At 56.4% G+C, this 277773-nt stretch overlaps 11 protein-coding genes across 11 annotated transcripts; 4 read left to right on the plus strand and 7 right to left on the minus strand.

Moving 5' to 3' along the window:
• Positions 1-16925: 16925 nt before the first annotated feature.
• PHOX2A (paired like homeobox 2A) lies at positions 16926-26746 on the plus strand. Its single transcript, XM_065423343.1, has 3 exons — positions 16926-17148; positions 19684-19871; positions 26315-26746. The coding sequence occupies exons 1-3, from the start codon at positions 16926-16928 to the stop codon at positions 26744-26746; spliced, it is 843 nt and encodes a 280-aa protein (XP_065279415.1).
• A 12624-nt stretch (positions 26747-39370) lies between these two features.
• Positions 39371-112091, minus strand: INPPL1 (inositol polyphosphate phosphatase like 1). The gene is made up of 28 exons (XM_065413901.1): positions 111913-112091; positions 85216-85279; positions 77655-77799; positions 76108-76207; positions 73754-73894; positions 73113-73203; positions 71962-72051; positions 71026-71124; positions 69197-69347; positions 68690-68796; positions 67253-67355; positions 65499-65695; positions 63234-63351; positions 57044-57140; positions 55691-55829; positions 55369-55468; positions 55030-55118; positions 54758-54839; positions 53524-53613; positions 50352-50465; positions 49884-49972; positions 49400-49487; positions 45194-45349; positions 43880-43964; positions 42911-43060; positions 41774-42533; positions 41109-41242; positions 39371-39464 (listed from the first exon to the last, which is right to left on the minus strand). The coding sequence occupies exons 1-28, from the start codon at positions 112089-112091 to the stop codon at positions 39371-39373; spliced, it is 3852 nt and encodes a 1283-aa protein (XP_065269973.1).
• Positions 112092-125886: 13795 nt separating this feature from the next.
• Positions 125887-132565, minus strand: LOC135890425 (folate receptor alpha-like). The gene is made up of 4 exons (XM_065417842.1): positions 132428-132565; positions 129290-129478; positions 128355-128490; positions 125887-126161 (listed from the first exon to the last, which is right to left on the minus strand). Exons 1-4 carry the CDS (start codon positions 132563-132565, stop codon positions 125887-125889), a joined length of 738 nt encoding a protein of 245 aa, XP_065273914.1.
• Positions 132566-143444: 10879 nt separating this feature from the next.
• Positions 143445-153988, plus strand: LOC135890336 (folate receptor alpha-like). The gene is made up of 5 exons (XM_065417707.1): positions 143445-143456; positions 148254-148391; positions 151028-151216; positions 152011-152146; positions 153714-153988. Exons 1-5 carry the CDS (start codon positions 143445-143447, stop codon positions 153986-153988), a joined length of 750 nt encoding a protein of 249 aa, XP_065273779.1.
• An 11280-nt stretch (positions 153989-165268) lies between these two features.
• LOC135889771 (folate receptor alpha-like) lies at positions 165269-171795 on the minus strand. The gene is made up of 4 exons (XM_065417468.1): positions 171658-171795; positions 170779-170967; positions 168801-168936; positions 165269-165543 (listed from the first exon to the last, which is right to left on the minus strand). The coding sequence occupies exons 1-4, from the start codon at positions 171793-171795 to the stop codon at positions 165269-165271; spliced, it is 738 nt and encodes a 245-aa protein (XP_065273540.1).
• Positions 171796-181168: 9373 nt separating this feature from the next.
• ANAPC15 (anaphase promoting complex subunit 15) lies at positions 181169-185845 on the plus strand. The gene is made up of 4 exons (XM_065415514.1): positions 181169-181310; positions 182607-182666; positions 184292-184429; positions 185375-185845. Exons 1-4 carry the CDS (start codon positions 181191-181193, stop codon positions 185420-185422), a joined length of 366 nt encoding a protein of 121 aa, XP_065271586.1. The 5' UTR covers positions 181169-181190; the 3' UTR covers positions 185423-185845.
• A 3786-nt stretch (positions 185846-189631) lies between these two features.
• On the minus strand, positions 189632-201072 carry LOC135873365 (transmembrane O-methyltransferase homolog). Its single transcript, XM_065397807.1, has 4 exons — positions 201043-201072; positions 196728-196989; positions 190485-190681; positions 189632-189952 (listed from the first exon to the last, which is right to left on the minus strand). The coding sequence occupies exons 2-4, from the start codon at positions 196987-196989 to the stop codon at positions 189632-189634; spliced, it is 780 nt and encodes a 259-aa protein (XP_065253879.1). The 5' UTR covers positions 201043-201072.
• Positions 201073-203399: 2327 nt separating this feature from the next.
• Positions 203400-206415, minus strand: LOC135874346 (protein mono-ADP-ribosyltransferase TIPARP-like). The gene is made up of 5 exons (XM_065399150.1): positions 206123-206415; positions 205669-205840; positions 205236-205429; positions 204875-205147; positions 203400-203847 (listed from the first exon to the last, which is right to left on the minus strand). The coding sequence occupies exons 1-5, from the start codon at positions 206413-206415 to the stop codon at positions 203400-203402; spliced, it is 1380 nt and encodes a 459-aa protein (XP_065255222.1).
• A 5434-nt stretch (positions 206416-211849) lies between these two features.
• Positions 211850-218296, minus strand: LOC135895558 (secreted frizzled-related protein 2-like). The gene is made up of 4 exons (XM_065423674.1): positions 218191-218296; positions 215654-216166; positions 213303-213380; positions 211850-212157 (listed from the first exon to the last, which is right to left on the minus strand). Exons 1-4 carry the CDS (start codon positions 218294-218296, stop codon positions 211850-211852), a joined length of 1005 nt encoding a protein of 334 aa, XP_065279746.1.
• An 11603-nt stretch (positions 218297-229899) lies between these two features.
• Positions 229900-254315, plus strand: LAMTOR1 (late endosomal/lysosomal adaptor, MAPK and MTOR activator 1). The gene is made up of 5 exons (XM_065412028.1): positions 229900-230041; positions 244184-244326; positions 249125-249202; positions 250035-250161; positions 253541-254315. Exons 1-5 carry the CDS (start codon positions 230000-230002, stop codon positions 253631-253633), a joined length of 483 nt encoding a protein of 160 aa, XP_065268100.1. The 5' UTR covers positions 229900-229999; the 3' UTR covers positions 253634-254315.
• Positions 254316-259680: 5365 nt separating this feature from the next.
• LRRC51 (leucine rich repeat containing 51) lies at positions 259681-265486 on the minus strand. Its single transcript, XM_065423735.1, has 4 exons — positions 265402-265486; positions 263622-263827; positions 260998-261146; positions 259681-259822 (listed from the first exon to the last, which is right to left on the minus strand). The coding sequence occupies exons 1-4, from the start codon at positions 265484-265486 to the stop codon at positions 259681-259683; spliced, it is 582 nt and encodes a 193-aa protein (XP_065279807.1).
• Positions 265487-277773: the final 12287 nt, after the last annotated feature.

Below are 277773 nucleotides of genomic sequence, written 5' to 3' on the forward strand. Positions count from 1 at the left end.
ACACTTCCAGGTACTTAAATCCCAACAGGGGTAATTAAAACAATTCTGTGACCAAGAGCAATGAAAAATAGCAGAAGCGCAGGGAAGTGGCTGGGGAGAGAGATTCCAGGAGGTGGGAGAGGACGGGTGGAAGCAAGGACGGTGTGTGTCTGATTTCTAGGCTAAAAGAGGGCTAACCTTGGGCACTGGTAATACGTGTTGATTTCAGCCTCCATGGCCAGCAGTCGGTATGGCTGCATTGCCAGAAGCAGGGAATGGGCGACAGGGGATGGATCACTGGATGATTCCCTCTGGGGCACCTGGCATTGGCCACTGTCGGAAGACAGGACGCTGGGCTGGCTGGACCCTGGGTCTGACCCGGTGTGGCGATTCTAATGTTCTGTTCCTCTTATGCTACCACTGGGCAAAGCTACTCTAAGCTGTGATCCGGACCAGTGCAGCTCGTCGTACCAGGGCCAGCCCCGCGGCTGTGTTTGAACCAGGGCAGCCGTGGCGATGGCTGACAAGGCCTGAGAATCCCTGGGAAAAACCCAGCCACCTCTGGCATCCGGTCGTGTCCAGCTGTGGCCCATCAGGGACGACTGGGCAGGGCTGAAAGCCCACCCCACACGATAGGGAAGTGTTGGGGGGCACTAGTGGAACCGGGCTCACACAGCAGAGCCTCACAGTCGCTCTGCTGCGTGTGTCCGCAGGTGCTGGGACGAGCCAGCCTGGAGCGTGTTTATCACCATCAGGGTTTACACGGCACCAGAACCATGCCTGGTACCTAACGAGGCAGGCCCGGCCCTGCAGACCTCATAGTCGGGCCTATCCCCAAACAGTGGAGATCCCCGTCGCAGCCATGAGCAAACCCTGGCGCCATAGTTCCTTGGCCAGTGCATACTTAGGGCTTGATGCCCCATTGCCTTGCACCTTGTGCCACCATGACAAAGTGAGGGCTGCGCCAGTCCCATGCTGAGTCAAGATTCCCCTAATCCCCGCCCCGCTGCCTGACACGTTAGCTGCCTGCAGCTGTACCCCCAAGTCCTTTCCACCTTTTAGCTGCCTTGTTCCTGTCTTTTGTGTAGCCTTGATGTGAGGCCGTTCATCCCAGGCAAGCAGGCCCTCGGCTAGGTACAAATTTGTCCCATTATAGCAGTAAAGCAGAGGAGAGCTCCCTCCATCCCCCAGTGTGTGCGGGGGGGTAACAGCATGCCCCCACAGTGCCCTCGCCTGAGTGCCCCCGGGTGTGTCAACGTATTTTAACCCCTTGTGGTAGATTGCCCGGATCTTCATAATGTGACTTTCCCTCTATGGTCTTGTGTGCTTTGATCAGCAGTGAAATAGTTCAAAATATTGAGATTTCAGAGTTAACATGTCATTGAGATGACTACGAGCAGTTCACACCTCTCTTAGTGCAGTTGTTTCAGGCTGTCTGCAGACTCAGGCAGGCATCACTGTGTCAGTCACACTTCATTTTGCTTTGAAGCCACATGGGCTAGAGCCTTGATGCATTTTTTTAAAGGGAAGCTGAGAATCTCATGACTGTACTGGCGCTTCTGCCACAAGTTGGCCCATTTGGACCCCTGCTGGGTTCGATGGCCTGAACCACAGTAGCCAATCCAGTTGCAGCACTGGATGGTGCACAGCTGGAGGGGAAACTGAGGTACAGGAGAGAGATATGGCCACAGGTTTCAAACCTGGCTGCCTAAAGTTAGGCACTTAAATGCACCTAAAAAAGCAGCTTGATTTCAGAGGTGCCAAGTGCCAACAATGTCCATTCACTTCAGGTGCCTTAATATCTGGCTTTTAGTCACACGGATTTCAACATTTTGGCTTAAGTGACCCGCCTAGGGTCACAGAGTGAGTCAGTGGCAGAGTCAGGTATAGACTGCAGGGGTCCAGTTTTCCCCCCTCACCTGAGGCAATGGGTGTTACCTCCTGCCCCAGGTGTGTCTATTTCTCTGGGTATTTCTAGAGTGCTCATTTCTGCGATAGCGGCACTACCGGGAGAGCGTGAGAGAGGCCTGCCCACTGGAACACACCGCCCCACCCCGCAGCTTGTCCTCTTCCAAGCCGAGGTTTTCCACCCCTCGCTCGCTGGCTGCAGCTACAGTGCAGCAGCACCGCTGGTACCGATAGGCCCATCTCCACGGCACACTAAACCCAGGCTCTGACTCAGGTTTGAGCCCAAGCCCCTCTTGTGTCCACACACACCTCAGTCCGGCTCAGGTCAGCGGGTCCTGGGATCCTACGAGGAGGGTGGGGCAGAGCCCGAGTCCTGCTGAGACTCAGGTCCGAGCCCTGCCATTGTGCCGTGTGGACACAGCTCAAGCCAAGGCAGGCGGCTGCATAGCGCAGAGTGGACACGCTAGCCCGGCTCTGAGACCTGGGTCCAGCCATCGTAAGCCCGGGTTTACAATGCAGTGTGGACGTTCACGGGCAGGCTTGGAAACACCGAGGCCACACGCCCGGATCCCACAGACCCGGGTTTACAATGCAGTGTAGACAGGAGCGCCGCCAGCTTTTCTGCCGCCCTAGGCGGCGGAAGGTCCCGCCCCGAAATGCCGCCCCCCACAGAGGCGGCGGAAGGTCCCGCTGCCGAAATACCACCGCGGTCACCGCCCCTCAAATTGTAGCGCCCTACGGTCGCCTAATGGGTTGCACCGGCCCTGAGTGTGGACAGAGCCTGTGTGTCCGATTTCTGCCTGGCTATTTCCTAGATATTGACCCTTGTGCTTCAGCTAGTCTCTAACTGCTACTGTGAGGTTCTTTCCCCTTCCCCAGCAGCATCTGGTGCTGGCCCTGGTCAGAGACAGGCGCCTGGGCTAGCCGGAGCTTGTAGCTGAGCCAGGGTGATTATTCCCATGGTCTGGGCAGGACTCACTAATCTGCCTATGCCCCTGGCTTTCTCTCTCTCTGGCCTGAGTGGATGTCTCTCACCATCGCTTTTTTCCCTCTCTCCACCTCTTTGTCCTTTCATTTTCTCTCCGTCCATCTTTCGCTTTGTCCATTTTTCTTTCTTCCAACCCCCCCACCCCCTTCGTCCTCCCTCCTCTTCCTCCCCCTCTATTCTGCCCCTGGCTCCGGGTAGCACTAGCAGCAGCTCCTAGCGTGGCAGATTGCTGCCTAATTAGTTTAGAGGGAAAACTTAATTGAATTAACTTTTTCACAACTCCGCCAGCCTGACAGTTGGGGCTCTCTTTCACCAGCCAGCTTCCATCTCCTTGATCTAATTAACTTGTTTAGCAACCTGCCTGGGTCCAGAGACAGCAGTTCCAGGCCAGCACCCAGCCGCAGCAGCTGGGGGTGGAGTGGGGAGGGGAAGGGGAGAAGGTTACTTAAAAAAAAAAAAAATCTGTGCGCTGCCCTGACGGGTCACACAGGTCTTCAGCAGCCCGCTCGGCCCCAAGATGCACAAAGGCGCTTGCCTGGCTTTGCACAGGTCCCGTCTCCATGCCTGGGCCGATGAGCCAGCTGCAGCCATCGGCAAAGGGTGGCTGAGAATGGGATCCCCTGGCAAAGTAGATCTAAGGATCCAGGAGGGAATCACTCTCCCCTTCTAGGGCAGAGATCCAATGGAGAGTAGCCGCCCCCCAGCAGAGTAGATCTAGGGCAGAGATCCAGGCAGCGGAGCAGAGGAGATGTCTCCTGGCCGAGTGGAGAGTGGATCCTCAGGCCAGCAGGTTCCCACCCCCCTCTCTCCCTGCAGAAAGGGTCATGTGAGAGAGCAGCTCTCTCCGGACAGGATCCCGAGGCAGGACAGGCTCCCCGGCACCCCAGAGCTGATTCTTGGCAGGGTTGATCCTGAGGCTGATCTAGGATCTTCGCCCATGTGTGACACCAGAGGAGCCTAGTGAGGCCACGGTTCGCTGCCATTCCCAACGTCCCAACATCTTCTAGCCGAGTGTCCCAGGATCTGTCCTGCCTCGGGGCCTGTGTGCAGCCGTGCCTCTGGGCCCAGCTTTCGCTCGCTACAGCCTCCTGGCAGAGGGTCTCCTCGCTGCGGGAAGCCGGGGCAGATCCCTCCTATTTTCTTTAGTCCCCCCCTTGGCTGCATCCCAGGGAGCAACTGGCCCATTGAAAGCGTCCAGCCCAGGCGGTGACAAAGCCCTTCGCCGGGCCTGTAATTAGACTTTTAAATCCTCTTTAGTGAAAGTGGTTGTCTTGAAAGTGGCCCTAATCCTCCCTAATGCCTCCTCTGATGTCACTGAAAGGGGCCAAGCCTTTAACTTGGACTTTACCATTCATCGGTGCCCAGTGGGGTATTAACGAGCCAACCTCTTATGTGCCTGGGGAGCTGGCGAAAGAAAGGTGGGGACAAAAGTCAGCTCAGTGGGCAGGGGACAGAGAGAGAAGGGGGTGGGGGTGGGGGTCGGCACAGTCACGCTGCATAGCTGGTAAGGCCAGGAGGAGCCACTTGGCGTTCCAGCAGAGCACGGGCCAGGGATTCCCCCAGCCCTACTCATTCCTGCAGCGGATGGGATGATTATTTCCCCCTGTGGAAGGGAAGCGGCCTGACGCAGAGAGGGGTCGTATCCTGCCTTGGTGTTACACCAAAGCCCTGTGAAAAGCCCGGAGAGCCGAGCTCAACAGGGCCAGCATGAAGGCTGCTCCCGCCACCCCCATGTGCCCCCCGGGTTTGTGGTTTTAATGGAATTCGTTTCCCAGGAGCAGCTAGAGGCCCCAGCTGTGCCGGGTGCTGCACACACGGAGTGACAGCCACCCAGGGTAACCAGGTGTCTGGTTTTCGACCCAGTTGAAACGGGATCCTGGCGGCTCTGGTCGGCACTGCTGACCGGGCCGTTGATTGTCCGGTTGGTGGCACCATGCGGATTCTGGAAGCAGCGGCATGTCCCCGCTCTGGCTCCTACGCGTAGGGGCACCCAGGGGGCTCCGCACGCTGCCCTCGCCCCAAGCGCCACCCCCACAGCTCCCATTGGCCAGGAACCGCAACCAATGGGAGCTGCTGGGGTGGCACCTGCAGATGGGGCAGCGCGCAGAGCCACCTGGCTGCCCCTATGCATAGGAGCCAGAGCGGGGACATACCACTGCTTCCAGGAGCTGCTTGAGGAAAGCGCTACCCGGAGCCTGCACCCCGACCCCCTCCCAGGTCTCAACCCCCTGCCCCAGCCCTGATCCCCCTCCTGCCATCCGAACCCCTCGGTCCCAACCCAGAGCCCCCTCCCGCACCCCAATCCCCTCATCCCCAGCCCCCCCGAGCCCGCACCCCCAGCCAGAGCCCTCACCCCCCTCTGCACCCCAACCCTCTGCCCCAGCCCAGCTCCCCCTCCCACCCTCGGAACCCCTTGATCCCAGCCCGGAGCCCCCTCCTGCACCCCAATCCCCTCATCCCCAGCCCCACACCAGAGGCCAAACCCCCAGCTGGAGCCCTCACCCCCCCCACACACCCCAACCCCCTGCCCTAGCCCGGACACCCCTTCCACACCATGAACCCCCATTTCTGGCCCCACCACAGAGCCCACACCCCCAGCCCAGAGCCCTCACCCCCTCCCATACCCCAGACCCCTGAGCCAGCCCAGTGAAAATAAGCGAGTGAGTGAGGGTGGGGAGAGTGAACAACAGAGGGAGGGGGATGAAGCAAGTGGGGGTGGGGCCTCAGAGAAGGGGCGGGACAGGGGGCGGGGCAAGGATGTTCCGTTTTGTGCCAGTAGAAAGTTGGCAACCCTACAGCCACCCCCGCAAAGAGCTCAGCCTCCGACAGCTGGAGCCCCAGGTTCTGACAGGTCAGGCCGGACAGAGAGTGCTTCGTTTGCCTTTTCGTTTGTTAGTTAGTCGAAGGCTGGCCTTGGAGTTATAGTGCTGGGCTGCCCTGGCGAGGGGCTGGGTCCGTTCCCAGCTCTTCCATCAACGCCTTTAGCCTCAAGTCCCCACTTGTAAACTGGAGATAACACTCCCTTCTTTTACACTGAGCGTGTCCGTTCTTTGGGCAGGGTCTGGCCTTTGCTATGTATGTACAGCGCCTAGCACGCCGGGACCCTGAGCTCAGTTAGGGGCTACCGTAACACAGTGAGACATAATAGTAACGGTACCAGAAGGACTGACACATCCCAGAGACAGTGACAACTGTGCCACATCTGTACGGCAGCCTCTGAAGCCACAGCACAGTTAGCAAGTGGATGTTTGCCGTATAGAACATGAGAGTATAAAAAAAATAGCCAAGATTTTTTTGGCAGGGGACAGCTCTCCACATCTCTTTAACCCTCGTGCTCCAGGGCATGAGCCAAACCTCTAACTTAATGGGGGTCAGGCCAGAACTTTCCCTAGTGGATAATTATTGAACTGCCTGCTGCAGGGTTTCTTCCGCTGTCCTCTGATGCCTTGCATTCATAGAACATCAGGGTTGGAAGAGACCTCAGGAGGTATCTAGTCCACCCCCCTGCTCAAAGCAGGACCAATCCCCAGACAGAGTTTTGCCCCAGATCCCTAAATGCCCCCCTCAAGGATTGAACTCACAACGCTGGGTTTAGCAGGCCAATGCTCAAACCACTGAGCTATCCCTTCCCCCGGGCACTGCCTAGATGGCCCGGTGGGCTGAGCCAGTCTGGCAGTTCCTATGTTCCTGCCAAGCATCAGGAAAAATAATAATGATTCTGCTCAATGCCTTGTGCTGTTCAGCCGTTGATCAGCAAAGCTGAGGCAAACTGGAGCAAGGATACAATGAAGGGAGGGGAGACACGGCCAAGAGGGAGACTGAGATGCAGATGTTTTTGCTGACATGAACCAAGACAGATTTGCCATGGATGCAAGAGAGGCCGTGAATAGACACGGGGGCGCTGGAAGATGGATGGATGGATGGATTGATGGATGGAGGGGGGACAGAGGGGGGTGGGACAAGCGATTGGAAAAGGATCCTGAATGAAACAATCTGCTCCCTGCCTGGAGTTTTGTGTCTGAGTCCTTCCCTGGACCAGGGAACACTTTGTTCATTTACTCCTAGGGGACAATGAAGACGTTGGGGAGGAGCTGAGCTTGTGGTTTATTCTCTAAACCCCTCAAATCCGCCCTTCCCTCCCTTCCAAAAGCTCCTTCATGGATGGAAGCGGCCCCCAGGTGAGTCCCGCCCACAGGTAAAACGTACGCTCGGCCTTCGCTCTTTCTTGAGTTTAAACCCAGAATTAATGAGGAAGCAGAAGACGAGGCCGGTAAAGAGTCTCGGCCCCCAGACTGCAGGGCACTGATTGCAAAGGAATTGAAAAGTCTGGTGAAAGTGCACGAGCCCATCCATCCACAATGCATGTGCCCATACAGCCACACCCCGGATTCCTCCCCCTGGATTTTCCTGCTCTGTGTTGATTAATCAGAGGAAACCCCAAGAATCTGCCATTTGATCAATTGCACGTTGTTTGTTTCTTTCCAGACGCTGGAGTTCCAAGCCCACCCTGTGCTGACTGACCCCCCAGCGATCTGTTAGACAGCTGCTCCAGCTGGGAGAAGAGACCACGCCAGGCTGTGGGCCTGGGCCTGACTGACAGGGATGACAGAGAACTTTCCCCCAGGGTTAGCCCAGAGCTGTTTAGTGCAGGGCTTCTTGTCCCGTCCTCTGAAGCAGCTGGGCCTGGCCAATGGGGAGCGGATCCTGGATTAGCTTGACCCCGGCTCTGATCTGATCTGTAATTCCTACGTTCCCAAAAGAGAACCCAGGCCGGCTTTGTCAAAGAGGGAGAGCTGATGCATCAGGTCCTCGTCGTTTTCTTTATTTCTAACAATTCAGGGGGAGGTGAGCCCTGCCAGACTGGCTCAGCCAGGAGCTCCAGCTAGCCCAGTGTCCTGTGTCTGACAGAGTCAGCATCAGCCGCCTCTGAGGAAGGAAGGAAGGAAGGAGTATTCTCTGCACCTTGAGGTCTTTAAACCACGATTTGAGGACTTCAATAACTCAGGCATAGGTTAGGGGTTTATTACAGGAGTGGGTGGTGAGATTCTGTGGCCTGCGTTGTGCAGGAGGTCAGACTAGATGAGCATAATGGTCCCTTCTGACCTTAAAGTCTATGAGAACCTGGCAGTAGCAGCTGGGGCATAATCTGGTTTCAGCACGTCTACACTGCAATGAAACCCCCACAGCTGGCCCGTGGTGGCTGACTCGGGCTCTCAGTGTTGACATACCTTAATAGTGAGAGATTGGCTTAAACCCTGAAGTCTGAGGTTTCATCTCCCTTCCACAATTTCTGTTGTCTCTTCTTATAACTCTGGATGTTCTTGTTACCCATAGAAATGTCCAGCACCTTTTTGGATCTTGCTGAGTTCTCGGCTTCAACAACCTCATGTGGCCATGAGTTCCACAGCCTAATTGTGCGCCACATGAAAAAGCATTTCCTCTTATCACTTTGAATTTGCCACCCTTTAATGTCATTGACTGGCCCCTGGTCCGGGAGCTCCGGATCTGCCCAAAACACTTGACAGGACACAAAACTCGTCTTTACTTCCTCCTCCCTGTGGCTGAGCTGGCCCCAGAGAGCTGAGGACAGCGATGCAGAGGGTGGCCAGGCTGGGGGCAGTGGGTGCGGGGTGGCCGTGGTGGGTGCAATGGGAGCTGGGTGGGCGTGCTGGGTGCGATGGGCGCGGGGTGGCCAGGTTGTCTGCAGTGGGTGCCAGGTGGCCGTGCTGCATGCAACGGGCGCAGGGTGGCCAGGCTGGCTGCAGTGGGTGCCGGGTGGCCGTGCTGCGTGCAATGGGAGCAGGGTGGCCAGGCTGGGTGCAGGGTGGCTAGGCTGGGTGCAGTGGGCGCAGGGTGGCCGTGCTGGGTGCGGGGTGGCCAGGCTGGGTGCGATGGGAGCAGGGTGGCCAGGCTGGGTGCAGTGGTCGCAGGGTGGCCGTGCTGGGTGCAGTGGGCGTGGGGTGGCCAGGCTGGGTGCGATGGGCACAGGGTGGCCAGTCTGGGTGCAGTGGGTGCCGGGTGGCCGTGCTGGGTGCAATGGGCGCAGGGTGGCTGTGCTGGGTGCAGTGGGTGTGGGGTGGCTGTGCTGGGTGCGATGGGCACAGGGTGGCCGTGCTGGGTGCAGTGGGCGTGGGGTGGCCAGGCTGGGTGCAATGGGTGCGGGGTGGCCAGGCTGGGTGCAATGGGTGCCAGGTGGGGTGAGATGGGTGCCAGGTGGCCGTGCTGGGTGCAGTGGGCGCGGGGTGGCCGTGCTGGGTGCAATTGGCATGGGGTGGCCAGGCTGGGTGCGATGGGTGCGGGGTGGCCAGGTGGGGTGCAGGGTGGCTAGGCTGGGTGCAGTGGGCGCAGGGTGGCCGTGCTGGGTGCGGGGTGGTCAGGCTGGGTGCGATGGGCACGGGGTGGCCAGGCTGGGTGCAGTGGGCGCGGGGTGGCCATGCTGGGTGCAGTGGGTGCCGGGTGGCCAGGCTGGGTGCAGTGTGGTCAGGCTGGGTACGATGGGCACAGGGTGGCCAGGCTGGGTGCGATGGGCACCGGGTGGCCGTGCTGGGTGCGATGGGCGCCGGGTGGCCGTGCTGGGTGCAGGGGGGGCCGGGGGGCCAGGCTGGGTGCGATGGGCGCCGGGTGGCCGTGCTGGGTGCAGTGGGTGCCGGGTGGCCAGGTTGGGTGCAGTGTGGTCAGGCTGGGTACGATGGGCACCGGGTGGCCAGGCTGGGTGCGATGGGCACCGGGTGGCCGTGCTGGGTGCAGTGGGTGCCGGGTGGCCAGGCTGGGTGCGATGGGCACCGGGTGGCCGTGCTGGGTGCAGTGGGTGCCGGGTGGCCAGGCTGGGTGCAGTGTGGTCAGGCTGGGTACGATGGGCACAGGGTGGCCAGGCTTGGTGCGATGGGCGCCCAGTGGCCGTGCTGGGTGCGATGGGCGCCGGGTGGCCGTGCTGGGTACCATGGGCACAGGGTGGCCGTGCTGGGTGCAGTGTGGTCAGGCTGGGTGCGATGGGAGCAGGGTGGCCGTGCTGGGTGCAGGGTGGCCAGGCTGGGTGCAGTGTGGTCAGGCTGGGTGCAATGGGCGCAGGGTGGCCGTGCTGGGTGCAGTGGGTGCCGGGTGGCCAGGCTGGGTGCAGTGTGGTCAGGCTGGGTGCGATGGGCGCAGAGTGGCCGTGCTGGGTGCAGTGGGTGCCGGGTGGCCAGGCTGGGTGCAGTGTGGTCAGGCTGGGTGCGATGGGCGCAGGGTGGCCGTGCTGGGTGCGATGGGCACAGGGGGGCCGTGCTGGGTGCAGTGGGTGCCGGGTGGTCAGGCTGGGTGCGATGGGCGCCGGGGGGCCGTGCTGGGTGCAGTGGGTGCCGGGTGGCCGTGCTGGGTGCGATGAGCACAGGGGGGCCGTGCTGGGTGCAGTGGGTGCCGGGTGGTCAGGCTGGGTGCGATGGGCGCCGGGTGGCCGTGCTGGGTGCAGTGGGTGCCGGGTGGCCAGGCTGGGTGCAGTGTGGTCAGGCTGGGTGCGATGGGCACAGGGGGGCCGTGCTGGGTGCAGTGGGTGCCGGGTGGTCAGGCTGGGTGCAGTGTGGTCAGGCTGGGTGCGATGGGCGCCGGGTGGCCGTGCTGGGTGCAGTGGGTGCTGGGTGGTCAGGCTGGGTGCGATGGGCACAGGGTTGCCGTGCTGGGTGCAGTGGGCACGGGGTGGCCAGGCTGGGTTCGATGGGCACAGGGTGGCCGTGCTGGGTGCGATGGGCGCCGGGTGGCCGTGCTGGATGCAGTGGGTGCCGGGTGGCCAGGCTGGGTGCAGTGTGGTCAGGCTGGGTGCGATGGGCGCCGGGTGGCCGTGCTGGGTGCAGTGGGTGCCGGGTGGCCAGGCTGGGTGCCGGGTGGTCAGGCTGGGTGCGATGGGCGCAGGGGGGCCGTGCTGGGTGCAGTGGGTGCCGGGTGGTCAGGCTGGGTGCAGTGTGGTCAGGCTGGGTGCGATGGGCGCCGGGTGGCCGTGCTGGGTGCAGTGTGGTCAGGCTGGGTGCGATGGGCGCCGGGGGGCCGTGCTGGGTGCCGTGGGTGCAGTGTGGTCAGGCTGGGTGCGATGGGCACAGGGGGGCCGTGCTGGGTGCCGTGGGTGCAGTGTGGTCAGGCTGGGTGCGATGGGCACAGGGGGGCCGTGCTGGGTGCAGTGGGTGCCGGGTGGTCAGGCTGGGTGCGATGGGCGCCGGGGGGCCGTGCTGGGTGCAGTGGGTGCCGGGTGGCCGTGCTGGGTGCGATGGGCACAGGGGGGCCGTGCTGGGTGCAGTGGGTGCCGGGTGGTCAGGCTGGGTGCGATGGGCGCCGGGGGGCCGTGCTGGGTGCAGTGGGTGCCGGGTGGCCGTGCTGGGTGCGATGGGCACAGGGGGGCCGTGCTGGGTGCAGTGGGTGCCGGGTGGTCAGGCTGGGTGCGATGGGCGCCGGGTGGCCGTGCTGGGTGCAGTGGGTGCCGGGTGGCCAGGCTGGGTGCAGTGTGGTCAGGCTGGGTGCGATGGGCACAGGGGGGCCGTGCTGGGTGCAGTGGGTGCTGGGTGGTCAGGCTGGGTGCAGTGTGGTCAGGCTGGGTGCGATGGGCGCAGGGGGGGCGTGCTGGGTGCAGTGGGTGCCGGGTGGTCAGGCTGGGTGCAGTGTGGTCAGGCTGGGTATGATGGGCGCCGGGTGGCCGTGCTGGGTGCAGTGGGTGCAGTGTGGTCAGGCTGGGTGCGATGGGCGCCGGGGGGCCGTGCTGGGTGCCGTGGGTGCAGTGTGGTCAGGCTGGGTGCGATGGGCACAGGGGGGCCGTGCTGGGTGCCGTGGGTGCAGTGTGGTCAGGCTGGGTGCGATGGGCACAGGGGGGCCGTGCTGGGTGCAGTGGGTGCCGGGTGGTCAGGCTGGGTGCGATGGGCGCCCGGGGGCCGTGCTGGGTGCAGTGGGTGCCGGGTGGCCGTGCTGGGTGCGATGGGCACAGGGGGGCCGTGCTGGGTGCAGTGGGTGCCGGGTGGTCAGGCTGGGTGCGATGGGCGCCGGGGGGCCGTGCTGGGTGCAGTGGGTGCCGGGTGGCCGTGCTGGGTGCGATGAGCACAGGGGGGCCGTGCTGGGTGCAGTGGGTGCCGGGTGGTCAGGCTGGGTGCGATGGGCGCCGGGTGGCCGTGCTGGGTGCAGTGGGTGCCGGGTGGCCAGGCTGGGTGCAGTGTGGTCAGGCTGGGTGCGATGGGCACAGGGGGGCCGTGCTGGGTGCAGTGGGTGCCGGGTGGTCAGGCTGGGTGCAGTGTGGTCAGGCTGGGTGCGATGGGCGCCGGGTGGCCGTGCTGGGTGCAGTGGGTGCCGGGTGGTCAGGCTGGGTGCAGTGTGGTCAGGCTGGGTGCGATGGGCACAGGGGGGCCGTGCTGGGTGCAGTGGGTGCCGGGTGGCCAGGCTGGGTGTGATGGGCGGAGGGTGGCCGTGCTGGGTGCGATGGGCGCCGGGTGGCCGTGCTGGATGCAGTGGGTGCCGGGTGGTCAGGCTGGGTGCAGTGTGGTCGGGCTGGGTGCGATGGGCGCCGGGTGGCCGTGCTGGATGCAGTGGGTGCCGGGTGGTCAGGCTGGGTGCAGTGTGGTCGGGCTGGGTGCGATGGGCGCCGGGTGGCCGTGCTGGATGCAGTGGGTGCCGGGTGGTCAGGCTGGGTGCAGTGTGGTCGGGCTGGGTGCGATGGGCGCAGGGGGGCCGTGCTGGGTGCAGTGGGTGCCGGGTGGCCAGGCTGGGTGCAGTGTGGTCAGGCTGGGTGCGATGGGCACAGGGGGGCCGTGCTGGGTGCAGTGGGTGCCGGGTGGCCAGGCTGGGTGCAGTGTGGTCAGGCTGGGTGCGATGGGCGCAGGGGGGCCGTGCTGGGTGCAGTGGGTGCCGGGTGGTCAGGCTGGGTGCGATGGGCGGAGGGCGGCATTGCAATATCTGTACAGTGCTCTCTGGCTGCAGCAGAGCCGCGCACCAGCTCCGCCTGGGCCCCAGGTCAGGTGCCGTCTCCTGGCCCCGTCTCCTTTCGCTCCAGCTCAGCTCAGCTCGTTCCCGGGCGCTGGAGCCAGACCGACCCCCGCCTCGAGCCAGGCCAAGGCAGGCGCACGGGGCACCGCAGCCTGGGGCGATGGGCTGCGGCGCCGGGCGGAGGGTGCGGGGCGCGGCGGGGGGGAGTCCATGACCTCCTGCTGCGCCAGGCTCTGATAGCCCCGCGCCCCGCCCGGAGCCACCGCCACGCGTGACATGAGACACGCGGGGAGACGGGGGCTGCTGAAAGTGACAAGGGGGCGAGGCGCTGCACTGGGGGGGGGGGGGGCTCTTCCTTCAGCTCCCCGGGCCCTTACCCCCCCCCCCCCGTCCGGGGGCCTCGCTCCCTCCCGCACGTGGGCCCCTCTCCCTTCGGTAGATGTGTGTCAAGGGAGGTCGGGAAGCCCCGGGGTGCTGGTTGCACTGGGGGCAGGGCAGGGCAGGGCTGCTTAGCGGGAAGATTGAGTGACGGGAGAGGTTTGTCTCTGAAAGGGATTAATGGCCCCAGGAACCGGCTCATGGCCTCAGGGGGAAAATATCCCCTCCCCCCGCTACCCCGGAATAACCAAATATGCCCCCACCTCGATATCAGCCAGACAGACCCCTCCCCCACGGATCTAGCCCCCTCCCCCAATGCTCCATGTAAACAGGCTGTACTCCGGTGCCCAGCGCACCCCAGGGCCCCTGCCCCAGTCCCAAAGGCCCTTTCCTGCCGCCGGGATCCGAACTGCGCCCCCGCTCCAGGCCCTTGTCTCTGTGGCTAGATCCGCACCCCCCCCTCCCCCGAGTCCGCTCCCCCCCCGTACTCCGCTGGTCCAGTGCCCAAACTCTAACCCCAGCCCAGGCGGGTCCCCCCAGCCCAGCCCAGCCCGGCCCGCCCGAGTTTGTAGAACAGCCCCTGCCCCCCCCCCACAACAGCCCCGCTTCTCGCTTTCACACCCCCCCCCCCCAAAGGAAAGCGAGCGGATCTCTCCCGGCGCGGGCGGGGAGCGGGGGACTCTCCCTGCCGGGCCGGCTGGTGGATTTGCCGCCCCCGGAGCAGGGGTTCGTTGGGGGAATTTATCTAGGACGGGTCCGCCCCAAAACCCGCTCCCCCGGCTCCGGGGGTGGCCAGATTTTGTTTTCATCGCAATTTCCCTGCCCCGTTTAGCTCCCGATCTCCGCCGGGCGGAAACAGCTCCGGTGTCTCCCGAGCCAAACCCGCTCGGTTCGATCCAGGGAATAAAACACAAGCACAAGGGCCCCCGCTTCCCCCCTCCCCCCCGCAAAAAAAATCAGGAGTCTTGGGTGGGGAGACTGGGGGGTCTGAATTACTGGAACAGCACAAACGAAACCAAGCCCTGGGAAGCCAGAGAAGGGAAATAAACCAAACGGGGGGGAGGGGTGCTCTCTCCTTTTCTAGACATCTCGGATTGGGGGGGAGGGACCCGAGGGTCCAGGTGGGAAGAGACGCCTGAGAAAGAAAGAAAGAAAGAAAGAAAGAAAGAAAGAAAGAAAGAAAGAAAGAAAGAAAGAAAGAAAGAAGGAAGGAAGGAAGGAAGGAAGGAAAAGAAAAGAAGGGAAATAAAGAAGGAAGGAAGCGCTAGAAAAGAAAAGAAAAGAAAAGAAAAGAAAAGAAAAGAAAAGAAAAGAAGGAAGGAAAGAAGGAAGCGCTAGAAAGGAAGGAGAAAAGAAAATAAAAGAAGGAAGGAAGTGCTAGGAAAGAAGGAGAAAAGAAAAGAAGGAAGGAAGGAAAGAAAGAAAAGAAGGAAGGAAGGAAGCGCTAGAAAGGAAGGAGAAAAGAAAAGAAAAGAAGGAAGGAGGGAAAGAAGGAAGGAAGTGCTAGGAAAGAAGGAGAAAAGAAAAGAAAAGAAGGAAGCAAGGAAAGAAGGAAAGGACAGAAGCGCTAGGAAGGAAAGAAAAGGAAGAAAGCGCTAGGAAGGAAAGGAAGGAAGGAAGGAAAAGAAAATAAGGAAAGGACAGAAGCGCTAGGAAGGAAAGAAAGAAAGAAAGAAAGAAAGAAAGAAAGAAAGAAAGAAAGAAAGAAAGAAAGAAAGAAAGGAAGAAAGAAAGAAAAGGAAGAAAGCGCTAGGAAGAAAAGAAAAGAAAAGAAAAGAAAAGAAGCGCTAGAAAGGAAGAGAGGGAGGGAGGGAGGAAGCGGTAGGAAGGAAAGAAAAGAAAAGAAAAGAAAAGAAGCGCTAGAAAGGAAGAGAGGGAGGGAGGGAGGGAGGAAGCGGTAGGAAGGAAAGAAAAGAAAAGAAAAGAAAAGAAAAGAAAAGAAAAGAAAAGAAGGGAGGGAGGGAGGGAGGGAGGAAGGAAAGAAAAGGACAGAAGCGCTAGGAAGGAAAGAAAAGAAAAGAAAAGAAGCGCTAGAAAGGAAGAGAGGGAGGGAGGGAGGGAGGAAGCGGTAGGAAGGAAAGAAAAGAAAAGAAAAGAAAAGAAAAGAAGGAAGGGAGGGAGGGAGGGAGGGAGGAAGGAAAGAAAAGGACAGAAGCGCTAGGAAGGAAAGAAAAGAAGCGAAGCGCTAGAAAGGAAGGGAGGGAGGGAGGAAGCGGGAGGAAGGAAAGAAAAGAAAAGAAAAGAAAAGAAAAGAAAAGAAGGAAGGGAGGGAGGGAGGGAGGGAGGAAGGAAAGAAAAGGACAGAAGCGCTAGGAAGGAAAGAAAAGAAGCGAAGCGCTAGAAAGGAAGGGAGGGAGGGAGGAAGCGGGAGGAAGGAAAGAAAAGGACCGAAGCGCTAATCAGCATCTTTCCCCACCTGGCCCGGCCCGGCAGGAGCCCCCAACCCCAGGGGTCGCACCGGGGAAAGCTGCACTTTGCTTCTAACACTGCGTGGGGCGGGAGGGGCCCCGCGGGTGGCTTCGCCCAGCAGAGGGGCGGGAGGGGGCTCAGGGGCTCCCCACCCGGCTGGAGCAGCAGATAACGGGTTCACTTCGAGCCGGCCGGGGGGTTCCCGCGGAAGGCCCCGATCCTGAACGCCCCGAGGTCCTCCCGTCCGAAAACTCCCATTGCCCCGGGAGGGTCGGGCCCTGCCTGGAGTGGGTGGTTGTTGTGGTGGGGCGGGGCGGCTCGGGGGGCGATCCGGGGGGCCTCTCTAGCTCTCACGCACCCTCCAACCCCGCCACGCCGCTCCTGGGTTTCCACGGCTTGGCAGCGGTTCGGGGCTCCGCTCCGACGCGGGTCCGAGAGAGACCCCCAGGACTGGCCTTTGGTGCCCGCAAGGGGAGGCCCGGGCGTGCTGCCTCTGGGGCCGGGGCAGGTAATAACGGGCTGTAGATTGTGTTAGACCCGATGGGGAGGGGAGGCCCCGTGTGAGCCCCTGGCACCAGCCCCCTTCCTTGGCTCCGCTTTCAGAGGGATCTGGGCAAGTTGGGGGCTGGCCCCGATCCGTCCGTCTGGTCCCCAAGACCTGTGCCCTGGGCGAGCCCCCAATCCGAGCGCCTCTGGGGCTCTGAAAACCCGGACTAACCCCGCAGGGCCAGCGGCGGGCCTGGGTCGCTTTGCGAGCCCCTTTCGCGGCTTCCACCCCCGCAGGCAGGGCGGCCTGGGGCGGGGAAGGGGGTTTAATCAACTCTGACGGGCTGCTTGGGCCAGAGACGGCCCGACTCAAGCTGGGGTTTCTAGGCTCCAGCAGCAGGACACCCCCCCCCTCCGCACGCCACAAAGGGTTAAGGGCTGAATTCGTGATGCTCAGGGGTGGGAGGCGCTTCCCCCCGTTCCTACTGCCCCCGATAGACTCCGGAGATATTGTCATGCAAAACCAACCAACGCCTTGCCCATTGTCTCCCCAGCCCCAGCCACGTATAATACACGGCGGCAGGTCCCGCCAGCCGGGAGGAGCGGTCTCCGAGCCAAGGGGGGAAGCAGAGGGAGAGGAGTGCATGGAGAGGCACCTTCTCAAGGCATCCAGGAACTTGCTGAGCCAGGAGGACCAAGAGCTCGGAACAGGGGGTCGAGTGGCAATCAGACCCCGGGGCCCTGAGGCTGGAGCCCTGAATCGGACTCCAGAGACCGACCCCTCCGGTGGTGCCCTCGCTTCTCTCCCTCCTCCGAGCTCTCCGGCCATCCACCTGTGACCTCCTCTATGTACAAAATGGATTACTCTTACCTCAACTCCTACGACTCCTGCATGGCCGCCATGGAAGCCTCTGCCTACGCCGACTTCAGCTCCTGCAGCCAGGCAAACACTTTCCAGTACAACCCCATCAGGACCAGTTTTGGGACCAACCCTGGCTGCCCGCCGCTCAGCACAGCCAACTGCACCTTGGGGGCCCTGAGAGACCACCAGCCTTCGCCTTACTCCACAGGTAAAGCCACGAGCCCCATGACACTGGAGCCAGGGACGGGGTGTGACTGGAGTTGGACACGGTGCATGAGAAGTTCTCGAGATGCCCAGGCGCTAGCAAGCCAGAGAAGGGCCTACAGGGGACCCGGAGGCTCTTGACATGCTAGGCAAATTTGAACAGATCAAAGTTTGGCAAAGGTCTGAGGGCTTTTTGCGCCGCAATCTGCCACGCGATCTCTTTATATCGGGTTGGCTCCCCCCCCCCCCCAACCCCCCGTTTTTTTTAAACAAAAAGGTATAAACCAATTTTGCAAAATGCAGTTATAAAGATATAAGATTTGGCGTCTAATCAAGTTAAGGAGCCGTATCCTATGTTCACAGCCAAAACAAATTAATGGGTAATCAGGTTACAGCAACTGGAGGATTAGATCAAGAAATCTAATTTAATATTTGCAGAAATGGCTTCTACAATGTTTTTTATGAAATTATTAATTTCGAGACTTGAGGGGGTTTGTTTGGTTTTGGGAAGGGATCGCATCCGCCTGAGACCAGCTGTAATAAACCAGCGCTCACTGCAAAGCCAATGCTGCTCCAGCCGAGGCGTGACAACTGTTTCTGGTCAGTGGCGTGTCCCTTTGTAACTGATCGGATGGTGTTGGTAATTTTCAGAACTACTGAAATCTCCTTACAGCGGCAGGGTCTCTCGCCACCCGATTTTCACATGCTACGTCCGGCCGAGATACAAACCCATCCCCGGCCACCTCCTATAGAAACAGATCTTACTCCCGTTTTAGGTACAATCCCTAAGACACATGGTCACCAAATCTGCGCCGGGTTCGAAGCCCAAACCCGCGCTGTTTAGAAAACACTCCAGGAGACAACAGACTTCAGGCGCTAAGATCTTCAAAGCGGGGCAACGTTCCGCTGTTGTTTTCTGCTGGACCTCTGCCAATCTTTATCCGTAGCCATAAACCTGGGTGTATATAGAGCAGGGAGATGCATATGCATATAGCTATATGGCTATATAGACTAGAGACACGTACAGGATTTGCATGTATCTACACATCGATAGCAAGAGATACATGTACATATCCAGCTATACAGAGACACACATTTAGATACAGCTAAGTAGATATTTTATCAGTAGAAACAAATATATTTTTCGTTATAAATATAGATACATCTCTCTCTCTTCCCATACACCCTATCTATCTATCTATCTATCTATCTATCTATCTATCTATCTATCTATCCCCATACACCTTATCTATCTATCTATCTATCTATCTATCTATCTATCTATCTATCCATCCCCATACACCTTATCTATCTATCTATCTATCTATCTATCCCCATACACCGTATCTATCTCTCTATCTCTCTCCATGCACTCCATCTAATCTAATCGATCTATCTGCTTAGTGACTGAACCTGTATTAAACAATTTTTTCTCTCTGGACCCAGTTGCTGGTGATTGTCATTAGTTTCCTCCCTTTTTTTTCTATTTCATTGTATTTCTCCGCGATCTGTCTTTTGCCTTGTGAATAGCCCTGACTTCGCAGTGCCGGTCCCGGGGCAGCTCCCCGGTTTACAACACTGTAGACACCGTGTTGCAATGGTCACCGTTCTCGCTTTAGCGAGGCTGACCCGTAACAAGAATATGTTGACATTTAAACCGTTCGCTCCCGTCTCCGTTTGGTGCGGGGCTTTCGGAGCATTTCCGAGAGCTGGATTCGAATTCAACTCCGCTGCCTCCGGCCGAGTCCTTCCCACGGACAACGAAGCAAAGACATTTTCTACCCCTATACAAATGCTGCGGTCATGATCCAAAACGATTCCTGGAGGATATTTTTCATAAAGATAAAGACTCCGGGATAGCGATGCCGCATCAGATGCTGTAGCGATTGGGGAGTCTTTTGAAAGGCAAAAATGTACTAAAATATTAATGAATTAATAATAAACCAAATAACTAGCCCGTACGCTACGAAATAGCAATTCAAACAATAATAATAATGGACTACTTCGTTCTTAAAGTAATTCGCTAATTAAAAATGGATCCACCATAAAAATAATAGCGAGGTAGCAATTAATAACATCTTTAATATTTATAAACCAATAATGAGCAATGCCATCGCTGATCACATCGAAATATGCACCATAATCAAATAACAGTCAGCAGCGTAATCATTGTTAGCTAGTGCAATATTAATACTTTAATATAAACACTAACTGCAATATTATTAAAATAGAAAGCACAGAAGCATAGATAATATAGATGTGATGAATAGTCAAATGCATAATAATTAAACAAGAGTGAATAATGTAATAATAGCTGATGCACTATTGATACTTGAACAATATTAAGGCTGGGAGTGTCATGTCAGAATATCCTAAGTGAGTTAGGAACCCAAGCCAGTGGGAGTTGGATACAGTCCATTGTGAATGGCTATTCATTTCCCGTATCTATAGCTAGCTACAGATATAGTCCCCCTTTAACTGCACTCTCTGCTCTCAGACCCTCTCATATTTTCCTGCTAAGTAACGCTCTCCCCTTCAGTTCCCTACAAGTTCTTCTCGGACCCCTCGGGCATCAACGAGAAGAGAAAGCAGCGAAGGATCAGGACCACGTTCACCAGCTCCCAGCTGAAGGAGCTGGAGAGGGTCTTTGCGGAGACCCACTATCCAGACATCTACACCCGGGAGGAGCTGGCGCTGAAGATCGACCTCACTGAAGCCAGGGTGCAGGTAAGCCGAGTTCCGCCCAGCCCAGTTAGACATGATGTGGCTGGATATTCATGACACAGCGCTTCCCTGAAATGCAGAGTAGCCTACGTTTATTATTACAAATAAATAATAACCCTTTTATCGAGCACCTTCCATGCAAGGATCTCAAAGTGCCTTACAGACGTGAGGGAGTCAAGCGTCACACCATCCCTGGGAGGTAGGACAGTGTCCTCACCCCGTTGCGCAAATGGGGAAACGGAGGCAAGGAGAAAGCCCGTGACTTGTCCAGCTCACACAGTGAGTTAGTGGCAATGCCAGGAATAGACTCCAGGAGTCCTAGCATGCAGTTGCACACGCTAACCATTGTTTCACCCTTCCTTTGTCTAGGGCCCCTATTCAACAAAGCTCTTAAGCAGGTTCTTAATTTTAAGCAGGTACCTCTGGTCCTATTCACTTCATTGGGGCTTAAAATCTACTTAAAGTTAAGCACATGCTACATTGCTTTCCTCAGCTGGGGGGCTCTCTGTCCCAGTTCCCCACCTGTCAAATGGGATTTCCCTACCTCCCAGGTTGGGTTTATAATCGTAGAACCACAGAAATGTCAGGCTGGAAGGGATCTGGAGAAGTCACCTAATCTAGTCCCCTGCGCTGAGGCAGGGCCAAGCAAACCTAGATGGGTTTGTCCAGCCTGGTCTTACAAACCTCCAGTGACAAAACTCCACAACCTCCCTTGGAAGCCCGTTCCAGAGCTTCACTACTCTTAGAGTTACAAAGTTTCTCCTAATATCTGACCTAAATCTCCCTTGCTGCAGATTAAAGTCCATTATTTTTTTGTCTGATCTTCAGTGGACATGTGTCTTACATAGGACACTCCCGTTAACACACCCCAGCATGAGATCAGCCTTTTTGCACTTGCATCACGGCATTGGCTCGTGTTCAGTCTGTGATCTTTGTCAGCACTCCTGCTGTCTAGCGAGTTACTTCCCATTTTGCAGTGGTGCATTTGATTTTGCCTTCCTCAGTGTAGTACTTTGCACTTGTCTTTATTGAATTTCATCTGGTCGATTGCAGACCAAGGTGTGGAGGTCAGTTTGAATTCGAACCCTGTCCTCCAAAGCGCTGGCACCACCTCCCAGCTTGGTGTCAGCCACCGATTTTATAAGCATCCTCTCCACTCCATTATCCACGTCATTAATGAAAATATTGGCTAGCACCTGACCCAGGACAGACCCCTACTTGATACGGCCTCCCAGTTTGACAGGAAACCATTGATAACTACTCTTTGGATATGGTTTTGCACCCACGTGTGCAACCACCAAATAATTCCATCTAAACCACATTTCTCTAGTCTGCCGACCAGACTGTCACGTGGGGCTGTGTCAAAAGCCTTGCGAAAATCGAGAGCGATCACATCTATTGCTCCCCCACAGCCATGAGGCCAGTAACCCCATCAAAATACTGAAGCTGAATACGAGGATATGAGAATAAATACTTAGCAGCTGCTCGGATTGAGCTGTATAAGTCACTAGAAGTGATGGAGCATTATGCAGCATGGGGACTGGTGGTTAGGACTCCTGGGTTTACCTCTACCATATAGCTGGCCAGATCTGGGCCCCATTGGGTCGGGCGCTGCACAGACACATGGGAAGACCTGGTCCTGCCCCAAAGATTCCAGAAGAGAATCATCTCGAGTTAGTAGCCTGCAGTTCAAGGCCCCAATTCAGGAGCATATCCCTGTTCAGGGGAGCACGTGCTTTCCTGAACAACGTGCAATGGGTGGACCGTTTTTCCACCAGGAGGGTAATTAACCATTAGAACAACTTGCCCAGTGATGTGATGGATTCGCCATCCCCCGACGTCTTTAAATCGAGACTGGCTGTCTTTCTAAAAGCAACGCTCTGGCTCCATCCGAAGTTGTGGGCCTGGTGCCAGAATCCCTGGGGTTGGTTCTCTGACCTGGGCTCTATGCGGGGCTTAGACGCAATGAATTTTTGAAGGTGTAGCCCTTCCTGAAGCAGGCCCAAAGTCACGGCTCAGCTCCGGCCCCGTGAACACTCGGGCTATCAACCCAATGTGACCTCAGCCCCCGTATGAATTATCCCGCACTGAGCCGTCCCAAGGCGTCAGACCGAGTTTGGCACAGACGAGGTCTCTGTGTTTCAGTGCAACAGCAGGTCCCCGCCCCGTTCAGACGCCTGTTCAGCAGGTGACCTCCTCCCTCGGAGGCGAGTGGGGCTTTAAAGAACCGCTTGTCGCTGGCTGGAAGGCAGGGGCCGTGGGGCCATGCTCCTGGGTCTGTCTCGCTCAGTGCGTCTGAGAGGCAGACAGGGAGGCGGGAGAATCAGGAGCTCATCTCTGGCAGTGGTTGCTCCTGGGGTGAGGGAGCTGCCTTTTATTTTTTCTGGGAGCAAAGCACTGGGGAAAGGAGCTGGCCCAACAGTGCAGGGGCCCTGCGTCTGGGCAGCAGCCCCTGGTTCCACCCCCACTAGGTGCCCTCGAAGCACTACCCAGACTAAGGTTAGCGCTCCTCGTCCACTGAGCTCAAAGCCCTTTACCCAGGTGACAAGGCCCATGATCCACGTTGGACAGATGGGGAAACTGAGGCAGCAGCAAGGCAAGGGACGTAGCCAGGGTCATGTGGCAGGTCAGCTGGGAATAGACCCCACAACTCCTGACACTCCTGCTTATTCCCTAAGCCGCTGGGCCCCCTGCAGCAGGCTCCTCATTTAGCGCTACCTTTAATTAGGCGTCAGGAGCTGGTTAGACAGTCCCAGCAGGTCCCAGTGCCCGTCCAGTCCTTGTCCCGGCTCTCTCTGCTGAGACTGCCAAGAGTGATGCAAATTAGGACCAGAAGGATGGTGTGTGTGTGTGTGGGGGGGGGGTTAACCCCCCCCTTGCAAATTCCGTCTCGTAAAACACCCAGCGTCAGTGGCCATTCGGGCACAACGGCATCACAGTGGGTCACAGCAGCAGGCCTGGCCTGGCCGATCGCTCCCTGCCCTCGTCTCCCATCCTAGGGCCAGCAGACCCCGCAGACGCCATGCGGCTGATCTGCCTGGAGGAGCCAGGCCGGCTTAGCACCGATTTCCCCCGGGGTCAGCTGCCGTGAAACGGCCCCGCCGGCTGCGGGCCCCGTGAGCTCTGAGTGGGCTGGTCGTTGGCGGCTCCGCTTCGCCTCGTGCGGCGGGGAACCTCTGCGCCAAGCTCCAGCTCCTCTTGTCACTCGGCCCAAACAAGTCTGGCTCCAGAGCTGCAGCCCTCTCTAGTCCCTACCCGAAGCCATCGCAGGCTGCGTGCGAGCTCCTAATTCCGCTGTGAGGTGGCTGCGCCGTTCCCGAGCCCGGTGGCTGCAGCATAAGCAGCAGGAGCAGACAAACGGCTCAGGAAGCAAAGCTCCTGTCTCTGTGCAAATCTCCCTGTGGCACAAACTACAGCCAGGCGCTGCAGGGCTCAGACCCAGGGCCTTTAGCACCAGCCTTAGCACTTGATCTGAAGGGGCTGCTGGTTGTGAGTAGCCACCTCTTGTCTGCCCCTGGATCGACCACTAGAGGGAGCCACAGCCGCACACAGTCAGCGAACCCAGCCACGGAAAAAAGCCACAGCGAACTATAAGGAGGAGCAGAAATGCTAGTAAATTGAGATTTTCTTTTTCAGTGGTGGGCATCAAACTGGGTCTGGGGAGGAGAGACAGGCAGGGCCAGAGACAGGAGACAAAGGGCTCGATTCTCCCCTCCTTTTCAGGGTTACTCCTGATTTACACGGGGTGAGAGCGAGCGGCACTGGGCGCTTCAGAACAAGGACTCGGTGTGGGGCTTTACACAAGGGGGCCTGGCCTCGGCTCCAGGCGCTACTGGAACATACTGATAACTAGGAATAAAGGCCGGGGGAAGGAAAGGCCTTTTCGTTGCTGTAACCGTAAGGATCATTTCTCAGAGCCCAGTTCTGCTGTCAGCGACGCCGGTGAAAATCCAGGAAACTCCATCAGTGAATGGAGAATCCGGTGCTCAGGCGGAAAGGGCCAATAAATAGGTTCCAGGACCGGCAGTCAGTGCATGGGCAGCGAAAACTCACCAGCCCCCCATGCCACAAGACTGCCCAGAGCATAAAGCTTTTCGGGCCAGAGCCCGTGCGTTTGTTATCGGTGCACCCAGCGCCTGGCTCTTGGCACTACTGCAATACAAATGCAGGCGTGCCACCCCCAACCCTTCCAAAATCAGACAGCAGGCCCCCAAATTGTTCAATTTTTTTTTAATTGGGATCTTATTTGCCTGCAGCTTCCCTAGCCTTATTAAAAAGAAAGCTGAGATCCTCACACAATTGCCTGAGTCCCGGAACTGGAGCTTTAAGGGGGAAAAAATCAGCTATTGTGAAATGGGGACAAGTCATTTCCCCTCCCAGGAGAAAATACGTTCCCGGCTGTTATAGAAAAGACGGTGGTCGGTTGTTCTCTGTGCCCACTGACTGTACAATCCGACGCAACCAGCTTAACCTGCAGCCAGGGAGATTTAGGTGAGCTAATATTAGCAGGTGTGTGGTGAGCAAGACACGAGAAGTCATTCTTCCGCTCTACTCTGCGCTGGTTAGGCCTCAGCTGGAGTATTGTGTCCAGTTCTGGGCACCACATTTCAAGAAAGATGTGGAGAAATTGGAGAGGGTCCAGAGAAGAGCAACAAGAATGATTAAAGGTCTTGAGAACATGACCTATGAAGGAAGGCTGAAGGAATTGGGTTTGTTTAGTTTGGAAAAGAGAAGACTGAGAGGGGACATGATAGCAGTTTTCAGGTATCTAAAAGGGTGTCATAAGGAGGAGGGAGAAAACTTGTTCACCTTAGCCTCTAAGGATAGAACACGAAGCAATGGGCTTAAACTGCAGCAAGGGAGGTTTAGGTTGGACATTAGGAAAAAGTTCCTAATTGTCAGGGGGTTAAACACTGGAATAAATTGCCTAGGGAGGTTGTGGAATCTCCATCTCTGGAGATATTTAAGAGTAGGTTAGATAAATGTCTATCAGGGATGGTCTAGACAGTATTTGGTCCTGCCATGCGGGCAGGGGACTGGACTCGATGACCTCTCGAGGTCCCTTCCAGTCCTAGAATCTATGAATCTATGAATAGGAGAACCTGGGTTATTGTCTCTGGAACAGGCTTCCAAGGGAGGTTGTGGAATCCCCATCATTGGAGGTTTGTAAGACCAGGTTGGACAAACACCTGCCAGGGATAGCCTAGGCCCGTGGTTCTCAATCTACTTGCCATTGTGGGCCACATATGCAGCTCTCTCTGAGTTATGTGGGCCACATCCACACAATATATATACCACCTGTATGGCCCTGAGGATGTCACATGGGCGCAGCTGTGTGCTGATTGGGCCACAAGCGGGCCGCAGGTTGAGAACCACTTGGCACAGGGGGCTGGGCTTGATGACCTCACCAGGTCCCTTCCCGCTTGACATTTCTATGATTCTATGAAAATCATGAGAGTTGGCAACACTGCCAATAATAATAATAATAAAAGAACCAACAGCCTGTCCGTGAAATGAATGGCTGGTAAATTTCCAACACGAAAGAAAAAGGACTAGAATTTAACAGCGAATACAATCACCTTGTGTGGCCAACAACCACCCAATCTCCACTCAACCCCCTCCTTTAAACTCAGCCCCGATGCATAGCCCACCTCAGAGAAGACAGCACTGAATGAAATGCCCATCACACCATCGATGAAGATCTCTCACTATTGCACCACATGGTGCTTTAGAGCCCAGAATAAAAGTGGCCAGTCCCTTCCTGAGATGCACCGAGCACCTCCATTAACCGAGTCCCAGATCCTGAGAGGCATTTGTTATGTTCACGGCATGCACACAGAGAAGTTAGAGAAAAACCTAAATCCTTGGCTGGGAGGTTGCAACATAACACTGCTTTATTAATTAGAATTCAGAAGGATAACACACAAGAACCAAAGAGAAAGAGAGAGAGAAAGCAGGCTGCTCACTGAGGCAGCGGCACAACTCACCCCACCTTATTCTAGATGGATTGCTGCTAGCTAAGCCAGCTTGCACGCTTCCCTGCAGAGTCCCCTAGCCTGCAATCAGGATCAGGAAAACACCCTGGGCATTTAAAGTACCAGCGTATCATTTTAATACAGTTTTCAATATACTGCAGTATTTGGGCACCTAACTCCAAGTGATGTCAATGGGGATTAGGTGCTTAAATACCTTTGAGGATCTGGGCCCTGCTGCCTTTGGGAAGTCTGATCAAGAAGTGGGGATTTGTATAGGCGGTTGGATGGAAATCCTCAGATGGAAGGTGCCATAGAGGTGCAAGTGAAATCATTATTAAGCCTTACTGTGATTCCATCGTTCAAGAGACACCTGACTAGGTTGTGAGTGGATCCCTCTTTCCTCGCTTGACTTGGTTTTTCTGTCTCCCCCCTCCCGTTTCTGGTCACCGTCCCACCCCTCAACCCATCCAGGTTTGGTTCCAGAACCGACGCGCCAAGTTCCGCAAGCAAGAACGGGCGGCAAATGCCAAGGGGGTGAATGGCGGCTCCTCAGCCAACAAGAAATCTGACCCGCGCTCCTCTTCGGAAGACGACGAGTCCAAGGAGTCCAACTGCAGCCCCACCCCGGACAGCACCGCTTCGCTGCCCACCACGGGTAGCCTCAACAGCCCCGGGAGCAGCCTGAGCCCCAGCCCCGGCACGGGTCAGGGCCTCGGACCCAGCCACACCGCCCAGTCCTTAAAGGCGCCCATCTGGCCAGGGGTCAGCACCAGCAACGGTGCCACCAACACAGCGGAGCTCCTGAAGGCGTGGCAGCCGGCCGAGGCCATGCCAGGACCTTTCTCCGGCGTCCTCTCCTCCTTCCACAGGAAGCCCAACGCCCTCAAGACAAACCTGTTCTAATGACCGGGAACGGACCGCGCCAAACAAACATTGCCAACTCCTTCGTGTGCCATTGTGTGCGACATCAAATATCTCCCCCCCTCCACCCTCTTCCCTAGCTAGTAGTCTCCAAGGTTCCTCTCTCTGTCCGCAGAGCTGGGTAGACCCCCACAGGCCTCCGGGAAGGCCCAGATTCTCCCAGGCTGGAAGGAAGTACTGAAACAGACACCCGGCGGAGCCATGCCTGCAGCCCACCATCTCGTCCGTGCTTCTAGCAGTACCCAAGAGGACAAATGATGCACCCCCTGCACTGAACTGCCCCTCACCCCGCACATCCCTAGGGAGGTCTACCTCGCCCAGCCGTGAGGCCGGCTTAGCGACTACCAAGCAGCTTCCCTCGGAGTGGGGACCAGGGCGGCCGGCCAGGCACTCACCTCCGGTAGAACAGCCGTCTGGTGGATCAGTCACTGGGGAAGCTCTTCCCCACCTCCCCCGCAACGTGCACAGGGCTCTGCCTGAGAAACATCACCTTCTGCTGCCACCACTGTTCTCCTGGGGTGCTTAGATCGCAGTGGAAGAGTGGTCTCCTTTTTGAGCTCCTGGGATGCCAGGGTCCCCTGGGTGTGCAGTGGTCTCCGGACCAGGCCAGGCTTTGCCTCATTTTAAATGTCTGTACATACGTAGCTATATCTAGGGAGGGGGAGTACTCCAACGGCCAGCAGCCCAGGGAAGAGGGGGCGTGGAGAGCAGCTAATCCTTCTGCTGAGAAGCAGGGAGCCTTCCCCAGTGTGCCACTGAGCCGTTAGCCACGGGCAGGGCAGGCGTGGGAGGGCATTTCGTGGCCCTGTTTGGCCAGAGGCCTATGCTAGCCATCTCTTGGGTAAGATGCAGTCAGGGACAGAGCAGAGAGAGCATTTCTTCAGCTTCCCATGACCCCTTAAGGAACCAAGGAAGGGGTGTAACGGCCCTGCGTAATCCCGGGGATGCAGGTGGGTGTAGTGGAAAGCTGTGATTGGACAGTCCCTGGTCAGAAATAGCCAGCTTCTCGCCCCCACAACATCCATTCACCTTGACCCCCATCCTGAGAGGTAGCAGGGCTCCTCTGTCCATGCCTGGGTCGCAGCTGCGGCTGGAAACCTGGCGTAAGTTCAGCACCAACTCTGCCTCACTATGGGGAGATGTGGATGGGCACCATGTGTAGCCCCTTCTGAACCCCTCCGACTGTTTTTGGGGACCACCAGGCCTGGCTCCTTGGGGCCCACTAGAGAAGGCCCTAGCACCCTCACGCTTAGCCCCAGACCGGAGGGGCGGCCATTTTGAAAGACTATCCGTGGCGATGCTCTTCCCCACTGACTCCTACGACGTAACACTGTGATTGAAAATACCGCAGCGGGCAGCCGGCGCCCCATGGCACTGGACTGGTTTCTCCGTCAAGCCAAGCGAACACTCATTAGCTGGATCCTTGCGACGCCTTCTCCATCCAGCAGAGGGCAGGTTTGAGGCCATCAGGCAAAGGAGAGGCACTTTCTTTCGGGTGTGGCCAACGCGGATCGTTTCTTTTATTGCTCAATGTTGAATTGCAATGGAGACATTGCCCAGTGGTGGAAGGAGGGAAGAAAGCACTTTATGGTGGGGCTGGGCAGGCCAGCTGACCCTGTCTTGGCATGTACCTCCTTGGGTGAGCGAGGATCAGAACAACACAGGCATGGAGAGGACTGCCCATGGCTTCTGCAGACAGTTGCTGGCAGTGCCTGGATCCACTTATCCCAAACTCTACCGCTGCAAGGACCCCAGAGAGCCAGCAGGGACAGCCGGACCGTGCTCCTCAAGTGCAGAAAGGAAACCAGGCCAATATGTTTGTTTAGGACCCCTCATCCCACCGGATTCAAAGCATTTCACAGACTGCGCACAGAGGGACCCCGCACCCGCCACTCAGACGCTGCTCCAGGAAGTGGAGACGAACGCGGTGTCTACATGGAACCGCGGAGGGCATTGGAGGGAGGCGGGATGACGTCACGCTCCAGGTGGGCGAGGACCCCAGAATTGGTGACTTTCTGGCAGAGCTAAGGGCCATGGTTCATGCATGGTTTTGCCTCTTCCCTGGAAGACGACCCCTCCAGCAGCCAGCACTGCTCACTAGCAGGCAGGGTCCCGGGGAGCCCCTTGCCTCGGACACCGTGTCGTGGCATTGACTGACTTCCCCGCAGCACAGCATCTCACCCAGCCACCCGGCTGAGGCATGGTTTGGCCCTGGCTCCACCAGAAGGACTCCCCAAGCCCACGCGCCTGCACCACCGGGGTGTCTCGTGAAGGTCGCTGACCAGGCCCAGCCCTGTTGACCTGGGACGATCGAAGGAGGAATGGCTGCAAATTGCAGACACCTCAGACACTGATGTTAACGCCCAGCCTGCTTCTGTGCTGCCGGGCTTGGGCCGTGACTTGTGCCCCTCTTTCCTTGGGTGAGGGCAGAGGGAGCCACATGGTCTTGCCAGCTGCAGACCGTTCCGGAAGCGGACCGTGGGCAATATTAACAAGTATTGAACATCTAGGAGCTTGGGAAGGCCTAAGAGCTGCTGAGGGAGGGGCAGGGTTGGGGTCTAACCAGAACTCAGAAGGGACCGATCCCTGAATGTCTATTGAAGGCCCAGAACTCACAGCCACAGCAGGCCCAGTCACCGCAGCGGAGAGTTCCAAAGATGCCTAATGCAATGAGGTGCCCAACCCCCACTGGAATACTATAGGAGTTGGGTGCTCGTGCTGGGCATCCCAGACCATGCTGTAGTCAGCGCCTGTTGTCACAGAGCAGACCCCTGTGGAGGGAGGAAACGGGTCAGAGGAGACGCCGGAGGCTGCCGAGGTCTTGTCACAAAGCCTCTGGCTTCAGGCAGGTGTTAGCAGAGGGTTGGTCTGGTGTGGCCCTGCTGAGATTAGCACAGCTGCATGAGCTGTGTGTGTGTGTTTGTTTGTGTGTGTGTTCTTCACAGAGATGGTGGGTGCTGGATCAGTGTCATTTGTAGTTACAGCCGGAGCCTGTCCACATGGACACGCCCACAAATCTACCTTCCATTGCCTGACAGACTCCTGAGCATCACGCACGGCCTGTGGCCATTGGCACCAAAGCCAATTCCTAGCACCAGGGCAGTAGCTCTGCTTGTGGGTTCGTCAGTGGGGCACGTCCCTCCCTCGGGTGCGGGGAGGCGGAACCAGAAGAGGTATTTAGCCACTCTCCAGTTCCATGATGTTATTGTGCATTCAGCCGGCGCTAAGGCTGAAGGAGAGATGGGATTCCATCCCTGGAGAATGTATCTCAGGGAGGAACCTACCCACGATGAACCTCATCTCTGGGGAGGTGTCTGTGTACGGGGAAAGTAAAAGGGTCATTCATGTGGAAGAAGCAAAGTCATTAAGGTCCCCTGCAGATCTTAGGAAAGGTTGTGGGGTCGGCTCTGCTGACTTCTGGCGCTTCCTCTGCTGTGAGGAACCGATCACTTTCTGTCCTCAATGACCAGAGTTGAAAGCAGAACATCCCAACGCGCAGCCGGTGGGGTCAAGCTCATGAATTCAATGAGCCGTCTAATGGGGGTGGTGAAGGGTCACCAGCCGACCCCCTTCCATTGAGCACTAGCTACGCAAACACTGCTCACTCATGCTTTTGTGCCTCATGGGTTCTTCCATTGTCCTCGTGCGCTCTGCTGGGTTTGGAAGTTCTGCTCCAGCGGTGAGGCCAGGCAAACAGGACGCAGCAGGGGCCGGGGAGAAGGCAGAGCCCTAATGCCACAGGGGCCAGGCGCATGCCCTTTATTCACAGAGGAGGGGGACACTTGGGACCCTACAAGTGGGCTGTTTACCAGGCACGGGGCATCTTGCTGGTTCAGCCATCCCCATCAGGATCGGCTCCGCAGCCCCTTTGGGCGCTGAGGTCCCCTCTCGTTGGATGCTGGACGACTGTTGTTGTTTTTTTTAAACTGTTCTGTAATTTATTGAACCCATTTGCAAATTATACTAATCCAAATAAAACTTAATTTATTGAAGAAGCCATTGGCCGTCTCTGCTCTTCGGGAAGGGGGGACAGGAATGTGGTGGGGGAACCCCAGCTTGGCCTGGAGAGATGGAGGATGGGGAATGTTACTTGCCCCGGCTCACAACCCCAGGGTTAGCAAGGACAGGTGGCGCCCTGCCCGAAGGTATCTGCACACCCCCTTCCCTGCAAAGGGCGATAGAAGAAGGTTAAGCCGTTGTTTTATTTTGGGATTCAGACTATATCTAGCATCAATTCCTGGCTCTGGCACAGGGCTCGTCCGGGCCTAGGTGTGTGAAGCAGGCTGCCCTGAGTTCCAATCCCAGCTCTGACACTGTCTCCCTCTGTGGAGTTGGGCAAGTCCCGGCCCCCGCTCTGTGCCTCAGTTTCCCCAATAGTACAATGGGGATAAGTGTCCTGACCCCCTTCCAGGAGGGGGAGGATCACTAAATGCCTGGAGCACATTGTGCTGAGTGAGAGCTGTCTTTGTCCATACTCAGCCTTCACGCAACCATGATATAGAAAGTTTCTTCCTCTTGAAGGGAGACGTGAATTCCCAATCTGGGGCGTGGCCAGCAAGAGAGCACCCAAAAACGGGCAGAGGCGAGCTTGAAAGATCAGTTTCTTTTGCACCTTTTTAGCGCTGCTCACGTCACTCACCACTGAAATAGAGAATGGAGCGGCTGGAACAGGACTCGATTAATAACGAGCGAAAGGAGGGTAATGTCATTAATGCAAATCAGCCCCTCAGACTAACTGGATAGGTTTTTTTTCATCCAAGTTTGGTTGATAAAGGTAATAGTGTTGCTATAATCTATTTAGACGGCTGTCAGGTGCTTGACTTGGTACCGCACAACATTGGCTGTTTTGCTCAACGATCTGCTCTCGGGATTATTTGCGGGAAGTTCTCTGGCCTGTTTTATACAGGTCATGTTAGATGACCACTGTGGTCCCTATGAAATGCAGCCACCTCTGAGGAGGAACGGAGCAGCTGTTTACCAGCCACACAGCGCCGCAACCCAGCGGTTTCGGATGAGAAGTGGTGAAGACTACTGGATGTGACTGGAACCCAAGGGGGAATTTTAAGGAAGCAACATGGTATTTTACAAATTGGGATTTTGCCAGGAATGTGGGAAACCTCTACTCACCTCCTGAGAAAATGCCCTTGGGTCTGTAGCACAGGGTGGCTTGGCTGTTTAAGGCCCTGTTCCCAGCCCAGCGCAGAACCAAGGCATTCTGGGGATGGTAGTTCCCAGGGCTGATGGGCGTTGTATTAGACAGCAATGCATGCTGGGAAAAGAGGTAGTCTATAAAAGAGCTCCTTTTGCCCTGGTCAGAGATGGACCGGAAAGGAGACGTGGCTTGTTGGGAGCTGATCTCAGCCTCCTGATTCCCCCTCAGGGAACGAGGCTTAGTCCTGCCTGTGTGGTTGCTGGAGGAGCTGCATGAGGAATGGGAGGATGGAGAGGAAAAGCCTGGACCCAAGTTTGTTTCTAATCTGGAACTATTGGGGGGACCCTGGCGAGGGTGAATCCTGGGAACAAATGGGGCCAGGGGCCTGTGCGAGGTTTGTGGCTTGGAGAACTGGGTCAGGCACTTGCTTTTCTTTCTTGGGGCCCAGGGTGGAAACTGCTGACAGAGGGTGTGTGAGAGACACCCCCCTCCCCCAGAGTGTTGGCTTGATCCTGTTGAGAGGGGAGACGTGGACTCCCCTCCAGTTGGAAGGGGTGGAGGTTGGTTTGGTTTAGTCGGAGGGTTCAACTGCCCAGGCAGTGAGGGGGAAACTGAGGCAGAGGCCTACCCCATGGACTGGGTGCAAACCCCTTGCTTGCACGATGCCGGCCCCCAGAAGTGTTTGCTTGAGCGGTTCCTTGCGGCAGAGCAGCCCCATCTGGCTTAAAGGAAGAGGCGGCAGAGCCATCACCCAGTTGGGTCCGGCTGGGCCCTGACCGCTCTGGAGAGCGGCTAAGGGGCTGTTCCTGTTAGGGCGTGTCACTGAGCAGCCTGGCCGGGTGAGCCTGGGGATGAATGAGCCTGTTTCCAGCTCCTCGGGGGGGTTGGGGATTGGGGGGCGGGATGTCCTTGTCTCCAGTAGGCTGTGGGGAAAGACTATGGGGAGCAGTCTGGGGAGACTCAGCACTGTGGCCTATCACTGTAGTACAACCATCCCTTCTGCCGTGCGGTACATGAGCCTCCCACCGGCCTCTCCCTACCCAGCACTCCCCAGACATCCCTGTGCTCCAGTGACCCCCCTAGGACTTTCTTCACTGGCTTGGGCTGGGCGCTTTCCAGCCATCGTGCTCTGAGACTTGGGCCCTGTTCAACTCAGGCAAAGTCAAGGCCCCCTAGGCGTATTCTGAGAAGGCCCCTCTCCATGGTGGGTTCCCCGGCCCATAGACACCACATCTCAAAGGGACGGGGAACCCTCCATGCTGGGGTCCTTCAGCACCTCTGAACTGAAGCCAGGAAGGGCTGAAGTTCCCCCATTGACATGGCCCACGTTCTGGCAAGAAATAGAGGGGGATGCCCCAGGGACCTCATCTCCGCACTCCACAGGTAGGTGACTCATGCCAAGGCCCTGCCAATACCCTGGTGTGGGGGAAATTGCTCTGACCCCAAGTCAGGCCTGTGTACGTGAGTGCGAGATTAGGGCATTTCATGGCGACCGGGCCTCCCAGCTACTGCTGGCTCTGAGTATGGTGAGGAAACAACCCAGGTAGAGCCATCAAGGGAGGAGATCGCGGAGAAGAAAGGCTGGTGTTTCCATGGCACCTTCTGTGCTGGACGGTCCCAAATGCCTGATAAACCGTCCATTAACCGACCGCTTTTGTCTGGGGTTAGGTGGAGGTAAAGGTCCAATCCTGCCCTCCACGTGTGATCAGGGGGACTCCTTGCGGAAGGCTCTCTCGTGAATAAGGGCTGCAGGGGCAGGCTTGGCGTCAGCCAGCAGAGATGGGACAGATCCATTCGGTCAGTTGGCCCCCAGCCCCAGGTGGCTTCTGACTGCAGTTACCAGCACCTGGCCAAATCCAGTCTTCGCTGCTCCAAAGCAAGGGGCTTCCATCGCTCCTGGGAGAGATTCCCCAGCCTCGAGCAGCTTTCCCCTTCCTAGGCCTTGTCCGCTCTGGGGATTTCTGACCATGGTGGCCCGGCCAGGGGAGCAGCTGCCCACGGTCAAGCTTCGCCCTAAGGGTACGTCTACACGGCGATGCAACACCCGGGTCAGCTGACATGGGCCGGCCACGGGTGTTGAATCGCCGTGTAGACCTACCCTAAGATAGTGGCTTTCAAACTTGTTTTCTGGCGACCCAGTTGAAGAAAATTTTTGATGCCCACGACCCAACGGAGCTGGGGATGAGGGGCTTGGGGTGTGGGAGGGGCTCAGGGCTGGGGCAGAGGGTTGGAGGGTGGGGGTGAGGGCTGCGGGGTGGGGCCAGGAATGAGGGATTCAGGGTGGGTGGGGCTCGGGATGCGGGAGGGGGCTCCAGGTTTTTTGGGGGGGGCTCAGGGCTGGGGCAGGGGATTGGGGTGCAGGATGGGATCTGGGCTGGGGGTGCAGGCTCTGGGGTGGGGCCAGGGATGAGGGGTTTGGGCTGCAGAAAGGGGCTCCAGGTTTGGGGGGGGCTCAGGGCTGGGGCACGGGCTAACCTCGGGCAGCTCCTAGTCAATGGCACAGCTGGGGTGGAGAGGCAGGCTTCCCGTCTGTCCTGGCATGTGGACCGCGCTGTGCCCTGGAAGCGGCCAGCAGCAGGTCCGGCTCCTAGACGGAGGTATGCAAGCGGCTCTACACAGCTCTTGCCAGCAGGCACCGCCCCCTCAGTTCCCATTGGCCGGGAACTGGCCAATGGGAGTGCAGAGCTGGTGCTTGGGGTGGGGGCAGCGTGCAGAGCCCTGTGGCCCCCACACCTAGGAGCCGGACCTGCTGCTGGCCGCTTCCAGGGCACAGCGCGGTGTGGAACAGGTACAGACTAGCCTGTCGTAGCCAGGCAGCACCGACGATGGGACTTTTAACGTCTCGGTCAGTGGTGCTGACCAGAGCCTCCGCGACCCAGGGCCTTACGTTCTGTCCTGGGTCGCGACCCGCAGTTTGAAAACCACTGGTCTAAGAAACGATTTGCTTTGACCTGGTGCAGGTGGCCTCTGCTTGAAACCAGGTAAGAAGAACTAATGCAAATCCTGGTTCAGCCTGTCTACATCAGGCCTGGCCATGGTGGCTGAACCTGGAGCAAATGGCTAGTGTAGACAAGATCTTGCCTGTGATCCCCTTCTCCTATCTATCCCACCTTGTCCGTGCCTGTGTGCGGAGATGTGAATCTAAAACCATGAGCTTGGAATACGGCCATTCCAGAGGATCTCTGGATTTCAGGATATGGGGAATTAAAAGCTCCAAGTACAATCGGACCAATGGCCCAGATTCCCTGACCAGCTGGTGGACGTCATAGCAGCAAGTGTTAACGTCTCATTCTGAGGAAGTTAGAGAGGGCAGGGTTCAAAACTGGCCTTATAAAAAGATGACTTGCTGAGTCACTATCTTGGAGCCAATAGACCCCCAAATTGCAAGGCAGCCATCTCTGGGGAGGAACACGGCAGCTGTTTAACAGCGCACAGCAACACGGCTTGCCGGTTTGGGGCAGGAAATGAAGGCGAATAGCATATCCGCTTGAGGCTGCTGGGGAAGCTAAGGGAGGTGGGATCAATGTTACCGAGATGGAATTTGAGCAGGACGTGAGAACTATTGTGTTGTGGGAGCTTTAATGAGCAGAAATAGTGAGGCCTTTGGTTTTGCCCACCACCTGCATGCTGGCACTCCCCTCCTACACAGCACCATGGACGGGAATTAGGTCAGTACAGCGTCAAAGGGAAGAGCGCCACCTACTGACTCACCAGCGTGACTTCTGCTGCAGCTGGGTGGGTCTCGCATGGGTCTCCCATCCCAGTAGTGACCCAGCCAGAGACCGAGGGAGGGAGAAAACACAGGTAGCAGTTTCTAAGCAAACAAGCCCTTTTATTACTTCAGAATGTGATACTCCTGGACATAAAAAGTGAACATCTCGCAAAGTCTTCAGATCCTAACGCTTAAAATTCTCGTCTCCCGCCTCCCCCGAGAAATAATATTAAGCATAAGAAGAGAGTTTCAAATAACAATTAAATTAAACATTAAAAAAATAGCTCGTGATTTCAACCACAACAAAAAACACAACACGACGGTAGTTTAGTAGGATTAAAGTCACACCAAACGCCTCACTAACTAACAAAGAGACAAGGTGGGGTGCAGAGAGCCTGCCAGGCCTCACGGGCACCGGCTCCTCCCCACGCCTGATAGCTAAACCGCATTGGAAACCAAACACGTCCTTCATTTCTCTGTGAGAGCCACTAATCACCATCGGAGATTCTCCTTGGGATGGGCAAAGGCTCCAATGATCTAGCAGAGTCCTACAAGGGTTGGCTACGTCTCCCGGTCCATGCGTGCTCACTTCTGTACGGCTCCGGAAAAGCAGATGAGCATCACTGCCTCCATTTTACAGATGGGGAAACTGAGGCACAGAGCGGTGAAATGAGTGGCCCAAAGGGCCAGGGAAGCAAGTCAGCATCAGAGCTGGGAACAGAAGCCAGGGCTCCTGACTCCTCGCCCCATGTCCACAAACCAGTCGCTCAGAACAAGGTTCCAGTCCATCCTAGCCCAGAGACAGCTGTGCTAACACAGGGACAGCAGCCAGCCATGTTTCACTGACAGGCAGGTCCTCATTGGAACCAAATCACAGTGACTATCCCTTTGGTCGGAAAGGGAAATCGGTGAGCAGGGACCTGCCCTCAGCACCAGCCAAAGGGGCTGGCACAGCCAGGGCCGCTCCCCTTGGCAGCTGGTATCTTGAAATGAGAACTGTGCTTAAAACTGAACTGTGAACAAACCCAGTCACATTAGTCCTGGACGTGCTCTGGCCTTTCGCCCGTCCTTAAGGCTTGATCTCGCCCTGTGCCACTCAGCGCATCCCCTGGGATATTCCTGATGGCTAACAGGGAAAGGGGCCTAGAGAAAGTCAAGGAGGCAGCCCACGGCTTTCCCCCAGAGATCGCCGGCAAGGGGATGAAAGGCGCTCACCCTACCTGGAGAGTTGGCCGCAGCCCAGGCTGCTGGAACTAACCTCATCCAGCAACAGCTCCTGGCCACCACCGCTGCCTCAGGCTGGATTCAAACTCGCCACAAAGCGAGGGAGCTTTGTATCGGTCCCCTGCACCACAGACCTTAGACTGCGGGATCGACCCCATGTGCAGCTGGCTCCAGAGGAGTTAGAGGAGACGGGTGTTAACACCACACGCTTGCTCAATGCCTTTGGGTCTCCATCAGGCGGCTGGTCCAGATTAGCAGCCTGCCATTGCTACGAGCTAATGGAGACGGGGTTAGCGCCAGTGGGCGAGGGTGGGGCTGGCGGGGCCTTACGTCGCTAACCTACATGGATACAAACCAAGTTTAATTTGGATTAAGGGCGTTGACACTATGTTTTGCTCTGGTTCAACTAAACCGGTTTGAAATAACACTTTCAGTTCAGCGGGTGCAACTTTGCTGTAGCCTGTCTCAGCTGCCGCGTCCTCCCACTTTCGGCTGGCAGCTCAGACTGGTGGGTAAAGACTTGATGCCAGTGGAAGGACTTGCTCTCCAGCCAGCAGCACATGGGGCAGGGCTGTAGCCTTCGCGGGCACCTGAGCTCGCTGTCCCAGTGTCTAACTAACGAACGCGGTGCAGGCAGGCAGCGAGAACGCGAACTCGGGGCTTGTCTTTGCTGCAGAGGGAACTCATGTTGTAACTCGGGTGTTGCCCCTGGCTTGAGTCCCGCCCCCACACATGGGCTGGCCCGCCGGGGGTACAAGCTACAGCTCGAGCGAGCTGAACGCAGCAGCTGCTCACCTGACCCCTCTGCGGTGTGGACGCAGGCGAGCGCCACTCTCCAGAGCTGGCAGTCCTCCGACAATTCCCCCCGTGGGCCCAAAGGACAGGCGGGTCCTCCCACGCTTCCCTGGGGAAAGGCCCCCTCGCTCACTGCAGCGCGCAGGTCCACGGGCTGTGCCCCTAGACGTCTCCGACCCGAGGGGGGGAATAAAGCGCCGGGTACAAACGCTGCCCCCTGCTCTCATGGACGGCGGGCACAAATGAAGGCAGGACCCTTGGGTCTCCATGCCCAGTGAGGAGCAGCTAGAAGATAGGGCAGCAGTGCCTGGACCCTGGCTGGACGCCTGATGGGCAGGGCTGAGCTGGCAGGAAGGATGCCAGGGAAGATTGGCCAGCGGGTGGCGCACTTGCCTGGGCCGGGGGCGACGTGGGTTTAATCCCTGCTCCGCCACAGACTTCCCCTGTGACCCTGGGCGTGGCCCGTCGGCCCTGTCTACACTGGGAGTGCTTTAGCAGGATACTAAGGGTAACTACGCTACAGCCGGGGAGGAGAGGAGATAATGGGGGCCAGAGGAGGACGGAGGACTCAGGAGTGAGTGGCGGGACCATTGCCCCCGCCATGGGCTCCCCCAGTCAATGAGAAGGGCTGAGATGGTCTTTACTCCCCCGCTGACCCTAGATGCCCCTGCCTGCTCCAATTCTTCGCTGGGTCAGAGGCACTGGGCGGAGAGACTGTTCTGGACGCAGACAGCCCTCCCTGGCTAACCACATGGCTGGGACGTATCCCAGGATGCCGAGGCGCCTGGCGGGAGACAGGGGGCGGCTGTTTTATCATGACCCCAATGGGGAAAGAAGCAACATCTAGATCCAGAACACTGGCAAGGAATTCCTCCTCGGCTCCGGGCCAAGCTTCCCAGGTTAATTCCAGCCTCTGACTCCGAGTCAGCGATTCCCCACCCTCTGGGCGGATGCAGGCTCGTGTCCCCACTTAAGCAGCTCGCGGGCTCCCCTCAATAGATCGCTCCAGCCCCTTGCTCAGCCTGGTTGCTCGTCTCCGCTCCCTGGTGACCGGAGCGCTGTAACCCAGCAGCCTGGGGAAGAGGGAGAGGTCCTGCCCACAGCACTGCAAGCCAGCGGGATGCAGGAAAGGGCCAGGCTTGGCTGACGGGGAAAGTCCGTGCAAAGGAGGAGGAGAGGCCTAAACCGGAGCAAGCCCAGGCTGCCTGGCAATGAAACAAACAAGACAAACCTTCTTCCCCTAGTTCAATAAATACGCAATAACTTAGGCAGCAGAGCCTTCTGCAGTGAGGCCTCGGCCACTTCCAACCCCCAGCTATGGGACTGCTCAGCCCACGTGCGGCTCTCTGCCCCCCTCCCACCCATCGCCCCCTTGCTCTGGGTTGGCTCAGGCCCGATTCCTCCAGGAAGCCATGGGAGGCGAGGACAGGTAGGATCTGGGTTGCCGTGGGGTGGCTCCTCCCCATTCCGCACCCACAGCCCCATCTCTGGGGTGCCCCCCTGCAGACGCAGCACTAAGCCAGTGTCCCATGCGCTGCCCCTGCCCCCACGTGGGGATGCAGCCCGTGGCTGCCTCGAGTCCCCTCCCTCCCCGCCAGGGGGAGGGAGGCGCAGGCACAGTGGAAGCCCCCGAGATCCTGACGTAGGAGGGGGCAGGAGGGGGCCGGGGGATGCGAACAGGAGAGGCATGCCCGGGCCCTGGCGTGGGAGGCGCAGATTCCTGCTACTTCCTGAGCTTCAGCAGGTTCTCCAGCAGGAGGCGCTTGTGATTGGGATCCAGCACCCCGGCCTCCTCCAGGTCCTCGTCCGTGATGTCACTGGAAGGGGGGGAGAGGACAGGAGTCAGCAGCCAGCCCCCCCTGCAGCCCCGGAGATCAGGTGACTAAACAGCCGCCCTCTGATTGGAGAAGCACAGACACCGGTTAACCCTCGCAGCACCCCCACCCCGACAGCCACAGGTGGGGGATATTATTTACCCACACGAGTCAGTGGCAGAGCCCCAAATAGAACCCAGGCGTCCTGGCTCATGGGCCCCCTGCTCTAACCACTAGGAAACACTTCTCTGACTTCTCACGTCACCAAGAAGACCCAGACATCGGGGAGATCCCCCCGGCGCATGCTTCTGAGGTGCCTGGAGAAAGCAGGGTTTGCCAACAGGGACCCCTGCCTGGGATCAGTGACCCTTCCCTACCAGGAAGGCTGGTGGCACCTACCCGGCGCCCTTCCCTGCAGAGACCTTCGCCATGGGCAGACGTGGCACCGTCACCCCACTACAGCAGGACAGGAGCGGGCATCAGGCGACCGGAGCTGTGCACCAAAACTGTGCCACGCGGCAGGTAACCAGGTGTCTGGACAAGAGGCACCTTACACTACAAGCCTGCACTAGAGGACCGAGCCCCTATAAAGGACCATAGAGACTGCTGCCCCTCTCAGCTGATCCCGCTCTGGGAGAAGGTCCCCGGTTCTGCAGGGCAGCGGCGCCCCCTAGCGGCACAAAGGCCAAACTTCCACCTTGTGCTCCCGAACCCATCAGCATGCTGGGATGGAGAGCGAGGGCCCCGGAGAGCCAGAAGGATGTTTGCCATGCCAGGTCCGTGGAACGGGCCGTGCCCCCAGCAGCTGGCATTTGCTAAGATCCTAGGCAACCAGGAGACGTCTCTACTCATCTGTTCTCCTTCTACGCTCCCCACCCTGCCCCTCTCCCCATTCATCATGCTGCCCCTTACTGCCCCCGCCAACCGGGCAGATGTAGCTTGTTCAATCCCCCCACCCCAGCGCTGGCGTCGCTCTCCGTGGCAGGCTGGGGCGATCTCACCAGCGAGACTTTCCCCTCCCTGCCCCGTGCCCTGTGTCACCGCTGGCTGTCCCATCACGGACACTGATCGCTCTCCCCCCGGGTGTCTCATCCCTTCTTGTTGCTTATGTTCCCTGCTCCCATGCCCAACCAAATTCACAGCCGTGAAAAACACGTCACGGACCGCGAACTCAGACCTCCCCCATGAAATCGAGCTATTGGAGGGGAGGGAGAGAGGCAGGGCTCCCCATGCACCGGGCTCCAGCTGCTAGTCCTGGGATGGGACACGGCCGTTCTCAGGGGGAGATGAGACCCACCTCTGGGTACCTCCCCCGGCTGCAGGAAGCTCTGCGGCTGCGCAGAATGAGGGTGGCAATCCTGCGACCCCCCTACAACAGCTTTGCAACCCCCCCACGACTTCCTCTTGGGTCAGGACCCCCACGGTTACAACACCATGAAATTTCAGATGTAAACCTCTGAAAATGTGAAATTGACTCATTTAAAAACCCTCTGGCTGTGAAATGGACCGAAATGGACCCTGAGTTTGGTAGGGCCCCAGCTGTCTCCATCCCCGCTCCCTAGGATGTGCCCATCTTCACTCCCCTGCCCCCAGCGGGGGCTCACCACTCCTGCCAAGCCAGCGTCCCCCTGAGCCGGGCCCCCTCACCTGAGGAACTCCAGGTCGTCCCAGCCGTTGTGGATCAGCCCCTCCTCGTACCTCTCCAGCCCGAGGGCCAGGAGCCACTCGCCCACGCTGCACTCACTCAGGCTGGAGCTGCTCCTCCCTCCCTGGCCCAGCGCCTACGCAGAGCAGATTGGCACAGTGCATCAGGCACGCCGGGGTTCCAGCTGCCCCCCCTCCCCTGGGACCCTCCTGGGCCGAGCACGGGGGCTAGTGCAACGGCTTAGTGCCTGCTCCGTGCACGGGGAAATCCGACTAACCCAGGGCCTGGTTCCAGCACCTTCCATCCCAGGACCCCAGTCACTTTGGACTGATGAATTCATTCCCCCCGGGGGGCTGGGTAGTATCCGCAGGCCCATTCTCCAGATGGGAAAACTGAGGCCCAGAGCAGGCCAGCGAGCTGCCCATGGCCGTGCAGTGAGTCAGTGGCAGAGCTGGGAGGAGAACTCAGTTCCCCTGACTCCCAGGGACAGGGGACGTCGATTCCAGGGCTGCTGAGAACCCTCGGCCTTCGGCCATTTAAACCTGGGGCCTCTTAGCCAGAGCAGCTTGGCAGAGCCTGCCCCTGTGTGCATGGGGCTGAGGGATCCCGGAGGAAGGGCACAGGGACCCCGGATCTCATAGGGCCTGTGACAAGCTCCTGCATGTACCTCCTCAGCCAGGTCCTCCTCGATGCTCTCCCGGATGGAGCGGGGTGGGAAGGTGATGGGCCGGCTGTAGTCGGGGTGCATGCACCTGGGGGGCAGGTCCAGCCGTCCTTTGCTGAGCAGATGTGGAGCCGGCCGGCCCTGCTGCTCCCGCCCCAGGCCGCTGCCCCCTTTGCTGCCCGGATAATCCACCTCGCTCAGGGTCTTGGCCATCTGCAGCACCGAGCAGGAGCGATCATCCAGGAGGCCTCCCTGGGCCTGGGAGGCGCTGGGGGGCTCCACCAGGAAACCAGGTCCGGGGGGGAGGGGAGGCCTGGGGTGTAGCTTGGGCGGGGCCAGCTTGGACTCCAAGGGGTCGTTGAAGGCCACGGAAGCCCACGGCTTGGCGGTGCCGGGTTCCTCCCTGCCAGCTGCCCCACCCAGGTCCTTGGAGCTGGCGTAGAGAGGGTTTTCGGCCACCTCAAACTCCACGGCCTTGGGCAGGGGCGGGGGAGGGAAGTCGGGGGGCGGCAGGTTGAGCGTGCCCGTGTCCTCGTCCGAGGAGCTCTCCTCGCCCCGGCCCGGGAGCGGCTGGCGGCGCCACTCCGGCTGCACGGGCACCGTGATCTGCACTTTGTTCTTGGGGGCCAGCCCCTTGGAGGGGGCGGGAGGGTCCGCGGCCAGCAGCTGATGTGGGACCCCCTCCAGCACGTAGTAGGCCGGGTTATTGAAGCTGTTCTTCGTGGGGCCGCCGTCGGGCTCCAAGGCCGAGTCCTGCTTGGACCTGAGGGCACAGGACGGGATGGTCACCCCCAGGCACAGGCCAAGGGGCAGGGAGGAGGAGAGGCTGGTCCATGCAGCACTGCAGGCTCTTTGGAGCAGGAACTGTCTCTCGCTATGGGGTACGCACAGGGCTCGGGCCCCCCTCTCAGCTGTACCCCGGCTCTGGAGGATCCTCTACCCCAGGCATCTCTCCCTGATGGGACAGTCCCCGGCAGCCCCTTGAGACGTCACCACCGAGGCACTTAGGCCCCCAACCTTGGGGCTCCCCGACCGTTCTCCCTCGGGGGAATGTCCTGCCAGCTCTCCGGTGAGAGGCTGCGTTGTTCTAGCTCACGGTGGTACCAAGGGGGCTGGGGGCCCAGTTTGCCCTTCACTGACCTGGTCTGAGAGGTCTCCTCCCTGGAGGTGCCGCGGAGCGGGGCTGGCAGGCGGCTGGCAGTCAGGGCGCTGGGCTTCTCCGGCTCGTCAAACAGCTTCCCGAGGGGGCAGGCTGCCGTCTCCCCTGGCAGGGGCTTCCGTCCGGCGGATCTAGCAGAGAGGGGGAGACTATTTGTCAGTGGAGGCAGGGCCCGTCCATACCCTCCCGGCTGGAAGCTCCCCGGTTCACCGCAGGGCTCCCATGATCATGCCCCTCTCCCCCTCCCGGGGATACCAGGAAAGCGAGGCCGAGCGCCCGTGTCCTTCCCCTGCAGCCGCAGCCAGCGCTCCAAGACTGACCCCTGCGCTGCGGTGCTGCTTCAGCCGCCGTGAGGCAGGGCTGAGCCTGAGGGGGGAACCGCGGGCCTCGGGGAGACACCTTCAGGGAGGAGAGGCCCAACCCACCTGGGTGCTAGCACCAAGCCCAGTGAGGCGCAGGCCCAACTCCAGGGCTAGAAAGGTGCCACGCAGCCCGTCCCCTCGGGCCCAGGCCGGCTTGTAACCTACGGTCTATTCGCCAGCGCTTCAGCCATCACCGGGGATCAAACCCCCGCAGGACTTCCTCAGCGGTGCACAGCCAGCACCCGGGATGCCCCGCACTAAGCCAGCGGGTTGCACCGATACCCTGCTGCCCCTTCACCCCAAACCTTCCAGCCCCAGACAACCCTGTCTGCTCCTGGGAAGCTTCTTCAGCCAGGGTCCCGGCCCAAAAGCCACCCCCCACTGCTTGCTGATCTCCCCTGACCCCAGGCCAGGATCCTCCTGCCAGGGAGAGACCAGGCCAGTGCAGAGGGTCACTGACCTTCCCCATGAGTGACAGGGCTGACCGGACAGACACACCCCCGGGGTATCCCGCCCCCCTCCCAACCAACCTGGCTTCTTCCCGGAGCGTCACTGCCACAGCCCGAACCCACCCCAGCCCACCCTTACTTGGCGTGCTCCTGGCTGGTCCGGGAGACCGGCGGCAGCTTCCCCTTGGCAGCTCCTGTTTCATCCTTGTCGATGCTGATCCACTCTGCGGGCGGGAGAGACGCACACGCTCAGCGGCGGGGCAGGCCGCTCTTAGCTCACTCGGGGCCTTGCCCAGGGCTGCTCCCTTTGGGCGTCCGGGCCTGGCTGGCTCGATGCAGTCCCAGGCCGTGAGGATCCCACCTCCCGCCCCTTGGAGGGCTCCTTCTACCCACCTGGCACCATCTCGCTGGCTCCCCAGCTCTGGGGGTGAGTGGGAAACTCAGCCCACAGAGTCCTTGTCTCTCGGGCACCCCCAGCGGTGGAGAGATGGAGCCACCCCCAGCCACTCACTAGATCAGAGGTGGGCGAACTACGGCCCGCGGGACCCTGAGCACCTGGCCCAGGAGGCTAGCCCCCGGCCCATCCCCTGCTGTTCCCCCTCCCCCGCAGCCTGAGCTCACTGCGCTGGCGCAGTGCTCTGGGTGGCGGGGCTGCGAGCTCTCGCCAGGCCGCGGCTCCAACCCGGTGCTCTGGGCAGCGCGGCTGCAGCGCCACCAGTCACCGGTGCTCCAGGCAGTGCGGTAAGGGGGCAGGGAGCAGGGGTTGGGTTGGAAAGACGGCAGGGGAGTTCGGGGGTGGTGGTCAGGGGGCGGGGGTGTGGATAGGGTTGGGGTGGTCAGAGGGCGGGGAACAGGGGGTTTGAATGTGGGCAGGGGTCCCGGGGGGGCAGTCAGGAAGGAGAGGGGGGGTTGGATTTGGCGGCGGGGAGCAGTCGGGGCAGGGGTTCCCAGGGGTGGTCAGGGAGAAGGGGTGGTTGGATGGAGCAGGGGTCCGGGGGGGGGGGGGGGGGGGGAGGGCCTGTCAGGGGACAGGAAACGGGGGAGTTGGATGGGGGGTGGGGAGCCAGGCCATGCCTGACTGTTCGGGGAGGCACAGCCTCCCCTAACCCGCCCTCCATACAATTTCGGAAACTCGATGTGGCCCTCAGGCCAAAAAGTTTGCCCGCCCCTGCACTAGATGGTACTACCTTCCCCGCGGCTGCCGGCCTGGCCTGGATTCAAACCCTGAGCCATGCAATAGCAGCGGCCCGGCTCCAGCCTGCATCTTTGCTTAACTGGGGAACAACATCCCAGCTTCTTCTAGGCAAATCCCCTCCCTGGCTGCTGGCTAATGGCTCCATCGGACCTGCGGCAGTCGGGCCGTACGTTCCCAGAGGGTGTAACCCCTCGGAGCCCTGGGTGCCTGGCAGGCAGCCCCTGAAAGGCGGAAACCCTCCCCCCCACACACACTCACCATAGAGCCTCTCCCGGGTGCTCATCCGCTCAGCCGGGACCCGGACCTTCATGGAGCCCCGGATGTTGCCCGTCTCCTCCCCGCGGTGGGACAGGTAGGTGAGGAACTGCTGGGTGGTGCTGCCGATCATGGACTTCAGGGCGATCACGCACTCGCCTGGAGGACGGGCAGGAGAAGAGGCATCGGCGGGACAGCCAGAAGGCAGGCACCAGTCCAGGTTAACCGGGGAGGGGGGAGGGAAGAGGTGCCCATGGCACTGCCCTGCCCTCCCCTCCATCCCCAGCAATGTGACCCCAAAGGAGAGTGGTGGAGGGAGAGATGGGGGTGGGACTCCCGCCTGCGAGAGCCACTCCGCGATTGCACTTGAGAGCAGAGTCCCTGGAGCAAGAAGCAGGTGGGGTGAGCAGCTGGGGCTCTGGACTGGGATGCTAGAGCCCTGAGTTCAATTCCTAGCTTGGGAACAAGCTCCCTGGCTGACCCTGGGCAAGTCACTTTAGAGCTCAGCTGGGAAAGGAACAGAACGATGCTTCCCTACTGCCAAGGGGCCACGTGAGGCTACGGAGCAGGGTGGGGAGCTCGGATACCACAGTGCGGAGAGGGGCCTAGACAGGAGGTGTTGCATTATATACCAAGAATATCTACACTTGTTCTGAGGCCCAGAAGGAGGTGGGAGACAGACCAGAAAGTCTCCAGATAAAAATAAAAGGGGGGGGGGAGAAACAGGGGTGACATCATGGTAGCCCACCAAAGGAGGAGGTGTTTCTACTACAAATAACAGAGCTATCCAGAATGCAAGCCCTAGTAACAATGGGGGGGCTTTAACTGTGCAGCCATCTGATGGAAAAGGCAACCCGCAAACTTTGCAGCAAGTTCTCGGGCTGTAGTAGGGACGACTCGTTTCAGAAAGAGGAGGACGTAACCAGGGGGAAAGCCATTTTAGACTTCATTCTGAAAGACGCGGGCATAGGGAGGAGGGGTTTTAGGTTTATTAGGAACTGGAGGAGCCTTTTGGAGAAGGAGGTGCCTATACAGAAAGGATGGACTCCACTAAACCAAAATGGAACCAGATTGCTGGGTGTGTAAACTTAAAAAGGTTGTAGAGGAGTTTTTAAGCTAAGGGCGGAGGGAAAGCCAACAGGTGCTGAGCACACGGTTCAGCACAGAGACATCCCTTAAAACCCACTTTGTCAGATGAAGCCCACAGGAGGGAGGCATAGCTCAGTGGTTTGAGCATTGGCCTGTTAAACCCAGAGTTGTGAGTTCAATCCCTGAGGGGGCCACTTAGGGAGCTGGGGCAAAATCAGTACTTGGTCCTGCTAGTGAAGGTAGGGGGCTGGATTCAATGACCTGTCAAGGTCCCTTCCAGTTCTAGGAGATGGGATATCTCCATTAATTTATTTTATTTATTTTTTATTTAACGGGGATTTTCTATATCCTTTAAATAAATTAAATTAATTAATGGAGATATCCCATCTCCTAGAACTGGAAGGGACCTTGAAAGGTCATTGAGTCCAGCCCCCTGCCTTCACTAGCAGGACCAAGTACTGATTTTGCCCCAGATCCCCAAGTGGCCCCCTCAAGGATTGAACTCACAACCCTGGGTTTAGCAGGCCAATGCTCAAACCACTGAGCTATCCCTCCCCCTGTTAAAGAGGAGAGGATCAAAGTTGATAAAGGACAGATAGGAACTGAAGAGAAACAGTCAAACAAAAAAGAGTCCCAGTCAGTTACATCACATGAAGGCAGACAGCCAAACATGGAGAAATGTTATAAGAGCTTGTCTACAAATGCAAGAAGTCTCAGTACTAAGATGGGTGAACTCGAGTGGGTGGTATTAAATGAGGATGTTGATAAGAACATAAGAATGGCCCTACTGGGTCAGACCAAAGGTCTGTTATGGACTCTGTTATGGTCTTGGCCTTCACAACATCCTCTGGCAAGAAGTTCCACAGGCTGACTGTGTGTTGTGTGAAGAAATACTTCCTTTAGTTTGTTTTAAACCTGCTGCCGATTAATTTCATTTGGTGACCCCTAGTTCTTGTGTTATGAGAAGTAGTAAACAACACTTCCTATCTACTTTCTCTACACCAGTCATGATTTTATAGACCTCAATCATATCTCCCCTTAGCTGTCTCTTTTCCAAGCTGAAAAGTCCCAGTCTTATTAATCTCTCCTCATACGGAAGCCGTTCCATACCCCTCATAATTTTTGTTGCCCTTTTCTGAACCTTTTCCAATTCCAATTTGGATGTAACAGGCATCACAGAAACTTGGTGGAATGAGGATAATCCATGGGACACGGCGATACCAGGGTACAAGAGATATCAGAACGACAGAGTAGGTCGTGTTGGTGGGGGAGTAGCACTAATACAGTTGCTTTCTTTCCCATATAGCACCACTCCCCCAGCAGCCCTGTTCTTGCCAGATTCTGTGAGCAGGGCTTGCCTCATATCAGGCGTCTGGTACAAGGGCTCATGTCTCAAGTTGAATTCCTACTACATTAGCTAATGCGACGCCGATTTTTAAAAAAGGCTCCAGAGGTGACCCTGGCAATTAGAGGCTGGTAAGTCTAACTTCAGTACCAGGCAAACTGGTTGAAATTATAGTAAAGAACAGAATTATAAGATATGTAGATGAACATGATTTGTTGGGGAAGAGTCAACACAGCTTTTGTAAAGGGAAATCATGCCTCACCAATCTACTAGAATTCTTTGAGGGGGTCAACAAACATGTGGACAAGAGGATACAGTGTACTTGGACTTTCAGAACGCCTTTGACAAGGTTCTTCAGGAAAGGGCCTTAAGCAAAGTAGGGAGTCACGAGATAAGAGAGAAGGTCCACTCATGGATCAGTAACTGGTTAAAAGATAGGAAACAAAGGGTAGGAATAAATGGTCAGTTTTCAGAATGGAGAGCGGTAAATAGTGGTGTCCCCCAGGGGTCTGTTCTGGGCCCCATCCTATTCAACATAGTCATAAATGATCTGGAAAAAGGGGTAAACAGTGAGGTGGCAAAATTTGCAGATGATACAAAACTACTCAAGATAGTTAAGTCCAAAGCAGACTGTGAAGAGCTACAAAAGGATCTCTCAAAACTGGGTGACTGGGCAACAAAATGGCAGATGAAATTCAATGTTGATAAATGCAAAGTAATGCACATTGGAAAACATAATCCCAACTATACATATATAATGATGGGGTCTAAATTAGCTGTTACCACTCAAGAAACAGATCTTGGAGTCATTGTGGATAGTTCTCTGAAAACATCCGCTCAATGTGCGGCGGCAGTCAAAAAAGCGAACAGAACGTTGGGAATAATTAAGAAAGGGATAGATAATAACACAGAAAAATCATAATGCCTCTATATAAATCCACCCACTTCTTGAATACTGTGTGCAGCCCCATCTCAAAAAAGATATATTGGAATTGGAAAAGGTTCAGAAAAGGGCAACAAAAATGATGAGGGGTATGGAATGGCTTCCATATGAGAAGAGATTAATAAGACTAGGACTTTTGAACTTGGAATAGAGACAACTAAGGGGAGATATGATTGAAGTCTATAAAATCATGACGGGCATGGAGAAGGTAGATAAGGAAGTGTTATTTACTCCTTCTCATAACACAAGAACTAGGGGTCACCTGATGAAATTAATTGGTAGCAGGTTAAAAACAAACAAAAGGAAGTATTTCTTCACACAGTCAACCTGTGGAACTCCTTGCCAGAGGATGTTGTGAAGGCCAAGACTATAACAGGGTTCAAAAAAGAACTAGATACATTCATGGAGGATAGGTCTATCAATGGCTATTGGCCAGGATGGGCAGGGATGGTGTGCCTAGCCTCTGTTTGCCAGAAGCTGGGACTGGACGACAGGGGTGGATCACTTGATGATTACCTGTTCTGTTCATTCCCTCTGGGGCACCTGGCATTGGCCACTGTCGGTAGACAGGACACTGGGCTAGATGCACCTTTGGTCTGACCCAGGCTGGCCATTCTTATGTTTCTAGGTCATAGCCCACAGGAGTCGGTGACAGAGCTGGGAACAGACCTCACCTAGGGCAGCCAGGACTAGAACCCTAACCCAGGACTCCTCTCTCTGAGCCAAAGGAGAATGCCAGGCGCTATAGTAGATCCCTCCCTTACCCTCTCTGTGACCCGGCCACTGGAGGGCGACATTACTCCCATGCCGCACTTCCCCTCCTGCTCCTTACCGTAGGATTCGTAGCCATCGACGGACTTGACCGTGAGCAGCAGGTGCTGGTCCTGGAGATACTCGATCTCGGACAGAATCGGTTTCAGCTGCAGCCGGGGGGAATCCATGGAGAATGGACATTTACTCAGAGCAAGGAGGCCAACACGCTGCATGTGGCAGCTACAGGGCACGGCAGAGCAAGGTGCAGTAATACAGGGATCTCGCTCCCCCTGCCGATCGAACCCACTGCCCGCGTTCTCCCACCCGGACAGGGAGGCGGTGTGGTCTAATGCATACAGCACTGGCTTGGGAGACCACTGGCCACTGGCCTGCTGGGTGACCCTGGGCAAGTCACGCTCCTGATCTCTGCCTCAGTTTCCCCATAATGATACTGACCCGCTTTGTAAAGATTTAGGGATTGTTACTACCAATAACAAGGTGGTGTCTCCTCTGCACAGAGGGGGTGGCAGGGTGATTGGCTGGGGGAGGGGGTGAGTTCTCACCGTGGGCAGCTGCCTCGAGGACCACTGAACCTTCAGGAAGTTGATGTTGTCACTGCTCTGCATGTCGTTCTCGGAGCTCTTCTTGAACTCTGGGGGCGAGGAAGTGGCAGGCTCGGGTTAGGCACACACTCCCCCGGTGTTCAGACACAGTGGAGCAGTCCCACGGTACACCTCCCCACCCTGCCCCCATGTAGCCAGAATGGAACTGTCCTAGGACTAAGTTGACCCCATGTGGGGACAGCCAGCTCCCCCCTCCTCCCCCCCGCTCCGCAGGCCTCTGCTGCTTGAGCTAAAGGAGAATCTCCACTAGCACAAGGAGAATTAGGACTTTTACATCCTCTGCCGGCTGCAGCCGCTGGCAGGCCACGGGTTCACACACAGCAGATGCTGGAGAGGCTCCTGTCTACACTAGCCAGTGGGCTACACGGTATGGGTGAAGGCAGGCAAGGGGAGGGGGCAGGCACGCACCTTCCAGGCAGGTGGAGTAGAACTCGATAAAGAACTTGGTCCGGCTGGCCGTCTTCACGATAGCTTCGATGCTCTCAAACTCAATGTAGGCCTGGTCTGAGACCTTGGAGAGCCCTGGGAGCAGAGTATAATAATAGTAGAACACCTCACTAGCTCTTACCTAGCACTTCTCATCCCTAGAGCTCCAAGCGCTGTACAAAGGAGGGTAGGGTTGTTATTCCCATTTTACAGATGGGGAAACTGAGGCATGGGGCAGGAAAGTGACTTGCCCAAGGTCGCCCGGCAAGCCAGTGGCAAAGCTGGGGACAGAACCAAGGTCTGCTGAGTCCCGGTCCAGCATTCCAACCACGAGGCCAGACTGTGGAGAGGGCCATTGCTGCCCCAAGAAGACAGGACCCACAGGTTCATATGAGGGACAAGGAAGACGCTCCTGGCTCGGTTTTTATCACAGCTGGTATCAAGCGTGGAGAGCTACCAGGTCTGCTGGGCGCCAAGCAAGTTCATCTCTCTTCTGGGTTGGGTGATGGAGCAAAGGGTGCCCCAGAACTGCCACAGGGCACAGCCGAGGGGAGGACAGGAGAGCAGAGCTGAAAGGAGGCATGGACCTAGGGTGGCATTGCCTTCTCCTGGGGCAGAGAGACAGGATCATGCTGGGGTCTGGCAATCCTGAGGTGGTGAGGCCTGGGGGTGGTGAGGTTGGGAGGATTCCCAAGGCTGAGTAGCTGACACCCAGGTGGAAGGCTGGGCCGCTCTGCAGTGTGGTGGAAAGGAGATTAAAGTTCATCTAGGTATGGCCCCAAAATAACAGGAATACTTTGCCTCGGTTTTCACTACCGAGGATCAGAGCATGTGGACAAAGGCAGGATGGAAATGAGTGTCTAGAAATGGTAATTATCACAGCCGAGGTGGAAGAAAAACTTAACGAGCTTAATGAGCTCAAATCAGGCGGGGGGCGGATAGTTTCCATCCCAGGATCCTGAAAGAACTGGCACATGAGACTGCTAGTCCGGCAGGAAGGGGTTTTTAATGCATCTAGCTATTTGGGGTAGCGCCGTATGACTGGAGAATAGCCAACATCCCTGGATGTAAGAAAGGGGAAAAAAGTGACCCGGGCTGTTACAGACCTGTTAGACCGCAGCAGCATTCCAGTAGTTAGACTGGATTGTGAAGGAGAATAATTAAATTCAGAGAGGTAACTAGTAAAGGAGATGTAATGCAACATGAGTTTACCAAAGGTAGATCGTAGATTTCAACTACCTGAAAGGGGGTTCCAAAAAGGATGGATCTAGACTGTTCTCAGTGGTACCAGATGACAGAACAAGGAGCAATGGTCTCAAGTTGCAGTGGGGGAGGTCTAGGTTGGATATTAGGAAAAACTTTTTCACTAGGAGGGTGGTGAAGCACTGGAATGGGTTACCTAGGGCGGTGGTAGAATCTCCTTCCTTAGAGGTTTTTATGGTCAGGCTTGACAAAGCCCTGGCTGGGATGATTTAGTTGGGGTTGGTCCTGCTTTGAGCAGGGGGTTGGACTAGATACCTCCTGAGGTCCCTTCCAGCCCTGATATTCTATGATTCTATGATCGTGCCAGCCCAACCAGATTTCCTTCTTTGAGCAAAGAATGGATGCTTTAGACAAGGGAGGTGCAGCAGATCTAATAGACTCGGTCTTCAATGAGGCATCTGACATGATGTCACTAGGAAATGGTTAGATTCATAGATTCATAGATTCTAGGACTGGAAGGGACCTCGAGAGGTCATCGAGTCCAGTCCCCTGCCCACATGGCAGGACCAAGTCACGGTCATGGGTGACCCTGGATAGGGATAGGTGCAAGACTTGTCAGGTGGGTAAGGAACTGGCTAAAGGGAGAAGCCAGCGGGTTGCGCTGAAAGGTGAATACTGGACAGGAGGGAGGTTGCTAGCAGTCTTGGGACCAATCTCATTCAATGTGTTTCTTAAGGACCTGGACACTAAAAGCAGAAGCGGGCTGATGAAATGTGCTGACGACCCGAAGTTAGAAGGCAGCGTCAGTACAGATGCGAATTGGAACATAGGAGGATCTGATGACCTGGAAGGCTGGAGTGACAGAAATGGGATGAAATTCAGTAGTCCAGAGTTCAAGGTCACGTGCTTCGGGTTGAGTACGAATTTCTGCTCCAAGCTGGGGGCTCATCGGCTGGATGCGACAGAGGAGCAGAGACCTGGGTGGGCGGGTCGGGACTGGGAGCCACCGGGGTGATGCGGCTGTGAAAAAGGCAAACGGGCTCCTAGGATGCGTTAGCAGAGCGAGAGAGAAGTATTAATGCCATTGCACAAGGCACTGGTGAGACCGTATCAGGAATCCCGGTGCAGTTCTGCTCCCCCGTGTTCAGGAGAGAGGAATTCAAACTGGGACAGGTGCAGAGAAGAGCTGTGAGGAGGATCAGGGCAGTGGAGGGCCTGTCTTAGGGGAGGCGACTGGAAGAGCGTGGCAGCAAGAAGGGGAGAGGGAATTGGATTGCTCTAGGAATACACCAGGGAGGAGACGAGCTCTGGAAGCTACAGGACAGTGCTGGCACAAGAACAAACGGAAACTAACCACGAACAAATTCAGGCAGGAAATTTCTAACCATCAATAGGAGCTGTGGGGGCAAACAAGTGAGTTAGACAAATGGACGAGTGGGAATTGCATGACAGGATTGCTTGTGACGGTGGGGGGGCAGGGCTCGGCAGCCCTGGGGCTCGCTTCCGGTCTATGGCTTACCTTCCCAAAGCTCATGCTTCAGGGTTTCAACCGCCCACCAGCAGGGGTCAGGAAGGGATTTCCCCCCTCCCCCCCCCCCCGTGGTTTTTTTATCTCCTTCCTCTGAGGCATGAGGGATGGTCACAGCTGGAGATGGGACATAGGATGGGGTGGGCCAGGGCTCTGAGGTGGCCCCGAGCGCTGTCTCTCTCGGCTGCGGGGTTGGCACACGGGGGCGGGGTGGGCTGGTGGCCTGCAGTAGACAGACGGTCACACCGGATGCTCTAGCAGTCCTTTCCGGATTTAAACACTACAACTCTGCGACATCCGTGTCCCCACGGAGGCTCAGTGACAAGTCAGGGCCAAGGGCAGGCGGAGAGCCACTTGGCCATTGCTAGCCGGTAGCCACCCAGCCCAGAGCAGGGCAGGCACACGCCCGCCTTCCCCCCATACCTTTCTTGGAGACAAACTGGGATGTCACTCCGACTTCGAAGGCTCCGAAGACAGGGGAGTGGTCGCTGGTCGTGATGTCGTCAGTGCATCCTACCAACAAGCAGCCTCCACTGGTGAGCTAGCCAGGGGACCTGGGGCCGGGCGCTGGCTCAGCAGAGGCAGGGGGTCTGACTGGCAGCTGATCAGGCCCAAGGGGAAGGCATGTCCCTCTCTAGGGGTGGAGTGCCCCAGGGCTGGGATCAACGGTGGGGCAGCCGAGAAGGAGCTGGGCACTGCTGGAGCCCCCTTGCCCGGCCCTTCACTGGGCGTCCATACACACCTCAGAAACATCGCCGGGGAGAGAACTACGTTTCCCTCATACCAGAAATCAGTGGGGAATTCTGATAGCCCAGGGGACCAGGCCTCTCTGCCCACCCGCCACCCCACTTCCTCTCACTGCCCTGCCAACGTGCACACCCCAGGCTCCCCACAGCCTCTTCAGCCCCTGCCCCCCCCCCGCTGAGGCTGCTCACAAGGAGGGGGGGGGCGCTCAGCTAACGGTGATGAGACCCCTGTCCCGGGGACAGAGCCCACCTCCCCCGTGAGAACCGGACTGAGCCCCGCAACTCGCAGGCCTCTGCGACTAGACCGGTTTGGGCTGGATTTGAACCTGGGACCTAGCAGGGAGAGACTGCAGAGCTTGTTCCCAGCCCAGTCCCCACCTTGTCTACTCCACGCCCCCGGGAGGGCTTTCCTCTAGAGCCCCCCAGGGCGAGCCCCAGCCCCGCAAGGCCTTGCCCCGCTGCACTGCAGGAGGCAGCGCCCACGAGGTCTGGGCCAGCAGGGCCCTGGCAGGGAGCCTGGGTGATGGCTGGGAGGCTGGGCTGTCCCTCTGCCCCCTCACCATCCCCCCAAGGGTGTTGTGCGGCTCGAGGGGGTGTGAGGGGAATGGGCTTCTGGGGTTGAGTGGAGAGAGGGTGTCCCAGGCCCGGGGCAGGATTAGCTCCAAGGAACAGCCAGCGCTGCGGGCACAGCCAGGGGAGCGCCTGGCACTGGGTCCCTGGTCACCTCCGTGCAGACGCGCCGGCCACGGGCTCCTCCGCACACCGGCAGCAGCGAGGCGAGAATGCGGGGCCTGCTGCTCCACAGGCCCGGGCCTCTCCCGTGGGAGATGCTCCACTCGGGCAGCCCAGTGGTGAGGGCGAGCAGGTGTGACTCCAGCCGGCAGCGCGTGCTGCTGACGCCCCCCACTCACCGTAGGAGTTGCAGTTGATGTGGGTCTCGGGGTACGACTTCCACAGGATGCGGTCACACCAGGAGGGGACGTTGGTGCGGACCTGGGCAGGGGGCACAGGACATTGGGGTGAGGTATTGCCCGGCAGCGCCCTCCCCCCGCCCACCAGCCTGGCAGAGCCCCTGGCGCTAGCCCACAGGGTCCAGAGAGCCAGCCACGGGAACCGGCTAGCCCTCCCCAGCCCCCCAAATGCTCCTCCCCAGCTTCCCTTCCCCGCCACCCCCAGCACCTACCCCAGTGGGCTTCTGCTTGTGCCACACGTAGGTGTCGCGGGAGCCCCGCTCGTAGCGGTAGGTCGGGGGGAAGGTGATCTCCTCCTCGCCTGCAGAGACACAGCCCGGGGCGTGAGGGGAAACAGCCTGGGCTCGGCCACCCTCAGCGTCCCCAGCAGCCAGGGGGCGACAGTCCACACCCCGGACCCCAGGCCCAGCAGTGCTGATCCCCGTAGGGGAGACACCGCCCCCAGCAGGGATGGGGAGACCCCCCCACAGCTCCCCCCACCCCAGCAGGGAAGGGGCAGAGCCGGTGGGTGAAGCAGACGCCCGCCCCGCCCGCAGCAGAGCCGCCCTCACCGAATCGCAGGAAGACCTTGTGCTTCTCCTTCTCCAGGTTGAGCTGATCCACCTTGAGCAGCGGCTCGAACTCCTTGCGGTTGATGTAGTTGAGGATCTCCTGGAGGAGGCAGGGCCGAGCGGGCAGGTTGGAGTGGGGAGGGCAGGTCACACAGCCCCCACAACCCAGGGGCCTGCACTCCCCTCCCCTCAGGCCTGCCCTCCTCCTTTCCTCCCCACAATGGGCCTGTGCCCTTCACCCCTCACTTGTCTGTCCTCCCCACGCTGCATCCCTCTCCCGCCGGGCCCACGCCCCCGCCCCACAGGCCCGCGCCCCCCTCACCTGGATGTCCATGTCCAGGCGGTAGTTGAGGTCCCCGAACCAGAAGAGATGGGTGAAGCGGAGCGAGATGTCGAAGGAGCTGAGCTGCTTGTCGCCCAGGGACAGCAAGCGCAGGATGTCCAGGTAGTTCTGGTTCCGCCTGTCGGAGAGGGGAGCGGTGGGCAGGCAGAGAGGAGGCAGGGGAGGGGACACAGATCAGAGTCTCCGTGGGAACATAAACCCAAGGCCTCAACCGCTCCTCGTTACTAAAGATCCCCAGGCGCGTCCCACAAGAGCAGCGGGTTTGCCTGGGTGCCCTAATTCGAGTGCCGTCACTGTCCAGTTCAACCGCCACCGTGCTCCTCCCCAGAGGCAGACGCGCTGACCCGTTGCATGGGGCTTGTTACGTGTGTAACCGCCCTCTGGGATCCATCGGGACGGTACAGATGACAGATGGTGGTGGTGGGGGGGGGGTTAATATTCTCAGGGCTTCTACCAAAGAGAAGGCATGTGGTGAATGAACGCCCTCCCCAGGCTAAGAGCGCCAGGCCTGACAGAGAGACGGGGGGGCAGGAGATGGTGGACGGTTTTCCTCATTTGGCGGTCGACCCACCAGCCGCACTTGCTGCTTAGCTTGGGAACGTCGGTGCTTCCAGAGCCCGTCCAGCGGGACCGGAGCGCGCGTGCTAACAGCGACAATCGGCGCGTGCTGCGATGCGGCCCCAAGGAGCAGGGTGTGGGACGGTGCATGGAAACACGCCGGGATGGGGTGAGCGCAAACGTGTCTGAGTGTATGCAAGTGTGCAAGGCTGAGCCCAACTGTGTCTAAGAAAGCGAGAAGGAGCATGCAAAAGCCAGGGTGAGCAAGGGTGCCCCAGGGTGAGCGTGCGAGCGGACGAACCTGTTCAAACCGGCGCATGCGTGTGTGGCAAGTGTGCCTCAAACTGAGTGTGGGAGTGCAAGTGGCTGCATGCAAACACTAGTGCGCCAGAACGAGCAGGAGTGTGGCCGGGGGTAGGTGCGAGTGTACCCAGAGCGAGCGTGTCCAAGAGTGAGCAAGCCACGTCTGTAAGCGAGCAGGAGTGTCAGCATGTCCCAGAGCAGGCTCGGCTCTCCCTGGCGGTGCAAGGCGACTCCCCCTGTGCCTGGCTCTCCCGCCTCTCCATGGAGACCAAAGCATCGCCCGTCCAGAGTCATCGGCCATGTTCGTGTGCTGCCCACAGCCAGCGGCAGCAGTTACCAGCAGCTCCCCTCTCAGCCCAGCTGGCAAGACTTGTGCCTAGGGGGACCAGGGGGCCAGTCCCTCCACCCTCAGGGCTAGGTGACGGGCTCCCGCTCTGCCAGGGGCTGCCCTGCCCCGCGCCTCACACTGACCTGGCCGTCTTCTCGTTGCCTGAGGTCAGATGGCAATTCACAAAGCCGAAAGAGGTGCCATTAAACATGAAGGAGACTCCCACGGCCCCTTTATTGCCTGCAAAACAAAGAGGGAGAGGGGGCAAGCCCCACTGAGGCCAGGCCGGGGCTCGGTTCCCAAGCCTGCTCCGGGCACCGATGGCCCGTCGCACAGTGGCCAAAGCCGGCGCCGGCAGCGTGGAGTGAGCAGAGAAAACACAAAGCCAGTAGGATGGGTGGCGGGAGGAGAGAGTCCCAGCTGGCTAAGAGCTGCACCAGATCCCTGGATCCTAGCCTTCCCTGGCATCGGGGATAGTCAGACCCGGAGCTGGCCCAGCTTCTCTCCAGCTGTAACGGACCTCGTGAGCCCCCTCCGCCAGGATCCAGGTGCTGCCCGCGTTATCGTTCGGCTGCCCGGGGTCACTGTCTGCACCGCCTTAGATGGCAGAGCCAGCCCTGAACCCAGCCAAGGGAGGAGAAGCAGATGCAGAGAGGCAGGCCCTGGGGTCATTTTAAAGCAGGGCAAATAACCAGGACCTCCCGAGCTAAAGGACTGTGGCATCACAGAACAGTCTGTGCCCTTGTGCCGGAGGTCGTGCCAGGCCAGGGCTCCTCTCACGCCAGAGCAGAGGGAACGTCTGAGCCAACCAGGGTGGATTAAAAAAAAAAAAAAAATCGATGATTTAAAAATAAATTAATAAAAAACTGTCTTTTAATATTTAAATTAAATACAGGTTTATTTTTAAAAGAGAAACCGGTTTAACATTCAAATGGAAATTGACTACCTATGTTAAGGCCTTAATTTGTTATCATCTATTAAGATCATTTAAATTAACTACAGAAAGTAATATTAAGTAGTACATGTTTGCAAGACAGTCAGACCACTGAAAGTCACCAGCTAAGCACCTGGACCCAGGGTTTGTTGAAGGGCTAAACCAGCTTTTGACACCAGTAGCCTCTTCTACAGCTGCAACGAGAATATATTTTTCATTTCAGTTTATTCAACTCGCTCAGTTCAATGACTAATTCATTCATAGCGCAGCTATCAATAAGGAGCTGAAAAAGCAGGAAAGCTTGGTTTCCTCTCCCAATCTATGAACAAAAACGAGGTGTGAGAGGATGAAATCTACTAGCTCTAAAATCTTGAAGGATATGGTGACCAGAAACAATCAGCTAAATTCACTGACTACAACTCAACTTCCGGTGGGTAATACGTCACTTAGTTTTAAAGGCAAAACATATTTTGATAAACTATTTTTCCTGATATCTCCAGCCCATTTATGGTCATTTTATTTAATGTAAAAAGCGGTTTTTGTGCATTTTAAATTGAATTTGGATTTCCATCCAAAAAGAGCTTGGCACATATCACAAGTAAAAAATCCATCATCGAGTGAATAATAAATGTGTCATTCACCATTTTCTAACATAATGAAAAAGGTAAAAATTAAGCATCTGAATAAACATAAGTCAAGCTCTCTAGTGCTTAAATCAGTGGGTAAAGATGTAGTATATCCTCTTGCCTAGCAAAAAGATGCACCACGTTTAGGGTAAAGGCTAGATTTCGCTGCAGTCAACACATTTTAATGTTTGCCAGCCAACGAGACTCAACCTTTCTTTAGGGGAGTAACTAAAAAGTACTAATGCAAAATATGATTAAAACTGATGATTTAAATCAGGGGTCTCAAACTCAATTTACCTTAGGGTCAGTGTCAGTCCTCAAATCCTGGCAGCCGGCCAATAATGTCACTCATACTGCCCAGAACCCGCCCCCCAAACTCCGCCCCCCACCTGCCTAAGGCTCCGGGAGGGAGTTTGGGTGGGGGAGGAGGTCTGGGGTAGGGGATTGGGGAGCAGGCTCTGGGATGGAGTTTGGGTGCTGGGTGCAGGCTCTGGGCTTGGGCAGGGGTTGGGGGTGCAGGAGGAGGGGGTGAGGTTGCAGGATCTGGGACGAAGGAGGGGTGAGGGGTGCAGGCTCTGGAAGGGAGTTTGGGGTCTGGGTGCAGGCTCTGGGCTTGGGCAGGGGTTGGGGGTGCAGGAGGAGGGGGTGAGGGGTGCAGGCTCTGGAAGGGAGTTTGGGGTCTGGGGGGAGGGGTGCAGGCTCTGGGAGGGAGTTTGGGGGCGGGAGGAGGTATGTGAGGAGGGGGTTGGGGGTGCAGGAGGAGGGGGTGAGGGGTGCAGGATCTGGGACGGAGGAGGGGTGAGGGGTGCAGGCTCTGGAAGGGAGTTTGGGGTCTGGGGGGAGGGGTGCAGGCTCTGGGAGGGAGTTTGGGGGCGGGAGGAGGTATGTGAGGAGGGGGTTGGGGGTGCAGGAGGAGGGGTGAGGGGTGCAGGCTCTGGAAGGGAGTTTGGGGTCTGGGGGGAGGGGTGCAGGCTCTGGGAGGGAGTTTGGGGGCGGGAGGAGGTATGTGAGGAGGGGGTTGGGGGTGCAGGAGGAGGGGTGAGGGGTGCAGGCTCTGGGAGGGAGTTTGGGGTCGGGGGGGAGGGGTGCAGGCTCTGGGAGGGAGTTTGGGGGCGGGAGGAGGTATGTGAGGAGGGGGTTGGGGGTGCAGGAGGAGGGGTGAGGGGTGCAGGCTCTGGAAGGGAGTTTGGGGTCTGGGGGGAGGGGTGCAGGCTCTGGGAGGGAGTTTGGGGGCGGGAGGAGGTATGTGAGGAGGGGGTTGGGGGTGCAGGAGGAGGGGGTGAGGGGTGCAGGCTCTGGAAGGGAGTTTGGGGTCTGGGGGGAGGGGTGCAGGCTCTGGGAGGGAGTTTGGGGTCGGGGGGGAGGGGTGCAGGCTCTGGGAGGGAGTTTGGGGGCGGGAGGAGGTATGTGAGGAGGGGGTTGGGGGTGCAGGAGGAGGGGTGAGGGGTGCAGGCTCTGGGAGGGAGTTTGGGGTCGGGGGGGAGGGGTGCAGGCTCTGGGAGGGAGTTTGGGGGTGGGAGGAGGTATGTGAGGAGGGGGTTGGGGGTGCAGGAGGAGGGGTGAGGGGTGCAGGCTCTGGAAGGGAGTTTGGGGTCTGGGGGGAGGGGTGCAGGCTCTGGGAGGGAGTTTGGGGGTGGGAGGAGGTATGTGAGGAGGGGGTTGGGGGTGCAGGAGGAGGGGTGAGGGGTGCAGGCTCTGGAAGGGAGTTTGGGTCTGGGGGGAGGGGTGCAGGCTCTGGGAGGGAGTTTGGGGGCGGGAGGAGGTATGTGAGGAGGGGGTTGGGGGTGCAGGAGGAGGGGGTGAGGGGTGCAGGCTCTGGAAGGGAGTTTGGGGTCTGGGGGGAGGGGTGCAGGCTCTGGGAGGGAGTTTGGGGGCGGGAGGAGGTATGTGAGGAGGGGGTTGGGGGTGCAGGAGGAGGGGTGAGGGGTGCAGGCTCTGGGAGGGAGTTTGGGGTCTGGGGGGAGGGGTGCAGGCTCTGGGAGGGAGTTTGGGGTCGGGGGGGAGGGGTGCAGGCTCTGGGAGGGAGTTTGGGGGTGGGAGGAGGTATGTGAGGAGGGGGTTGGGGGTGCAGGAGGACGGGTGAGGGGTGCAGGCTCTGGAAGGGAGTTTGGGGTCTGGGGGGAGGGGTGCAGGCTCTGGGAGGGAGTTTGGGGGCGGGAGGAGGTATGTGAGGAGGGGGTTGGGGGTGCAGGAGGAGGGGTGAGGGGTGCAGGCTCTGGAAGGGAGTTTGGGGTCTGGGGGGAGGGGTGCAGGCTCTGGGAGGGAGTTTGGGGGCGGGAGGAGGTATGTGAGGAGGGGGTTGGGGGTGCAGGAGGAGGGGTGAGGGGTGCAGGCTCTGGAAGGGAGTTTGGGGTCTGGGGGGAGGGGTGCAGGCTCTGGGAGGGAGTTTGGGGGCGGGAGGAGGTATGTGAGGAGGGGGTTGGGGGTGCAGGAGGAGGGGGTGAGGGGTGCAGGCTCTGGAAGGGAGTTTGGGGTCTGGGGGGAGGGGTGCAGGCTCTGGGAGGGAGTTTGGGGTCTGGGGGGAGGGGTGCAGGCTCTGGGAGGGAGTTTGGGGTCGGGGGGGAGGGGTGCAGGCTCTGGGAGGGAGTTTGGGGGCGGGAGGAGGTATGTGAGGAGGGGGTTGGGGGTGCAGGAGGAGGGGTGAGGGGTGCAGGCTCTGGAAGGGAGTTTGGGGTCTGGGGGGAGGGGTGCAGGCTCTGGGAGGGAGTTTGGGGGCGGGAGGAGGTATGTGAGGAGGGGGTTGGGGGTGCAGGAGGAGGGGGTGAGGGGTGCAGGCTCTGGAAGGGAGTTTGGGGTCTGGGGGGAGGGGTGCAGGCTCTGGGAGGGAGTTTGGGGGCGGGAGGAGGTATGTGAGGAGGGGGTTGGGGGTGCAGGAGGAGGGGGTGAGGGGTGCAGGCTCTGGAAGGGAGTTTGGGGTCTGGGGGGAGGGGTGCAGGCTCTGGGAGGGAGTTTGGGGTCTGGGGGGAGGGGTGCAGGCTCTGGGAGGGAGTTTGGGGTCGGGGGGGAGGGGTGCAGGCTCTGGGAGGGAGTTTGGGGGCGGGAGGAGGTGTGCAGGCTCTGGGAGGGAGTTTGGGGGCGGGAGGAGGTATGTGAGGAGGGGGTTGGGGGTGCAGGAGGAGGGGTGAGGGGTGCAGGCTCTGGAAGCGAGTTTGGGTCTGGGGGGAGGGGTGCAGGCTCTGGGAGGGAGTTTGGGGACGGGAGGAGGTATGTGAGGAGGGGGTTGGGGGTGCAGGAGGAGGGGGTGAGGGGTGCAGGCTCTGGAAGGGAGTTTGGCGTCTGGGGGGAGGGGTGCAGGCTCTGGGAGGGAGTTTGGGGTCTGGGGGGAGGGGTGCAGGCTCTGGGAGGGAGTTTGGGGTCGGGGGGGAGGGGTGCAGGCTCTGGGAGGGAGTTTGGGGGTGGGAGGAGGTATGTGAGGAGGGGGTTGGGGGTGCAGGAGGAGGGGGTGAGGGGTGCAGGCTCTGGAAGGGAGTTTGGGGTCTGGGGGGAGGGGTGCAGGCTCTGGGAGGGAGTTTGGGGGCGGGAGGAGGTATGTGAGGAGGGGGTTGGGGGTGCAGGAGGAGGGGGTGAGGGGTGCAGGCTCTGGGAGGGAGTTTGGGGTCTGGGGGGAGGGGTGCAGGCTCTGGGAGGGAGTTTGGGGGCGGGAGGAGGTATGTGAGGAGGGGGTTGGGGGGTGCGGCACTTACTTGGGGCTCCAAGGCAGGGCGGGCTGGGGGGCCTCAGTGCGCTGCTGCCCCCAGACACCGCCCCCATAGCTTCCCATTGGCTGCAGCGGCGTTCGGGGCGGGGGCAGCGCGTGGAGGCACAGCCCTGCCCCGGGGCCGCAGGGAGGGGCCGGCAGACACCTGGAGCGAGCAGGCAGACACCGCTCAGCTCCGCTGCGCTGCCGGTGGTCGGTGGGGCCCCGGGCCATTGTAAATCGCCCGGGGGAGTGCCAGGGGTGGGAGTGCACAGGGGTGGCAGGCGGGGCCAAGGGAGAGACCCGGCCCCAAAATTGCTGGAGCCCCACGGGGCACATTGGGGAGGTTCTCGGGCCACAGATGGCCCGCGGGCCGGGAGTTTGAGACTCCTGATTTAAATCATGTTTTCCTGCTTGTTGATTTAGCTCAACATTACAACTGATGCTTTAAATCAACCCACCTTGGTGGTAACTTGCCCCAACTCTGTGCTGGAGAGGAGGAAGAGAAATTTGGTCTCCAGGGCCCATTTGGCCATTGACCTCTCTGCTGCGGACACCTGACCGCTCCGGAATTGGCGCGAGACCCACCAAGGCGCTTCACAAAGGCCAGTGAAGAGGCACAGACAGTCATGATTAGTGCCCCAGGCTGGATCAGGATGGCCAACTGCATCTGAAAGGCCCTGCGCTGTATCCCAATCCTCTGAGCCATCCAGTCCCCTCTTCTACTGTCCCAGTCTCAAACCCCAGATCTAACCCGTGCCCCCAGAGTCAGAAAATGCTAATTTTGGATGCCAGCCCCACTGGAGCCTGTGGGGCCAGGACATACAGACACAGTGCAAAGAATCCATGTGCACTGACACAACTGCTCTATAAATCACTCACAGGCAGAGAGCGACGGGGACTAGGACCGTGACCTGCTACTCCAAGACCAGAGGAATCTACCACTTGCATAGAAGGGCCCTATGGGGCACAATGTGGATACCAGAATGCACCCTCACTCACACACAGCCAGCCGTGCTAAAGGTGAGTGCAGAGGGCCGAGTCAGTCTGTCCCAGGTACCTAGTCTAGCCCCGGCAGCGCCTAGATTGGCCCCTACCCAGCGTGTTGGCGATCCCGGTCTTCACGCTCGAGGTGCTGACGTGGCTGATCCGGTTCTCGTGCTCCGGTTTCACCAGGACGGCGATCTTAATGTTCCACAAGGCCTGCATCGCGATCTGGCAGGGGGCCAACAAGACAACGTTACCCCTCCGCTCTCCTGGCGGGGGCGCCGGAGCCTGGCTCGGAGGCAACAACTGCCTTCAAGTCACCGACCCTGAAACCCCACCTACAGCGAGAACCAGGCATGCGGCAATGAGAACAAACCCACCGAGAGGCCCAGGAGTGTCCCTGTTGCTCAGTGTTTGCAAACTGAGGTTTAAATGAAGTTTGGTGAGGTTGAAAGCAGCCAGGGTGGCTGCTGGGAATTGTAGTCCAATCTGTCCCCGGGGCAGACACGTTGGATAGCTGCTGCTCCCCCCTTCCCTGTTCCAACAAGGACATTTCTGAACCACCAAGGCACAAACCAGATGTTTACAGGAGGCTTCTCTTCCTCCTAAGTCTTTTCTGCCTTAAGGAGTCGCTGGGTCTAGCGTTATATTAATGGCTGCAGGTTTGTCCTGGCGAGAAGAGCATGATTTTCCCGTTTGCCTGTGACTTTATTGCGTGTTCGGGACTCCCCCGCAGCAGTGGCTCCTGGGCCTCGGGGCTGGGCCCGGCTCCCTGCTCCGAGCGTGGTGACCAGGCATGCTCAGGTTTGGCCTAGCCACCCCTCCATCATGACAGAGGAGCAGGGGAAACCTCCGACTCGGAGCGGAGACAGGCCTGGCCCAGCCGGCGAGACACAGGAGCTGCCACTGGCCGGATGAAGGCAGGATGGGCTCTGTCTCCAGCCCCGCACCCTTCTGCACCAAGCCAGGGTTGGGGTTACAGTGCCCGGCGGGCGCTGCTGCAGGTGCTTGGGACCCCTCATTGGTCAGGACATTTTCACGGAGCAGTCACTAAACCCGGGACTCTTCCTGAACTGACCACGGCTGGAGGAAAGGGATAAAAGCCCTGTTCAATATAACGCCTTACACTTCACACAGCTCTGCTGGTGCTGAAGGATCCCAAAGGAAGAAAGCTGAGAGCCCGATTTTCAGACACTCCACACACACCCAGCTCCCAGTGAATTCTCACACATGCATGAATAATGCAGCCACCTCTGGGGGGAGTACAGACGCCAGTGCACAACACTCTGAATGCTAGGGTGCGAATGGGAAATGCTGGCCAAAGACAACGCAACTGAGACCCCTCACTCCAAAAGCAAAGCGTCTGGGAGCTGACGCCTCTACCTCAGGAGGTTAAAGGGCTGAGAGACCTGTGGCCACAGGCATGGGCAGTGTGTGACTCCCCGCATGACTGGGGAGGCTGGGCCTGAGTGCTGGAAGCTCCCTAGAAGTGTGGGGGGCGACCGGCGCCTGGACCATGGCCCTGCCCCGAGGCCACGCTCACGCTCCACCCCCACTCTGCCACAGGCCTGGCTCCCACTCAGCCCCCTCCTCCGAGGGGCCCCCCACCTGCACCTCTCTCTGCCCCCTCCCCCAAGGAGCCCCCCCGCCATGCCTCTCCCCACCCCCTCCCCTGAGCGTGCCTCTCTGCCTCTCAGGGGCGGAGAAGCGCGAGCGGGGAGGGGCGCGCGGGGGAAGTGGTGGAGTGGAGATGGGAAAGGAGCGGGGGGGGGCAGGGGATGGGGTAAGAGAGGGACAAGGGAGCAGGACCTCAAGGCAGAATGTGGGGTGGGGGCTACTGCCCAGGTGCCCTTTCAACAGCAGACGGCGCTCCAAAGGGAGGTGCACCACATCCTGTCTGGGGGGGCTTAGCCTCCCCCAGCCTATTATACCTGCCGCCCGTGGCCACAGGCTTTCACACCCGGTCCCTAAGCCGTCTCCCATCCACCAGCCGAGGTGAAAGTGGCAAATCCAGCCATGCTGAGGATTTGGGAGGACGGTCACCCCAGCAACCGTCTCCCCGAGCCCTTCCGCTATCCCGCGGCCATCCACAGCCTGGGATCCACCGGGATTTGGAGGCTGGGAGTCTAATGGCTGGCCCTCAACCAGAGGAGGTTGCAGACATCCTGGGTCTTAATATGGCGGGACAGCCCCTGGAGACGGCAGCTTCCCAGCATGCAATGCTCCCTCTTGAGCCAAGTGGCGTGCAGGGAAGCTGTCGTCTCCAGCAGATTCCCCTCAAGACGAGCGTGGCCCAGTGTGCAGCCAGGTAGAACTGCAGAGCCCCGAGTCCCAGGCCATCTCCTCAGGCCCTGCCCCGGCACTCGGGCTCTTACCGGGCGGTACTCGATCTCCGTGAACTCCTTCAGCACGCCCCGGAGGAAGTCGACCCACTCCTTGTCCCCCATCGAGTTCTCCTGGGTGCCAAAGACGTAGATGTCATGGGGGATGGTGACCGTCATCTCATCCAGCGTCTTCCCCAGGCCCTTCGACGTAAACCAGGACGTGATGCTCTTGGGGGGAGGCACGCTTCCTGTGGGAGAGGGCATGGCCCAACAGAGCCGCGGTCACCGATGCGGTCACCCTGCTCAGTCCCAGGAGGATGGGCCCGTGGTTGGGCTGCCAGCCTGGGACGTCAGAGACCAGAGTTTAGTTCCCTGCTTTGCACCAGACTCTCTTGGTTTTCTTGGGCCCACCGTTTAGCCACTCCATGCCTCGGTTTCCCTTCTGTGCAGTTGGGGAAATAGCCGGGCCCAGCCTCACAGGAGTGCGTGAGGATAAACTCATCGAAGATTGTGAGGTGCTCAGAGGCTGCAATGTGGGGGGCCAGACAAGAACCACCACACAATGCCCACTGCGTGTTCACAGAGATCGGGGACTAGGGGGGGATCAGACAGGAAGGCCTTCTCAGGGGGCTGCGAACAGGTGTCAGGAGGTGGCAACCATCCTGCCTTGCCCAGGTTGCTAAAACAGGGGGGTAGCCCGGTACGGAAAAACAGCGCTATGGCTAACTTAGGGTAGCTATACATATAATACGTTCACTTGCAGCAAGCTATTCAGCCACTAGATGTCACTGTCTATTGCGGGGGGGAGGGGGGCGGCGACGAGACTTTTTGGCCTGAGGGCCGCATCGGGTTTCGTAAATTGTATGGTTAGGGGAGGGGGTCGTGGCCCGGCCCCCACCTCCTATCTACTCCCCCACCCCGGGACCCCTGCCCCATCCAACCACCCCTTCTCCCTGTCCCCTGACTGCCCCGGGAACCCCTGCCCCTGACTGCCGCCTGCCACCCCATCCAATCCCCCCTCCTTCCTGACTGCCCCCTGGGACCCCTGCCCCCATTCAACCCCCCTGTTCCCCCCCAACTGCCCTGAACCCTGCCCACCCCCGCAAATTCCCCTGCCCTCTATCCAACCCCCCCTGCTCCATGCCCCCTTACTGCGCTGCCTGGAGCACCGGTGGCTGGCGGCACCACAGCCGTGCCGCCCGGCTGAAGCCAGGCCACGCCGCCGCCACCGCGTAGCTCAGAGACCGGGTCAAGCCGGGCTCTGCAGCTGCGCTGCCCGGCCGCCCAGAGCATTGTGCCGGCGGCGGAGCGAGCGAGCTAGCCGAGGCTGCTAGCCTCCCGGGCCAGGAGCTCAGTGGCCGGGCAGGACGGTCCCGCGGGCCACATCCGTAGTTTGCCCACCTCTGGTGTATTGCATGGAGTTCCAGACAGGTGTGATCCCTGGTGAACAAGGCAGACAAAAGTGGAATGCGAGCAGGGTGGAAGCCTGTTTGTTAGTGCTTGGAGCTGGCAGCTGTTTTGTTTAAACAAACGCTTCCTGTTTAAGACGGGCTGTGATTCCTTATGTCCTGACGGCAGGGGGCTGGAGGAGAGCTGGGTAGGGTATGTGGCTCGGAGGTGGGATCTCAGACTTCAAGGAGGTGTTTAGCGGGTCTGGATACGTTCTGTGACTCTGGGCCATGCTTCCCGGGCTGAGGGGAACTCCCGCAGGGCACTGAGCGCTCCACATCACCCTTGCCCATGTTCCCATGCCACCTGAGGGCCGCTCCCGACAAGCCCTGCCTCAGGCACCCCGTGGCACTGACCCATGTTCCACGTGCCGATGAAGACGGAGATCATGTCGGGCTCGTCCTGCTTGGAATGTTTGTTTTTCATCAGCTGCAGCAGCTGGCAGAACGCCTCCCGCTTCTGGAGGAAAGGCAGGCAAAGGAGGCAAGTGTGAGGAAGTGGGAATGTTCTTAATGTTTTCTCTGAATACCGTGTGGGTGCCTCAGTTTCCCCTATGCCTTTCTTAAGTATCTAGGTGGGGGGATAAAGGTGTGTGACTGTTGCAGAGCCCTAGGCAGGTGTGATGCTGTCTGCACAGAGAATGGCCGACACCCTGTCTCCTAGCAACTGATGGCCTGGGCCCCTCCCCTGCAAATGCCAACTGAAGGTGTTGGAGAACAAAGAGATCAGGTGGCCTCCTGGCCCGGAAAAGAGACAAAGGCCAGAGGAGAGGCTGGAGGGGGTTTCAGTTTGGAGCTGGCTGGGGAAAAGGGGGGAAGCGCCACCGGTCTGGGCTCCTTGACCCCAAGACGGACCTGAGGGGGTCCTGTTGTCTGTACCTACAAGCTCTGTTTTGGACTGTGGTCCTGTTGTTTAATAAACCTTCTGTTTTACTGGCTGGCTGAGAGTCATGGTGAATCGCAGGAAGTGGGGGGTGCTGGGCCCTGACTCCCCTATACTCCGTGACAGTAGGTTAGGCAGCAGGAGGAGATGGGCCGTGGACAGGAGACCCAGGTACAATCCCTGGTCGTGGCCACCCACTCGTCAGCCAGCAAGGGCTTTAACAGGCAAGGGCTATACAATAGTTCACCCATCACTGGAATGCAGCCACCTCCGGGGTGGAACGTGGTTTGTGTTTAACAGGGCACAGCAAACTATGCAGCTGTTTAGGACAGGAAGCGAAAAATTCCATAACCAGTTACAGGGGGGAATCTGGTGCCGGGGCATGATTAATGGTCATGTGTGGTTGTGGCCTTGGTTTTAAAGGCAGCACCTCCGTACCCCTATTAACTTGCTGGGCCTCCGTTCAACCCGCAGACCCATCTTGGAATCTGAGTAAAGCTGGGTCCTTTACTTCTCCTGCATCATCACTAGCAGTAAAGATGTTGTAGGAAATCATGCCCTGGAGTGCAACCCCTTTTAATCATGCCCTCGGTGACCCTCGGGGTGGCCAGGCTGTGACGCCCCTGGGGTCTCTGCAATTGACATTCTGCAGACAGCCTTGTCGATGATGCATAAGGAGGAAGAGACGCCCCGTCCCCCTCCCAGTGCCGGGCTGGCTTTGCAGGAGTGAAGACGTCCTGTCGTCACTGCAGTCAGCTGTCCTGGGAAGATCTCCTAAGACAGGGTTTTGGGTTTTTTTAATGTCGTTTCTTTCCAGAATGGAACCGCACTCGAATGCTTTAATTTAGCCACATTCCCTTCCTGCGGCCTCGGACCACACCAGACACAGTAATAATAGACCCATGACTCACCCTGGCGCTGACGAAGACAAAATCTTTCCGCTGAGTTTTATCCTTCTCCTTCTCGAAGACGATCCCCAGTTTATTCTGCACCCGCTGGGACTTGATCAGCTGTCGGACTGGAAAGCGGCACGAAAAATCAGAGCAGACGTGACCCCAGAGCCCCCTTCCTCTCCCACCACCCCAGGAGAAAGCCCGAGCGCTGCAGAGGCAGCAGGAGAGGGAAGACCCCAGGGTTCCCAAGTCTGGAGGGACGGGCGTGGTGTCATTGGCACACACGGTATCATGCCACGAGGAGGCATTGCGGGTGAGCGATCAGTTCCTGAATGACGCAGTTTGGGGGCCAGATCTAATCATTTCGTATCTCCGCATGCTACAGGGCAGCCCCAACACACTGAACACCCCACAGAAACAAGGGGGCCCGGGGTAACAGCAGCGCCAGGAGGGATGCGGCTGGTCCCTGAGTGCACGGGGCATACAGGCCGGGTGCAGCACCCAGCGGGGGCCCTTGGCTCTTACTCTTGTCGTGGGTGAACGTGTTCCAGTCCTCCTGGGAGTCCTTCTGCTTCTTCAGCACCACCAGCTTCCCGCCTTCCACGTCCACGCTCAGCGTGAACTTCTGCGACTTGCCGATCTTGGTGAGGTCCCCCAAGGTGACGTCCAGCTTCACCTGGGGCAGAGAGACAGCCCTGCGTGGATGGGACGCTCGGAGCTGCTCGGGCGGCCACGCCCCGCCCTGGGGCTAACGCCACTGAGCTCAATAGAGCTACGCCGGGGAGGAATTTGGCCCCGTGACTAGTCTTCTACCTGGTAGCCCTGGCAAGAGAGACCGCCCGAGATGACTGGCGGGGAGCCACGCTGGGGTGAAGCGGCTCCAGGGTGTGTCCCTTTCTAACTCCCCCTGCCCTGGGTATTTCCAGCAGCTCCCAGCTCTCCAAAGCACAAAACTCTGCCCATTTGAAGGGCAGCAGCTTCTGGGTGGTGTCCGTACCCTGCATGGGGCCCGGAGGGGTTACAGGCGAAAGCGCGTTCTGGCTGGTGAAAAGGGTTAAAGGGAGCTCAGAAGCCCAGGTTGGGGAGCGGGAGGGGCGTGGAGGCGAACCGGCTGCAGGGAAGACAAGGCCTTCTCCGGGAAGTCAGATGAAAGGTGGAGCCTCAGACAGGACCCCAGCTCTGGCAAGGCCCCCAGAGAGCACCTTCTGCGTGAGGTGAATGTGAGACAGCTTCCTGGAGACGGGGATTGTACAGAACCTTTCCCCTGCACTATGTTATTCTGGAGTCAGAGCAATAAACCTGACTGATGCTGGTTATTTGGGTATTAACCAACCCAAGTGGGGTCAAGCAGCTGACTACACGATTGATCACCATTTTCCTTGGTTTGCTCCTCAGCTCTACGGACCAAGAGAAGCTCCGTAAACATGTCGTTCCTGATCCTCTAGGAGCCGGCATGTGCTTCGGAGCGATTCCGGAACAGACACCGGCTCTGCTTTGCTTCTGGAGGGCCAGAGCCCAGGGCTTCGCATCTGAACCCCTTTGGCTAGTCGTGGGGAGAGGGAGCGCTCAGACTGAAACCCCCCGATGCAAATCCACCCCATGGCTTTGGTTCCGGGTTGGCAGGGGAGGAGCGTCTGGTTTAGATACGGTCAAAACCCTTCTGATGAGATTTTGGTGCTATCAAACCCAAACCCTGGCTCCAATTCCCCCAGAACAACCCCAAACCCGGCCCTGATTCACCTCAGAACAATCTCAAACCCGGCCCTGATTCACCTCAGAACAATCCCAAACCCGGCCCTGATTCACCTCAGGACAATCCCAAACCCTGGACCCGATTCACCTCAGAACAATCCCAAACCCTGGACCCGATTCACCTCAGAACAATCCCAAACCCTGGACCCGATTCACCTCAGAACAATCCCAAACCCGGCCCTGATTCACCTCAGAACAATCCCAAACCCTGGACCCGATTCACCTCAGAACAATCCCAAACCCGGCCCTGATTCACCTCAGAACAATCCCAAACCCGGCCCTGATTCACCTCAGAACAATCCCAAACCCTGGACCCGATTCACCTCAGAACAATCCCAAACCCTGGACCTGATTCACCTCAGAACAATCCCAAACCCTGGCCCCGATTCACCCCTGAATCCCGCCTCCATTTCACAGCAGAGCCCCGAACCCCAGACCTTAGCCGTGATCCCTCCTAGAAACACAGCCCCCAGCCCCCTCGGCTCACCCTAACCCCCGGCTCTCTCCAGCCTGTCTCGGGGGCAAACTGGCACATGCCGAGCACCGTTCCCCGGCCGGGGCGTGGGAGCTTTGGGGCCCAGGCCACGGGGCGAAGACTTTACCTCGAATGCTTGCACGGGGATGCTCTTGGCTTTGCGGGAGGAGGGCTGGGCCAGGGTAGACTGGGCCGTGGAGCTCATGTCCTGGAGAGCTTTCAGAGCCTGGCAGGGGGAGAGAATTGACACGGCCTGGTCACACGCGGCACCTGCCGGGTCCCCCGCTCCCCTCAAAGCCTTTGGCCTGGGCGGGGTCTCCCGGTTTTAGCCCTGCCCCTCCCCACCTCCTCAGCCGTCTCTGGGCCGCGCCGTGGGCTGCAGCTGGTTCCCCTGTAGTTCAGCGGCTCCCCCGCGCCCCCCGTCACCGTGACGGGAGGAAAACATGTGGGAGGCGGGAGATCTGCTACCCGAGGGGCCCGGCCCAGCCCCGGTGCGAGCCAGGGCTGGGCCCAGACAGAGCATTCGACGAGCAGGCGGAGACCGCGCTGCCACGCAAAGGCTGGCTGGCTCTGGCAGGGGCTGCGAATCCCGGAGGGCCCGGGCAGGGCTCAGAAGATGGGGGTCAGACCCACAGACTCCCCCGGCGCCATTGGCAGGGCGCTCAGTCCCCCGGGAAGTCAATGGGAGTAGCCGGTGTTCTGCACAGCTGACAGGCACTGTAGAGGTAAGTGGCTATGTGACTTGCCCATGGCCCCCGAGGGAATCAGTGTCAGAGCCAAGAGCCGGCTCCGAGAGCCCCTGGGTCCCAGCCCTGCGCTCAGACCACGGGATCCCAGCTCCGTCCGGCTGCACAGCTCCGTCCCTCGCCTCCACAGCCGAATCCAGCAGCAGCAGGACGCAGCTAAGCTCAGCACCGGGCAGGGTGACACCGCCATGCGTCCCCGGAGCCCAGGCCCGCCCCACTGGGCCAATACAGACCCACACGGACCAGATGGGTTTGCGTCCCCAGCCCCTGTTCTGACACGGGCTGTGGGCATCCGGGGACCGGGCCAGTTCACCCACCTTCTTCTCGATGCTGGACAGGAAGTCCTTCAGGACAGACAGCTTCAGCACCAGGTTCTCCAGCTCCTGCTCTCCTGTCTGGCCGGCAGTCTGAAGCCACGAGAGGGATCAAAGCAGAGAACGCTTAGACGGCGCAGCAGCCTGGCAGCCCCCGCCAGACCCACCACACGCAGCCAGGGTGCGGGATCGGGGGTGTGTAGGCCGGAGGGGCTCCCCCGTCCCCACAAAGAGGGCTCAGTTTGTTCTCCCAACTTAATGCTGCTGCGTCCCCCTTCATGGGAGCGGGTCCCAAACAGGGAATCAGGGTCCGGGTCCCCTTTTTGGAGACGGGGAAACTGAGGCACAGAACCGCAGGCCAAGTCGCCGATCAGCAGCAGAGTGAGGACAGAACTCAGGTGCCCAGACCCCCAGCCCCATGCCCGGCTCCCTTCCCTCGGGCTCTGGGAACTGATGTGTTTGGGGCTAGTGGGGAACAGGAAAAGACTCGGTGAGGCCTCAGAGCGAGCTGGTGCTGGCCAGGCCGGCGGCAAAGGGACAAGACGCTCTGGGTTGTCCACCCCCGCCGCCACTCCCCGGGGACGCACACTGCCTCCTCCGAGCCAGGTTCTCCAGCTGCCGGAACAGAGCATGCTGGGAGGAGAGGGTGGAGCCCGGCCAATGTATCCAGGACCACAGGGCACCCGCCTGCAGGGGACGCCAGGTGGCCAGTCCCCCAGCTGGTATCATAAGGGGCGAAGGGCGACCGAGTCTAGACCCAGAGTGTCAGGGATGGCAGGCGGGCTGTGACCCCCAGCCCCAGGGCACGCCAGAGAGGGGACACCGTCTCCCACAGCAGCAGCTGCTCTGATGGCCAGACGGTGGCGCCCCACAGCCCCGCCCCACCTAGCTCAGCCTGCTATCGCGTGTGGGTCCCCAGCTCACGGGTTATCTCAGCTGCTACGGGGAAGAAAGACCCAGCCCCCAGATCTCGGGGGGGAGGATGGGCCTTCACCTGGCAGGTCCCCCACAGCAAGGCCCAAGGGGAGGGGCGGCAGGCATTGAGAAGACACAGGGCAGACATAAGGCTGGGGAAGGGGTCCTAAGTCCCGGCGGGGTGGGGTATTGGCCCCCTGCGGCACCCCGCAGCCACTACTCCCCACCCCCGACCTTACCTGCTGGAGGATCCGGGAGACCACAGGCGAACTCTGCTGGTCGAACACCTTGGAGAGGATCTCCAGCCCGGACAGGACCTTGTCCACCTCGCTGCAAGGCAGAGATGCAGACGGATGTCAGCCAGCCAGCCAGCCCTGGGACGGGGAAGCCCCTTGGCACCCCCGCCCCAGCCTGTGGCAGGTCAAAGCCAGCCGCACCAGGGGCCGGCGCGGGTTTGACAGGCGCCCGGGAAGCGGCGCCGGCAGCTTCACCCCCCCCGGGATGAATTCTGAGCAGGGTTAAGGGGGAGAATGAAGCTCCTGCAGCCGAGCGCTGACGGGACTGGCAGTGGGATTGGACTTAGGCCCCCCGTCCTCCAATCCCCCCAAGGGCCTGCCCCACACCCCACCACTACAGCAGGAACCCCAGAGGGGCGCTGCTGTCCCATGCTGGCCAGGGGCCTGCAGATGCAGCAGGGAACAGACACCATGGGGCCAGCCCCTGTTGGGCAAGGAGATGCCCACAGCGCCCTGCCTGCCTCCTAGTGGTAGCTCCCAACCACAGCACCCCATGGCAGAGAGAGCCCTGGAGAGGTGGGGATCAGCAGCCAAGATGCAGCCTGAGCCACTGGGGGGCGCCAGGTTCCAGGCCAGGCTCTTACCTGTGTAGCCTTTTGCAGGAGGTGACCAGGGTCTTGTTGAGATGGGGCAGGCTGCTGGCCCCGGCTTTGACAGCCTCCAGGTCCAGGGTGTAGCTGCCTTTCAGGTACTCGTGGGAGACCGTGCTGAGGCCGTTGGTGGCACTGCAGGGGGCGCGGAAAGGTTAGCAACCGGGCGCCGAGCACCGGAAACGCCCGCTGCATCCCAGGCTGTCCACTGGGGCACGAGAGCGAACGCCCGTGGGAGGGCTGAGTTCCGGCGACAGTGGGTCCCAGGAGAAAGCACTTCCATGGGACCCCCCTGTCTGGAGCGGGGCATCGTTCCAGGGGTGGGGGCGCCCGGGAGAGACTGGGAACGGACGGGGGGCAAAGGCGCATGGGTGTAACTGAGGGTGATCGTGCACGTGCAAGCCCAAGTGTGCAAAGGTGTACGGGCATTAGCAAAAAGAACAGGAGTACTTGTGGCACCTTAGAGACTAACAAATTTATTAGAGCATAAGCTTTCGTGGGCTACAGCCCACTTCTTCGGATGCATATAGAGTGAAACATATATTGAGGAGATATATATACACACATACAGAGAGCATGAACAGGTGGGAGTTGTCTTACCAACTCTGAGAGGCCAATTAAGTAAGAGAAAAAAACTTTTGAAGTGATAATCAAGATAGCTCAGTACAGACAGTTTGATAAGAAGTGTGAGAATACTTACAAGGGGAGATAGATTCAATGTTTGTAATGGCTCAGCCATTCCCAGTCCTTATTCAATCCTGAGTTGATTGTGTCTAGTTTGAGACATCATACCAAAAGGACTAAAGGTAAAAAATCCATTACAATCTCAAACTAGACACAGTCAACTCAGGATTGAATAAGGACTGGGAATGGCTGAGCCATTACAAACATTGAATCTATCTCCCCTTGTAAGTATTCTCACACTTCTTATCAAACTGTCTGTACTGAGCTATCTTGATTATCACTTCAAAAGTTTTTTTCTCTTACTTAATTGGCCTCTCAGAGTTGGTAAGACAACTCCCACCTGTTCATGCTCTCTGTATGTGTGTATATATATCTCCTCAATATATGTTTCACTCTATATGCATCCGAAGAAGTGGGCTGTAGCCCACGAAAGCTTATGCTCTAATAAATTTGTTAGTCTCTAAGGTGCCACAAGTACTCCTGTTCTTTTTGCGGATACAGACTAACACGGCTGCTACTCTGAAACCTGTGCATTAGCAAGTGTATGCACGGTGGGGAAGACAGCCCAAGCATGCGAGTGCAGCAAAGCGGGAGCGGGTGTGCAAAGGGGGGAGGCAGTGGGGTGCATCTGGGGAGCGTCAGAAGGGACAGATTCTTGCCGTTCCAGCCTGCTCCACCCGGAGCCACCTCCCTAGCCGGGGGGTCGGACTAGCCCAGCTGTCCGAAAACCGAGTGAGGAAAGCCAGCCTGCCTCAGGACGCGACTCGAGGCATGGGCTGGATGGGTCTCAGACTGGTGGGTGGAGGACAAAATCACCAAATCTTTGCTCTCACTGGCTCCCTGCTCCGGGGAGATCAAGGACAGAGCGGGGGGAAGGGGGCTTGTGGATCAGGAGCGAGGGGCACCGGGGCAGAGATGGGGGCTGCGGGTCAGGAGCGAGGGGCACAGGGGGCAGAGATGGGGGCTGTGGATCAGGAGCAAGGGGCACAGGGGGCAGAGATGGGAGCTGCGGGTCAGGAGCGAGGGGCACACGGGGGGCAGAGATGGGGGCTGCGGGTCAGGAGCGAGGGGCACACGGGGGGCAGAGATGGGGGCTGCGGGTCAGGAGCGAGGGGCACACGGGGGGCAGAGATGGGGGCTGCGGGTCAGGAGCGAGGGGCACACGGGGGGCAGAGATGGGGGCTGCGGGTCAGGAGTGAGGGGCACAGGGCAGAGATGGGAGCTGCGGGTCAGGAGCGAGGGGCACACGGGGGGCAGAGATGGGGGCTGCGGGTCAGGAGCAAGGGGCACACGGGGGGCAGAGATGGGGGCTGTGGGTCAGGAGCAAGGGGCACAGGGGGGGCAGAGATGGGAGCTGCGGGTCAGGAGCGAGGGGCACACGGGGGGCAGAGATGGGGGCTGCGGGTCAGGAGCGAGGGGCACACGGGGGGCAGAGATGGGGGCTGCGGGTCAGGAGCGAGGGGCACACGGGGGGCAGAGATGGGGGCTGTGGGTCAGGAGCGAGGGGCACACGGGGGGCAGAGATGGGAGCTGCAGGTCAGGAGCGAGGGGCACAGGGGGCAGAGATGGAGGCTGCGGGTCAGGAGTGAGGGGCACCAGCAGCTCCCCCATGTGGCGGGATCTCTGGGCCCCGCCTGGTGGTTCTGGAGACAGAGGCGCTTTACCTCTCGATGGCCCCGTCCTGCGTGGCTGGTCCGAGGCTGGCGGGGGAGAAGCTGGTGGAGCCGGAGCGTGGCGGTAACGGGGGCTTTTCATCCTCCCCATCTGGAAGGGAGGAGCAGAGCCAGTCACAGGCGGAGCTGGGGTTGGGGCCTCGTACGTTGCCTGCAGTAACTGGGGTCCCCAGCTCACCCCGCCCTGGAGGGGCTGGGAGCCCGATCACCTTCTGGGGGTCTCGATTTGATACCCACGGTGAGCCTGGCAAACCAGGGGCCAGCTCTTGCCAAGGCTTTGGGCCTCTGCTGAGCACGGACACGTTCATTGCTTGGCACCCGTCTGTTTCCCTGGCCTGGGAGTACGGGTCAGAGGGGTATTGAACCTGTAACCATGTGTCCAAAGGCTTGTGAGTTACTGCCGGCATGAATCTCCCTGATCGTTTCCGTATCCCCTGCTGCAAGGGAATAGTTCCGGGTTTGCTTGATCCCTGTTTGCTCTGGAACTAGCCAGTCAGGTGGGATCGTCTCCTGCCCCCCACCCGGAGAAGGGCTGTCACAACTCCCCGGCCCGCTGGGGGACATCACAATACACAGACTTGGGTCCGTGCCCCCTCACGAGGCTCCGTGCAAACCAGCTCCTCCCGCCAGCTCCACTTCTGGGAGCGGGAAACAAAAAAGCAGCCGACGGGACTGGACTCTCGCAGGGCTGGAGGGAGGACACAAGCCCAGAGCCCCGGGCCAGCCTGGCTCAGCCCCACAAGCCATCCAGAGCTGACACAATGCTACCGCTCGGCCACCTTCTGGAGCCAGTGTCGCCTGCTTTAACCTGGAACGAACTCTCCTTTCTCCTTCCCAGCGAATAAATCTGCAGCCAGTTTGCCATAGGATTGTGTTTGGTGTGAGCGCCGAGGGACCGGCTGCTTCGGGGGACGCAGCTCGTCTCTTGGGACGGGAGCCACCCGAATATTTTGCCATCGTTGGTGTACGGGACCCAGCTCTCCCTGAGGCCAGCGTGCCTGGGGGCGGGACAGTCGGGAGCGGCCCAGGGCACTGGCTGTGACCGCGATCCAGCTCACATTTGGTGCTGGCTCGGTGAGAGCGAATTACTGACCACGCGGCCGGTTCGGGGGCTCTGCGCTTGGTCGGCACTCACGGCCGTGAGCCGCTCCAGACAACCACATCTCGAGCTGGTCAACTGCTGGGGTCCCAGCCCCACTGGGGAGCCCAGGGCCACAGGCCCCATGCGGCGTGGCAGGAGCAGCAGCAGGCAGACCTGCCTCTAATCTCGGCATGTTGTGAAGGGGAGCGGGAGGAGGGGTGAGATGGGCTGTGAGTGCGAAGGGAGGCAGCAGGACCATCCAATATCACCCTGCCCCCTGTACTGGACCAACAGGCCCAGCTACCCTAGTATTCTGCCTCCAGAGACCCTGGCTCACAGCAGTGGGCCCATCTAGCCTGTTATCCCGCCTCCTATCACCCCAGCTCTCCCCCTGACCCTGGCTCCCGGGGCAGGTCAGCCCAGCCGGCGAGGCCAGGGGCCGACTGCCAGGACGTACCTGAGTAGTCCCTGTCCTCGGCATTCTCCTTCTCCCGCTCGACGGCGAAGAGCAGGGTGCAGACCAGGCCCTGGTTGGACTGCAGGTAGAGCGCGATCAGCTCGTTCAGGGTCTTGAAGCGCCTCACCTGGACTCCCTGCGACGTCTGAGGGCACAAGGGGGCAGGAGGGAACCCATCAGCATGAGCAGGGGCCACACACAGACATGCCGGGTTAACATCGCTCCCCTGGTTACCCCTGCGCAACCGCTCGGTGCAGCCGACGGGCGTCTCCCTTCCAGCCCAGAGATCCCAGCGGCAGCCTCTGACTCTCCCGCCTGCCTTCTCCTCCTGGGCCTTCGCCCCCGTCCTCCTCCTGGCCCGGGCCCAGTCAGGGCTTTTCATCCTTCCCCACGCTCAGTCCCTGCAGCCGTTCTTTGTTCAATTACAGCAGCACCTTGAAACCTTGACTAAGATCCGGGCCCCCGTGGTGCCAGGCCCTGCCCAGACCCCTCCCGAGATCAGGGCCCCCATGGTGCCCGGAGCTGCCCAGACCCCTCCCGAGATCAGGGCCCCGTCGTGCCGGGCGCTGCCCAGACCCCTCCCGAGATCAGGGCCCCGTCGTGTCGGGCGCTGCCCAGACCCCTCCCGAGATCAGGGCCCCTTCGTGCCGGACGCTGCCCAAACAGGGACTGAAACTCTGTCTCTGTGACCTGGGCACGCCTGCCCCCACGAGGAGTACGAAGGAGCAGGTTTCAGGGGGCCTGTCCGTGCCTGGGAGGAGACGAGGTGACAGGCTTGGGGGAAGCATGCGGGGTGGGTTTTGTTTTCTCCCTTCCCCATGCTGGAGACGAGAGGCTGGGCCAGATGGAGCATTGGCCCCACCCAGGCAAGAGCCGTGCAAGGAAACGGGGGAGCCCCCCCTGCCACCTGGGGGTGTATTCGGCAGCGTTGGGGGCGAGACAGCAGCACTGGCCCTGCTGAACACACGGCCGGTGGGCGGCACCCATCTCCCAAGTCCCAGCCCCAGCCCTGTGCCTTCGCCCCCAGCCCAGCCTCGGCGTCCCGGGATGGGGCCGGGGCCCTGCTGTATGCAATGCAGACTCGGTGTGAGCTGCGGAGCAGATCTCCGGGAGGGACGCTCTGGGGAGAAGGGATGGGGGGGAGGGGAGGGGAGTTGTCCTGTGGGAGGGGCTTGGTGGGGATTGCGGGAGGGTGCTTTCTCCTGTCCCCTCTTTCCATTCGGATCCCATTAACCCCGCCGTCCGACCTTTCCCAGCCTGTGCCTGGCTGGGAGGGATTTTAACAGGAGCTTTTCCAATATCCCCACGTCCCAGCCAGGGGCTGAGGGCTGGTCTTGGTACCATCCTGCCCAGCGCATCTGTTCCTCCAGCTGTCCCGTGCAGGCCGGGCTAAGCCTTCTCCCAGCCAGAAATCCCATCTCCAGAGCAGCTGGAGAAAGCCCTGAGCCCCTGCGCCTGGAGAGGACAGTGGGGATGGGCCCCTGCGAACACGGGACAAAGACTGTCAGGATCAAACGTGGCTGCGTCCTCGTGCCGGGCCCTCAAAGCCCTTTGCTACTAGCAAACGGATCCCAGCTTCGGCTTGCCAATCTCACTGCAAATCCGGGGCCTGGGCATCCCTGCTCTAACCACTTGGCTACGCTCCCTTTTAGCTGCCCCAGACCAGCCTGTTTGCAAGACGAGGGGTAGCCACAGGAACCGGCGACCCGGGAGCTGCAGGCGGCCGCAGAAGCCACTTTTTGTGCTGCGACTAGGCCCCAGGGCCTGTCTTCCCCACACCAGGGGCAGGGGTTTGCAGCCAGTGCCTGGTGTGCGGCCAAGATGGGGGAGTTCCAAGGGATTCAGAGACGCAGGGCAGAGATGTGGGAGCCAAGAACTCCTGGAGCGTAACCCCGGCTCTGACACTGCTCCCCGTGGCACCCCGACCAAGTCACTCTGCTGCGCCGTGCCTCAGTTTCCCCAGAGCTAATAGTCCTGAGCACTTTGTGAGGATTCCCTAGTTAAAGGCTGAGCTACACCGCGGGGTCTTGGGAAGGTAGGAGAACCTAGCTGGTGCATGTCCGGCTTTCATCCGCCGAGGAAGGGCGTGCAGCAGGTAAACGCAGCCAGCCCGCCCTGCAGGGAGCGGTGTCACTGCCCCAGCCGCGTCACCAATAGCTGGGTCACGGCCGTGGCGAGTTTGAAAAATTAGAAAAAAAAAAAAAAATTAGTTTTGGGTCAGAACAAAAATTAAAGTTTTGGGCAACGTGAAAAGCGGAACAAAGGCCGGTTTCTCGGCAACCGAAACGTCCTGGGCCAACCAACCCCAGCCGCTTCCCTTTGACTGCGACCCTTTTGGAACGTTGGCGCCGTTCAAAATAATGACCTCCACGGAGACTTGGAAAGGAGAAGTCGTTCCAAAGCAAAACAGCAACCTGTTTAGAGTGCTTCCGGTGCAGGGGGGTTGGAAGGAGGGGTGGGGGGGACATTTTCCACATGGAGAATTCTGCAAAACCAGTCTGAATTTGTGCCGCGTCCTGCAGTAAGCGCAACGGGCTGAGACCGGGTGTCACTGCTCCACCTGACGAGCGTTCCTCTCCTGTGCCCGCTTGGTAGCCCATGCGAAGGGGAATTGGTGCCGGCACCGATTGGGCCCTTGGCTGGCAAGTTCCCATCCCCGGCTAGAGATCTGCCCCGCTGAGCCAGGGCAGCAGAGCATTCTGGGGGAAGCGTGTCCAGTGCTGTCTGTCCAGTACCTGCTCCAAGGCCCTGCCAGGTACCCAGGAGCGGCGTTGGCCCAGTGCCCCAGGTGCTGCCTGATCTCAGCCCGGCTCCGCGCATGGCGGGCGAGGCTGGGGCAGGGGGGAGGGGAAGGCGGGTATGCTGACTCGGCAATGCGGCGGGCAAGGTTGGCATGGGAGCTGGAGCACACAACACTCTCCTGTTTGTGGCCGTCCCTCCCCGGGGGCTGCTTTTTCCTGTCTGCTGGACAGCACAAAGGGGTTACTGTTGGGCTATAAATACATCGGCACATGGACCGGCCTGACTTCCTGCCAAGATCAGCAGCCTCTGCGCCGGCCGGCCCCGCTGCACGGCCCTGGAAAGCCCAGGCCACGTGGCCTGCATTCCCCCAGCCCCCAGGCGACAGGCGCCCTGACGCGGGAACCCCCTGTACTGCAGGGGTCCCCCCACAAAGGCGGGGATCCCCCTGTGGCCGAGCTCCAGCTGTGTCGGAGGGGGAACCCCAAAGCAGACACAGCCCCCCAGTCCATCAAAGCAGAAGAAAGGGGGAGCCATACTGAGCTACACGTGCTGAGGAAAAAGAGAGAAAGGGGAACTAAGAACCCCGGTGGTCATGAACCCCACGCTCCAGCTAGCTCTGCGGCCCAGCTGTGCACCTCTGGAGGGGGTCCCATGGGCAGGGCTCTTTCACCAAGGTAGGCAGGCTGGTCCAAGGGCGTGCCAGGCACACAGCAGGTGGCGTCCCTCCGTTCTCCCCTTCCCACTCCGCTTGAACTCAGTCGCACCTGTGCCGTGCGAGAGCCTCATCCTCTGCAGCCCCGCAGCCGCCTCGTAGGCCGCTCCTTCACTGCCCCGCTCTGTGCCTCAGTTTCCCCGGCAGCCTGCCTAGGGCTCATCTACCCAGGGAATTTCACCAGCATCGTTACACAGCTGTAAGCCCCCACGTAGATAGTCCTACTGCAGGGATAACAGAGCCTTCTCCCGGGTCAACGTCTGTCGTATCGAAAGCCAGAACAAGGCCCTTTAACTCCAGGACACGTGTTCCCAAGGCAGAACCTGAGCAGCATAACTTTGCCAGTAAAATTCCCCATGGAGACCAGCCCTTAGACGGTGAGTTCTGGGGGGCAGTGTGTGGGCAGTGCCCAGACGGATGGGGCCCTGAGATCAGCTGGGGGCTTCCATGCCCTCTATCCAATACACCTTGGTCTTCACCCGGGCTTCCCAGTCACCCTCTGCCCCAGCTGGGTCTGGATTTTCCACACCATCTTCTCTGCCTAGGGGAAATGTCTTGGGAAGATGCTACACAAAGTAGACTTGTATTATGGGGGTGGGGTGTCCTGGTGGGTACTGTGTGATGTGTGTATTGTGTATGGATGTGCCCTGTTGTGTACTGTGTCTACTCGTCTGTGTGACGTGGGGCGTTCTGTGTGGGGGGGTGTCCTGTTGGGGACATAAGAACGGCCAGACTGGGTCAGACCAATGGTCCATCTAGCTCAGGATCCTGTCTTCTGACAGCGCCGGTGCTACAGAGGGAATGAAGAGAATCGAGTGATTCCCTGTTGTCAGGTCCCAGCTTCTGGCAGTTGGAGATTTAAGGACACCCAGGGCATGGGGCTGCATCCCTGCCCATCTTGGCTAATAGCCATTGTTGGACCTATCCTCCAGGGACTTATCTAGTTCTTTTTTGAACCTAGTTGTACATTTGACTTCAGGACATCCCCTAGCAACAAGTTCCACAGGTTGGCTGTGCGTTGTGTGAAGAAATACTTCCTTTGGTTTGTTTTAAACCTGCTGCCGATTAATTTCACGGGGTGACCTCTGGTTCTTGTGTTATGAGTAGGAGTAAATAACACTTCCTGATTCACTTTCTCCACATCAGTCATGATCTTATCGACCTCTATCATATCCCCCCTTAGCCGTCTCTTTTCCAAGCTGAACAGTCCCAGTCTTATTAATCTCTCCTCATACGGAAGCCGTTCCATACCCCTCATCATTTTTGTTGCCCTTTTTTGAACCTTTTCCAATTCCAATATATCTTTTTTGAGACGGGGCGACCACATCTGCACACAGTATTCAAGATGTGGGCGTACCATGGATTTATATAGAGCAGGGCCGGCTCCAAGTTTTTTGCCGCCTGAAGCAAAAAAAATTTCCCGCGCCCCCCCGGCCCCGCCCCAACTCCGCCCCCTTCCAACTCCTTCCCCAAATCCCCAGCCCCGCCTCCTTCCCCGGGCGCGCCACATTTCCCCTCCTACCCCTCCCTCCCAGGCTTGATTAAAGGTCTAGAAAACATGACCTATGAGGCAAGACTGAAAACATTGGGTTTGTTTAGTTTGGAGAAGAGAAGACTGAGGGGGGACATGATAGCAGTTTTCCAGTACATAAAACGTTGTTACAAGGAGGAAGGACAAAATTTGTTCTCTTTAACCTCTGAGGATAGGACAAGAAGCAATGGGCTTAAATTGCAGCAAGGGGGTTTTAGGTTGGACATTAGGAAAAACTTCCTAACTGTCAGGATGGTTAAACACTGGAATAAATTGCTTAGGGAGGTTGTGGAATCTCCATCATTGGGGATTTTGAAGAGCAGGTTAGACAAACACCTGTCAGGGATGGTCTAGACCAGTGTTTCCCAAACTTCGGACGCCACTTGTGTAGGGAAAGCCCATGGTGGGCCGAGCCGGTTTGTTTACCTGCCCCTTCCGCTGGTCTGGCCGATCGCAGCTCCCACTGGCCGCGGTTTGCTGCTCCAGGCCAATGGGAGCTGCTGGAAGCAGCGGCCAGTACGACCCTTGGCCCGCGCCGTTTCCAGCAGCTCCCATTGGCCTAGAGCAGCGAACCGCAGCCAGTGGGAGCCGCGATCGGCTGGACCTCCGGACGGGGCAGGTAAACAAACCGGCCCGGCCCGCCGTGGGCTTTCCCTACACAAGCGGCATCCCAAGTTTGGGAAACACTGGTCTAGACAATACTTAGTCCTGCCATGAGTGCAGGGGACTGGACTAGATGACCTCTCGAGGTCCCTTCCAGTCCTACGATTCTATGAAGTTCGGCTTACTGGAATCACATTAGCTACCCTCCTGTCATCTGGTATAGAGGCTGATTATTGCACTTAGTATCACAGTTAGTAGTTCTGCAATTTCACATTTGAGTTCCTGCAGAACTCTTGGGTGATACCATCTCGTCCTGGTGACTTATTACCGTTTAATTGATAAATTTGTTCCAAAACCTCCTCTACTGACACCTCAATCGGGGACAGTTGCTCGGATTTGTCACCTAAAAAGAATGGCTCAGGTGTGGGAATCTCCCTCACATCCTCTGCAGTGAAAACAGATGCAAAGAATTCATTTAGTTCTCCACAACAGCCTTGTCTTCCTCGTCTGCTCCTTTAGCACCTCGATCGTCCAGTGGCAGCTTGCTGTCACTTTTTGTGTTTTTAGCTAGTTGCTCTTCAAATTCTGCCTCGCCTGCCTTACACTTGACAAGCCAGAGTTTATGCTCCTTTCTATTTTCTCCAAAAGGATTGGACTTCCAATGCCTTTCTGCCTCGAACTGCCTCTTTTACTCTGTTGTTTAACCAGCGTGGCACTTTTTTGGCTATTGGGGCTTTTTCTATAGTTGGGGGATACATTTAGTTTGAGCCTCCATTGTGGTGTTTTTACACAGTTTCCATGCAGCTTGCAGGCATTTCACTCTTGTGACTGTTCCTTTGAATTTCCAGCTAACTAGCTTCCTCGTTTCGGTGTAGTTCCCCTTTCTGGGGTGAAACGCTGCTGCTTCTTTGGTATCTCCCCCCAACACTGATGTTAAATTTAACTACACTGTGGTCACTATCACTGGTGGGGGAGGGGCTGTGACTAGCATGGCGGTGGCAGAGGGGCTGGGGGTGGCACGGCAGTGCCCGGTGGGTCAGGGGGGCTGGGGGTGGCACGGCAGTGCCCAGTGGGTATAGGGAGGCTGGCATGGCAGTGCCCGGTGGCTGGGGAGGCTGGGGCTGGCAGGGCACTCCCTTGTGGCCATGTGTGGGGAGTGTCGGTCTCCGCACAGCCACACACTGTTGTGATCACAGCTGCGGTGTCCGAGGAAGCGCAGCCGGCGGCGTGAGTGCTGCACGCGCTGCGGAGGGCGAGAGGCCGAGGCCCCAGCAGGCCGTTAGCGGGGGCGGCCCGACTCGGAGCCTGGTGAGCAGAACTGCTAACCACATCCATGGCCCAGAGAGAGCCCGTCGCCCACTGCACTGCACAAGAGCTACCCAGAAATGCAGCCACCTCTGGGGAGCAGGGCAAAAACCCGCTCTTCAGAGGAGCCTCATGGGCCCTGCAATGCCCACACCTCCGTTGTGTGAGGTCTCAGCTGCCAGACACCACCGAATTGGTGGCCCCAGGACTTTCACTGGCGAGGACCCGGCCTCCTCAGAGCCACTACACATCTCAGTCCCTCCTCTGTCCCTTCAGCCAGGGACGGCAGGACCCAGCCCTTAGGGACAGTACCCGAGCTAAGCCCCCCTCTCGGTAGCCAGCCCCCAACGGCCACTGCACGGCACAGCGGGCACTGAACTCGGACCCTTGAGCTTCAGAAGCGGAGGCCTCTATGGCTTGAGCTAAAGGAGACTCTCAGCCAGCACCACTAGTAGGGCTTTTATCCTTCGTAGCAGCAACAAGTGATCATCGACACCGTACAGCTTACGGCATACGCTTGCGAGGACAGGGAGAGCAGGGGCAACCCCCTGTCCCCAGGACCCTGCCCCATTGCTTGGTTTCGAGATCTGGGCCCAGCAGCGAGGACAGGGCTGGGCCCCCGGCAGGAGCTGCACTAGTCTCGGCACACGGCAGCGAGCGGTCCCTACCTGCACCGCTAGGAAGTCATCCTCATCTGGCAGGATCCGGTAGGTGTGGACGTGCTTCTGGAACCTGCGGCAAGCCGGAAGGAAGAGGGGTTAGAGAGACAGTCACAGAGCCCCGAGAGGCGCAGAGCGGAAGGATGGGTTTGTGGTTAATGCACTAGGCTGGGACTCAGGTGATCGGAGCCCAATTCCCTGCTCTGTCGCTGACTCCCTGTGCGACCCTGGCCAGCCCCATAGCCCCTGATCCTCAAAGGTATTTAGGTGCCTAACTCCCATAGGAGCTAGGTGCCTAAATACCTTTGCACCTTAATCTCTCTCTGCCTCTCTTCCCCATCTTGGACATGGGGATCAGACTTCCTCTGTCCAGCCCTTGTTTACAGGGGCTCGAAGCTACCCAGGATGGGGGCAGTCTCTCGCTGTGTGTCCGTACAGCGCCCGGCGCACTGGGGCCCCAACCTCGGTTACTGCCGCTGGAAGCTACTGCAATACTTCCCGTAGCGCTCAGGAACAGCAGTGCTCCACCTTTCCACCCACGGATCTCAAAGCCACTTAGGAACGTTAACGAATTAACTGTGGGAAAACGAGGCCCAGACGGGACTCGCCCAGGTCCATGAACCAAATCGGATAGAAGCCAGGAGTCCTGCTCCCACCCCCACACTGTAGCTATAGGACCATCTTTCCGGTGCAAAAGCACGCCGGCTTCCAATGGGTCCGCCACGGGGACTGAACCAAGCAGCACAAGTCCTGCCAAGCTACGCAAAAGGAAGCCAGCTGCAGCCCCCGAGCGCCCTGCCCCCTCGCAGAGCTCTGGTCCCTTACTGCCAACACAAACCCCGAGTGGCTGGAGGGGGAAAGACACCAGGGGAATTTTTTCACCCTTGTACAATTCAAAAAGCAGCTCAATGCCCTGAATGCAGCTATCACTGAAGTGCTGCCGGCGGTGTTTTTCAGTGAGCAAAGAGCAGGACAAGGAGGTTACAACTGAAACCGCGTAGCAACCTTAAAAAGCGACATTGGAGCAAACTGGCGAATGTGTAAGTCTAGCACTGCGCTCTGCTAGCTGTTGCAATTGCTCAGCCGTGTGTCATCAGCCCTATAATGCCAGCAACTAAAGGAGAGTCTCTCGTGGCTTGGGTGCCAGGCAACTGCCCTTTTGGAGCAGGAAGATCCGGGTTCTATCCTTACTGCTTCCAGGACATTCTGAATGGCCACAGTGTGCGACTGTTTGTATCCAGTAACACCTAAAAGCACCATCTGACATCAGAGGCCCATTGTGCTAGGCACTGTACATACATACACACACACACACACACACACACACAGTGAGAGTCCCTGTCCCAAACAGCTCCTGGTCTACAGAGATAAGACAAAGGACAGGAGGGGAAACTGAGTCACCGAGAGGGGACAGGACTTACTCGGCGTCACCCAGCAGGTCAGCGGCAGAGCTAGGGGAAGAGCCCAGGTCTCCTGACGCCCAGCCCTGTACCCACTAGGCCGCACTGCCGCCCACAAACGAATAAAGGAAATTGATGCCCGTGAAGTGCTGTGAGATCCCGCACTGCAAGGGGCTAGAGGCAGGCCAAGGGGGCTGCCAAAGCACTAGAAACAAGGGTGCCTTTTAAAGGTAAGTACTTCGGCTTCACTGCTCAGCCCCTCCCACCCCTCCAGGCTCCCCAAAACAGAAGGGGAAATGCACTGGGTCTGACACCGGGCAGCCGCGTTTATTTCACTGGGAACGACGCGCCAGGGAAGCTGCCGAAACAGCAGCCAGCAGGTAAGGGGCAGAGCTGGGCTGATGCCGCAGCTGGCCAGCCAGAGGCAGCCACTCACAGCTCAGCCTGGCGCGGGCGGGGCTCTGAACCGCGCTGCGCTTCCCCCCCACCCCAAATCTGAGCCCGCAGGCGGACGGGGCAGGAGCGGGGGAGGCTGGAAGGATTTGCCCCTCTTGTCCGTCTGTCAGAGGAAGAACGCTCAGGAGAATGGATTCGCGCTGGCTAAGGAGCTTTCCCCCTGCAGGGCGAGAGGATGGGGGCTGCGTATAGACTGCGTCAGACCATCTGGCCGAGGATCCTGTCTCTGACAGTGGCCCCGTCCCACAGGGTCAGGCAGAGTGTCCAGAACAGGGCAATCATGGATTGATCCACCCCTGTCGTCCACACCCGGCTCCTGGCAGTCAGCGGTTTAGGGACACCCAGAGCATGGGGTTGCGTCCCTGACCATCCTGGCCAATAGCTATGGATGGACCTATCCTCCATCAACTTCTCTGATGAGTTTTTGAACCCCATTATAGTTTTGGCCTTCACAGCATCCCCTGGCAATGAGTTCCACAGGTTAACTGTGCATTGTGTGAAGAAGTATTTCCTCTTGTTTGTACTAAAGCTGCTGCCTGTTAATTTCATTGGGTGACCTCTGGCTTTTGTATTGTGCGGAAGGATAAATAACTCTTCCCTATTCACTTTCTCCGCACCAGTCATGATTTTATAGACCTCTAGCAGATCCCCCCAGCATATCTTCTCTACGGTGAACAACCCAAATCTTGTATGGAAGCTGTTCTGAACCCTTCATCATCTTTGTTGCCCTTCTCTGAACTTTTTCCAGCTATATCCTTTTTGAGATGGGGTGACCCGTGGCATTATGACCTGATGTATGTGTGTGTGTCACCAGTGCTCGCTACAGGATAGAAACAGAACTGTTCTGCTGTGTGTCATATGCCCTATACTGCTAACAACTCGTGTGAAGCACTGACTGGGCCAGTGCATTACCCTTTGGCCCTAGACGGACTGCTAAGTCTGGGGTGAGGCACATTGGCGGGGGGTAGCAAGTGTCATCACCCAGCCATCGGGAGGCTGGTCAGACATGCACATTCATGACACTGCTGCATCCAGGAAGAAACCTGTTCTCCTAGGATTCCCTTGCATGCGGGGAAAAGTCTCTTTGCTAGTGCTACCCACTCTCCTTAACCACACCCGTGCCACCCTGGCCCCTTTCCAGAACGCCGACCTTCCTGCTCCACAGCCTTGGGCCAAGAGACTGAAGATGGTTCCTTGTTTCCAGTTCCTTATTCATGGGATCAGCCTCTTATTCGTGGTTCTCAGATCCCTACTCAAAGGTCAACATTATTTTAAAAGGTTTCAGAGCGGTAGCCGTGTTAGTCTGTATCAGAAAAAACAACGAGGAGTCCTTGTGGCACCTTAGAGACTAACACATTTATTTGGGCATAAGCTTTCGTGGGCTATCTGATGAAGTGGGTTCTAGCCCACGAAAGCTTATGCCCAAATAAATGCGTTAGTCTCTGAGGTGCCACAAGGACTCCTCATTATTTTAAAAGAGATCAATGTAAAATTACTTTGATTTTAGATTAATGTGATGACAGTGGAAATGACCAATGACTGACGTACTCATTAGATAAAGAAGCAGCTGGGTTTTGACAGCCGGTACTGATGAAATAAGTCTCGCGTCACTGCGAGTGTCATGTCCCCATCGCCATCAGCCGGTTCTGAAGAAGCTGGGACGTGCCCCTCACCAACCCGAAGCTTCCTCCGTCAGCCACGGGCGGCCACTTGTCATGTCCCCATCCCCGGTTCCTTTTCCTTCAGCCTTCCACTCATTTTGGTGTCTCTCTTCCGCACCCTCTCCAGTTTTTCAATATCCTGTTTGACGTGTGGACACCAGGAACAGTCACAACAATGCCAGAGAGAGAGGAAAACCGCCCTACTCCTCCCGTTTTCACCTCTGTGACAGGGTGTACTTCCCAGACCAGCCCTCCAAGAGCCAAATTAGACCACGTGGGCCCAATCAGCCAATTATGCTGCAGACGGGGGAGATTTAGGCTGTGTGGAGGGAGCTCATTACACAGATGCTCGCCTGTAGGGAACACAAGCTGGGAATGGGCGACGGGGTGGATCACTTGATGATGACCTGTTCTGTTCATTCCCTCTGGGACACCTGGCATTGGCCACTGTTGGAAGACAGGATACTGGGCTAGATGGACCTTTGGTCTGACCCAGTATGGCCGTTCTTATGTAACAGACGGGGCTTCTATAAAGCCAGGAGGTTGGAAATAGTGCGTGAAGCTGCGGGAGGAAGCCTGCAGTGACCCGCCCTGAGATAAGGGAGCAGGAGCCTGGTAGGAAGGAGTCCAGGGGTGAGAGCAGGAAGGTGGTGGAGATGCAGAGCTGAACTGTTCACCACAGGGCCCTGGACTGGAACCCAGAGTGGAGGGTGGGCCTGGGTTCCCCTCCCACCCACGGTAGGGTGGTGTTTTAAGGGGAGTGGATACGAAGGCTGCCAGAGTCGCTGCTGGAGTGACACAGTGAGGGCAGCGGGCATGAGGCGGCCTGACGCTGCGTGTGGAGAGAGACCCTGAAAGACCACCCCGGAAGGGGAACCGCTGAGTGACCTGGCTGGAGGGTGCAGTCACGAGAAAGGGGCTGCAGAGAGACGGAGGGCAACCGCAGGAAGGGGCGTCGGCCTGGTGGAGCTAATCCCCAGAATGGCCAGGACGAGGCACCATCCATTCGCCCGTTTTGCCACAGCATCACACTGGGAGCTCTTGTTCAGTTGCTTGTCCACTTCCTTAGGAGTCGGCTAACGGAGCAGAGCGTACGCTTGTAACACTGCGGCTGACAGCAAGCTGGGAGGGGTTGCAAGCACTCTGGAGGGCAGGATTAGAATTCAAAAAGGACCTGGATTGGAGAACTGGTCTGAAATCAACCGGATGAAATTCAGTAAAGACAAGAGCAAAGTACTTCACTTAGGAAGGAAAAATCAAACCCAGAACTACACAATGGGGAATAACTGGCCAGGCGGTCGTGCTGCTGGAAAGGATCTGGGGGTTAGAGCAGATCTCAAATTGAATATGAGTCAACAATGTGATGCAGTGGTGAAAAGGGCTAATATTGTTCCAGGGAGGGCTACTTTTTGAGACCTATCCGTTAGCCACTTCTTAATCCATTTCAAGAGTGCTTTATCAATGCCGTGTGGGTCTCACTTCTGAATCAGAACAGCACTTAAGCCAAACGCCTTACGAACGTCATATCGACTCTACTCTATTGAGGTTCTTACAGCTCACGCCGCCCCATGAGAGCCCCTGCATTAAGCACTGTGAGCCCACACCTGTCACGCGGCATTTGTTCGTTCCTCCTCCCCCCAGGGACAGGCGCATGGGCAGTGGAGGGTCGTGTTTTGTCAGGGTTTCAAGTGTGGTTTTTTAGTTGTTAAATATAGGTTGGGGGGTTTATGACTGAAATAGACCGGTTGCTATGTGTCTATGTTAGAGAAGGCCTGGTCAAAGACATGAGCCTGGCGACTGGAGCAGGAGGTCTGTGATGGTTCTTAGCTCCTGGGGGAGTTCATTCCAGAGGCTGGGACCGACCCACCCGAAAGTTCAGTCTGCTGCATAGACGAGTTTTATCCTTACTGTAGAGTTCCATTGGGCCCGCGAAGCGAAAGTGTTGACCACAGCCTTTGTTCTGCAGCTTAGGAAATCTTGTAGCTATCCTGGGCCCAGGCTACTGAGTGCCTTGAGCTCGGGCTGCAATTCTCTGGGAGGCCAGGTCGGGAGCGGAGGACGGGTGTGATTGCTGGGGAGTTTCCGTACTAGATGGAGTTTCCTGAATGCTGAAGGTTTTGTGCTCAGGTATGCCGTGCGGCTGCAGTTCGGCTGAGCGGTGACAAAGGCATGAATAACTCCATCCACAAGGATGGGATGGAGTCTCAGCAGACGTCAGCGAGGAATCCAGGAGTGCTCCTAAACTATGCGTCTAATCGAGGAATCCTGGGTGTGAACCTTCAACGACAGGACGCTGCACTGTGGCTGCAAACTCTTCCCCTTTATCAGTCAAATGTGTGATGTTGTCAAGGAATGAAATCAGGTTTGTTTACAAGACCTATTTTCTAGAAAGCCTTATTGACTGGAATTAATGATATGCCTGGCCTTTAATTCTGCATGAGACCTGCAGCGTCTCCCAAATTACGCTCCCCCGTAACACCACCACTTCTGTCAACACCTCGGTGCCTACACGGTGTAACTCACCTGGTCTCTGGTTTGACTCTGCGGCCTGTAATAGACCCCACCAGCCCTCTCCTGGGCTTTGTCAGCGAGCACACTGGGCCCTACGCCTTGGGGCTCCGAGTCATCTAACGAGTAATCATGTCTTTTGCCATCCCCCTCCCCCACCACCTCCTGTACCCACTCCGGCCTTCCCAAGCAGATTATAACCAACCATGGGAACTGTCCCACCGGGTTTCACTGATGCCGACTCTAATGGGGTTTTTCTCTCATCAGTGAGAAATTCTAACTCCTCCTGCTTGTTACCCGGATTCCTCGTGTGGGTAGACAAGCAACTGAAAACGTCGTCTCTTTGCCACGGCAGTTCAGTTTGTTCCTGACATCCCGAGTTTGAGTTCTGTGCTGCGTTTCCTTCCTCAGCACCCTCCCCTTGTGCTGGTAGTTTAATGCCCAACTGGCTGCTAGCCGAGAAGCCAAGTCCCCTACCTGAGATACACAGGCCGTTCCATTCATACTGCCCCCCTCCCATTGGAATGTGGCCCAATATTCCATAAAACCAAAACCTTTGGCCTCTCAGCCATTGCACAGCTAACAGTTCACCTCCAGTATTTTCTGTCTTCTGCCTTCTCGAGCTCACTGAACTGGTAGGATCACCGAGAAGATCTCTCAGACTTGCCTTTTCTTCCAGGCCCTTCCAAGGTGCGTCTATGATCTGTGTAGCTCCATGCGGCGCCGTCTCATTGGTTTCAGTGAGTATCATCATCATCAGTGGACACACGCCAGACAATTCATAATCCCGTCTAATCCTGCGATCACAGCTTGTATCTTCGCTCCAGGGAGGCAGCACGCCATCCCCTTGTCCCTGTGTCCTTGCTGAGCTCTCTGTCCGTTCTTCTAAATATGGAGTCGCCAAGGATGATTGTTTGCATTAATGGTTGAAGAACCTCTCTTGGTTGCTGCTTGTTTCATACTGCAAGGACACCCATCAGCTGTGTCCCCTGTAACTTCCTGTTGCATTCCTCCAGAGCCAGGTTCTTCAGTAGTTGACTTGCCGGGTATCTGAAAATGTTTTGCTACGCCTAGCCGGGTTGAATGCCCCCTGGCTCTCTTTCCCTTCTTGGTCACAAATTGCATGAACCCTTCTTTGGTTTCTACTCTGTCCAATTCCTGTATAGCCCACTGATCCTTCCCCTTGTGGCATCTGTGACGGTGATTTCCAAACCTGGTGTTCCAGGGAAGTCTTTGTTTCCTCAGATGCTGCACAATGGTGCAACTGTTTTCTCCTATTCCGTCTTCCAGCAGAAAGGAAACCGTAACACATCCAAGGCAGGTCCCAGCAGTTGTCCTGTCATCATCCGTACCTGCTAACTGGTGGAGAGCCATTCCTAAACCAGGATTCGCACTCCCTCTCTCAATTCCTACTGAAACTCATCCGGTTTGCTTCTCCTCTTCGCCTGGGAACTGAATCTACTAAGCCTCACTGCTCAGCTCTCTCCCTCGCAAACAGAGACTTCAAACACGGCTCTGTATGAAGGCCTAAGGGTCCCAGTGACAAGGCCCTCCTTGAGACACAAACAGACCTGTCTCACCGGGCCAGGTCAGGGGCCCGCAGCCCAGGGACACAACACTCACCGAGAACAACCAACCAACACCCGGAACAAACACGACACTCATCAAGTCCGTCTACCTGCAGGCACCGGATCCGCCGCTTCACCTGCTGGCCCCTCCTGTGGCCCCGCAAAAGGGTGTGTACATGTGTGGGGCGGGGAAGACGGCTGGGGACAGGGGCCACAAATTTTTGCAAAGAAAAATTTTCAAGTCAGGGAGTTTCCCATTTCAGCTACATCAGGACAACTTCACGTCTGTGGGGACGTGTCACAGACTTGTTCTGCCACGTACAGACAGACAAAGCCCAGCTCCCTCATCAACCTTCCCTTGCAAAACAGATGCGGGGCGAGGGCACGACACAAGGGCAGAACAAAGCTTCGGGTCAGCAGGGGACTTGTCCCGGCTCCTTCAGAACGGTCTGACGGTCACGGAGACGTGTCACTTGGGGGATGGCCCACGACGGACTTTCTCATGCGCATCCCATCAAATCCCAGCTCCTTATTCCATTGGAGCTCGATGAGATGTCTAAAAAGGTAATCTTATACGGAAAGATTTTTAAATGATTTTGGCTTCGGACAATACAAAACTACTCAAGATAGTTAAGACCCAGGGAGACGGTGAAGAGCTACAAAAGGGATCTCACAAAACTGGGTGAATGGGCAACAAAATGGCAGATGAAATTCAATGTTGACAAATGCAAAGTAATGCAAAACATAATCCCAACTATACATATAAAATGATGGGGTCTAAATGAGCTGTTACCACTCAAGAGAGAGATCTTGGAGTCACTGTGGATAATTCTCTGAAATCATCCACTCCATGTGCAGCGACAGTCAAAAAAGCAAACAGAATGTTGGGAATCATTAGGAAAGGGATAGATAATAAGACAGAAAGTATCATATTGCCTCTATATAAATCCATGGTACGGCCACATCTTGAACGCTGTATGCAATTCTGGTCGCCCCATCTCAAAAAAGATATACTGAAATTGGAAAAAGTGCAGAGAAGGGCAACAAAAATTATTAGTGGCATGGAACAGCTTCCCTATGAGGAGAGATTAATAAGACTGGCACTTGGAAAAGAGACTAAGGGGGGATATGACTGAGGTCTATAAAACCATGACTGATGTGGAGAAAATGAAGAATGAAGTTTTATTTACCCCTTCACATAACACAAGAACCAGGGGTCAGCTGATGAAATGAATAGGCAGCAGGTTTTAAACAAACAGGAAGGTTCTTCACACAACACATAGTCAACCTGTGGAACTTGTTGCCAGGGGATGTTGTGAAGAGCAAAAGTCTAACTGGGTTCAAAAAAGAAGTAGATGAGTTGAAGGAGGATTGGTCAATCGATGGCTATTAGCCAAGGTGGCCAGGGATGCAACCCCATGCTCTGGGGGTCCCCAGGCCTCTGACTGCCGGAAGCTGGGACTGGCTGACAGGGGCTGGATCACTTGATAATTGCCCTGTTCTGCTCATTCCCTCTGCAGCACCTGTCACCAGTCTCTGTCGGAAGACAGGACACTGGGCTCCACGAACCATCAGCTGACCCATTAGGGCCGTTCGTATGTTCTCATGTAATAAGGAACTGGGAACTCCGGATAAGGAGCTGGTACCATGAATAAGGAGCTGGGAATAAGTCACAGGCCTCTGCGACATGAGCTAAGGAGACACTATTGGCTGGTCCTTTGTTCTGTTGACAGACCAGCCCTGGAGGACGACGTCACACCCACTCCCAAAGCCAGAGCCCCTAGTGGGCGCGGTGATGTGCTGCCAGGGGGCTCCCCCGCCAATCTCCTGCTTCGGCTGGTGATGTGTGCCACAGGTGCCCAAGACCACCTCCCTCCTGCCCCCAGCCTCAGTCGCAACTTGGCACCGACCATGCCTGGTGTTTAACTTTCAGTGTGAACCGGCCTCTCCCCACTGGCCCTTGGGTCAGCAACCCGCGGAGGGGCAAGGTCGGGGGCAGGGTGCGGGCCAGAGGGTGGGGCAGGGCTCCCAGCATGGCGAGGTGGAGCCAGTTACGATAAGGTTCCCACCTCTGCCCCCCATCCTAGTGGCTGGAAACGTCCCCCTTCTCCAGCCCGGCTTCCCGTACGCCCCCCCCCCCCCCCCCCGGCTCCCTCGTGCATCCTCCGGCGCACGCCGAGGGGAGACTGGCTTCCTAGGAGTTCAGTGCAGATCGCCAGGCCCCACAGTGACCCAGCAGCGTGCGCCGTTCCAGCCCCAGCCCCAGCCCCGGGAGCACGGCTCAGACCACATCAAAGGCAGGGCGGTGCCGTTACTCTCCTCCACCCAGCGGAGCTGCCCAGGGCCCCACGAACATCGCCAGGGTGACGGCGGGTCCCCCGAGGAGGGGGGCGGGGGCAGCCTGCGTGTGCCACTGAGTCAGCGGTTCCGCTGGCCTCCAACCAGCCCTCACGTGGACAGAGCTTTGCGAGACGGGGGCCAGGCCCCTCCAGAGGAGGGCAGGAGCTGTAAGAACCTGCATAGAACAGGATCGGATAAACGGCTCCACGGCCCGTCACTACAGGCCCTGTCCTGTGGATGGGGAAAAACAGGTTCCCACTTGCTGCTGGGCAGAAGCTACAGCTCCCCCCGGGGCTCTGTGTATGCAGATAACCCCGTGGTATCAGAGTGGGGACAGACTGGGGAAACAGAGTCACAGCCCCTCTCCTGGCCCCTTTCACACCCGGCCCTTATGATCTGCTTGAGCGTCGACTGTACATTCTCCCAGGCTGGGGCTGTGTTTGAGTCTGTGAGCCAGGTTACCCCCACTGGTTTTAACTCCTCTCCGCGCCCCCCCCCCGTTCCCCCCTCCAGCATTTAGCCCTTCATGACATTTTCAAGGTTCCAGGCAAACGCCTGGCACCGGTAAGCGGATTGATGGGGATGGTTCTCTGGACCCAGCTGGGTTGGAGCAGCCGCGGCATTGTCCCAGCACCTGCCGGACGAAGGGCTCTGGGCGGCCAGGAAGTTATTTATTTTTCAGTGGAAGCTCACAGGAACCAGAGGCCGTGAGCCAAGCTGGTGGGGCGACGAGGAGGTGTTGAGAGATGGGCTGCAGGACACCCCCGTGACCCACGGAAGAACGGGCTCGACCCCAGAATGCACCAGGCTTCCTGTGCCAGGCAATTCCAGCCAGCCCTGGCTACTAGCCCCAGAGAGGCCCCTCTGCTTTGTGGGTGGGGGGCGGGATCACTAGGCGGACGGAGGGAGGCAGGCGGGGGTAGAAACATGTGGCAGACGCACAGTTCCCAGCATGAGGAACGTCAGATTCAATGCCACGTCGCGTGCCGCTGATGGCAAGACGCCCACCCACACCTACAGGGCCCACGGCAGGAGGGCTAAGCGCTCACCCACCCACACTGCCAGCCCCACCGCCCCCTCCTAATGGCGTTTCTCCGGCCTTCAGAGGGGGAACCCCTTGCCACCTCTGTCGTAAGCCCAGAAGGCAATGACGCCCCAGTGGCAAGGAGGAGACAGCTAAGGGGGCTGCACATGGCCCCACGTACAAAGTCCATCAGGATCCCGCGCCCCACAGCTAGCAGCTGGCTGGAGGTCCCTCAAGGTGACTCGACCTGAAAGCGTGGGAGAGGAGGAGCGGGGCTGAGAGGCATCAAAGTGACTTGGCCACAGGACGTTAGACCGCACACTCTCTCACTGTGACCGCACGCCCGCCTCTTTCACCCTTGAGGAAGGAAATCTAAAAATACCGACTGTATTTAAATGCACATGAAAAAAAAAGACAAAAGGGCAGGGAAATTTCAGTGGGTAAGGCAGGGTTTGCGGACAGCGGATCCCGGACTCAAGACAAGTTATTCTGCTTTGTTCTAACTCAACGGGACACTCAGGACTTACCCCTACGGGGACGAGTCAATGCACTTAACAGCCCAGTTTGCTTACTTCCCATTCAAGACGGGCCCGACCCAGAACACCAGATCTAGCCACCCCCACCAACAGAAGGGATGGATTGCTGAGCTGGCTGTTCCAGAAGAAACCAGCCCCTGCTACTGAGCTAAAAGAGGATCTTTATTAGCTGTTCGCAGTCCCGGAGCTATGACACACAGCTGATCATATAGTTGACCTAATTCTGATTCCATCCACTAGAGGGCAGTGATTCAGGCACATGAGCCCCCCCCCCCCCCACACACACGTCTCCTAGCAAATACTTTGCTAACAATAACCAAGCAGCCCCACCGCCAACATGGGAGGTCGAGAGAGAGCTAGAATTTGGTTGTGCAAAGCATCAGCTCCACCGACAGACGGAGCCACAAGCGTCAAACCATGCCTGGATCTTCCCCTCGAATGGGGAGAGCGCCCCTGCTGGGGAGCCGTGTGCACGGGAGAATGTTTCACGAAACCACCGAAGGAGACAGAGGCTTCCACTAATTGTGTATCTGATGGACACACCCGCCATGCAGGAAAGGATTATTTTAGCCCGATCGGGAACGCGCACCTCGTGTCACCTCACAAGGGCGGGAGAGCAGACCGAGCAGTGTGGTGTTACGGGGAAGGCACTTTGGATGGATCAAGTGGTAGGAGGGCCTGATTTTCTCAGAGCACCACGACAGGGGCAGAGTTAAGGGTATTTGGATCCTTGACTGTGAAGGTCCATCCCTTATTGGGTATGTCTGGGAAAGCAGGGGGAGAGAAGCGGGTGAGGGGGAAGCACTGCTCTGTGGATGTGTCACTAGCATAGGGTTCCCTACGCCGGTCTGCCCCACGGACTGCAGAGCCTGACTTCACAGCGAGCCCCAGCTGAGGGGAAGCAGGCAGCTCCCCAGGAAGGGCAGAAGGTGGGTGTAGGAACGGGAGGGAGAACCAGGCATAAGTGGGGAATCAAGCCCCGCTGGGGAAAGCCAGGCGGGAAACGCAGGGAGTGAGGACAGGGAGCCCTGGGAAAGACCCTGACTAAAGCAGGGAGAAGATTGGGAGACCCAGAGGGTGGGGGTAGGAAGTGGCCCAGGGAAAACCTCTGGTAAAGGGGCAGCCCTAGCCGTGCAGTACGGTGCCCCAGGCCGGAGGGTGACTGGGTTCTCCTCCCTGCCCCCAGGAAGGGGGGCTGCAGGCTGAGCCAAGGAGAGGCGAGGAAGGGCCCCAGAGAAGGCGGAAGGATTTTGTTTGTGTAAAAGACATTTTTGGACGTTGAGTTCAGCCAGCCGTGAGCCCGGCCGGGGTGGGTTACGATGGCGACCTGGCTGGAGTGCCGAGTCACTGGAAGAGAAACCAGCACCGCTCGGGAGAGACCGTCGGCGGGGGTGAGAGAGCTGCTACGCCACGCCTGGCCACAAGGGGGCACCGAGCGATGAGTGGACTTGTTGGCCCAGTCGCCCAAGTTAGTGCAGCCCCGAGACCACTCGAATTTACACCGGACTAGGGCAGACGGGTCCCCAGGGCCAGGAGCTGTAGGAAGCTCCCTGACATCTCCCCATGCCCCTGCAAAGAGCTGAGCTCAGCCAGAGGGGAGAATTTAGCCCTTAATCTCTCTGTGACTCAGCTCCTCTTCTGTGAAATGGGAATAATAATCCTGGAGAGAGTTCCCACGCGGGCTCAGCCCCGGGGGCCGCCCAGCCCAGGCTCCTGGCTCCAGCAGTGGCCAGCATCAGCCGCTTCCGAGGAAAGTGTGAGATCCCCGCAGCAGAGAGGGGTGGGGGAATCTGCCTGAACATTGAGGGCACGTCTACGCTGGAAACTTCAGTCAATCTATGATAGGTTCACGTCCACAGAGCCCCCAATATAAGTAACCCACAGTGTCTACTGCATGGCTCTAAGTACACCCACATAAGCCCTACGCCCCTCGTGGAGGTGGAATGATGTCGTCGGCGTAGCAGGGCACTCACGTCAGCGGGAGCAAAGCTGGAGCGCACACCCTGACATAACGAGGTCGACGGACGCTGCCTTACCTAGACCTAACTCTGCAGCGCAGACCAGGCCTAAGTCTCATCCTGCTTTCTGATCGTTACAGAGCAGCTCGAGCCCTGAAGCCTGAGGTTTAATATCGCTGCCAAACCGTCTGTTGGCATTAATTATAACTCTGGTTATTCTTGTTCTCCATGTGACCGTCCACGCCCCCTTTCAACCTTGTTAAGATTTTGCTCTTGATGACTTCCTGTGGCAGGGAGTTCCACAGTCTGCGTACACGTGGGGTGAGAAAGTGTTTCCTTTCGTCAGCGTATTGTAACACCTAGTGTGTTTTCTCACAGCTGCACCCAGAGCAGAGGGCTGCTGGCTGCAGGACGCCCAGGTCCCTTCCCAGAGTTGATGCCGTTAATTTAGAACTCTGGAAGGTGTATGACCAGTTTAAGTCTTCCCCTCCAAGGTGCATTACTTTGCCTTTATCGAAAGTGAACTTCATTTGCCATTGTTCCCCTAGCTTGGTTCGGTCTCTCTGAAATGCCTCACCGTTCTCTCTAGCCCTAACTACCCTACATAATTTTGTGTCATCTGTACATTTTGCCCCTTCACTGCTCACCCCGTTAAAGGTGGGATTTCACCCTTAGATCCCCCCCTTGAGTCTCCCCCCCACACACCCTGGTGGCCATGCGGAGCCATGGGGTATGTGCCTGCCTCAGTTTCCCCTAATGGGCTGGCAGTGAGTTCAGTGAGGCTTTTCTGCCGTGAACAGTGCCCCTTCAGAGGTCTGGTTTATTTAACCAAAGGTCAAACATGGCACACACGCAAACTTCCCCCCAGCATCCTAACCAGGAGGGGCCGAGTTAACGTTGGTCTGTCTGTTCCCCTGCAGCCAATCCGTCTCCTCCGTCCAGCCTCCTTACCAGTAAAACCCTCTTGGCCCAGGACCCCCTTCTAGAGTCTGGCCTCTTGCCATCATCTGGGGAAGGCTGCCCCCTGGACTCGGGCCCTGCAGAGGTCAAGCTGTGCAGCTCTCTCTGCAGTGGTGGGTAGTTCCTCTGGAGCACCGCTCCGAAGATCCCCTGAGTAGCCCCGCTTCTCAGGACCTTCCTGACTGAGTCCTCGTTACCCGTCATTAGACCTAGGCGTCCAGTGGCCGGGGCCGGCTAGGGGCAGCCCAGAGCTGTAGCCACATGTGCACGGGTGGCCGGGAGGTCTATCAGTATCAGAGGCAATCCCGGGCAATGGTCAGAGTTCTTGCAGGGGTCCGTAGCTGGAGGATCCAATGCGACAGGCTGGCTCAGGGGGTTGGAGAGGCAGGATCCGGCAGCAACTGGCAAACAACAGCTTCCTCTTCCTCCCGGGGCCTTTCGGACGTGCCGGCAACCTATGAGCGCGCTGCCTGGCCACGCGGCCCGGGCCAGGCTGCTGTGCGTCTGCAGCCGTTAGCAGGAAGGCTGCTGGGCAGGGGCAGTGGTTTGGGGCACCCTGATGGCGCAGCGGCTAAAGCTTCCCAGGTTCGAAACCTGACCGTTCCTTAGCAACCGGCCTCCCAGCCACACACCTGAGGACTCCGAGGTGGCTCGGGGTGGGCTGGTTCTCCTCAGCGGAGCCTGTCCCAGGAAAGCTGGGTCTCCAACCCCTCAGGGCCAGCTACTCTATGACTCTCCCCTGCCCAGATTGTTGTTAAATACATTAAACTACACGGGGCCTACTACAGAGCCTTGAGCCCTCCACAGGGCGCCTGCTGCCATGATGGAAATAGACCATTTCAGCCTATTCTTCATTCCCGTCTCTAGCCAGTCGTCTGTCCACGACGATACTTTGGCTCTCACCTGCCGCTACTTAGGCCGGCTCCGCCCTTAAAATTTAGGTTGATGTCACTACAAAGCACAAGGTGTGAAAAATCAATATGCCTGAGCGCTGTAGCCATGCCAACCTAACCCCCAGTGTTGATGATCTCGGTCGGGGTCCCTGCAGCGCCCAGCCCATACGGGGGCCCCCCGATCTCGGTCGGGGTCCCTGCAGCGCCCGACCCCTACGGGGGCCCCCGATCTCGGTTGGGGTCCCTGCAGCGCCCGGCCCCTACGGGGGCTCCTATCTGAGTTGGGATACGGGCTGCGCCCAGCACATCTGGGGTTCCTGATCTCACTCTCGGCCTCTAGGCACTACCATAACACACAGAATGGTTTGTTCTATGATGAATATCTTAGAAATATCCTTTAAACTCACTCCCCACCCACTAAATCCTGCTAAAGCATGCGCAGGGGGCTGAAGAGCGCAAGATACGAGAACATCTTCTGCTTTGAGATCACTCGGGCGACCCCCCTGCGCTTAGGAATGACCCCAGGGCACCTGAGCTCCCCTCACGAGCATACCGGTGGCCTCGCCAGCCCCGGGCTGAGGCACACTGAGAGGCTAATGGGTGGTGCTCTCCCTGCCGTAGCGCAGCCAAGGCCTGGGAATCAGTAAGGCCTAGTGGCCAGATCACTGCAGAGGGCTCTAGGAGCCCCAGGTTCTAATCCTGGCTCGGTCAATGCCAGGGGTGAGTCACTCTTCTGCTCTGTGCCTCGGTTTCCCTGTGGGGACGATGATACTGGCCTTCCTCAGTAAAGTGCTTTGAGATCCCCAGATGCAGAGTGTTGCTGTTATGAAAGGGGAAGTTTCAGGGCTGGTGCCTTTCACTTTGATCCCTGAAGCATGTAAATCAAGGGCAATTTGAAAGTCAGTTTCGAATTTAATGATCTGTTTGCTGGTAAGAACCTGCCGGGGAACAGGGGACGCCCCCTTCCAGTAAAGATCTGCATGAAATCTGGCAGCCCTTCTGCTTTCTACTTCCTGCCTCTCTCCTTCCCAGCCCCTGCCCCGGCTTCCCTTTGCGTCCAGTTAACACAACACCAGCCGTCCGCGGGCGGCCCTGAGCTGCCTTCTCATGAACTCCCTGCAGATCAGCGGGGTCAGGCCAGGGCTTGGGGAGAAGATTTCCAAGGGTGATGCAGGAAGCAGGGCTGGTGACTCGGCACCCGGCGCTCTGACTCAGCCCCTTCCGTTCAGCCTCTACGGATGAATTTCTGACTCGTGCAGTTGTGTTTGGAATGCGAAGGCAGAGGGAGCGCGGAGGGCGGCCCGGGATTCTGCTAGTGTAGCCTAGGGGGCACCATTCTTGGAGAAGAGGGCCCAATCCCCTGAGTTTATTCGATCCCCTGGACCAGCCACAGTATCCTGGTCAGCGTGGTCAATTTCCCCTGCAGTTTTCAAATGGATCCACTATAGTCTTCTTCACCTTCCTGTCCTGAACCGCTGAGCAGTGAAGCTGTGTGCTGGGAAACAACGGTTATGCTTCACCCCAGAGGTGGCTGCATCTCACACCCTTCCATGAATCAGAAACTAGGGCTGCCATAGAGCGAGAGCGACACTCCGCCCTGGAGAGCCTGAAGGCTAAATAGACAGAGGGGAGAGAAGCACGGAGAGGGGTAGTGCCCAAGGTCACCCAGCAAGTCAGAGGCAGAGCCATGGATAAACCCAGGTGTCCCAAATCTCCGTCCAGGGACCCTCCGCACAAGGACACGCTGCTGGACTGAAGAGCCCGGGGCCGTGATCCATTGCAAAGACGTACCCTGAGCTGTGAAAACAAGACGCCTGGCTAGACGCCAGCTCAGCCTGTGCAAACTTCCTTCCGCCAGCTCCAACTCCCACGGGCATCCCATCTGCTTGCCACGCCAGAATTCCCTGCTCTGGGCCGGCACTCGCTCCCGCCCAGAGGCCCGCAGGGGACACGGGCACCTCACAGGATCAGGAGAGCGAGCGCAGCAGAGCACGCCCCCCCCAAAGGGGCCCCAGAGATGCCAGGGCAGGGGGCGGCGGGAATGAGGGGGCGAGTGCAGAGTCCGAGCGGGTGCCCCCGACCCCTTTCCTAGCTCCACGCTGTCGAGGGACCTCCGGTATCAGCTGTTCCCAGGAGGATGGTGAAAACTATTCCACAGCCCTTCCATGCACAGGGCCCACCCCTCTACCCGCATGAACCCTCCCAGCCCTAATGGCAGCCGGGGGAGGGGTGGCAATTCTCCATTTTCAGAAGGGGAAACTGAGGCACGGAGCCGAGACAGTCGGTGGAAGAGCCAAGAATGGAACCCAGGAGCCCAGCTGCCCCTATTCTAACCACACCCCACGGCTCCAGCTTTGAGAGCTGACACTGGCACAAGCTCACCCATCTGGTGCAGCCCCAGAGGCGTACCCCCCTTCCCCCCCCCATGCCCACACTGAAATACCCGCCTGGGCGGGGAGCCCCGGCCAGATGCTGGGAGAGCCGCGCCGTATTCTGCAGGCTCCAGCTTCTCCCCTGACTCAAGGGCCGGTGGGGCCCATAGAAGTCACATGCTGCTGGGGGCTCCCGGAGGGCCGAGTTACTGATCTCTTAGTGACTAATCCCACCCTGACAGCCAGTGACTCAGCTCCAGCGGGCAGCTGAGCAACACAGAGGCCCGCTGTGCTGAGTCGCCAGCTATTTCTTACACCCCGAGCTCCCAGGGCTGGAGACTGGCTGCGGCCGGGCGGCGGCAGGGCCCAGATGACAGACCGGGCGTGCTGAGGCGCCTGAGCTATTTTAGACGCTTGGAGGAAAGGAACGAGAAACAAGAACCCGCTGGGAGCTGCGGGGCTACACAGTGGAGTCCTGGGCTCGGCTGGTGGTACCGAAATACAAATGATCCTTAGTCAGAGGGGAAGGGAGTGAACCACCTCAGTCACACCAGGGCTGCAGCAGTGAGAGAAATGACAGAGCTGCCGCCTGGAGCAAGGCACTAGGATGTAAGACTGGTCGAAGAAAACGCGCTGCGTCGTTAACCCGTGGAACTCATTGCCACAAGAACTCTGCCGGAGTAAAGACAGTTATTGAGAGAAGAAGAATCTCTGCACTTACAGTAGACAGGATTAAAATGCATAAGGGATATAAATCCTCAGGCTTCAGGGCTTAAGCCAGCCACTGCCTGATGGGTCAGGAAGGATCTCTCCCCTATAACTGCCTAGCTCTGGGGGGGTGTCTTCCTCTAAAGCAGCTGGTCCTGGCTGCTGTCAGGACATCAGCTCTGCTCTGACGCCGCATGGCCATTCCCATCCCTGCAGTTGGGGAGCGGGGGGAGGGGAGTACCAGGCTGGGGACGCAGGAGTGTTGGGAATGACTGGATCCTGGGGTATGGGGCTTGGGGCAGTCAGCACTGGCCAGGCCCTCCCTGACATTAGGAGCTCATCAGAGCCAGACAGGCTGGATAATCTGTGCAGTTTCCCTGAGCCTCCATGCTGGGCTCCATGCGGCTGGCGCGGACGATGATTCAACCAGGCAGGGGAGGGGAGGGGAGGGGAACTCTGCTGCTCCGGAGCCTGGGCACCGGCTGACGACAGAGGAATGCCGCGGCTCAGCGACCTGGCTCCAAGCCTCCCAGCTGTGGGGCTCGGGCCATCTCCACTCCGGCAGCCCGGCGCGGCCGGCCGAGCTGCCGGCTTTGTTCTGTAAATCGATACGGCAGAACCCTCTGCGAGAGGAATGTCTCCCCCCCGCCGAGCGTGGGTGGGCACCTGGGCAAAGATCCCCTCCCCCGCCCCCATCCCGTGCTAATGCCCTCTCCGACTGCTGCGCTGCGAGGCGATCAGCTCACGGAGTCAGGAGCGCCCCTCAAAGGCCCAGGGTGCCTGGGTGCATGCCCCTGGATTCAGCTGTGATCCTCTCATTTGTCTGCCCTGGGGCCAGGTGGCAGAAAAAAAGGGTCTCCTCTCCTGCTGATTTCAGGGTCTGGCTGCACCCCCGCGGCAGAGCCGAGCCAGTCTGGCGAGATCCCCAGCCGGCAGGCTCCGAAGGCTCATCTGACCCCACTGACCCCCAAGAGGGGCCAGTTAGCAGCTTCCCTCCTCTTGGGATTTCGGCAAGTGCCAGCAGGCACCGCGGTATTGCTCCCTGGCGCCTGCCCCGGGGGCAGCAGGCCTGCGGGTCAATACCTGCTCTGTTAGCCAGATCGATGCGGAGGACGAGTCAGAGCCAGACAATAATGGCGAGGGGGGAAGGCCGGCCAGGGGCTTTGCCTGGGGAGAAGGCGGGGGGGAGGGAAGGGGGCAGATGGGGCTCCCGCAGGCTTTTCCAGTGCTGGGGGAACAGCCTCGCAGGGAAGAGGTCACGAATCAGCAAGCTAGAGCACCTCTCCCCCCACAGACGTAGGTAGATCGAAGGCTCTGATAAGACTATTGCCCTAACAGCTGAGTGCTCCGCTATCGCTCCTCCAGTGCTGGGCCTCCCAGCTCTTTGGGGCAGGGAGTGTCTGGGTTTGTACAGCACCCAGCGCAACAGGGCCCTGCTCTGTGCATGGGGCGCCCGGGTGCACCATGCTGCAGCTAAAGAGCAATACCGGTATTACTCCCACTGGGCAGCTGGGACACAGACACACTGGGACATGAAGTGACTTGCCCATGGTCACACGGAGTCCGGGGCAGAGCCGAGAGCTGCCCGGCGGCCTCCCAACCTGGCACCAGAACCCCCTAGGCTGTCCTTCCTTCAGGGCCAAGCCAGCGCTGCAGCCTCGACCGGCTCGGATAAGCCAAAACCCAGAGCCTTCAGAGCTCGCCGCTGATTTCTCCGTCACGCTTTCTATCACGGCTCCCTGGATAAAGGGTTAACGAGCTGTTCGCAGATTAATCAGTTCCTGAAACCCTCCCGCGCACCCTCCCCCGAGGCGCCCGTAACCACCCGCCGCTCGCGTCCATTAATCATTAGTCAGCCTTTCCGAAAGGGAACCTCCCGAACCAGAGCCATCAGTTTGGATTTTCACACCGACCCACGGGGGCGCCGGCTCCTCCCAGGACAGGGGGGCGAGGCGTGGCAGGGGGGAGACGGCCACGTTTAAAGATCTCCCCGGGGGCCACTGGGGCGTCTGTACAGGTGGAGCCCTGCGAAGGGTTAAGGAACCCGCTTGCCTTCCTGTAACCCAGGAACACTCCCTGTCCGACTTCTGCGCCAGGGTTATTTTTAGGTCCCAGCAGTAGTTTATTTTCCCCTCCGCGTCTCTTGCGCATGCAGCGCCAGGCGGCCTCCGTGCCCTCTCCCTCGGTGGAAAGCCCACACAGAGCTGCCGGGATCCAGGGGCGGGCAGCAGACCCAGGCCCGGAGAAGCCCAGCCAGCAGCTGGATCAGAGCAGGGCAGCTTGCCCAGGTCTCTGCCGGCCATTTGCCTGGATGGAGACGTGGGAGCGGGCAAGGCAGAAGCAGCTAGTGAAGGGATCCAGCCTCCGTCCCTTCTGAGCCGCCGGTTTGAATCCAGCCCAGGGCTGCAGTCATTTACAGACACCACCAGGCCCGGACTGTCCGGCGGCCTAGCTGAAGCGAGTTTGAGGCCCAGCGGACAAGTGCCCCCACCACATCGCGCGGCTGGGGAGGGGATGGGTCTTGGCCAAGCAGTGACAGAGCAATGGAAACTCGCGTGCCCCCTGCCCCAGCAAGGGAGAAGGTCCAGTCCAGCCCCTGCAGCGCAATCTCCGGGGCTCTCCTTAGGCCCCAAGGAGACACAAAGCTGACACTGAGGCAGTAGCCCGGTGGTAATGAGCCCGAAGAGGGGGTGGAAAGCCCGGGGGGGAGGGGGGGCTCTCCGTGGGGAAGCGGGGGGAGGGGGAGAGCCCTGCGTAATTAAAGCTGGCCCTTCTCCGTGCGGCGCGAAGGAACAGAGCGTTCTCACCACAGCACAAAGGCACCATGCATGAGGGGAGGGAGCGGGCAGACTCGGCACCGTTCCCAGGGCAGCAGCTGGAGCTGAAGCGTGTTTGCAAAGAGAGGAAATTGCTTTTCCAGGGCCAGCCCTTCGGGGGCTCCAAGGCCAGGGGGAGCTCGCAGGAGGCGGGCAAAGAGTCAGGGTGCCCAGAGCACCCAGCCCAGCCCCGGCGCTGTAGGCTGAGCAGCAGCACGGACTAGTGGCTAGAGCACAGGGCTGGGGGGCAGGAGGGGTGGGATTCACAAAGATCGGCTGCTAAACGCTGAATCCCGCAGCGCTGAGCTCCCAACCCAGCTTTGCCCTGTGGCTTTCGGCAAGGCACAAGCTCGCCTGAGCTCCCTCCAGCGCGGTAGTTCTCAAATAGTTTCTGTTCCAGGACCCCCTTCCCCACCAGAACTCATGGGGCCCTGCTCTCGGTCCCGGCGGTGCTGTAACACTTCCACTGACTGGCCCGTGGGCGGGCGCTGTGCTACTAACAGGGATTTTCCTACGGCGCAGGCAGCGTTCCAGCCACGCCGTTGCCCATGCCGCGCGGCATCCCCACCGCCACCCAAATCTCCGTGCGTCCCCCAACGCGGAGGGTCCTCACTGGCGCCCGGCTCTGCTCAGCGCCTCAGAAATGCCCCCCCGAGCAGCGCTGACTAAACAAGATTGAGAGAATCACGGAACTGACCCACGAGGCGACAGAAAATCGCCAGGTCATTTCCTCTGGCGCTACCGCATGAGCGGACCTCGGCCCTGCCCACACAGCCCCGCCCAGCCCGGGTCCCCAGCAGAACCAGCACCTCTAAAGCCAGCACAGCCCTGCTCGGGCGCCGAGGGGCCGGATGGGAGGATTGTCTCCGCTCTCTGATCGGAAGGGATTGGTACAGATCCCCAGACCTTTGCGACGAGGGCGGTCGCAGGCAGATGACTGGCTTGGCTTGGGGCAGATGGATTTTGTAATCAAATCACAAAGCAGAGACACTTGCTGCTTGGCTCACGGAGGGAGGACAGATTCATTGCTCGGGGGTGCCAGCCTGAGCCCAGACGGCTCCCAGGCGGGTTTTGCAGAAGCTCTGGCTGCAACCCTCTCCCAGAGTCCAGACATCATGGGCCACCTGTTGAGTTAGGAATCAGGGGCCCGAATGGCTGACTGGCAAAGCGCCCAGAGATCCCTAGACTTCAAGAGGGCCCCAATCCCACAGCCACACATCGCAATGTGTTGGCAGAATACCCCCAGCTACCTGAGGCTTCCTGGTGGTCACCACCTGGTCCCAGCACAGACAGACCCCCCCCCGCATCCGTCCGCTCCAAGAAGCCCAGGCCCTGCCACTTGAGCTAAAGGAGAATCCCCATTAGCCAGCATCAGTAGAGAGCCTATGACACAGTTACCATGTTGCCTACAGCCCTGCCGGGATGTTGCAACATGACCCTCCCCTTGGCAGAGCCGTATCAGAGAAGGGATCGGCAGAGACAGTCGCTGCGGGGCGGGGGGGGAGGGGGGCACAGATGCAAACCGGGAAAGCCCTGAATTGCCAGTTTCTCCTCATCAGAGTTCAGCTCCGGCCCTTAATCCCAACGAACAAACTGGGCAGGAGGAGGTTAATTCCCGGCCCCCACCTTCTCCTCCCCCACCCTCGGCAGGGCAGGAGTCAGAGCACCACGGCCATGGGGATACTGGGGATACGGACACTAGCTCCGGGCCGGCTGCACCCCACTGCAGGGCCGGCCCACCCCCACGCCAGGTCACCAGCACAAGGGGCTGATGGCGAAGGATGCCGTCCCCGGGCAGCCCACCAGGCCAGCCAACAGTGGTGCTGCTGTGCCGTGTCCCGCACCCAACCATAGACACGCACGCACCTCCCACAGCGCCAGCTCACTGCCTGCCGTTCAGCCTAGACGTGGGCATCCGTAGGGAACCTGGCAACAGCCTCACTGGGCAGCTCCCCATTGGATGTCTCATTGCCTCTGCCTCGGCCAATGCCATTCAGTGTGCCAGCGAGTTTGGACAGGCTGGTCACTGCTTGGGTAGGAGGCCTCTGAAAAGCCACTCTGGTGCCAGGGGGCAACGAGATGCACCAGCGTCTTGTGCAGCTCCGATAACCTGCACGGGCACACGATCGATCACCTGGCACCAGCCCTCATTGTCTCCATGGGACAGCGCAGCGTGCACGGAGCCGCCACAAGACGAGACCCCCTTGCGCCAGCCGGTCTGGTCGGCCCTCCCACCCCCCGCCCACTCAGGACACACACCACAAAGGGACGGACTGACAGCCCCCAGCGTGGGCCGACTGGATTGCAGCAACGGTTAACGAGCGCTGGTACTTCTGGCTCCCCCTCCCTGCCCTAACAATGGGTTACCAGTGCCCGCTGCCCAAGACTGGCCTGCTACAAACACCCAGCGCAGGCAGGTTCTTAACAACACCTACCACCCACTAGGTGCAGAGACAGGAAGCGACTTGCTCAAGGTCACGGAGCAGCTCAGGCCTCTCGGCTGCGGGACACTGCCCTCCTGTAGCCGGCTGATCTAGTACATTGGGAAGCACCAAGTTCTAGCCCCCCAGCACGGTTCATGTCACGACCATGCACCATTTCCCAGGCACCGATACAAGGAGCCGGGACGTCACTTCAGCGAATTTGCAGATTTGCAGGGAGAGAAACGTCAGGGCACAACAACGGGACCTTTCTAGAGTGAAACAGGACAAACCACCCCCAGCAGACGTTGCACTGAGCCCAGCATTGAGACCTGCACGGTGAAAGGACGGGGAATATTCGTGCCACTGCAGCATGAGGCAGCAATCGGCCGGGATTCAAACAAGTCTGAGGAAGTCCGGATGCCGCTCTGAGTTTTGTGGCTGGCCCCTGTTGCTACTGTAATGAGCTGCCAAGTGTGGACACGGAACACTGCCCTCAATAGGATGGAATTCAAACTCCTCCACCGTGTGTCATAGGCCCAATACTGCTAATTCATGGGGATTCTCCTTTAGCAAAAGTGGCAGGACTCTGGGCTTTGGAAGCAGGTGGATCTGAGTTGCAGCCAGGCGCTTGTGAAATTCTGTGCAAGGGACGGTCCCAGTTGGCCTGAGATTTGTTAGAGAGCAAAGGGCTGGACCTACAACACCCATGTAAACTCGGCCTCAGCTCCGATCTGAACGTCGCAGCCCGGAACCCGGCTCCTCCAGCACTGGAAGGTGCCTGGCATTGGCGCTGACCCTACACGGGCTCCAGTCGAGCCTCAAGCCCCGGCTGCTGCGAGTTAAGTCGCGTGTCCAGCAATTGGAAAGGGGGCTGGCTGGGGGGGTTAACAATGGGAAAATGCCTCCCCGTCACGCTCCCCAAAAGCAGGAGCTAACACGGTTTGCCACAGGAAATATACCAGTCCCCCTGGAGCAGAGTCCTACCCCAGGAAGCTCTGGACCCATTAAGGGCTAGCTGCCCTGGCTTGTAAGGCACCACGGAGCAGACTTTGGGAGGTGCTAAGCACCTATTATAATAGTTAATGGGAGCCGCAGGGACTCAGCACCTCTGGGGGGCAAATCAGGCCCGGCGGTTACTATACAAGGACAAAGCCATAGCTAGGAGAGTCTGCGATTCGGGCCTGCTGGGGGCAGGAGGGAAAAGGGGGGGGGGGCACTGATGCCTTGTGGGGTATGGAGGCTGCAGCGGGCTCCTGACTGGCCCTCCAGTGCCATGCCGGGGAGCCTTTCCAAGCGGAGAATGCAGCAGGAAGGCAAATTGGTGCCCCCGCCCGGCCACCCCATGGGGTTACAAGAAGGCCACTTTCCTGGCCCGGGACACCATCGCCACAGAATCGAGTCAATTTCAAAATCAAAGGTCATCTCACGTCCCGGCCCACCTAAGCTGCCTCTTCCAGTCACGCCCATCACTGGAGCATCCAAGCCCCCGCCTCAGAGCCCCCTGCCCATGTCAGGGGGGTTTCAATCCCAGGTTCTGATTTTTCTCCCCCATCCTGCTGTGGGACAGGCCCACATGCCATGTGGGGGGGGACAGGGAATGGCTGACTCTGCCGGGGACCAGACTCAAGTGCTGTCGGACTCACAGCACAAGCAAAGAAGGAACCTGCCTTCTCATCTCTTTCCGCTGCAGACACCTTGTGTCCTACCTGCAAGGCCAGTCAAGGAAGGACCTGTAGCTAGCACTTTACCCAGCAACCCACCCCTGCACCACTGGGAAGCAGGATCACCCCCTCACTTTACACCACAGTGGTCCAGCTCTGACACTGGAGCACAGACGCTTCCTACATCAACAGACGGGTTTTTCCATCCATGTAGCTACTCCACCCCGCCGGGAGGTGGTAAGTAGCTCAGAGGAAGAATTCTTCCCTCGTCCTAGCGGCGTCTACACAGGGGCTTAGGTTGACCTAACTCCATTGCACAGCACCACAGCTAGGTTATCTAATTTTTAAGCATAGACCTGGCCTGAGACACACAGAGATTAAGAGACGTGCCTAACAGCCACAGCAAATCGGTAGCAGAGTCAGGCGTAGACCCCCCCAAAGCCCAGCCCTCGGTTTATTTCACCTTATTTTGGGGTTTTCTGAGCAGCCCATCACTGGAGCCAGAGAACCCGCCAAGCAAAACCTTCAGGGACTCGGGAGAGCTGGATTCAAATCCCAGGTGCGCGCAGCCTCCCGGCCTGACCTGGGGCGAATCACACTGCTGCTCTGTGCCTCAGTTGCCCCCACCCTGTCTTTCTGCCCCCCGTTGTCCCTAGTAAATCCTTCGAGGCAGGGCCTGTCTCGGGCAGCACCCAGTACCTTGGGGCCCTTATCTTGGTTGGGGCTGGCTCTGGGCACTAGTCACAATTATACCAACTCCCACTGCCCAAGAGAGATGTGCAACTGGACTGCCCGATGTGTAGGTGTGGGGTCCAACAGCCATGCTTGGATGCTGGTGTCCATTACACAAATAGCTCCACACAGGGGTGTAGACACACACACACACACACACTCACACTCACTTATGGCCTCTAACTTTCTCAGCTCTCTGGGACTGTCTGCACTGTACAGCGCCTAGCACACGGGGGCTCTGATCCATGACGGGGGCGGAGCGCAGGGGCATTGGCAGAGCACGCTGCAGGATCTGGTGACAGTAGAAGATCTAACCGCCCGCCCCCCTCCTCACCCCCAAGCCAGGAGACCGGGTGGGCTTTGTGTGCCAGAAGGGACAGGAACCTCCCCGGGGGGTGGGGGGCTTACTCCAGATCTGCATCCTGCCTCCCCCCCTCTCTGATCGCGGCCTGCGGAACCCCAGCGCCCTGGGCTCGGCCGGGCCGGAGAGGGAAGTCAGGGCCCGCCGCCGGTCCTTACGCTGCACGTACAGCCCGGGGCAGGGGCACCCGCAGCCGGGACAGGCCCCGCTCGCCCCGGCCCATTGCACCGTCCCCTGCCCCGCTTGTCTCCGGCACAGGCCAGGGGGGTTTAGTGGCTGATCCCCCCCCCCCCGCGCCCATCCCCGTGGCGCCCGGGCGGAGGACTCACAGCACGCAGAGGGCGTAGGCGCCCGAGACGCTCTCGCTGTCCCGCACCAAGAAGCTGCCGTCTCGCCCGGCTCTGGCCAGCAGCTCCTCCGCCGCCGCTCGGCTCAGGTCCCGGTGGTACCAGAGCGGTGCCGGGCTGGCGGACCCCGGGCTGGCGCCGCTCCCCCCGCCGCACGCCATGCCCCTCCCCGGGGCCGGCTCAGCCCAGGGGGGGCCCCGAGCTCAGCTTTCCAAAGGATGCAAAAAACAAACCCAACGAACACAAGTTCAGCTCGCTCCAGTGCCCCCCAAAGCGCCCCCGAGTCGGAGCTCCCGGGGCAATGGGCAGCGACAGCCGGGCTCGGGGCTAACATCCCCCCGGGCAGGGAGCAGCCGCTTCCTTCCAGGCGCGCAGCGGGGCCGGGGCCGGGCGCATCGCGGGCGTTGTCCAGGGCCCCCGGGCCGCAGCTGGAGGAGCCGGCGCCGCTGGGGTCCGGCTGCGGGGAGCCCAGGCCGAGGGGTCTCGCCCCGCCGCGTCCTTTGCCCGCGTCTTCTCTGCCGCCGCCCCACGCGGGGGAGAAAGTTTCCTCCTGCAGAACAAAAGGAGGAGAAGTTGCGAGGAGCCGGAGCAGGGGCTGCGCACGGGCTCCCTCTTCCTCCAGGAAGCCCCCTGCACCAGCGCGCCAGCGACTCTGCGGAGCAAAGGGCGAGGGTTTTCCAACATCACCGAGGGGGGGCCACGCTCCCGGGACAATGGGACATTCAGGGCTGCGGGCAGAAGCCACAGGGGGAGGGGGGGGGGGGGCGGGAAAGTTGCTCCTGAGCAAACAGCCGCGCGGTTTTTTTCTTCCTTCCCAAAAAAGGAGAAGGGAGGGAGCAGCCTGGGTTTTGCTTCTCCTCCGTGCTGGGGAGCCCGGCTGCAAAGTTTTGCTGGCTCCTGGGACCTCCCTCGCCGTTCACGCCCCCTTGCTGCTATGTGTCTGTCCAGCCGCTCTCTTCCCCCTTTGCAGGCTGGGCCATGGCAAGTCCCAGGTCTGCTGGCACGGCTCACCTTCCCCGTAGAGCTCCTGCATGCAGGGGCTGGCTCAGAGCCGCGCGCTCTCTTCCTGCGAAATGCAGTCCCTCTCCGCCCGTCGGAGCATGCCTGCTCAGCCTGCGGAGGGAGAGGGCAAACAGAACCACCCAGGCCGAAAAATGTAGCTAGTGGCATAATAAGTAATGAATAAACTTCCTCATGCAGCCTTGCATGACAACTGGTGGCTGCTCTTAAAGGGACAGTGCCTGGGTCTTCGGTTCTTTTACTGGGGGGTTATACAAATGGCTTAAGGGATAATAACCAGCTCTATTTGGGCATAAGCTTTCGTGGGTAAAAATCCCACTTCTTCAGATGCATGGAGTGAAAAATGACAGATACAGGCATACACATATAAACAGGCTTCAAAGAGAAACTGCAGAGCCACCATTTATTTGCAAACTTAACACCATTAAATTTGCGCTTGACTAGGGACTGGGAGTGGCTGGCTCACTACAAAACCAATTTTCCCTCTCTTGGTATTGACACCTCCTCATCAATTATTTGGAGTGGACCACATCCACCCTGACCGAATTGGCCTTGTCAACACTGGTTCTCCACTTGTGAGGTAACTCCCTTCTCTTCATGTGTCAGTATATTTATGTCTGTATCTGTAATTTTCACTCTATGCATCTGAAGAAGTGGGTTATTTACCCACAAAAGTTTATATCCAAATAAATCTGTTAGTCTTTAAGGTGCCACCGGACTCCTTGTTGTTTTTGTGGATACAGATTAACACAGCTACCCCCTGATACTTTATGTTTTAGCACAGATCTAGGAGCTCTGTGTAAGCCCCAAATCTGGTCTCTCTCCAATAACAGATATTACCTCCCCTGCCTTATCTCCGTTGTAGCACTGGTCACCTTCCATCAGGAGGGATCCCATTTAAAGGGTTCTATATGCAGCTGCCACCTCTGCTATCACCAGGGATCCTAGTTTTCCGTGATAAAAAACCAACATTCTCTGATTTAAAAAAACAAACATAAAAATCCACGTTTTTCCATGATTAAAACGAAATGCTGAATTTAGTAGAATCCCATTTATCTGAGCCCCCATTATCCAGCTCTCTGTATTAACAGTACCACCAGCCGCCCGGGTCAGACAGCGCCAGGGCTGGGGCGATCAGCCCCTAGGTGGCTGGGGCTTGGACCGTTACAGCTGGTGGTTCTGTTAATACGGAGAGCCGGATACTGGAGGCTTGGATAAATGGGGTTCTACTCGATATGCTTTTATCTTTTCACAAAATGGAAAAACTAAAAATTCTCTGTAAAAACCTCAAACTCTGGGTTTTTCCATAGCAAACAGATTTCTAGGATCCCTACTTATCACCCACCAGCCACTGCTTGCAGGACCTTGGGTAAATCACTTAAGCTCTGTCCTTTCATTTCTCCTCTATAAAAGGAAGATAATAGTTCTGGCTTGTCTAGTTAGATTGCAAACTCTTCATAATAGGAACTGTCTTGTACTCCATGTTTGTACCGTACACCGCTAACACAATGGGGCCCTGATCTTGGTTAGAGGCACAAGATGCTGCTAAATAAATAATCTTACTTCATATTTGTTTAGTGCTGACACGGTGCTCGTCCCTGTACAAGAGAACTTGGCAGGAAATGGGTTATTTCCTCCCAAGAAAAATGTTGATGACATTTTAGAAATTGTGTGCCCTGAAATTCTTCTTTCCAAATTCCTCAGGATTTTGTTGAAAAGCCAAAAAACCAGCAAATGAAAATTTAAAAAAAATTTAAAAAATGGCTAGTTGGGCAAACATTTGTGGGTTTACTAAACATTTTTGCTCCAGTGGCTGAAATCTTTCAGCTTTACCAAAAAACGACCAACCAAAAAAAAAGTGGGTTTTTTCCCAACAAAAAACAATCCCCACAATTTTTTTTGGTCAAAACCAAACATTTCATGGCGAAGTTTCCATGTGGAGAAAACAGTTATTTTTCTTGGAAAAAATGGTTAGAGCAGAGGTGGGCAAACTACAGCCCGTGGGCCACATCCGGCCCGTTGGACCCTCCTGCCCGGCCCGGGAGGCTAGCCCCTGGCCCTTCCCCTGCAGTAGCAGTGAATGAGGCCAGGTCTACACTGTACATGTAGCTGTGTGGGGCAGGGGTCTGATCCCTGACCTGATCCCTAGTGTAGACACAGTTATACTGGCAACGCTGCACCTTTGCCTCTATAGATTGTTTTGTATGGGGGGGTTGGGGAGGGCTGGACTAATCTCTATCCTCATTAGCTTTGCCAGTATAAGCCGCGTCCACACTAGGGGTACGTCTACGCTGCCGTCAGGAGGTGTGACTGCGTGTACACATACCCGAGCTAGCGTGGATCTAGCTTAGCGTGTGCCCAGGCCACTCAAGCAGGTACCCAGGCCCTGGGCGGGCAGGGCTAGCTCAGGCTACGGCAGCTTCACTGCCAGTGTTACTGCTGTGCTGGGAGCTAGCTAGATCTTAGCTGGGGGGAGTCTCCACGTGCTGCAGTCACGTCTCTGAGTGCCGGACAGCCCCACCCTAGCAGTGCAGCGGGCCAGCCCGCCCGCACCAGCAATGCACGCCCACGCATGGCTTGAAGCGCAGGATGCGCTGCCCCAGCCTCTGCCGGGCGCTGACCGAGGGCTGAGTGCAGGTCTCCTGCCCGGCCGTGCAGGGCACCACCCTGGTCTACTGGAGACAGTGTCCGAGGGGAGCTGGGTGGCGAAGGGATGTGAGGCCGCCTAAGGGCCCTGACTTGTATCTCTTCATGTCCTCTAGCCACGTCCCCGGGGACAGCAGCCTGCGCACAGCCTTGCAGCATGTAAATGAAGGCCTGGGGAAAAGAGGAAGGCAGAATTTCACAAGCCGCAGCTGCAGGGAGCACTCGAGCGAACCCCCGCTCGGCTGGGGGAGCTGCACAGAGGATTTTAGACGCCAGCTCCAGCCTAAGACCGAGCTAGGCAGCTGCAGCACTGCCGATCTCCTCGCGGGAAAAGGAAGTGGGGTCACTGCGACTTCCTCCGGGCTTTCCGCCTCCCTGGGGCCAAGCGGGGCAGGGGCCTGGTGGGCGTGAACCATGGCTTGGGAAACACGTGTGAGAGCTTGCCAGAGAGAGGCGCTCCCAGGAGGCAGAGGGAGGAATGGAAGCTCCAATAACAAACCGGCGTGGGCCTCCCCAGAGCGACCCTACAATAACGAACCGGTGCATAGAGTCGGGACGGTTTTTGGGGCACCCAGGACTGAGGGTCACCTGGCTACCCCCTGCCCCTAGTGAGAGGGTGCTTGCCCATGGTGGCCGGGTGTCAGCTCCCGAACACCACCGGCCTGTCAGCCACTCAAGCAGTCTCCTCTGGGCTAGGCCAGCCCTGGCTTCGCCTCGCAGGTTAACACTGGGTGCACCCCAGGCCCCGAGTCCTTTTGGATCGTTCCCCTGTGATAGCCAGCCCCTGGCACTGGCTCCTCACAGAAATCCCGCCTCTCCTGCCCCCCAAGGAGCAGTGCACCCCCCAGTTAATCACTGCTCCTGTAAACCGCACAGCACCTGTCAGCAAACAAAGGAAGGTTTGTTTAAGCAAATATAGAGATTCTACTGGAAACAAGCGAGAGCCCTGGAAACAAATGGTTCCCAGACCAACCTGAAACACGACCCTGGGCCTACACTTATCGCTAGTTCCCCTGCCTAGTTAATACAGTAGGTTTCCCCCTCACGGTTCAGTCTGTTGTGGAGCCGGCTGGCTTCACAGGAGCCAGGATCCAATTTTTCATGAGAACACCCCTGCCCCTCAAGAGGTCTCCATCCTTCATGAAAGGATCGGGACCACCCGCGGTGTTATAGTGGAACAGCCTTTGGTCTCTGTTCCTAGGCAGGAAGATCCCCTGTCTCTTGTAATGTCCCATTTTCACCTCCAAGTGGTGCCGAAGGTTTACAGTTTTCTTTGAGGGTTTCCATTGATAATCTTGGGATGGCGCAAGGCTGGACAACAGAGCCCTGGCATTACATCCCCGTCTTGACTCCCTGCAGCTGGAATGGGCCATCACAGAAACACACTATCCCCTGGTGATGAACTTCTACTCCACATCCATACAGTGCACTGTCAGTATCAACACATTCTTCCTTCAATATTACCCGGACATACATCTCACATTGATCATGAGTCTTGATAAGTCAGGAGCTTTCTCTAGATACCTTACATGTTACTCTTTCTGGGCACGTACCCTGCAAGACGGGTGTTTGGTGCACTGAGTTTGTCAGGTCTGAAGTGGGAGTTGTTTGCAAAGAACAAGGAGCCGCTGTGTCACCACAGCCCAGTGCTCATTCCAGGAAACCCCACAATACTTGTCCCAGAGTGACCCTACAATAACACACCAGTATGTGCAGCCCAGTGCTGATCAAGAGCAACCCTACAAAAACAAACTAGTGTGCACAGGACCAGACTGACTGTACAGTAACAACCAGTGTGCCCAGCCCTAGCATGACTCTATGATAACAAACCAGTCCCCTGCCATGAGTACAGGGGACTGGACCAGATGACCTCTTGAGATCCCCTCAGGTCCTACAATTCTATGCAGCCCCTGGCTGGCCATACAAAAACAAACTAGTGTGCACAGGCCCCGACCAACCCTACCATAACAAACCACTGAGTGAAGCCCCCAAACTTCCACAAGACCCTACAATAATAAACTAGTGTGTACATGTCCAGAGTGACCCGACACACCAGCAAGCTCAGAAGAAGAAAAAATGTTTCCGTGAAGACTTTGATTTCAGAATCACTGGGACATTCTATACCTTGGGGGAGCGTTCTGTAACCCCCTTAGTCTTCATTTTCATATCATCATGATCTTACTGCATGCTGTCAAGGCTGAATCCCCACTCTGTCACTCCGAGTGCAGAAGGTGGGGGCCCGCAAGGATTTTAAAAATTAATACTGGCCACTCCAGGCTGGTATTACACTCCCAAGGTTACAGCTTTTCTCTGACCTTGGCTTGGTAAACGCTGCCACCACCCAAATGCAAAAAAACCCTTGGACCCAGGAAGGCGCACTTGGGAATTCCTCCCTATGGGATACCCTCAAGCCCTTTCACCCCACTCCCCCCTTCAGGGGAGAGCTGAGAACGAAAACAAAGGAAATTAGCTGTCACCACCAGCTAATGAAACAACATGTGCACGAACCTCTTAGGACACCACAAATCCAATCCTGTTCTTAAAAAAGGTAAATTTTATTAAGAACAAAAAGGAAGAAAAAACATCTGGAACTTAGGCTTTTGCTGGATTTTAAAAGAGCAATTCCAAAAATTAAATACCAAGTGTCACGGAGTGTGGGGGAGTCAGAGCCCGGCATCCCTCGTCCTGAGATTCACCGTGACTCTCAGCCAGCCAGTAAAACGGAAGGTTTATTGGACAATAGGAATACAGTCTACAGCAGAGCTTGTAGGTACAACCAGGACCCCTCAATCAAGTCCTTCTAGGGGATTCAGGGAGCTTAGACCCCAGCTTGGGGTTCCCTGCGTTGCACCACCCAGCCCAAACAGGAAACTAAAACCAAAACCCTCCAGCAGCCTTCTCCCGCCTCCCCTCCTCTCCTTTGTTCAGTCTCCTGGGCAGAAGGTGTCATTTCTCCCAACCCCCCTCCTGGCTCAGGTTACAGCTCAGGTATCTCCCTGCAAGGGCAGTCCCCAATCCCCAATGTAACTCCCCTGCTCCATCACACCAAGAATAGCTTTCTTGGGGTGCAGCTTAAAGGTTACTAGCAAACAAAAGCACCTGGGGGTTAGCACAGAGGAGATCCACAAGCCAAAATAAAGAAATAAACCTGATTGCATCTATTTAAACATTCCTTGTCCCAGTGAGTCCTTCTAGGTATGGCAAATGAATTTTCATACCTGGTTCAAGCCTTACACAGCATTGCTGCTCTGTGTTGCCTTCTCTGGAGAACCACCGACAAAGGGGAAGTTTCTTTCCCAATTTTAAAAAGTTCTACCTTCCCTTTGGCTCTTTTGGTCAGGTGCCCACTCCTTTTCTTCACCTGGGGGACTTGTAAACCCTTTACAGGTAAAGCAAGCAGAGAACAGCTACCAAGAGGGATTTTACAGCTACTGGCTGGCTGGGTGTCCAGGGAGCTACTCCTCCCTCCATCATTTATCACACATGCCTTGTAAGGTATCAGGGGAAAGGTTATGATCTGCTGAAAGTCATTTCTCTATCCATATATGCGTATCACTAATGCATATGAAGTTATGAGAATTGTGTTGAATGGTTGTCACTAAAACATGCTGTAAATTGGGGAATCAGCCGAATATTCGTTCCCCAGAGGCAACAGCAAGGAAAGTAACCAATGCCCAGGTGGGGTGTCAAACAACCTATCAACAGCCATTGTCCAGCAATGGAGCTACAATGCAATGACTCACCTGCATGAGGCCACACCAGAGGAATTGCGCAACCTTGCCTGGAGAGACTCAGTAATGCTCACCTGACTCTGAAGGGGGGGGGGGGAGGCAAAGCCAAGGGGGAGGAAAGGACATGATAAAAGGGAGAGACGTTTGCCATGCTCTTCCTGTCTCTTCCACCTCCATCTACAGACACCACCACCAAGCGACTGAAGCGCTGATCAACGGGGAGAGCCTGGCTGAAGAGCAACCAGCCAGCCTGTGGTGAGAAGCATCTAAGTTTGTAAGGGCATTGAAAGTGTTAAGATCAGCTTAGAATGTGTTTTGCTTTTATTTCATTTGACCAAATCTGACTTGTTGTGCTTTGACTTATAATCACTTAAAATTCATCTTTACAGTTAATGAATCTGTTTGTTTATTCTACCTGAAGCAGTACGTTTGGTTTGAAGCTTGTCAGAGACTCCCCTTGGGATAACAAGTCTGGTATATATCAATTTCTTTGTTAAATTGATGGACTTATATAAGCTTGCAGCATCCAGCGGGCATAACTGGACACTGCAAGATGGAGGTTCCTAGGGTTGTGTCTGGGACCGGAGCTATTGGCTAGTGTCTTTCGGTTGCGCAATCCAAGGAGCAGCTTACATGCCGGAGGCTGTGTGAGAACAGCCCGGGAGTGGGGGTTCTCACAGCAGAGCAGGGTCAGGCTGGCTCCCAGAGTCAAGGATTGGAGTGACCTAGCAGATGACCGGTCCAGACAACACCAGGGGAATGTCACAATCACTGCACCGTGCGGTGGTGTCACATTGTTCCCTTGCACTCCCTGTCGATCTCTCTGGGGCACTTCTTGTCTTATCCTTAGACTGTCACCTCTTTGGCCAGAGACCCCCTTTTTGTTCTGTGTCTGTACAGCGCCTGGCAGACTGGGGGCCTGGTCCGCGGCTGGGGTTTGGAGCCGCTGCAGGAACACAACTAGCATTAAAATCTCTGCGAAGGGGTGGGAGCCCTACAGCACCTCACAAGCTCCATTGCCAGGCTCTCTTGCTTGCCCTGCCCGGGGGTGCGGCATTGCTTTTCTACAGCTCCGTGTCAAGAACCAGCCTCTCCTGTGGTGTTAAGTCAAACGCCCCCCGGCAGTCTAAGGCCTGGTCTCTACTCTGCAGTTAGGCGACAGCGGTAGGTTGGTTGGCGGTGTGAAAAAACCACCCCCCTGGCCGATGGAGCTCTGCCGACCTCACTCCCGGGCTAGGCACAGCTGGGGGAACGGAGGAACGCTCCGTCGAGGGCGGGAGTGTTCCTACAGTGCTGGGAAAACCCGTCCGTGGGGGTGGGCTGCGGCTCTGGTACAGGATTCTCCCGGCACAGATACGGCGATCTCGCTACGCCCCGTACTGCAGACACACCCTACGTCTGTCACATGACCACAGTTCCCTTTCTCACCCCGATTTGTGATCTCGTCAAACAACAACATCGGGCCGTTCGACGAAGCCGGCTTGCCATAAAAGCTCGTGTCCTGGCGTTAGTGACGCTCCTGCTGCAGCCTGGAGAAGCACCGTCAGCTCAGAGAGGAGCAACACACGGAAACGGGGGGCTGGGGAGCGTGACTGAGGGGAGCTCAGAAGCGTTAACCAGTGACCCGCGGTGCACCGAGGAAGGCTGAAGAGCCCTGGCCTGACATTCTGGATCTCGCCGTCTTTGTCAGCTCCCCACGTCAGGTCGCAGGACAAGATCAGAAATGAGGCGATTCGAAGCAAACTCCTCAACCACCTCTGTCGGCGGTGGGGTGGTGGTTCGGCAGCTCTCTTTCTATGGACACTGTCAGGCTGGAAGACCAGCGGATCCCGAGGCGTGTTTGCCAAGGCCACTAGGTGGCTGGCGAGCATGTGGTCACCAAATGCTTTGGTGGAACGACCAGATTGCCAGTGATGGACATAAACTGCCCAGCCAGCCCGATCAGCTTTCGGACCCAGCCAGAGATTGATCCAGGATCGCTCTGCAAGGAGCCCCCGCACCTTCGGGGTTTGCCACGATGATGGTGAAACGAGCCACAGATGCCTAGCTTGGCTGTGACGCGGCAAAGGCAGTGGTTTCAATCGGTGGCCCGCAGGGGACCCCTGGGGCCTGCAGACTATGGCTAAGATTTTCAAAGGGGTCCACACCCCTATATGAAATGTTGCAGGGGTCCACAATGAAAAAAGGTTGAAAATGGCTGGGCAAAGGGACAGGAGAACCCAGCCCATGGGACATACCCAGGAAGAGGAGGAATTAGTTAGGGAGGCACAGCAGGGGGTGATGAGGATGGAGTGAAGACATGGGACAGGGGCTTGGACTAGCCAGGGAACCTTCCTGACAGACAGCTGGGTGCAGCTGTGGAATGGTCTCTCCAGGGAGGGGCGGAGGCCCCATTGCTTGGGCCACGGACTGGTGACAGCCCTGGCCAGTTACAACAGGGACCTTGGCTGTCTGCATGGGGTGTGGCCGGTGACACCACTGCTGCTCACTGCAGACGTCATTCTGTGCTGACGGGGCGGCATGACCCGGATTAGCAGCGGAGGCTCACTGATGCAGCCGGCTCCGCAGAGTGGAGGGATCTTTGTTCCCTGCTGCACAGGGCACCCCGACCCATACCCTCCTCCTGGTGCCCGGGCATCCGCTCACTCTCCCGCAGCCGGCTAGAGAATTAGCTGAGCGAGCAAAGTTGGGGAGCCGAAGGCAGCATCGCTCAGAGACTAAGCCTGCAGGCCCCACTGCATGGACGGCGCAGGCTGTTCCTCGGCCCTTCTCACTGGGCACATCCTCTCGGGCCTGATCCAAGCTCCTCCTGCTGCACGGCCTAAGGAGCCCGAGAAGGGCACAGCCCAGGATCCAGGGCACGCTCACCCCCGTGCCACTGAGGGCCCCATTCCTCTGGGATGGCTGGCCCAGCCCGCAAGCCTCTTGCATGACTCACCGCGGCTACTGCCTGTGGGATGCTCTGGGTTCATGGCTGACAGATGCACGTGGACACAGCGCCACCTCTTGGTCTCAGAGGAGAGCCTGGGCAGCACCTGAGGGTCTGCTCAGGGTCGGCGGGCTGGGGCTGCGCTCTCCTGCAGGGTGGGGACGTGTCAGGGGCCTCGGCAGCATGGTGGGACCTGCTCCATTCACCCTGCACAGCCAGGGCTGGGCCGGAGATGGGGACGAGGCAGGAAAGGAGCCTTGGAATGAAGAGAGCTGGAGCAAGGGACGCCCGCCCCACACCCATCCCCACCTGGCCCTGCTCGCTGGGGAAGCTAGTCAGCTCCAGTAGCTGGAGATGAGTCCCCATGAAAGTTGCACACGGCAGGGAGGTCAATTTGAACAATATGCCAAGGCCCCTGGGGTGAATGAGGGCAGCCGGGCTGGGGGCAGGATGCCAGGCCCACAGAGGTGGGGTGAGGGCAGTGGAACATACAGGGAGAGCCTGGCATGTGACTTGTGCTGAGCAGAAGGGTCAGGGGGCAGGAGCCAACCTCAGCCTCACTAGTGGATCGATAGAGGCCCACTGTGACCAGCTCGTCTGACTCCCCGGCTCATGGCAGCCAGGGCACATCCCGGAGTAATTCCTGTCTGAGTGAGACCAGAGCTCATAGGAAACCAGCCCAGCAGGATTTAAAACAGCACCAGGGATGGAGAATCCACCATGCACCTACGAAAGTGTTTCTAATGGTTAATTACTCTCACCCTTAAATACTGACCCCTTAATTCCAGTCCGACTTCGTCCAGCAGCGGGAACACCCAGGAGTCTCCTTTGAGCTTGACTACAGGCAGAGCTGAGACCCAAACCGGCAGGGGGAGATCAGTGGGGGCAGGAGAGGATGCCAGCGCTTCACACTTGCATTCCAGTGTCTGTTTTCTCAGAGATCTGTAACTCTCTTGTGCTTCCTCAGGCCTTGTCTACCCCGGGAGCTAGTGGGCAGGGCTGCTCCTGGACAGCTGTGGGGACAAGGCCTGAGAGCAAAGGCCCTGTGCAGAGCCCACAGGCTGCTTGTTGTAACTGGCACACAGGCAGAGCTGGAAGAAGGGGCACTAAGGACAGAGCAGGGCCTAGGGAATGGGACCCCATAGGCCAGCTGCCCACAAAGGGGCATTAGACAGGGAGCCTGCAGCCCGAGCCCATGCCTGAGCCACCAGAACCCAGAGCAACACCGGGAGCCGGGGGCTTGGAAGCACCGGGGCCTGCAGGGTTGTGTCCAGTATCAGACCCTTGGGACTGGCCACAGGGGACCCCCCCAGCGCTTGGACAGCTGCAGCCAGTAGCATTGCTGGGCCTGGCACCCGTGCGCCCTCCCACACGCCAGCTCCCAGGAGTCTCCCCAGGGCTTTGTGCTCCTCCCTGCCAGCAGCTCCCCGTCTCCCCCCAGTCTCGGTTATGTCCCTTCCCTCGCCAGTGCCCTCAGCCAGCGCTAACCCAGCATCACTCATTCCAGCCGCGGGAAACCCAGTTCTTGGTAGCCAGCCCCTGGTCATCATTGCTAGTTCAGCTGAGACCACGGCTTACTGCTGCCAGGTCGTCTCTACTGCCCCATAGCAGTAACTACACCGCTCCCGCCCCACCCCTTAGCGCTGGAGTCAGGCCAACCATAGCCCCCGGCATAGACAGCGCAAGGTCAACATAGCCACTGCCCCTGGGGGAGGGGGATGAGTGAAGCCAAGGGGAGCAGCTCTCCCAGCTGTGGGGTAGCAGCGTCCCTAAAGCCCCACAGCTGTACCGGGGGGTGGGCTGTGCTGCTGCAGGTGAAGATAAGCCCTGAGAGCATCCTTCAGGACCAGGGAAAGCTGGAGGTCAGTAGTTCGTACCAGTCGTGTGGCTAACATGGGACTGGGCCCTGCATCTTCCCACAGAGGGTCCCCATGTGGGCTACATAGCCCGGGTGCAGGACAGAACATCTGCCAACATGAAGTTTTGTCAAGATCTGTCGTGGCACAGCTTCTGTTAGAAAGGGTTGAGGGTATGATCAGAGCCACCCTGCTGCCCCCCTCCTGCCACAGCTCCTTGGTAAAGAGCCAGCCCTTTTGATTCAAGGGTTTGCTTTCATCCCCCTGCAGAACAAGAGCAAGCTGTGCTTCCACTGAGCTGGTCTATTGCACAGCCTTAGTCACTGCATGGGACTCTGAACACAGCTCAGCTGGTGTTCAGTGACCAGACCTGTCCCTCCCCAGTGCCCAGTTGATGGGTGTAGCATTGTACCTGCCTGGTGTGGCAGGAGAGCGGTGGGTGGGGATGCGAGCGAGGGGAGCGAGTTCCCAGCCCCAGGCAGGAGAGGATGCTGCAGCTGTCTGCATCGCCCCAACCCTGCTCTGTAGGCGAAGCCTTCAGAGCCCCATGTGGGGGGTGAGCAGAGGCTGGAGCCAGGCCCACATGCAGTGATCATGCTCTACCCCACTGCCACTGGACAAAGGTACCCACCTGCCAGGCAACCCGAGAGCCCTGAGGAGCCTCTGGCTGGGCCCACTTCTAGCTTGGCAGCCCTGGGGAGCGAGCCGAAGGACGTTTCTATCAAGGAGGAGACAGGCACAGAGCAGGGCTGGGACAGTTTATTTTGCCAGATTCTCACACCCACTGGGAGGTCTCAGCTCCAGACAGTTCCCACCTGCAGCTCAGGGTTACAAGGGTAGGGAGGGCAGGACAGCGAGCCCAGGCATTGCTCTGGTGCTAGGGGCTGGCCCTGGTCACTCGGTCGGCAGCCAGCGCTGGGAGCAGGGCGTGTAGCCACAGCTAGTCCTGGAGCGGGTTAGAGGCCAGGCAGTCACCACCGGGCAGAGCAGGAGTCTGGAGCCAGACAAGAGCTAGAGCTGGGAGCATCCTGCCAAGCCAGGCAGCGCTTCCCATTCACCCTGTGCTGAGAGCCAAGCTGGGAAACCAGACCCTGCCCAGAGCCAGGCAGGCCAGAGGGGGTGGGGGGCTCTGACAGCAGGGGAGTTGGGGAGTCTCCCTCCCGTGCATCTGCTCCAGACAGCAGAACCCTGCAGCTAGGAGCATAAGGGGGTGTGTGGCTGCACAATTGGCTCACCCTTAAAGGGCAGGGTGTAGTTTTGGGGGGCTGGAGCCCCCTGTGAGTGTCTAATCTGCTGAAGCAGAGACACCAGGGCAGGCTGTGAGCCAGGGGAGGGGACACCTGTATTTCCAGGGAGCGCAGGATGGCAGGGATCAGACAAGGAAGCGAGGTAGCTGAGGGCACTGTAACTAGAGGGGACCTGCCCTGGAACCTGACAGAATAAATACACCCAGCCAGCGAGTCACTGCATGTTACAGAGCTCAGATCCCCAGGGACATGGAGGGATCTCCCCCCAGAGCCTGCTGGGATTGAGGAGTGTGGCAGGAGAACACAGACAATAAGATCACAGAGGGACAGTCACAGGGGAGGGGCGGGGGGGGGGGGGGAAGACTAGTCTGGTTCTATTGTGTTGGATCAGGGTTAGGAATAGCCAGACAGAATCTGGAATCTGCTGGCCAGAGCCCAAAACAGGGCTGCAGGGCAAACACACCCTGTGCCCCGAGCAGAAATATTTCCTGTATAAACCAGTGGGGCTGCCAGAGGCTTCTGGATGCTCAGAGCAGGGACAGGAGTGCAGCCGGCAGCAGCAGCAGGATAGCCCGCGGCGCAGGAGAGGCGTCTCTCCCGTTCTGGGCGTAGTACTTGGCCACGGCCACGTTGGGGTTCCCGTTTGCAGGGTCGAACCACATCTGGATGCAGCGCCCGCTGCCCTGGTGCTCCGTGGTGTATTTGTATGAGTTGGACCAGATCTTCTCGCACAGGTCCGCCGGCCGGGGGAAGACGTATTTGAACAACTGGCACGTGGAGCCGCGGGGGCACCGGTTGGTCCCTGGGGAGGGAGAGAGGGCAGCAGTGAGCAAGCTGTGGCTGGTCTCCATCTAGCCAGCCTTCCCCATCTCCGGCTGCTAGGCATCCGCCAGTCCCAGGCTACTGTCTGAGCTGGCAACGGCCCAGCTGGCTTGTGGGAGAAACTCCTTCCCTGTGAGGTGAAGTTCACGGGCTTGTAGCCACGTCACTCACCTCCTGGATTTATCCCTGGCTGGCACCCTGATGGGCTGGAGAGAGACAGATGGAGGCTAGTAAGCGTGAGGAACCCGCTACCCAGGGGAGCCCAGCTGGGTTCCCCCCCCCCAGCTCTGCCAATGCACCTTGAGCCTTCTAGGCCCTCCATCACCCCAGGGTCTGTAGCTTATTTATCCTCATGAACCTCTGAGGTAGGGCAGTGCTCTTCTCCCCAGTACACACATGGGAAACTGAGGCACAGACTGAATTAGGGTCACAGTGAATCTATGGAAGATCAGTGCTAGCCAATACAGGATCCCAACACTTTGCAAAGCTGCCTTCAGCCTTGGCACTAGCTAATTGAGAGCTTGTCAAAGGCAAAAAAATCTATCCAGTCTAGGTCCCAGGCCAGGTAGCTTCATGAGCCACTGTGCTAGAACACAGTATGCAAGAGACTAACAGAACAGAGACACCAAGCCAAGGAAGAGTTACAAACTGGTGGGTTGGGTTTTAGCCATGTGTGGAGAGTTTAGTAACTTGTAAAGCCACGCTGGACGTGGAGTTAGTTTAAAATCAGTGACTCTCAACCTTTCCAGACAACTGTACCCCTGTCAAGAGTCGGATTTGCCTCACATACCTCCAAGTTTCACTTCAACTACTTGCTTACCAAATCAGCCAAATACACAAGTGTCACAGCACACGTAAAGACTGCTGACTCATTTTTACCAGACAATTATAAAAATCAATTGGAATATAAATCTATACTATATACTGAAAGGCAAGTACAATAGACCAGTATAAACAAGTCATGGTCTGAAGTTTTAGTTTATACCAACTTCACTAGTGCTTTTTATGTAGCCTGTTGTAAAACTAGACAAGTTGATGTACTCCCAGAAGACCTCTGCATGCCCCGAGGGGTACATGTACCCCTGTTTGACAACCACTGGTTTAACTGCACGATTCCTCCACACACCTTCTGCTAAGGTGGACATGTTGCATAAAACAAGAAAAGTGACATTCCTACCCACTCCTGCAAAGCCAGATTGTATTGCACTAGGGGTGTTTAGAAGGAACCACTAGGGTGATCCAGTCTGACCCCCTGCCAAGGTGCAGGATTGGTCACGACAATACATTTGGCTTGGTTTGCTTATTTGGCCTCCTGCACATTTGAGAGCCGCGAGTGTTGTCAGACAGTGGCCACCCCCTACAGACAATAGCAGGGAACTGAAGCAGATCTTGAGTCACAGGCTCTAAGCACTAGGCCATCCTTCCTCTGGGCATCATCTGCCACCACCACTCCAGCCCAGGTTCTGAGCTCCATTCACTCCTCCACCCACTGAAGGTACATGGGCATTCACAGCATGGATCTCGGAGTCCAGGTCTCCTGACAGCTCCTTCTGCACGTCACTGGGGAGCCCCATTTTACACTCCCCGGCTCTGTCCCTGGGACGCCACTGCTGTGGCCGCCTCCAGGACCCGGACCCCCTTTGGAGGCAGGGGATACTGGCGAGCAGAGACTGGCATTGCCACAACTCTGTAGAGGGGCACCACATGCCCAATCACCTCAGGGAGGAAGACCCCAGAGCCACACAGCCACCTGCTGGGCAGTTCTGCTCACCCAGGAGGCAGATTTCCTGGCCTCTGCTCCAGCATGGGCACCATTGCCACAGCTGAAGATGGCCCAGGTTCACTGGACACTATGTTCAGTCCAGGGGACGACCCACTCCGACCCAAACCAGGGACAGGCAGAGAATAGAGGAGACTACAGGCCTCAGCCCCTCACTTCCAGGGTGCTCCTCTCACGAGCCCCACAACCAGGGTCCATAGCTAGTCAGAGGGCTGCCGCCATCAAGGGGCAGGGAGAGGTGGGAGCCCCTCCTCCATTTCCTGGGCCTCCAAACCAGCCCTGAACCTGTACAGCAAGGTCTGACCCCTCCCCTTTCCTCCCCCCATCCTGCAGCAGCCTGGCTCCACCCGGCAGCCCAGAGTGGGGTGGGTTTGCTCTCAGCAGCTCACTGACCTGTGGTCCAGTTCCAGCCCTTGTGCCAGTTCTCTCTGCAGGTGACCGCGTCCTTGCAGGCCTCCCACCACAGGTCACAGTCCTCCTTGCACAGCGGCACGTTGAGGATCCTCTCCCGGCGCCAGCTATTATCCACCTGGTGGGACATGGGGCTGTGAGCATCAGGGGGCAGCTCTGGGCTCCCCCCTCCGAGGGGCAACATCAGCCTCCCCAGGGAGCAGGGGTCAGAGACATGCTCTCCCCCACCCCTGCTCTAGCTCCACTGAATGGAGCCAGTGCAGGTCTCAGCAGACTAGGCCCAGGGGAAGGGAGTTCCTGAGCAGCAGCATCCCCAGCCCAACAGGCGTCCCACACAGCCCACCCAGGCGATGGGCAGGCCAGCTCCGTGTCCGGGGAACAGATCCTGGATTTATTGCAGAGCCCTGCTCAGGAGCAGCATCCGTGATCTTAGCTGTTGCCTCCCCAGCAAACACACTGCATGAACCCACCGCACCCCAGGACAGAGGCAGCGTCAGTCCCACCAAGAGACCAGCCAAGCTGGGGGCATTCCCCAGAGCTCAGCATTGGGGCCAGGCTCTCTGGAGTCCTAGACAGCAGGGGGGATGGCAGGGCCCCAGGGGCACTGCCTGGGGAGGGAAGATAAAGGAGCCGTTCTTCAGTGCAGCCTCCCAACCTCAGGACACTTTGCGGGGATTGTCCTGCCCACATGCAATGGGCCCTGGCTGGATACGGGGACACTAGCTGCCAGTGGAGAATTGAACCTGGGGCCTTCGGCACAGAAAGCACAAGCCCGGACTGCTCAAGCTGAAGGAGCAACTCCGTGTGGTGCTTGAGAGAGTGAACTGTTAGGACCTGCCACTAGAGGGAGCCGTGAGCACATGCACTAAGCCAGCCTTCTCTCCCACCCCCAGTGCCCAGCCCCAACGCCCCCTGACCTGGTCGATCCAGGGCCCCAGGTTGGGCGAGCACTCGTACAGACACGTGTCCTGGATGAAGTGCTGCTTGCACTTCTCTGGCATCACCCCGCAGTGGTTCCAGTTGAAGTTGTACAGGTAGGACTGGTCCTGGTGAGCCCCCGTGCTGGTCTCGGCCGTGCAGCAGGCGTGGTCTTTCCACGGGGCACACTGCGAACACAGCAAGAGACGGGTACGCAGGGGACTCCGGCAGCTCGCCCGGGGGGCAGACAGGATGCTGTGGATGCAACTGCATCACCAGCCTCTAGTGGTGCCTAGTGGGACTGCTCTGGTATCAGAGCACTGGTAGGGCCATGGCTAAGGACCAAGGATTGAAGGGCAGAGATGCTTTTTTGCAGAGTGCTTGAGATCTGTAAGACTACAAAATGCTGTGAAGTGGGGAAGCTACAGACTGGGGGCAGGAGGGGCAGCCACCGAGCTGATAAATGATGTTTGATTAGGGCCTCCAGATCTATCCCCCTCCCCCAATTGTGATCTCCTCTGTGGGATGCTGGGTAAGTGGGGATGGGGGGAAAAGGTGCGAAGAGGAGACAGACTGAATTCATCCAAATGAAAAAGCCTCCTAGTGACAAGGCACCACTTCAACATGAGGCTCAAGTTGAGAAATGTGGGACTAGAAATCTGAACTAAGTTAGATTGTTGGTAACGTGTCTAGCCCGTGAGCAAAACAGGATGGGCTGCCCCTGCACTTGTGGGGACACACACGAAGATCAGACCGACTGCTGGCTGGGAGGGGGGGGGGAAGAAAAGGATAGGAGGGACATAGCTGCCTCCCCCACCTTCTCCTGCAATCCACTGGGACACCTTCCTCATCCTGATCCCAGAAGATCTTCTTACTAGCCTGGGCTAGACAGCAAGACCCCCTGACATTGCCACCTTCACTGGCTCCAGCTCACTCCCGACTTTGGTTCCTGCTGTCATCCTGCCCCTCCACTCCCCAGGACGTCACTTTCCTCCTCAACCTCTGGCCAGCTTTCCTCTCTCCCTCCCTTTTGCTTTCTGTGTAAGAGTCTGGCTTTGCCCACCAAGCCTATAACCTGCAGCACTGCCGGGAGCCTGTGACCAGAAAGGCAGCACCTGCTGGGGAGGCAGATTTGCTGGGTTTTGGAACAGCTGATCAGACCCAGCTCTAGCTTTTTTGCCACCCCAAGCAACAACCAACCACCAAACACACACACAGCCTCGGGAGCGCATGGAGGGCGGTCAAGGCGGCTCGCAGGGGGTGAAGTGCAGCGCCCGCCCGCTCCCTCCGCCCGTGGGCAGCCCAGCGCTGCAGCCCACTCGCAGCCAGGCAAGAGGGGCTCCCCCCTCCAGCCTTGGGGTGCCTCTCCTAGCCGGGCAGGCAGAACCCCGGGGGCTGCAGGAGGTGCTGGCTCAGCCGCTCCTTTAAAGGCAGCTCAACCGGGCTGGGCTCAGAGTGGTGCAGGCGGCAGGGAGTGGCATGTCCTGGGGAGTCCAGCGGCACAGTGAGCGGCGGGGATCACTAGTTCCTGCCCCCCGCCCCCGGGATGGGGTCCGTGCCTCGGCTGGGCTGGGCCTGGCGGAGTGCAGGGAGCCGACCGGGGGCTCCGAAACTGCCGACCGGGCTGCCAAAGCAGAAAACCATGGCAGGGCAGCCGGAATGTGCCACCCTAAGATTGGTGGGAATACCACCCCTTACAACGTGCCACCCCAGGCATGTGCTTTCTCATTTGGTGCCTGGAGCTGGCCCTGATCAGACCACATGCTGGGCCACTTTCTCCAGCAGTAAGGTTGCAGAGAGGATAGGCAGCATCTGTATCTGGTGCTGACTCTGATGAGCTTTTCTCTGCCCCTGCATGTATTGATCTGGTTTTGTCTTCTAGGAAATATAATCTGGAGCTGTTAAGTCAGATCACTTCTATTAACCCCTCTTCTCTCAAAAAGGGAGTTACCTCTATCTCCTATCTGCCAGACAGCAGGGGAGAGGCACTGCCTTCTAAAAAAAACTCTACAGCAAAAGCAAATGGGAACAAGGAATTTTATCAAAACTCAAGCCTTACTCAATAGTGTGTTTCAAATGAGGGTTGCCACCTGTCCAGTTTTCACCCAGACAATCTGGGTTTTGGCTGGTGTGTGAAATGGTACCTGGACAAACACTGACTTTTTCTTGTTTGTTTTTTTAATTGGCAGGGGGAGAGCAGAATAGGGGCAGGGCCTCAGGGGTGCAGTTACCAGCCATTAGAAAGATGGGAACCCTCTTTCAAATGCTGTTTTTCCTTCATTATATACAAGATCTTTGTAATGGGGCTGTCACCATGGTCCTAAGCAAGCTGACATCTTTGTCCTGAGCCCCAAACCACATTTAAAATTGTTATACAGCGACAGTGCCATGTTAACACCCAGGGGCTGGAACAGTTGTGTAGCGGAGCTGAGCGCCATTGAACCAAACTGTAAGCCCTGTGTATGATGGAAACCACTTCAAGCCAGGGGGTGCTGCAGACTTCACCCCCCCCACCCCTAGTCCTAGCACCTGTGTTAACACAGGATACTTGGGCCAGTTTATTCTAGTGAAATTAACAGGGACATATCCAAGTCCACCCACAGAATCAGTAGCAGAGCTGGGATGGCAGCACAGGAGTCCTGGCTCCCCAGCCCGAGCCCTTCCCTAGGGCATCAGCAAGGGACAGACCTCTTTTCAGAAGGGTGAAGTAGCCTGGCTTGTAGGGCTTGCTTTGCTGCTGCCAGAGACAGGGCCAGCTCTAGGTTTTTTGCCACCCCAAAAACAAAAATCCCAAGGCCGCTGCCCCTGAAATTGTGCCGCCCCACGCACGCGCTTGGTTTGCTGGTGCTTAGAGCCAGCCCTGGCCAGAGAGCTGGGTCTCCTTGCCAGCCCAAGGATGTTGGCGCCACGACCCAACCTGCTTCAGCCTCCTAGAGGTGAGAGAAACCGCAATTCTTGGTGCGTTGCCAACACCTCCAGCTCCCCGCACTGCAGTCCTCCACGGCCCCAGAGAGCCCGGTGTAAGGAACCAGCCTGCACTGGAAGGGACGGCAGGCCCAGGTGACTCAGTTACTCCTCACCCAAAGCTCCAAGTGGTCAGGGATGGGACTGAGGTGTCAGTAGGACAAGACCCGTACCTGGCCATGCAGCGCCCCCTCTGGGCCTGGCTTGGTTTTGTGGTGCTTGGCGTCCATGCATACGTTCAGCACAGATTCCTTCGCAGCACTGGCCACGCAGGCAGCCAACAGCCCCAGCACGGCCCACCGCACTGCCATCTCCCTGGGACCAGAGCGAGGGGGGGTGGAAGAGAAGACACGTTAGTGCAGCTGCCCAGATATGGCCTGGCTGCCTTTATGGGCACTACTTGTGTGCCTAGCTCCCAGCGCAGAGGGGATCCCCTAGCTCCCAGCGCAGAGGGGATCCCCTAGCTCCCAGCGCAGAGGGGATCCCCTAGCTCCCAGCGCAGAGGGGATCCCCTAGCTCCCAGCGCAGAGGGGATCCCCTAGCTCCCAGCGCAGAGGGGATCCCCTAGCTCCCAGCGCAGAGGGGATCCCCTAGCTCCCAGCGCAGAGGGGATCCCCTAGCTCCCAGCGCAGAGGGGATCCCTGGGCAAGAGCATCCGGGCTGGGCTGCTACTGCAACTGGTGCTTTGCAGAGAGCCATGAGAGAGAGACCACAAAGCCTCCTGTTCTGCTGGCAGCTTTTACCCGCTAAACATCCCACCTAGGCACATGGGCAGCAAGTTCTAGGGGCCCATGGTGCCTGGGCACCAGGACTATTCCTGGCCCGGAGCCCGGCTCCAGCCATGTCTGAGGCTGGGTCTCTATCAGCCCTGCCTTCTGTCCCTGGACATTCCCCCCGCATGTCCCCTGGGCAATTTAATACTGCCCCCCCACTCACCACTGGCAATGCAGGGGAGCGGAGCAGCTTCCTGCCTGCTCACGCCAAGTGGCTGCAGGCCTCTGGGCACAGGGGTGAGGGTCTGTGTCTACACACGCGGTTCCTGCCCCAAGCACCCCTGCAGCCAATAGGAAGCTGCGGGGGCAGTGCCTGGGGGTAGCAGCACATGGAGGCCCCCTGGCCCACCCTGCCTAGGAGCCCCAGGTAAGTGTCACACCCCCCCACCCAGAGCCTGCACCCCAATCTCCAGCCCAGGGCCTGCACCCCAGATCTCCTCCCCCCACCCAAACTCCCTCCCAGAGCCTTAGGCAGGTGCAGACTCTGGGCACCACCATAATGTATACAAACTTGCTGTCCCTGCATGAGAGAGAGACCACAAAGCCTCCTGCTCTACAGCAGCTTTTACCCTCTAAACAGCCCACCTAGGCCCCAGTGGGGCAGGCACTTCCCCAAACCCTGACCCCAGCTTGACTAGTTTACCTAGGGTTACCATCCGTCCGTATTTCCCCAGACACGGCCGGCTTTTTTGTCTTTAAATAGCCGTCCAGGAGGAATTGGTAATAAGGTTAAAAGGTCTGGGATTTTTCCCCTTCCCCTCCCTTCCATGCAGAGTGCAGCGTGGCTGATAGGAGCGGCTCAATCAGGCCCAGCCGCCCAATTGGCCACCAGCAGCCAGAGCGCCCCCCCCCCCCCCCGCTCCCCCCTGCTGCCTCATCACTCTACATGGGGCAGCCCTGCAGCATTTTGCCTCCATGTGGAGCCAGCATCTGACCGGCATGGGCATGGTAAGGGGAGTCCTGGGGGGCAGTCAGGGAGCAGGGGGAGGGATGGATGGGTCGGGAGTTCTGGGGCGGGGGCCCTGTCAGGGGCAGGGGTGTGGAGAGGGATCGGAGCAGTCGGGACAGGGAGCAGGGTTGGATGGGTCAGGTGTTCTGGGGGGGTCTGTCAGGGGGGTGGGGGTGTGGAGAGGGGTCGAGGCAGGCAGGGAGCAGAGGGGGTTGGATGGGTCAGGAGTTCTGGGGGTCCTGTCAGGGGGCGGGGAGCAGTTAGATAGGGCATATGAGTCCCAGGGGTCTGTCTGGGGGTGGGGGTGTGAATATGGGGTGGGGTGTGGATAAGGGTCAGGGCAGTCAGAGGACAGGTAGGGTCCTAGGGGGTCAGTTAGGGTGGGGGGGTTCTCAGGAGGGGGCAATCAGGGGACAAGAAGCAGGGGGGTTGGGGGTTCTGAGGGGGGCAGTCAGGGGGTGGGAAATGGGAGGGAGTGGATGGGGCAGGGGCAGGGCTAGAGCAGGGCTCCCCTGTGTCCTCTTTTGTGATTGTGGAAATATGGTAACCCTAGTTTACCTTGCAAGGGGCTCTGAGCAGAGCTCCAATGTCTTGCCTCCATGTGCTGGTTTCCAAGCTAGCTATGAGCTCCCCTCCACCCTACAGCCACCCATAGGTGCATTCATGCCACACCCTTTGTATTAGAGAATGATACAGAGCCAGACACTAGCTACTGGTTGCCTCATCTGAGCCTTAGCCAGAGAGTCAGCAGTGTCCACTGAGCTTGATCCTGGCCAGCCAACTCTACTAACCCCACCAGTGGGCTTCCGTGCATGAACCATAGCGTGAGATTAGACTCCTTGATAGCTGTGCGTTCTTCCAACAGGGCATTTGAGGAGGCTAGGTCACAGACAGCCCTATCTGGTTACTTCCAGTCAGCTGGGGCAGGGTGACTAGACTGGCCAATTCCAGGCAGCCCAAGGTTGTGCTAGTGTGTATCACAGGCTGCAAGAGTAGACTCCCAGCCCACCAACACCTAGTCTCAGGAGATTGACAATCAGTTATTCCTGTTCATTTCAAGGAATTGGACTCTCCACCCCTCCCCCCAGACATGGGGCTTTTACAGGCCTTAGTAAAAGGCCTGGTGCTAGCTTCCAATTTCTATTCATTTATCACAGATCCTCCCTCATTCCCTCTTGTTCAATCTCTTGCCCCCCCCCCAAACATTGGACCAAGTGGTTTCCTCCACCTTCTAGTATTATCCTGTAAACACAGATATAAGGTTCCACTTCTGCAGTTTTTATATAAGCAGATCTCCCCAACGCACTACCTGTGCACCCAGCCCAGGAACAAGACATACATGGGTCACAGCCTAGTGTTAGAAAGCAAGTCATACCCCTCTAGAAGCAAACAGCAGTTACAAACCTAATCACATTGATACCTGGACACCAGCCAGCCCACATCACAATAGAAAAACATGAACTACTCATACCTTGCTGGGGGACAAGCCCTTCACCACTACTTCAAGCAAGTGCTCACCACAGCAGACAGGCTTCTGGTGTCAGCTTTAATAGTCAAGTCCTTTAACCACAGGTGTTAACCCCTCCACACAACCGGGTTAATGAGGCTTCATTGTAACCAGGGCTCGTTATCTGTAAATTAGCAGTTTTGCTAACAGCCAAAGAGCTCTGTGTGTTTGCTGGAGGGCAGCTTAGTCCCATGTTAAGAAGACAATCAAGCATTTCATCTCAAAGGTGAGATGTCTGACCAAGCCCTGGCCAAGGATTAGAACATCAGTCCCACCTGCTGGGCAGTCTTTGTCATAGACTTTTTTCCTTTGCTCTGTAAATTGCGACAGATAAAGGAGCCAGAGAATGCCAAGATTCAGCTGTCTAATCAGCTGGGGCCTCTATTCTAGCTTGTGTCTGCCATGACCTGGTCAGCCCCAAAGGAGACCAGAGGGTCTTGCTCCGGAGAGGTGCTGGGCTTCGAAGTCCATGAGAGTTGCCGGCGCTCAGCACCGTTCACGTTCATTCCCCACATTTGTAGCCCCTGTGGCTGCATCTAAACTCCTGGTTTTCTGCCCCCTCTCCCACAGGGGCAGCTCCAAAGAGCCCATGGCTGATGTCTAGGTCTAGGTGACAAGGGGGTGTAAGCTCCCACTGAAAGAACAGTGCTCATGTAGGCCAGGCCCATCAGTCGTGTTTCAAGGGGGGGTGGTCTTGGGAAGGATGGGAATCAAGATAGGTGGGCCCGGATCCTCAGAGGGACTTAAGCATTGCAACACCTAACTTGTAGGTGCCTTGAAAGTCCCTGCTATCCGCACGCCCTGTGTTAGACGTCTAGGCCAGGGGTTCTCACAAGACATTTTTTGGAGGCCTCAGAGTGCGGCCACCAGCTCTTGCTGGGGGCCACTTTGACAATTTGTCCTAAAATACTGAATTAACTTTAGGAAAAACTCACACCAGTTGCCTTTTCCTCCAGCTTTGTGTCTCCAGAGAGGGGCAGGGCCCAACCCCTTCTGGCGCCCCCGGGGGAGGGGCTGCTGCTTTGCCAGCCCCCCCCCCCCCCAAATCACAACACGAAAAGCCCCTGGTGGCTGCATTCAGTCATGATCCACGGCGGATTAACGCATGGGACAATGGGGCCTGTGCCCAGGGACCCCGGCCAATTTGGGGGCGCACGCAGGAGTGCTGGCATTCTGACTCCATCCCCTGCTCCTCCTGTCCCCCACCCCCGCCTCTCGGCCCTGTCCTCCTCTTCCCCTTGACGCCCTGGCCACAGTCAGGCTGGAAGACACGGCTGTGGTAGGGAGAGTGTATCCCCCCCGTCCTCCCAATGCAGAGATAGGTAGGGTGACCAGATGTCCCGATTTTATAGGGACAATCCCAATCGTTGGGTCTTTTTCTTATATAGGCTCCTATTACCCCCCACCCCCATCCCGATTTTTCACACTTGCTGTCTGGTCACCCTAGACATAGGCGAGCTGCTCGCCCGAGCCCCATGTACAGCTGGCCTGAGCCCGCTCTCCCTGCCCCCCCGCCTCCCTTTGTGGAGCTGGCCCGAGCCCCCCCTTCCCCCTGTCCCTCCTCTGCGCGGAGCTGGCCTGAGCCCCCTCTCCCTTCCCCCGCCCCCCCCCAATGCGAAACTGGCCTGAGCCCCCTCTCCCTTCCCCCGCCCCCCCCAATGCGAAACTGGCCTGAGCCCCCTCTCCCTTCCCCCCCCCCCAATGCGAAACTGGCCAGAGCCCCCTCTCCCTTCCCCTGCCCCCCCCAATGCGAAACTGGCCTGAGCCCCCCTCCCTTCCCCCGCCCCCCCCAATGCGAAACTGGCCTGAGCCCCCTCTCCCTTCCCCCGCCCCCCCAATGCGGAGCTGGCCTGAGCCCCCTCTCCCTTCCCCCGCCCCCCCCAATGCGAAACTGGCCTGAGCCCCCTCTCCCTTCCCCCGCCCCCCCCAATGCGAAACTGGCCTGAGCCCCCTCTCCCTTCCCCCGCCCCCCCCAATGCGAAACTGGCCTGAGCCCCCCTCCCTTCCCCCGCCCCCCCCAATGCGAAACTGGCCAGAGCCCCCTCTCCCTTCCCTCCGCCCCCTCCCCATGCAGAGCTGGCCTGAGCCCCCTTTCCCTTCCCCCTGCCCACCACACGTGGAGCTGGCTCAAGCCCCCTCTCTCTTCCCCCCAACCCCCCCACGGAGCTGGCCTAGGAAAAGGAAATGAGCGAGTTATTTACAAAGTTAAAGCAGGTAACAGAGACACACCAATGAGTTACAGTCTTAGGTCCCAAAAAGTACTAGAAGTGTCTATAATAAGCCAGCGCTGTCTGCCTTTAGGGCTAACCCAAGCTGAACAGTCGGGGGTGCCTTGCTCATGCTTAGAAGTCTTGCCCTCTCCCTGAAGTCCAAGTGTAACCCACACACCTCCAGGGTGTGGTGCTCTGTCCCATCTAGTTGCACCGAGACCACTTAGGCCTGGTCTACACTATGACTTTAATTCGGATTTAGCAGCGTTAATTCGAATTAACCCTGCACCTGTCCACACAGCGGAGCCATTTATTTCGAAATAAAGGGCTCTTAAAATCGATTTCTGTACTCCACCCCGACGAGCGGAGTAGCGCCAAAATCGATTTTGTCAATTCGAATTAGGGTTAGTGTGGCCGCAATTCGATGGTATTGGCCTCCGGGAGCTGTCCCAGAGTGCACCATTGTGACCGCTCTGGACAGCAATCTGAACTCGCATGCACTGGCCAGGTAGACAGGAAAAGCCCCAGGAAAATTTGAATTTCATTTCCTGTTTGCCCAGCGTGGAGAGCACAGGTGACCACAGACACCACAGATACCTCAGCTCATCAGCACAGGTAACCATGCAGGCTGATAATCGAAAAAGAGCACCAGCATGGACCGCACGGGAGGTACTGGATCTGATCGCTATATGGGGAGAGGATTCAGTGCTAGCAGAACTTCGTTCGAAAAGACGAAATGCCAAAACTTTTGAAAAAATCTCCAAGGGCATGATGGAGAGAGGCCACAATAGGGACTCAGATCAGTGCCGCGTGAAAGTCAAGGAGCTCAGACAAGCCTATCAAAAAACAAAGGAGGCAAACGGTCGCTCCGGGTCAGAGCCGCGGACATGCCGCTTCTACGCCGAGCTGCATGCAATTCTAGGGGGGGCCACCACCACTACCCCACCTGTGACCGTGGATTCCGGGTCGGGGATAGTCTCATCAGCTACACCTGAGGATTCTGTGGATGGGGAAGAGGAGGAGGAGGAGGAGGAGGACGAGCTTGCAGAGAGCACCCAGCACTCCGTTCTCCCCAACAGCCAGGATCTTTTTCTCAGCCTGACTGAAGTACCCTCCCAAGCCTCCCAAGCCAGTAGCCAAGACCATGACCCCATGGAAGGGACCTCAGGTGAGTTTACCTTTTAAAATATAAAACATGGTTTAAAAGCAAGCGTTTTTTAATGATTAATTTGCCCTGAGGACTTGGGATGCATTCGCGGCCAGTACAGCTACTGGAAAAGTCTGTTAACGTGTCTGGGGATGGAGCGGAAATCCTCCAGGGACATCTCCATGAAGCTCTCCTGGAGGTACTCCAAAAGCCTTGCCACAAGGTTTCTGGGCAGTGCAGCCTTATTCCGTCCTCCATGGTAGGACACTTGACCACGCCATGCTTGCAGCAAGTAATCTGGTATCATTGCCTGACAAAGCCTGGCAGCGTATGGTCCCGGTGTTTGCTGGCATTCAAGCAATATCCGTTCTTTATCTTACTGTGTAATCCTCAGGAGAGTGATATCGCTCATGGTAACCTGGTTGAAATACGGGAACTTAATTAAGGGGACAGAGGTGGCCGTTCCTACTGGGCTGTTTGCCTGTGGCTGAAAAGAAAATCTTCCCTGCAGTTAGCCAAGCACAGGGGGCGGGGAATTGGCCCTGAGCTTTTCGCGTTTGGCTAGCAGGGATCTTCCCTGTTACCAGCCACGCGGTCGGGGGAGGGGTACATTGATCATCCCAGGGAATTCATGGCAGGAGGGGGGGGGCGGGGGGGTTAGTTTGGTTTCTGCAGGGATCTTCCCTGATACCTGCCACGCGGTGGGGGGAGGGATAAAGCGATCATCCCAGAGAATTGGATGGTGGGGGGGTTAGTTTGTTTTCTGCTGCTGAAGGTTAACAGGAAAACCGCAGCAGTCAACAGGCTTTGCTTGGTATGTGGGAAAGGAGGGCGCAGAAGCCGAAAGACAATGGCTTACCATGGCTGCCTGCAAGCTGAATTCTGTTGCCCGGACCTGCGTCTGTGATCTCTAACACCAAAGCCACAGGCACTCAATATTAAGATGGAAAATGCGACCTTGTACTGAAATCACATGTGCTATGTAATGTGAATAGTGTTTTTCACCATGAAAGAATATAAGTATTGTTCTGTAAAATGTATCAGTTTAAAAACTTCTCTCCTTTCTTTCAACCCTCCCTCCAGCAGCTGCAAATTTTTCAAGCCTCCCTCCTCCGTCCTGAAGGCTATCTCAGATAAGGCGGCGTAGAAAGAGGACGCGAGACGACATGTTCACAGAAATAATGGAATCCACCCGCAATGAAAGAGCTCATTTGAATGAGTGGAAGGACACTGTATCTAAATTTAGGAAAGATGCCAGTGAACGTGAGGTCTTGAGGGACGCTCGAGATGAGAGGTGGCAGGCTGCAACGCTGGGGCTGCTGCGTGAGCAAACGGACATGCTCCGGCGTCTGGTGGAGCTTCAGGAACGGCAGCAGGATGACAGAGTGCCGCTGCAGCCGCTGTATAACCTCCCTCCCCCCTCACCATGTTCCATATCCCCCTCACCCAGACGTGTAAGAATGCGGGGGGGGAGGCTCCGTGCACCCTCCCACTCCACCCCAGTGGACAGCCCAACCAAAAGGCTGTCATTATATTGAATTTGTTCAGTGGCCTTTTACTTCCCTCCTATCCTCCTCCCAAACCTCACCCAGATTACCTTCTTGGTTCTCTCCCTATGTTTATAATCACTTAATAAAGAATACATGATTTTTAAACGATAGTGACTTTATTTCCTTTGAAAGAAAGCTGGGGGAAGGGGGAGGGTGGGTTGCTTACAGAGAATGAATGAGTCAATAAAGGGGGCTGGTTTTCATGAAGGGAGAAACAAACAGAAATTTCACACTGTAGCCTGGCCAGTCATGAAACTGGTTTTCAAAGCTTCTCTGATGCACAGCGCTTCCTGGTGTGTTCTTCTAATCGCCCTGGTGTCTGGCTGCGCGTAATCAGCAGCCAGGCAATTTGCTTCAGCCTCCCACCCTGCCATAAAGGTCTCCCCCTTACTTTCACAGAGATTGTGGAGCACACAGCAAGCAGAAATAACAATGGGGAGATTTCTTTGGCTGAGGTCAGAGCGAGTTAGTAGCGATCGCCAGCGACCTTTTAAACGGCCAAATGCACATTCTACCACCATTCGGCACTTGCTCAGCCTGTAGTTAAACAGCTCCTGACTCCTGTCCAGGCTGCCTGTGATGAGCCATGGCATTAAGGGGTAGGCTGGGTCTCCAAGAATAACTATTGGCATTTCAACATCCCCAACGGTCATTTTCTGGTCCGGGAAGTAAGTCCCTTGCTGCAGCCCTTTAAACAGAGTAGTGTTCCTGAAGACGCGAGCATCATGAACCCTTCCCGGCCAGCCCGCGTTGATGTTGGTGAAACGTCCCTTGTGATCTACAAGTGCTTGCAGCACCATTGAAAAGTACCCCTTGCGGTTTATGTACTGGGTACCCTGGTGCTCCGGTGCCAAGATAGGGATGTGGGTTCCATCTATCGCCCCACCACAGTTAGGGAATCCCATTGCAGCAAAGCCATCCACTATGACCTGCACATCTCCCAGAGTCACTAGCTTGTGTAGCAGCACCTCAGTGATTGCTTTGGCTACTTGCATCACAGCAGCCCCCACAGTAGATTTGCCCACTCCAAATTGATTCCCGACTGACCGGTAGCTGTCTGGCGTTGCAAGCTTCCACAGGGCTATTGCCACTCGCTTCTCAACTGTGAGGGCTGCTCTCATCCTGGTATTCTGGCGCTTCAGGGCAGGGGAAAGCAAGTCACAAAGTTCCATGAAAGTGCCCTTACGCATGCGAAAGTTCCGCAGCCACTGGGAATCGTCCCACACCTGCAACACTATGCGGTCCCACCAGTCTGTGCTTGTTTCCCGGGCCCAGAATCGGCGTTCCATGCCTATAACCTGCCGCATTAACAGCATGATCTCCAAAGCACCGGGTCCCGCGGTTCGATAGAATTCCATGTCTATTTCCTCATCACTCTCGTCGCCGCGCTGCTGTAGCCTGCTCCTCGCCGCCTGGTTTTCCAGGTTCTTGTTCAGCATAAACTGCACGATAAGGCGCGAGGTATTTACAATGTTCATGACTGCTGTCTTGAGCTGAGCGGGCTCCATGCTTGCCGTGGTATGGCGTCTACACTGTTCACCCAGGAAAAAGGCGCGAAACGGTTGTCTGCCGTTGCTTCCTGGAGTGGGGGGAGGATATACCCAGAACCACCCGCGACAATGTTTTTGGCCCCATCATGCATTGGGATCTCAACCCAGAATTCCAATGGGCGGAGGAGACTGTGGGAACTATGGGATAGCTATGGGATAGCTACCCACAGTGCAACGCTCCAGAAATCGACGCTAGCCCCGGTACATGGACGCACACCGCCGAATTAATGTGCTTAGTGTGGCCGCATACAATCGAATTTATACAATCTGTTTCCCAAATTCGAATTATATAAATTCGGATTAATCCCGTAGTGTAGACATACCCTTAGAGAGAGATTAGTGAGTCTGACCTGCAGCCTTAGCTAAGGGCCATATGGCTTTTAACTCATGCAGTAGAGCAAGCCTGCACAACATGCGGCCCGGGGGCCATATGCGGCCCGTGTGGGGTCACTGTGCGGCCCGCGGGGGGTGAGTAGGCAAGCAGTGGGTGAGGGAGAGGGGCTGAGGAGGCGGGCGGGCAGTGGCAAGGGGTGAGTAGGCAGGCGGGCAGTGGGGGGGGGCAGGTGAGCTGGCGGTGGGGGGGCTGAGGAGGCAAGCAGGCAGGCAGTGGCATGGGGTGAGTAGGCGAGCCGGGGGGCTGAGGAGGTGAGCAGGCGGGCAGTGGCGGGGGGGGGGGGGGGCAGGTGAGCTGAGGAGGCGAGTGGTGAGTCGGTGGCTGACCTGTTCTACTGATCTGGTCTGGCTCCCATCCTGTGGAGGTGCTTGCCTTCCACGCCTTCCTCATTCACACCTCATTCATTCAACAGGGCAATTGATTACAAAGTGGGGGGAAGATCTTATTCTACTTCTAGCAAAAAGACAGTTTTCTTTTACCTTAATGATACTACCTTAGGGGCCCGCTATAACATATTACCAAGGTTCAATACCGCTGTTTCGGTGGGGCGGCGCTAGGGAAGGAGGGTTTGTTTCCATGGGGTGGACAGCGCTGGGGCGGGGGTTGTTTCGGGGGGGCTGGGCGGCGCTGCAGGGGGGTGTTTTGGCAGCATTGGGGGGGGTGTTTCCGCGGGGCGGGGGCCGCTGGGGGTGTGTTGTGTTTCGGGGGGGGCTGGGCGGCGCTGGGGGGGGGGTTCGGCAGGGCCGGGGGGGTTCGGCCCTCAGCTGTTTTCTTTGGAGTAATATGGCCCTAGCCGCTTTACGAGTTGTGCAGGCCTGCGGTAGAGGCTCGGGCACTGAGCTCCAAAGGTCCCAGGTTCAATCCCACCCGCCGACGACCCGGGTCTGTCGGTGTTACACAAGCAGCGCGGGAACACGACAGATCCCGCCCGCCGACGACCGGGGTCTGTCAGTGTTACACAAGCAGCACGGGAATACAGATTCTTCTGGTCAGGGAGTTTTATTCCCTTCTCTCAGAGTTCAAACTGATTGGACAAGTGTTGGCGCCCGTCTCCTCTTTGGGGGGTGGGGGAGGGAAATCAACGAAGTCTTTGTCCTTTGATGTGTCACAATGGCTCATTTGGTTTCAGTGGGCCTTGTGCACAGGCCCAACACCGTCCATTAATCAATGCTGCTTTCCTGCTTGGTGAGTGACACAAACACGCAATGTAACTTTATCCCCTGGGTGGCAGATGTGATAAGTGAGATCAATCCAGGCAGCGTCCTACAAGCTTTTCATCAAGGCTAAACACATTCTTATCAACCTCACGTCTACTTCAACCCTGCCAACACACAGGTGAGCTGGGCGCGTTTCCAGCTGTGCATCTGTCAGCGGTCAGTGAGGCCTGGGGGCCTTGGCAGGAGCTACCACCTGGTCCATGCTGCCTTAGGCATTCCCCATTGCGCCAAGTCAGCCCTTCCAAAGGGTTCAAAGCAGCATCCAAAGAGCAGTGCAGAGAGAGGCTGGCATAGCATTGAGGAGACCTGGGTTCTAGTCCTGGGTCTGCCAGCTGACTGGGGGTGAATTATGGCACCTCCGTTTCCTGTCTTCCCTGCCCCAATTAGCCTGTAAACTCTTTGGAGCAGGGACTGTCTCTGACTATGGCCTTGGACTGCTGGGCCCTCAAGGCAATATAACACCCCTATCAATAACAGTTCATCCCACCCCAGACAGCTCCGGAGCAGAGGAGTCCAGCTCAGAGAGGCTGAGCGTTTTGGCCGAGGTGATGCAACAGGTCAAAGGCCGACTCAGGAAGTGAGCCCAGGGCCCAGCTCTGCAAAGGGACTGAGGTGCCTAAATCCCACTGTCAGGTGCCCTATCTCGTGCCTAAGTCCCAGCGGCATTCTCCAGCCAGGGGAAGCTACGCCTGGCCCGAGCCGCCAGCCATGCTCTGAACGCAGCTAGCCTCACACAGATTAACCAGGCTGGGGGCTGCGTTTTCCCAGGTACCGTTCAGCCCCGTGGTTAACCTGCCCCCCTGGGATGTGCAGAGCCCCCAGCTCATTTCTCCTCTCTGCCTGCTACGGCAAAGGGATTGGCAGAGAGGGGTTTCCCGCCCACCCCACTGGGCTGTGGGGTCACTCCTGAATACCAAGTGGAACAGCTTCACCAGGAGAGATCCCAGGAGCCCTGCCTCCAACCAGCCCAGAGCTCAGGGGTTTGGCCCTGCTCTGGAGAGAGAGGAGATGCCTTGGTAAGGCCTCTCTCATAGACTATCAGGGTTGGAAGGGACCTCAGGAGGTCATCTAGTCCAACCCCCTGCTCAAAGCAGGACCAATCCAGGGGGTTGGACTAGATACCTCCTGAGGTCCCTTCCAACCCTGATAGTCTATGAGAGAGGCCTTAACAAGGCATCTCCTCTCCTCAGCAGGCCAAGGGGGGAATCAAACCACAGCTTCCCAGGTCTGGGGTGAGCCGCCGCACGGGAAGGCAACTGCTTCCTCCTCCCCACCCCCCAGCTGTTTTGTGTGGCACTAGGCACTTCCCCTCCAGGAGAGGGGGGTCCCTGGCTGTGGATCCGGAGCCCAACTCGACACCTCGCTTAGACCCAGAGTGAGCCCCTGTCTCCATGCGAGGGGCAGGGCTGAGGACACAGCCTTCTCCTTGGAATCTCCCCTGGGCTCGCGCAGGCAGCTCCCCGCTCACCGCGTTGGCTTTTGTGGATTTGGGTTGGACATATTCCTGGAGGTTTCCACCCAGGGTCTAATCGTCCAGGACAGATTCATCTTTAATTCCTGGAGACTCCAGGGCAACCCCGGAGGGTTGACAACCTGATGTGGATCCCATCCACAGGCACCAGCCTATCTCTCCCCAGTCATTCCATAGGGAGTCTAGACCAGCATTTCTCAAATGCGGCCACCCCGGGGCTTTTCTTGTGGTGATTGGCGGGCAGCGACGGGGGGCGGGGGGGAGCAGCAGCCCCTCCCCCGGGGCTGCCAGCAGGTGGTGGGCCCTGCCCCCCTCTGGAAACACAGAAGTTGGAGGAGTGGGCAGCCGGTGAGTTCCCCACCTTCCCGGACATGGTGAGGCCGGGCTTCAACCATGGGGTTTCGGTCTCCTTCTCCGGGCCCCGTCCCCTGAGCGTGAGGCTTTCGGCTCCATTCCCCGGCCACACTCTGGCCCTGAGCTCACCACCTCCCCCATTACCCCTGGCTCCTGCTGCCTCCCCCAGCCGCCAATCGCCCCTGGCCCCCTCTGCCTCCCTACCCACCTCCCCATCCAGGCTTTAATTTGTCCCCGGGTTCGTCGGGGCTGAGTAAGTCTGCTGTGAAAAGTGACATTTGCATGTTTGCTAATATCACTTTTCACAGCAGACTTAGTAGCTAGCAAGTCTTTAAAACAAAAACAAAAAAAGCAAAAGAAACAACAAGAAAAAAGACAAGAACGTGAAAAGCGCCTGATTTCTATTCTGTTTAGGGCCAGTAAAGACTAGAGACAACTGTACGTTATCTTTATTATTGAGTCCGCAAAAAATAAATCCTATATAAATAAATGACAATGATTTGGACATGTATATGTGCAGATTTACTTGGTTTTCCTAAAGTTAATTCAGTATTTTAGGACAAATTGTCAAAGTGGCCCCCAGCAAGAGCTGGTGGCCGCACTCTGAGGCCTCCAAAAAATGTCTTGTGAGAACCCCTGGCCTAGACGTCTAACACAGGGCGTGCGGATAGCAGGGACTTTCAAGGCACCTACAAGTTAGGTGTTGCAATGCCTAAGTCCCTCTGAGGATCCGGGCCCACCTATCTTGATTCCCATCCTTCCCAAGACCACCCCCCCTTGAAACACGACTGATGGGCCTGGCCTACATGAGCATTGTTCTTTCAGTGGGAGCTTACACCCCCTTGTCACCTAGACCTAGACATCAGCCATGGGCTCTTTGGAGCTGCCCCTGTGGGAGAGGGGGCAGAAAACCAGGAGTTTAGATGCAGCCACAGGGGCTACAAATGTGGGGAATGAACGTGAACGGTGCTGAGCGCCGGCAACTCTCATGGACTTCAAAGCCCAGCACCTCTCCGGAGCAAGGCCCTCTGGTCTCCTTTGGGGCTGACCAGGTCATGGCAGACACAAGCTAGAATAGAGGCCCCAGCTGATTAGACAGCTGAATCTTGGCATTCTCTGGCTCCTTTATCTGCCGCAATTTACAGAGCAAAGGAAAAAAGTCTATGACAAAGACTGCCCAGCAGGTGGGACTGATGTTCTAATCCTTGGCCAGGGCTTGGTCAGACATCTCACCTTTGAGATGAAATGCTTGATTGTCTTCTTAACATGGGACTAAGCTGCCCTCCAGCAAACACACAGAGCTCTTTGGCTGTTAGCAAAACTGCTAATTTACAGGCAGGGCTGCCTGGGGGGGCAAGTGGGGCAATTTGCCCCGGGCCCCACAGGGGCCCCCATGAGAATATAGTATTCTATAATATTGCAACTTTTTTTTTATGGATGGGGCCCCCAAAATTGCTTTGCCCCAGGCCCCCAGAATCCTCTGGGCAGGCCAGTTTACAGGTAACAAGCACTGGTTACCATTAAGCCTCATTAACCCGGTTGTGTGGAGGGGTTAACACCTGTGGTTAAAGGACTTGACTATTAAAGCTGACACCAGAAGCTTGTCTGCTGTGGTAAGCACTTGCTTGAAGCAGTGGTGAAGGACCTTTTTCCAGCAAGGTATGGGCTAGTCATGTTTTTCTGTTGTGATGTGGGCTAGCTGGCGTCAATGTGATTAGCTTTGTAACTGCTGTTTGCTTCTAGAGGGGTGTGACTTACTTTCTAACACTAGGCTGTGACCCATGTAGGTCTTGTTCCTGGGCTGGGGGCACAGGTAGTGCTTCAGGGGAGATCTGCTTCTATAAAAACTGTAGCAGTGGAACCTTATATTTGTGGTTTATAGGGTAATACTAGAAGATGGAGGAAACCACTTGGTCTAATATGGGGGGGGGAGAAGAGATTTAACAAGAGGGAATAAGTGATAATCAAATAGTACAAGGCCTTGTACTAACTTCCAATTTCTAATGCCTGTAAAAGCCCCATGTCGGGGTGGAGAGCCCAGTGACCTGAAATGAACAGGAATAACTCTGATTGTCAGTCTTCTGAGACTAGGTGTTAGTGGGCTGGGAGTCTACTCTTGCAGCCTGTGATACACACTAGCACAACCTTGGGCTGCCTGGAACTGGCCAGTCGGTCCACCCTGCCCCAGCTGACTGGAAGTAACCAGACAGGGCTGGCTGTGACCTAGCCTCCTCAAACGCCCTGTTGGAGGACCACAGAGCTAACAAAGGGGGGGGGGAGGAATACAACCCAATGGGTCTCATCTCATGCTATGGTTCCAGCACGGAAGCCTGCTGGTGGGGTTAGTGGTGTTGGCTGGCCAGGGTCAAGCTCAGTGGCCATTGCTGACTCTCTGGATAAAGCTCAGATGAGGCAACCAGTGTCTGGCTCTGTATCATTGGCTAATACAAAGGGTGTGGCATGCATGCACCCATGGGTGGCTGTAGGGTGGAGGGGAGCTCCTAGCTAGGGTGGAAACTAGCCCACTCTGAGGCGAGACATTGGGAGCTCTGCTCAGAGCCCCTTGCAAGGCAAAGCAGTCACCCTGAGGTCAGGGTTTGGGGAAGTGCCTGCCCCAGGTTGCCTAGGTGGGCTGGTTAGAGGGTAAAAGCTCCCGTAGAGCAGGAGGCTTTGTGGTCTCTCTCTCCTGGGTCTCCGCAGAGCACCAGTCGCGGTAGCAGGCCAGCACAGATGCTCTTGGCTGGGGATCCCCTTTGTGAACTCGGAGCTATGCCCCTGTTTTGCCCATTCTAATGAAGGCAGCCAGGCCACATCTCGGCAGCTGCACTAACACGTCTTCTCTTCCACCCTACCCCCCCTCGCTCCGGTCCCAGGGAGATGGCAGCGCGGTGGGCCGTGCTGGGGCTCTTGGCTGCCTGCGTGGCCAGTGCTGCGAAGGAATCTGTGCTGAACGTGTGCATGGACGCCAAGCACCACAAAACCAAGCCAGGCCCGGAGGGGGCGCTGCATGGCCAGGTACGGTCTTGTCCTACTAACACCTCAGTCCCATCCCTGACCACTTGGAGCTTTGGGTGAGGAGTAACTGAGTCACCTGGGCCTGCCGTCCCTTCCAGTGCAGGCTGGTTCCTTACACCGGGTTCTCTGGGGCCGTGGAGGACTGCAGTGCGGGGAGCTGGAGGTGTTGGCAACGCACCAAGAATTGGGGGTTTCTCTCACCTCCCTAGGAGGCTGAGGCAGGCAGGGTCATGATGCCAGCGTCCTTAGGCTGGCAATGAGACCAGCTCTCTGGCAGCAGCGAAGTAAGCCATACAAACCGGGCTACTTCATCCTTCTGAAAAGAGGCCTGTCCCTTGCTGGTGCCCTAGGGAAGGTCTCGGACTGGGGCAGAGGGCCGGGGAGCCAGGACTCCTGGGTTGCCGTCCTAGCTCTGCCACTGATTCTGTGGGCGGACTTGGCTATGTCCCTGTTAATTTCACTAGAATAAACTGGCCCAAGTAGCAAAGGTGTTAACACAGGTACTGGAATTAGGGGTGCAGGGCTGGTTCTGCAGCACCCCCTGGCTTGAAGTGGTTTCCATCATATACAGGCACAAGTAGCCAAGGTGTTAATCTCACCCTGTCACTGTCTAGTTCAGTGTTTTGAATGTGGGTTGGGGTTCTGAGTACAAACACCTCAGCCTGCTTAGGACCATGGCGACGGCCACCATTACAGATAGCCATCTCTCTTTGTTAAAGATTGGGGGGGGGGGGGAGGACAGCTGGAGCATTTGAAAGAGGGTTGCCACATTTCTAACATCTGATAACTGAGCCCCCCCCCCCCCCCCCCCCCCCGCCAATCAAAGAAAACAGACATCAGGGCTTGTCCAGGTGCCATTTCACACCTAAGCCGAAACCTGCACTGTCTGGATGAAAACTGGATGGGTGGCAAACCTAACTTGAAACACCGTGTTGAGTAAGGCTGTAACTTTGACAACATTCCTTGTTCCCATTCCCTTTTCGCTGTAGAGTTTGTCGAAAGCAGGCAGGCCTGTCAACAGTGGGGGGGTGAATGGGGGAGATTGTACAGGGCCCTGGGTGACTTAAAAGGACCCAGGGACCCCCGGCAGCGCAGTGGAGTGAAGGCAGGCTTCCTGCCCAGCCTTGTTCCATGCTGCTCCTGGAAGCGGCCATTCCGTCCCTGCGGCCCCTGGGAGGGGGTCTCCACATACTGCCCCTGCCCTGAGTGCCAACTCCACAGCTCCCATTGGCTGGGAACTGCAGCTAATGGGAGCTGCAGGGTGGTGCCTGTGTGTAGCAGTGTGCAGAGACCCCTGCACCCCCCGCCTACCCCCACACATGCAGCTGTCTGGCAGTTAGGAGATGGTGGTAACAGTTTTATGGGGAAAGAGGTATTATTAGAAATAATCTGGCGCTGTTAAGTCTGAGCCCACTTCCTAGAAGACAAAACCAGACCAACACCTACAGGGGCAGAAAAAAGACCAGAGAAGATCGGCTATGCAGCTTCTGCGTCTGGTGCTGCCTATCCTCTCTGCAACCTCACTGCTGGAGAAACAGCCCCAGCACATGGTCTGATCAGCTACTCCAAACCCTGGCAAATCTGCATCTGAACCAGGTGCTGCCTTTCTGGTCACAGACTCCCAGCAGTGCTGCAGGATCCAGGCTTGGTGGGAAAAGCCAGACTCTTATTAAACAGAAGGCACATGGGAGGGGGGCGGGGTAGGAAAGCAGACTGAAGGTGAGGGAGGAAAATGATGTGGTGGGGAGTGGAGCAGGTGACGGCAGGAACCAAGTCTCTCATTCCCTTCGGTGGCCAGGACTGAACTGGAGCCAGTGAACGTGGCGATGTCAGGTGGGTTTCGCTGTCTAGCCCAGGCTGGTAAGAGCATCTCCTGGGATCAGGATGAGGAAGGTGTCCCAGTGGATTGCAGGAGATGGTGGGGGAGGCAGCCATGTCCGTCCTTTCCTTCCCCCCCCCCTCTCCCAGCCAGCAGTCGGTCTGATCTTCCTCCCAAAGTCCTTGCATGGTCTGCCTTTTTTCTCTAGACCAAAAGGAGTGCTGGGCTTTTTGACACCTCCCCCCACCCCCCACCCCCCCAAAAGGAGTGCTGGGCCAGTGTAGCCCATCCCCTCACTTTGCTCACCAGTTACATGTGTTCTCAATGAACTAATTCAGTTCAGATTTCTCGTCCCATGTTTCTTAACTCCAGGCTCATGTTGAAGTGGTGCCTTGTCACTAGGAGGCTTTTTCATTTGGATGAATTCAGTCTGTCTCCTCTTCGCACCTTCCCCGCCCCCCCATCCCCACTTACCCAGCATCCCACAGAGGAGATCACAATTGGGGGAGGGGGATAGATCTGGAGGCCCTAATCAAACATCATTTATCAGCTCGGTGGCTGCCCCTCCTGCCCCCAGTCTGTAGCTTCCCCACTTCACAGCATTTTGTAGTCTTACAGATCTCAAGCACTCTGCAAAAAAGCATCTCTGCCCTTCAATCCCTGGTCCTTAGCCATGGCCCTACCAGTGCTCTGATACCAGAGCAATCCCACTAGGCACCACTGGATGCTGGTGATGCGGTTGCATCCACAGCATCCTCTCTGCCCCCCGGCGAGCTGCCGGAGTCCCCTGCGTACCCATCTCTTGCTGTGTTCGCAGTGTGCCCCGTGGAAAGACCACGCCTGCTGCACGGCCGAGACCAGCACGGGGGCTCACCAGGACCAGTCCTACCTGTACAACTTCAACTGGAACCACTGCGGGGTGATGCCAGAGAAGTGCAAGCAGCACTTCATCCAGGACACGTGTCTGTACGAGTGCTCGCCCAACCTGGGGCCCTGGATCGACCAGGTCAGGGGGCGTTGGGGCTGGGCACTGGGGGTGGGAGAGAAGGCTGGCTTAGTGCATGTGCTCACGGCTCCCTCTAGTGGCAGGTCCTAACAGTTCACTCTCTCAAGCACCACACGGAGTTGCTCCTTCAGCTTGAGCAGTCCGGGCTTGTGCTTTCTGTGCCGAAGGCCCCAGGTTCAATTCTCCACTGGCAGCTAGTGTCCCCGTATCCAGCCAGGGCCCATTGCATGTGGGCAGGACAATCCCCGCAAAGTGTCCTGAGGTTGGGAGGCTGCACTGAAGAACTTTATCTTCCCTCCCCAGGCAGTGACCCTGGGGCCCTGCCATCCCCCCCTGCTGTCTAGGACTCCAGAGAGCCTGGCCCCAATGCTGAGCTCTGGGGAATGCCCCCAGCTTGGCTGGTCTGTCGGTGGGACTGACGCTGCATCTGTCCTGGGGTGCGGTGGGTTCATGCAGCGTGTTTGCTGGGGAGGCAACAGCTAAGATCACGGATGCTGCTCCTGAGCAGGGCTTTGCAATAAATCCAGGATCTGTTCCCCGGACACGGAGCTGGCCTGCCCATCGCCTGGGTGGGCTGTGTGGGACGCCTGTTGGGCTGGGGATGCTGCTGCTCAGGAACTCCCTTCCCCTGGGCCTAGTCTGCTGAGACCTGCACTGGCTCCATTCAGTGGAGCTAGAGCGGGGGTGGGGGAGAGCATGTCTCTGACCCCTGGTTGCTGGGGAGGCTGAGGTTGCCCCTCGGAGGGGGGAGCCCCGAGCTGCCCCCTGATGCTCACAGCCCTGTGTCCCACCAGGTGGATAATAGCTGGCGCCGGGAGAGGATCCTCAACGTGCCGCTGTGCAAGGAGGACTGTGACCTGTGGTGGGAGGCCTGCAAGGACGCGGTCACCTGCAGAGAGAACTGGCACAAGGGCTGGAACTGGACCACAGGTCAGTGAGCTGCTGAGAGCAAACCCACCCCACTCTGGGCTGCCGGGTGGAGCCAGGCTGCTGCAGGATGGGGGGAGGAAAGGGGAGGGGTCAGACCTTGCTGTACAGGTTCAGGGATGGTTTGGAGGCCCAGGAGATGGAGGAGGGGCTCCCGCCTCTCCCTGCCCCTTGACTGTAGAGGGTGGCCACTGTCTGACAATGGTTCGCAGCTCTCAAATGTGCAGGAGGCCAAATGAGCAAACCAAGCCAAATGTCTGGTCACAACCAATCCTGCACCTTGGCAGGGGGTCAGACTGGATCACCCTAGTGGTTCCTTCTAAAGACCCCGGTGCAATACAATCTGGCTTTGCAGGAGTGGGTAGAAATGTCACTGTTCTTGTTTTATGCAACATGTCCACCTTAGCAGAAGGTGTGTGGAGGAATCGTGGGGTTAAACCAGTGGTTGTCAAACAGGGGTACATGTACTCCTCGGGGCATGCAGAGGTCATCTTGGGGGTACATCAACTCATCTAGTTTTACAACAGGCTACATAAAAAGCACTAGTGAAGTTGGTATAAACTAAAACTTCAGACCATGACTTGTTTATACTGGTCTATTGTACTTGCCTTTCAGTGTATAGTATAGATTTATATTCCAATTGATTTTTATAATTGTTTGGTAAAAATGAGTCAGCAGTCTTTACGTGTGCTGTGACACTTGTGTATTTATCTGATTTGGTAAGCAAGCACTTTTTTAAGTGAAATGAAATTTACATGAAGCAAATCAGACTCTCCAGATGACTGTACCCCTGTCAGAAGGTTGAGAGCCACTGATTTTAAACTAACGCCACGTCCAGCGTGGCTTTACAAGTTACTAAACTCTCCACACATGGCTAAGCCCCAACCCACCAGTTTGTAACTCTTCCTTGCCTTGGTGTCTGTTCTGTTAGTCTCTTGCACACTGGGTTCTATCCCAGTGGCTCATGAAGCTACCTGTACTGGGACCTAGCTTGGATAGATTTTTGCCTTTGACAAGCTCTCAATTAGCTAGTGCCAAGGCTGAAGGCAGCTCTGCAAAGTGTTGGGCTCCTGTATTGGCTAGCACTGATCTTCCATAGATTCACGGTGTGACCTTAATTTAGTCTCTGTGCCTCAGTTTCCCATGTGTGTACTGGGGAGAAGAGCACTGCTCTACCTCAGAAGTTCATGAGGAAAATTATGCTATAGACCCTGGGGTGATGGAGGGCCTAGAAGGATCAAGGTGCATTGGCAGAGCTTGGGGGGCGGGGGGGGGAACCCAGCTGGGCTCCCCTGGGTGGCGGGTTCCTCTCTCTTACTAGCCTCCATCTGTCTCTCTCCAGCCCATCAGGGTGCCAGCCAGGGATAAATCCAGGAGGTGAGTGACGTGGCTACAAGCCCGTGAACTTCACCTCACAGGGAAGGAGTTTCTCCCACAAGCCAGCTGGGCCGTTGCCAGCTCAGCCAGTAGCCTGGGACCGGCGGATGCCTAGCAGCCGGAGATGGGGAAGGCTGGCTAGATGGAGACCAGCCACAGCTTGCTCACTGCTGCCCTCTCTCTCCCTCCCCAGGGACCAACCGATGCCCCCGCGGCTCCACGTGCCAGTTGTTCAAATACGTCTTCCCCCGGCCGGCGGACCTGTGCGAGAAGATCTGGTCCAACTCCTACAAATACACCACGGAACACCAGGGCAGCGGGCGCTGCATCCAGATGTGGTTCGACCCTGTAAACGGGAACCCCAACGTGGCCGTGGCCAAGTACTACGCCCAGAATGGGAGAGATGCCTCTCCTGCGCCGCGGGCTGTCCTGCTGCTGCTGCCGGCTGCACTCCTGTCCCTGCTCTGAGCATCCAGAAGCCTCTGGCAGCCCCACTGGTTTATACAGGAACTATTTCTGCTCGGGGCACAGGGTGTGTTTGCCCTGCAGCCCTGTTTTGGGCTCTGGCCAGCAGATTCCAGATTCTGTCTGGCTACTGCTAACCCTGACCCAACACGATAGAACCAGACTAGTCCCCCCTTCCCCCCCCACCTGTGACTGTCCCTCTGTGATCTTATTGTCTGTGTTCTCCTGCCACACTCCTCAATCCCAGTGAGCTCTGGGGGGAGATCCCTCCATGTCCCTGGGGATCTGAGCTCTGTAACATGCAGTGACTCGCTGGCTGGGTGTATTTATTCTGTCAGGTTCCAGGGCAGGTCCCCTCTAGTTACGGTGCCCTCAGCTACCTCGCTTCCTTGTCTGATCCCTGCCATCCTGCGCTCCCTGGAAATACAGGTGTCCCCTCCCCTGGCTCACAGCCTGCCCTGGTGTCTCTGCTTCAGCAGATTAGACACTCACAGGGGGCTCCAGCCCCCCAAAACTACACCCTGCCCTTTAAGGGTGAGCCAATTGTGCAGCCACACACCCCCTTATGCTCCTAGCTGCAGGGTTCTGCTGTCTGGAGCAGATGCACGGGAGGGAGACTCCCCTGCTGTCAGAGCCCCCCACCCCCTCTGGCCTGCCTGGCTCTGGGCAGGGTCTGGTTTCCCAGCTTGGCTCTCAGCCCAGGGTGAATGGGAAGCGCTGCCTGGCTTGGCAGGATGCTCCCAGCTCTAGCTCTTGTCTGGCTCCAGACTCCTGCTCTGCCCGGTGGTGACTGCCTGGCCTCTAACCCGCTCCAGGACTAGCTGTGGCTACACGCCCTGCTCCCAGCGCTGGCTGCCGACCGAGTGACCAGGGCCAGCCCCTAGCACCAGAGCAATGCCTGGGCTCACTGTCCTGCCCTCCCTACCCTTGTAACCCTGAGCTGCAGGTGGGAACTGTCTGGAGCTGAGACCTCCCAGTGGGTGTGGGAATCTGGCAAAATAAACTGTCCCAGCCCTGCTCTGTGCCAGTCTCCTCCTTGGTAGAAACGTCCTTCGGCTCGCTCCCCAGGGCTGCCAAGCTAGAAGTGGGCCCAGCCAGAGGCTCCTCAGGGCTCTCGGGTTGCCTGGCAGGTGGGTACCTTTGTCCAGTGGCTGTGGGATAGAGCATGATCACTGCATGTGGGCCTGGCTCCAGCCTCTGCTCACCCCCCACATGGGGCTCTGAATGCTTCACCTACAGAGCAGGGTCGGGGCGATGCAGACAGCTGCAGCATCCTCTCCTGCCTGGTGCTGGGAACTCGCTCCCCTCGCTCGCATCCCCACCCACCGCTCTCCTGCCACAGCAGCCAGGTACAATGCTACACCCATCAACTGGGCACTGGGGAGGGACAGGTCTGGTCACTGAACACCAGCTGAGCTGTGTTCAGAGTCGCATGCAGTGACTAAGGCTGTGCAATAGACCAGCTCAGCCCTTGTCTAGTGGGGGCACAGCTTGTTCTGTTGTTCTTTGAACGGAAAGGTCAGAAGGGCGGGTTCTTTCCCAAGAAGCTGTGGCAGGAGGGGGGCAGCAGGGTGGCTTTCATCAGAGACTGTCACACCAACCCTTTCTAACAGAAGCTGTGTCCAGGCAGATCTTGACAAATCTTCATGTTGGCAGATGTTCTGCCCTACCCTGCACCCGGGCTGTGTAGCCCGCATGGGGACCCTCTGTGGGAAGAGGCAGGGCCCAGTCCCATGTTAGCCACACAACTGGTATGAACTACTGACCTCCAGCTTTCCCTGGTCCTGAAGGATGCTCTCAGGGCTTGTCTTCACCTGCAGCAGCACAGCGCTCCTCTCCCCCCCCCCCCCCCCCCGGTACAGCTGTGGGGCTTTAGGGACGCTGCTACCCCACAGCTGGGAGAGCTGCTCCCCTTGGCTTCACTCATCCCCCTCCCCCAGGGGCAGTGGCTATGTTGACCTTGCGCTGTCTATGCCGGGGGCTATGGTTGGCCTGACTCCAGCGCTAAGGGGGGGGGCGGGAGCGGTGTAGTTACTGCTATGGGGCAGTAGACAGGACCTGGCAGCAGTAAGCCGTGGTCTCAACTGAACTAGCAATGATGACCAGGGGCTGGCTACCAGGAACCTGGTTTCCCGCGGCTGGAATGAGTGATGCTGGGTTAGCGTTGGCTGAGGGCACTGGCGAGGGAAGGGACATAACCGAGACTGGGGGGAGATGGGGAGCTGCTGGCAGGAAGGAGCACAAAGCCCTGGGGAGACTCCTGGGAGCTGGTGTGTGGCAGGGCGCACGGGTGCCAGGCCCAGCAATGCTACTGGCTGCAGCTGTCCAAGCGCTGGGTGGGTCCCCTGTGGCCAGTCCCAAGGGTCTGATACTGGACACAACCCTGCAGGCCCCGGTGCTTCCAAGCCCCCTGGCTCCCGGTGTTGCTCTGGGTTCTGGTGGCTCAGGCATGGGCTCGGGCTGCAGGCTCCCTGTCTAATGCCCCTTTGTGGGCAGCTGGCCTATGGGGTCCCATTCCCTAGGCCCTGCTCTGTCCTTAGTGCCCCTTCTTCCAGCTCTGCCCCTGTGCCAGTTACAACAAGCAGCCTGTGGGCTCTGCACAGGGCCTTTGCTCTCAGGCCTTGTCCCCACAGCTGTCCAGGAGCAGCCCTGCCCACTAGCTCCCGGCGTAGACAAGGCCTGAGAAAGCACAAGAGAGTTACAGATCTCTGAGAAAACAGACACTGGAATGCAAGTGTGTAGCGCTGGCATCCTCTCCTGCCCCCACTGATCTCCCCCTGCCAGTTTGGGTCTCAGCTCTGTCTGTAGTCAGGCTCAAAGGAGACTCCTGGGTGTTCCTGCTGCTGGACAAAATTGGACTGGAATTAAGATGTCGGTGTTTAGCGGTGAGAATAATTAACCAGTGGAATCACTTTCCATGGAGCATGGTGAATTCCCCATCCCTGGTGCTGTTTTAAATCCCGAGGGGCGGGTTTCCTACAAGCTCGGCTGTTGCTCAGACAGGAATTACTCCAGGACATGCTCTGGCCGGCATTAGGCAGGGGGTGAGACGAGCTGGTCACAGTGGGCCTCTATCGATCCACTAGCGAGGCTGAGGTTGGCTCCTGCCCACTGACCCCTCTGCTCAGCACAAGTCACATGCCAGGCTCTCCCTGTACGTTGCACTGCCCCCACCCCTCTGGGCCTGGCATCCTGCCCCCTGCCTGCCCTCACTCACCCCAAGGGCCTTGGCATATTGTTCAAATCAACCTCCCCTCTCCCTGCCCCGTGCAACTTTCATGGGGACTCGGCTCCAGCTACCAGAGCTGACTGGTTTCCCCAGCGAGCGGGGCCAGGTGGGGATGGGCAGGTGATGGGTGTCCCTGGATCCGGCTCTGGCTCGCTTCGTTCTGAGGCTACCACAGCTTTGCTCGCTCAGCTAATTCTCCAGCCAGCTGCGGGAGAGTGAGCGGATGCCCGGGCACCAGGAGGAGGGTATGGGTCAGGGGTGCCCTGTGCAGCGGGGAGCAAAGATCTGTCCACTTTGTGGAGCTGGCTGCATCAGTGAGCCTCCGCTGCTAACCTGGGTCATGCCGCCCCATCAGCACAGAACGACGTCTGCAGTGAGCAGCAGTGGGTGTCACTAGCTACACCCCATGCAGACAGCCAAGGTCCCTGTTGTAACTAGCCAGGGCTGTCACCAGTCTGTGGCCCAAGCAATGGGGCCTCCGCCCCTCCCTGGAGAGACCATTCCACAGCTGCACCCAGCTGTCTGTCAGGAAGGTTCCCCAGCTAGTCCAAGCCCCTGTTCCACGTCTTCACTCCATCCTCATCACCCCCCTGCTGTGCCTCCCTAACTAATTCCTCCTCTTCCTGGGTATGTCCCACGGGCTGGGTTCTCCTGTCCCTTTGCCCAGCCGTTATTAACCTTTTTTCATTGTGGACCCCTGCAACATTTCATATAGGGGTGTGGATCCCTTTGAAAATCTTAGCCATAGTCTGCAGGCCCCAGGGGTCCCCTGCGGGCCACCGATTGAAACCACTGCCTTTGCCGCGTCACAGCCAAGCAAGGCATCTGTGGCTCGTTTCACCATCATCGTGGCAAACCCCGAAGGTGCGGGGGCTCCTTGCAGAGCGATCCTGGATCAATCTCTGGCTGGGTCCGAAAGCTGATCGGGCTGGCTGGGCAGTTTATGTCCATCACTGGCAATCTGGTCGTTCCACCAAAGCATTTGGTGAGCGCATGCTCGCCAGCCAACTAGTGGCCTTGGCAAACACGCCTCAGGATCTGCTGGTCTTCCAGCCTGACGGTGTCCATCTCACGAGAGCTGTCAAAACCCCTCCAGCGCCGATTCGTTTGCTTCGAATCGCCTCATTTCTGATCTTGTCCTGTGACCTGACGTGGGGCAGCTGACGAAGACGGCGAGATCCAGAATGTCAGGCCAGGGCTCTTCAGCCTTCCTCGGTGCACCGCGGGTCACTGGTTAGCGCTTCTGAGCTCCCCTCAATCACGCTCCCCAGCCCCCCGTTTCCATGTGTTGCTCCTCTCTGAGCTGACGGTGCTTCTCCAGGCTGCCCCAGGACCGTCACTAACGCCAGGACACGAGCTTTTATGGCAAGCTGTCTTCGTCGAACAGCCCAACGTTGTTGTTTGACGAGATCACAAATCGGGGTGAGGAAGAGAACTGTGGTCATGTGACAGACGTAGGGCATGTCTGCAGTACGGGGCGTAGCGAGATCGCCGTATCTGTGCCGGGAGAACCCCGTACCAGAACCGCAGCCCACCTCCACGGACAGGTTTTCCCAGCACTGTAGGAACACTCCCGCCCTCGACGGAGCGTTCCTCCGTTCCCCCAGCTGTGCCTAGCCCGGGAGTGAGGTCAGCAGAGCTCCATCGGCCAGGGGGGTGGTTTTTTCACACCGCCAACCAACCTACCGCTGTCGCCTAACTGCAGAGTGGAGACCACACGCTCTCGAGCGTGTTCCTCAAGTCATGGCTCACGCCCACCAGGCCCCTACCCCGCTTGGCCCTAGGGAGGCTGTGACGGTGCTGTCCCTGGGAGCCAGCTGAGGTCACTCAATCAGGGTGAACTGCAAACAAAACAGGGCAGACAAACCCCAGAAGCTCGTGGTTATTCCAATGCTTAGATTTACCACACCAGCACAAAACAACTTCTATGTTACCTCACTGGTTACTCAGAAGTCCAAACAACGCAGTTCCCTTAAAGTGCCCAGCCTCAGGCCTCCGTCCAGATACACCTGTCAGATATGATGATGATTACTGAGAATCTTATCTCATCATATAAACGAAAAGGTTCTTCCAACCCCAAAGGATCAGCCACACACCCAGGTCCAATTATAACTTAGATCTTACCCAAAATACACACTTATAGCCAATTCTTATTAACTAAGTTAAAGTTTATTAAAAAAAGAAAAGAGAGCGAGTGTTGGTTAAAAGATCAATATACAGACAGACTTGAATTCAATTCTTGAGGTTCAGATACATAGCAGAAGTGAGCTTGTAGTTGCCAAAAGTCCTTTTAGAAATAGTCCATGGGTTATAGTCCAATGTCCATATTCAGGGTGACTCCAGTCAGTGACTGGGGATCTCAATCCTTATGGCTTAAAGGTTTCCCCCTCTTGAAACCCAAAGCTGATCTGAGATGAAGCAGGATCGTGTCGCAGGGTTTTTATACATTTCCAGCAGCCTTTCGGCCTGAGAAAACAATAGGCTTAACTCTCCTTCTCCCAAACATTCTTGCAATTAGCACAGGATAATTTATCCATTAAACAGTTCAGATACAGGTTACCACAACCTTCAAAGAGACATAGAGACAATAATACTATTTCCCTCAAGTGTCTTCCTAAATGTTAACATTCCTTTTTTGATCTTTGAATCAAAGCTATAGCAATAGACAAGACTTGTTTGCTGACATCACAAGCCCTGAGCAAACATCTCCCCTTCTACCTCTAACAATGCAGACTTGTATTTCAAAGCTCTATTCATTTACATACCTTCCTAACCAGTCTTTAAAGTTCAGCCATGGGTCAGGTCAGCTGGTGAGTTAATTAACTCTTTCTGGCCTTGTCACCTTCCAATGAACTATTATATCACACTCATAACGTCACAGAGGCGGAAAGCCCGGAGGAAGTCGCAGTGACCCCACTTCCTTTTCCCGCGAGGAGATCGGCAGTGCTGCAGCTGCCTAGCTCGGCCTTAGGCTGGAGTTGGCGTCTAAAATCCTCTGTGCAGCTCCCCCAGCCGAGCGGGGGTTCGCTCGAGTGCTCCCTGCAGCTGCGGCTTGTGAAATTCTGCCTTCCTCTTTCTCCCAGGCCTTCATTTACATGCTGCAAGGCTGTGCGCAGGCTGCTGTCCCCGGGGACGTGGCTAGAGGACATGAAGAGATACAAGTCAGGGCCCTTAAGCGGCCTCACATCCCTTCGCCACCCAGCTCCCCTCGGACACTGTCTCCAGTAGGCCAGGGTGGTGCCCTGCACGGCCGGGCAGGAGACCTGCACTCAGCCCTCGGTCAGCGCCCGGCAGAGGCTGGGGCAGCGCATCCTGCGCTTCAAGCCATGCGTGGGCGAGCATTGCTGGTGTGGGCGGGCTGGCCCGCTGCACTGCTAGGGTGGGGCTGTCCGGCACTCAGAGACGTGACTGCAGCACGTGGAGACTCCCCCCAGCCAGCTTTGATCTAGCTAGCTCCCAGCACAGCAGTAACACTGGCAGTGAAGCTGCCGTAGCCTGAGCTAGCCCTGCCCGCCCAGGGCCTGGGTACCTGCTTGAATGGCCTGGGCACACGCTAAGCTAGATCCACGCTAGCTCGGGTATGTGTACACGCAGTCACACTTCCTGACGGCAGCATAGACGTACCCCTAGTGTGGACGCGGCTTATACTGGCAAAGCTGTGCTATTGAGGTCTGCAAGACAGACCGGAGTGCCCAGGGGGACTATCTGTGACTCCATGTGAAGGCTGTTCTCGTACATGAGGATTTCACGCTTGTTGTTTGGTTGGTGAACTCTCTAAGTACAGAACTCACAGCCACTTGGGGGTCTGTGCCCTGGTTTGTCACAATCTGCCCCGAGGTTGGCAGCCACGGTCGTGAGCCTCTCCAGCCTGCCTGACTCCTGTTATATCCTCATTTAAAACCAGGCACTCGCCTTCTCCCATGCGAGTATTGACACTGCTAGCATCTGTATGCCTGCACTTAAAAACCGGTCCCCTTTTAGCTGACTGCCCGTATGGGATGTAACTGACTGGGACTCTGTTTCCTTTGACTGTTTCTCTTCAGTTCCTACCTGTACTTTATCAGCTTCTGTCCTCTCCTCTCTACTAGATAGAGTCCCCTTCAATAGATCCTCCCCGAAGGGACATCTCTGTCCACACCATGTTGTCTTCCATACCTGTTGGCTTTCCCCACTCCTTTCTTTAAAAACTCTACGGCCTTTTTAATTTTTCATGCCAGCAATCTGGTCCCATTTTGGTCTGGGTGGAGCCCATCCTTCCTGTGTAGGCTCCTCCTTTCCCCAAAGGTTCCCCGCTTCCTAACAAACCTAGATCCTTCCTCCCTACGCTATCCTCAGCCACACATTGAGACCCTGCAGCTCTGCCTCGCTGGCCCTGTGCGTGGAACTGGAAGCATTTCAGAGAATGCTCCCATGGAGATCCTGGACTTTCATCTCTGACCTAGTGGCCTAAATTTGCCCTCCAGGACCTCTCTCCTACCTTCCCCCATGTCGTTGGTACCTCTATGTACCACAACCCCCGGCTCCCTGCTGCAATTGTCATGCAGTCCCCAAAGAGTCTGACTGGGTAGAGCTCTGGGGGCACGGGCCCAAGCTATCGGGGAGCTGCAGCATGTCTCTTAGGGCATCGGGATCACGGGGTTTGACATCCCAAGAAGGGGGGACTAGCTAGGGAGTCTGGACCCCAGGAATGTGCCCAAGAGGCCAGAACTAGAGATAGTGTCTGGACACCAGGAGGAGCCCATTGGCTTGGAAGCACATGGGGTCCAATACAGCAGCCTGGAGACCGTACAACCAGGGCTGTACCAGCTGTAGACACTATCCTCGCTGTGCATGCTGCCAGACGGTGGCTGGGAGCTCACACAGACCTTGCCAGCACTTCCCCTTCCCATCACGCTTCAGCTAAGTTCTTTCTCTGCCTTCCCCGGTCCCATCAGCCAGTGCTCAGTGTAGCATCGCTGTAATTCTAGCAGAAGGAACAGCGTTCTTTGTCCCCAGCCATTGGTCATTCCCCGTTCAGCTGCAGCTGGTCTTTCTGAACGTCTCCTTCCAGATTAGCGAAGGCCAGAGAGCAGTAGCTCCTAAAAGCGATGTAGTCCACATCGGACTGGCCTCCACCTCTTTAAACACAGGTAACCCCCACTACGGCTAGACAGCCCCGGATGCAGGGAGAGCTGGTTGGGACCTTTGCCAACGTGGAATGACATCATACTGGGCAGTTCTGTCAAACCCAAGGCAGTTTGCTGGTGGTTCTGTTTTGACAGAGTTTGCACCAGGAAGGATTTTCGGGTTCACATCTGTCCCGAGAGACCCCCTCAACCACTTGATCAGACAAGAGCCATTTGGGTACAACGCCATTTCACCCCGACGGTTCCCGGGTTTTGGTTTCATTGCCAGGCGGTCTCCGTGCAGAAGCTTGGAAGTTGTTGCAAAACTGGATTGTTGTCCTCCAGCCAGCTCGGCACACAGGACTGCGGCCCGGCCCAGCCCAGCCCAAGACTGTTTAGCTCAAGCTCAGAACTGCACGAGGCACAGCTCCTGAGTAAGGGGGGGAAAGCTGACTCACACGGCTATTCCCAAACAACTCCCTTGGTTGGCGCTACACTGACATACAGCGACTTCACTCCAGAATAATGACTCCACTTGGGGAGCGGAGTAGTGATTCTGGAATGGAGTATGCACCCAGGAGCTACTGTGCCACAGCTGTGGGGGGCAGTGCCCGCCCCAGCAGACAAGGCCTGACTGGAGAGAAGTGACACGGTTTTAAATGGGGAGAGGATTTAACCATTGGATTCATTTCCCAAGGGGAGTGGTGGATTCTCCGTCACTGGCAATTTTAAAATCCAGACTGGCTGTTCTAAAATATCTTCTCTGGGGATTACTGGGGGGCAGGTCTCTGGCCTGGGCTGTACAGGAGGTGAGCCTGGATGATCACACGCTACCCTTATGGATTTGAATCTATGACCTACTTTATTCCATTGGATTAGAACAGGGGTCCCCAACGCGGTGCCTGCGGGCGCCGGGATGTCTAAGTACGCCTGCGTACTGGCCGGCGGATGAGCATCCGCCGAAATGCCGCCGAGAAGCAGCGTCATCCAGATGTGTCGCCGCCGAAATGCCGCCGATTTTCGGCGGCGACGCCTCTGGATGACGCTGCTTGTCGGCAGCATTTCGGCGGTGATGCCTGTTGACGTTGCCGCTTGTTGGCGGCATTTCGGCGGATGCTTGTCCGCCGCCACGGTCCTCTGTGGCTCATCGTCTGGCGCCCGCCAGACAAAAAAGATTGGGGACCACTGAATTAGAACGTGTCACCGGAGAAGGCAGGTGCTTCCTTTACCCAGCTCGGTTTGTGTTTACATTGGCTCGGGGGTGGGGGGCGTGTTACTTGCCCTTGGCTTAAAAAAACAAACAAACAAAAACTAGTTTATAGGTTTAGCATTGTGCAGGCATGTTCCAGGACAGTTGTGGGTGCATAGGGGAGCAAGGCCCCTAGGCGGGAGAGAATCCTGCAGAAGTCGGCATTAACCAGACACTCATCTAAAGCCAAAGCACAGAGAGGCTGGTTTCCAGAGGACCCCTGGACTGTTAGTCATGCATGTGGTCCCTGCTAACAGTAGTTATGGGCAGTGTTTGAACCAACTCCACACTGGCCCAGCAGCCCACTCTCGCTCAGTTTAGACAGAGGGGCCTAACTCCAAGCCAGCTGGTACCTCTGGCTGGGCCCAGCTGTGTCTGCATCACTGGGAAGCAAGCAGCAGCAAGTGTCTGTGTATCAAGGAAGAGACGAGCACAGAGAGCAGGGCTGGGAGAGTTTATTTCTCCAGAGTCACAGACACAAGCTAGAGGGGCTCAGATTTCCAGCAACACCCCATGGTGGTCCCCGGGGAGTCTGGCTGGCCCGTGGTGGCCAGCAGGGGGGCAGGACTGCGTTCCCAAGCATTGCTCCGGTTCTACGGGCTGAAGGAACTCTTGATGTCTGCAGCCAGCGCTGCCATAGCAACGCAGCTACCATGCAGTGGCCCAGAGCGGGTCAGAGCCCAATCGGTCACCACGGGACGCAGAGACTCTGACGCTGGCTCTGGCCAGGCACTGCCTGCGGCCACGCTGGGCAGCACGTCCAGTTAGTCTTCTGCCAGAGCAGGGCCGGGAACCGAGCCCCCTCCGGGAGCTAGGCGCAAGATGGGGAAGCTCGGACAGAAGAGGAATTGGAGCAGCGGCACAGGAGGAGGGAGAGAACCAATCACACAGCAGAACCAGCAGCAAGGTAGGCAAGGATAGGGGTGGTGATGCCTCTGTGGTCATATGGGGCCCCTCCCCCAAGACTCAAGTCACCCCCCCCCACCAAAGCCACAGAGAGGATGCTCTCATGGGCTGAAGCGGAGACACCAGGGCAGGCTGCGAGCCAGGGGAGGAGACGCCTGTATTTCCAGGGGGCGCAGGCTGGCAGGGAAGGAGACAGAGCAAGGCTGGATGAGAGGGTCCAAAAGCCTTGTTCTCCTTGCAATTCTCATCCCCCAAGGCGCCCCAATGCCTTTCCCCTGCACCCTCCTCTCCCCCGCCCAGCCCCAAATATTTGCTGTCTTCCCTTTGGGGTTTCTCCCCCTCTGCACATTCAAATGCAAAGACAGTGGCCAATCCTGTCGATGGAGGGCTGAGGGGCACAGGCACCCAGATGACTGCGGGCACCATCGTTAGAGAGGACCTGCCCGGCTCTGGTACCCAACAGAGGAAGTGCACCCAGCCAGTGAGTCACTGCATGTTACAGAGCTCAGATCCCCAGGGACACAGTGCATGGAGGGATCTCCCCCCAGAGCCTGCTGGAAGAGAGGAGCGTGGCAGGAGAACACTGAGACAATAAAACCATGGAGTGAGGGACGTTCAAGGGCAGGAGAGGATGGGGATAATCTGGTTCTATTGAGTCTTGTCCGGGTTAGAAGCAGCCGGATGGATTCCTGAATCATCTGCTGGCCAGAGCCCAAGGCAGGGCTGCAGGGTGAACACACCCCGTGCCTAGAGAAGAAATATTTCCTGTATAAGCCAGTGGAGCTTCCAGATGCTCAGAGCAGGGACAGGAGAGCAGCCGGCAGCAGCAGCAAGACAGCCCACGGCGCAGGAGAGGCATCTCTCCCGTTCTGGGCGTAGTACTTGGCCACGGCCACGTTGGGGTTCCCGTTGGCAGGGTCGAACCACATCTGGATGCAGCGCCCGCCGCCCCGGTGCTCCGTGGTGTATTTGTACGAGTTGGACCAGATCTTCTCGCACAGGTCCGCCGGCCGGGGGAAGACATACTTGAATGGCTGGCATATGGAGCCGCGGGGGCACCGGTTGGTCCCTGGAGAGGGAGAGAGAGGGCGGCAGTGAGCAAGCTGTGGCTGGACTCCATCTAGCCAGCCTTCCCCATCTCTCGCTGCTAGGCATCTGCCAGTCCCAGGCTACTGGCCGAGCTGGCAACAGCCCAGCTGGCTTGTGGGAGAAACAGTCGTTCCCTGTGAGGTGAAGTTCAAGGGCTTGTAGCCACGTCACTCACCTCCTGGATTTATCCTAGAGGGGCTGCCTGGGCTCTCACCCCTCTGGGCTGGAGGGACTTGCTTTTGTCTGAGCAAGAAAGATGGACGGTTTAGTGCTAGTAAGAATGAGACACCTAGAAGTGCTGGGGCTGGCTTCCTCCCAGAGCTGCACCAGTGCACCTTGATCCTTCTCCTAGGGACTTCTGCTAACACAACATTCATTGACTCCAAGACCAGACGCAACCACTGTGATCAATGAGTCTGACCTCCTGCATAGCAAGACAAGCCAGAGACCTGCCCCCAAATAATCCCTAGGGCGGAGCTTTCAGAACAAACAAACAGCCAAGTTTGATTGGAGTTTGGAGACTCCATCATGTCCCTCAGTAAATTGTTCCAGTGGTTAATTACTCTCACCATTAACAATGTCACCTTATTTCCAGCCTGAATGTGTCTAGCTTCAACTTCCAGCCATTGGACTGTGTTAGACCTTTCTCTGCTAGATAGACAAGCCTGTTACTTAGGGTTACCATATTTCAGCAAGCAAAAAAGAGGATGGGAGGAGCCCCGCCCCTGCCCCTTCCACTCCCTCCCACTTCCTGCCCCCCTCAGAACCCCCAACCCTCCCCCCGCTCCTTGTCCCCTGACTGCCCCCTCCTGAGACCCTCTCCCCATCCTAACTGGCCCCCTAGGACCCTACCCCCTACCTGTCCCCTGACTGCCCCAACCCTTATCCACACCCCCACCCCCAGACAGACCCCCGGGACTCCCACGCCCCATCCAACCACTCCCCACCCCCTGACAGCCCCCCCCCCAGAACTCCCGACCCATCTAAACCCCTCTGCTCCATGTCCCCTGACTGCTCTGATCCCTCTCCCCACCCCTGCCCCCTGACAGCCCCCCCCCAGAACTCCCAAACACCCCCCCTGCTCCTCGTCCCCTGACTACACCTCCTGGGACCCCTGCTCCTAACTGCCCCCCAGAACCCCACCCCCTACCTAACCCTCCCTGTTCCTTGTCCCCTAACTGCCCCCTCCTGAGACCCTACCCCCTACCTGTACCCTGACTGCCCAAAACCTTATCCACACACCCCCCAGAAAGCTCCCCGCAGAACTCCCGACCCCCCCCCACTCCCTGTCTCTTGACTGCCCCCTGCAGGACCTCCCTGCCCCTTCTCCGACCCCCTGGCCCCCTTACCTTGCCGCTCAGAACAGCTGGGCAGCAGGGGAGGAGGAGCAGGGGGAGGAGCTCCAGACTGCCAGAGGCCCGATGAGAAGGGCCGGCCCAGGGAGGGAGGGAGTGCTCTCAGCTGCAGGGGAGAGGAGGGGGAAGTGGAGGAGGGGCTCTCTCTGGCTGTCGGAGCCCCATGTAAGTGGCACCATCCGGCCAGCTGCCCTGTCAGCCGCGCGCACTCTGCATGGGGGGGAAGTCCGGACATTTACAAATTCCCCCCGGACGCTATTTTTAACTCAAAAAGCCGGACATGTCCGGGGGAATCCGGACGAACGGTAACCCTACTGTTACTAAATATCTGTTCCCCACGTAGATGCTTCTAGACTGGAATCAAGTTACCCCCTAACCGTCTCTCTGTTGAGCTAAACAGATGGAGCTCCTTGAATCTATCCCTACAAGGCAGGTTTTCTAATCCATTCGTCAATCTCATGGCTCTTCTTGGAACCCTTTTCAATCAACTTCCTCCTGGAATTGTGGACACCAGAGCTGGACCCAGGATTACAGCAGCGTTCACACCAGTGCCAAACACAGAGGTGAAATCACCTCTCCGCTCCTACCCGAGATTCCCCTGTTTAAGCGTCCCAGGATCCCATTAGTCCTTTTGTCCGTCTATCCGCCTCCCCCCTGCGCTGTTCCCAATCTTTTTCCTGGTCACTGCTTCCCAGGATAGAGTCCCCCACTGAGTGAATTCGGCCTCATTCTTTGGGCCTAGGGGTGTACATTTTGCTGTATTAAAACACACATCGATTGCTTGGGCCCAACTTAATCGCTCTGTATCAGGGACGTGTCCTCTTCGGTGTTTACCGCTCCCCCAATTTTTCAGTCATCTGCAAACTTTATCCGGGACGATTTCATATCTTCGGGGCCTTAATAAAAACGTTTAGTAGCGTAGGGCCAAGAACCAGTCCCTGGGAACCCCACTGGGAACACGCCCGCTCAGCGATGATTCCCCATGGACAGTTCCATTGCGAGACCTGCCAGTTAGCCGGCTTTTTATCCACGCAACGGGTGCCGGGTTCCCACCCGCTCCCCTCCACCATCCGAGCCCCACTGGGGCTAGCACAGAGACCCGATGAGACGACAGCCCCCAGTACTGCTCTCCGGATCCCAGCCCTCAGTCTGTAGCCAGTCAGGGGGCTGCTGTCGTCAAGGGAAGGGAGAAATATGAGCCCCTCTTCCACTTAGGGTGTCCAACTTTCTAATCGCACAGCAAGACTGAACACCCCTGCCTTGCCCCCTGCCCCACCCCTTCTCCAAGGCCCCACCCCCTGTTCGCTCCATCCCCCCTCCCTCCGTCGCTCGCCCTCCCCCTCCCTCCCTCCCTTTCACCGGGCTGGGGCAGGGTTTGGGAGGGGGGTGAGGGCTCCGGCTGGGGGTGCAGGCTCTGGGGTGAGGCTGGGGATGAGGCGTGCAGGGGGCGCTCAGGGCTGGGGTAGGTGGTTGGGGCGTGGGAGGGGTACGGGGTCCCGGTGGCACTTACCGCAGCTCCTAGGAAGTGGCCACCAGGTCCCTGCAGCCCCTAGGCTCATGGGCAGCCAGGGAGGCTCCGCGCGCTGCCCTCACGCCTGCAGGTGCCACCCCCACAGCTCCCATTGGTCGCAGTTCCCGGCCAATGGGAGCTGCGGAGCCAGCACTCAGGGTGTGGGCGTGGGCACCTGCCTAGGGGCCACAGGGACCTGGCAGCTGCTTCCTGGAGCCGCCTGGAACAGGGGCAGGTAGTGAGGACTTTTAATGGCCCGGTCGGCGGTGCTGACTGGAGCCGCCAGGGCCCTTTTCAACCGGACGAAAACCGGATGCCTGGCAACCCTAGGTGCGCGGAGTGCGGTGGGTTTTCTCTCAGCGGCTCACTGACCTGAGGTCCAGTTCCAGCCCTTGTGCCAGTTCTCTTTGCAGGTGATGGCGTCCTTGCAGTCCTCCCACCACAGCTCACAGTCCTCCTTGCACAGCGGCACGTTGAGGATCCTCTCTCGGCGCCAGCTGGTATCCGCCTGCCAGGACACGGGGCTGTGAGCATCAGGGGGCAGCTCTGGGCCACAGTCACCCCCAAGCCGCCCCACGGAGCAGGGGTTACCTACATGCTCTTCTCCACCCCGGGATCTAGCTCCAAGGAAGGGCGTTGCACAAGAACGGAGCCGGTGTGAGTCCCAGCAGAACCAGGCCCAGTCCCCAGGGGAAGGGAGAGCCTCACAGTAGCCTCCCCGCACACCTGAGCAGCAGCAACCACAGCCCAACGGGTGTCCCATGCAAACCACCCCAGCTCGGTGTCCAGGAGAGCTCCTCTGCTCCCAGCCAGGGGTTTGGAAGAAGCCAAGTCAATGCAATCTCTAAGACTGCCTCCCCCGTATGCACCCAGTACGAGCCCCGTCACACCGGGACAGAGGCAGCCTGTTAGAGTGCTGGGTCGCAACCGTGCTGGTGGGACTTGAGAGGTACATAAAACACAAGGGAGGTTTTCTTCATTGGAGCCACCTGCCCCCAGGAACCTTTGGAGGAGATTGTCCTACCCACATGCAATGGGCCCCCGCCCCATATGGATACAGGGTCACTAATTGTTGGGGAATTGAACCTGGGACTTTCAGCACTGCAAGTGCACACCTCTGCTCCTTGAGCTGAAGGAGCGGCAACTCTTTGCAGCCAGCTGTTATTCACGGGGGACCTGCTACTAGAGGGAGCCGTGAGCACACGCACCAAGCCAGCCTTCTCTCCCACCCGCAGCGCCCAGTCCGAACGCCCCCTGTGACGTTGTGAGTATAATATAATATCTCAGTGAAAGATGACAGGGCCAGAAAGAGTTACTTAACTCACCGGCTGACCTGACCCATGGGTGAACCTTAAGGACTGGTTAGGAAGATATGTAAATGAATAGAGCTTTGAAATGCAAGTCTGCATTGTTAGAGATAGAAGGGTAGATGTTTGCTCAGGTCTTTGATGTAAGCAAACAAGTCTTGTCTATTGCTATAACTTTAATTCAAAGATCAAAAAAGGAATATTAACATTTATGATGATGCTTGAGTGAAATAGTATTATTGTCTCTATGTCTCTTTGAAGGTTGTGGTAACCTGTATCTGAACTGTTTAATGGATAAATTACCCTGTGCTAATTGCCAGGATGTTTGGAAGAAGGAGAGTTAAGCCTATTGTTTTCTCAGGCCGAAAGGCTGCTGGAAATGTATAAGAACCCTGGGACATGATCCTACTTCATTTCAGATCTGCTTTGGGTTTCAAGAAGGGGAAACCTTAAGCCACAAGGATTGAGATCCCCAGTCATTGACTGGAGCCACCCTGAATATGGACATTGGACTATAACCTATGGACTATTTCTAAAAGGACTTTTGGCAACTACAAGTTCACCTCTGCTATGTATCTGAACCTCAAGAATTGAATTCAAGTCTGTCTGTATATTGATCTTTTAACCAACACTCGCTCTATTTTCTTTTTTAAAAATTTTAGCTTAGTTAATAAGAATTGACTAATAGAGTGTATTTTGGGTAAGATCTGAGTTATAATTGAACCTGGGTATGTGGCTGATCCTTTGGGATTGGAAGAACCTTTTCTTTTATGTGATGAGATAAGATTTTCAGTAATCATCATTATATGTGACAGGTGTGTCTGGATGGAGGCCTGAGGCTGGGTACTTTAAGGGAACTGCGTTATTTGGACTTCTGAGTAACCAGTGAGGTACTATAGAAGCTGTTTTGTGCTGGCTTGATAAATCTAAGTATTGGAATATCCACCAGCTTTTGGGGGTTTTTTGCCCCGTTTTGTTTGCAGTTCACCCTGATTGAGTGACCTCAGCGGGCTCCCACAGGCAGCACCGTCACACCCCCTGACCTGGTCGATCCAGGGCCCCAGGTTGGGCGAGCACTCGTACAGACACGTGTCCTGGATGAAGTGCTGCTTGCACTTCTCTGGCATCACCCCACAGTGGTTCCAGTTGAAGTTGTACAGGTAGGACTGGTCCTGGTGAGCCTCCGTGCTGGTGTTGGCTGTGCAGCAGGCGTTGTCTTTCCACAGGACACACTGCGAACACAGCAAGAGACGGGTACGCAGGGGATTCCGGCAGCTCGCCCTGGGAGGCAGACAGGATGCTGTGGATGCAGCAGCATCACTGGCCTCTAGTGATGCACGGCTGGACTGCTCCTGCCGAGGCCAGGCCCAAGGCCTGGTGGTGGGGATAGCATTTTGCCCTTCTCTTTGAGGCTCTCAAAGCACTTCACAAGACTAGCGAATGGAGGGGCCACGCCTAGGCAACGGGGAGTGAGACGGGTGGATCCGCTCATGCTGCTCACTCTGCAGGATCAGCGGGGGGCGGGCTTTCGTTTCAGAAGGACAAAGTGGCCCTCTCTTGCCTGCTTTGCGGGGGCTGGTTTTGCCGGGTCCAACGCTGCAAGGTTTGGGGGAGCGGGGGGGAGGTACGCCCGATAGGACAGTGTCGGTGAGTGACGGATCCTGCAGCCCATCCAGGAGTCACCTCCCGAGGCTGGCCCTATGCGAAAGGGCCACAGAGCCAGGCCCCATGAAAACAGTCTCGGTGCATCGCAAATACCTTCCCTCTAGCACATTTGGCTCCTCCAGGCGCCCGTCTCTAGTGGAAAGGAACAAGCCTGCACTGGAAGGGACGACAGGCCCAGGTGACTCAGTTATTCGTCACCCAGCGCCCCAAGTGGTGTGGCATCAGCCTCACGTGTCACCAGGCCAGCACTTCCTTACCTGGTCATGCAGCGCCTCCTCTGGGCCTGGCTCGGTTTTGTGGTGCTTGGCGTCCATGCACATGTTCAGCACAGATTGCTTAGCAGCACTGGCCACGCAGGCAGCCAACAGCCCCAGCACGGCCCACCGCGCTGCCATCTCCCTGGGACCAGAGCGAGGGGGGTGGAAGAGAAGACACGTTAGAGCAGATGCCCAGATGTGACTTTGCTCCCCTCATTGAGCGCACGCTATGCCGACAGTTCCCCACGTAAAAGCATCGGTGTTAAGGTGCTGTAGCGGGGTGGGGAAGCTATGGCAACTCTCCACGCCGCGAGTGGCCGACTCGCCCCGCTGCGGGAGGGGAGCTGGGGTTGCCATGCCGTTAAAAGTCCAGTCAGCTCCGCGCAGCTCCCGGAAGCGACCGGCATGTCCCTGCAGCCCCATGGCGCTGGGGCGATCAGGGAATCTCTGCGCGCTGCCCCCACCCGCAGCGCTGGCTCCACAGCTCCCATTGGCTGGGAACCGTGGCCATCGGGAGCTGTGGGGGCGGCGGCATTGTGCAGAGCCCCCTGGCCCCTCTGCCTAGGGGCCAGACATGCCGCCCACTTCTGGGAGCAGCACAGATCCAGGGCAGGCAGGGAGCCTGCCTTAGTCCTGCTGCACCACCGACCAGGAGCCGCCTGAGGTAAGCACCACCCCGGCCGGAACCTGCACCCCGAACTCTCTGCCACAGGTCGGAACCCCCTCCCGCACCCTAACTCCCTCCCAGACCCCACACCCACCACCCCAACCCCCTGCCACAGGTCGGAACCCCTTCCCACACCCTAACTCCCTCCCAAACCCCGCACCACAACCCACACTGCCTTCCCCAGGTCACAACCCACTCCCACATCCTATCTGCCTCCCAGACCCCGCACCCCCACCTGCACCCCAACCCCCTGCCCCAGCCCTGAGCCCACTCCCGCACTCCAAACCCCTTGGCCCCAGCCCTGAGCCCCCTCCTGCACCCCAAACCCCTCATCGCCAGCCCCACCCAGAGCGCAAACCCCCAGTCAGAGCCCTTACCCCCTCCCACACCCCAACCCCCTGCCACAACCTGGAGCCCCCTCCCGCACCCTGAACCCCTCATTTCTGGCCCCACCCCAGAGCCTAGGGGAAGCCCCGAGCCTCCGTGCCCCCTGCGGGGCTGTGTGTGGCCTGTGATTGATTTTTTTCTGTGGGTCAGTGGCCCCTGATAGAAAAAAGGTTCCCCACCCCTGTGCTACAGCCTGGTGCGCTATGAAAACCCAAGAGAGAGTGACCACGAAGCCACCTTCTGGCGGCTTCTATATCCTAGGCATCTCAGTGAGACACAAGTGATGCCCCCACCTTTTTGACTTCTCCTTTGTCTTGAAAGTCTCACTCGATGCTCTGAGCTGAGCGCCCACAGTCTCGCCTCAAGAGTTGCTGGTTTCCACCCTCGCTGTGAGCTCCTCTCCACCCAACACCCACCCGTGGGTGCATCCCTTCCCTTCCCTTCCCTCTGCATTACAGCACCAGGCACTTGCTTCTGGTTGCATAATCCGACCCTTGCCCAGAGATTCATGTGACTGAGCACTACTGGGTTTGAGCCAGTGGATTCCTGGCCAGCTGCTGTTAACCAGTCTCAGATCCAGTCAAATCTCTTTCTGAACATTAACATGGCCAGCTGTACAACCCTCTGTGAGGTAAGGGCGAGGCTCGCCCCACAGCTGTGCAATGGGGAAAAGGTTAAGCATTGACACTGACCATCAGCTCTCCCACAGGCAGGTCTTTCATAGAATATCAGGGTTGGAAGGGACCTCAGGAGGTCATCTAGTCCAACTCCCTGCTGAAAGCAGGACCAATCCCCAGACAGATTTTTGCCCCAGATCCCTAAGTGGCACCCTCAAGGATTAAACTCACAATGCTGGGTTTAGCAGGCCAAGACTCAAACCACTGAGCTATCCCTCCCCACTTTGCACAGACGCCACGTACTGCAGACTGTTACCATATACAAATTCACAGTCCTGCCTATAACCCGGCGCCTTCAACTCCAACACCCCCCCCGGCCTTTGGGTTGGGAGAGAAATCAATCAGGCACCAACACCAGGCCCTATCACCTCTTCCTGTGACATTACCCCTTTCACAGATGGGGACACTCCTGAACTTATCTCAGTGCTCTCTGAATGCAGGCAACCATAGCACGAGACTGGAATCCCTCAAGCGGACACAGGGGGAGAAGTAGAATTTATAAATCATCCGGTCGTTGTGATCCCCTAGTCTGACCTGCTGTATAGCACAGACCAGAGACCTGCCCTGAATTAATTCCTGCTCGAACAAGAACAAATCATTCAGAAAAACAGCCGGTCTGGGTTTAGAAGTTGCCAGTGATGGAGACTCCACCATGACTTTTGGTAAGTTGTTGCAATGGTTAGTTACCCTCCCTGTTGTAAATTGACACTTTATTTCCAGTCTGAATATATCGCCTTCAACTTCCCCAGCCATTGGATTGTGTTAGATCTTCCTCTGCTAGATTGAAGAGCCCTCTACTATTAAATTTCTGTTCCTTATGTAAGTACTTGGGAACCGATCAAGTCACACCTTAGCATTCACTTAATTAAACTAAACAGATCTAGCTCCTGGAGTCTCTCTGTGTGAGGCAGGTTTTCCTGTCCTTGAGTCACTCCTGGGGCTTTTCTCTTAGCCAGCTCTAATGTATCAATAAGTTATTCTAGTAGCCCTTTAACTGGGGTGGGGAAGGAAACTACCTTACACCTAGCACTGTCTGATTACTGTTACCTTCCACTCAGCTGGGACCGGGAAACCAGACTAGTCAGTTACACACTAGCACAATGTTATGCTGTGAGGATCACAAGCCCGAAGAGCATGTGAAACTCACAAAAGCCAGTTCACGGGGGAATTTTAAAGGGAAAGAGTAAAAATTATTTCTTTTCATTTTAGGTTACTGGCTTCTGCATCCCCTGAGCTAGTTTCTACAGCCCTTTGAAGGCAGAAGATACAGACCTGAGAGCAACACTTAGATTGCCCTCCCTCCTTTTTAAAAAAATAATGCAGAAAAATGGGAGGCTGACAAATATTTTTATTAAGTGATTTCCTCCATCTTCAGGTACTAGCCTATAAACTACAGATTAAGGGCCTCCTCCCTACAACAGCCTTATAAAGCATTGTCAAAGCTAATTACATTTACACCTAAACTCTAGACATAAGACACCAGCTAGCCTTGATCACATCAGAAAAACACATTAAAACATCAGGGGAACATACCTTACAGAAAGGCCAAACCAAAACAAGTTCTTCTCAGTAGCTTCAAGCAACTGCTTAGCAGAGCAGCTACACCGCTGGAGTTAATAACAAAGCCCCCAGCTCTGAACGCTTTTGAGCAACTCGGGTGCTGTGGTTAACAAGGCTTAGTTTTAATCAGCGCTCATTACCTTCAGAGTTAGTAACAGACAAAGAGCTCAGTGTGTTTGCCTGGAGGGCAGCCTAGTGCCATGGAAGAAGACAATCCAGCTCTTCATTTCAAAGGTCAGATGTCTGATCAACCCTTGGCCAATGATTATACAGTCCAACCTCCTGGGCACTTTTCCTTTGCTCTGTATCTCATGTGAGATAAAGGAGTCATAGAACTTCTTGCTCAGGCCTCTTCCTTCTAAGCTTTCAATAAATAACCCACTCACCTGAGGACTCTACCTAGCCTGTGTTTGCATTGACCTGGGTTCCCCAATATCAGAGAGGTTTGCTATGAGGAGGTGTTTAGCATAGCATGACTCACACACTGTCACCTGCCAGAGCCAGGATGTGAACCCAGGACTTCTGCAGCCCAGGCCAGGCCAGGCCAGCCCCCTGTGCACTAGGCCATGTTGTATCTCTCCAAGCTACTCTATGGTAGGGTGACCAGACAGCAAGTGTGAAAAGTCGAGATGTGGGGTGGGGGTAATAGGAGCCTATATAAGAAAAAGACCCCAAAATTGGGACTGTCCCTATACAATTGGGGCATCTGGTCACCCTACTCTGTGGACACCACTTTGAACCCCTTGGATGCGCTGTAATCGCACAATGGTGAATACGTGAGGCACAGTGAGCTAGTGGTTAGAGCCCCAGAATGACTGACAGGCAAGCTGGCCTGCTCACCTTTGAGCTCTGGGTGAGAAAAACGCCATCGAAGCACAAGCGGTTCTCGTTATCTTCACTCCAGAGATGTTACCACACAAGCAAAAGTACCTGATAAAGTGACAGGAGCAATTCACTTGGGTGAACTTCAGGGTAATCTCTATGGGATCTGGATCACTGCGGCTAATTACAAAGACAAGGGACTTGCTAAAAGCCACGTTTCCATATACAGGAATAGGGATAATCAGAGGACAAGCTGCCCCCTGGCTAAGCTGGTTGTGTAGTATAATGCAGCTCATTCTGTTTTTCTCTTTCCAGTAAAGTCCCCCTCTCTGTTACACTTTTTGGTGTTTCGTTCCTTTGCAAGGGTTAGTTTTATTTTCCTTAATGGTCCCTGGCCGCTGGGCTTTACGCTCCTGGCCAGCTAGCAGTATTGCCGATCTTCTCAAGGGCAGCACCCCTGGATGTCTGGCAAGGGCGTAGGGTGACCAGACAGCAAATGTGAAAAATCGGGACGGGGGTGGGGGGTAATAGGAGCCTATATAAGAAAAAGACCCAAAAATCGGGACTGTCCCTATAAATCGGGACATCTGGTCACCCTACAAGGGCGGCTTGTCAGCCCAAGCACGGGAGGTGCAGTCCACCCAAGAGTTCCCAAAAGCCACAACATCCATTTTGCATGTTTGTTTGTTTTTATTGACTTGATATTGACAGATTTAAGGGCAAATTGGGGGGGGATTTAAATGTCACAACTCACTCTCTGCAGTAGCCAAACACCAACCCCCAGAATTCAAAGCATGTGGGGCTGCGTGAGGCTCAAATCTCGGTATAGCGGTGAGTGCCTCACGTAGTTGCCTTGTTACCATGGCAGTTCACCACGCCCAGGAGGCATTTTATCAGGGCATTGCTGTGGTGACCACAGCTTGGTGAGCCCACGGCAGGATTGCAGCAGTTAAGCCTGGGCTGGATGGAGTTTGCAGCGGGCAGGGATGGGGCTTGCACCTCCTCAATGGGCCCCATGCATGGGCACAAGGAGTCGATGCCAACACCCCAGGGCCATCTCATGCTCCGCCACCCATGCCAACTTGGGTAGCAGTGGCAGCTCCTGCTTCCAGGTCTGCTGCTGCTTCTTCCTTCTAAGTAGCTATTACACTACACATTGGGGGGGAGGAGGGAATTGGTATTTTGTGATTTGTGTCTCACCTATCAAAATAGTCAGGCACCACCACAGCTTGCCCAGCACGGAGTCGCATGGGTGCCAGAAAAGAAGGGAAGAGGCGTAAGCCACCCCTCAGGGGCATGGCTGGTGACGAATTGGGGGCTCTGGCTGCATCACTTCTGAACTGGGGGTGACTTAGTGAAATTGGGTCGTGGGAAACCTCTATGCCCGGGCTGTAGTTAGTCATTGGCGGCATGTATGTGTGGTCTTTCAGTGTGCTGCCCCAGCTCTGTGCAGACGCGGCACACCTCGACCAAACGGCCCAGTAAAACCACAGATCCGTTTCAGTAGCGAAGGCGCTTGGTCAGGTTTATTGTCAATGAAGCACGGTCCTAGTATCCCGTTGACTCTACAGAACTACTGAGCCATGTATGCCCGTTACAAGGGACCAGCCCAGTGAATGGTGGGATTTTCCATTCCCCCCCTAGGCCAGACAAAGACACTCCCTCTGAGACCTCTTTATACCTTGATGCAAACAAGTTACGTGTTGCCTCTCTGATGTGGTTAGTTACCACCCATCACCTTGTACATGTTGGTTCAATGAAAACATTTCTATCCATCACCCTGTCATCCTGACCTTATCTTTAAGAGGGGTAGGCATGTTCCTGTTATCTTTGGGGAATGTGTTTGTACCGTACTTGGTATCGGGGTGTTTTGGTACCACACTTCTGGAATGTGCTTGTGTGAGTGGTGTGACATTCCCCTGGTGTTATCTGGGCTGGTGATCTGCTAGGTCACTCCAATCCTTGACTCTGGGAGCCAGTCTTACCCTGCTCTGCTGTGAGAAGCCCCACTCCGGGGCTGTTCACACACAGCCTCTAGCATGTAAGCTGCTCCCAGCTATGTGAGTGAGCACTTTTGGCCAGCCACTGCTTGGATTGTGCAACCAAATGACACTAGCCAATATCTCCGGTCCCAGACATAACCCTAGGAATCTCCGTCTTGCAGTGTCATTATGCCCGCTGGATGCTGCAAGCTTATATGAGTTTGTCAATTTAACAAAGAAATTGATATGTACCAGCCTTGTTATCCCAAGGAGAGTTTCTGACACGCTTCAAATCAAACACACTGCTTCAGGTAGAATAAACAAATTTATTAACTTAAAAAGATAGATTTTAAGTCATTATAAGTCAAAGCACAAGTCAGATTTGGTCAAATGAAATAAAAGCAAAACGTATTTTAAGCTGATTTTAACACTTTCAATGCCCTTACAAACTTAGATTCTTCTCACCACAGGCTGGCTGGTTGCTCTTCAGCCAGGCTCTCCCCTTTCGTCAGCGCTTCAGTCGCTTGGTGGTGGTGTCTGTAGATGGGAGGTGGAAGAGAGGGGAGCATGGCAAACGTCTCTCCCTTTTATCATGTTCTTTCTTTCCTTCTGGCTTTGCCCCTGCTCCCATTCAGAGTCAGGTGAGCATTACCTCATCGGAGACCCAAACTGACCAAGGGAAGGGGGGTGACTCACTCGAGAGTCCAACAGATCCTTTGTTGCTGCCTAGGCCAGTGCCCTTTGTTCCTGTGAGGCTGGGCTGGGTTTGTCCCGTCCCATACATGCCCTGATGAGGTGTGAACTGCCCCTCTGCTCCTGGAGAGTTTTGCCTGGGCTAGTTTTAAGCCATGAGGATACATTTTCAGCCTCATAACTATATACATGAAATTACAACCTATAACATCACTATAAGAATGCTCAGTGCATCACAAGCCTTCCGAAGACACCCGACATGACAAATTTTGCTTTGGATATCACACAATCATATTATAACGATGAACGTGGGGGTGCTGGGTGTTCCCCCGAGGAACAGAGCATCACAAGTGGTCTGTGCCTACCACTTCTCAGGCATGTTTGTGTTTTTGCAATACCATGTTCTTGCCAGGTTCTGTGAACTTGTAAGCAGACATATTTTATAACAGGGCCTGACTTCTGCTCCCAGCTTGACTCTTACTACCTTTGCTTCATAGCATCAGGGCTTGACCACTACTTTAGTTCAAACCTCGGGCCTCATACCAGGTCTCTTACACCATGCCTCATGTCTCAAGCTCTCTTTCTACTACACCGGGATCCCCCAGGAGTTAGCAGGGCTGTGTCAGGCCAGAGACAGGGGCCCTAACCACTGCACCACCCTGCCTCATCCCAATGTCCACTGTGGGACGTTCAAGCCCCACAATCATCTCAGAGGAGTAAAGAGCATTCTGGACAAGACACCATCCCCTTAGGCATGGTGCCTTCCTAACCTTGCAAATCCAGAGGGGCTGCCCGAGTCTGTAAACCCCATGGGCCTGTTTCTGTCCAAATGATCCGAGGCATTTATTCATGACTAGCCCGGATCGTCAAAAGCACTTTATTAACTGTCTGATCTCCACCACCCGCCCGGGAGGTAGGGCATACAGCTCCTTGCTCATGCCAAGCTCACTAGAACATGCCTGTGTGGGTGCACCAGGTCTCAACCCAGTCCACGCCTTCTGCAAACAAGACACCAGATTCCAGCCGTGACAAACTTTCACAATGTCCCCTGATTGCCGTGTTAGAACTCCCCAGGACTTTGATGGGGTTTATTGCACGATCGCCTTGGCTGTGGGCCTGTGGCAGAGCATTCTGGCTTTTTTATGACAGCAGTAACATTTTGTTGGGGTTGGCTGAGGAACAAAAGGAAATTACCCAACGTATTAAAATACCGTTAACTCTTTCACTGGCCAATTGCTGTTCTGTCGCAGCCTCTGGAGAGATGATAAATACACCTTGAAAATACCAGAGCTCCACTGAATTCCTTGTTGACGCAGCTAAGGACCAGATCATAAAATCATAGATCAGGGTTGGAAGGGACCTCAGGAGGTATCTAGTCCAACCCCCTGCTCAAAGCAGGACCAACCCCAACTAAATCATCCCAGCCAGGGCTTTGTCAAGCTGGGCCTTACAGATGGTTTTACATCAATATTAATACTAATTTAAGTGGTGCTTTACAAACAAATATAGACTCACACACCTGCTCTGAGGGCTACTAGAGATTATCATCACGGTGGCCTAGTGAACAGGGGCGGCTCCAGGCACCAACGCACCAAGCGCGTGCCTGAGGCGGCAAGCCGCGGGGGGTGGCCTGCCAGTCGCTGTGAGGGCGGCAGTCCCGCGGCGGGTACGCCAAAGGTGCGGGACTGGCATGCCGCCGAATCTGCGTGACCGGCGGACCTCCCGCAGGCGCGCCGGACTGTAATGCTTGGGGCAGCAAAAACTATAGAGCCGCCCCTGCTAGTGAAGCAGAGAAGGCATCAGAAGAGAGGAGTTCAAGTCTTGGTGCTGCTACTAGCCTGCGGTCATGTCACCGCCCCGTGCCTCAGTTTCCCCACCGATCGAATGGGGCTAATGACGCGGCTCCCTGTGTGACGCACGTGGCACGCTGCTGGGGGGGGGGGGGGGGGCTGGGGAAGAGCCGGGGCTACCCGGAGGCAGTTGCCCGGGGGGGGGGGCGGGGGGATGTTCTCCTGCGCGCTGGGCGGGTTGGCGGGGGGGGACGACAATTGCAGAGTTAACGTGTCCCGCAGGGGAGGAACGTGACCCCCCCCCCCATCTGACCGGGGGGGGTAATTCCCGCCCGACCCCAGCCCTGGTGCCGTGGGACCCTGCGCGCGGGAGCAGCCCCTCCCCCCGGGGTTTTAACCCCCGCGCGCTGCCCCGCGTCACAGCGCCCCTGGCACGCGCAGCGCGGGGGGAGGGGCATGTAGCCGCGGAGCAGCCCCTGAGGGCTGCCCCGTGACAGGAGCTTCCGGCCCCCCCCATGCGGATCCGCGTTTAGCGACGCAGCCCGACGAGGGGCGGGGCTAAAGCCAGCCACAGGCACTCCCCAGGCGGGGTGGGGGTGGGGACGCGATTTCGCGCTACAGACACGAGCCTCCCTAGCACGGCGCATGCGTGAGCCGAGGGGCTCCCGCGGCTCCCACACTGTCACTTCCGGCGCGCAGGAGAATATGCTTCCGGGTCACGCCATCCTCCCCCCCCACCCCCACCCGCAGTCTGGGCACGGCTCTGGTGTCCGGTGAGTGGAGCTGCCTCGTGCCACTCCGCGTGGCTCCGGAGCTGGCCCGGAAGTCCCGCCCCCCTAAGCCCCGCCCCTCTCGGCCCCAGCCGGGAACCCCGCCCCGTCATACCCCTGGAGCCCCATCCCGGGTGCGACCCCCCCCAAACCACGTGCACCGCCCCCCCGCGCTCCCCCCAGCCATGTCCACGGTCTTCCCCTCGCTCTTCCCGCGCGTCACCGAGTCCCTCTGGTTCAACCTGGACCGGCCCTGCGTGGACGAGAACGAGCTGCAGCAGCAGGAGCAGCAGCACCAGGCCTGGGTGAGCGGCGGGGTCCCGGGGGGCGCTGCCCCCTGGGCCCAGGGACCCTCTGGCTCCGTCGGGCCTGGGGAGCTGGGACCCCCACTGGCGCGTTTCCCCCTCCCATGGCCATGCCCCGTGTTACGGACCCGGCCAAGCCTGGATTGCAGCTCTTCCCCCGCTCCCACGGAGCCGGCCCGGAGAGAGCAGCGAGCAGCATTCCCCGTGCGGCGTGGGCGCAAAACGCCCTCGCCCTCGCGGCGCCCTCCAGCACGGGTTAGCCGAGAGTCAGGCATTCCCTGCCTCCTCCTGCGGCTTCTCCGCGCTTCACTCTCTGCCTCGCCTAGCGCCTGCTTAGCAGGCCTGGGAGACCTCTAAGGACCGCCTGGGACTGTGCTGCCGCGATGGGCGTCAGTGACCCAGTGCTGAGCTGATGAGGCTGGGGAGCTGGGCTGCAGGGAGAGCCCGCCTTCGGGTGCGATGTACAATCAAGGTCCTGGCCGCTTGTGGTCGTTAGATCCCCCCTGACAGTGGTTTTGTGAACCCCAGGGCCTGTGGGTAATCTGTGTAAATTCACAAAAAGAGCAGGAGTACTTGTGGCCCCTTAGAGACTAGCAAATTTATTTGAGTATAAGCTTTCATGGGCTACAGCCCACTTCATCAAATGCATCGAATGGAGCCTATAGTAAGAAGATATTTATACATACAGAACATGAAAAGGTGGAAGTAGCCATACCGACTCAGCAGGAAAAAACCAAACTTTTGTAGTGATAATCTAGATGGCCCATTTCAGACAGTTGACAAGAGGTGTGAGGATACTTAACGTGGGGAAATAGATTAAATCTAAGGTGCCACAAGTGGTCCTGTTCTTTTTGCGGATATAGACTAACTCGGCTGCTACTCTGAAACCTGTGTAAATTCAGCCTGTGGTTTCAGTTGGATACAGTCTTCTCCACTTGCTGGCCTAAGCACATAACACAAGGCAACTTTTTAAGCAGCTGCCACCCAGAAGTGGCTGCATTTCAGCGGCACTTTATCCTTGAATCTTTCGTGACCCAAGCGCTCCAGATTATTTAGCAGCTGGCATAATGGATCAGACAATTGTTCCATCTACTCTGGCATCCTGCCTCTGCCAACGGCCACTCCTGGATGTTTTAAAAGAAAGGGTATAGCCTTATTGCGCAATACCTTCCCAGGGAAAACCAAGGCTGATTTTTATCCCCCTCAGACAGTTGATTTGCAGGGTACTGTGCTGAGGCGTTGTGTAGCATCAGCTTTTTCAGACTGACTTTCCTCTGGCTGTTTTCCCCCCCCCAGCTGCAGAGTATTGCCGAAAAAGACAATAATTTGGTCCCTATAGGAAAACCTGCCTCCGAGGTAAGAATCCTGGCGCCCTTTTCCTGTGCTGTAGGGTTTTGGTTGTTAAGATCTGGAGGTTGTGCGGTTAACAATCCAATGTGCTGGGTTTTTAACTGGCTAAACAGGTGCACATAACTTCCTGCTGAGGATTCTGGGTAGTGTAGTCCAGTAGAGCGCTCACCTGTGCTGAGTAGTACTATAACTACAGCCCCATGAAATTATTTTTATTGGGTTTTTTTTGTGGGGGGGGGAAGGGGGATTTAGTGTTGTTCCATTTTATCCATGTGGGAGGCAGGGGGAATTGGGTCTTGCCCCTGGGGGGAGGTGGGAAGCCCGGAGGGGGTGGGGCATTGGGTCTTGCATGGTGGGGAGAGACCCAGGGGGGTTGCAGGGCAAGCCCACCCCACAGCAGCGCCTCCTGTCCTGCATGACTGGGCCCGGTTCCCTGCTCAGAGCGTTGCAACATGGCGCACAGGGTCAGCACCGCTGAGGTTTGGCCTGGCCGCCCCTCCGTCGTGATGACAATGGGGTGGCCAGGCCAAATTTGAGTGAGTGGCGCTGCAGCCCTGTGTACCTGGGTGCAATGTCCAAAGCAGGGAGCCGGGCCCAGCCCCTTGGGAAAAGAGCCACCTCTGCAAGTGAATTTGTTTAAAAGAGAACTGGATAAATTCATGGCGGTTAAGTCCATTAATGGCTATTAGCCAGGATGGGTAAGGAATGGTGTCCCTAGACTCTGTTTGTCAGAGGGTGGGGATGGATGGCAGGAGAGAGATCACTTGATCATTACCTGTTAGGTTCACTCCCTCTGGGGCACCTGGCATTGGCCACTGTCGGTAGACAGGATACTGGGCTGGATGGACCTTTGGTCTGACCCAGTACGTCCGTTCTTATGTTCTTATGTTTTATTTTGTGTTAGTTCCTATTTGCAAAAAATCCGTGGGGCCCTAACTATAATTAGAGCCACCACTAGAGGGCGTTGGAACACTCTGTTCACATGTGACTGCCAGGGGCTCCTTGGGGGTCAGCTCCTTAGAAGCTCCCAGTGACCTGGAAAATGACGAGACCCTCCTCCCCTCCCTCAGGCTGGGAGCACCAGGGAGGCCATACGCTCAGCCCACAAGGTGGAGGGGCTCACTGTATTCCCACTAGCCACCGCCTCTGGAAAGGAGGTCTCCATGAAGCGAGACCCTGGCGGGGAGGAGGGAGAGATTCCATGCTAGGAAGCGGGGTGAATGGGAAGTGATCTGCTGTACTCTGCGACTCTCCTGTGTTCGTTAGTGGTGCGGTTCCTCCATGGGTCTGATGCTGAGTGGGGAGGGAGTGTCTCCCACCCCCGCCTTACCAGCTCACCACCCTTGGTGCGGAACTGAACTACAGGCTATGGGAGATCTGTGGGCCCCAGCATGTGGGTGGGTGAGCCGGAAGGGCTGCTGAGAGGAGGGAGAGTGCTGTGGGAGCTGAGGGCACTGAGTGCTGGTGCAGGGGGTTCTGGGCCAGAGGATGGGTTGATTCCTAGGGTTGGGGGAGGGAAAGCCCCGCCATGGGAGGCAAGAGCTGCAGAGCCGGGGGAATGGGGCTTAAGGGCCGGCTGGGGAGCGGTGCTGCAGGGCGCTGACAGCTGTGGGTTACCCTGGCGTCTGCAGCATTACGATGAGGAGGAAGAGGAGGATGACGAAGACGATGAAGACAGTGAAGAGGATTCCGAGGACGACGAGGACATGCAGGACATGGACGAGATGAACGATTATAACGAGTCCCCGGACGATGGGGAGATCAATGAGGTACGTTGGGGTGGGGCCTGGTGAACCTCAGCAGCCGAGCCACTCTCGCGTCCACAGATCCCAGCGCGTGGGGGGACACGCAGAGAGGTGGCTGGGATCTGTGGACGCGACACCACCCAGCTACGTCCATCCCCCAGCAGGGAAAGCAGCGATACCCAGGCAGGGGAGCAGGACAGGTCAATCTGGGAGTTTCCCTAGCACCCCCGAACCCCACGTGGGAATGAGCTGCCTGATCATCCAACCCCAGCTCCAGTCTATGTTCCTGACACTGGGCTGATGAAACAACCTGCACAGATGCCTCACAGGACCCCCCATCGCAGGGGTCTCCAGGCAGCTTCCTCTCACTTTCTCAGCCCTGCTGGTAAATCCCTCCCCCTTGCTGCAGGAGCCCTGTCGGGAGCCGGGAGAGCTCCAGGGATTGGTATTATTTCCGGAGACCGGGAGCAATTCCGAGCCGTCTCAGTGACTTTTCCAGTCACCCCCCGGGAGCTGGGGAATATCACTGTCCCAGGGCTTGGCTACACTTACGAGTTAGAGCGCATTAAAGCAGCCCTGGGTGCCCTAGCTCACTCCCCATCCACACTGGCAAGGCACGTAGAGCGCTCTGACTCCAGGGCTACAGCGCTCCTGGTATTCCACCTCGGCGAGAAGATTAACACTTGTTGCACATTGGCTGAAACGCCCGGGTGTCAGTGTGAACAAGGTGTTGCATTACTGCGCTCTGATCAGCTGCAAGTGTCTGACAGACTGGGGCACAAAGATGCTGGTTTGTCCCATGTCACTTAGCAGCGGAGTTGAGAATAGAACCCAGGAGTCCTGCCTCCCATTTCCCGTCTCTCCCTCCCACAACGTGTCCCTTCCAAGGGCCAGCCTCACTGTGGGCTGTCTGCTGGGAATGGACTCGGGAAAGCTGAAGGACTATCCTTCCTGTGTCGTTTGCCCAAGGTGGACATGGAAGGAGCTGAGCAAGACCAAGACCAGTGGATGATCTGACCCGGCTGCATCTTGACCAGGTTAAAGGCTGCTGGCGTCCGCTGGAGCTGAAGGAGGGTAGGAGAGCTCTCCCTTCTGGCTTGGCATTGCCTACGGGCATCAGATGGGACGGCTCGTCAGCACAGGGTCTGATGGACAGCAGCACTTGGAAGCCCTGGTTAGGGGAGTGTCCCTACTGCTGTCTGTCTCGTGATTATTTTGTGAACAGAATCTGGCTCAGCCTCAGGCCCCACAATGGAGCCAGCTGGAGAGAAGCTTTCGGTCTCAGCGCCTGCCCATGTTACCTGCGCCAGGGCAGCTGCTGCTAACATACAGCTCTACATGGGATCACGGGACGACCGGGGTGGGACAGAGCAGCCGGGGCTGGCTTTGTGCGTCTCTGGCGCTCACAGAAATGTGGGGGGTTTTCAATAAATAACACTTCAAAACAATTATTTGAGGTTTTTTAATAGTAGTATTACAGTAGCACCTGGAAGTTCATTCAGGATTAAGGCCCCAGTGTGCTGGGTGCTGTACGTATATTTAGTAAGAGACCGTCTCTGTCACTTCATATAAAGGGGCATCGCCCTAGCATAGAGCCAGTGACCCAGGGAGCCGTTCTCATTTCACCTAATGGAGAGTAACCGGGATGCTCACCTGTCATTTCATTCCCAAAGTGACACATCAGAGAGCGCTTTACAAACCCCACTGTAACGTCAGTCTATCGCGCTGGGCCCAGGAAGTCCCCGGCAGCCAGGCAGTTTAGCTCAGCAATAAGTGGCCCGTCAGTGGCTTTGTTACAGTCCAAATAACAGACAAAACCAACATGTTTCTCATGGGTTGGCTCACACGGCCACATCTGGTCAGCAGCCTTTGCAGTCAGGATGCCCTGAGATAGGCCCCCGATTGCTGGGAGGCAGGAGCACAGTGCACGAGTCGTGTAGATATGGGTGTGACGTTACGCCCCGTATTCTTCATAGAAATAGGGTTATGATATGAATATGGTATAACTAAGAGAGACTGCAAGATGGGTCTTGTACGATATCAGTGGAAAGGTTATGATTTACTGAATGTGTTTATCCAATTTGTATGCATGTATCATTGCTGTATCTGAAGCTGGGAATATTGACCATGTCTCTGTATTTCAAATGGGCTACTTTGGATGAGGCCAAACAATGTTAGTGGCTTATTGAGGAAATGCACGCAAGAGCTACCCCAGGAACTGTGTGCAATAGAAACCTCTCAGAGATAGCTCTACAGAATGGGAATTCTTTGACCCAGGTCACAGCAAAAAAGCTTTCCAGTATGTGGGGGGAAGATATAAAAGAGGGACAATGACAACGTGAGGGGTCCTCACTCTCCCTAGAACAACACAGCTGAAAACACCTGAGGAACAAAGACTGATCTGGGAGAAGTGATGGTCCCAGGCTAAGATCTTTAGCTTGTGTAAGAAAACCTGGGAAAGCCGAGGCAACTTGTGCCTTAAGAATCTGCCAGCCCGTTTGTCACTGAGGGTGAGAATTTGTTCATTTGTATCCTACCTATCTAGTGTGTTAAGCGCAGTCTGGGGCTTTTGTTCATTTACTAAGGTAATCTGCTTTGTTCTTTTGCTGTCCCTTTAACCTTAAGATTCATCTTTTGTGCCTGTCACAGTGGGCCCCAGTAATAAAGCTCACTTTGGGATCTGCTTGGCCCCAAAGGCAGGTGTTTGGCTCCATCCATTAGAGAGGGTGGGGCGAGACACCAAGTTTGGCTCCAGGCCCAAAGTTGGGGGGTGGATGGATGTGGGGCTGGGTTGGTCCTATCTCAGGCTCACTACAGTGTGCACAAAATGCTTAGCACTTAGCCAAATACTTCAAAGGGCTTTCAGTGGCAGTGCAGTGGGTAAGGTACTTATCTGCCCCAAGTTAACAACATACGAACGGCCATAGTGGGTCAGACCAAAGATCCATCTAGCCCAGTATCCTGTCTTCCGACAGTGGCCAATGCCAGCTGCCCCAGAGGGGAGGGAATGAACAGAACAGGTAATCATCAAGTGATCCATCCCCTGTTGCCCATTTCCAGCTTCTGGCAAACAGAGGCTAGGGACACCATCCCTTCCCATCCTGGCTAATAGCCATTGATGGACCTATTCTCCATGAACTTCTCTAGTTCTTTTTTGAACCCTGTTATAGTCTTGGCCTTCACAACATCCTCTGGCAAGGAGTTCCACAGGTTGACTGTGTGTTGTGTGAAAAAAATACTTCCTTTTGTTTGTTTTAAATCTGCTGCCTATTAATTTCATTTGATGGCCCCTAGTTCTTGTGTTATGAGAAGGAGTAAATAACACTTCCTGATTTACTTAAGTCCCAGTCTTATTAATCTCTCCTCATACAGCAGCAGTTCTCATCCTAATTTTTGTTGCCCTTTTCTGAACCTTTTCCAAGTCCAATATTTCTTTTCTGAGATGGGGTGACCACATCTGCATGCAGTATTGAAGATGTGGGCGTACCATGGATTTATATAGAGGCAATATGATATTTTCTGTCTTCTTATCTGTAACATACAATAGTATCTGAGCTCATCACAAGCCACAATGGATTTATCCTCTCACACCCTAGGCACAGCAGTGCAGTTATCCTCATTGTACAGAAGGGGAACTGAGGCATGGGGAAAGTGGGACCTAGCCCAAGCAAGTCCGTGGTAGAGCAGGAAATTGAATTCAGCTCTAAGTCCCAAGTTAGCACCCTAACCCCTGGACCATCCTTCCTCACTGTAGGAGCTTAACACCTTCCATCTATGATAGATCAGTCCATATTTCACTCTAAACTCTGCCTTGTATTGCCATCTCCTAGGGTCAGAGTTAAGGTTACAGGGTGATATTTTGGGGATTTATTTAAATATTGTGTCTGGAGGGTGGAGATATACCTATCTCATAGAGCTGGAAGGGACCTCAAAAGGTCATCGAGTCCAGCCCCCTGCCTTCACTAGCAGGACCAAGTACTGATTTTTGCCCCAGATCCCTAAGTGGCCCCCTCAAGGATTGAGCTCACAACCCTGGGTTTAGCAGGCCAATGCTCAAACCACTGAGCTATCCCTCCCCCCAATGAAGTGACTTTTGAAGCCTGAGAGAGGAGATGTGTCCCTCTGGCTTTACTGTCTGGTTTTTGTAAATGGGGTTTAGGAACCTTTTTGCACAGAGAGGTGAAATGACTCGCCCAGTGAGCCAGGAACAGACCCCCGGCATCCTGCCACCCTCTCTGCTGGCCCGGGTGGTACGCGCTCCGGCCTGCTTGGCTCAGGGAAGCCAGCTGATTACACTCAGGAGAACCAGCCAGTCACTAGTCCATGCTCTGTGCTCAGACCCATCTCCCAATCCCAGCTGAACCATAGGGTTCTGGTGGCCCTGGGTAACAATGGCTGTCCCCTACATGAACGGTGCTCATAGTAACCGGCGGCAGAGCAGGAGAGCTTGGCGTCACTAGGGGGAAAGGGGTTGCTTCCTAGGGTGGACGCCCCCTGCAGGCTGCTTTGCTGCGCGCTGAGGGTCAGCCCAGCACTGCACAGGAACCCTGGAAAGACAAAGGCCCTGTCACAGGACACAACAGGAGGGCCGGGATGACGGGGCTGCTTTCTTCTGGCCCTTTAAATCTCAAGAAAGGGAAAGTTTGGAGGAGGGATTTGAAAGGGGGAGAGGGGGCCTAATGCCTGTGGGGGAGGGGCTAGGTCGGCAGTCTCAGGTGTAGGAGAAGGCATGAAGACAGGAGCAATGGGAGTGGGGCGAAAGGAGGCGAAAGGTGGGGGGCAAACAAAACCTCTTTGAGTGGTGGTTGCAGCCTGGGTGTGTGCACGCGTGCGCCGCTCGTTCATACAGTGCAGCAGACCCATCCGGGAGACTCCCGTTCCTTCACAAACAGTGCAGCTTGCGTGGACCTGATTCTCATCTCACAGCCGCTGGTGTGAACGCAGAGTACTCTGGAGTCGCTCTGGATTCACGCCAGTGGAATTGAGAACAGACTGGCCCCATCTCTCCCTATACACACAGAGCAGAGACGGGCTCACGTGCAGATCTGGGGCAGCGTGGCGAGGCAGTACGCACGTGGGCACACACCCACCCACCAGCCCCAGCCTTTGGGCATCTCTACATGGTCCCCAAGCCCAGACACCCCTCAGCTCTGGTGCAGCACCGGCTGGACCCCTGGCAGGACAGGACGAGGCCCAGCCTGGCAGCCCCACCTTGGCCGCGAGAGCTCAGTCCAGGCCGGTGTAGGTGAGTTCGGCCATGCCATCGGGGATGGCCCGGAAGTACTCCAAGCTGGTCCTGTGCATCTTGCACTGGTACTTGCCACAGGTCTTGACGTACTGCAGGAAGTGGGGCGCGCCGGGGAAGACCACGTTGTCGGCCACAATGGTGGCTCCCTCGAGCAGCAGGCCGTGGGCCTCCAGCAGCTGCAGGTCCCGCAGGTAGCAGCGCTTCCAGTGGTCCATGAAGACAAAGTCGGCCTTGAGCAGGCCGTGCTTCTCCTTCAGCTGCGGGATCACCTCCTCCGAGGCGCCCACAATCAGCTCCACCTGCGCTGGGGAGAGGCGGGGAGGTCAGCGGGGGGTCCCCCCAATGAACAGCATGGCCCTCCTGTGGGATCTCACGGCACGGTGCAAACCAGCCTGGGATCGGCCCTTTAAAATGCAACCGTCTCTGGGGCGGAATTCAGCAGCTTGTTCAACAGCCAACTGGAATGCTGCTTGGCCGTTTGAGACAGGAAGTGGAGAGGAGTAGCTCAGCCAGTTGAAACCACAGGGGGACCGGAGGCAATTGACACTCAGATCACACAGTCTGGGGAAGTGAGGCTATGAGATTGGGCGTTAACCAGTGTCTGGGCCAAATTCCGAGCCAAGGAATTCTGTTCTCCCATCTGCAATTCCCTTGGCTGGGGCCTATGCTGGCTGCTGCCTCCCTGGTGCTAGAGCAGAAAAGCTGTCGGGTTCTGCCCCCAGAGCCACGCTCTCCTGGCAGCCTCTTTTCACTGAGGCTAGTTCAGAATAAGCTGGGAGGCAGCCATGCCTCTATAGTCCATGGAAAGCACTGGGGGAGGGGGCTACTCACAGTGTCCTCGTCGAAGCCGGCCAGGCGGATGACCTTCTCGGCCACTGCGGCATTGCGTGGGTCCATCTCCACGGTGTAGAGCCGGGCACCCATGGGCAGACACTGGGCCATGAGGATGGTGGCGTAACCACAGTACGTGCCCAGCTCTAGCACGGTGAGCGGCGTGTTCTCATAGATCAGACGGTCCAGGATCTTACCTAGAGGGCAGAAGGAGCCTCGCCAGGTCAGCTCACCTGGAGACGCGCGCCCCCTCCAGCCCCACACCCCAGGTAACCCACCCAGAAGGTGGAAAAGCCTGATGGGGCCATCTGGGCGCCCCAACATTGGCCAGGGCAGGACTGTCCCCTGAGGTCTGTTCCCAGGGCTCTGTCCTCTCCAGTTCTGAACACCCCAGGTAACACGGCTCCTAACAGGGGGAACTGATGTAAATCAAAAAGAGTTAAATCACCAATTTTAATCGGCAAGGAGGAAACCTTGTTTTAAATCATCAATTTCAATCACGTTTTGCATTTGTACTTTTTAGTTACGTTTCCTCATGAAAGATTGCGGCTCACTGGTTTGTTACCATTGAAACATGTTGAGTTGCAAATAAATCTAGCCTCTATATAACTAAATGGGGAGCTTGTTTTGCCAACCCGGAGGCTGAGCTACGGCTATACACATTGACTTAAGCAATGACTTCGCTTCACGGGCATTTATTTAGATTCTTCATTTTTAGGTTTTTTTGTGTTAGAAAATTGTGAATGTTGCATTTCCTTTTACTAGATGATTTACTTTTTACTTGTGATTTGTGTGAAGATCTATTTGAATAGAAATTCAAATTCAATTAAAAATGCAAAAAAAAGAGAAAAATTTAAACGAAAACTACCTTACATATGCTCAGGGCCGCCAAGGGCGGGTTCGGGCCCCCCAGCAAGGGCGGTGAAAAAATTTTTTCGGGTCCCCCAGCAAGGGCAGACCGGCTAAACAGGGCCAACGAGAGCGGGGGGAAGCCGGGCCCCAGGCCCCCTTCCAGACCACTGGGCTCCAGTAAGGCGACGAGGGGGGCGGAAGCCGGGCCCTGGGCTTCTTTCTGGACCGTCAGGCCCCGGTAATTTGTACCGGCTTCCCCCCCCGCTCTCGTCGGCCCTGCATATGCTGCATACATAAGAAAAAAAAGTTTATCAAAACATATTTTTTATGTAAAACTAACTGATTTATTAAACGAAGTATGATGTGTAGTTAGTGAACTGAACTGATTGTTTCTGGTCACCACGTCCTTCAAGATTTTAGAACTAGTCGATCTCACCCTCTCACGTACCTAGTTTTTATTCAGAGATTGGAAAAGGAATACAAGCTTTCCTGCTTTTTCAATTCCCACCTGGTTTAGGACATTGAATGAACTAGTCATTGAACCAAACTGGCTGAATAAACTGAAATGAAGAAAATATTCTCATTGCAGCTGTAGAAAAGGCTACTGGTGTCACAAGCTGGTTTAGCCCTTCAACAAACTCTGGGTCCAAGGTCCGGTGACTTCCACCAGTTCTGTAATTTCACTTTTTTAAAAACTTGGCAGCAAACATGCACTGCTTAGTATTTTGTGTATTTAATTTAGATTCTAATAAATTATAATAAGTTTAGGCCTTAACATAGGTTGCCAATTTCAAATTTAATTTTAAATAGGTTTATTTAAATCAAAATAAACCTTGTATTTAATTTAAATGTTAAAAAATCCAATTTAAATAAAATAAAATCTGTTTTTTTTAAATAATCATCCTTTTTTATCCATCCTGGCTCTCAGCCTCACCATCTGAGTGACAGGTTTCAGAGTAGCAGCCGTGTTAGTCTGTATCCGCAAAAATAACAGGAGTACTTAGTCTCTAAGGTGCCACAAGTACTCCTGTTATTTTCATCTGAGTGACGCTTCCCAGAGATCCTGTTCTTGGGACAATGTCTTTGAGAGGCTACCGAAAAGTCCCACTTCACCCCATTACTTCCAGCTGTTTCTAAGGAGGCAGAATGGCCTTGTGGTCAAGACACAGGGTTTGGCATTAGAGCTCCTAGGTTCTGCTCCCAAGTGCTGCCACAGTGATCTCAGGCAAGTTACTTTCCTGCTTGGTGCCTCAGTTTCCCTGTCTGCAACGAAGGTAGCAGTTAGAGGCTAGTGTTTGTACAGGGCCTTTAGGTGCTGTGTCAGTGCTGAATAATAATAAACATTTGGTGCTCCTTGAAGGGTAGGTGCTAGAATAGGGCAAACTCTGAGTTTTCTTCACTGCCTTAAATGATTCCCCCCACTCCTTGACTTTTTACACCCTGGCCTGTGTCTGGAACTCAGTTTACAAGTGGCTTTGCTCAATTCCTCGAGTAGATCAGACTCTGTCCAGCAGAGGGCGATGATAACATATACATAGCGGCTCTTATAAATAGTCCCCATTCCTCCCAGGAAAGTTCTAATGGGGGGGTGATGCTGCTGGAGAGATTCCCCTCCCCGGCTCCCCACCAGCTAACAGAGAATGCAGCCCCCACTGCTGATGTCCCCCGTTGTTCAAGGGGAGGTGCTGGGTTAAGCACAACCGTGCTCCTCCACACATGCCACCCCAGCTGCGGGTGGGACTACGTGATGTGCTGGCCCTATAGACAGCAGGCAATTTCTCCCCCTACCCTCAAACTCACTCGCGCGCCTCCCGACGACGCAGCCCTGTTCTCAGAGCGCGTCTGGCAGGCAGGTCCGTAATCACGGAGCACTTTACTCTGTGCCGTGGGCTCATGGCAGTGAAAGGCCAAAGGGTTTTGCAGTGCTGGGACTGCTGCCCTAACGCGCCAGCCATCAGCCTGAGCAAAGAATGGGGCCGCCGGCTGCGGCAGTCTCAGAAGGCAGGGAGTGTGCAATGCACGTAGGGGGACATTTACCTCTGGCACCACATACAGTCTCAAAATGGGGTTTCAGTGGGACTCCTAGGGTACTGGCTGTGACACTTCGCACCCCATACTCCCCATAGGAATATGATTATGATATAATTATGATGCATCTTGTACAGATATGTCATTGCAGCCAAAGACTGAACGGCCGGGGAGGCTAATTCCCCCATCCCCTAGATCAAGGTTCCTGCAGGTCCGGGGCAGGGAGCAGGGATACTTCACTGAGGCTGCTGGAAACAGAGACCCTGTGGTTCTCACTGGCCCCCAGGGCTCAGTGGCTGACGCAGCCTGTGCTGTTTAGTTTCCTGGCACGGCTCCTCCCTGAGGCCTGGGCTGGCAGCTGTGGACGGGACCCCCCGGGACACGGCTGTCCCGATAGCGTGCTGCTGCTCTCCGGTCCCCTGAGGAAAGCCGGGGTCTAGGCTGGCCATAGTGAATCAGCGCTGGGCCAGACCCAGGTGTATTTGTTTCCTGGCACGGCCCTGGCATGTTTCCAGCGTCAGCACCTCCCACCCAGAGCGGCTGCTCTGTCCTCCCAGGCTCAGCAGGCTGGAAACTTAACCCTCTGTCTGCAGCTCCTGGTATAAACCAGGGGACCCTCCCCCCTCCTCCACAGGGAGCGCGGCTGAGCGGGGGGCAGGTTTGGCCAGGCCGGCTTCACCACACTGCTCCCTCTGTGGGAGCCAGGCACTGCCAGGACCAGGGACCCTGCCCGAGCTGGCTATTTCAGGCACCCGCAGCCCTGGGCTGGCTCATTTTAGGGGGGCTGGGGGGGCTGTAGCACGAAGGCTCCCTGGAAGTCAGTCTCAGCCTCCTCGCCAGGAACTCTCCCTCCTGGCCTGCTCACTGTAACATCCTAGCTGTCTGGGGCTGGGGCTGGGGCTGGCCTCGCCTGCCCAGGCCTGCTGAGAGGACAAAGGGAGGGCCTAGAGGACTCCCCTTTAGCTCCAGGGGAGCTGCCCAGGGCTTGGGAGCCAAGGGAGCATGGTTCTAATCCCAGCTTCCCACATGGGAGCATTCATTAGTGATTGTGTCTATAGGAGACACTTTCATCCTGTCCCATTGGGAGGCCGGGAGTTGGTTCTTTCCTCTAGCATGGGGGCTTCTGCTGCAAAACTCTTCCCCATGGAGCCATCTAGTGAGGATTCAAACCCCCTGTGATGTTGCAGTCTATATAATTTTATAAAAATATGCTAATGAGTGAATATAATGTAACTGGAATATGCTTCATGCAAGAGGTCTCTTGTAAGGTATCATTACAAAAGCTTATAACCTACTGAGTGTGATCATCCTATTAGTATAAATGTACCACTCTTGTATCTGAACCTAGAAATATAAAATAGAACTCTGAGGACCTATTGTAATTATGCAAAGTTTGGGCCATTAATGGTGGTTTGGAATCTTCATGACTCCCATTAACCAGGACAATTGTCTGCAGATGGCTCTGTTTTACCTGTAAGTCTCCCTGTATACCTGTGTGCTGGCAAGTGGGCAATGAAGTCTTGCAGTGACATGTGATCATGTCACCTGAACTGGAATCCATCTTTAACCTGGTGCTTTTCCAGTGAGGGGGGTGGAAACCCAGAGGGACAAAGGATTCCCGCCTTATGCAAAAGAGATATAAAGGGGTGAAACAGAACAAAGGGGAGGAGGAGCCATCATGAAGAATCCCCTAGCTATCACCTGAGCTGGAACAAGAGCTGTACCAGGGGAAAGAATTGTGCCCAGGCCTGGAAGGTGTCCAGTCTGAGGAAAAAACTTACTGAAGCATCTCTGAGGGTGAGATTATCTGTATTCAGTTTGATTAGACATAGATTTGCGCATTTTATTTTATTTTGCCTGGTGACTTACTTTGTTCTGTCTGTTACTACTTGGAACCACTTAAATCCCACTTTCTGTATTTAATAAAATCACTTTTTACTTATTAATTAACCCAGAGCAAGTATTAATACCTGGGGGAGCAAACAGCTGTGCCTATCTCTCTATCAGTGTTATAGAGGGCGAACAATTTATGAGTTTACCCTGCATAAGCTTTATATAGGGTAAAACGGATTTATCTGGGTTTAGACCCCATTGGGAGTTGGGCATCTGAGTGTTAGAGACAAGCACACTTCTGTTAGCTGCTTTCAGGTAAACCTGCAGCTTTGGGGCAAGTAATTCAGACCCTGGGTCTGTGTTGGAGCAGACGGGAGTGTCTGGCTCAGCAAGACAGGGTGCTGGGGCCCCAAGCTGGCAGGGAAGGCAGAGGTAGAAGTAGTCTTGGCACATCGGGTGGCAGCTCCCGGGGGGGTTTCTGTGATCCAACCCGTCACACCCCCAGTCTGACTTAGCTACAGCAGCTGCTTTGACCACTAGGCAGCATGCTCCTGGCTAACAGAGCTCGCTCTCTAGAAGCCTTGGAGGGGAAAGGTTGGTCAGCTCCCGCAGCACCTATTCTAGAGCCAGATCTATTTCGAGGGAAGAATCCCTGCGCTGGCCTCGCACACTCAACCGACATCCACTGATAGCGCAGAGTTCCCTGCAGAACATGCATTAATTCTGGCTCTGCCAGGGTGGGATCTCAGGCCTGGCTCATGTGGAATTTGACTGGACTAAAGAGAATGACAGCGTCTGGGTGCTAAATGTTAATCCCCTGCACAGGTCTGGCCTGCCCACCCGCCCCTGCCTGGTTCAAAGGGAGAACAACAGCACAAAGACACCATGATGAGCTGGCTAGTGGCTGTGTGCACCACTGCCCTGTTCTAGTTGGAGTCAGATCTGCTCTCCTGTGTGTCATAAGCCCTATACTGCACAGCTGTTAATGGGGATTCTCACTTGGCAGAGGTTGGAGCAGAAGGAGCTGCGTTCCGTGCCCAGTGTTGAAGTTCTGAGCAATCATGCTGGGCAGCACAGGAATGTAGTAAGAGGGCCAGGCTGGTGCTGGGGCAGAAGCCCTGCTGTTGTCACCACAGTATATAATTCAGCAGGCAGCGTGCTGGGGCAGCACTGAATTAAGGCCTCAGTGTGGTGGTGAGGGGCTGCATAGGGCAGGAGGGGACATAAAATGCGTTACTTGTGGCCACTAACGCTCACCGGGTATTTCTCACACGAGTTGTGGGGTTAATGCATGATATAAAAACTTAATAGAATGAGACTGAACTCCTGTGTCCTGGCCAAATTCCATCTGGGGTAATTACAGTACTTTTTACACCTCCCTACATTGCCAGTGGATTTGCTATTTCCCCCCTCTTCCTCTCTCAAATGGTCATGTGACGTTGCTGTGTGCTGTTGAACCGCTGCTGGGTTCCGCCCCAGAGGCGGCTGCATTTCAGTGCCCCGCCCCCTCCGGGCTGGGCGAGCCCTTACCTTTGTGAGGCCCCACGTTGCTGAGGTACTCGCAGTGGTAGCACCACTGGTCGAAGGTCTCGAGGATGTGGTGGGGGTCGCCAGGGATGGCATGCGTGAGGACGTACTGGAAGGCCCGCTCCTCCCGGGAGATGCCCGTCAGGCAGTCCTGCAGCCGGCGCACCAGCACCGCCCGGTAGAAGAGCAGGAAGTAGTGCCGGTAGCGGATGATCAAGGTGACCAGGAAGGGGATGAAGGCCAGAGCAATGGCTGGGGAGACCATCTCAGCAACAGCGCAGAGCAGAGGGTGGGTGGGAGCCCCACAGACCTAGAGACCAAAGGGCGGGTGAGGGGGCCGGAGCATGGATCCATCTGGGTGAGTGTAACCTGCTGGGCCAGGGATGTTACGTATCCTCCTCAAGTACCTGGCCCACATCAGAGGATAACAGCCTACTACTACTACAACTACCAGCGATTTCATACCCTTCGTTTGCTGCTTATGAGCTCACCAGGACGGGAATTGTATCTTCCTAAAGCGTTGGAAAAGCTTGTGAGATCTACCATCATACAGCTGAGGCATAACCTAGCTAATGGGGGGGTGTGGGGATTTTTACGTCCCATTCCCCCCCTCCCGCCCCGCCTCCTGCAGCAGACGCAGAGCCCAGCTGCTTCGCGTCAGCGTCTGAGCAGAGCTGTCAACATGTGGAGACCGTTCACAAGGGACAATCAGCCAGAATACATTGTGGGGGTGGTTAGGTTCCCAGCCCAGGAAGAGTCTGGTTTGGCCTCGTCTGGCACTTTACACATATTACAGTAACTACTTAGTTGCTGTACTCCTCTCTTCTCCGCTCGGGATTTCAAAGCCTCTCTCTGGGCGCCCGTTTGAACGCCCCAGGTCAGAGGCTCACGTTGCATCGTCTCTGTTACAGCGGGGTCGGGAGCCACTGACGCCAGCGGTTACTGTTACCAGCCTCAGCGCCTGGCTCAGGCCCTCGCTCCGCCCTCTAGCCGCGCTGCCTCTGGCGCTGGCGAGTGGCCCCTCAGGGGGGCCAGGTCAGGCTGGGTGCTCAGCAGAGGAGCTGGCTCGCTGGCGGAAGGAAGCTCCCTGCAGCCTTACACCCAGGTCACACCGGCCCTACGGCTGTCCCTTGCTATGGGAGCTTCCCCAAAACTCGGGGCCTGGATTTCCCAGGCGTGAGGGGACAGGGAGCAGATTTCAGCCCGTGTGACCCGTCTGCGGAGGTTGCCTGGCTCTCTGCAGGAAAGGGCGAGGTGACGGCTCAGCCTGGGGTCCGCTCTCTGCTACAGTAGCGAGTGGCCCAAGTGGCCCCCCCGGCGCGTTTGTGCGTGTCACTGAGAGCAGGAGCTCGCCAGTAGCTGTTTAAATCAACCCTGAGATTCTCCTTCACACGGATAAGACTCAGGGCCCCCCCCCCCCAGCCTCCCTCCCCCGGCCCCGAGTCTGGCTTTCCATCAGGAAATCCAATTACCAGGCTCCTCAGAAGTTCCTCCAGCGTCGGAGGCCCCCCAAGGTGGTGCTGAGCTGCCCCAGCTGTCCCTGTGCCAAGCCCCACTGCAGCCTATGGTGCAGGTGTAACCGACAGACCCCAGTCGTTGGCGGGCGGGATCAAACCTGGGACCTCTGAGCTTAGTGCATGAGCCTCTACTGCTGCATGAGCTAAAAGCCGCATCCCTTCCCCCAACACCCCCGTCTCACGCCCCTCTCCTGCCCCACTTCCACCAGGGCATGAAGTGTAGCCAGAGGAAAATGCTGCCTCTTGGATTCCCCTCAGCCAGCCTCGGGCTCCCCGCCCCAGAGCTGTTCTGAGGGCCTTGCCCCAGTATCTGCTGCCGCTGTATCTTCCTGCTAGGGCTGCCCCTGTCTCCCACGTTGCCTGTAGCTAGCATGAGATGAGACGAGCGCCTACCTGTCTGTTCCTTGCCAGCCTGCAGCCAAGGGATGGTCTGCGGAGCCTTTCGGCGCTCGCCCGGGCACCGCTGGCAGTGAGAGACCAGCTGCCCTCCCTCAGCCTCGCTACCCACTCAATTATTGATTGTGTAACCCAATACACTGCAGGAGCCCAGCTCGGGTTACTGGCCCCGTCTGTGCAGGCTGGGCTGAGCCCCCTGGCGCTCTGCTGCGGACACCCTGGAAAGGTTCCTCTTCTCTAGGGGCACCTCAGCCATTTCCAGGGAAAGGGCACCGGGCATATGGTGCACCACTGCCCGGGGGGGCAAAGAGCTGCAGGCAAAGTGCAGTCAGCAGATGTTACTGAATGTCGATGGTCCGTCCGGTTTGCACCAGTCACTTTCCACGCTGCGGGGGCAGATCTTACTCACGGTGCTTTGGCATTTCAAAGAACTGGGCTAATTGCTGGCCAGCCCCTCAGGAGGTCGGGTATCATAATTAACACCCTAGGGTAAAGCTAGGAGCAAGGAGGGATAGCTCGGTGGTTTGAGCATTGGCCTGCTAAACCCAGAGTTAGGAGCTCAATCCTTGAGGGGGGCCACTTAGGGATCTGGGGCCAAATCAGTACTTGGTCCTGCTAGTGAAGGCAGGGGACTGGACTCGATGACCTTTCAAGGTCCCTTCCAGCTTTATGAGGTAGGTATATCTCCATATATATTAAGGAGGTTAGGGGATTTGCCCAAGGTCATGAAGCCAGTGTCCTATATATCTATCTTTGGGTTTTCTACGGCAAACTTTGCCATCGTATCTCAGTGCTTCCCAGGGAAATTACATCTGCTGGACAAGGTTCCCAGTAGGTCTCCTGGAGGCTTCTGCTCCTTTCTCTTCCTGGGCACGGCAGGAAATCCATAGTGAGGAGGAGGCTCTTCATGCCCAACAGTAGCCAGATGCTGGATTCATCTCATTTCCTTGGCAAACTTATTCCGTAGCCAAATCCCTCCCCCGGCAAACGGGTTGGGCCCGAGCCTCAGCTGGTGTCTCAGTGCAGCTCCACTGCTGTCCCATCGGTTTACACCATGTCAGACTCTGGCCCTGTACCTCTCACTCCTGCACTCTGTGCGCTGCACTGTCCCGGAGGGCACACTTGCCTGGGCAGGCCACGACTCACAGCTGGAGATGAGTCCCGCCCTGTCGATGAGAGGGGTTGTGGGGTCTCCTAAGGAGAGTCAATCCAAACCCCCCCAGAGTCTCCCAGACAAACCTCTGTGTCTTTGGTTTTCTATCTGTCCCACGGGACTAATAACAATGTGTTGCAGTGTTTCATCGATGGATCTCAAAGCACTTGACAAAGATGGAGTCACAGGCGTAGCCCCGTGTTACGGATGGGGAAACCGAGGCACGGAAAGATGAGGAAACTTGCCCCAAAGGCCTCATTGCAAACAGGAATCTGAACGATTTGTGGTATTTCCAGGGCACACATCACCCTCCCCTCTGCAAGCCGGGTGGTTATGGCGGGTCCCCTGTCACCTAGTCCCTTTTATCTTACCGTTCCACCCTGTTTTCCACAGTGAGATTTCCTATAGTCCAAGAGAGGCACTGCTTCTTTGGGACCTCAGCTGTAACCACAGAGCCCGTCCCCCCAACCCCTGGCTACACCCCCCCTTTACCTGCCCCCCATCTCTGACAGGCACTGCCTCTTTGGGACCTCAGCTGTAACCACCGAGCCCATCCTCCCAGTGCCTGGCGGCACCCCCCCTTTACCCGCCCCCATCTCTGACAGGCACTGCCTCTTTGGGACCTCAGCTGCAACTACAGAGCCCGTCCCCGCAACCCCTGGCTACACCCCCATTACCCGCCCCCATCTCTGACAGGCACTGCCTCTTTGGGACCTCAGCTGTAACCACCGAGCCCGTCCCCCCAGTGCCTGGCGGCACCCCCCACTACCCACCCCCATCTCTGACAGGCACTGCCTCTTTGGGATCTCAGCTGTAACCACCGAGCCCGTCCCCCCAGTGCCTGGCGGCACCCCCCACTACCCGCCCCCATCTCTGACAGGCACTGCCTCTTTGGGACCTCAGCTGCAACCACCGAGCCCATCCCCCCAGTGCTTGGCTACACCCCCATTACCCGCCCCCATCTCTGACAGGCACTGCCTCTTTGGGACCTCAGCTGTAAGCACCGAGCCCGTCCCCCCCAGTGCCTGGCGGCACCCCCCACTACCCACCCCCATCTCTGACAGGCACTGCCTCTTTGGGACCTCAGCTGTAACCACCGAGCCCGTCCCCCCAGTGCCTGGCGGCACCCCCCACTACCCACCCCCATCTCTGACAGGCACTGCCTCTTTGGGACCTCAGCTGTAACCACCAAGCCCGTCCCCCCAACCCCTGGCTACACCCCCCCTTTACCCGCCCCCCATCTCTGACAGGCACTGCCTCTTTGGGACCTCAGCTGTAACCACAGAGCCTATCTGCCAGGCAACCCAGGATTAGGGTGACCGGATGTTTCACTCCATATTCTTTATGAAAATATGCTTACAATATGAATATGACAGAACTGAGATATACTTTATGCCAGATGGCTCATGTGAGAGTTCATTGGAAAGGTTCTGATTTACTGAATGCGATTATCCAATGTGTATGCCTGTATCATTTCTGTAGCTGAAGTTAGGAATATTGATCTGTATTTCAACTATGCTACTTTGGGTGACGCCCACTGCTCACACTTCAGGTACAACAATGGAAAAGCCAGGCAGGGCTGATGGCCCATCAGCGAGGACAATGGACTGGGAAAAGACTTTGCCTTCCTGAGGATGCTCCCTACTGCCACTGACTCATGGACGCTGTGATCCTACAGAGTCAGTTGGTCTTGTCACCTGATACTAAACATTACCTGGCACTTCTTGTAACTTTCCACTGGAAGGGGGGGGAGGGGTCAAGTTTGGGAAACAAAGGATTCCCGCCTTGTGTCAATCCTATTTAAGCGTGGGGAGGAAGGCAAACGGGACTCCCCCTCTCCATGGCCTGTCTGCCCAAGGACTGCAAAAGCCACCTGAAGGGAAGGCAAGGGGGGAGTCCAGACTGAGACAGGGGTCTGAAAAGGAATATAACTGGAACTCTGAACCACAGAAACTTTGCAACCTGCCTAAAATAACGTCTAAGGTGAGAATTTATATTTTGTAACCTGTTTCTTAAGTATATCAAGCTTAGTTTGGGTATTTTGCTTTATTTGGTCAGTAATCTGCTTTGTTCTGCCTGTTCTCTCTTATATTCACTTAAAATTCACCTTTTGCAGTTAAACTTATTTCTTCTTTATCATATAACCCAGTTTATGTAATTTCTAACTGGGGGGGCAAGAAGTTGTGCATATCTCCCTCCACATTGAGGGAGGGGGCGAATTTCATAAAAGCTTTGGGTTTGTCCCCCTTAAAGGGAGTGGACAGTGTCGGGGAAAGTCCCGAAGGTGAATCTTTCCTGAGCGGATTCTGTCTCTCTCTGTGCCGCTGGGCGTAGCTGGAAGAGGCTGGTGAGCCTAACCCACCAAGGCCAGGTAAAGGGGACCCAGGCTGTCAGAATAGGCTGACTCAGGGGCACCCCAGCACATCAGGTGACATCCCAAAGGGCCCAAACCCGTCACATCCGGTATCAGGGGCTTTGTCTTATATAGGCAACCATGCCCTCCCCCCCACGAAAAATTGTCCCCATTTTTCACACTTGTGTTCTGGTCCCCTTACGTAGGAGCAATCCATGTCTGAGCCCCCACACTGCTGCTAGGGGTGAGGGGAGATTGTCACACATGGGAATGCATAAAACTCCCTCCCCCCATGAAAAATGAACTGGAGCCCCCAGTGCAGCCTCTTCCCCTCAAATATGGGCAATTATTGCCCTGCTGGTCTCTCTGCGATCCCCGCAGCTTTCCTGCTTCAGCCCCCTGCCCAAACCTCACACCCTCCTGGAGGAAAACCGAACCTGGCAGCCCTGCTCCCACTGCACACGCCGGCTCACTCACATGCTCTCTGTCGCGCACACGCCCCTGCTCATTGGCGCTGACACAGGCTCTTTCGACGAAGCGGGGGATCCTTTTTTTTATCATTTCAAACTCTTATTTTTCAAACAAGACACCTCGGCCCCCAGCCGCTCGGGGTGTCATTCTCAGCCCTTTAAACCATGACTTCCCACAGCACCCAGAGTCACAGACAAGAGGGTTTGTGTTAACGGAAAAGTAACTTTCAGCCACTATTTAATCCCTCGACAATACCACTACTACCATTAGGCAAGGAGACGGGGGTATTCCGTGGGGAAGTTTGGATGGGATGGATGAGAGCAAAATGAATTTCACCCCCTAGCGCTGCCTATTCCCAGCATTAGTGAGCTTGGGGTGGGGGGATTTCCAGGTGAGGTTTCCACTTTCTGAAACTTCTGCGAGACCAGGAGGAGAGGGACAGTTGTCTGGAGCTCAGTGGTGCCTCCTTCAGGGAAGCGAAGCAAATGGTGTTTGCCCAGGTGCTGGAGTCATGAGCAGTCTTTGGTGGATGGTCTCGGGGCAGGCAGGCAGTAAGAGTGGGGTGGAGGGAATGGGGTGGTGGGGAAGGATCACATTCCAGTGGGATGACGGGGGGGAGGGGCGGGGTGAAGCCTCCACGAACTGGGTTGCTTGTTCTTATCACGGATGCTGGACGGGCTCCGCATTCCCTTGTTACCGTGCTGTGCGAACCCTACAGAGAGAGTGGTTAGAGTGTGGAAAAGCTGGGCTGCGTGAGCCTAATTCCCCGCCAACGGACTGGCTCCTCAGACACCCTCCAGTGTCACAGGGTCGCCGAGCAGTTTATAGCAGATCACAAAGTAGGGGTAGCACTGGGAGTTGTCGAAGATCACGTAGACGCCGGGCTTGTGGGCGTTGTCGCTGCAGGAGTCGTAGCGACACCTGCAGGGTTCCCTCACCGGCGGCTGGGTGTACCCGGGTCTCCCTAACACCCACTTGCCCACCAGGACCTTGGCCAGGAACATGTGGCGGCGGTCGGCGCGGTTGGCCAGAGCGAAGATGTGGGCGCGGTTGGCGTAGCAGGAGAAGTAGCTGCCATGGCCGTACTGGGCACCGTGCTTTCCAGAGAGACGGGGGTTAAAGTTCGCCTGGCAGATGGGCTCCACGTTGTCGGCTGAGGTCCCGTGGAAGAGGTGCCTCTCCAGGAGCCGCTTCTCCTGGGCCAAGAGTCCTCGGGACATTCGCTCCTTCTGGCTGAGGTGCGTGCAAAGGATAAACAAGGGGGTTTAGAGACTGCTGGTGCACCCCCAGTATCTGCTCCCCTGGCCACTGAACACCTCAGCGGGGGATCCAGACACGAGCCCAATTCCCTCTACGACGCGTACGTTCTCTCTTCTTGCTGTCCTGCATCTTCCTCACTAAACAGCTCGGCATCTCCTGCCCGGTCAGGTCCTGCACCGCCTGCCTCAGGCGACTCCCCTCAACCCCACTCCTCTCTCTGCTCAGGATTCTCCCAGCTCCCTCTCCTCTCCTGGGTCCATCCCACCCCGCTTCCTCTCCTCCACCCCAGGCTCTGGCTGGGACGTGTCTCTTCTTCTCTCAACCTCCAACCCCATCACTCACTTGTCTCTCTCACCCCCTCGCTCATCATCGTCAGCCTCTCTACCCTCTGCCTCCTTTCCCTCGGCCTTCAGCCCTCCCCAATTCACCACAGAACGTTCCTTCGCCCCGACCTGCTCTCCAGCGGCTGGCCCGTTTCCCTTCGCCTCCAAACTCCTCAGTGCCTCTTCCTCTCATCCCGCCCTCAGTCCCCCCAATCTGGCCCCAAGACTGTTCCCAGGTGGCTCCTTCAGGCCCGGGCGAGAGGCCCCTCCTCATCCTCCTTGATGCATCTCTCCCTCCCCTGGGCATCCCATGATGCTGTGCTGTCCCGGCTCCCAGCCCCTCGGCCTTCATGCCCCTCCTCACAGCACGCCTCTTTCCTGAATCCCTCTGAAGTCTTTCTGTCGAGCCGGATATGGTTGGAAAGGACACGCTCCAGGTCAGCCGCAAGACAACAGGGTTGGAGTCGCTGAGGAAAATTCTGAGGCCAGATGATTGTACCCCTGGGATGGGTCTCCTGAACCAACCCTTAGATACTCCTCCCTTAGGCCCACCCAGAGAAGATAACCCACCTAGTCATGCCCACAGCACCGGCGTCAATGGCTTAATGGTGGGGTTAAAGCCGGTGGCCTGGTCTGACCCCTGCCCCATCTCTCGCAGAATCCGTTCCTCTTCCTACCTGCTGTATTTTTTCCAGAGTGCATCGTTCCGGATCCTGTAAATCTTCAGCACCAGCACCATGTCCTCCGGGACAGACGCGTGGAAGAGCTCACAGATCTTGCGGTACACCGCTTCCGACGAGGCCACCTCTGCATGAAGGAAGGCCTGGCCATGGGGCGGCTGGGGAACCCAGGCGGCTGGGTATGGGCCACAGTACCCGTCTGTGGGTCTCTCCCCGGGGATGATGGATGTGGAAGGATGGAAGAGTCCCCAGGAGCCCCTAGGGACTGTCCTAAGGAGATAAGGAGATGGGAGATGCTGGCCAGTCAGAACGTAGCTCGGATCCCTCCAGCCATGGAACTGCCCAGGGAGTCACTTACCGCAGATATCGTGCCATGCAGCTCAGGGAGCGGTAGGCAGGTCGGCGCTGGATCTGGATGGGTTGGACAGATCCCTGGCCTTCAGTGCTCCACCGACGGGGTCTCAGATCCAGGGTGTAGAGCCTGCCCTGGAGCCAAAAGGTGGGCTCCCGGGAGCCCCTCTCCAAAGCTGCGAGGAGGTCGTGGGGGACAGGCTGAGCAGAGAGGGGAAGGAGAGTCGAGCCCTTAGCATGACTGAAAGAGGAAGACCCTTACACGCATTGCTCCTTGCCACAGGACCCAGTCCTGCCCTGGAGGAACCGTCCAGTCCTGGGAAACCAGTCTCCAGCTTCATCCAACCCTGGGCCGGCCATCCCATCTCCCCGGGATGCGCCAGCCCTACTTTGGAGAGCTCCCCCTCGCCCCCCTTTGGGATCCACCCTCCCCCCTTCACCTCCTGGTAACGCTGCCACGTGTCTCTGAGCTTCCAGTACACCTGCCACCTGGTGTGGAAGCGAGGATTCTGCTTCCAGTCCGAGGTGCTGGCCAGCCGCCTCACTCCGTTAATCACGTCTGAATAGCCCATCTCCATGGTGTCCAGGTCCAAGATCCCAAACAATTGGTTCCTAAGAGGGGAAAATAATCTCACCCGTCGGCCCTAGGGGGCCCTTTTCGGGGAGGGGTCGGGACCGGGGTTCCCCAAAACACCTCCAGTGGGGGAAATCGGAGGCACTCCCAGTACGCAGCTCCTTCCGCTTTTCCCTAGAGCCTCTGACCGGGAGACGCTGGGGAACCTGCCTAGCCAGCACTCCTGCCCTGGCCGGGATGGGAGCAGCTGGGAGATCGCTCCCCAGAGCCTGGTGCAGGCCCCGTGGGGACAGACGGGCGGGAGCGTTCCCATCCCGTACCTGTCCAAGAACCGCACAAGGCCGTTTGTAGCGTCGCTGTAGAGCTTCTCCAAGTGACGCTGAGATGAGTCGCTCAGACTCTGCCACTCCACCCTTCTGCTCCCTCTGATCTGCCAGTGGAAGGGGTAGCGGGTGTGGTGGAGTGGGCAGCTCTCCCTCTGGGGGCAGTGCCCGAGCAGGAAGCCGTCACAGATCTGGATGCCGTCTTCCTGGTGGACGTGGAAGGGGACCCCGTCCTCGCTGACCCATCGCTCCGTGGAAGGTGGGAAGCTGCACCAGCGTTTGGCAGGCATGGGGGACGGACTCTGGGGGGCCGCATCCCTCGTGGATGACGTAGGGGAGCCAGGGCTCACAGTATCGGAAGAACTCAGATCCTGGATAGTTTGGGGAGAGGGAGAGATGGAGACACTTTAAGACAGGGGCGGGCAAACTTTTTGGCCTGAGGGCCACATCGCGTTTCGGAAATTGTATGGAGGGCCGGTTAGGGGAGGCTGTGCCTCCCCAAACAGCCAGGCGTGGCCCGGCCCCCACCCCCTATCCGACCCCTCCTGCTTCTCGCCCCGATGCCCCGCCCCGGACTCCTGCCCCATCCAACCCCCCCGTTCCCTGTCCCCTTACAGCCCCCAGAACCCCCGCCCCTGAGTGCCCCCCGCCATCCCATCCAACCCCTCCTCTCATTCCTGACTTCCCCCTCGGGACCCCTGCCCCATCTAACCACCCCTTCTCCCTGTCCCCTGACCGCCCCTGGAATCCCTGCCCCTAACTGCCCCCTGCTTCCCCATCCAAACCCCCCTCCTTCCTGACTGCCCCCCCCCAGGACCCCTGCCCCATCCAACCACGTCTTCTCCCTGTCCCCTGACCGCCCCTGGAATCCCTGCCCCTAACTGCCCCCTGCTTCCCCATCCAAACCCCCCTCCTTCCTGACTGCCCCCCCTCAGGACCCCTGCCCCATCCAACCACCCCTTCTCCCTATCCCCTGACTGCCCCCGGAACCCCTGCCCCTGACTGCCCCCCGCCATCCCATCCAACCCCCACTCCTTCCTGACTGCCCACCCGGGACCCCTGCCCCCATTCAACCCCCCCGTTCTCCCCCCAACCACCCTGCTCCCTATCCACACCCCCGCCTCCGGACCACCCCCACCCCCCGAACTCCCCGCCCTCTATCCAACTCCCCCTGCTCCCTGCCCCCTTATCGGGCTGCCTGGAGCACCGGTAGCAGGAGCCAGCCATGCCGTCGCCACGGCGCAGCACAGAGACCGGGTCAGGCCGGGCTCTGCAGCTGCGCTGCCCCAGGAGCTCGCAGTCCCACCGCCCACAGCATTGCGCCGGCGGCGGAGGGAGCTGAGGCTGCGGGGGAGGGGGAACAGCAGGGGAGGGGCCGGGGGCCAGCCTCCCGGGCCAGGAGCTCAGGGGCCGGGCAGGAGGGTCCCGCAGGCCGGATGTGGCCCGTGGGCCGTAGTTTGCCCACCTCTGCTTTAAGGAGATGCGAAGCTGCTCTGGGACTCGGCCGCACCTACCCCCTTATCCACTGCCCCCTCCCCATCAGCACGTGTCTTCATCCCCCCTCCACGCATACAGACCCGCACGGCTCCCCCCATCAGAACCAGCTCTCCTGGGCTCCAACCCATCCCCCCAGCCTGGCCCTGCAGGGACCCGTCCTCCTGGGCCCCGAGAGGGGAATTCCCTCCATTTCTGTTGCTCATGAGGCCCGTTTACTTGCTGGGGCTGGCGGTGGATTGGGCGGGTCCCCTCAGCGCCGGGCTCCTTCTCAGGATCAGCCGGGGAGATTTTCCTTTGGGGGCTACCCCTCAATTGGCTGAGGATCCCAATGGAGATCCTCTGGCCCATCCCCTCCCACGCCCGCCGTCTGTTTCTCTTTGAACAGGAGGGTTCTTAGAACATCGGGGTGTCCCACGACGCCGATTGGTGGGTTTGGCCTGCAACACGAAGCCGCCGCCGGCCGAGCACCCCCTGTCACCCCAGAAGCGCCCCAGGGGGCCAGGAACTGCCGGGGCTGCTTCTTGCCACTGGAGTCAAGCGCCTTTTTTTTTTTTTAAACATCTCTTTCCGCGCGTAAACTATTTGTTTCAGAAACAACGTGGCAAATGTCACCGCTCCCCCGCAGCCGCTGGCGCTCAGATGTCAGAGTGACATGGGCCCCAGAAATGCCACAGATTGTTCTGACTCATGTTTGTGTTGCCGGCACAGAGGGCCCGAGGCAAAGCAACAGCGGGGTTCGTTGCCCGGCGTGCTTCGCGCCAATAAACACACCAGGGGGAGAAGCAAACAAAGTTTATTTGAGATCTCAAAGCGGTGCAAGGAGACTGGCACGTCTCAAATCAAGCACACTAACAGAAACAATTTTTTTTCCTTTATACCTTTTGCAGTCAAGCCTCACCCCCCCCTTTCCCCGCTACCCCTCCCTTCCTCCCCCTTTACCCCTCCCTTCCCTGGTAACAGTTACTAAGCAAATAGCAAGTACATTTAAGCAGTTAAGTCATTCTTGGCAGCTATAAGCCTAGCTTGTTAGTAACTTCTTTAAACCGTTATCTTGTCCTTTTTCCCTTCAGCCAGAAACATGCAGGCCTCATTATTACCGCTTGCTACCGGTAAGGGGGGTTACCACTGATAGCAGGCTGCTTACACATTCCACTTGCACCTGGCTTTTGAGGTCGATTAGAGTTTAAACATGGAAGGAGTTTGGTTCAGGCCTAGTGCAGGAAGGCTTCATTGACACTTGTGATTTTCCACCCTCCTGAGTTACCTAGGGTGATGGTGATGCCTGGTGACGTCAACATTTGCAATGGGACATTGGGCAAGTCGCCCCATCTGTACAACGGGGCAACACATGCAAAGCCAGCTTTGTAAAGGGCCGTGAGGGCCAGAGATGACCCCGGGCAAGTGTCACCCCTTTGGAACTGAGCAGTTAGCTAAATTTGGGGTAGCGCGAGCAGGAGGAGAAGTCAAGGATAGCATCAGAAACACCTGCCTCTCCCTTGTTTATTTACGAAGATGATACAGAAAGTTCCGTTTCCCTGAACATAGTGGGAATCGAACAGCAGGAGACGCCGGTTCCTTTGCTCGCTGTTCCACGCCTGCCCTTCCCGCCTGCACTCTGTGCCCAAAAAGCTCGCTCTCTCTTTGCTTTCTCTCAGGGCCGCGTTACTGGCACTTCTGGCTACTTGGCTCTCTTACTGCTTGCCACTCACTGTCCTGCTTTTCACTCGCCCAGCCAACCCCTGCCCCCGTAGTTCCAATCCCTGGACCCTGAGTGGCCCTACATGTCGCTTTGGTTTGGCCAGAGATATGGGCCTGCTTAACCATTTCAGCCCCTGGTTACAGCGGGCGTCTTTACATGGAGCCTGACTGTAAAGCCGCAGCCAGACTTGACCTGGAACAAGACTTAACCCATTCCACCCCACTCCTATTATTAACCTACCTGTCAGCTGGAAAACCGGAGACACCAGAAATTGCCTGGCTCGGCGCGCATTGCAAAACCGTGTCTCATGTTGTATCTGAGAACGGGCGTGTGAGATTACATAAGTGTTTCCTGCTAGGGAGGTTTGCTAGGCTGCAGGATAGGGGAATGGTTTGTGAGAAAATCAGGACGTCGAACTTATTTAAAACTGGCTGTGCTGGCCAGAGCGGTGGAGAATACCTCCCAGGAGGGGGCAGTCCTGCGCTGGAAGAGATGGACTAGGCCAGGGGTGGGCAAACTTGTATGGCGGGCCATGAATGCTCACAAAATTGGGGTTGGGGTGCAGGAGGGCTCTGGTTGGGGGTGCGGGGCTCTGGGGTGGGGCTGGGGATGAGGAATTTGGGGTGTAGGAGGGCACTCTGGGCTGGGACCGAGGGGTTTGGCAGGCAGGAGGGGAATCAGGGCTGGGGCAGGGGTGCAGGAATGGGTACAGGTTCTGGCTGAGGGTGCAGGATCTAGGGTGGGGCTGGGGATGAGAGGTTTGGGGTGCAGGAGGGTGGGATTGAGGGGTTTGGAGAGTGGGAGGGGGATCAGGGCTGGGTCAGGGGGTTGGGGTGTGGGGGGAGGCTCAGGGGTGCAGGCTCCGAGCAGCGCTTACCTCAAGCGGCTCCCGGAAGCAGTGGCATGTCCCTTCTCTGGCTCCTACGCAGAAGCGCGGCCAGGCGGCTCTGCACGCTGCCCCGTCTGCAGGCACCGCCACTGCAGCTCCCATTGGAGCGCATAGGAGCCGGAGCGGGGCCATGCCGCAGCTTCTGGGAGCCGCGTGGTGCGGCCCCGACGCAGTGCCCCAGCGGGAGCGCTGGAGGGGGGCTGAGCCGCGTGTTCCAGCCCCCGACCCAGCGCCCCGGCCAGAGCGCTGGAGAGGGGCCGAATCGCATGGTGCGGCCCCCGACCCTGCTCCCCAGCGGGAGCTCGTGGGCCAGCTTAAAACAGCTCGTGGGTCAGATTTGGCCTGTGGGCCGTAGTTTGCCCACCCCTGGACTAGGCGCTGATTCGGGTCTTTTCCATTTACACTGTTTGCTTGACAGTTCACTGGGGAGTCCTTCGTTGGGCTCATGTAGCCAAAGATCAACAAGCGGCCGATTAATGAGCAGAATATTTTTATTGAAGCAAATTCCGAAGCTGAGCCAAAACTGGCAATATACTTGCCATCAACGCATGCAGGTATTTGCACAGGCAGTTACTAGCGTTGCACGCACAGCCGCAGTAACTGCGCATGCCGGTAACTAACTGGACATGTAATTGGTCAGTTGGCCCAGAGTCACAGACGTTATCTACACACATTGCAACGCTTGGAGGTACAAAAACCTGGCCTCAGATTTGCAGGAGGGGCGAAGAGATGGAGGTGGAGACGGAGCATTTGCAGAGTGTCTTGGGAGGTCATTTTAGGCACCCATTCCCCCACGTGACTGCTGTTGTTTTCATTCCCTGGCTGGCACCCCTCACCCCCTTTCTCCTATGTCCACAAGCTCTCCCTTCTCTGATCTCACCTCTCTCCTGGCCACCAGCATGTTCTCCCTACAGCAGGGGTGGCCAACCTGTGGCTTCGGAGCCACATGCGGCTCTTCAGAAGTTAATATGCGGCTCCTTGTACAGGCACCGACTCCGGGGCTGGAGCTACAGGCGCCAACTTTCCAATGTGCCGGGGGGTGCTCACTGCTCAACCCCTGGCTCTGCCACAGGCCCTGCCCCCACTCCACCCCTTCCCGCCCCCTCCCCTGAGCCTGCCGTGCCCTCGCTCCTCCCCCCTCCCCCCAGAGCCTCCTGCACACCACAAAACAGCTGATCGGGAGGTGTGAGGAGGGAGGGGGAAGTGCTGATCGGCGGGGCTGCCAGTGGGAGGGAGGCGCTGGGAGTGGGGCGGGAGGACTGATGGGGGGCTGCCGACATATTACTGTAGCTCTTTGGCAATGTACATTGGTAAATTCTGGCTCCTTCTCAGGCTCAGGTTGGCCACCCCTGCCCTACAGCTAACCGCATGGGCCTGAGGTGGGGGGCTGGCTTGTCTGTGCCTCTGGTCTCCTTGGTCTGCACACACCCTCCGGAGGGTGCTTGATTCAGCTGCTTCCTGGTTGAGTTTCTGGATCCCCTCTGAACGCCGTACGGGTCTGTCAGTGACTAGGGGGAGGGGGTGCTGTTTTCACGGTAAGAGCCTGGCTAAATATAATACATTTTCCGGCTGGAGTGGGAAGAATTCACAGCACGTGCGGGAGGGAGACGTTCTCAGCGCAAAGCCGCGTCCCTCCCCTTTAGCACTGGATCTTCCGCACCGCCCGGGTGAATTTCTTCAGCTCCCTCTCCCCTCGTTGCCACCTCCTCACCCAGGAGATGACCAAGCGGCCGGCCGCCTTGTGGCCCATGGCCAGGACCACGGTCCCCTGCTGCCCGCGGAGTTCTTCGCAGGCGCAGGTCTCACCGTGTGTCAGCCAGAGGACTGGCTTCTTCAGCTCTTCTTCCGACCAGCCTCCCTGCTTGTAGAGGGTCCGGCTCTTGAGCTCCGGGGTCACTTTCAAGTCTCCGTCCGCGCTGGACAGCGCTTTGATGCTCATTTTCAAGGCTGCGGGAGAGAGGGAGTCAGTGGGTGTTGAACAGAATGCAGGGAAACAAAGGGGGCGCTCGGCCAAACGGAAACGGCTCAAAGGAATGACAAAAACTCATCTGTGGAACTTGCTGCTGCAGGAAAGTACAGCGGCAGCCAGCGCAGTGAGAATTTTAGAAGGACTAGATGTTACTAAGAGGAGCGTCTGACTCTGCAGTGACATGAGCTTAGGATATAACTATAAGGGCGACTGTAGTTGGCCCATTTAATGAAGCAGGGCTCAGTGTGCGCCCAGCTGGGCTAATGAAGAGGGCAGGGCTGCACCTTGGGGCTATACGAGGCCTCAGAGAGAGCTGCTAGAGACAGAAGGTGGGTCCTGGGAGAGGGTGGAGGCAGGAGAGCGGCAGACGGAGATGCCCGCTGGCTCTAAGCTGGAGAGCTGGAACCAAGGGCCAGAGAAGGCTGGAGGTAGGGGAGCAGCAGAGGGGCTTACCCGCTGGGTCTCCTTGCTGGTGGGCTGGGTGCCAGAGGAACCCTGGGAGGCTCCCAGTGGAGAAGCTGTGGGGCTTCCCGCTGGGAAGAGTGGGGCTGTACCCCAGAAGGAAGGACTGGGGTGGCTGTCCCAGCAGAGGTGGACTGTTAAGAGTCCAGGTCTGGTGGGAGACACCAGGATGGAGGAGGAAGCCGGGTTTTAAAGCCCACATGCACAGGTGGTGACATGGACGATGCTGGCTGTGGACTTTGGTCACTGCCTTCTGCTAATAACCCGTGATGGACCGGAGGGCAGGCTTGTACTGAAGTTACTGGGGTCCAAGCGGGAAACTGAGGCGAGGGGCCGCTTGCAGAGCTGCCCTGAGGCCATGAGGTGCCCAGGAGGAGCGACTATCCCATGTGCCTCTGGGCGTAACGTGACCACGGGCAGGGATCAGGAAGGAGCTCTTCCCCACCCCTGGTGGAGATGCTGAATCAGGCACATCGCAGGGATGCCTGCCTTACGATGACCAGTCTGGGGACCAGCTGCTGCTCTAGGTGGACACTGGTCTGTTCCAGGAGGGGATAAGTTGTTTTTTGCCCCTCGCCCCCAGCAGCCCCCTCTCCTCTCAGCTGACGAGTCTGATTTTCCAGCTGACAGCTGCGGGGGAGCCCTGACATTTTCGACTCACCAAAATCTTGGCTGCAGAAGTTTTCCAGGAACTCCTTTTCGCTGTGCCCTCGGCTGATACAGGCTGCGCACACTGCGTCTGGCAGGGAAAGAAACAGCTGCATTGAGATCTGCGAGCAAGGAACTGTCTGTGACGGCACAACCCAGATCAGGGCTGAAGACTGTTTCTTTGGTTTTACATAGAGCAGAAATCACATCTGCCTCTCCTGGAAGACTCTATGGATGACTGGAGAGCTGGTCTCTGTGCAATTCAACCTGATTAACGGAGATGCAAAGGGATTTTAACTCAGATTTTGTAAATCTTTTTTTTTTATTTTGGTTTTCGCTAACAACCAGGGCTGGATGAACCTTTTGTGGGCCCTGTCAGCCCGGTCCGTGGCCACGCCCCACACTCTACCCCAAGGCCCCACCCCTGCTCGGCCTCTTCCCCTGAGGCCCCGCCCACTGCTCACACGGGGAGGAGAAGGCAGAGAGGAGCAGGCAGCGGTTGGGGGGGAGCGGGTAGAGACGAGCAAATGGTGGGCGAGGCAGGGAAGGGGCGGAGAGGAGAGAGCGGGGGGCGGGACCTCAGGGGGAAGAGGCCGGGCAGGGGCGGGGCCTCAGGGCAGAGCACAGGCGGAGCAGTGGGCGTGGCCACAGTCTGGGCACCGGGGCCCCTTCTGAGTGTGGGCCAGACGCCACTGGTGCCATTGTAAACCCGCTTCTGCTAACACCTAATTGTGGGGTTCCCAGATAGCAACTGCGAAAAAACGGGACAAGGGGTGGGGGGTAATAGGCGCCTATATAAGAAAAAGTCCCAAAACACGGGACTGTCCCTTTAAAAACAGGACATCTGGTCACCCTAGCTAAGGGTCTCAACTGCCTGAAAACACTTGGAGGAAACCTCTCTTTGTTACGGATCCAGCACCTCGGGGCTTTCAGACACAGCTTGAGAAAGCTCACAAGCCACCTCCCTGAGCCCTTCAGTGACTTTTCCCGGCAAAACCAGAACTGACGTTCCTGATATTTTAAGGTAAAACACAAAGCGAGAAATCAATCGTTTTTAAAAGCCACTTTTCAGGCCTTCCTTATACATCCCAGAGAAACAAAAACTGGCATCAAGAAGCCAGGCTTTCCCTTTTATCGGTCACCCGTCACTGAATTAAGCCTGGAAACACTGGAGTTCAGAGTCGGGAGGAAAGCTCCAAGAACGAGTCATGCTCTGAAAAACACCCCTCCCAGCGAAGTCTATCCAGCTTCGCAGTGAGACGCTTGAGATGCGGGACAGCTGTGACGATCAGTCGCAGACCCATCGGTGGCATCTCTCAGCAAGGCCTGGGGGATTTCAAATAAGGGACAGGTGGGCTTCTCAGCCTCGGCAGGCCGCTCACTTAGGAGAAGGAAAACTCCGATTTCAAACCAGAGGGTCAGGTGTGGCCAGAATACCTGTACAGCTCGCCCAGGAGATATGCTCGTTGGCCTGGCGTATGACCGGGAGTTTTAGAAGAAGGCTATAAAAGTCGCCAGCCCCGACCAGGGCCATGTGAGGAGAAGAGGAATGAGAAGGTAGATGGGTGAGTTGATCATAGGGTGACCAGATGTCCTGATTTTATAGGGACAGTCCTGATTTTTGGGTTTTTTTCTTATATAGGCTCCTATTACCCCCCCACCCCTGTCCCTATTTTTCACATTTGCTGTCTGGTCCCCCTAGTTGATCATGGTCTATAAGCACCTACATGCGGAGAAGACTGCCCATGCGGGAGGACTCTTTAATCTAGCAAAGCTACAACAGAGCCAACGGTTGGACGCTGAAGTCAGCAAAGGTCAAACTGGAAAGGGGACGCAGATTTTTAACAGTGAGGGTCATTAACCATTGGAACCGTTTTTCAAGGGACGGGGTCCATTCTCAGAGCCGTCACATCGCGCCTACAAGTTAAGCTCTCATTCCACCGCAAGGCATTTGGTCCTTTGCAGGAATCGCTGGATGAAATTCCATAGCCTGCAGGAGCTGAGACTGGATCCCGGCTAACCTTAAAATCTATCATCTACTCTGGCGACGAGGGCAATATAAATATCTAGACCGAGAGACCAGGGCATTTCTTACAGACGCGCTACGTTTCCAGGCCACTGCGCTCTGTCTGGCCCCTGGCGTTTGGAGAGAGACTTAATCAAATGCTTGAACGTTTGTGGGGGCAGTAACGTGATACACAAGCATGCAAACAGCTGCAGGCCGCACAGTTAAATAGGAACAGGCATCCAGCGACCCTGAACTGGAGCCAAAGCTTGATTGTGATGACCTGACGTTGAACCTTTGGTGCCTTTGCCAGGATCTCTGGGCTAAACACCGAGTGCCGCCTGGCTGCTTGGCCTCACCTTCCTTGGCGAGCTGGACTCGGTCGTCCGGGCCGGCCAGCGGGACGCACAGTTCGTTCCCCCGAGGGAACCTGCTGCAGTTGAACATCTCGGGCCAGGGGAAGCCAAAGGCAGCCATGACAGGGGTGCAGCCATCTCTCACCGCCTCACAGAGGGACCTGCAAGGGTAGACGGGATCCTCCAGGTCGCTGATGCACACGGGGGCGAAGAGGGAGCACAGGAATTTCTTGGTGTCCCCGTGGCACTGCTTGGTGAGCAGCGGCACCCAGGAGGCAGCTTGCTGCAGAGCTTCCTTCATGCTCTCGTGGCCCAGCAGGTTGGGCAGACGCATCTCATTGTACCCGACCCCGTGGCAGAGGGTCATGCTGCTGGGGATGGGCTTGCAGCTGCTCCGCTGGGCGCTGAGCCGGGCCAGCTGGTAGGTGAAAGGAGCAGCCAGAGAAGGGGAGCGCCACGTCCACGCCACGAGGACGAGGAGCAGCAGGACGTCCATCGGGAGCCGGGACGGGGACTCTGCAGGAGCAAGAGGAGGCCTCATCACTGAGGACAATTGCAGTTTGCTGGAGCTGCTAAATCTGGGCGGGAAGATGGGACTGTCCTCCCTAGAGCACCAGCCCCAAAGTCACCTCCGTCGGGTGAAATGTGTCGGGAGGCCTCAGTCCAGCCTGGTGCCCATCCCCACAACTGGCTCCCTCCAGGCCCCCCACTGCTGGCAATCTCAGGTGAGCAGGCAAGGCTAGAATAGTGACTCCGCCCCTTCCCCCCCCGAGAGGTCAGAGGTGAGGCACGTACAGTGCCTAGCGCAGGGGGGGCCTGGCCTGGGACTGGGGTTCCAGGCGTGACTGCAATAATAGATGGGACAACCCTAGGGGAAGCTTGTCCTAGATACTAAGGGTGAAATCCTGGCCCTACTGAAGTCTATGGGGGTTTTGCCATTGACTTCAGTGGAACCAGGATTTTGCTCCTGCTGCTGTCATGCGTGGGGAGTATGTCAATCAAACGCCACCTCCGGTAACTCCTGGCATTACGGAAGCTCCCACAGCCTCCTGCACTAGCGCGAAGGTGCTGGTGGGGCAGGGGAGCGGCAAAGCAGTTTGTTTCATCAACACTCTTAACTTTGCTCCCCACTGAAATGCAGTCACCTCTGGGGCGGAACGCGCCAGCCGTTTATCAGCAAAGACTGGCACTACGTTGACGTTCAGGAAAGGAAGGGAAGAGTAGCCCTGGAGCCACATGAACCAGCCAGGAGCACCTGGAGGCTAAATCCAATCACCCAAATTGCAATCAGGCCAGGACCCCTGGGCTTACCTGCCCTGACTCTTGCAAACAATGTTCTGGGACTTTTAACCACCATTAGTGGTAGACAGGAGCTCAGCGCTTCCAGTAGCACAGCTCCTCCTAGCCCCCCTCCGCAGCCCGCTTCAGGCCTGACTCAGACGGCCGTCTCCTCACCCACCTGAGCGACTGGTTGCCGCATGTTGGTGGTTCTCGCCACCGCTTGTGAAGCAAATCTCCCTTCACAAAGGCCTTGTCTGTGCTAGGAAAACGAACACACGTGCTCAGCCAGGGGCAGCCGCACTGGTGCTCCCCGGGGTGCAAGTGCCGGCAGAGCCTGGGCTCAGGCCCTGCGTGACGGGGGGGGAAGGACACCTGAGCCCAGCTGCACCAGGGCGGGGACAGGGACACTTGCCTCCTAGGCAAGGCCGAAGGGAACCGGTTCCCCAGCAAACCTGGGCTTCCTGGGCTGTGCAGCAACATGCTCTGACAAGGACCTCGCTCCCTCTCCCTCCTTCGCGCCCGCAGAACGGCCCCTCTCTTTGTTTGTCTCCTTTCAACCAGGAATGATGCGGGCGTGAAAGAGGGAGAGCATCAACGATGTGGACTCCCAGGGTCTGATCTTAGCTCTGCCACCGACTCCCTGTGAGACCGTGGGCATGGCCCTGCCCCTCCCCGTGCCTCAGTTTCCCCCTTTATAACAAGGGGGAGAGTATATTGCTCCCCCCACCTCCCGCCCTGGGGATCTGCGAGGATTAACTAGCTCATGTTTGTAAAGAGCTTTGAGATTCTCGGGTCAAGTGGCTGGAGAAAGGCCACTTATTATTGTTCTGAGCAGGACAGAAATCCCGCCTCCCCGGCTTTTCGCTTCTCCCAGCCCTGTTCTAGTCTCAGCTCCCACAGTTGATTCCCAGGGGGATTGTTTCCCTGTGGAGAGCAATGCACCTCGCCTGGCCTCTTGATCTCCACTCTGCTCTCCCGCCCAGCATCAACGGAGAGGACTCCCAGCCTCGACCCCTCCTCAGCCCTGTTCCCTTCTGGAGTTGTTTCATGCATGCAACTCCAGAAATTAACCCAAGGCAAAGCCATTTCCAGCCCTGACGGTACCTTCTCTGCTGGGATCCAGGCAAGACAATCTGTAAGCGGATCGGCACCGTTAGCCTCTTGCTTTAGAGCCTTCCCCTCCTGGGCTTGCAGGGCTGGAAGTTCTAAGTGTCTCCTGCAGGAATTCTGACCCTCTTATAAGAACCACAAACCCTTACCTGGGAGCTCCGGCTGGCTTTGTGAGCCTGAAACCAGGATGTTTATCCTCCGAAAATTATAGGTTTCGGTAACAGGAGCGTAGACCACAGGGATGTGTTTGGTCATGACCACACAAGTGCATGAATTTAACTGCAGGAAATCCAAGGCCTAGGAAGGGGCTGTAAAATCCTACCATGTAATTATACCTCTTTTCTCCAGCACAATAAAAGCAACGCTGCAGGCGCTGCTTTCTCCAAGCCACCCACCTGCCTCATTGCTCCAGCCGCCCTGGCGAAGAGCCACAGAAATGTTCAATGGGTCCGATGTTAAAACCAAACCCTTATCTTCTCAAGCATCAGCGAGGGGGGGGGGGGTGTTACCGCCATCCAGAGCGGCAAAGAGAGGACAGAAAACAACCAAACACCCAACAGCATTGGGCTAAAGGCCCCTCGCCAGCAAAGAAACGGACTGAGACGAATTGTTTGTAAGGGGGCGGGGGGATTTTTATATAATGGTTTGTAAGCAAGTAGCCACAAAGAAATTCAGAACCAACTGTTGGTGGTGACCCCCGAGGCTGCTGAGGTATCTATAATAATATATTTTGCATTTCTATAGCATCCTTCATCCAAGTGATCTCCAAGCACTTTAATCATCCCTGGGAGGGGGTCACACCACTGAGGTCAGTGGATGTCCACCAGGGGATGAATTTGGCCCATTAAGTGACATAGGCAAGGAAGAGGGGATGGGCTTGTAGTGAAGTCACTGGATTGGGGGGGAAGTCTGGGCTCTGTTCCTGGCTCTGCCACAGGCTCCCTGGGTGACCTTGAGCTAGTCAGTTTGTCTCTCCGTGCCTCGGTTTCCCCGTCTGCAAAATGGGGCTACTCCCCTTCCTCACAGGGACGTTGAACAGGTAAATCTAAACACAGTGGGAAGGTGCTCAGAATGTCAGCCAATGGGGATCTTTTTTGCAGATTTTCTGGAATGTGATTCATTTATGGGCTCGGAATCAGGCAGCAGAATTCAGTCGTTTCTAATATTTATTTCACTGATTTCTATACTCAATAGAATAGACAATCTACAGTTCTACAACTATAGTGATAAACTGTACAGAGATGCTCTGGAGTAACAACTCTAGGGTCAGCTAGGAACTTTACTGTTGTCACCAGGCTGGAACCCTCTGAAACTCGGATCCTACTGCTCCAACAGCCCAGGCCCCTCCCACTCGATCTAAAGGAGAATCTCCATCAATTGCTTGCAGTATACAATCTATGGCACACAGTTGAGCAGTTCCGATTCTATTCGGTAGAGGGCAGTGTTGATGTATACACCCTAGGCAGTTCATTACAAGAGTAATGCCCCCAGTGAGCAGAAAGGGCCTTAAAAGAGCCCAGCAATGCTAGGTCGACCAAGAGACTCCATTGAGTAAAGCTCCATTTGTTTCTCCCTGTGCCTGCAACGAACAGCCCCATTCTCTTCCGGCCACTGACTCCCCTCCTCCCCCAACCTCAGCAGCTTCTCATTTAATCCTGATTCCAGTTTAAAAGGGAACAGAAAAGGAACTCGTCGGAATGGAATTGCTCGGGCTCAAAGGACTACAAGACGGATGGGTGGTTTGGAAAACCAGCTGTGGAGGGAGACTAAAGGAGATTAATCGAATTGGTTTATCGATGGGAAGGTTACGAGGTCATTTAATCCTACTCTGGAAGTACCTCCGTGGGAAGGAACTATTTGATGCCAGAGGGCTCCTTACTTTGGCTGATAAAGGCGTATCAGATCTGCTAGCCGGAGGCTGAAGTCAGCCTGCTGCAGACTGGAAATCAGGAGCGCGTTTTGAATGGGGAGGGTAATTAACCACGGGAGCAGATTGCCACAGGATGCGGTCAGCTCTCCATTACTTGGGTCTTTAATCCGGACTGCCTGGCTCTTTCTCCAAGAGCCGCTCTAGTTCAGCTACAGGTTACTGGGTAGGAGGCAAGAGTCACCGGCTGACACTGTCTGGGCTGGGCTGTGCAGTGGGTCAGGCTAGATCTGGCCATAACACCTAGGCACCAATGAATCCCTCAGCTTGTGGGCAGCTGCCTCCTTTCCCGTCTCCCTCACAGGTGTGTCGCCTGGTTAGATTGTTTAAGCTCCTCAGGGCAGGGACCACGTCTCCAGTGCACGAAGCCCATAGTACCAGGAGATCTGTCTGCGCCTGCTCTCTGCCCACTAGGACCAGCAGAATACGCACAGGGCTCTGAAAAGGCCTCTCCTAACCTGCAGCCTCCCCGGCTGTTCCTGTCCTGCCTGCCCATCTGTGGCACCCCCTGCTACTCCAGGCTCTGACTCCCCACCCCCAGTTCTGCCACGGCACCTCAATCCTGACTCGACCCCTAGCTGGGAACCTGTCCTGAGCTGAGCCTCCTCACTACACAGTCGTTCAGGGACAGACGGGGACCAGCGTCCATGCGGGAAAGTGCAATTGCCCAGAGATGTCATTTACTGGGAATTTATTCAGGAGTCACCAGAGAGCCTGGCTGTGCAGAGCCGACCAGACCAGCGCACTGAACCCTGGCCGCCACCAGAGAGAAGGGGAAGTTTTAGCAAGGTTGTGCCCCTGTCCCCGGGGCCTGGAACAACCCAGGGGTCAGAGTAAGTGGCTCGGGGACAGAAAGGGAAGTTGACGGGAAGGGCTGCTGGAGGAGTAGGTCTGAAAAAGCCAGCTATAGAATTAGTCATGAATTTGAGCCAAGCCGTTAATTACACTCCCCTCCTCTTAGGCATCGTGAAACTGAAGTTCCAGGCGGAGGAGAGCTTTCCCTCGTCCAAATCTCTCACTCCCCGAGACTCACTTGGGAAACAGGGAGAACCTTTGGGTAACTGCTTTGGACAATCACAGACCTTAGAGACAGAGGGGGACGAGCTGGTCGCCCGGGGCAGCCACAAGGGGGCCAGGAACAGCTCTCTGCAGTGGGTTTAACAAGGGATGGGGGTTGCACTGATGGGTAAAAAATCCATCTGCCTCTTTAGGGTGTGAGCTTCTAGAAGTATCCATGGCCCTGTGGGTGAGCCACCGAGTCAGGAGATCTCTGTATGGTGCCAGGCTCTGACACTGATGCACCATGTTGCCTCGGGCAAGTCATCTGAGGCCACATTTTCAGAAGCGGCCATTGATTTGGGGAGCCCAGCGTGAGAGGCTGTGGGCCTGGTTTTCAGAAGTACCCACCATTCTAATGAGCTTGAAGAGGGAGTTCAATCTCCACGGCCTCTTCAGACATTGGCCTCAGCACAAGGCTGCCAGCTACAGAGGCTGACTTGCACCCCGGTTACACACACAAACTGGGGGGATGCCTCTGCAAACAATAAACCCCTTTGTCTGTCAGGTGCAGGACCTGTGTGCGGGGCAACCACACCGCTGGCTTTTTCAAACAGCCCGCACTTTGGTTCCAGTTCTGCTCCTGCTGGCATCAGCAACCCCCCTGCGGCTCTTTCTGTTGTTTACTCCATCCCCAGGAAGTAAAGCCCCTCCCGCTGGAACTTAGTTGACAATCTTGTTGGCAGGGCAGGAGCCAGACTAGATTCCAGTTCCCGCTCCCATAGCTCTCCCAGGCTAGTAGGACTCAAAGCTTGTTAGCGGTAACATCAGCTCTGCAGGTGTGACTTGAAGACACATGAAAAGACGCCATTTTCTGACCACCACTGCCCAGCCTCGGGCAGCTGTGACAGCAAGTTACTGTCTGGAACCGCCTCCGATTCATAACAACGCACAACTACTGAGGTAACTGCAGTACAAGGTGGTCAGCTAACTGCATGCACATAGCATTGGGGAACAGAACTTGCAACCTTCGGCTCTGAGACTGTCCGATTCGTTGCAGTCTCCCGTCGCTTTGACGGACGAGCGTTCAGCCGGCTTGACTTGAGTTCTGGGTTTATTTGTGTTTGTGGCTTCTCACGAGTCCGATCCTGGATTTGCAAATGCAGCTGCGCATCTAGCACGTGTAGCCATTGCGGGGTGGAAGGTCTGAAGGAGCAGCTTCTCGACCGCAGCCAGTAGAGGGGATGGGCATGCCCAAAGAGCTTTGTTGAGTGCCATCCAGGAGAGGGCAGTAGCGTGCCTGCTCAGCGTATGCACCTGCCCACCCATATACATCTGACACTAGAGTCCTGATCCGAACAACCTCACTGCAAAACTAATAATGCTCAAAAACGTAGATTAACTCCCAATGAGCAGGGTGCAGTTTCCTGGGAAAGACAGATGAACATTAAGTAGCTAAAACAACAAGGAGTCCTTGTGGCACCTTAGAGACTAACAAATTTATTTGGGCATAAGCTTTCATGGGCTAAAACCCACTTCATCGGATGCATGGAGTGGAAAATATAAGAGCAGGTATAAATACATGAAAAGATGTGAGTTTGCTTTACCAAGTGTGAGGTCAGTCTAACGAAACTATTCAATTAACAGCAGGATACCAAGGGAGGAAAGATAACTTTTGAAGTGGTAATGAGAGTGGCCCATTTCAGACAGTTGACAAGAAGGTGTGAGTAACAGTAGGGGGAAATTAGTATTGGGGAAATTAGGTTTAGGTTTTGTAATGACCCAACCACTCCCAGTCTTTATTCAGGCCTAATCTGATGGTGTCCAGTTTGCAAATTAATTCCAGTTCTGCAGTTTCACGTGGGAGTCTGTTTTTGAAGTTTTTTTGTTGAAGAATTGCCACTTTTAGGTCTGTTATTGAGTGATCAGGGAGGTTGAAGTGTTCTCCGACTAGTTTTTGAATGTTATGATTCCTGATGTCAGATTTGTGTCCATTTATTCTTTTGTGTAGCGACTGTCCGGTTTGGCCAACGTACATGGCAGAGGGGCATTGCTGGCACATGATGGCATATATCACATTGGTAGATGTGCAGGTGAACAAGCCCCTGATGGTATGGCTGATGTGGTTAGGTCCTATGATGGTGTCCCTTGAATAGATATGTGGACAGAGTTGGAACCGGGGTTTGTTGCAGGGATTGGTTCCTGGGTTGGTGTTTTTGTTCTGTGGTGTGTAGTTGCTGGTGAGTATTTGCTTCAGGTTGGGGGACTGTCTGTAAGCGAGGACTGGCCTGTCCCCCAAGGTCTGTGAGAGTGAGGGAGCTAAGAGTAAGTAGCTAGAGCGCTGCAGATCCCCACACAGTAACGTAACTCTAGGAGATTATTCTGTGACAGTGAAATACTCAAAGCACCAGCAGGACTTTGCCAGTTACAAGCGGGAAATAGAAATCAAGAGACTCAGCCCACATGGAAGCCCAAAGAGGAACAGCTCTGTAGCTCATGTGATGGAAGAGAGATTAAAACTGAAACGCATTTTCTACTCGACTGTTCAAAATATGAAGCAAGAGGGGAAAGCAGCTTCCTCAAATCCTCTCAAAAAACCCTAAAAAGCCAGGAAGAAAAATGGAGCTGAGTTTGGTTAGGAGAAGTGAAAGCGACAGAAAAATAGCCTCGCAATATGCAACAACCTACTAGGAGATTAGAAATGAACGGCAATGAATGGACGTGCGATACAGAATCTCAGTTTCACTCTGACGCTGAATCCTAGGCTGGCACCTCACTGAACTTCATTTCATTTTGGCAATTTCATCCCTAACTGTAGGAGTAAATACATCAGAGGGATAAATACCAGGGAAGGAGGGGAGTTATTTCAGTTATGTGCCAATGTAGACACAAGAGCAAACAGATATAAACGCAAAAATAACAGGAGTACTTGTGGCACCTTAGAGACTAACAAATTTATTAGAGCATAAGCTTTCGTGGGCTACAACCCACTTCTTCGGATGCAGATATAAACGGGCCACCGACAAGTTTAGGCTTGAAATGAGATGAAGGTTTCTAACCATCAGAGGAGTGAAGTTCTGGAACAGCCTTCCCAGGGGAGCAGTGGGGGGCAGAAAACCCTAACTGGCTTCAAGACTGAGCTTGATAAGTTTATGGAGGGAACGGTGTGATGGGACTGCCTACAATAACATATGGCCCATCGGCAACTGCTAGCAACAAACACCCCCAATAGCTGGTGATGGGACACTAGATGGGGAGTTCTCTGAGTTATGACAGAGAATTCTTTCCCAGGTGTCTGGCTGGTGGGTCTTGCCCACATGCTCAGGGTCTAACTGATCCCCCTATTTGGGGTCAGGAAGGAATTGCCCCCCATGTCAGATGGGCAGAGACCCTGGGGTTTTTCTTGCCTTCCTCTGCAGCATGGGGCGGGGGTCACTTGCAGGTTTAAACTAGTGTAAATGGTGAATTCTCGGTAACTTGAAGTCTTTAAACCATGATTTGAGGACGTCAGTGACTCAGCCAGAGGCTAGGGGTCTATTACAGGAGTGGGTGGGCGAGATTCTGTGGCCTGCGATGTGCAGGAGGTCAGACTAGATGATCATGATGGTCCCTTCTGGCCTTTGTCTGTGAGTCTATGCTGGAGCTTGTCAAAGTTAGAATCAGGACTCACAATTTTGTCAAGACCACTCTGTTTATTAGCACAGCGCTCTGCTAATACATTCAGATAATGTGAGCCTTCATGCAAGATTCAAACAGTCTTATTTATACAGATAAAAGGGTGCGAACTAAACAAAGGGACAGAGAGAGCAAAATTGTAAGATATGCATGGAGCACAATATGCATATCTTGCTTCCTTATTAACTCTTATCGATCTAAGACTAATGCTTCACCAATTGCCCTTAAGTGGGGCAATTCATTAAGCAGTTAATGTCTGCTTTCCTGCCCCCCTGGCTTGCAGCATTTCTCATTTCTACTTAAAGGTACATACAGCATTCTTTAATTCATTCTATTTCTTTAATATAATTCATTTCACTTTCACAAGCTGGATGAATAAGGTGTGTTGAGTAACTTTCCCAACCTGCTCTTATAACACAGGCCACACAACAAAGTTCAAACTTTCCCCTGTTCTGGGATTTGGTTTATTAACAACGAAATTAATGATAACAAAATATATAGCTCAGCTCAAACTTTTCCCTCGCCTGGCATGCTCTTACGGTTCCTCCTGCTGCATTGCTCAGCCCGCACCTTTGGTCCTCTCTCTCTAGAGAGCCACACCCACTTCCTGCATGTCCTGATGAAGTAACCAGTCACCAGAACCTACTTGATCCTATTGGGAAAGGGTTAACCTTTGCTGACAGGATGGAGCGTGCCAGGCAAACGGACCTTGTGCCTACACACAAAAGTGCTGTGATCAGTTATCAGCTGGGAAACTTGTGCAAATAGAGCCACCACCATTCATCAGTGCAGGTGCAGTCCACTGAGTGGCAAACAGTCCTCCCACTGGTGTCCCATGGCGCACTGCACAAGTGGCCTGTCTGGCCATCTTTCTGCATGTCGCTGCCCAAGCGTCAACATAGCTGAAAGCTCCGGACAGTCAGTGCTGCGCAAAGCATGGGGCTCTGCTACAAATCGTTTTCAGAGCAGGCCGTTTCATCTGGAGACAGAGCTTCCCCAGCCACGCCAGTGAATATTCCCCATAACCCACCTCACTCAAAGGGCTTGGTGACCCTTTCGTGAATGAACTAGCACGAGGATATTTGTTTTAATTATTCACCCAGAACAGCTCATCCCGCCAACAAGGCTGGTGGAGTTGGACGTACATTTCATCTCGTAGCTGACAGTCATGTGAACACAAACCATTGCATTGTTTGGGTTATGAAGAAAAAGGGAAGTGTGCATATAAACGCTAGGGCCACTGCAGCTCAGGTTGTGTGCGACGGGTCTGCAACAGGCAACACCACCCAACGAGAGAGGCATTGGCAGTGACTCCAGTTACCGTTGCACTGAGATTCGCACTTAAAACAGGACCGCGGTCCCTCTGTTACAACACACGTTCACGAGTGGGCTTAAATCTCCGCATTTCCCACCCTGACTCTCCAGGGGACACGTGAATTTTCTATCCTGTTGTGCGAGTTATACTTTGACTCTTTAGCAGAGGAAACGTTTTAAAATCATCCAAAACGTGGCTCTATCTGGCTCCCTCTCGCTAAGCAGCTGTAGAAGGCCAAATCCATTGGCGCGACAGTGACACCAACGTACACCACCGGCTGAGCAGCCGGCTGGGCCCCATTATACTAACAGCTTGTAGATAAGGGAATGGCTCCGTGTTTTTACTGAAGCACCAAAACTGCTGTTTTCCTTGTGCTGGAGTTTTTATCTCCAGGAAAAGCACCTGGAACTGCTCAGATCCCTCAGCTGCTTCCCTTACCGATCATGGCCCCCCACCTCACGAACTCTCCTCCCTAGCTCCTGGCTATAGACCTCACAGCAGCTCACCCTACTCCCCCCTTCCCTCTAGCTCCGGCAGCCTTCGCAGCTGAGTCCAAGGCGGGCCTTTTGGTCAGGCCGGGACCCACCTTCTGGCAAAGGACAGGAGTTTCCCTTGAGCAAAGCAGCGGGGCTCTGCCAACTTGGGCTGCGACTTTCCCCATCTCTAGGACTGCAGTAATTAACCCCCCTCTCCCCTGGCTCCCTGCAACTATCACAGCCATGAGGAAGGAGGCTGCAGGATAACCAGAGTCCACTGTGCGTTCTAGCGGTTTGGTGTGGCTCTAGAGCAGGGGCGGGCAAACGTTTTGGCCTGAGGGCTGTATCGGGTTTCGGAAATTGAATGGAGGGCCGGTTAGGGGAGGCTGTGCCTCTCCAAACAGCCAGGCGTGGGCCAGCCCCCCACCCCATAATATAATAATTAATGGAGATATCCCATCTCCTAGAACTGGAAGGGACCTTGAAAGGTCATTGAGTCCAGCCCCCTGCCTTCACTAGCAGGACCAAGTACTGATTTTGCCCCAGATCCCCAAGTGGCCCCCTCAAGGATTGAACTCACAACCCTGGGTTTAGCAGGCCAATGCTCAAACCACTGAGCTATCCCTCCCCCCCATATCCGCTCCCTGCTGCCCCCCCCCCCGACCCGGGACCCCTGTCCCATCTACCCCCACCCCCTGCTCCCTGCCCCTGACCACCCCTGGAACCCTCACCCCGACTGCCCCCCGCCGCCCCATCCAACCCCTCCTCTCATTCCTAATTGCCCCCCCCAGGACCCCTGCACCCATTCAACCCATTCCCCGCCCCGACCCCTATCCACCCTGAACTCCCCTGCCCTCTATCCAACCTCCCCCTCCACTCCCTGCCTCCTTACGGCACTGCCTGGAGCACCGGTGGCTGGTGGTGCTACAGCTGTGCCGCCCGACTGGAGCCAGCCACGCCACCGCGCAGCACAGAGCACCGGGTCAGGCCGGGCTCTGCACCTGCGCTGCCCCAGGAGCTCACAGCCCCGCCGCCCAGAGAATTGCACCAGTGGCGCGGGGTGCTGAGGCTGCAGGGAAGGGGGGACAGCAGGGGAGGGGCCAGGGCGAGCCTCCCGGGGCCAGGAGCTCAGGGGCCGGGCAGGAGGGTCCCGCAGGGCAGATGTTGCCCGTGGGCCGTAGTTTGCCCACCTCTTCTCTAGAGGGCTCTGGCCCTGGGTCTTTGTGGGAGCCATTATTCATGGTTGTGAGCGGAGCAAGGAAACAATGTATGCGCCAGCCTGCACCCCCCAACCATAATTACAGCCGATTAATGGTCACATGACCCACATCTAACACCCCCCTTCCAAGGGACCACGTGGAGGTGAGAGGCAGCCACTGCTTCAGGAGCCACAGGGAGTGGCAGGGGGGAAGAAGACTGGAGGAGGCTCTGCAGGGGAAGCCTGGCTCTCTGCGTGCACCAGGGACCGCGCCCGGGAGAGGGGAGACAGCAGGGGCAGGGCTGGGGGAGTTGTGGGGGGGAGGGCAGGCCCCATGTGTGAGCTGGGGACAGTTGAGGGATGTGGGTGTTTCAGATCCCGTGTCCAAGCTGGTGATGTAGGACTGATGAAGGAAATTGTTTTTAATTGTTTACTTTATTAATGTAACTTCATAAGTAAAGTTTTATGAATGAAACAATATTCATTCATAAAACCGGTTACCCCAATAACTGGCTAATTAACAGTTAAGATGCTTGTTAAGAGCCATAGCTGTTCAGTCAGCTGCCTTTGTGAGTTTCACTATCAATCCAATTCCTGCTTAAATCACTGAGACTTGCACTGTTTCAGTAGTGTAACTTCTGTTCACCATTTACTGTACTTGTCTATATTGTAACTTCTGTTCACTATTTGCCATATTGTAATTCAAACCCCATTTTAAAATGCTTACTCCATTTTGTAAGGGCTTGCTGCAACCTTCATTTTTGCAAACCCTGGTGTAATCTTATTAGTTTAGTTTAAATGTGTGAATGAGGTATGTATGGATGATGGAATCAACCTCCAGCCCCAGCCTGTCCTGATTAAATAGAGTTCAGACATCAATGGCTGAAGATGCAGACAAGAGCCCTAACAAAGTAAGAAGAATCCACCCTAAAAAGAAAAGGTACAATAGAAGGAAGATCAAAGCCCGGTCCGAGGCTGAAAGTCATGTCTGCAATTGACGGGTGATCAATCACCAAACCCAGAGGCAGAGTGACACAGCAAGACCTATAGACTCTGGATTCAAACTAAAGCCTACAAAAAGGATGGCTGAGATGGAAAACTTTGGGAGAAGGGTAACATTCTGCTGCCAACATGGAAGGGCATCGGTGCATTCCCAACAGAGACCCAGCTCGTCCTTGTGCCCGGCTTTCCTGGCCAGTTAGCCGCCACAAGCTACGAACCCAAGCTGCAAACTCAAGCAGGACTGGTAACTATGCAGCAGCTGCAGAACATCTGATGGATGTGTGTGTGTGTAAGTGTATAGGTATTAGGTATAATGTGTGTGTATAAGAAATAAGTAGTAACAGAAATAAGTAGCCAAACAACGTTGTTTACTGTTATCTTTTATAGTATTATTATATTTACAATAAATGTGGCATCTCTGCCTTATCCCTCTTAATAAGATCCTGCTAGTTTTTATTGGTATAACAGTGACAGGTGTGAGGGGGTTCTGGCCCCATGTCTGAGATGGAGGAAGATGGCGGGGGGGGGGGTCCCTGTGTCTAAGAAGGCAGGAAACGGGGGTGAGCAAGATGGGGGGTCTGGTCCCCCATGTCTGAGCAAGCGGGATATGGGGGGGGGGGTGTCCAGCTCCATGACGCAGACGCAGGATTCAGTCCGTGTCTGAGACAGCAGGAGATGGGGGGGTCCAGTCCCCATGTCTGAGATGGGCGGTTCAGTCCATGTGTCTGAGCTGGTTGGGGGATGGGGAGATCTGATCCCCATGTCTGAGCCCGCGGGGGGGATGACAATCCCCACGTGTGAGATGGGGAGTCCTGGCCCCGTGTCTGGGATGGGGGGATGGGCGGTTTGGGCCCTGTGTCTGGGATGGGGGGGGGGGAGGTCCTGGCCCCGTGTCTGGGATGGAGGCTCCGGGCCCCGTGTCGGGGGCGGGGGGTCCGGGAAGCTGTGGAAAGCGTCTCAGGCCAGGCTGCCCAGGATCCACTTCTCGGTTGTTGCTTGTCCTTGTCTGAATTCCCCCCATCTGAGCGCTGATTGGCTCCCTATACTCACGTGACGGCAGGGGGGCCGCTCTCTCCGGACTCCGCCCTCTCACTGCGGCCCGCCCCGTCCCGCGAGTGTCACTCGGCGCTCGATTGGCTCGGCCTCCTCACGTGCGGCGGGGGCCCGGGTCCGCCTTCGCCATTGGCGCTCCGGGTCACGTGTCCGGAAGTGGGGAACGGGAAGGGCGAGTGAGTGGCTGCCCCCTCCCTCCCCGCAGGGTTGTTTGTTGGTTGGAGGGGCGGGCGCCGCTGCTCATGTGATCGGGGCGGCAGGACCCGAGCCGGACACCGTACCGCGTCCCTCCCCTCCCCCTCCCCGGAGACCGGCCATGGGGTGCTGCTATAGCAGCGAGAACGAGGCCACCGACCAGGTGAGGGGGGGCCCTGGCTGTCCAGGAGAGGGGGGCAGGGTAGGGTGTGTGGAGGGGGGGGGTCCCTGGGAGTCGGGAGGGGCTAGGTTGGGGGTCCAGGGGAGGGGGTTACTGTGGGGAGGGGCTAGGTGGAGGTGTTGGGGGTCCCTGGGAGTCGGGAGGGGCTAGGTTGGGGGTCCAGGGGAGGGGGTTACTGTGGGGAGGGGCTAGGTTGGGGGTCCAGGGGAGGGGGTTACTGTGGGGAGGGGCTAGGTGGGGGTGTTGGGGGAGGTCTCTGGGAGTCGGGAGGGGCTAGGTTGGGGGTCCAGGAGAGGGGGTTACTGTGGGGAGGGGCTAGGTGGGGGTGTTGGGGGTCCCTGGGAGGGGCTAGGTTGGGGGTCCAGGGGAGGGGGTTACTGTGGGGAGGGGCTAGGTGGAGGTGTTGGGGGAGGTCTCTGGGAGTCGGGAGGGGCTAGGTTGGGGGTCCAGGGGAGGGGGTTACTGTGGGGAGGGGCTAGGTGGAGGTGTTGGGGTCTCTGGGAGGCAGGAGGGGCTGGGTTGGGGTGTCCAGGAGAGGGGGTCACTGAGGGGTCTTTGGGCAGGTTCAGGGTGTCAGGAGAAGCAGTGCTGTGGTGAGGGGGAGGGGAGAGAGCAAGGGGCTGGAGAAGAAAATTGAATGCGGGCCACAGTCGCTTGGGAAGCAAAGGGTCAGAGAAGAGCTGGGGGTAGGGGTGGGGCCTGCTGTGGAAGAAGAGGCCCTGGGGAGAAGGTGAGTGGGGGTTGGGGAGAGGGTGTCCTCTTGCCAGGCTGTGACTCTCCAGAGATGGGGTCACTCTCCCCACCCACCGGGAGTCCAAGCGGCATTGTTTGCTGGCTGGCCTGACCTCTTTCCGGGGGAGGAACCAAGCTGAGGAAGAAGGTCCCAGCCTATAACTGGGAGTAGGGGCCCCGGGAGTAAGGATTTCATGGGAGGGAGGAGAAGAGGGTGCTTTCTGACTGTTCTTTCCCCAGGTGGGGAGGGCAGGGAGTCAGGGTGTTTGTGGGGAGAGGGGGCCATCAGGAAGGGGCTGTTACAAACCAGCTGAAGAATTCTGTTCCTGATGAGCATCTGTGACCGTCCCTTTGGAAGGTTTCTGGGATTGATTCCCCAGCATCTGAACTCAAATGGTCCCTCTGGGGGAAGGCAGAGGGCAAAGGCAGGGCACTAACTGGTCTATCCGGTTCCTGGGAAACTTTCCCTTGTTTGGTTCGCAGGCTCCTGGGTGGGGGAGGGAATCTGCCTCTGACTTATGATTTTGCTTAGCTAATGAGTTACCAGTTCCAGAAAATGGGAAACCAACTCTTTCCAGGAGAAATTCCTGCCCTTGGGGCATTTGTCACCCTGGTTGGACTGGGTTTAATGGCTGTCTCCAGCCAGCGGCCATGGGTTTCCAGTAGTACGCAGTCACGTACTGGTGATGGGTTGGGAATGAGATACGGAGCCTTTCTCCTCCAAAACCACCGGGTGCCATCTGGTGGTGGTGGGTTCAGGAGCTATGCAGAAGGTTTAGCAACCTCATTTAAATGCCCATTAGACTGCAGCTGACCTCCAAAAACCTACCAGCATAACTGACACCGTAACTGTTCCCCTTGCTGCTGGTCTCAGCAGAGAGGCCATAGATAGAATGATCCATGGAGACTGAATTTCCATCTCATGCTCATGGCTGGTTTTTCCAGAGAGGAGCTGAGCCAGCAGACAGGGTGTGGGGCTGTGTCCCAGACTGTCTCCATTAGGCGGCTAAAGGGCTATTCAGCTGCCACTTTTCACCATCTGGAAATGCACCCCCATGCAAGTGAGAGACTTCAGAGGACCACAAACAGCCACATCTCGGTTCACTCGGGGGGGGGGAGGGAGAGGTTGTGGCTTGTTTCATTCTTTGGTCTGTTTGCAAACCATAATGGACAAAATACAGAGATGGAGTCATCAATGACTCTAGCTTCAATGTAACTGGGTACCAGGGTATCCCTTGGGAGTTTCTGTATTGTTAAAACGTACATCAGTGTGTTTTAGTATGGGGCTGTGGTTAGACACGCTTTGGAAAGAAGCCAGGAAAGATCTCCGAAAATGCTGGAGTGTGTCTTGCCAGAAAGATGATAAAGGTGGGGCCTGGAGGGTGGGGTGAGGAGTGGAAGAGATTCCCCCTGTCCCAGCAGGGAGGGGGCTGATTTTATTGCCTGCAAAGCCAAGGGCCTCCATCATATCCTAAGGAAATGGGGCCCTGTGGACTTGCAGTGAGCTCCCCACTAGGGGATGACTGGAGGGAGAATTTGGGCCAGGGATGATGGCAAACCCTTGGGACTAGTGAGGGTGTTTGTCAGAAGACATGGATGGAGCTTGGCCTCATCCTCTGGGATTTGAAGGACATGGCTGGGTTATTAGGAGTTAGGATTTAACAGTGTGGGCTCAGAATGTGTTAGCTAACCAACATATTCAAGAACTTGCATGGCAGGGCAGGCTATAAACACGTGCTACAGTGATTAAAGTGAAGTCTAGGCACTCCTCTAGACTTCTACTCAACCATCTTAATGCGTGCTAAGCACAGCTTGCCTTGCCTATGCTAGTGTTCTCGAGTGCGCTCGCTGAGACTTTCCACCAACAGCCCTTTAACCCTAGTCTACACAGAGCCCTGGCTGCGAATGTAGGGCCAAGAGATTCAGGCCTTGTCCCCACTCAGGTGGTCAGTAACAACGTAGCTACATAAAAGCCCGGTTGTGGGTGTGTTGTATTAGTGTACGCCCAGAGCAGCAAGTGAGTGAGGCTGTCCCAGTGTGGGAATGAGAACCAGTCATTCTGCCTTCAAAAACTTTCGCAACAGTGGACAGGCAGGAGTGACTTGAATTCCACAGTCCTCTTCTTTGTAGCTGCTGTTGTCAGTAGCTACCGGTGTGGTGCTCTGCTCTTGTTCGATGATGATAACAGTCGGCTGCGTGCGTGTTCCCTCTGTGTGCTGCCCCAGCTCTGCGCAGATCGCTGACACAGCAGACCCCGAGAGAACCCCCAATGACCACAGACTCTAGTAAGGTATGAAGGAACCTGAGCCAGGTTTATTGTCAAACGAAGCACAGTAATAGTTTCCTATAGACTCTACAGGACATACTACGAATCTCTGCCCCCTGGCAATGGACACCGCTCAGTCAGTGGCGGGACTTTCCACTGCCCCCTAGGCTGGCCAAAGATGCGCACTCCGGGACCTACTTTTATACAGTTACAGGACAGATTACTCATCCTTACTGACGTATTGAGGTACAGCCCCTTGGCTCATTAGGGTGCTGTCTCCCCCTTTGATCATGTTGTTTCAGACAAACAGATCTATCCATCATGCTGTACTTTTGACTCTGTCTTTAAGATACACCGGCCTGTTCCTTGTTATGTCTATGGAGTGTCCTTGTATCGGACTGTCCAGGTGCCATCTTGGCACAAGTTCCTCTTATTAGCACTTATATGTTAAGCACCTGCTTCTAACAACCTTCTTTTCTCCAACTTCTGTGAGCGGGGCCTGCCTCTGGCTCACAGCCCAGCTTTTGCTTAGCAGTGCCTGGAAGTACTTTGGTTCAGGCTTCAGTCCTCAGACTAGGCCTCTGACACAAGAATTTATATTTCAGGGCCTCATCTTACTACAGCTGTCTAGCTCTGTGCCATCCCAAATTGCCGTTCATCGGTTCTCAGCCAGGCACCACTATACGCAGTCATCCAGTGGAAGCCAAAAAGGTTATGGAGCTGCCGGTGGGACAGCTATTAATAGCTGAACTTTAATAAAAGAGTCTGATCCTTGGCCACAGAGTGAGCAGCTGCTCCTCAGACTTTGTTTACTTCCCCAACGGATGCTCCCTGCCCCATGGCCTTGGGGGTCTACAGGGAATCTTCTGTTTTCTAGTGTGTGTTAAAACGTTTTACTTTTGCTGGGGTACACAGCAGTCACCTGCTGAGAATGCAGCAGAATCACCACATTCAGCCGTGTAGAACTGGCTTTTTTTCCAGTACATGGCAAACCGGATCTGAAATCAGGTACAGAAGCCTAGAAAGAAGAGCAGAGGCTTGTGGGACACTTCCCGCCCCACCTGCTCTGGTCAGTGTCGGATTATTCTCTGCAGTGTAGTTGCTACCCTCTTGCCCAGTCTAGTTTATGGGCTTGTCTTGAGTAGGATGTAGCTAGCATGTGTTGGCCGAAACGGACCTTTTCCCTCAGTCAGATGAAACCTCAATTGTCTCAACAATGGAGTTGTCACTGCTTCCCCTAGGACACTAGTGTCCAGCTGACCAGATCTCATCCCGAGGAAGGCTCTCCCTAAGATTCAGCCTAAATCTTCTTTCATGTCATTATTTTAGCCCTGTGGAATCACCACGGAAACATATCCGGCCAGGCACTCACCCTTTGCCGTGATTAAAAGCCAAGGCAGCTTAGTTGATTGGCTGAGTCAGACGTGCCAGACAAATGGATGAGTAGAACTTCCCATGGCAGCTTTAGTCTGGGGTTGTAACCTCAAGTGCCTCTGCATTCCTGTCCCTCCTGGGGTGTGCACTGTCCATAGAGTTGTTTTGCATCTATCATGTGTACCCCCTGCATCCCCTTATTTAGCCAAGCTGTGTGCACTTACGAGTGGCTCCTTCTCCCATTGAAGTAAATGGCAACGCTTTCATGGATCTGGCCTTTAGTCTTTAATCTCTCCTCATAAACTAACCTCTCCCTTAATCACCTTGTTCGCCTCTCTGTCCATCTTTCCGGCGTTGTCCAGACCTGAATGCAATCTCATTGGAACTGTTCAGACTGGGATGCTGGGGACTAAATTTAAGGTGCATTGATCCCACGAGTACCAAATGCAAAATACGGCACCACCCGTGAACTAAGGGTGTAAACAGGTGCAGAGGACTGGACTAGTCAGGCAGGTGTCGACAGACTTCTCTATTGCTCTTCAAACTCTCAGCCTTCATCTCTAAAACAAATCTCCGGCTGGTCTGGCTGGGCAAAACCTCTCCAAACTGTGAGGTGAGTGTTACAGACATCTTCCTGAGTTTGCAGAAGGCCTGAACCAGGAGCTCTGAGGTGTGAGCTGCCCCAGGCGTTTGTGGGGGCCGTCTCTAGTGCCACTGGCACTTCAGGGTAAGCTATTTCACAGCTCCGCTGAGCATTGGAGGAAGGAGAGGGAGGAGCGTGCTATGAAGAGGTACCCCAGTTTCACAAGTGAGGAAGAGGAAAGACTAGTTATGGAGGCACAAAGGAGGTTTGAGATAAGATGGGTCGGTCTAGTGGGGGGTATGATTGCTTCAAACCCTCTTCTTACAGGTGGGCTCAGCTTTGGAAGTTTGGCTTTGGGGGCTGGCTGGCTCCTCTCATGCTGCAGGCCTCTAATCACCCACTGGCTGCTCCAGACCAGGGATTTCTAACGCACCCATTGCAGTGCTAAGGTGGTGCTGTTCCCTCCTCACTCTGGGATGCTGCCTGTGGACTGTGCTGCGAGCCTGCCTAGCCAAGAGTAGCTCAGCCCTGCTCTCCCATGCAGCACAGCAAAGCGTAGGATCCACCGCCAGCCAGAAGATGGGGAAGTGATGGCGAAGAGTTGCTGATGCATTTGTCCGTAGTAGCCATGGTAACCCTTGATAGCTGACGCTCTGCAGGAGCCTGCGCTCAGCTGCCTGGTGGCTCAGAATCTTCCTTCTCCATCGTGTCGGGTTCTTGGAAATAACTTGAATCGAATCCACAAGTCAGGCCAACCTCCAGGCTGGAGGAAACTGACTCATGGGAATTAGAGCAGAAAAAGATCTAACCGTTCATCTGGTCCAACTCCCTGCAAGCGCAGGACTGTTCCCTACAGCATGAATTCCTCCTCCGACCTCATCCCTCATGTTACCCTTGTTCCACTAACCTCCCCGCTCCTTGGTGTCTACACCTCTTAGCTACCTGCCTCTTTCTCCCTTAGCCATTGCTCAGCCAAGCTGTGTTTAGCTAGCTTCACCTTCCTTCCTGTGGTCCCTCCTGCTCTCTGATCACGTAGCCTCTCTTCTGCAATTTGTCAGTGTTTTCCTGGTAATGAGGTGCCCTGTGGTAGTTGCCTGCCTTTCCTGAACGAATGCCAATGCAGTGGTGCCGCTGGAGGTGGGGAGATGCTGCTAGTAGCTAGCAAGAAGCTGGAGGGGAAGGAAAAAATACAAAGTTTGAAGCAAGGCTAGTCGACGCTATACTGAGCTATCGCAGACCTGAAAATGGATATTCTTCTTACAGCTTGACTGTGGGATTTGATATCCCAGTTTACACTAGGAATCCATCTGCAGCAATATCCCCTGATGCTTTAGAGAGGCGGAGGGTGTGGGAATATAATACAATACCATGCTACCAGGTGGGGAAGGGAGAGGGGAATGTTCACCCCTGGCCATCAGAGCAGCAGCTGAAGCAGGACATGGTTTATTCTGGCCATGTTATATAGAAGACGTTAAATTCTCCAGCTGCAGTATCGGGCTCTGCATCCTGGGGTAGGGGGTTCCACAGGCAAAGGAGTTAGAGGCACATCTGCCTTTCTGTCCCTGGCTCAGAGGAGAGTCCTGGACTTCAGTAGCTCACTGACTAACTGAGTCTCAGCTGAAAAATAAAATCCGTTTACATTAAAGAGTAAAGATATCTAAATTCTAGGACAGTGGTTCTCAACCAGGGGTCTGGGGCCTCCTAGGGGGCCTCAAGCAGGTTTCAGGGGGGCCACCAAGCAGGGCCAGCATTAGACTCGCTGGGGCCCAGGGCAGAAAGCCGAAGCCCCACTGCATGGGGCTGAAGCGCAGGTCCCTGAGCCCCACCACCCGGGGCTGAAGCCGAAGCCTGAGCAATGTTGGGGTGGTGGGGGGGGACTCAGAAAGAAAAAGATTGAGAACTCCTGTTCAGTGTTTTTCAAACCGTGGGTCGCAACCCACTACTGAGTCGCGGCATGTAAGGCGCTGGCTCGCCTTGCTCTAGTGAGCACCGCTGACCGAGACGTTAAAAGTCCCATCGGCAGTGCTGCCTGGTTAAGGCAGGCTAGTGCCTACATGTTCCGACACCGCGCTGCATCCCAGAAGCAGCCAGCAGCGGGTCTGGCTTATAGGTAGGGGGGCCACGGGGCTCCGCGCCCTGCCCCGAGCACCGGCTCCACACTCCCATTTGCCGGCAACTGGCCAATGGAAACGGGGGGTGGTGCCCGTGGGCGAGAGTTGCACGGCGCCACTTGCTCGCCTCCACCTTTGACCGGGAGCTGTCAGAGGTAAGTCCACGCCCCAACCCCGCACCCCAATTCCCAGCCCTGAGCCCCCCAAACCTGGAACCCCTTCCTGCACCCCAGAGCCTGCACCCCCCAACCCCATCCCAGAGCCTGCACCCCAGCCCAGAGCTCTGACCCCCTCCCACACCCCAACCCCCTGCCCCAGCCCTCAACTCAGAACCCCTTCTTGAACCCCAAACCTCTCATCCCTGGCCCCACCCCGAGCCTGCATCCCCAGCCCAGAGCTATGACCCCCTCCTGCACCCTGACCCCCAGCCCAGAGCCCCCTCCCACACCCTGAACCCCTCATTCCCGGCCCCACCCTGCAGCCCTCACCCCCACCCCCTAACCCTCTGCCCCAGCCCTGAGCCCCTCCCACACCCCAAACCCCTCATCCCCAGCTCCGTTGGGTCGCGGGCTTCAACAATTTTCTTCAACTGGGTCCCCAGGAAAAAAGTTTGAAAACCACCGTTCTAGGACACCTACAATCAAGGAAACTGCGCTGCATTTTTAGAGAAGTGCGAGCGAGCTCCCCCTTGTGGCCCGCCTAGGAAATACTTCACCTGGGAAGTCAGCAGGACTCACATGTTAGTCAGCTGCTGGGGAGAAGGCTGCTAGGATTTCTAGGAGGGCGCTTTCCCTGGGCTCCATCTCCTCTCTGCCTCTGGCTAGTCTGATACGTCTGAATTTCTGCACCCCTCTCGTCACTGGAGGAGCTTTCTGCCTTGTCCCCAATGAGAGGGGGTCTCCTACTGGCAATTGGCTTTTCCAAGTCACCTGTCTGTATAATTTAGGGCACAGTGAATGAGACTCATCCGTGTCAGTGGCGTGAAACATGCTGCTGCCAGCGTAATGAGCCCCCCCCCCCCCCCCCCCCCCGGGACCCTTCCCAGCAAAAGCCGCAGGGCTGGAGCTGGGTCATCTAGTGACTGCGGAAAAGGGATAGCTCAGTGGTTTGAGCATTGGCCTGCTAAACTCAGGGTTGTGAGTTCGATCCTTGAGGGGGCCACTTATGGATCTGGCGCAAAATCAGTACTTGGTCCTGCTGGTGAAGGCAGCGGGCTGGACTTGATGACCTTTCAGGGTCCCTTCCAGTTCTATGAGATAGGTATATCTCCATATATTATAAAAGGCCCTTTCCGAAGGCAGAGCTCCCTGGGGAAGGAGGTGGGAGGCTGGGATAGTGCCAGCATGAGCCCTCGAGGTGCTCCCGGCTGTCTTGCGCTAACAAGATTGAAACTGCGGGGAGAGGAAACCTGAGCACCCCTCGGGAGCAGAGACTGACGAGCAGAAAATCAGCTCCACAGAGCAACTAAGGCCTTGGCTGCGCCAGTTGGTTTAGAGACTGATTGAGTTTGTGTAGCTGGGGTCTGAGGAAGCCAGGTGAGAGCCCCCCTGCGGCGGTCAGAGGAGTCTTATGGGAGAGCAGGGAAGGAACAGCAGACGGGTGGGCTTGTCCAGCTTCCCCTCCCTCAGAACACAACGGGCCCAGCCTGTCGCTGAGGATCACCCGGGTGTCCGTTCTGGGCGGAGGGGCTGCCTCGCTGACGTCCCGATTGTTCCCTTGGCGGGTGCCCGCTCTGCCTCTGAGCTCCTGGGGAGAGGGTGCTGCTGCCCCACGTGCTGTGAACGCTGCCCTGGCTCCCCTGTGCTCCCCTTGCTGCTGCCACTGCCTGGCCAGTCTCCTTTTCACTCTTCTCCTTCCCCGACCCCAGCCGTGCTGTCTGGCAGCCGCAGGGCTTTCTGCTTCGCTCCCTGATTTAGCCCCTAGCCCATTGCTTAATCCCTCCCTCGCTTACCTCCCTTTCCTCACCCAGCCCCAAGCAACACAGGCCTGATCCCAGTGAGGCCTGAGGTCTGGGAGTGAAGGATGGTGTGTGTGGGCACTGAGCTCCAAGTCGGTGGAGGAAGAAACTGGGGATGTGGTTACTACACTGTCGGTCTCGCTGTCCCCCAGGGGAGGGGGAATCTCCCCCTCCCAGATCTGAACACAGTCAGGAAGGAGTTTTGCTGCATCAGATTTGATTGGCCAGAGGCTGTTGAACAAATCAGACCACAGTCCGCGCTGGCAAAAGGGCTTGGATTGCGTTCCACAGGAGCAGCTTGGGGGCAGTGTCTCTTCCCAGTGCTGAGTGGCCTTTTCTGAAGCCCGCGATCTGCTTGCTAGCGGGGGTGTGGAGCTCTGGTCCAGCGGCTCTCGAGGCAGAGGAGTGAGACGTCCGTTTCCAGTTAGAACGGCAGCGTGTATTCTGACCCCTCTGGTGTTTGATTTCTGTCCCCGGAGACGTGGGGAAGCTTGGCGTGAGGCCTGAGGTAATGAAAATCCCGACGAGTACGTTGTGCCACTCCTTTTGGTGGTCTTGGCTCATCAGTCATGCGCAGCTGTGCCTTGGTGGAATGTACTGTCATTACAGTTCCCCTTCTCCCCTTGCTAGGGGTGGGACATCTGGGGATTGGTCGTGCTTTGAGCAGGGGGTTGGACTAGATGACCTCCTGAGGTCCCTTCCAACCCTGATATTCTATGATCTGCCCAAAGGCCCAGTCACTGCTGATTAACCTGGCTTCCTTCAACAAGATCATGAGAACCTGGATGTGGGGCAGTCCCGTCCAAGGCTGCCTAACTCCCAGTGGTAGAAGGACCCAGGGGGCCATTAGCTCAATTGTTGGTCTCGCTGGATATGAACTATTCAGTTAGAAATGGAAAAAGCCCATTGGGGCATCTCCCAATGAGTGCCGGATTGTTCCATGCAGTCTGCTCTCCAGAGTCTCGTCTCGCAGCTCAGGCTGACACCCGCTTTAAATTTCCCTTTCTTCAATTTTTCCTCTACTCCTGATGATAGTGTCTCACCCCAAATTCCGTACACCCTTCAAAGCTTACCTATGCTTCTAGCTGGCTGTCTCCTGCCTCCTTGTTGTTTTTGCCAGGTGAGGTACACGTCTAATCGCTCCCACCCCCTGAGTGGAATTGCTCTGTGGTTGTGCTCTGGTCTCTGTTTAATCCGATTAATCTGACACCAGCAGTTCAATTGCCTGTCCTGCCCCCTGCTGACTGCAGGAATGGCCCTGCTGGATACTTACAAGGGCTTTATCCAGCCTTCTTTCAGCTATCTCCAGGCCTTGCCTTAGAACAAGATGCTCTTGGCCATCTAAACTCTCTGCAGTGTAATGTCGGAAGCCCTGTCTGGGCTAAGGAAATCAGTCATGTTTAAAACATAGAATTGTAGGACTGGAAGCGACCTCAAGAGATCTTCTAGGTCAGTCCCCTGCACTCAAGGCAGGACTATTATCTAGACCATCCACCATGTTAACTAGCCCTTTTAAAACACTACTTTACAACTGGTGTAAGTAGTTGAACACCCTAAAATGTGTTATCTGGTCATGGCTGACCCTAGGACAACCTTTCTCCTCAGTCTAGACAGGGCTGTCTTATTGCCTGTAACTGCCCTGGTCCGATTCAGATTCCCACCATGCATTCCCTTGCGTAGACGTAGGCTTCTCTCAGAGATGTGGGTGCGTTTGCTTAACTCTGTGATCTGCTTATGTGCCTAAGAATTACAGGGTCCCGAGACAGCCTGTTAACTCCAGGAGTGGCTACTCCGACTAGCTGCATTCCTCGCTGCTATAGGCCTTGGATCAGCCACCAAGCGAGGCCCCCTCGCCCTGGGGGATACGTCCCCATTTGAATCGGTGGAGGGTCTCTGGGGCGGGGCCCCCACTTGCTGGCCCTGGGATGCACTTGCCACAGGCTGCAAGGCGGATCTGGCAGGGGTGGCTGCAGGGATAGCAGGAAAGGGAGGCTCTTGGTTCATTGCTTGTTGGGCTGGTGCTGTGGGTGGGTTGGGGCGTCTTTACGTTCTAATTGAGAGCGCTGAGCGCGCGATGGGCTGGTCCCAATCGGAGTAAAACAAAGTAGCGGAGAGCAGGCACGCTGCCCTCGACTGCACAATCACTCCAGAGCAGCCGGCAGAACGCTCATCATTTCTTTAAATAGCTGCTGGCCCATGTGGGGAAGCAGCTGATGTAACTGGGACTTGCACCAAACATGGCTGCTATCAAACCTTCGCAGGTTAGCAGAGAGTCTTCAACAGTTGTGTTCCCTAAAGGCCTCACTTCGGGGAACGGTCTGCGCAGCGTCTGGGCGTGTTTGGGGAGCTGGCCCCTAGTCATGCCCATTGGTGGGGCACACTGTTCTGTATCCAAGCTAGAATAAGCCTTAGAAACGGGCTGGATTCACGTAAATCAGCAAGCAGGAAACTTTAAATCATCGTAAGTACATAAGAACGGCCATACTGGGTCAGACCAAAGGTCAATCCAGCCCAGTATCCTGTCTACCGACAGTGGCCAATGCCAGGTGTCCCAGAAGGAGTGAACCTAATAGGTAATGATCAAGTGATCTCTCTCCTGCCATCCATCTCCACCCTCTGACAAAGAGAGGCTAGAGACACCATTCCTTACCCATCCTGGCTAATAGCCATTAATGGACTTAACCTCCATGAATTTATCCAGTTCTCTTTTAAACCCTGTTATAGTCCTAGCCTATAGTCCTATAGTCCTTGCTTTGCATTTGTATTTTTGAGTTCTTTGCCAAAAGAGGCTGATTCTTGTTGACTGGTAGAACTTGGTACTTTTTGCTATACTCTCTCGACACACTTATTTAAGCAGTTCTATAGCTTAACGTCAGTTTATTCGGTGTCCTAGTTTTTACTCTGTTATACCAGAAGCTAGTGAATAACGCTACTTCATTTTTATCTGTGTCAAGCTGCATTTGGATGGAAATTGGAATTCAGTTAATTCCATAAACAATCTTTTCAAATTTTGTATTCAGCAAAACTACTTTGAATGTCCTGGATACGTAAGGGGAAAAATAAGTGTCAAAACAACTTTTGCACTTAAAGGTCCTTTTAATGAAAGGAAATATGGTATTAACTGTAGCCACTGAAAAAACAACGAGGAATCCTTGTGGCACCTTAGAGACTAACAAATTTATTTCCTGGTCACCCTGTTCTGCAAGTTTTTAAAGCTGGCAGGTCTGGTCTCATCTCTCACACCTTGTTTCTGTTCCGAGACTGGCAGAGGGAAAACAAGCTTTCTGCCTTTCCAACCCCCAATAGGTTTCTGGACTTGGAATGAGCTGGTCATTGAACTGCATTAGTTGAATGAACTGATGAGAATATTCTCTCTGCATCTCCACAAGAGGCGACTGCTGTCAAAAGCTGGTTTAACACTTCAGCCAACTCTGGTTCCAGGTGCTTCGCCGGTGATTTCCACCAGTTCAGTGGTTTGAGTTTGGCAGCAAACGTGCTGTTTGTTGGATATTTTTTTTAATGCTTTGAACAAGTTTAGGTGGTAAATTGTCATAATTTCACATTTCATTTTAAATAGGGTTATTTTTTAGTATTGAAATAAACATTTTTTTAAATCTGTGTTTGCCTGCCTAGGAAGTGTCAGAGGAAGGAGGAAATGTCTCCGTGTGAGAGAGTGTGCTTCCTAGAGCCGTTTTCACTGGAGAATGCGAGATCTGGGATTATGATGCGGTTTTATATGCCGGGAGGGATCTCCCCTGCCCTCCTCTTGGGTCCTGTACAGTCTTTCCCTCTACTTTTTCCCACCCGTGTGTGGAATGAATTTTGTTATTTGCACCAATATGGAGGTGATGTGTGACACTTCACCTCCATATTGGTGCACTATAACAAAATTCATGTGGTGGGGGTGGGGCCGAAGGGTTCGGTGTGTGTGTGGGGGGGGGCTGGGGCTGAGGCAAAGGATTGGGGTGCAGGGGTGTGAGGGCTCCGGCTGGGGCTGTGGGCTCTGGGGTGGGGCTGGGGATGAGGGGTTTGGGGTGCAGGAGGCTGCTCCGGGGCTACAGCAGGGAGAGAGGACTCCCCCATCAGCTCTCTCTCCACACAGCAGCACCTGAGCTCGGGGGGGGAGAGGTCCCTCTCCACATTGCGGCAGCTGGGGCTGCACGATAGACACCCCTCTCCCGGCAGGTGCAGGCCAGGGGAGGGGTGCCCCGGTCGTGGCTGGGGCCGGGCCGCCCCAGCTGCAGCAGGTTGGGGGCTGGCTAGGTTGGGGCCGGAGAAGGAATAAAGCAAAACAAGTTTTCCTGTTTTTCTTAGTTTTGCCCTTTGCGGTTTCTTGCTCTGTCACCTGACATCTATTAATTATAATCTGTTACAAAGGTTAATTCTACTTTTATAATTTCTACGGTTAGTTCTGCTTTTATGATTTCTGTCTACCCTTCTCCTTTTACTCTCTCCCCCCCATCCCCTTTTCTCCTTCCTCCAGGCCACACATATAGTTCACCTGACCCTACATACAGTTCACTTGACCAAAGTTTAGGCCTTAGACTATTTTTCCTCCACACCATTATGGGCCACATATGCAGCTCCCTGAGTTATGTGGGCCACATCCACACAATATATATACTATCTGTATGGCCTGGAGGACGTCACATGGGCCACAGCTGTGTGCTGAGTGGTTGAGAACCACTGGACTAGATGATCACCGTGTTTATCAGGCCTCCCTGGGGACTGCATGGTTCATTACTGGCAGTGGGGGCAGCCTGGTTTTTCCAGTTGCACTGGTGTGGATTGCAAAGATCTCCAGGTACCCAGAGAGCATGAGAGTAGCTTTCTTCCTGCCACTGAAACAGGTCTTGGGGGCTGCTAGAGAAAATGGCCCCGGCAGGAGGTAGGCTGGCAAAGTGATTCTGGGGGCAAGGAGAGAGGCATTGGACATGTTGGGGTGGTCGGTGTAATCCAAATGTAAATGTCCTTAGTATAAGGACCATTCAAGCGGCCCTGGGAGGGTTGCTTCGGGATCTAAGGTGTTACTCATGTCTGGAACAGGTGAATTTCCTCTGAAACCAGAGCTGATTCTCCTACTCCCCTTCCTCCCCACCAGGAAGAGGAGACGAAGAGGCTGCTGGAGCCTGTCAGCCCCCCCAACAAGGTGTTAAATGGAGCTGAACAAAACTATCACAGTGTCCCGTCAGCCCGCACGGATGAGCAGGCCATGCTGTCGTCCATCCTCGCCAAGACGGCCACGTAAGTCGCAGCCTGGAGCCGGGGCCCTGCTTGTGGGTCAGAGGTGTATGCCAGCTTGTGGGGCAGTGGTGGAGGGGCCTGTTCCGGCAGCAGCCAGGGCATATGCCAATGGGGTGCTTTCCTCTGCTGCGTCAGGGAGGCTGAATGCTAACAGATGGCTGAGTGCTCGGACATTATACCCACGTCCCTCTGTGGCAAGTCACTTAGTTTGGTGTCAAAATGCCATCGGGACACGTCATCCTAGCATGGTGTGGTTGGAGCCAGGATGTAGGTTCTGGTCTCACCTCTGCCCCTGACTTGTGTGGTCTTGAGTATGACAACCTGTCTGTGGCTCAGTTTCTCTATGTAGCCAATGGGAGATGGGGAGAGGTTGACACCTATAGGGGAAGTCGCATTGACCGATGAATAGGGCACTGGTCTGGGAAAGAACAGGTTAAAGACTAGTTAGATGTATTCAAGTCGGTAGGGCCTGATGGAATTCACCATAGGGTACATAAGGAACTAGCTGAAGCAATCTCAGAACCATCGCCAATCATCTTTGAGGACTCATGGAGGATGGGTGACATCCCAGAGGACAGGAAGAGGGCAGATATAGTCCTGGTTTTCAAAGGGAGGAACAAAAATGACCTGGAGGATAATAGACCGGTCATCTTAACTTCAATACCTGGAAAGATACTGGAACAAATTAATAGACAATCCATTTGTAAGCACCTAGAGTATAAATAGGATTATAAGGAATAGCCAACATGGACTTGTCAAGAACAGATTATGCCAAGCTAACCTAATTTCCTTCTTTGACAGAGTGACTGGCCTAGTGGATGGGGAGGGAAGCAGTAGAGGTGATAGATCTTGATTTCAGTAAGGCTTTTGACACAGCCCCACATGATATTCTCATAAGCAAGCCAGGGAAATGTGGTCTAGATGAAATTACCATAATGTGGGACACAACTGGTTGAAAGACCGTACTCCGAGTAGTTATCAGTGGTTCATTGTCAAAATGGGAGGACTGGTATCTAGTGAGGTCTCGCAGGGTTCAGTCATGGGGCCCGGTACTACTCAATATTTTCATTAATGACTTGAATAATGGAGTAGTGTGTATGCTTATAAAATTTCCAGATGACACCAAGCTGGGAGGAGTTGCAAGCACTTTGGAGGACAGGGTTAGAATGCGAAAGGGCCTTTCCAAATCAGAATTGGTCTGAAATCAACAAGATGAAATGCAGTAAAGACAAGTGCAAAGTCCTTCACGTAGGGAGGAACAATCAAATGCATAACTACAAAATAGCGACTAACTGGCTTGGTGGGAGTGCTGCTGAAAAGGATCCTAGAAGGTTATGGTGGATCAGAAATTGAATGAGTCAACAATGTATTGCAGTTACAAAAAAGGCTAATGTAATTCTTGAGTGTTGTATGTACGAGACAGTAGGGAATTGTCCCACTCTACCCAGCAGTAGTGAAGCCTCAGCTGGAGTACTGTGTCCACTGGAAACACACCTGCTCAATGACCATTCCGCATTAGGTCTCAAAATGTAGTTTTGTAATCAAAATGTCGTGCGGCATAAAGTCAAAGTATCTTATGTCAACATTATTACCTTTATCAACCAACTTTGTAATGTCTTTTATATCAAATTAGTTTGGCAAGATTTATTTTCCCTGAACTGATGATTTGCATTAACAACATTACCCTCCTTCAGTTCATAATTAATTGAGTCCCGTATCAACTGCTTCAATATCTTACCCAGGATTGATGTCAGGCTGACAGTCCTATAATTACTCAAGTCATCTCATTTACCCTTTTTAAATATTGGCCCAACATTAGCTTTCTTCCAGTCTTCTAGAACGTCCTCAGTTCTCCAGGACTTACTGAAAGCGAACTCCTCAGCCAGACCTTTTAAAACTCTTGGAAGCAAGTTATCTGGACCTGTTGACTTTAAAGTGTCTGTCTCTAGTAGCTTCTGGTTTAACATCCTCCAGAGATACTAGTGGAATGGACAGTGTAATATCTGCATCATCTTTCTTCCCCCAAATACAGAACAGATGTATTTATTGAACGTCTCTGCCTATTCTGCATTATTATAGATAATTCTACTATTTCCATCTAGTAACTGACCAGTACCATTGTCAGGATTCTTTTTATTCCTAATATTATTTTAGATTTATTTTTAAAAGGATTTTAAAAAATCCTTCTTACTGTCCTTATCTCTGCTGGCCATAGATTTCTCCTTTTTTTTTCCCCTTGGCTTCCCTTATCAATTGTCTACAATTCCTAACTTCTGATTTATATTCATTACTCTCAACATCCTCTTTCTTCCATTTGTTATATATACTTTACACAAGCCCAACCTGCTCTGCTTCAGAATGGCATCCTTACTACTTTATAGAAGCTTAAATTGCACAGAACATAGAAATTGTGCAGAGACCCTACAGTTCTCTGTAACTTCCCCTCTAACTGTAACACAGTCTTCCAAGCTGGGTCAGACCAAGCCCATGGAATGTGTAGTGCCTGACTCTGATGATGACAAACACCTGTCACAGCCTATGCTAATAGGCTGCCGAGCTCCTTGAGTGTATGGAAGGGAGTTCTAACCCAGCAGAGGTGCCCATCTGTGTGTCAGTCTAGCTATAATGTAGTCTCCAAGGTGCTTTACCATCAAAAGCAACAACTCTAGACAATGCATCAAATAGGACTCCATTGTGGGCTACAAAACTAGGGCTGATTTGGCTCGTCGCACTGTGTCTGGAGGAGGATTTTATAGCTCCGGAGCGTAGTCACTGAAGGTTCTAGACCATTTCGGCTTGGTAAGCAGGGTTTACTCGCTGGATCCCCAGCTACCATGGGGGGATAAGGCAGCAGAGTGGCTGAGCTGGAATCTGTGCTGTTCACGCAGGTGCTCATGGTCCCCCAAGAGCAGGCTCTCTGCAGGAATCACTGGGCGGGATTCTCTGGCCTGCTTCCTGCAGGAGCTTGGACTGGATGGTCGTGGTGGCCTGGATCTGTGAATCTCTTCCACAGTCCTGGCCACGGTGCAAGAACTAACGAGGTCTGGGAGGCAGGAACCCCTGAGCCCCTCTGGCCTTGGCGAGTTGCTTAACTCTTCCCAGCCCATCCGTGAAATGGAGGGAATCTGAAGATGGTCCTGGCTCAAACAAAAGCTTGTCCTTGGTTTAAAGCACCCCCAGCTGCCAGGCTGCCAATGCAGGCGCTGGGGGGCGTAATATGGTCACAGGCATCCCTCTGCTTTCTGCACTAGCTGCAGGCGGCAGAGAAGCCCTGCTGCTAAGAGGACGTCAGGGACTAAGCCTTGGTGCTCGGCTCCCTCTTAGTAAGGAACTAGAGAGTGGGAGCTCGTCACTGCCCATCTGTACCGTAGCACCTTCCATCTGAGGATCTCAAAGCGCTTACTCCTTACAACCCCTGTAAGGGAGAGAGAAGGATCTCTCCCCACTTTGCAGTTGGGAAGCTGAGGCAGAGGTTAAGTGACATGCCCAAGGTTACAGCACTAGGCCATGTTAGAGGCTGGAGTAGAACCCAGGTCTCCTGACTCCCAGTGCTTTAGCCATCTCGGCTGAGTCGGACTCCAAAGCTAGTGAGACGTGCAGGCGGCTCAGTGACGCGTCCATGCAGTGAGCTCGTGGACTGGAATGGGTCTCGGTGCGATTCAGCCGACTACTGTGCCGCTTGGAGACACTTAGCTTCATAGAATCTTAGACTATCAGGACTGGAAGGGACCTCAGGAGGTCATCTAGTCCAGCCCCCTGCTCAAAGCAGGACCCAACCCAACCGATGGGGTGGGTCTGTGCAGGCTGGGGGGTTTGGGGTGCAGAAGGGTGCTCCGGGCTGGGATCAAGGGGTTTGGAGGGCAGGAGGGGGCTCTGGGTTGAGGCAGGGAGTTGGGGTGCAGGGTGGGGGACTCAGGGGTGCAAGCTCTGGGTGGGGCTTGCCTCAAGCATCCCCCGGAAGCAGTGGCAGGTCCCTCCTCCGGCTCCTATGCGGAGGTGTGGCCGGGCGGCTCTGCGCGCTGCCCTGTCCGCAGGCGCCGCCCCCGCAGCTCCCAGAAGCAGTGGTTCCTGGCCAATGGGAGCTGCAGGGGGCGGCGCTTGGGGCGGGGGCAGCGTGCGGAGAGCCCCCTGGCTGCCCCTATGTGTTGGAGCTGAAGGGGGGATGTACCGCTGCTTCCAGGAGCTGCGCAGCAAGCCCCTGACCCCGCTCCCCAGCAGGAGCTCAAGGGCCAGATTAAAAGGCCTGAGAGGCCAGATGTGGCCCATGGGCCGTAGTTTTCCCACCCCTGGTTTATACCTATCCATGACAGTGCTCCAGTCATGTGAGTTACCCCACCAAGTCTCTGTTATTCCAATCACATCATAGTTCCTTGACTGTGCCAGGACTTGGAATTCTTCCTGCTTGTTTCGCAGGGTGCTCGCATTCACATACAGGCACCTAGGATAACTAGCCGATGGCCCTGCTTTCTCAGTATGAATCAGGAGACTTCCCCTCTTGCACCTTCCTCCTTGTTTTTCCTCCCAGTATCCCACTTCCCCACTTACTGCAGGGCTTAGGTCATCATCCCTTGGTTCATAACAGAACCAAGCTGCCCCTGCCACATCAGCGATGTCAGGGCGTGGGGCTGCTGCCTCCATCTTCAAAGGGGAGGGTATTCACCAACTGTGGTGCCTGGCTCTCTGCACTGGCGAGGGTTTGATCCAAGGGCGTGGGTGGGCCATGATGTCTCAGGGAGTTGGGGCAGGAGACGAGAGCCACCCACTAACAGCCAAACCTGCATCTTGTATCTTTCCCCAGTAACATCATTGATGTGTCGGCTGCAGATTCCCAGGGAATGGAGCAGCATGAGTACATGGACAGAGCCAGGCAATACAGGTAAAGGACTGTCCCGGGGTGGGGTGACTGGATCCAGGGCTGCCCGGTTGTAGGTGGAAGAACTGGGGGTGTAATGCGCCCTGCGTTCCAGCCGTTATTCACTCCTGGGGCACCGTGGGGAGCAGTGGGTGTCTGGCCAGGGAATCCCAGCTGTGTGTCGGGCCCCAGGGTAGTGGGGAGGCATCTAAAAGTGCCAGCAAAACCTAACGTATGGCAGGTGATGGGGGGGGGGGGGGGGGGGAAAGGGGCCCTCCCATCTAGCATCCTCACCCACCCGGCCTCATGTTGAAGAAGCCAAAGGTTGCACTGGCCTGTCTTTCTTGGGCCCTGATACTGATGAGACCCAGGCCCTGCCGTCTTCCATCAACCTCTGTCCAACCCACTGAAGCTAAAGCCCAGCTCTACTGGGCGTCTTTCTGATGGAAGCAAAGGTCCTCAGGTTCCTGAGCCATGTAGCTCTACCCTAATGAACTGGGTATTTGGCAGCTGCGCTTGGCTGGCCCTCGGGACAGGCCTCACGTGCCGGGTGTTGAGATGTTTAAACACTGCTCCTGCGTGAAGTGTGTCTGTGTTCGCCGTCTGAGGGAAAGACGGGGAGGATCCAAGTGGGCCCCTTCCACAGCTGGAAGGCTGGTTGGGTGTGCGATGCCCCCCAACGATCCCCTTCCTGGGCCTGTCCCCGCATTGTGTGAGTGCAGTCAAACTCCTTTCCCTCGGGCTGCCCTGCAGAGGGGGCGGTCAGTTCTGTGTTACCCTGGGGGGCTGACTGCACTGCAGGGGACTCTGCCCGCTGGGAGCTCACTGCCGGCTCTCTGCTCTCCCCTGGCTCTAGTACGCGACTGGCAATGCTGAGTAACAACCTGACGCACTGGAAGAAGCTCCCGCCTCTGCCGTCTCTGACCAGCCAACCGCATCAAGTGCTAGCGAGCGAGACTGTCCCCTATCCAGACTTACAGCAGGTGAGGAGCCTGGGGCAGGGATACCAAAGATCTTTGAGTGCCCTTGCCCGTCCCAGGGCCAGGCAGGCTGGCTCCCTGCCACTTCCCCCTGGGGTCTGTCCAGTTCTAACTCTCCAAGCACTGGGGATCAGCTTGGGAGATGATTCCCCTGTCCCAGAGATCTTGCTCTTGGCAAGCTTTCCCTCAGCCTCAATTTTCCTTTGCTCAGTTTCATCCCGTTCCTAGTTTTACTACGTGAAATCCAAACCTTCCACTCCTTCCCTGCTGGTTACACCACCCCAGGACGGGTGGTGGCCCTGCTCCTCTTTAGATGCTTTGTGCAGGCTCTACAGATCCTGTTTCTGCTCATCCCTCCTGTCATCCTCCCTCCCCCCCCCCTTCTCCCTCCAAACTTCTAAATGTGGATCTTCTGACTGTAAAAGTGGCACCGTAGCCTCAGGGTTCCCTTCCGCTGCAGGTCAGATTTGTGCAGTTGAAAAGTTAGACGTCTCCGACTGCTGTCGCCACAAACTGCCCTGGGATGTGAGCACCAACGTGGGCTCCTTCCTCCTTGTGCCTCTTCTCCGCTGATGCAGGCTGAGCAGAGTCCGGTGCGGTCAGTGGGTTTGCGCAAGTGTAACGGGAACTGGGCAAACGATTCTCTTGCTGATGCACAAGAAGGAACAGGCCCCAAAGCTGGATTGGCCCAACGGGCCGAAGAGGAAAAACGCTGTGGTCGCTAGTCAGCGCCTCAAACCTGCTCCCTGTGTGTGACTTGGAGCTGGCAGAGTTAAGCCGGTCCTGTTTTAATGCCTTCCCAGACAGCAGTTCCATTGCTGCCTAGGTCAGAACACGAGAAGCCGTCTGATGCGGACACCATGGTGTCCGCGCAAACCTCCCTCGGCCACATCAGGCTGCCTAGTAAAGCACGTGGGGTTGAGCAGAATGAAGCCAGCTGTCCCTGTGCTGCCTGAGCCCAGCTGAGCATGTAAAAACATCCTGGCCCCCCACAGACACATTAGCATTTTAAAGTGAACCTATCCATGCATGGAGTAACGGCACTCTGGCTGCCTCACCACGCAGCGGGTTTTATCCCCTTCCCAGCAGGCTCAGTAAATCACCGTGCCCTGCCAGTGCCCCCCAGCATGCCTGCTGCGTAGTGCCTATAGATCTCTCTTGATCTGTACTTAGGAGCAAGCACACTAGGAAACCACAGTCTCTCCTTTCTAAGCCCTGTTGCTACTTGTCACCAGCTGAGGCTGGCTAGCAGGAGCGAGGTGCTGGCTTGTGAAAGGCCAGGGTTCAGGAATGTAGACAGACTTTCTTCCACTGAGCCCTCTTGCCCTCAGTCCAGCGAAGCAATGGGCCAGATTAGCCAGGACTTCTAGAACTATAGACACGCTGAGCCCGTCCCACCTCGGGCTCTGCTCTGAGCAGATGTCCTACCTCACCAGGGTTTGGCCGGGAACAAATGGTGGTGCCGTCTCAGGAGACGGCATTTGTTGCGTGTCGGTGCTGAATCAGTCCTCCAGCACGGAGTAAGAGGCGCTGTGCTGCTGGAGACATCTCCTTGGGGATAAGATATAAACGCCATGGCTTTGACAAAAGATGGGCCGTGTGAGTGTTGGCGCCGATGTCTAGGGCGAATTCCAACTCTGGCAACTGCTTCCAGTTCCATTTGGATACATTGTCCCCCTTCTGTCCTGCGCTGTCCTATGCAGCACTAAATAGCTGCCCCATCCCACTCCAGAGGCGGCTGCATTCTTGTAGTGTGTGAATGCACTCCCTGGGGAAAGCTTGTAAGTTTGTAAAGCCCTTGGGATGAAACGCTTACATTTTCCCACAGATAATCTTTCAAACTAAGTTGCTGCTGTTCCTTGGAAACGTAGCTCCAATGGAGCGGCAAGCTGCCATGGGATGTAGTGTCCATAATGAGCACACCTCTTGAGTTTGGTTCCAAGATCCCATCACCTTGGGGGTCTCTCTGCCTTTAGTGGTGGTTGGAGGTTCTCTAAAATGAGCCTCCAGGCACTGAGCTGTCTGCTAGTTTTGTGTGATGTGGGGTCAGTGTGGCTTACCACTGGAGCTGTCGAAAAGCTCCTGCCAAAAATCACGATAGTCTGTTTTTTACCACTAAACGCAATGTTTTGCAGCAAGTGTCTGCTTTCTGTGGGCAACTTCAGCTCTTGCTAAAAAGTCAAACATCTGAAAACCAAAACTTTCCATTCAGAAATGTCTAAACATTATTTGACACTTTTTGATCAACACAATGTTTGCAATTCCCAAATCAGGATGTTTCTCTTAATTCTGTTTGATGCTAAACCGCATTCTTCTGAGCTGCCACAGTGTCTCATGGGAGTTGTAGTTTGAGTAGCTTGTACTCCCATTTTCCTCTATGGGCTGAACTCCTTGGCTGGACTACATTTCCCAAGATGCATCACAATGGGTCAGCAAGAGGGAAGTCTGATGCATCATGGGAAATGTAGTCACACCAGGCAAGCCATCCCCTGGAGACAATGGAGTCAGGAGGCACCCAAACTGTAACTCCCACAAGGCTGTTCAAATGGACCCAGTCTAATGTTAAACTGACTTGAAACCAACGTGGCGATTTGGTCTGACAAATGGAAGTGTTTTCATTCAGGTTGACGCAATGTAATGTTCACTCTGGTTTCTGGCACAGTTGAATTTTTCCAGGGGGCGGGAGGGACGCTTGTTCTGACCAGCTCCACTAACCACCAGTAGAAGGCTCTAAAACTGCTGCGAGCCCCAGAATTTAAAGTGAGCGTCCGGTCAGCTTTGTGACTAAGGCCTTGGGTGGGTTCTCCTCTCCCATGGTTCTAGGGAGCTCTGAAGGCCTCTTGGGCAGGTAGCTACATGGAAACCCTGCTTCAGTTGCCGTAGCTGGAAGGTGGGGGATGGGGAGGAGGGTGCAGTGGGCCTTCCCCAATCAGAGCTTTGTGGGGCGATCCAGGTGCTGCCGCCGCCAATGGTATCGCTTGTTTTGTTTGCCTTTACTGTGGCAGCGTGTGAATGCTATTGGATCGCATGCCTGCGTCAGGAAGGGGAAAGGTGATCTCTGCGCAGGGAGCTCACAGCCGGGCTCCCTGCCTCTGGGCTGGAGCAGTCTAACAATAAATGGAGCATCCTGGGGAAAAGGTGGCTGTTCATGACGAGGGCGGCCGGAGCATGAGCAGTGCCGACTTCCCCCGTGCTGCCCTTCCGATGTGCCGCAGACTAGAATGGCTTGGTCAGCGGCCTCTGCTGAGATTAAGATGGGGGGGCTCTTCGGGACGGGGTGTAGACTCTCTGTTCTGCAGGCAGTGGCTGTAATGGCTTTAGCAAGTGAGTGATCCCCCTCCAAGCCGTCACTCACGCCGCTGCCCCTGGTTCTTGCCCACAGGTCTCCCGGATAGCCGCCTATGCCTTCAGTGCGCTCTCGCAGATCCGAGTGGACGCGAAAGAAGAACTGGTTGTACAGTTTGGGATCCCGTGAGCACGCTCGCCCGAGAGCACCTCTTTCACTCGTTTTTTTCTTTGCTTTTTTTCCTCCCTCCAATCGGCGTCTCGCCGCTACGGAACTTGTACATAGCCCAGATGTCCGACTAATCACAAAGGAGACAATAACCACCACTTAGAAGGCCAGCCTGCTCCAGGCCTTCCCTTTCTCTGGTGTGGGTGGGGTGAGGCAGGCCAGGCCAGCGTAGATGGGTTGGGGGGAGGGGCTTTATCACATAGGAAGCCTTTATTGCACAGTTGACCACAAAGGGAAGAATCTCTCTAGTCACTGGAGCGGCCCTGGGGAAGGAGTAGGGGCAGCGCGGCCTCCTGGCTCTTCAGTCAGGGCAGATTGCAGTATTTGTACCTAGCTGCCACCTGTTCCGTTATCGGTTGGGGGCGGGGGAAATGGTTGCGTTCACGGTGACACATTGGAAATTCACCCCACGTAGCATTGGTTTAAAAGCTTTCCCACGACGATCATGGTTAGTTTCAGGGTGGGGCAGGGCTGAGTTGTATTTTTAAAGGAAGCCCAGCAACGAATTGTGGCCACCGGGTCTGAGGCTCTGCTCGCAGGACTGGCTGTTTCTAACACCACTTGTTTTTACATGGTTGAACCTTTGTGTTTTAATTATTATTATTTTTTTTGCCACCATAGATAAAATACATTCATCCAACCCTCCCAGTCTCCTCTGTCCCTTCTTTCCAAGCCACATCCCACGAGCTTGGGTGGAGAGCTTGGGGGAGAAGGAGCTGGCAGGGTCTGCCAGGAGGATCTGGTCTCGTCATCCAGCATAATGGAGCTTGGAACCAGTTAGTGGCCTGAGTTGTGGTCACACCCCATGCGACGGGCTGTGATTTAGTAGACGCGTCGAACAACCCATCTCCATTGCCGGGACTGTCCGACTTGGTCTCCCTCCCTCAGCTTGCACTGTTGACTTGTTCCCTGACCTCTCTGCGATGAGCTCTTCTTATAAACGCCAAGCCTTCCAGCCGAATGGCGGTGACAAACGCCCCAGGTACAGTGGCGTAGTCAGGTGGAGTGATCAGAAAAAAAGGTACCACCCGCTGTGGCGCCTGTACTCACCGGGTCTTCGGCAGCACCTCGGCGGCGGGACCTTCACTCGCTCCGCGGGGCTTCGGTGGCAGGTCCTTCAGTGCCACCGAAGACACCCGGAGCTAGTGAAGGGCCCGCCGCTGAAGAGCCAGAGCGCCGCCCCGTCAGTAAAAGCGCCGCCGGGTGAGTAAAAGCGCCGCAGCGGGTGGCACCTTTTTTTGTGAGTGAGTTAAAAAGCGTGTGGCGCTTTTACTCACCCGGCGGCGCTTTTACTGACGGGGCGATGCTCTGGGTCTTCGGCGGCACTGAATGACTCACCGCCGAAGCCCCGCGGAGTGAGTGACGGTCCCGCCGCCGAAGACCACGCCACAGCGGGCGGCGTGTTTTTTTGGTGAGTAAGTTAAAAAGGCGCCACTTTTGGGGAATGCGCTCGGGGAGCGGCCGCTCCCCCCCTAGTTACGCTACTGTCCTGGTATAATTCATACTTGGGGCCCTACCAAATTCACAGCCATGAAAAACATGTCATGGACTGTGAAATCTGGTCTACCCCCGTGAAATCTGGTCTTTTGGGTGCTTTTACCCTCTACTATACAGATTTCACGGGGGAGACGAGCGTTTCTCAAAGTGGGGGTCCTGACCCAAAAGGGAGTTTTGGGTGGTCACAAGTTTATTTTAGGGAGGATTGTGGTATTGCCACCATTGCACTGCCTTCAGAGCTCGGTGACGGTTGGCCAGGCGCCCAGCTCTGAAGGCAGCGCCCCGCCAGCAGCAGTGCAGAAGTAAGGGTGGTAATACCATACCAGGCCACCCTTACTTCTGCGCTGCTGCCTTCAGGTCTCCTCACTCTGCCCAAACCAAGCCCGCAACCTGTCACAGCTGCCCTCGCCCATCCTCGTTGAAGGCAAAGTGACCACCTGATGGGGGTACTTGGAGTTCAGAATTCAAGGCCAGCTTTCCCCTTAGGGCCTATCAATAAAATAGTTTGCCCTGCTATTGCACAGCATACCTAAGGCTATCCAAGCAGCTTTCAACTCCCCGCATGCAGTAGGTCAGTATTAAACACTTCATAAAGGGGAAACTGGGGTTTAAGGGACTCGTCCAAGCACACTGACTCCCAGTCCTGGGCGTGATTGTCCCTCCCCCCCATTCTGGTCATCAAAGCAGGCAACTGTGGGCAATGTTAGTTTCAGCACAGTTCTAGTCTCACAGGAAGGATTTTCAAATCTTCTCCTCTGACCCTGGCCAACTGCTGACTCTGAACTCTGTTTCCTACCCAGCTGTGGGGAACTGCTTGTCAAGCTGCCTCAAGGTAGCTCCCAAACAACCCATGCTGGCTTCTTCACATGCCACCCTGGCTGCTTCCGCCTGCCACCAGAAATGCTCCTGCTATAAAAGTGAGACCCAGAGGCGGTCCTCCGCCAGTGACTCCAGCTATGTCTACATGTGCTGCAGTCAAACCTTTGATTGCAGTCTAGACATAACCGGGCTACTTTGATCCATCTAGTTTGAGTAACAGGAGCATACCCAGTATCTCAGGTGGGTTTATGCAGTGTGCGCTGCCACAACTTCTCCCATATGGTTTGAGCTAGCGTAATCAAAGCTAACTCAGGTACATCTATACGGGCAGCAGTCCTAGGTGCTGGAAGTAGGGGTGCTGCTGCACCCCCTGGCTTGAAGTGGTTTCCATCATATACAGCGTTTAGTTTGGTTGAGTGGCTCTCAGCACCCCCACTTCACAAATTGTTCCAGCGCCCCTGGCAGCAGTCACAGCTCTGAGTGCAGCAGAGACATACCCTCCGTTGTACTCCAAACCCATGTTCTGTGGGGCACAATCGATCTAACATGCATTCAGATTGTCGAGTTGATGTGGACGAGCTGCACTGGCTTCAGATCAGATCGTCAGTGGAAACGATAGAACAACTGCCTTTATCTGTAATACCCCTCTGGGGTAATCTAGACGTTGTGTGACTGCAGCAAAACAAGGGTATGAAGCCGCATCTCCTCAAGGCAGCTGGAGCAGTCCCACCAAAAGCCGTGTAGTCTGAATTTTTTTCAGTCCAGTGAGATTCTTGGAATTAAAAAATCCACTGGTTTTTCACTCAGTTGCTCTGCTCACAATTTGGATCCCTGAGATAAGGTGCTGATTTTTAACAGAGGGGACAATTGGAGCAGCCGCCCTTGGGCTGCTGCGGATTCTCCACATCGTAATCTTTAAATGGCTATTGGCTTTCTAAGGCTATGTCTACACTACCGCGGTAAGTTGACCTTAGCTACGCAACTCCAGATACGTGAATAACGTAGCTGGAGTTGACATAGCTTACATCGACTTACCACGGGGTCCACACTACGCTGGGTCGCCGGGAGACATTGTCCTGTCGACTTACCTTACTCTTCTCGTTCGGGGTCGACTGGAGAGCGATCTGGGGTCGATTTGGCGGGGCTTCACTAGACCCGCTAAATCGACCCCCGAGCATCGAGCCGGGGGTAGTGTAGACATACCCTAAGAGATGCTCCACTCAGCCACACGTTACTGGCCTTGCTGTAGGACCACGGGGTGCAATTCTCTAGCCAGGGCTGTGCGCGGCAGCCTAGATGATCAGTGCCCCCCTATGGAAATCATGGAACCGTGTCAAGAAATTGGACCACTTTCAAAAATTTGAAACTCCACGTGGGCGAGAGTTGACGTGTTTAATAGTGCGCCAGCAAAACCGGGGCAAGGAACCCTCAGACCATTAACCCAGGAGCTTCTTCCACAGTACCCCAGAGCGTCTCTACCACCTGCTCCTGGCCTAGCTGGTGGAGTTCATTCCTGGTCCTACGGACGAGGGATGGGGCAGACCACGCACAAGGGCGATCACCACCCACTGCCACTCTGGTTTGTGGAGCTGGCCTGAGCGTCCCATGCAGCCATGGCTTCGGGTGGCTGTCTCAGCAGCATTAACACATCAGCGTCTCCTGGGAGAGGATCACAACGCTCTCTCTACCCCCGCCCCCAATACCATCACTAAAGGGGTTGTCTTCTGCTTTAGCAAGGCTGGCGGCTGCTTGGGTCTGAAGTGCGCTGCAGCCCATGGGCAAGCACGGGGAATGTGGGGGCAGGGGCTTGTGCTAAAGGAGAGCTGGGAGGGGGAGGTGCAGCTTTGCCAGGCTGAATTTCACCCCTTTGGCACCGTTTTTCCTCAGTCTGAGGAGATGTTGTCTGCTGCAAGGCGCATCCGCTGGGCTGCATATCCCTGCAGGTGGGACAGTCTTCAGGGGTGGAGAAGCAGGTGCTGTGCCATTTTGCCCCAGGGCAGAGGGAAGCCAGGCAGGTGCTACACCCCTCCCTTGCATGGCCAATGGCTCCTTGGGCACAGTTAGCAGCTGGTGTCACTTAGAGCAGCCCTGAGGTTGCTCTCAACTATGCCAGACCCAGGGTAGAACTAGCCACAGCTGGAACCCTGGCTCCCTCCCCACACTGTACTTACTGGAGAAGGGAGCCCCTAGGCCTGATCTGTAGCTCTGTAGTATTTACCCCTCTTGGGGCCTCACCGAAGCCTCTCTAGTCACCGAAGCGGCCCTGGGGAAGCAGTAGGGGCAGTGAACAGCTGGAGGTGGGGGAGAGGTGTCTGGGAGGGGAATAGGTCTGACACCATGGAACCATTGCTAGCCCCCCTGGCCCTAACCTAGCCCCCTGGGCATGCACTGTCAGTTAATGGTCAGGGATCGGATTGCTGCTCTACCCCAGCCGCACCCACGGCCTGGGATAGTTCAAACATGCTTTGCCTCTGGGCAAACTCTGCCTCTGGGAAGACAAAGCGCGAGGTGACCATTTCCTGGTGGGGCTGGAGCAGTTGTGCTCGAAGCCTCTTGGGAAGTGATGACAGTGGCAGGCAGGGACTTGCATAGGGACGACTTGACTGGCCCAGGACCCTGGGGCACAAGGGAAACCTGGCTGGCTCAGCTGGGAATGACTCTGAGCATTAAGCACTAAAGCCCAGGGGGCAGGGCTGAGTTGTCCCAGAAGCTGCAGGCCCTGTGACTGATGGGAGCCCGTGAGTTCAATCAAATGGTCGTGTGGGACAGTCACTTACCAGCTTTCTTCCCCCAAAGGAGTCAGGGGCCTTCAGGCTCATCCCACCCCTGCTAGGGAGGAGACCGAGCGTTTGGAGGTGGGCTGAGCGTGTGATGAGGTTAGTGCCCGCAGGGGCGACTGGGCTCACACGGCAGAGCCCGCCTGCTGGGGCCAGGGGAGGCAGGTTCGTGGAAGGCGGACAGTCCTGTCGTATGTAGCACTTTGAGCTGTTTGCCTCCCCGGGGAGGGGCCCCTCTCTTTGCCCCTGGGCTCTAGCCGGGGGTTGTGTCGGGGTGGTTCTGTGCCCTGGATGGCTTTAGGTCTGATGTGCTGGGGATGGAGGGTTGCACTTTACAGTCTAGCCCTAGAGCACCCCCTTGAGCAAGCCTGGGGCACAAGAGCCGCCGGGAGTGGTGCTGCCCCATCCTCAGCCGCGAAGGAAGCAGCCAGCGTGGGATCGCTGGCACCTCCTGACCACAGATGGACTCTCCCTGGCAGCTCAGCAGGAGCTGGCTAGGCGGGAAGGGGGCTGGGACAACTTAAAGGAGCCCAGCGGGCAAGGCCAGCTCATCCGCTGCTGGGGGCACAACCACCTCCTGGGAGGCCCAGGGCCCCATTTCTTCCCCACCAGCTGCCTGCCGATCCCAGAAGAGGAGGAGGGGCATTTCCCAGCCCCTCAGGAGAGCGGGTGGAGCGAGCCGAGCAGAGACCCTCTGTGCCAACAATGGCAGGTGTGTACGCGGCCCACTGCCACGGCAGCCCTCCCCGTCCGTCTCCACTGCTGACTGAGCCCCGCCCCTCGTAGCGATTCATCGTCCTTCCCTACAGAGCTCGAAGCCTTTATTCCTACGCTAACACGCGGGCTTTACGCCGCCCACCCCTGCAGGGCGCTGGGCCCCGTTGAACGGCGCAGATGCTGCTTCAGCCCGTCCCCTCAGTAGTCGTCCCGCCTTTTCTTGACCTTCTTGGGTTTGACATTCATGCGTCTCCAGAAGGTGGCGGTGGAGCGGTCCTGCTTCGTCACGCCGCTGAAATCGAAGGACTTCAGCTGGGGCAGCACGGACAGCACGTAGCTCCTGTGGGAGAGTGGCCGGTCAGGCCCGGAATGGGGGGGGCTATCAGGCCAGGGCTACTCCCTGGCCTCCCCACCGCCATGCCAGGGGCTGCTTCTCCTCCCCTCCCCCCAGCTCACGCTGTACGCCCCAGCTTGGGCCTAGAGAAGCCCTCGGTAGTAGATGGAGGCACTGCTTCCTCTCCCAAGGGGGCCAGAACTAACTGCTGCCCAGGAGTCCCTGATCTGCCTCCTAGCAGCCTCTCTCCTAGGGCCAGACAGCACAGGGTGTCGGATCGGGGTGCCTTTGGGATCACGTTGGCACTGGGCCCCTCTGCAGCTGGGCCGCTGGAGCAGAGCAGATTGTATAAAATCAAGGGCAAGACCAGCGATGCGCTTCCCATGGGCTCCTCCCTGGCTGGGTGGATCTTGGCACCTATGCTGCAAAGGACTAGACCTGAAGAACAAATACAGCTTGTCAGCACCTCCGTTACCTGCTGCCGCTGCTCCGTGCTCTCGGACCCTGCTGCCTGACTGGGGTCGCATGTCTCCCGAAAGGGAGCAGGGTTAACGAACAGCTGGTCGAGCCCGGATAGTGGAGGCATCATTGAATTTCAAATCCGATTGGCCAGCCTGCTCCGTCACGCGTCTCGGAGCGATGGCAAGTGATTCTCCGAGGACCAGTCCAGAACCACTGCTTGGGGCCTACACAACTCCAGCGTGAGCGAGGAGACCGGGCAGGGACTCAGGGGATCTGGGTTCTCTGCCGCTGCCCTGCCCTGCTGGTGACCTTGGGTGAGGTCTGGGGATGGACTTTCACTATGTGAACGTGCGGTGCCCAGCACGATGGGACCCTAATCCTGATGAGGGTCTCTGGCCCTGGCTGTCCTCTGGCACTGAGGAGAGGATCTGTAGGTGCACATGCATGGGGCAGGCTGGCGCGTGAGCAGGGTTGACAGGAGCCAGGCCCAGTCTTTTAAAAGTTTTACCTTGGCATGGTCTGGGGGGGGGGTGGGGTCTTGGGCAGGGCGCAGCGGGAGTCTATTGACTCCGGTGGAGGTGGATGGGTCCCTGAGCGAGTTTCTCTGGGCGCCCTGGCAGCAGAGGGCAGAGAGCTGTTCCCCAGGGCTGGGCTCTTCTCTGCGCCCACCGTCCTTCCCTCTCCCCGAAGCACTAGCTGGCTGAGCCCCTCTGCCCCACCTGTAGCCTTTCTCCTCCTCGATGGGGTTTCCGTGCAGGGTCAGCGTGCGCAGGCGCGGCAGGACGGCCAGCTTGTCCACCTCGGCGAGGCTCTGGATGCTGTTCCCGTGCAGGTTGAGGGCCCGGAGGTCGGGGTACATAGTCAGCACCTGCAGCCCCAGTGAGGGAGGGAGTGGAGAGCCTGGACACAAAGCAAGCCTCTCCCAGGGTATAAACTGGGCCATAAGACCCCTCCCCCTCCCCCCGTCAAAAGCAGCCCTAGCCGGGCTTTGCCTTTCCCCAGCCTCTTTCACCCCAGGAGTCCACGGGGCTTCATGAGCATGGAGCAGGGACCTTCCCACCAACAAACTAGGGAAATGCAACCTCGCTGGAGCTACTGTAAGGTGGGGGCATAACTGGTTGGAAAACCGTTCCCAGAGAGTAGTTATCAGTGGTTCTCAGTCATGCTGGAAGGACATAATGAGCAGGGTCCTGCAGGGATCGGTTCTGGGTCCGGTTCTGTTCAATATCTTCATCAATGATTTAGACAATGGCATAGAGAGAACACTTATAAAGTTTGTGGGCGATACCAAGGTGGGAGGGGTTGCAAGTGCTTTGGAGGATAGGATTAAAATTCAAAATGATCTGGACAAACTGGAGAAATGGTCTGAAGTAAATAGGATGAAATTCAATACGGACAAATGCAAAGTACTCCCCTTAGGAAGGAACAATCAGTTGCACACATACAACATGGGAAATGACTGCCTAGGAAGGAGTAAGGCATAAAGGGATCTGGGGGTCATAGTGGATCACAAGCTAAATATGAGTCAACAGTGTAACGCTGTTGCAAAAAAAGCAAACATAATTCTGGGATGTATCAGCAGGAGTGTGGTAAGCAAGACACGAGAAGTAATTCTTCCGCTCTATTCCACATTGGTTAGGACTCAACTGGAGTATTGTGTCCAATTCTGGGTGCCACATTTCAGGAAAGATGTGGACAAATTTGAAAAAGTCCAGAGAAGAGCAACAAAAGTGACTAAAGATCTAGAAAACATGACCTAGGAGGGAAGATTGAAAAAATTGGGTTTGTTTAGTCTGGAGAAGAGACGACTGAGCGGGGACAGGATAATAGTTTTCAAGTACATAAAAGGTTGTTACAAAGAGGAGGGAGAAAAATTGTTCTCCTTAACTTCTGAGGATAGGACAAGAAGCAATGGGCTTAAATTGCAGCAAGGGCAGTTTAGGTTGGACATTAGGAAAAACTTCCTAACTGTCAGGGTTGTTTAGCACTGGAATAAATTGCCTAGGGAGGTTGTGGAATCTCCATCATTGGGGATTTTTAAGAGCAGGTTGGACAAACACCTGTCAGGGATGATGTAAATAATACTTAGTCCTGCCTTGAGCGCAGGGGACTGGACTAGATGACCTCTGCAGTCCTGTGATTCTATACGTAAGCGCCGACTCCATGGGTGCTCCGGGGCTGGAGCACCCACAGGGAAAAATTAGTGGGTGCGGAGCATCCACCGGCAGCCAAGTCCCCTCACCCCCCGCCACACCTCCTCCTCCCCTGAGTTCGCCACGTCCCCACTCCTCTGCCTACCTCCCAGCGCTTTCCGCCCGGCCGCAGCCAAACAGCTGTTTGCAGTGTTAGCATGCTCCAGGAGGGAGGAGGAGGAGCGGGAACGTGGCATGGTCAGGGGAGAAGGCGAGGCCGGGGCGGGGATTTGTGGAAGGAGTTGGAATGGGGGCAGAGTTGGGGTGGGGACTTTAGGGAAGGGGTTGGAACGGGGGTGGGGGCGGGGGGGTCAAGCACCCACAGGAAAGAGGGGAAGTCGGCGCCTAGGATTCTATAAGTGGGGCGGGACCACTATCCCAGCTCTGCGGAGTGGGAAAAACTGAGGCACAGGGCAGAGCTGGGACTCACCCAAGGCCCCACTGGGACCCCGCTGGGAAAAGCAGCCTGATTTTACCCAGAGCTTAGGGGACACACAATAGGGCTGTGATTTCCGAAAGAGCTCACCATTGGCCTGTCAGCCTCCCTTGAACTCTGGGGGGCTTTTACAATGGCAGCAGAGTTAGGCCAACACTAAGTCTCTCCGAGCTCCCCACAGCTCTGCCTGGCGGGGATCCCCTGAATCGCCTGAGTTCCCTAAAGGTGGCCAGGGCATCAGCCCCGCTCCCCACAGCAAGCCTGCTCTGCCAGCTGTCCCCCTCTGCCACCGGGCTGCATTAGTGCAGGGGCAGGGGGCAGCATTTGGGCTCTAATCAAAGTCTGGTGAGTCAGGGCTGCAGAGCAGTAACACCAGCATGGCCCCAGCACCCGGCGCCCCCTGGGAGCACTTTGGAAATGGATTCTCCCAAACCCCTGGGCAGTGTTGGCTCTTGCATCCCCTGTACAGGTGAGCAGCTGCAGTGTGTGATCCAGCTGTATTCACGTGGCTGTGGCGCTGCTTCAACCGCACAGCTCAAAGGGGGTGGAGGGGTATCACCACTATTTTACAGGTGGGGAAACTGAGGCACATAGAGGGGCAGGAATTTGCCCGAGACCTCAGGGGGAGTCGGTGTCAGAAGCAGGGTTAGGAGCCTGCCCTGTTGAGGGCTAACCCCCTCGGCCACCAGCCCACAGTGCTCCCGCTCCGCCGTACCGGGTCGATGGTAGACAAGTCGTTGAAGGAGAGGTCGACCCAGGAGAGCTCGTCGGGGTACTCCAGCAGCTGCTCCATGGTGGAGGCGAAGTCGGTCAGCTCATTGATGGTGTTGTTATTCAGGCGCACCGCCTGGGTCAGCAGCTTCCCCCCGGCCGAGCGCTTGATCACCTTGAGGCCAGCCCGGGGCTCCTCTGTCAGCAGGTCTAGTGGGGAGAGTAGGGAGGGGGTTAGAGCAGCCTAGGGAAAGGGCACGACCTGCTGCTGATTCGGTCGGCGGCAGCAGTGACCAGCTGGGCAGCCACAGACCCGGTCTACCTTGGTTCTGATACGGCTCCCATCACCTTGGTATCTGGGCACGTCCCTGCACTCTAGTTAACCCACCCCGCAGCTGCAGGATCAGAGAGGGAGGGCGCCGCTGGTTCCCCGCGCTCATCGCCAGTGCCGGCACAGCCTGGTTCTCTACGTCTGCGGCGGGTTTTAGGGACCCATGTTGCTCGTTGCTCCGAAGCTGGTGGAAATGCTGGTCCTGTGGCTAAGGCAATGGGCCGAGGTGCAGCAGACCCAGCTTCCACTTCTGGCTCTGCCACAGGTTCTTGGGTGACCCTGGGCAAGTCACTCCCTCTCTCTGGGCCACGGGGAACAGGTCATGGTACGCCCTTCCTTCCACTTGCGTCTGGGCTCTTCAGGGCAGGGGCTATGTGTCCGTGCAACACCTCGGACAGCAGGGCCCGGAGTCTGGCTGGGGGCATTACCAGCGTTTTGCTAAGGAGGGGCCCAGGTTACCTGCCTGGTCACCCCAAATTTAGCGGTGCAACCTGGTGTACAGGGTCACCACGCCACTCCAGTCTGGCCTGGCCGGCCCTCTGTCATGGCAGCAGGGAAGGGGCACTGCCATGACGCCACCCAGATCTGGCCAAGGGGGAGGGCTGGCCCCCTGTCCTCCCCCCCGCACTGCGCCATTGCACCCCTGAGCACAACATCGCTTGACGTTGTCCCTGCCGTTGACGAGAACGCAGCAGAAGGGCGGCCAGCGGGCTAGGAGACCTGTGCGGCCGGGCAAACCCTGTCAGTAACAGGATTGCTCTGCGAGAGAGCTCCCGGGATCTGACCCTCTTCCCTGGCCGGGTCTGTGAAGCCTGCGGCGGTGGGACAGCAGGGAGACAGCACACTAAGACTGAACCAGCTGCCAGTGAAGGGCACCTTCATCATGCATAACTCAAAGCAGCCCAGGCTGGCCCAGCGACACGCCCTCTGCAGGGGGACCCCGACACTGGGGACAGAGGCCCTTCGCACAGCCGTGCCCTTTGCTTGCTCTGGCTGAATCCCCTCACACGACAGAGGTGGCGGCAGCATTGAAACATGCAGTTGGCTTATTTCCCGCTTTGCTCTCCGTCCTTTCCCGGTCACTCCCGGTGCCTTGTGCTGCAGCTCGGGAAGCAGCGTGGAAGGGTTAGAGGAGGAAGCGGGAGGCAGGACTCCCGGTTCTATTTCCAGCTCTGGAAGGGCAGGTGTGCGCTGCTGGTGGGAGGCAGGACGCCTGGGTTCTCCTCTCACCTCTGCCACTGACTCCTCTCGTGAGCCTGAGCAAGGCACTGGAGCTCCAGGCCTGAGTTTCCCCAGTGGTAGACTGGTCCTTGCATGAAACGGCCTTTCTGCAGGGCGGGACAGCTAAGGAGCCAATGAGCGACAGCTGTGGTGGGGACAGAGCCCTAGCGCCCCCCACCCCCGCGCCCAAAACAAGTCTATGCTAGTTTGCTTTGCAGAGTAAGAGCCGCACCTTGGATGAAGCTGATGCCTCGGAAGGAATAGTCCAGAGGAGGTGCCTGCAGTGAGATCTTACAGCAATCCCATCGCACGCTCATCTTTCAGGCCACGCTAGGAAAAACCGCAGGAGAGGGATTTTAATAAAGAAACCGGAACAGCCCTTAAGGCGTCACAGCCACAGCCAGGCCACACCTCACAGCAGGACTAGAACGCAGCTCCTTTTGGGTCCAAAGTCCAGGGCCCTTCTACCTCCACTAGCAGAGCCTCTTCTTTAGTAACGAGCAGTACGGGGCTCATGACATACGGCTGTGTAGTCCTAATTCCATCCAGGAGAGGGCAGTGGTGCACAGCTGGCTCCCAACGATATTTTGTGCTGCTGAGGTGGAGCACAAATCAAAGGACATTTTCGTCTTCAACCCCCCCCCAGCATCATGGCATTCCCCCCTTAAGCAACCAGACTAGTATGAACAGGGCTGCACCTGCAGCACCGCAAGCTAACGACGTCACAACACCATCAGATGGCGCCATTCAACCGAGACGACCCCAGCGGCTTCACATCCGTGCCTCTGGAGTGCAGTCACCTCTGGGGTGGAACTGGCAGCTGTTTAACAGCACGAGGCACATGACGGGTTAGGGTAGGAACAAGAATACCGCATCCAATCAAAAGGGCAGGGGAGCTGAGGTTGGCAACATTTAACTTCACGTTTAATTTTGTGGAGCGCTGGTCTCTGAATTCACTAGGTTCCCGGCCCCAGGAAGTACAGGCCTGCCCCTCGGAGCCAATGAGCTCAGCCCAGAAGGGGATTGAACAATGAAGTTTTGTTCCCAGTTCTGCTACTCTCTCCTTGTGCAAATTCCCTAATCCCACTGTGCCTCAGTTTCCCTGTACGGGACCAGAGAATGCAGGCCACACCTACAGAATGGGGGACTATCTTGGAAAGCAGTGACCCTGAAAAGGAGCTGGGGGTCACAGTGCATGAACAATATGAGTCCTCCGTGTGACAGAAGGGCTAGCGTGGCCCTTGGTTGTACAAAGAGGGGAGCAGTGAACAGGGTTAGAGAGGCGATTTCCCCTCTGTATCCGGCATTGGTGAGACTGGATACTGATCGCTGGACACCGGATACTGCCTCCAGTTCAGCTGTCCACATCTGTAAAAGGCTGTTTACAACTTGAAGAGGGTGCAAAACAGAGCCCCCCAAAATGATTCAAGGGCTGGCAAACAATGCCTGTGAGTGAGAGACTTAAAGAGCTCCGTCTGTTTAGCTTCTCCAATAGACGGTTGAGAGGTGACGTGATTACCACGGGTAACTACCTTCCCAGGGAGACTACGCCAGATCACGGGCTCTTTAGTCTAGTGAAGAAAGGCAGAACCAGAGCCAATGGCTGGAAGTTCAAGCCAGACAAATTGAAATGAGAAATAAGGCACTAAACCGGAGGTGGACAAACTACGGCCCATGGGCCACATCTGGCCCGTGGGACCCTCCTGCCCAGCCCTTGAGCTCCTGGCCCGGGAGGCTAGCCCCCGCCCCCCACCCCACTGTTCCGCCTCCCGCGCAGCAGCTCGCTCTGCCGCCGGCGCAATGTTCTAGGCGGTGGGGCTGTGAGCTCCTGGGGCAGCGCAGCTGCAGAGCCCGGTCTGACCCAGTGCTCTGTGCTGCGCGGTGGCGTGGCGGGCTCTGGCCAGGCGGCGCGGCTCTAGCACTGCCAGCCACCAGTGCTCCAGGCAGCGCGGTAAGGGGGCAGGGAACGGGGGGGTTGAATGGGGGCAGGGATCCCGGGGGGGCAGTCAGGAATGAGAGGAGGGGTTGGATGGGGCGGCGGGGGGCAGTCAGGGGCAGAGGTTCTGGGGGCAGTCAGGGAGGAAGGGGTGGTTGGATGGGGCAGGGGACCCAGGGGGGCAGTCAGGAATGAGAGGAGGGGTTGGATGGGGCGGCGGGGGGCAATCAGGGATGGGGGTTCCAGAGGTGGTCAGGGGACAGGGAGCGGGGAGGGTGGATGGGGCAGGGGTCCTGGGGGAGGCATCAGGGAACAGGGGGGGTTGGATGGGGTAGGAGTCCCGAGGGGGGGAGCGTCAGAGGGCGAGAAGCAGGGAGTGGGGTAGGGGGCGGGGGCCAGGCCATGCCTGGCTATTTGGGGAGGCACAGCCTCCCCTAACCGGCCCTCCATACAATTTCTGAAACCCGATGCTGCCCTCAGACCAAAAAGTTTGCCCGCCCCTGCACTAAACACAATGTTTACGGAGGGTGATTAGCTATTGGAACAAACTCGCCAGGGAAATAAATGGTGGATTCTCCCATCTCTTCGATCCAGGCAGGAGGCCTTATGGAAGATGCTTTAGCCAAACACAGGTTATCATCCCCAACACAGCGGCTGGGTGAAATTCTCTGGCCTGTGCTATCTAGAAGCTCAGATTGGATGATCTATGAATCTGCGGAAGGCAGGGCCGGCTCTAACTTTTTGGCCGCCCCAAGCAAAAAAAAAAGAGTGCCGCCCTCCATAGCGCCGCCATAACACACACCCTCAGCACCGCGACAACACCCCCCCCGCGGAGCGCCGCGCCGCCGAACCCCCCCAGCCCCCCGCGGAGCGCCGCGCCACCGAACCCCCCCAGCCCTCTGCGGAGCGCCACCAAAACACCCCCCCCGCGGAGCGCCGCCAACCCCCCCCAGCCCCCCGCGGAGCGCCACCGAACCACCCCCCCCCGTGGAGCACCGCGCCGCCGAACCCCCCCACCGAACCCCCCCAGCCCCCCGCGGAGCGCCACGCCGCCGAACCCCCCCAGCTCCCCGCGGAGCGCCGCGCCGCAAAACCCCCCCCAGCCCCCCGCGGAGCGCCACCGAACCACCCCCCCGCGGAGCGCCGCCGAACCCCCCCAGCCCCCCGCGGAGCGCCACTGAACCACCCCCCCCCCGCGGAGCGCCGTGCCGCCGAACCCCCCCAGCCCCCCACGGAGCGCCACCGAACCACCCCCTCCCGCTGAGCGCCGCCAAACCCCCCAGCCGAACCCCTCAGCTCCCCACGGAGCGCCGCCGAACCCCCTCCCCCGCGGAGCGTCGCCGAACGCCGTGCTGCCAAACCCCCCCGCCGAGCGCTGCCGAACCCCCCAGCCCCCTGCGGAGCGCCGCCGAACCCCCCAGCCCCCCGTGGAGCGCCGCGCCACCGACCCCCCCCCCCCCCGCGGAGCGCCGCCGAACCACCCCCCCCCCCGGAGCGCCGCCAAACACCGTGCCGCCGAACCCCCCCGCCGAGCTCTGCCGAACCCCCCAGCCCACCGCGGAGCGCAGCGCTGCTGAACCCCCCCGCCGAGCGCTGTGCTGCCGAACCCCCCGCTGCCACACACACCTCCCGCCGAGCTGCCAAACACCACCGAGCCACGCGGAGCGCCCCGCCACGACGCCACACCACCCCCCGCGGAGCGCCGCTGCCGAATCCCGCCCCCCGCGCGCCCAACCGCCGAAACAAAACCAACCCACACCACCCCCAGCGCCACCCGACTAACCCCCCCCCAAAAAAACTCTGAGCGCCCCCCCCGCCACCCCAAGATTGGCCACCCCTTACCAGGTGCCGCCCCAAGCACGTGCTTGGTCGGCTGGTGCCTGGAGCCGGCCCTGGAGGAAGGGGAACCATGCTCACCTCCCAGCAGGGTTAATTAGCTAATGTCTGGAAAGCCGGGAGTGTTACTATTCTCCACAGCCCTCAGCTGTTGCATACTTTCCTTCACGCCGGTGGAAATGCACGGCTGCCTCTGCCCTGGCACGCTGATTTCACAGATGTTGTTTTATCTTCTAAGAGCTGCTTTTCTCATAGTGCTTTTCAGTCCCCAAGCACTTGACAAGCTAACAACACATCCAAAGGGCCAAAGCTGTTTAAACATTCATTCATTGAGCTTCCCAAGTGTCATATTAGGAAGTCAGTGTGGTTGCCTCCATTTTACAGGTGGGGAAACTGAGGCACGTAGGGGGTTAGATATTTGCCCAAAGTCACACAGTGAGCCAGAGGGCAAGCCAGATATAGATGGTGGTCTTCTGACTGCAACTCCCCTGCATTTAACAAGGGCCCGTGGCCCCTCCATTTTCCTATGAGGCGATCACTCTGCCTTTGAAATGCAGCCACCTGGCATACAGCACAAGAGGTGATGGTGTTAAAGGGGACGCTTTGAAAACGTCTACTCCACAAACAGCACCACTGGACTGGTAACGTCCTGCGTGAAGTGAGGCTCCTTCTGAAAGACAGAGTGAGTTGGTCCCCGACGTTGGAGCCAGATCTCTTTAATACAGATCTCTCTGTGTGAGCAAACGGCTCCGTTCCAGGGGTGCTCACACCCTTCTCAAGGCTGTGAAAACAGCAACTACAGTACAAAGGACAGCGCCCCAGAGTGTGGGGCTGAACGGGACTCAGCGACGGCAGAATGCGGTTTGGCAATTGGGACACGGATGCCAATTCTGCCCTTTGCCGGGGGCCATTTGTACACAGTCAACTTGCAGGTTACAAGCACTTTAAGGCACCCAGCTACCAGGCTGATGAGGGCCATATAAGAACCTGGATAGGTAACTAGAACCTGTCTTTCTTGGGAGCAGGGGAAGCTGCCTCAGTTTCCACTGAGCCATCCCAGGAATGGCACCTTCGCTGTAAGCGCTGCTTCACCGAAAGTGAGGTCCAGGGAACTGGACGCCCCCTGCAGCTGCGCCCCCTGGCTGCTGCCTGCCCAGCTCTACACACCCAATTCACTGAGCTACACACTCAGTTCAGAGCTCCGCACTCTGTCACATCATAGGTTTACATTTACAGCACTGTATTTTCACACTCGGCATGCCCTTGCACAATTACCACGCTCATTGCCCGGCTTTTCGTGTACGCCGTGCTCTTGCATAGCTTTTCACACTCGTCAAGCAATTACATGGATTTTACACTCACCAGTGCCCTGCACAGATTTTCATGCCCACTAGGCCCTGGCCCCTCTTTTCACACTCAATAGCATCCTGCACAGATTTTCACACCCACCTTCCCCAGGCATCTTTTTTCACACTCACCAGTGTCCTGAACAGATTTTCATGCCCACTAGCCCCTGGCCCCTCTTTTCACACTCACCACTGCCTGGCCCCTCTTTTCACACTCACTGCAAAGATTTTTCACACTCACCATCTCTGCTCCTCTCTCTCTCTGTCTCTCTCCTCACTATATGGAACTCTCGGGGTAGCTATGGTAACCAGAACCACACCAAAAGCCCCACCCAGCCCGGACTCCGCAAGGCATGCTGGGAAGTGTAGTTACGGGGGGCTAATTGGGAACTACATTTCCCAGAGGGGCACGCGGCGAGAGTTCCTCACCTCTCGCGAGATCTACTCCCGCCCCACCCAAGGGCTCCTGGGAGCTGTAGTTCCCCTCACGTAATATGCGTCAGATGACGTACACGCGGCCTGCAGCCAATAGGGAGGGGGGAATGGGGGGCGGCGCAGCTGTTTGAATCGGTGAGGGCCGCGCTGCCGCGCAGGGGCCAGGGGGAGTTACGGGGCATCGCCCGCCCCGCTGCTTCGAGGCAATACGGTAAAGGGGGGCTGGGGCCTGCCCCTGGCGGCGGCGGCGGGCGGGGCTGCCGTATTGGGGGTGCGGAGGGGACTCGCCCGGCCACGGGGCGGTGACCTGGGGGGAGGGGGGCACAGGGGGATGGTGACTTGGGAGGAGCTATGGGGGGCGGGAGCTGGGGGGAGGGGGAAGCTGGGGGATGGTGACTCGGTGGGGACTAAGGGGAGAGGGAGAGCTGGGGGGACAGTGACCAGGGGTGGGGGAAGCTGGGGGGATGGTGACTTGGGGGGATGGGGGGGCAGTGACCAGGGGTGGGGGAAGCTGGGGGGATGGTGACTTGGGAAGAGCTGGGGTGGGGGAAGCTGGGGGGATGGGGGGGCAGTGACCAGGGGTAGGGGGAAGCTGGGGGGATGGTGACTTGGGAGGAGCTGGGGGGGCAGTGACCAGGGGTAGGGGGAAGCTGGGGGGATGGTGACTTGGGGGGATGGGGGGCAGTGACCAGGGGGAGGGGGAAGCTGGGGGGATGGTGACTTGTGGGGAGGGGGGCTGAGAGGATGGTGATGAGGGGGGCGGAGGGGACACTTGGTCTGAAGGGAGTCTATTTGCCTGTCCCAAGATCGGTGGCTCCCTGCCTCTCCTGTGCTCTGTACAGCACCTTGCTCGCAGAGCTAAACCGCTGCTCCAGCCCTGCCCTGCAGGTGCCTCAGGACAGAGAAGTCCTGGGTGTCAGCCTTGGGCAGCAAGTGTCTGACCTTCCCCCTGGCTGAGGAGGGAGCGGGGAAGCTTCCTGCTGGCATCTTCCAGCCAGGCAGCTATGCCCTGAGAGCAAGGAGCTGTCAGCTTTTCTCCCTCCAGCCGCGGGGCAGATGCTGGGGGTTAGCTTGGTGTGTGTGATTGTGCAAGAGTGGCCTGTGAGAAGGATGTGAGTGGTGTTGGGTATGAGTTTGCTGGAATATGTGCATGCACAGAAATGGACAGATGTTACCCAAGGTTCTCCTGTGGGTGTCCATGATCTGAGAGGCTCCTGTGTTTTCGTGAATGGCTCCAATTTAATCTGTTTATTAAGCTGTCTGGCCTTGCTTTGAGCCACTCCACTGAAGGTGCATCTGTCATGCACCTGAGGTTTATGTACCTGTAGCCCCTCACCCTTTCTCCAGATGGTGAGCACATCTGAGATGCCAAAGAGTCCCTGAGAAAGTGCCATGCTGGCTTTCCTGTTCTCTCTCTTCCTAGCATGATTTTAATTACTAGGCAAACTTCTTTCTGCAGGGTGGATTTGATTTAAATCCAATTGATTTAAATCACTAGTCAGGAAGACTTGATTTAATCATGGATTTCTACATAAAAGTGCATTCTTGTTGGGTGTTATAACCTTAACACATATTCTTCACAACTCCGAGATAGATGTAGGTTTCATTTTTAGAAGCTTTGAGCAGGGGGTTGGACTACATACCTCCTGAGGTCCCTTCCAACCCTGAGATTCTATGATTCTAAGGTACACACTGTATGTTTTTAAAGTGATTTAAAACACATACAACAGTTGCGTTGTATGTAAGAGAGGAGTATGACTGCTCAGAGCTCCGGTATGAAACTGCAGAAAAACCTGAGTGTGTCTAGATAAAGTTGAGAAGTGTGAGCAACAAGGGTGATGTCGTGGTCGGAGTCTGCTATAGACCACCAGACCAGGGGGATGAGGTGGACGAAGCTTTCTTCTGGCAACTAGCAGAAGTTGCTAGATTGCAGGCCCTGGTTCTCATGGGAGACTTTAATCACCCTGATATCTGCTGGGAGAGCAATACAGCGGTGCACAGACAATCCAGGAAGTTTTTGGAAAGTGTAGGGGACAATTTCCTGGTGCAAGTGCTGGAGGAACCAACTAGGGGCAGAGCTTTTCTTGACCTGCTGCTCACAAACAGGGAAGAATTAGTAGGGGAAGCAAAAGTGGATGGGAACCTGGGAGGCAGTGACCATGAAATGGTCGAGTTCAGGATCCTGACACAAGGAAGAAAGGAGAGCAGCAGAATACGGACCCTGGACTTCAGAAAAGCAGACTTTGACTCCCTCAGGGAACAGATGGGTAGGATCCCCTGGGAGAATAACATGAAGGGCAAAGGGGTCCAGGAGAGCTGGCTGTATTTTAAAGAATCCTTATTGCAGTTGCAGGAACAAACCATCCCGATGTGTAGAAAGAACAGTAAATATGGCAGGCGACCAGCTTGGCTAAACAGTGAAATCCTTGCTGATCTTAAACGCAAAAAAGAAGCTTACAAGAAGTGGAAGATTGGACAAATGACCAGGGAGGAGTATAAAAATATTGCTCAGGCATGCAGGAGTGAAATCAGGAAGGCCAAATCACACTTGGAGTTGCAGCTAGCAAGAGATGTTAAGAGTAACAAGAAGGGTTTCTTCAGGTATGTTAGCAACAAGAAGAAAGTCAAGGAAAGTGTGGGACCCTTACTGAATGAGGGAGGCAACCTAGTGACTGAGGATGTGGAAAAAGCTAATGTACTCAATGATTTTTTTGCCTCTGTCTTCACAAACAAGGTCAGCTCCCAGACTGCTGCACTGGGCAGCACAATATGGGGAGAAGGTGACCAGCCCTCTGTGGAGAAAGAAGTGGTTCGGGACTATTTAGAAAAACTGGACGTGCACAAGTCCATGGGGCCGGATGCGCTGCATCCGAGGGTGCTAAAGGAGTTGGCGGGCGAGATTGCAGAGCCATTTGCCATTATTTTTGAAAACTCATGGCGATCGGGGGAGGTCCCGGATGACTGGAAAAAGGCTAATGTAGTGCCCATCTTTAAAAAAGGGAAGAAGGAGGATCCAGGGAACTACAGGCCAGTCAGCCTCACCTCAGTCCCTGGAAAAATCATGGAGCAGGTCCTCAAGGAATCAATTATGAAACACTTAGAGGAGAGGAAAGTGATCAGGAACAGTCAGCATGGATTCACCAAGGGGAAGTCATTCCTGACTAACCTAATTGCCTTCTATGAGGAGATAACTGACTCTGTGGATGAGGGGAAAGCAGTGGATGTGTTATTCCTTGACTTTAGCAAAGCTTTTGATACGGTCTCCCACAGTATTCTTGCTGTCAAGTTAAAGAAGTATGGGCTGGATGAATGGACTGTAAGGTGGATAGAAAGCTGGCTAGATCGTCGGGCTCAACGGGTAGTGATCAATGGCTCCATGTCTAGTTGGCAGCCGGTTTCAAGCGGAGTGCCCCAAGGGTCGGTCCTGGGGCCGGTTTTGTTTAATATCTTTATTAATGATCTGGAGGATGGAGTGGACTGCACTCTCAGCAAGTTTGCCGATGACACTAAACTAGGAGGCGTGGTAGATACACTAGAGGGTAGGGATCGGATACAGAGGGACCTAGACAAATTAGACGATTGGGCCAAAAGAAACCTGATGAGGTTCAACAAGGACAAGTGCAGAGTCCTGCACTTAGGACGGAAGAATCCCATGCACAGCTACAGACTAGGGACCGAATGGCTAGGTAGCAGTTCTGCAGAAAAGGACTTAGGGGTCACAGTGGACGAGAAGCTGGATATGAGTCAACAATGTGCTCTTGTTGCCAAGAAGGCTAATGGCATTTTGGGCTGTATAAGTAGGGGCATTGCCAGCAGGTCGAGGGACGGGATCGTTCCCCTTTATTCGACATTGATGAGGCCTCATCTGGAGTACTGTGTCCAGTTTTGGGCTCCACACTACAAGAAGGATGTGGAAAAATTGGAAAGAGTCCAGCAGAGGGCAACAAAAATGATTAGGGGTCTGGAGCGCATGACTTATGAGGAGAGGCTGAGGGAACTGGGATTGTTTAGTCTCCAGAAGAGAAGAATGAGGGGGGATTTGATAGCAGCCTACAACTACCTGAAGGGGGGTTCCAAAGAGGATGGAACTCGGCTGTTCTCAATGGTGGCAGATGACAGAACAAGGAGCAATGGTCTCAAGTTGCGGTAGGGGAGGTCTAGGTTGGATATTAGGAAACACTATTTCACTAGGAGGGTGGTGAAGCACTGGAATGCGTTACCTAGGGAGGTGGTGGAGTCTCCTTCCTTGGAGGTTTTTAAGGCCCGGCTTGACAAAGCCCTGGCTGGGATGATTTAGTTGGGAATTGGTCCTGCTTTGAGCAGGGGGTTGGACTAGATGACCTCCTGAGGTCCCTTCCAACCCTGATATTCTATGATTCTATGATTTATTTTGAAAACTTTTCAGATTAGTTTTACAGCTACATCAGAAACAGAATGATTGATTGGTTCTTTCATTTACCAAAGGTAATTGCAGCAGATATTTATGAAGTCACTGGGAGGTGAACTATCTCCAATTCAACAGGTTAATCATTAATATTTGGAGATTTTTCTTGCCAGGCTGTATTAGGAGGAGAACATCACCAGACAGACATTTAAATTGTTTTATTTAACTAAAACAACAACGTTGTGTATTCTGGATTTTTTTCTTCGACAGCAAACGTATTTTAACAAAATAAGCATATGAATGTTTGAATTTAAACATTCAAGTTTTTTAAAAATCAGGTTTGTTTTTGTTTAAATTGTTTTAAACTAAAATAGTTAAATAAAATATTTAAAAAAACCAACAAAAATTAAAATCAACTCTGTCAGCCAGGTCAACATGAGAAACTTAAAATATTGTCTTCTAATATTAAAATATTAGCTGCTAACTCAGTCATCTTCACCTTCATTTTCCTGTTTGTTCATAATCTATAAAAGAAAAACAAGCTTTCCTGCTTTTTCAGGTCCCAAACGATTTCTCAATTTGGAATGAATTAGTCCAAAGGCAGAAAATATTCTTTCTACACCGGCAGAAGAAGCTACTGCTGTTAAAAGTGAGATGATCACTTCAACAGTCTCTGAATCCAAGTGCTTAAGTGACTTCCACCAGTTCACTGGTGTGACTTCCTTTAAAACATCATCAGCAAACATATATTTCTTGAATGGTTCTTATGCCCAAACTGGGCTTCTTTTACGGCCTGCTGCCATTATAGGTTTTCCCTTCTAGTGAGAGAATGGTATGGTAGATCTCAAATCAATTGATGTATTTAAAAACAATTTTGTTGTTAACAAGCATGTTATCTCTGGAGACACAAAGCCACAGTTTGAGAACTGCAAAACTAAGCATTTCTGATCGTATCTTCTAGACTGAGCACTGAGTCCCATTGGGTAGATAGAAAGAGTAACCTAAATAATCTATACAGAAGCCCCTGGAACCCCGTAAGATTGGGTCCCTAATCCATGAACTATTGGAACTCCTTTACAAAACTTTTCTTAAACATTACATGAATATATTGTCTCATACTATAGAATTAGAATTTATAATCCCTATTCCATGATGAGATATCTTTGAGCTATAAAGTATCTTAATTAAAACTATCTTTAGATAGGTTTTTTTCCTCAAAAAAGCATTTTATCAAAAAAATTCGATTTAAATAAAAAAATCAGATTTTTTTTTTAAATCATTGATTTTTATCCACCCTGCTTTTCTGTATCTGTCAGGAAATGCCCCAAGCATTACTGTATTTTGAATGACTCCCTCACACTCTCTCTCTCACTTCATTTGTTGGTAGCTCCTGCAAAGATCTGGTCTTGAGCCCTGTTTGGGGGGGATTCGTTGGGGGGCAGCATAGCCTGACTTCAAAACACAGACATTTTAGGTTGACCTCTCTGGTGGCGCGCTCTCCTTTCTCTTTAGTTTTGCCAGTCTTCTGCTATGTCTCTTGTTCCTAGCTCACTTTCACTCTTGACTTGTGCATGTTGTACTTCTGATCTAGGAGTTACACTAGAGACGTGGAGTAGCAGAAGGCATTTCTGCTCAGTGTTGGTGTATTTTAGTGTCTCCTGTTGGAGGAGGTGGGCTCTCTAGACTTCCTTTCCTGTTGTGGGGAAATTGTACATATTTAAAGCAATTGAAGTATTTTAACAAGATGTTTTTTTGGGGGTGTACATAGAGTATTAATACCCCATCTTTACTTGTGCCTGCTAGAGAGACTCTACCCTTTTCATATCAAGTCCTAAAATCTTTTCTCCTCCCACCACCCCCCATTTTCAAGTGTCTGCTGCTGCATATGTATGTGTTGAAGGGGATTGGTTGGGGTTATGTAAAACTGTGCGAGTCTCCTTCCATACAGCCTGGATTATTGGGCAGGTATGTGCAAGATCCTTGTTTTAGTTGGGTCTCTTCCAAGCAGCTTAAGGTCTGTCATATGTTGGTGTAGAGCTATTCAAGAAACATGGGTCCAACACTTCAAACGTGTAAGTGCCACCCGAGTCCAAGCCTGCTCAACTCCTTGGGTCCGAGTTTGGGTAGCTAACTCGAAGTGCCGTCTGTATCACAACTTCCATATGGCTGTTTTTAGCTTGCTAGCTTGAGCTGAGCCAGTGTGAGTCTGTGTACCTGAGCTGGGAATCACACATCCCAGCTGCAAGGTAGACATACTCTCCGTGCCTCAGTTTTCCTATCTGCAAAATGGGGATAAGGTGCTCCAGGGATGGGTGAGGATCTAGTGATCTCTGGTACTTAGCTGGCCGCGATCACTGGAGTATCTGAGCCCCTCACAATCTTTAATGTATTTTTTTTTCCCTTTGCACCACCCCTGTGAGTCAGGGTAGTGCTATCATCCTCACTTTACAGATGGGGAAACTGAGGCACCAAGGGACTTGCCCAAAGTCACACAGGAAGTCTGCAGTGGAGCAGGGAGTTGAACCCAGCTCTCTCAAGTGCTAAACTAGTAACCTGACCACTGGACCACCTCTCCTCTCTGGGTGGCATTACAAACCCTGAAACAAAATATCGCTCTCCTCCCAGCTTTGTCTTGTCTATGTTAAGGTCTTTGGAGCAGGGACTGTC

The sequence above is a fragment of the Emys orbicularis genome, chromosome 1 (genome assembly GCF_028017835.1).
Source record: "Emys orbicularis isolate rEmyOrb1 chromosome 1, rEmyOrb1.hap1, whole genome shotgun sequence".
NCBI lineage: Eukaryota > Metazoa > Chordata > Testudines > Emydidae > Emys > Emys orbicularis.

Coding starts and splice junctions, on each gene's coding strand:
- PHOX2A (XM_065423343.1), top strand. CDS start 16,926: ATGTACAAAATGGATTACTCTTACCTCAACTCCTACGACTCCTGCATG. Junction 17,149..19,683: donor GCCTTCGCCTTACTCCACAG/GTAAAGCCACGA, acceptor TCTCCCCTTCAG/TTCCCTACAAGTTCTTCTCG. Junction 19,872..26,314: donor TCACTGAAGCCAGGGTGCAG/GTAAGCCGAGTT, acceptor CAACCCATCCAG/GTTTGGTTCCAGAACCGACG.
- INPPL1 (XM_065413901.1), bottom strand. CDS start 112,091: ATGGCGTGCGGCGGGGGGAGCGGCGCCAGCCCGGGGTCCGCCAGCCCG. Junction 68,797..69,196: donor CACGTTCACCCACGACAAGA/GTAAGAGCCAAG, acceptor GCCGCTTTCCAG/TCCGACAGCTGATCAAGTCC. Junction 39,465..41,108: donor GACGACCTGGAGTTCCTCAG/GTGAGGGGGCCC, acceptor CCCCCCTTCCAG/TGACATCACGGACGAGGACC.
- LOC135890425 (XM_065417842.1), bottom strand. CDS start 132,565: ATGGCAGTGCGGTGGGCCGTGCTGGGGCTGTTGGCTGCCTGCGTGGCC. Junction 129,479..132,427: donor AGGGGGCGCTGCATGGCCAG/GTACGGGTCTTG, acceptor CTGTGTTCGCAG/TGTGCCCCGTGGAAAGACCA. Junction 128,491..129,289: donor TGGGGCCCTGGATCGACCAG/GTCAGGGGGCGT, acceptor ATGTCCCACCAG/GTGGATAATAGCTGGCGCCG.
- LOC135890336 (XM_065417707.1), top strand. Junction 148,392..151,027: donor AGGGGGCGCTGCATGGCCAG/GTACGGTCTTGT, acceptor CTGTGTTCGCAG/TGTGCCCCGTGGAAAGACCA. Junction 151,217..152,010: donor TGGGGCCCTGGATCGACCAG/GTCAGGGGGCGT, acceptor GTGTCCCACCAG/GTGGATAATAGCTGGCGCCG.
- LOC135889771 (XM_065417468.1), bottom strand. CDS start 171,795: ATGGCAGCGCGGTGGGCCGTGCTGGGGCTGTTGGCTGCCTGCGTGGCC. Junction 170,968..171,657: donor AGGAGGCGCTGCATGACCAG/GTAAGGAAGTGC, acceptor CTGTGTTCGCAG/TGTGTCCTGTGGAAAGACAA. Junction 168,937..170,778: donor TGGGGCCCTGGATCGACCAG/GTCAGGGGGTGT, acceptor GTGTCCTGGCAG/GCGGATACCAGCTGGCGCCG.
- ANAPC15 (XM_065415514.1), top strand. CDS start 181,191: ATGTCCACGGTCTTCCCCTCGCTCTTCCCGCGCGTCACCGAGTCCCTC. Junction 181,311..182,606: donor AGCAGCAGCACCAGGCCTGG/GTGAGCGGCGGG, acceptor TCCCCCCCCCAG/CTGCAGAGTATTGCCGAAAA. Junction 182,667..184,291: donor TAGGAAAACCTGCCTCCGAG/GTAAGAATCCTG, acceptor TGGCGTCTGCAG/CATTACGATGAGGAGGAAGA.
- LOC135873365 (XM_065397807.1), bottom strand. CDS start 196,989: ATGGTCTCCCCAGCCATTGCTCTGGCCTTCATCCCCTTCCTGGTCACC. Junction 190,682..196,727: donor CAACGTGGGGCCTCACAAAG/GTAAGGGCTCGC, acceptor TCTGCCCTCTAG/GTAAGATCCTGGACCGTCTG. Junction 189,953..190,484: donor CCGGCTTCGACGAGGACACT/GTGAGTAGCCCC, acceptor TCCCCAGCGCAG/GTGGAGCTGATTGTGGGCGC.
- LOC135874346 (XM_065399150.1), bottom strand. CDS start 206,415: ATGCCTGCCAAACGCTGGTGCAGCTTCCCACCTTCCACGGAGCGATGG. Junction 205,841..206,122: donor CTTGTGCGGTTCTTGGACAG/GTACGGGATGGG, acceptor TTCCCCTCTTAG/GAACCAATTGTTTGGGATCT. Junction 205,148..205,235: donor TGCATGGCACGATATCTGCG/GTAAGTGACTCC, acceptor TTATCTCCTTAG/GACAGTCCCTAGGGGCTCCT.
- LOC135895558 (XM_065423674.1), bottom strand. CDS start 218,296: ATGACCAAACACATCCCTGTGGTCTACGCTCCTGTTACCGAAACCTAT. Junction 213,381..215,653: donor AGTCCAGCTCGCCAAGGAAG/GTGAGGCCAAGC, acceptor TTTCCCTGCCAG/ACGCAGTGTGCGCAGCCTGT. Junction 212,158..213,302: donor CTTCTGCAGCCAAGATTTTG/GTGAGTCGAAAA, acceptor TCTCTCCCGCAG/CCTTGAAAATGAGCATCAAA.
- LAMTOR1 (XM_065412028.1), top strand. CDS start 230,000: ATGGGGTGCTGCTATAGCAGCGAGAACGAGGCCACCGACCAG. Junction 230,042..244,183: donor AGAACGAGGCCACCGACCAG/GTGAGGGGGGGC, acceptor CCTCCCCACCAG/GAAGAGGAGACGAAGAGGCT. Junction 244,327..249,124: donor ATCCTCGCCAAGACGGCCAC/GTAAGTCGCAGC, acceptor ATCTTTCCCCAG/TAACATCATTGATGTGTCGG.
- LRRC51 (XM_065423735.1), bottom strand. CDS start 265,486: ATGAGCGTGCGATGGGATTGCTGTAAGATCTCACTGCAGGCACCTCCT. Junction 263,828..265,401: donor AGGCATCAGCTTCATCCAAG/GTGCGGCTCTTA, acceptor TCTCCCCACTAG/ACCTGCTGACAGAGGAGCCC. Junction 259,823..260,997: donor GAGGAGGAGAAAGGCTACAG/GTGGGGCAGAGG, acceptor ACTCTCCCACAG/GAGCTACGTGCTGTCCGTGC.